Source organism: Solanum dulcamara, chromosome 11 (genome assembly GCF_947179165.1).
Source record: "Solanum dulcamara chromosome 11, daSolDulc1.2, whole genome shotgun sequence".
NCBI lineage: Eukaryota > Viridiplantae > Streptophyta > Magnoliopsida > Solanales > Solanaceae > Solanum > Solanum dulcamara.
The window spans coordinates 58,537,823-58,784,397 of record NC_077247.1 but is presented as its reverse complement, the minus strand read 5'-3'; the positions used below and the strand labels follow the sequence as shown (position 1 = coordinate 58,784,397).

The following is a 246,575-nucleotide window of genomic DNA, read 5'->3' as shown; positions in this document are numbered from 1 at the left end:
TTTGTTAGCATTAATTGTATATTTTAAATCAAAACATTATGAGCCCGTTTGGATGGGCTTAAAAAAAGTAACTTTTATGTATGAAGTGCTTTTAGAAGTTTAAAGTGCTGAAAGTTATTTTTATAAATAAGCAGTTGAGTGTTTGGATAAAAGTGCTTAAATGAGGAAAATTATGTGAATTTTTGGGTTAAAAGAATAAAAAGGGTAGTTTGGGAATTTAGTTAAAATATAAGGGATATAAAAGTAATTTTCATGGTCAAAGAAAATGACTTTAAGCACTTAACAAAAAAAAAGTTAGGAATCCTAACTTTTCATTTTTGACTGACTTTAAGAACTTTCTGGCTTAAAGTTAGCATTAGGCAAACACGTCCAAAAGCTGAAAAGGGGCTTTAAGTTGGTTTTGACCAACTTAAAGCCAATCCAAACGGGCTCTATATATGATCATACATGCACTTTTGTTACTCAATAATAATTCGTATTAGTTATTTTTAAGTTTAAAAAATTTTATATTTTAAAATATTCGCACAACGCGCCAATACGTATACTAGTTTATATAAAAATAATGTCATTATTGATATTCGAATTTGTGACCAAAAGATAATTTTCAGCTCAAGTTACCACAATAATTTATATATAATTTATGGTTAATTGTAAGTAATATTTGATTACCTAAAAGCTAATAGCAAGAACCTATCTAATCTACAATATGTGTGAAGTGAAAATTACGTTATAATAAATAAATGTCATGTTGTAAGTAGTTTACTATTTGTGTAAAAATTGTTTATATAACATACCTTTAAATCCTTTTAAATTATCGTCAAAATATTATAGCACCACTCTTATATATGTTGAGGTGACGTGGTGCCACCACAAAGTAGGAATTGAATTTATCTTTTCTCTCAGTTTTTTTAATTTTCCCTCCTACGTCCCATTTATCTCATCAAAGAGAATGTCACACTCTTTGAAGGAATACAACGATTACCGAAAGGTTTCTAGTTAACGTGCACATTATTTCATTTTACTTTATACTTTAAAAGGGTTAGAAGATTAAATTTATTTCTTTACAAACAACTCAAAAGTTTGAAACCTCCACAACATCTTCAAATATATTAGTTCTCTTGCTATTCACATGAGACCAAATTCTACTTTCCTATTGAACAATTTTCACCTTTCGAATCGGAAGTGTTCACAAAATATCAATTCCACGCGATGTATTTTTCAATATATCTTATAGCCGCGTCACCTCTGCATCTATCGCTGCTCTGATGGCAAAACTCTTCGAAGAAGTTCAATTTTCAAGTCAATATAACGGGCCAAAGATGAGTTTTCTTGAGAAATACATTTGGTTTTTATCTTATGTGTATCGGAAGTTTGATTTTTTCAGCAAATACAACAACAAACACTCGAAGCCGAATGCCATCACCATATACAAATATACCAATTCTACCTATAGAACATCAACAAAGTGATGATGATTGCACCGCCAAATCTCCAACATTCTGGCCAAAAGTTTCCTTATCGGTAATAACTGTAACTTCACAGTACGCCCTTTTCATATCTGAATTTTTTTTTCATGGAGATATTGTAAATTTTCTGTGTTGTATTTTGATGGAAGTAGTACCAGAATCGAAATACGTGGATTAACTCAAATATTTAATGGACCCATGATTTCTAATGGAATATTATGTTTCTTATTCTTTCAAAAACAAAATTTTGTAATTATCTTGCCAGAACTATGTCGGTGCTTTTGTTTGAATTGAATTAGAAAAGCTTAAAAAGATTAACCACAAATAAAACTTTGAGAGGGATTACATAAATTTTAAGTTGATGCATGTTTTGTATCTTTGCATAACTAACTTTGCCCTTTATAAGTTTTTATTAACCGTAATTTATAATTTGTATACTTAATTAAGTAGAGTAGGCATTTATTATTATTCTACCCTCTTCACCCATTTCCCTTTTCCCCCATCAGATTGACTTTTGTACTTTGATTTTTTGCTTTCCCGCCTAATGGATATCGCATAAAGAAAAAAGACAATTGCTAGAAGAGTGGGTTCATCTTTTGGCTTTTGTTATACGAAAATTGCATACTAAGTGGGTATTTGGCCATATTTTATTGTGAAATTAAAAAAATATATTTTCAAAGTACAAAATAATATTTGTAAAATTGATCGAGTTATATTTGGCCATAAATATAAATTGTAGTTGTTTTTTTATTTTTGGAGAGTGAAAAAAGTGAAAACACATTTTTTTTTGTTTACTAAATTCATGATTATTCTGGAATTCAAAGTTGAATTTCAAAATTTTATGTCCAAACGTGTTTTCAGAGTTCAACTCAAGAAAAAACTGCAAAGTTTTGCTTTTGAGTATGAGTTTTGTGAAGATCGATTGGGAGATTTATTTGCCGGATTTGATTCTTTAATGCTAGACTACTTTGGAAATAAATAAATTGTTGAGGGAAATGTGATTCATATCATAAGAAGAAAATATCTATGTTGGTACAACACCATGACAAAATCAGTAATCGAATATGCATTTGAGAACCATTTTTTTGAACTTCAGAGAAATGTGCATGATCATTCAAGCAAACTTATTTTACAATATTGAGAACTGTATTAATTTGTCTTAATTTTGCTCTTTTGGGGGATGGGGTAGTAGTCTTGAAGTATGTAAATATCCAAATAAATAAACACATTATAGTTGTAAGTAAAATTAATTAAAAATATAATTTATTTTTTACGATTAACATTTAAATAAGAACAAACGATTGAAAAAACTGAACAAAAACCTCAATTATGAATATCATTATATTTACAAACAATCGCCAATAAGTATTAATATTATTTATAATAGCTAATATATTTGTGGATAACATTTAAATATGATCGAAGAAATTTGAAAGGAATTCACATATTATTTGTTAACTTTTTCTTCCCTGATTGAGAGGGTTATTCCTGTTAGAATGGATGCATCCACTGTCACTCAGGGATCAGATCCCCCTGAATAGAAAACAATGTAAGGACAAATAATGCACCTAAAGGGCACACAAGATTTTTACGTGGAAACCTTCTTGCTCAAGGGAGAAAAACTACGACATGTCCCATAGGGTTTAGCAAGCAACTAACTTTCACTAAGGTACAAGAACAAAGTTATTTATTATAACCTATTGTAACTAGATACTAACCCTCTCCACCCCTTGACTTGCAACAACTCTATAACAAGACTTTGAGCCTAAGCAATATTTCTATTGCTCACTACCTCAACTAACTCTTAGCTGACGTAGACTTTGAACATTCCAATCAAGGCTAACTCTAGCAATGACTCAGAAACTAAGCAATACAAATATTGCCCACTACACAACCACCCCTAGGTTAATGTAGACTTTTCTAACCACTTCAAAGCTAACTCTAGCAATGAAGTCAAAATGACAAACAAATTGATCAATGTTCCTTTATAGCATAGGAACTGATCTTACAATATGTAGCACAAAAGATACAAAACTCAAAACCCAAATGAAGATGCTACAATACTGAATCAGGTTCCTGTTGAGTATGAGCAATGTTCTTCTTTGAAGATGGCTTTTGTTTTGTGTATATGCTTGATCTGTAAATGCTTGGTGTTTTTTGTCATAATGTTCTCTTCATAAGAGAGACAAAAAACCTTGGAGCCATGCCATTGGTCAAGGTCTTTGCTATTGTAGCGCCTCTGCTGCAGTGCCACCAACCGCAACAGCTTTGGCAGCTTTACAGTCGGTCTCTAGACTGTCTGTGACTCACCTTGTTCATGGGACCAGATCCTTCTACCGGGTTCCATGGTTTGTTAATGCATCAAAACCTGAATATAACAATTCCTCGATATCACTGGTATTATCAAAAGGTATATTGCAATGGCCTTTCTATTTGGGTTTATTCAATTTTTTTATTATATATTTTTTATGTTTATTTTTTCTAGTTATACATCAGATTCAATGGTATTTCAACAAGCTTGAAGGGAGGGAACGAAGAGAAGGAGAAGAAGAAATACGATGAAAAAAATATGCAATAGGTTGTTGTAACGATGGTAATTGCTTATTTGTTTGGAATTATATCAAAAAAATATGTTTTATTCAAAAAAATTTATCTATAACTAGATGCTCATTAAGAGTTATACCTGGAGTCGAGTTAACTTTAATGTCAATTTTTTTTGGTTAGTTGCTATATGTGAAGAAAATGTTTAATTAAGCAGGCAAACTATTTTTTTCTATTATTAGAACTATAGAGATTAATAATCTTGACAATTAATATGTATTTTGTAGTGTTTTATTTGCATTTTCTTATATAATTCATTTACTTTGATATTAGAAAACTCTTCCTTCAAAATCGGATTTATAAAAATAAATGATTGGCGTGCGAAGTGCGGATTTTTTTAAACTAGTTTATAATATAAAAAGAAACTTCTTCTGACTAAATTTATGCATTTAATAATGTTTAATTTATCATGAATAAATAAAAAATTAATGTAAAACTATATATTAATCAATCATAATAGTCATACATTTTTTTCCCCATAAAAGTCATAAGTTTTTATATAAAAGACACATATTATGAATTTATTAATTTAATGAATGTATCCTAGTAAATTCAATATATAATTCTTTTTTAAATTATTATACTTTTATTAAGAAATATATTTAATATTAATGATGTGAATATTTTCCTAGCTATTTTTCATATTTCTTTTAAACATCTTAATTAATTAACACTTCATCCGACCGTCTTCAGATTTTACTTGTGGAATTTCACTGTATATGTTATTGTTGTTGTTCATTCACTTGTGTTCCAGAAAATTATGCAATAGAAAAGAACATGACATTTTCAAGAAAGAATATTTCAAATAATAATATTTTTTCTTGATCTCTTCGTCCCATATTAGTTGTCAATATTACTAAAATATTTTTTCCAAAATATCTGTCAATTTTCTAAATATAGAGAGAATTTATTTATTGGTTTTTACTCTTAATTTTTTTTAAAATTATTTTTTTGAAAGTAAGCAATATTGATGGAAAAATTAGACGTGTGAAAAGGAAACATGAGGAAATCTCTAGGTACTCCACGACTAAACGACTGTGAAGAATTGTAGAAGAAACGACGACTTCCAACTCCATTGATTTAGCAGAGAGAGAGATGGGAGAAGAAGGAGAGGATCCACAGAAGTTGAAGAAGATAGCGGCGGCGGCGTATGACTATGAGAATGATCCAAGATGGGCAGATTACTGGTCCAACATTCTCATTCCTCCCCACATGGCCTCCCGCTCCGACGTTATCGACCATTTCAAGCGCAAGTTCTACCATCGTTTCATTGTCAGTATTCCCTCTTATTCTTATTAATAACTCCTCATGCCTTTCCTGCATATGTTTATGGGCCGAATAAAACAGAACATATGTAGATGATTTACATAGAGGACTGCAATTGGTTTTAGATTTGGTGCTTAGTTGATGAATTTTCCTTTCATGTGTATAAACACTATATCTGTTACAGTATTTTCTTCCCCTAACTGCTCCGGGATCCTCGGATTTCGCATTTTTATCAATAGCGGGATTTATGTTATAATGGATCTAATATCCATCTGTTTATTCGGAAGGCTTAATTTCCGGGGAAATCTGGATGCAGTGTTGGGGGATTTTATAGTCTGAGCTGATATTGTCTATATGAATTCAGTAAATTATCCTCTTTTGCCATTGTGGAGTTGAGTGTAGTGTTAACTTTGGGGTTTCATTGGCCTTTTCCTTATACTAGTCACTTTATCTCTTGAAATTCATGCAGGTCACTTTGTCATCCTATTCCTTAGCTTGTTATTATATTACTACATTGATCAAAAATACAGTGTTGGACAAATTTAGGCTTGACGATATTGGGTAGAGAAATTCATCTTTACTTTATTAGATGATCCTCCTACTTTGTGCTTCTGCACCTTGTCACCTATTCTTTAGCTTCTATGATGTGGTTATTTTGAATAATTGTATAAGTTCCTATTGTTTAGATAATTGTTGGATATTGTTTTGTTGTACCAGAGCTTATAAAATCATCATCCTCCTGTTTCAACAGGGATGGACAAAACTATTCTGTTATATACTGGTGTAACAGTTCTGATCTTCTAGTATTATGGACTGTACACTGATAAATATTTAACATGCAGTAAAATGGTGTGAATTCCAATTTAAATTTTGCTTTAACGACTAGTCCGCCCTTTCTGATGAGCTCTTAAGCTTGGCTCTAACTGATGGTAGAATTTAAGATGATCTAAATAATCAGTTGATGATTATTATTTTTATCTTGGGATATTTCTTCTGCGGTTCACATTGTTGATTGTGCATCTATCCGTCCAGGATCCTGGTCTTGTCGTTGAACCAATGACTAGCAGCAGTTCGTCTCAACCAGCAAGATCATCAGCTCCACAATCTTCTTCATCATCGTCGTCATCATCAACTTCTAACAACCAGCCAAGACAACGTAACTCTGGTATGAATTTCTTTCTGATTTCTGAATGAATAAAAAAGCTCCTCTTCCTTGTAGACATCTTCACTTCAAATGTAAATTTTTATTTCATCCAAATGGAACTTATTTCAGGGGCAGCTAGTAGAACTCTTCCTTGTAGACATCTTCACTTCAAATATAAATTTTTATTTCATCCAAATGGAACTTATTTCAGGGGCAGCTAGTAGAACTTCTGGGACATCCACAACTCCAACTTCAAGTGCACCATCACTGCGATGGAACCGTCAAACTATACAATTTTCAGTGAATGCTTGGGTACCATATATTCATCTTAGTGATTTGAATTCTGGAACATTTTCTTTTAAAATTTTGCACCATGATTTCTGTACGAGAAAGTTTCAATTGACTGCTTCCTTCTTCTAACAATTAGAATGTTTTAACTGCTCTATCTGGTAATGGTTAACTCTCTATTAGCATAAAGAGGTCATTAAATGTATATATACTTTCAAAGATAGGACCTTATCTCCTTTACAGTGATGGAAACTGATAGGGCCCTTCTTCACCACATGCCAACTTTTTCTAGCAGGTGATGCCTTTCTATTAACGGGGATGCAGTATGGAAAAATTCCTTGTAGGATTATTGCATTTCAGTGTGACTTCTTATAACCTTCAGTAACTTGTGATTGATTTTCTGATACTCTTCTCTGCAGGTCCTTGTTGTAGCAGTTCTTGCAATCTTTCCTCTTATACCTACAATTCTGTCAAACAGAGCATATCGATTGGCCTTTGCAGGAACTGCATGTTCTTCCCTGTATTCATTATACACATTATATGGGGTAAATTCTGAATGTGGATCCCTTTTTCCCCCTCTCTTACATTGTTTGGGGCTAGTTCTTATCTTTTGGTCTGTGAGGCGACTTTTGATAATCTAATCACCTTTTTGCAGAAGCCTAGCGCTTGGAATTTGCAGGCACTGCAAGTTTGGCTTCAGTCAGTTATTGTGACGAAAGATTTTCTCTACTTCATTTACTGCCTTACTTTTGTCACTTCACATCTCTACTTGCAATGTGAGCTTCAGTTTGGTTTGGTTTGTCCTTCTTGTTCTTAGTAACTTCTATAGATTTGGTGCCTTAGTTCGGTAACATGTGTTATTTGTCAATGCTGAGCAGTTGCTTTGATTCCCGTTTTATGCCGAGCACTTGAACATGTTGCAAAGTTTCTTCGACGCAACTTCCACACATCTTCTTTATACAGGTAGCAGACTGTTACCTTAGTTTCATGAAAAGAAAAGTTCTCTCTCTTGAAATGAGTGATTGTAAAATTGTTTGAAATTGAATAATATCCTGGGAAATCTTTGATGTCATGGCAAAATATTTATTCATTTTTTAAAATCTCTTAGTGGTGTACTATTTGATGTCCTTTTCTCTATTTGTGCCATCTGTTGATTACTTTTTGTGGTGTGTGTGGAGGGTGGGGGTGTGTAAGAAACATTTTTCCTTGTTTCTGAACTTATGGCAACATCTGCAGGAGATTCTTGGAAGAGGCTTGTGTATGGGTCGAGTCAAACACAACTACTCTTAGCATACTGTCTTCACAGGCTGAGATTGGGCTGGGACTTCTTCTAGTTGTCTCCCTTTTTTCGTTAGTATCCGAGCTTACTGGTGCTTATACTCGTTATTCTCATTGTTCTTTCCATTTTGTGTGTATAACTTTCCACATCCTTCAAAATGCAGGTGGCAGCGTAACATACTACAAACTTTCATGTACTGGCAGGTATGTGTCATTCTGTCATTTTCTTTAGTATCTTTAGCTTCTTGTTCCTTGTAATTTCTAGATGAGTGACCTCTTTTGCTGAAAGCAATATGTGAAATTCCTAGAATTTTTACCTTCTTTGTTGTTTCTTTTTAGACCTTTTTTGCATCTTAGTGATGACGGCAATTCTTGCTGGAGTGGAAGAGTTCAATTTTGTGATATATATAGCAGTAAATATAAAACACATTAGTATTGGTTATGCACACTATATTTTGATTATTTTCAGTTAAACCCATATGCTGCCAACCAACATCTGACCCAGCCCACCAATTAAATATGTTCATTTCATATTTGAGAGTTTAAACTTGATGCACGTTACATATGTCCCATCATGTCAGTCAGTACATTATATTACCTCAGGTAGTTACTATCCCTAATTCTCATTGACATGTATTTCAACTCTTCTGCAGCTATTGAAGCTTATGTATCATGCTCCTGCTACTGCTGGTTACCATCAGAGCATGTGGGCTAATATTGGGAGGCATGTAAATCCTCTGGTTCAACGATATGCTCCATTCATGCTTACTCCGATCTCCAGTATTCAAGGATGGTGGTTAAGGTAGAACTGTAGAAGACAGCAGCAAGACAGAGCAGGATTCATGACAACTAGGTTGAAAGTGGTATTTTAGATTTGTACTTTATCCTAGACGACGAATATTGGCTAGTCTACTGAAACTAGACCTAGTAATAACTTCCAATTTTTAACATTTTTACCCAAGGGGCTATGGTGAAGGTGACGTGTCCCCTTGGTTATAAATTAGCTTACCTTGCCAGAATGTAATCTATTGTATCGTTTAAGAATGATTCACTGATAATGGGATTGAAAGATCTTCGAGGGTGTTTGGCTTAGTTAAGTAGTTTTCAGCCTTAGAGAGTGTTTGAATATTTTTAAAAAGTATTTTTTTAAGCTAAGTCGAATGGGCTCGACTTTCGACTGGTCATGCATCACTCGCGAAATAAAGGCTACCGTAACTATAGATCTCATTTTCTCAGCCTGGGACGCCAAGATAGTTCTCATATTTTTACTGACAGTGCTTTCATCATAGGCGATTCTGACTTGTTAAGGCCCTTTTATGTGAAAAGAACATACTCCCTCCTTATTTGTTTGTTTGTCTTAATCTTATGACTGTATTAAAGTATTTTTTAAATTTTATAGTCTTGAACATATTATATGGAACGGTGAAATTAAAGACTCTCAAATCAGGAAAGGCACATTTATTTTTAAGCAGACTATAAAAAGAAAGCAATAACGTAAGATTTGGTTTGCATGTAATCAGTTGGCATACAGTGATTCACCAATAACCTTTCCAACACCAACACCATAATTGTGGCCAACGTCTAAAGAATAAAACTACTAAAAACAAATCAACAAATCGGTCAGTTATGTTTGATAGAATAAAATGAATAGCTACCGTGCTCCGTAACTTCCTCTTATTAGAGAGGTTGAAATTCATAAAATTCCCTTTGAGAAAGAGAGAGAATTTTAGGGTCTTTAAAAGAATATAATCAAATGTGTAAAAGTGTATTTTTTCTAACAATTTAAACTTTTAAATAAGATAGTCATAAATAGAGACAAATTCAAGATTTAAGTTTTATGGGTTCAACCTTTCAAATTTTTAGCATTGAACCCATTGTATTTTTAACGTTATAGGATTATGTATACTATTTGTTGGAATTTTTATAGTATTTTACATATAAATTTATGTTCCAGGTCAAAAATACTGGTTCAAATGAACACGATATCATTACTCTGCATCCTTCTTCAATTATACACACTTTAAGATAATATCAGAGCAGGTAGATGTGTTGAGTTTGAGCTCCATTATCCAAAAAAAATGTTTGATAAGAGAATCAAACTGTACACGAAGGGGCGTATTAGATGATATTATTTAAATAAACAAAAATATGTTTTTTTCTAATACTTAGAGTCTGAGCATTTTAAAGTATTTGAGTAAATAAAAAAATTGCTTATAAACACTTGATTTTAAGGTAACATATTAAAAATAAGTCAAAAGCCATAAGTTAGAATTTGTAACTTATGACTTTTAGCGCATAAGTCAAAAACAAAAATCAATCCAGAAATTCTTAATACTTTTAGATGAGATGATGACATATTTAAAGTATACGTGTAATAGATTTGGGTAATAAGCCCAAATGAATTGTATTTTTAGATTCTTTCTTATTAATAAAATGCCAAAATTTTCTTTTAAAAAAAGATATATTTAAAGTAAGTTCCGCAACTTACAGCCACGCATAATTATTGACTTTTTTTAAAAACTTAATATGATTAGTCCTTCTAATCCTAAATAAAAAAGGATATTCTCATACGATATATTTTGAGAATTACAAAAAGAATTTAGGGCTTATTTAATGGACCTTTGACCCAAGCTCAAGCTTATTGTGGTGGGCTAGAAATAACCGAAAGATCCGAGTCCAGTCCAAATTCGTATCCGGTTCAGCCTCAAAATCCTTGCCGCGCTCTTGCCCTCCTTTTTTTCCCGAAGCGAACGCAAACTTCTCTTTCCCCGAAGAAATCAAATTGTAGGTTTCTCTCTTTCTCTCTATATATTTTCCTTTCCGTCTCTCTAATTACACCAAAAACCTAATCTTTGTCGAATGAATTTTAATGGTAAAGCACGAAATTTTGTGAATAGAGTTATAATAATTCTTTGTCTGGATATCGTAGTTTTTGTGAACTTTTTTTTTCTTGGCCCTACAAAATTTACGTTCTTAATTGCTTTACATATGATAATGGCTTGAATTGTGATTAGATATACTAATTTGCATGTGAGTGGTAAGAATTACTATTTAATTACGAAAAACTTCCTTGAATTATGCAGTGGCATGCAAGTTGATCAGCATGACAATTATAGAATAGGGTTGAATTTTAGACTTTGTGATTCTCTTGAGTTTCCTTTTTAAAATTTCTTTATCTTGAATAACTTATCTTGGTGATTAGTTGTTTAGTGTAATGGATAATAATTACTTGCACTGAACATTCGAGTTAATTGGTAAGTTCTATGTGTATTTACTCCCATTGTGTAAGAATTAGTATATTTTTATCCAATGGAGACTGTTTAAGGTAATCTCACACCATAGTTGTTGTTGAACAGAACTTCACGCAGTCCCCCCCCCCCCCCTCTTTTCCCCAGGGCGGTGAGAGGATGATCATGTAAACAAGAGAAAGTACTTCCAATGAATATGTAGGATGTCCGGGAATTTCAAAGGAGGAATTATTTTCTCCTGCTAAAAAGATATAAATGTTCTAGCCATATATATAATATAGGCACACACAAACACACATATCTAAGATTTTTATGGATTAATGCTTTGCAGAACTTTTGAGAAGAAAACTTTCTAACATTCATTAGCGTCCGTATCACTTCTGCAAGTAACACAAACACATTTGTGTCAGCTGGTAAGTGTAGAAAGCCCCTAATTTTGTTGGCTTTTCAATTTTCGTTGTAGGAGGAATGTGTAGAAAGCCAGATGAGTTTGAACAGAGTCAATGTTGGACTACCATTTAGTTCTGGAGGAACATACTTGTTCCAGGAGGCATCAGATCTCCTCCAGCTTAATACCAATGGTTCACGACAGCGTTCCTGTGAGAAACAAGTTGATAATCAGATAGAGTGGACCAATGATCAAACAAGGGTTCCTGTGAATGGAATGATTGGAAATAGAATGTAAGTTCTAAATTTGTTATTTGTTTTTCCATGGACAAAGTTGTTAAAACTTTGACATATGATATCATGTGAATGATACACTTGTACAATTTTCTTACCTTTGGAAAACTCTTTTCCTTTGCAGCAAGAATTTTATGTGGAAAAGGAATTTGGACATGGGCAAGCAGTTGTTCAACAAATTGGCTGATTTGAGTAGTCAGCCATCAGTAGATGCGGTTTGTAAGGTCTGTTTCTTTGGTGGTTATTATATTTAAAGTCCGAGAAACATGTCAAATTCTCTTGTCACATGATTCTTTAGTTGGAATTATTTTTTTGGAGGAATGTTCATAGTCCAATGTTTTCTGAATGAATTCATCATCACCAGCTAAGAGCTTGCTTTTGTTGGTTGACTAATATTTAATTTTTAGTCTCAGAACTGCTTTATTGAGTTGAGCTCATTTGTTTTGAATTAAAACAGCAGGATCATGTGGGGGAGATACCTTCACGTGAATATCAAAACTTATTCCAGCAAGAAGCTTATTATCCACAAGCATGGCAGGATGAAGCACTTTGTTGCAGTTCAAATTTGCAATCTGTACATCATGATCACTTAACGGCGTCTTGTATGACTGACAGCTTGCTCCAAACAGGTGAGGCTTTGACAACTTTTGTAGCTTTGAAAGTGGCAAGTAGCTTTGCACCCTCACATGGATCTCTCTTTTCTGTGTTCCTCTCTCTCTCTCTCTCTCATTTACACGTGGCATTTAATGCTTTGCAATTTGAAATTCTAAGGTATTACTTTTGATACAGCATTATCAGCTAATAAGCCAGGTGAATTGGGAGAAGTACTTTCCCCGATCAGTGTGTCATATGTTTCCAAAGAGATTGTTGATTCTCCTGAGCCATTCTCATCTGTTACTGTATGGTCAGAAGGCGAATGGAATGCCAATAAGGAACCCTATGATGGACTAACATATTCAGATAGCGGTTTGCTAAATATCTCTGAGTCAATATCAAAAAGTCCAAATAAGCCTCAGTATTCCGATGCGGGTAATTTTGTATTTCTTATGAACTCTTGTAATGTATTAGTTATTAAATCTACTTATGGAAAATGTTACTATGGATAGATGGTTGTGGTGATAACTTCTTGAATTTATCACTTTCTGAAATGGTTCTAACATTTTGTTGCTTTTTTCATTCTCATAAAGTTGATCTTCTTTCCATTTTACTTTTTTCTACTTTCCACTTAAATTTGTACGGAACTCTGTCCCCTTTACTCTTCAGTACTTTTCTTTATATTGTTACCCAGAAAGGGAGAACCAACTTTATACTATTGAAATTTCTTATTGTCAAGAAGTTAACTTCTTTAGTTTGGTGTCTGTGCCGGCTTGCACTAAATCCATGGAATATTTAACAACTTCCACCAACAATAGGAACCAGGTAACTCTGTCCATCAAGGCTAGGTCAAATGGGAAGAAATCACCTAGTGTTTTTGTCTCTGCTATGAGATTTGAACCTGAGACCTCATGGTTCTCAATTCACCTCATTGACCACTAGGCCACTTACCCTTTGGGTGCAATTAACTTCTTTAGTTTTAGATCCATTTATCTTATTGAAAGTTAATATTTATCACCTATTACTTATTGTAAAAAATCTATTTTTATCAGCTATAACTTTATCTTCAATTTCTGACCTACTTCAATCATAATCCTATAAATTTGGAGCCCTCACTTTAATAACTCTGCCAGGTCAAATGATACAGCATAAAATGGGTTGGAGGTAGTAACTTTTGGGGGGGAAATCCTGGAATGTTATTGGTTGATAGAGGATTGTTGCATGCTTTTCTTATTTTCTACTTGCAAACCATGACACCAGAAACTGTACGCCAAGTAGCAAGATGACAAATTTCTGTCCTTCATTCCCGAGTTTTTGTACTTAGGAAACCAAGAAAATGGTGAAATAGAGGTGTAAACGTTTCATTTGCAGTTGAAATCTAGTATTTTAAGAACATAAGGGTAAGCTAATTGTTATAGCACTTGTAAATATTTAAAATTTGAAAGAAAAACTGAAGTGTTCTTGGGGCTGTGTGCAGCTTGAGCTCTCTACTCAAGCAGGATTTAAGATCAGTTGAGCCAGGGAAATACCAAGCTGAATCTACCTCTAGTTATTAAAGACTTGGCAGCTTGCGAGCTGCACTATTTCGAGTCGAAGCTGCCTTTTAATTTAATACTCTGCTCATGTTCAGAGTTTCGTGCTTACATTCTCCATGACTTTTACTCTTTTTTTGTGGAGCCACTTATTATACTTGCTTTTTTTTTTTGCTTTGATTTGGTCAGTTGAATTCAATCTCAGAAACTATGGAAGATACCTGGAGACTAATCAGAACATTTATCATGAGAACATTCCAACATTACATGGGCATAGTGTAGATTCGTCTCATCTGAGTCGTTGGACTTCAGAATCAGAAGTTAATTGTTTTCCTAAAGACAACAATTTGCCAACTGCAATGTCTTATCAGCTGCCTAATTCAAGATCATATGGGTACTTGGTGGAGCAAGATGCTACCATGAGTAATGTCTCAAGTCAAAGATCGAGTTTACCCAGTGTATTCCAGCCTTTCCCAGAGCAGTTTCCTAGTATTCAGCAACGAGATTTTTATCAACTTCACAATGGTTCTTCAAATGGGTCTGACTGTGATGTTCATCCAATCGGATCTGCAAACCTTTCAAATTCAGATAATTTGTCTTTACATGATATTCTTGCTTTATACATCAATTACAATAGCGTAGTAGTGGATGCTGGGAGAATTCAAATTCCTTTTATGAATTACTTTCATTCAACTGTATGCAATGGAAAGAGATGTTGGTGTTATAGAAACTCAACACTAATAGCACATTTTCAAAACTGTCAATATGCTGGCTGTGGGATGTGCAAGCTTGTCAGAGAGCTGCATTCTACAGATGTTAAGGAGCTAGACAAAAATGTTGTAGCGATTCTCCATGATGAGGAATGTAGTGGCTTTAGCTCTTATATTAATGAAGCTGCTTTGCCTCCATCAAAGCGGAAGAGGGTGGAAAATCTCTCTGTGCTTCAATTTGGGTCTTCCAATGCTGATTCTGGCAATCAGCAGTCCCCTGCTGCTGGACATTTATCATTAGGGGAGTTCTTTGAAAGTCCTATTCGCAGCAAGAAGAATAAAACAGAGATCAGTAACGAAATTGCAAGCTGTGTGGAGGACAAGAATACAGCTGGTGAATCTTGTAATCTTGCCAGCATTGACATCTTGCATGTTGTCAATGGTTCTTTTTCCTCTACAGAGCTCACTAATGATTATGGACTGCAGAAGCCAGTGCATACATGCACTAGCGGAACAGACTATAGTGAGATTGACAGTTCTTCCCAGATGAGCAAAGATAGGTTGTCTTTTCTTCCTATAGAGTCTACTGATGATCAACAACAGGAGTTACAAAGTACATATAAGTATAACCAGACCACTTCATCTGCAAGAAGCGATTTACCTGAACCAAAAGCTGATTTTCAGATGGGAATGAGATCAGAAGATCCAAAAAGGCTAGGTATTTCATTGACGGACTTTTTCACCATTGAGCAGTTGAAGGATCATATCCACAATCTCAGTCAATATATTCAGGTGTGAAATATAACATAGAGTTCATATTTGTTCAGTGTTTTTCTCTCATATCAAAACTAAAGAAGACTTAGAGTAACAAAATTCAGAAGAATTTGATAGATTATAGTTTGAGCTGGTCTGACTGTTGGGTAAAATTTTCTTCAACTTGTTTATTTTGTGATGATATTTTAGTGGTACAATTTATGTATAATGGTTTCTTGTTCTCTTTTATGGTCATCACTCTTATTGTGCTGGTTATAAGGTATCAATAATGAATTAGGAGTAGCCTTATTGTTCTTAAATGATAAATAACACATTGGTAGAGATATGTAAAGAAGGATAGATAGTAGGGTCTCACATTTATGCACAAGTGAGTTCACAAAGCTTCTCAAACTATAAATTAGCACTTACTGTAGAGTTAGCTAAGTAAAAGAAGCATAACTTAAAGACATTTCTTATCATTTCCAGTTTTGGTTACTTTCCTATTAAATTCATGGAGAAGTCTTCCTTAGCAAGGCAAATATCTTTGCAGAAAGAAAAGAGTTAGAAAAAGGGACACTTCTTCCATTATGGTCAGTTGGGGTAGGGGTGGTGGGGAGGGGATCTAAAAGATTGCACACATTGTGGGGCTTGCAGAAATATAATTAGTTCTTTGAGACTTACTGAAGTTCATGCATTAGGATAATGGTATTTGTGTTAGAATCCTTAATTCTTTTCTTGTCATCTTTATTTTTGGTTACACGTTTATTTATATTTATCTTTACTATTTTTTTTTTGTATGTGAGGATTCTTCATGAATTGGCTAGTTTCACGTTGGTTATCAACCTACCGCAACCTTCTCCTTTATTCGGACTTAGGACTGGAAATATGAGCAAGCTCACACTGGCAAAGGGAGTTATAAGAGATCTAATAAGAGATACCTTTTAGTTGAGAATTTGTTTTAGTCACGTTAGCACTTTTACTTTACGTCTTATACTTTTCTAGGAGTTGTTTAGCCTTTTGGAGATTTTTACGTTAGTAGAAAATATAAAGAACTTTTTATGTTTATTTCTATTAATTTTATATTATATGATATCGGCCTGAGATGAGGTTAAATTGAGTAACATGGTAAGTGAGAATTCATATAGTTGACAGTTGACACCAACTTGCTTGAGACCCAGGGGTAGTTGTTTTATTTTCTTACTTTTGTGCGTGTGGTATTTCTATGGAGGCACTTTATATACTAATGTTGGCTCATCAATTTGTTAATTAGCTTGACACCTAGTTTTCCCTTGCATTTTTTGCAGGGATCAACTGGAAATATGACAGTACATCCTATCTCTGAGAATGTCTGCCAATTATGTGGCATTGATAGGCTTGTTTTTGTCCTAACACCTATATATTGTTCATCATGTTGTACTTGTATCAAGCGCAACTTGGTTTATTATTGGGCTGTGAACGAAGCTGGTGGACGGCACTGCTTTTGCACAAAATGTTTCAGGAAATCGCATGGCGATGATGTCTCATCCCAAGGACTATCAATTAGCAAAAACAAGTTTCAAAAGGCAAAAAATAATGACCAAAATGAAGAATCAGTGAGTTTAGTATGACTTTCTGTTTCGAGTGTCGGTACTTATTTTTTCTGTTTACTAAATTTATCTTATTGGGATATCTGTAGTGGGTACAATGTGATAAGTGTGAATGCTGGCAACATCAAATATGTGCTCTCTATAATGCTAAAAAAGATCTAGAAGGACAAGCAAAGTACATATGTCCATTTTGTTGTTTAAAGGAGATAGAAGCAGGAGAGCATGTGCCTTTACCAGTTGCTATCGGAGCCCAAGATCTCCCAAGAACTATGCTTAGTGATCACATTGAGCAGAGACTGTTCAGGCGCCTCAAGCTAGAAAGAAATGAGAGAACAAAATTGTCAGGACAGGATGCTGATGAGGTAAGCTACTAAATTAGGTTGAATGTAGTTGTTTCCGACAAACTTTCACTATGGTTAGTGTCACCCACATAACAAACACTTCTCTAATATTTACGTTTGAGCAGGTACGTGGTGCTGCAGATCTCATTGTCAGAGTGGTATTGTCTGTTAACAGAAATTTGAGAGTAAAGCAGCAATTTTTGGATCTTTTTCACAATGAAGATTATCCTCCGGAGTTCCATTACAAATCAAAGGTGAGAAAATTGAACTTTTGGTATTCTTTCTTGCGACTTAAAAATACAAGATTCCCTTACTAAATCTGTAATCTCCATCCGAACTTTAGCTTTATTGTATCATGAAGTTCGATCTTAGCTTGATCTTTTCAACAGCACTTGCTCGTTTATGATTTTTTGGTGTACTAAATGAAATCCCTTAACAGTCCACACCCTTTTCTTTTGTTCATGTCTTATGAAAATACCTGTATATATTTTTGATGTGAATCTGACATAATGTCCAAATAGGTGATTCTATTATTCCAGAAAATTGGAGGAGTAGATGTTTGCCTCTTCGGAATGTATGTCCAAGAGTTTGGATCAGAATGTGCCCCTCCGAATAGACGTTGTGTCTATATATCATATCTCGATTCTATCAAGTACTTTCAACCTGATATAGAAACTGTTAAAGGGGAAGCTCTGCGTACTTTTGTATACCATGAAATACTGGCAAGTGCAAAATACTCTCCTTTTTATACTTAAATATAGATTTTAGTTTTATCTGTTGAATCACTAGATTAACGAAACATTTGCTTTTTCTTGGTTATCACATCAGATTGGATACATGGATTACTGCAAGAAACGAGGTTTTACAACCTGCTATATATGGGCTTGCCCCCCTGTAAAAGGTGAAGACTACATCTTGTATTGCCATCCTGAATCTCAGAAAACACCAAAACCAGAGAAGCTTCGGTTGTGGTATGTGTCCCCCTATTGCGCTCCTTTTTTACTTCCTCATTCTTTCTGCCCCCTTTTCTCGTGTTAGGTATCAATATTATCATGTTTTAGTTTATTTCATAGATATGCATGGACAAAAAGGGAACAAGTTCTCACATACATCAAGTTTCTGCTTTCAAGGCTTTAAAAGTAAATCCAACCATGAAGTTTGTCTACTGAGAAACAAAGTTTTTGCTTCTACAATTCAGAAGTCAGAGATTTTTTTTACTAAGTATACTGATTAAATCTCAGATCCCTAAATTCTCTGCCCCTCTGGAATTCTTTCAGAGCCTGCTGAATGCTTATGAATTATGTCAGTTCACCAATTAGTACTAAATAAAAAGCTAAAGATACTCCTTCTCATTGCCATCTAGCCTGCCAGTCAAATTCATTGTAAGACTTATGAAGATCCCGTTCTATTCTGGAAGATCATAGCATATTCATATTTGTGGGAACATCCTGTCAACTCCAAAATGTACAAAATTTAACAAAACTCTCTAAATACAGAAAAAAATTCTTCAGATTCCTTCAAATTCTTCTGTTCCACTACCTCCAAACTATCAACATTAGGGCATGAAGGCGTGATTGCTAAGCTTTGCCACTTTACCCTCTTTGTTTTTAGTTTGTCCCAATCTCCTGCAGAACCAAATTTGCCCATGAATCCACCTAATCTTGATGACTTTCCAAAAGTGGTCCTGTAGAAAGTAGTGACCTGTTGAGTTAACCAACTCTCCTTTTGAGTATTTTGTCTGCTATGAGCCTATGACCTTTTTCCAACTCCACAAACCCCTTCCAAGATAGTGCTTTGTCGGGCACTGGCATGTTCTCTTGCGCCTAGTCCCAGTCCTACAGGGAGTCACCTTTTCCAGTTCGAGTAAATGATATTACCTTTCTCCATCTGTTGCTTTAAATTCTTCGAATCTGGTTAATCTTTCTTCACTTACCAAGTCAATATTAACTTTAAGTTTTCAATACTCACCAAATGGTTTCAAGGGTACTTCTTGGTCTCAATACAGTATTTCAATGGAGTTCACTGTATTCTGTTATTTTGGGCTGCAGGTATAGGTCGATGTTAAGGAAAGCCTCTGAAGAGGATATCGTGGTGAACTTCACTAATTTATATGACCACTTTTTTGTGCCAAGTACAAGGAATAGTGCCAGGGTAAGTGCTGCTCATTTGCCATATTTTGACGGAGACTATTGGTCAGGTGCTGCAGAAGATATAGTTAGGAATATTGACAAAGCGAGCAGAGGTGATTCACGGAATAAAGTTAAAAAGCTAATGACAAAGAGGACGTTAAAAGCAATTGGACTTGACAATCTTTCCGCGGATGCAACTAAAGATATTCTAGTGATGCAAAAGGTATGGTTTCATTATGTCCGCAGTTTGCATACTTCAACTGAAGGATCTTTCTTTTGTTGTTAGCTCTGAGTTATGTCCTTAGCTGGAGTAGGTGCCAGAGTAAAAGTGGATCAGTCACATAATTCTTATTGTTGTGGAAGATTACAAAAAGAAGATATGAACAATTAGGAATATGCAAAGAAAGGAGGGAGGAGGGATTACATGGAGGTTTTATGAACTTCCTTCTTTTCATGGAGGTTTTATGTACTTACTTCTTTTTAGAATTTTTTTTAAAAAGAGGTGTAATATAATCTCCATTCTTAATTTTTATGGTACTTCGTTCATTTTGGGACATCCCAAAATGTTTGAAACATTCCACTTAAAGTATGGACACATCATGCTGAAAATATGATATTCTATATAATTTTCACAATTTTTGGGACAAGGTGAGAATGGCCTTTGTGGTGGACAAATGAAAGAAGCAAGACAGAGATGGTTCGGGTATTTGTAGAGTAGATGCTCAGATGCCCCAATGATGAGGTGTGAGAGGTTGACTGTGGAGGGTAGAGGTAGGCCGAAGAAGTGTTGGGGAGAGGTGATTAGGCATGACATGGCTCACCTGCAGTTTACTTGACGACATGACCCTAGATAGGAGGTTAAGGAGTTCGAGGATTAGAATAAATGGTTAGTAGGTAGTCGAGCATCGTCTAGTTTCCCTTCTTTGTATTATTATTAGAACTCTCCTATTATCATATCTTCGATTTTAGTATTACCTATTGTTTTCTTTGTATTGGTTATCATATTTTTGTTGTTGCTACTGGTCTTTTCTCTATTATTTTCAACATGACTTTTTCTCTACTATATTCTCTTTCATACCTGATTTGATATGCTTGAGCCGAGTGTCTATCGGAAACAACCTCTCTACCTCCTCGAGGTAGTGATAAGGTCTGTGTACACTCTACCCTCCCCGACCCCACTTAGTGGGATTTTGCTGGGTATGTTGTTGTAATAAAATTGATCTCTTTGTCCGGATTATTGATGAGACATGCTAAGACAAATATTTGTTTTACGTGTCTGAGCGAGTGTGTGTTTGTATCTCTCTGCATGTGCGTGTGTTCATCCGAAAAACTCAAATGCTTTTGAATAGTGTGAATGAATTATTAAATTGATTCTTTCTAATTCTTTGAATTGACAGCTGGGGCAAACAATCTTACCTGTGAAAGAAGATTTCATCATTGTGAACTTGCGTGTTATGTGCACAAACTGCCATGAAGCAATATTATCAGGAAGTCAATGGTCTTGTAAGCAGTGCAGAAACTTTCATATATGTGTGAGGTGATATTTCCACCTCTTTTGTTTCTCCTTTTTATTCGTCAAAGAATTTTCTATTGAACTATGTTTAATTTGGGGAAGGGAGAGGAGCTGATTGAATTTTACATCATCCTAATGGTATAGTATATTACTCATGTTATGCTGCTTCGGACAACTAGAGAGAGTTAAAACGTCAGCTTTTTCTTCCATTTTTGGATATTAATTTTCGCTACGTCCCCTGCACCTCCTTTTAAACAACTCAAATGAGCCCTTTCAGCTCTGTTCACCCTTTCTGCAGTCAATAATAGATGTCTTTGGTGCAAAACTGGTGGTTACTTCTTGAGAATCTTAATAGTAATATTCAATCTGTTTTGTAATATGAATGTGTAGAAAAACGTGTAATAGTGAATTTGTTTCTGATGTGTAGAAATGGTGGCTACTTCTGCGAGAATCATAATAGTAATATCCAATATGTTTTGAAATTTATATTTTTTTCTTATTGCAGGTGTCTCTCTTTGAAGGAAAACCTTAGTGAGCAGAAAACACACACTTCCAGTAGTGGAGAAGAGCATTTACTTTCTGAGGTGAACTCTCTTTTGCCTTAAAAAGTTCTTTACCTACTGTGGGATGGGTCTGATAGAAATGACAGGAAAGAAGAGAAGAGTAATACATGAGAGAAATGAATAGAATGGGAGTTAGAATAGGACGCTTAGTTCACGAATTTTGTATCACTTACCCTTTATTTTATTGGATGGTACGGTGAATACCTTGTAGGTTGTGGTGGATGATATACCTGCTAGCACTGAGGACCGAGATGCCATTATTGAAAATGAACTTTTCGAGAATAGGCACTCTTTTTTAAGCTTCTGCGAGAAAAATCACTATCAATTTGATTCACTCCGTCGCGCCAAGCATTCCTCAATGATGATATTGTATCATCTCTACAAGAACATTCACCTGTCCAAAACTGACTCTGGCTTCGGAAAGGAGCAATTCGAGGGGCAGAGACCATTGAAGGTGTGCATTGCTATATCTTTTATTTGCAAGATCTCATACAGAACTGCCATGTCAGTTATATTAGTTATCAGTGTTTCAGGTGTAGAGTGTCTACTTGTTGTAACTTAATTTTTTTGAAGGCTCTACTAAAGCAATATGTTCTGAGTCTCGAGTGTTGGGATAAAGTGCTAGTCTCAACCGTTATATACATATAACGGCCTTAGTTTTTTGATAGTTCTGATCAGCATTGCTCCATTCATCTAACAAGATATTTGCTATTGCAGGTCAAATTAATGGGTATACTGGTGCATGCATCACAATGCCATGCAACCCCAAGTAATCCCTGCTCATACTCAGGATGCCTCAAAATTAGGAAACTTTTTCAACATGCAAGCCGGTGCAATGTTAGAGTTCCAGGGGGATGCGTACTTTGTCGCAAAATCTGGTCCTTACTGCATTGGCATTCACAGACATGTCAAGATATCAGTTGCCTAGTTCCCCGTTGCAAGTATGTTAATGTCCTGAACTTCTGCTCAAATTTTTTGCTTCAGAATTGATGTAATTCCACTTTCATCAAATATTATGCAGGGACATTAAAAAGCATGTAGCAAGAAGGAAGTGAAAGGGGTTAGCGACTACATTGCCATGATTGTTCAAGTGTAGAGTCAGTTTTGTAATTGACAAAGTTGACCTGATGTACAGTGATTGAGTGGTTTTTCGAGGATAACGTCGTGGTATTGTCGGAATTCACTGTAGACCTCCCGTTCAGCTGGTGGCAAAGTTTTTGTGAAGATTGCCACAAATCCTGCTCTAGATCCTAGTATATATGTTAAAACATGAAATGTACATAGAGTGGCCCCTTATGTGTAGGAGAGCTCCAGAAGTTTTTGGAGATGAATATAGTACAGCAGTTAATTTAGTCAAAGTGTAGTTGTTTGTAGATAAATATAATACAAGTAGTTACTATAGTCGGAGAGTAGCGTCAGTGGCAGCATTTCCTTTTTGTACATATAATTCGGATCCCTATTATTTCTCCTGGCTGGACGTCGAGGAATAGGCCTCTTTGCCCCCATTTTGTAGATTTGAGTTTAATATAAGCAAATCAGTGTGTGTTTGATAAAAACTTGAAAAAAGATATTTAGACTCTTTGGATTGACTTATTTTTAAGCAGTTTAAGCTGTTTTCAACTTATAAATTGTTTAAAATAAGTTCATCCAAATAAATTCAATTATTTATTAGAGCTTATTTTAAGCACAAAAGAACTTTAAGTTGGTCAGTCAAACACTCAAAAAAGCTAAAAACAGCTTATAAGTCAATCCAAACGAGGTCTACTTACTCAGTCGTCCACAATATTCACCAACAAGGAGATAAATCAAATAGAATGAAGAATATTATCCACCTATTGACTTTCAATGGTGTAGATACAGGAGAGAAGCACACTCTAGTGTTACAGCTGCAATCGTTAACTTTGGGACATCAAGCATATGGATACTAAAAATTGTTAAACCAATATGCGTGCACCCTGACTTGGACCAACATTATATGAACAATCAAATTTCCGACCCTAAACTGATTTCTGTTGACTAAATTTTAAGGATACACACCACTGCACATTACTCTAAAATCATCAAATTACTCTACAAGTAGCAAAAGAAACAAAATACCAATCAAGATGCCTAGTAAGCTACCTCCAATGCGCGACCACAAACTACAGTCATTTAGATCTCCACTATGTCGTGATGAAAGTCCAAATCTTCTTCCCTACAGAGACTTCACCGGGATGTTCAATCTCTTCCTCCTCCTCATCATCACTGTCATCAGACCCTTCCTCATCTCCATTCACACCATAAGCTGAAGGTCGTTTTGGTGTTTTGTTCTCCTCTTCACTCAAACCTGTATCATCTAACAGCTCATTTGCCATGTTAGCACTGTTCTCCTGATTGTCCACTGCATCATTCAACTGGCAAGAGAAGTATAATAAATGTTAATTAACAGCTGGTTACAAAAAACACATATCAGATTGATGAAACTACCAGCCTATTACAGCAGCACCTATGCAGTTGGGGGGGGCCAATGCTGCTGCACTAGTTTTTCAATCATGAAAATTGTAGTAAGAATTTGCTCATTCTCTGCATAGATTTTGCAGCACTAAATGCTGCTTTTGTAAATAATATCTTTTTACCTTTTCAAAAGCAAATTGCAGTAAAATCCAGTGGAACGAGGGGTGTTCCAAGGGATAAAAGAGAACAAAATATGTGCATACCACACAAAGTAGCTAAAGTATAACGAACTTCTGAAATATATTCCAACAAGTTTGAGAATGTGAAATTGTGTACAAGAGACGGGAGAGAGTACTCACATGGGTCTCAGCTACTGTGGGATGATCAATGACGAAATTTCTATCTTTTACATCTTCACTGTTGTTCACCTGAGGAGTTTCCAGGGAATCTCTAGAGTTCCAATTCTCTTCCTGAGATTTTGAAATTGGGTCTGGCAAAGATCCATTGGATGTTGCTGGTGCAGCACTGAGAACAAAAGAATGTGCAAGTCAACCACCATGAATTATCCTAAATAACATTGTCTCTTGAGCATGTGAATACAGGCTCCCAGTCCTTGGTGAACATATATATTTCAAGGGGGATGGAGGGATGAAAATTTTCCATGTGATTCTTAAGAGAAGTTCTGTAATGTCCAAAGTTCCTACTTCACATTGCAAATCATTTTAGGCATGTGGGTAGAACAAGTCTATGCAGTTCAACAATTAAAAAGGCATTCAAACAGCTAACCTTCTAGGTCGGCGCAGATTGTATCTTCTTTCAGCATGAGCCTGCACACTAGGGGCAGCCTTTTGTCTCCTCTTCCCGCGAATGCTGGCTACACTATCTGACTGTCCTTCACTACTATTTCCATCGATCTCGCTAGCTGTTCCCTGTGATGCATGCAAATGACTACGCTTTCTGGAATTTCTTGGTGCTCCACCCAAAAGACCAGATCCTCTCTGGCTCTCCTTGTTCATATTAGCTGAAGTCTCCAAAGTTCCATTAGTGATATTCTCACCCTCTTTAGGAATTTTTCCAAGCACTGCCCTTGTATTTGCAGCTTTTTCTGTTTTACTACTTCTACCATGCCCTTTCTTGACAGGTCTGCGCTGGCAAGCTTTCATGTCTGAATAATGAGTGTCTTCTACAATGTCTTCGCCAACTTTGACCTCTCTAACGCCATCATCCTGTTGAAGCCTCTGATCATCAAGAACATTCACGGAAACAGCCGGATCCATTGGATTTCCTTTGTTTGATAGTTTATTAGGTGATATGCCTGCACAGTTCTCTGACAGAGAAGATTCATCAATCAGAAAATCAGAAGCAGCATTTCCAATGTTTTTGCTTGGTGAGAATTTGAGAATCTTGGATGTGCATTTTCGAAGCCAGGACATGGTTCCAGCAGAAACCATGGATCCTGTATTAAGAGCTCCAGGGGACAGCTCATCACTAGCCCTTCCCGAAGATCCTTGTAGACCATCCTTCAAATATTGCTGTGCAACACTTGGCAGAGGAGGGGCCTCAAAAGTCTCCGCTTCAGCTAGAGCTTGAAGGTCAGAAAACTCAATTACATGAATTCCTTCTCCACAAGAGCTGCAGCTCTTCTGCTGCTTGACAAAATCAATAAACCTGTCCCTTTCCTTAATATAAGCTAACCTCTGATCCTTCAACTTCCTGCTTAAGCCAACAAGCACATCAATATCCTTTTTCATTTCCAATTGTTGTACTTCAATAATCCCCTTGTTAGCAGAAATTTCCTGTTTTTCTTTCTCCAGACTGACTCTTTCTAATTTCATCTCATCCATTTCTCTATGGGTGATTTCCTTTGAATGTTCAATATTGCTGAGCTCCTTCTGCCTCTCTTCCTCAAAGAGTTTCTCTCGTACATCCAATGCAGACTCCATTTCCTCCTGCTTCCTCTGCATCTCACTTTCAAGTTCCCTTTTCTGCTGGTCAAAAGAATGAAGCATTTGGCTTTTCTCACTTTGAGTTTGCTCTGCTAATATTGATTTCTCATGATCCATGGTAGCTTCAAATGTTTCTCTTGCCACTCTAAGGGCTTCCAACTCCCTCCGGACATAATTTTCTGTTTCCCGCTTCTCCTTGCTTATCCTTTCCTCTTCAGTGCGCTTCAGTTTTTCGAAATTCTCTCTCTGTTCATTAAGTTCCTGCAAGTCTATCTTGATCTCAGATCTTTTCTCATCTAGTTCTTCCCATTCTCTCTCAAACCTTTCTTTCTCCTGCTTCAAATCTTCAGCTTCCTTCAATAGATCTTCTCGGAGGAGTCTACACTTGTCTATCTCCTGCTTCAGTTCTGATTGTAGGCGGGCATGTTCCATTCTCTCATCTTCAGTTATTTTAAGTTGTTCTGTATCCTCACTAATCTTGATCTGTTGCTTTTCAATCTCAGCTCTTACATTCTCAAGCTCAGCCTTCAGAGCTAGCAAATTCTCCTTCTCAGAAACTAGCTGCTTCCTCTCAGTTTCCAATTTTTTTTCCTCATTTTTCAAAGATTTCTCTTTTTCCTTCAGCACTTTTAACTTCAATTCATGATCCTTCTCCTTCTCCTTTACTTTTTCCATTTTCTTTTCGATGGCCTGTTCTCGTTTCTTAATCTTCTCTTCCATGTGATTAACTTCAGCTTCCTTCTTCTCCAGTTCAAGCACCTTAGCTTTCAATTCCTCATCCAATGTTGCCCGCCTCTGCCTCAGTTCCAATTCAAACTCCTCTTCCTTGGAATGCAGGACACTTCGATGTTCATCCATTAGATTTTGAATTCCATCCTGTTTACAATTAGAAAGGACAAGTCTTAAGGTAAATGTCAAACTTTGATGGTAGCTTAGATACTTGATTGTTATTTTTTCAAATTACTTGCTTCCTCAAAAGACTCAAAGGTGGAAGATGGAGGAAAAACAAAAAAAGGTAAAGCAGAGGAAAGCTTTTAAAGGGCAACTCAAAGAATTGGAACAGGTTCAAAGGAAAATTTTCAACAAAAACAATTTGCTAAATTTCATCTCTTCAGAAAATTTCAAGAAAGAAAAAGATAATTACTCATAAAATTTCTAGGATTGATGGCTTCATGGTAAATATATAATTGCCAGACAAACGTGAACTCAAGATAACAGAGGCCATCTTCATCAATCAGGTCTTAACTTTCAACCATCCGTACTAGACAAACCCAGAAAAGAAAAGGACAAAGGTACTCACTCTCTCTTTAATATTCAGTTTCTCCTGTAGATCGAGCAACTCCCTCTCTTTTATCTCCAGGCTCTTTCTCGCATCTTCAAGTTCCTGTATCAAGTGGAAAACTTGTCAGGTAAATATCATGCTACACTTTCACAGCTAGGCACGTGAAGAATTCAAAGGAAACTTGCCTTCTCCTTATGAGTGAGATTATCTATCCGGCTGCTCATATCATCTTCTTTCTTCCTCAAAACTGAGTTAGCTGTGACAATTTTCCTCTGCTCATCTTCAAGGTCATTCTGCTTTTGCTTCAAAATTCTATCAGTGTCATTGGCTCGCTGCTCTCTTTGGTTAAGCAATCTACGGCCATCAGCCAACCTCACCTCTGCTGCCTGTAGTTTTCTTTCCCACTCTTGTAAGTCCTCTCTTTGTCTGGATAAGTTAGTCTCATAAGCTTCACGTCTGAGACAACAAGAGTAAACAGTGTCACTATCAAGCAACTGTGAATTTAAATGGGAACAAATTAGAGGTGAAATATGGGATAAGAAAGTCTCATAGATAAACAATAGCATACTCTGCATTGGAAGATGACCGTTCTCTTCGAAGTGCATTTTCTTGAGCATAGACTTCATTAAGTTTCCTCTCAACTTCAGAGCTCTTTCTGTTCACCTCAGCAAGCTTGGCATCAGCTGCACGCAACTTTGCTTCTACCTCTAATGATTTCTCTTCAACACTAGTAGCCAGTGCATTTGCCTCTGCCAATTTTGAATCAGCAGTATATTTGGTCTCCGCATACTCCGAGCGCATCTCACGCAACTCTTTCTCTAGCTGCACCAAACCAACAATTATAGTAGTTAGTGTCACAGACCCTCCATGCAAATCCATGGAATTCTAAGGTATTCTAAGGAAGATCTCCATATATCTCCAGAATATTCCACTTCTTCATATGTAAGCCTTCCACCTCAGCAAGCTAGGCATCAGCTGCACGCAACTTTGCTTCTACCTCTAATGATTTCTCTTCAACACTAGTAGCCAGTGCATTTGCCTCTGCCAATTTTGAATCAGCAGTATATTTGGGTAAGCCTTCCACATGGACAACTTTATGCCACATGGCGCCTAAGTGGCATGATGACGTTGCAGGTCATCACATTAGTCACCAAAACTAACAGTCATACAACACGGAGAACTTCAATAGACAAAGAACCTTACTAGATAGTTATATCTAAGAATAGCATGGAGGAACCCATTTAAATATTTCATTAAAAAATTGTCATTTAAAAGGAAATGAAACCCGGAATTTTGCGCAAGTTCGACATACAAAATGCATGTTATCACTACCACTACAAGCCATGCACACAAATCAATCTGGGCTGTTATAATTTTTGTTACTTTGTAAAAATACCAGCATGGATTTATATGCACTAAACCATTATAGAGGTCAAAATAAAAATTGATATAACAGATAAAAAAAATTGTGACATAACATCCCATATAAACATCTGATAGCTCTTAGCAAAAGTGCAGGATATATCTGCCTATAATTACATAATCTCCCAAACTGTAAGTTGTTATTATAATAATAAATAATAATACTCATAATATAATTATCATTATTATTATTATCCCGAAATTGTAAATCATAGTGCATGCTATAAATTGTTGTTGTGTTAATACCCTATACTATTATATCACGGATTACTTGGTCCATAGAAACAAGTACTGGCGACGTTCTAAATAGCACATAAGATGAAATGCATCATGAATAATATACCTACTTTGTCCAAAGGAAACAGGTTTTGGCTTTCCTGATGAAATGTCCCAGACCAACAAACACAGTAAGTAATCAAGTTAGAGTCACCGATTTATTTTTCTGAACTGGAAAATGGATCCGAAAGGATTGGGGATGAATTGCCAATTTCTTCAAAGAACAATGAATGTTAAAACCTATGGACGCTTAATAAAGAAGTAGAACTTGTACCTCTCGCGCACATTGTTTCTCGACTCCAAGTGCCTTCCTCAAATTCTCTTCCCGTTTCTCCACTTCAGAGATAGCAATTAAATGAGCTGCTTGTTCTCTTTTATAGGCCTCATTTAATTCTTCTAAGGCTTGCTTAATTTCTTCAAACTTAGAAGACCATTCCTTCTTCTCAAGCAGGAGAAGACCCATATTGTATTGGTAGTCAAAAAGCTGCAGAAGAAATGAAGCAGTATTGCAGTATACAACCTTGTCGACGTAATTGAACTTCCACTATAGGTATACCAATGGTGAGAAAAAATTAACATAAAATCCATACGAAGAAGCAAGAACTCTTCCTTCTACCCTGCAAGTGGCTTCGGCATATTTTTGTGAGCATTTGTGCTTTCTATCTTTTGTATATGGCCCAACCACAGCGTCTTAATTTATTCTCCTTTTGGAGAATAGCGGGTTGAGGGGTGCAGGCAAGTTAGGGTAAAATAGAAAACAAACACAGCCTAAAATGGATTTTTTCATGCACAAGCATAACATTAACCATAACAATCCAAAAAACATTAAAGCATAAATAATGTGAGCGCAATAGAACGACAACATACCTAGCATAATCTCACCAGTGAGGACATAATGTGAGCGCGTTAATAGGTTGATAAACAACATTAACATTACTACAAAGATCTTTCTTTATAAGTAAAAAAGTTATAAATAAAAAATTACTACTGAACTTAACCTATGACACGCAAAAGAAGAGCCCCAAGATCAGAGACCCTACATCTAACATCAAACTGTGGATTTCATATTTTACATCAGCTTCACATATTAAATTTGCAATTATCAAATTAGGGGTGAAAAAAATAGGCTTATAAAAGTGCAAAGTTGGGTTACTAATATTATTGTTACTAAACTGAACCCACAAGTTTCCAAATAACAACAGATACTTAAGTTTCCTAACCTCATTTTCAAGCTTGGAGACCTTCTCAATTAGCGTTTCCTGATCCATATTTCCGTAATCTTGGCTCGTTAAACTTTTCTGAGCAGTACCCACAAAGGCGATGCCTTTGCCCTTGTCAACCGATTCGGTTCTTGGTGTCAGCGACCACCCGGTCCAAGATTTCCTCGGCGGTGTAGACATCTGGTAGATTCCAAGAACTCAAGAATTTACAGATCACAGATTTACAACTTTCGGCAAGAAGAATGATAGGAAAATCAAGAAATAGCAAAACCGTTAATCTGATCAGGAAAGAGACCGGAATTTGAAACCCTCGCCGGAGAATTTCCTAATTTACAAAAGGCTCCTCCGGCTCCCTCGCTTTTTCCACAATCACCTCACAACTTTCGTTTTTTAATCTATTTATGTACTGATCTACGGCTATGTTCTTTTACAATTTCAACCTTCCTCTTCCGGTATTTATAACCGTTCTTTTGGAAATTGATATTGGCTCAAAAGTGCCTTTCGTCTTTTCTGTAGTGACGCAATTGCCCTCGAATGATAGATACCAATACTAGTTAAGGGCACCGTCCGAGATTGTTTGATTGAAAATAAGTTATTTCAAAATTAATTATTCTAAAATTAGCTATTTTGAGAAAATTTATTCCACTTTATATATGAGATAACTTATTTCATTACTATAATTTAAATGGTGAATAAGTTATCCCAAATTTAACAACCAAACATATTATTTTTTTATTCCATGATTATTTATTTTTATTTCTCACACCAAATGACCCCTTAGGGGTTGGTTTAGATAAGTTTGTTATTTTATTTTTTCCGACTCTAGCCTTGTTATTGAATTAATTTAATTTTTATAGTTATTGTTTTTGATATCTATCATTATTTGGTTATTGTATTTTAAATATTTTGTTGTTATTTTTATTCCTTTCTTGTGTTGCTTCTTTTATTAGTTATTATATCTTTTTCTTTTTTACATATGAATTTGTTATACTTGAACCAAGGGTCTTTAAGAAGAGATTTTTCTATTTCCATGGAATAGCGATAAAAATTACATATATTTTATCTTCTATAAATCCTATTTATAAAATTTTATTGAATATGTTAGTGTTATTCGTGTACAGGGGCGAAGGAGTAAATAGGAAAGGATTCAGGGTTTTTTGGACAAATAGAGATGAATTTGGGGTGCAAATGGAAATATGCTGCCTAGGAATGCCACGGTGTCGAGGCATTGGGAATTGGTGACTTTTAACTCAATTCTTTCCGCAAACAGTTGCATTATCCATTATTGGTTAATTTTACTTGGAAATTCTTGACTCTCACTTGTGATATGAACGGTCATTTTATTAAAAATTTTTGTTATATATTTATTTTATTTTATTTTAATTATCATAATTTTTTTTAGAGTCAAATTATATAAATTTTAACTAACATCTTAAGATGTATTTTTGTATCATATTGATATGAAAAAAATTATAACTTAAAGTATTTTTCGTATAGTTTTTGAAGATCTAATTTTTTTATTTTAAAATATTGAATTAAAGTAATATAATTTAACTTTAAAAATTAATGAAATTGACTTTCAAAAAGCGTAACATGACAACTAAAATGTGATGAAGGGAGTATTACTTTATCACTTACTAAATTATGATAAAATTAATTATTTTATTTTATTTTACCCCTGCAATTAATATGGTTTGAAAGTTTAAACAAATTTTGAAGATCCAAAAAATTCTTTTTCAAAAGGCTAATTAATACTTCATCCGTCCCATTTTAGTTGTCATATTAAGGTTTTGCACAACCCTTAAGAAAAATATTAATTAAAAACAGTATTTGACTAATATACCCCTTATTAATTCTTTAATATTTATCTATTTATGTGTCTCTTAATTCTAGAATAATTAATGTCAAGAGTAAAGTTGAAAAAATATAATTAATTCTCTATTGATTGTTTAAATTGACAACTTTTTTGAGACAATTATTTTTAGTATACACGACAACTAATATGGGGAGAAGGGAATATAAGTAAAGGACAAAATAATAAAATTGATCAATCTATTAATAATTTTTTAATCACCGTATAAAATAAAAAATATCCATCTAATATAAAACGGAGGAAGTAATTCGATCTATCATTGAGTTTTAGGAAGAAGAAAATGATAACAAAACATTTTAAAATTTAACATCTTAAAATAAGTCATCATCATCATATTTGTATGATTATAAAAAAAAATTAAATTAATTTATAACCTTAAACATGTCATAACAAATGGTTATGCTTTCTTTTAATCTTCTAGAAGCAGAAATAGATGAGATTAAAATCTAAAAAACAATTCCTACACTCAGTTATCAATTTTATAATATTTTTCTAAATCACACAAAATTAATGCTCTTATAATAGTATTTTTCTTTTTTGCTTTACGCACGAAAGATTAGAAAATAAATTTTAAAAAACTCGTTTTCTTCTTGAAAAAATATTTTCTAAAATAATATTTTCTTTCATACCAAACACACCCATAATACTGCTATTCATGCAAATTAGTCAATCATTATTTTAAAAATAGATTTTTATTTTTACTTTATCACTTTTCACATATCAAGAAAAGACAATTATTTTTTCTATGTTTTATCCTTAATATTAAGTCATTAATTACTTATTTTTCAATTATTTTCTAAGATCTAATACTAAACCTCAAATATTTTTTTGTTATAAACTCGGAAAGTTGAAAGTCAAGGAGAGAAAAATGATACTTTGGCAATTAGCTGCCAATCTGTGTGTTTACTTCATCCTTATTCAATTTTATTTATTTATTTATATGCTCAACAAAATATAAAAGCATAACGATTTGTTCTTTGGAGACCGGGTCAACCATATGGAGTAATTAATTAACTTGCTTACTAATTACGACATTTTTAATTCAATATTAAAATCTTCTTGTCTTATTCATAGTCTCTCGCAGTAATACTTTGGATTCTCATCGTCGTACGGATTAAGGGGGAAAATATTAAATAAATGATTAGCCAAAGTAATTTCACCATTAGCAAAGATGTGATAGTGATTGTTTTGTGTCCACTAATGAATCTTTTTTGTTTATTTCTTTGCCTAATAGCCATTCAAAGAAGGAATCTTAAGTTCATTTTCTACGATGCAACTGATTGTCTTTATGTCCTATCTTTGACACTACTTTCATCATTTGTCTAGTTGAATGCCACATGGTAATTTTTGGCTAACACACAACCTCAACAAAAATTGAATTTGGGTTAATCTGTGTACAGTATTCTCTTTATAAACCTCGCTCTCAGAAGCACAACAAGTTACATCCATCATAACAAGTTACATCTATAACAACATCAGGAACAACAACACTAACATACCCAGTGAAAATTCATAAGTGGAGTCTGAAGAGGGTAGTTATCTTCTATACCTTGAGCAATAATTTTATGTCCTAAAACAATTACTTTTGTTATCATAAAGTGACATTATTCCCAGTGAAGAACATCTTTTAATGCGCCTTTCTTATACAACCAACTAAATTACTGTTTACTGGACAAGTATATCCAGTTCCTCCTTTTCTATCAGAAATATAAAGATTAAGCATATTGCTAGAGTAATGATAAAGTCATGTTATTCGGTCACAAAATAAAAATTAGAGATGCATCAGACAGAAACATTATGGGAGGGGTGGGTGGGGGGTGAAGGAAGGTGACTGACTTAATGATTTTGATATTAATATCAAAATCTAATCACAATTTCACGAATCTGTTTCCATCGAGAGATTACATTCCAAAAATTGCCCTGAGAGGCGAAGAAATCGCACTCTTCATGGGGTCACCTAAAAATAGAGAACCCAACACCTGAGGCACATAACTCAAAATCATTATCACAAAAAAATGAACCAAAGAGAAATTAACAGATGTTACGCAAAGTCCAAACCATGTCCCTATCTATATCTTTGAGACGCACTTAGCAGGGGATGAAAAACTTGTGCATAGGTCTCCCTATGCTTTCCTTGAGGCAACTATCAGATCTTTGCAGCTTTCAGTTGTGTTCCTTTCATGTCCACAAATATTCTCTGCGATACTCTCGAACTATTACAGGAACACTTGTCGGAGGGATCTGCATATTTTGAGATAAACTCCAAGTCATACTCTATGCTCGTTTAGGTAATTACATCAGCAACTATCCAGGGAGGAAATGATATAAACAAAAGTATTGATTACTTACCATGCCATAATCTGTAATTATCATTGATACATAATCTGAAGGTGTTGCATCATAACTGCAAGGGTTGAAAATAAGAAGTGAGCTCTAAGAACTTGACTGATTAGCGAAAACCGAATATCATCTCTGACATAATGATACTTACATCAGATTCAAAAGTTGTAGATTATCACTGTTAGCCCACCCATCCAAGTGGTTAATTTCCATTCTACCAGGAACCTTAGCTATAGTTTCTGGATCACCTGTACAGACACATGACCGAGCTAGTAAGAAACAGGTTACCATCAGATAACTCCTTCAGATATGGCCATCCCTGAAGGAAGCTATCAGCATAAAACAAACAATCAAACAACAGGGGAGGCTGGGACGCATACCAAGTTCATTAGAGCAGATCGAGTCAAGTTGAACCCTTTCATGAAATTTATATGCTTCACAACATATCAAGACAGGAACTCGGAATGAATGAGCAACCATAGCAACGCTTGCAGTTCCAACCCTTGAATAAACAGTTCCATTGGACAAAACTGATGAAGCACCCAAAAGTACTCTAGTAACTTCATGCATGATATAAGAAATGGCATTTATATGAGTGTATGTACACTTAACACCCTTCCCCACCAACCGACGAAGTAGTAATCTCCCTTCAAGCTTTGGACGTGAGTCAACTACAACGACACGGAAATCCTTGCCAAGCTCATGAGCATGTAACAGAATCATTTCAACAGCAGAGGAAGATCCATAAGTGAGAAGAACGTCACCATCCCTTATTTTAGTTACTGCATGCTTGACTATCACCTTGTCTGCAAGTATTATCTTTTCACTTATGAAGTGATCAATATCTGTCACAAGAGTGGCTTTAGCTTCTGACTCTGACAAAGTCAAAGGCAATTTCGCAATCCTAGTTTTAAGGAACCTAATAGCATTCCCCATACTGATTGAGAGGGGCCTGCACTCGATCAAAAATGAAACATAACAATTAACTTTTGCAGTCAAGTCTCTTATAAGAGCTTTCTCTGGGGGAGTTGAGTAGTCTTTGATGGACTCTTGGAAAGCTTGAAGCATAGCAATACAGCGGGCATTCCCACCAGATATATCTCCAGCCAAATATCTAAGTCCAACCTAATACCAAGTAGAAAATCCAAGATTTCAATGCAAGAATTTTGAAGTATTAGCAGGATACTAGCTCCCAGTGACCCATATACCCTTGTAGCAAAAAAGAAAGAAGCTCTTGCAACTCTCCTTGATTCTTCAGGAGTCCTGACGCCACACTGTTCTAATTACATTTTCCAGATTTAACAAAGATGGTCAATGTCCATAATTGACCATTACCCCCCCCCCCTTCTCTTTTTCTTTTGTGTGTGTTTGGGGGGGGGGGGAATACAGGTTACTTTAAGCAACATAACATCAATAATGAGTAAAAAAGACCTTCCTCCAAACCCAAAATAGAAAGGGAAAAAAAAAAGATGGAACCAGAAAAACAATATATTCAGGGTATACCTTAAAAACAGCAGGATGAACTGGATCTAGTTGGAAGAATCTTGATTCAAGCTCCGGAAATCTTGTTCCATGTTCATACTGAGGCAAATGCCTAAAAAGTTCAACCCTGTTTTTGGCTTCAGTTTGCTTCACTACTGACCGCTTCTTCGCCTTTTCCACACGACTCTTATCATCAAATTGCATCCGTGGATGAGGAACATCTTTTTTCCTATCTTTATCTGTAGCACGATCACTGCTCTTTTTTTCAGGAGGTGCAACAGGAGGAATTTCTTTCTTTTGTGAAGTGCTCTTGGCAATCTTTACTGGGTTTAAATTTTCAGAATTAGCACTGGCAGTCTTAGTTCCTTCACCTGGCATATAATCATCATGACAGCCCTTAATAAGTATGAATCAAAGAACAAAGCAAAAAAGTTTTCACTGCAGTAATATTTTTGACACACAACACATCCCCATAAAGAATGATTTTCAACTTTAAAGAATCAAATCCAAATAAGATAAGAAATTCTGCAAGGAAAATTAATCATGATAAGTGAGGATGCTAGGCAGAGCAAAGGCTCATAGAAATGCCAAAAGAGAGTTTGGATGTCATAGAATATCAAGATTGTGGAGAGCAGTACATAGAGGTGCCATAATGTGACAAACTGCTCTGGGTACGATCTTCCTTAACCACTAAATGAAGCTGACTGTCTATGTATATGGAAAGAAATGTCCAAGAGCCACATATATACTACGTTTTTTCTTTAATGCATTTAAGTCATGGTTTATCCATTCAGAAATAAATTTAGTCCATACAGAACATAGAAACCACCATACTATCCACCCCAAAAGCAAGATGAGGGAGAATGAGCTATGACATGTCCAATTTAAGCAGAGAAATTTCCATCAACTCCTAAAGTACCAATGCAGAACCCAAAGAAACGAGGTTGACTGCCCAGACATCTGTTGTTCAACTGCCTCCTCCCTCGAAATGCTTTCTTTCACAAAAAAACAACACATTTGATAATATGACAAATGTGAAATAGCACAAGGAAAACAAATTTCACATGGCTGCAACTAGCTGTAGATCCAAAAAATATTCAGATGACAGCCCTACTAAATAGTTCACTTTAACGTATATAAATCTGGCATTCCAAGAAGTGTCAAGCAACAAAGCGAGAACAAAACAAGCCATCTTGCTGGCACTACGCTGCAGGTAGAGACATGGTGTAGAATCAAGAATATCAATGCAAACAACAGCTTTTAGTTGTTACAGCCATTCTAATCCCCCAGAAACAAACATAAGGAAGATACTTAAATTTCCAGGGCTTTGTCTTATACTCTGAAAGACAAACCTGTATAGATGTGCTCCAAATGTATCTCAGCCACATGGCACCAGGTTAGCAGCTTTTGATTTCCCAAAAATATCATGCGTCCCAAGAAGGAAAAACTCATATTTAATAGATTGAAAAGAGAAAACCTTGATTAATAAAAGTTAATCAAATGATCCTCTCCAAGGATATAAACCGTGAATTAAACCAATTACTTTGAATTACAACATGTAAACGGACTACTATATTCACAAAGGACTAAGATCCCTAGTTCAAATATTGGCCTCTACAAAGCATATAACCATGGCTAATTCATTTATAAGACAAATAACAACACCATAGTCCACTTTAAACAGAGTCCTACCTTATAAAACTTTTTTTTTGGTACATAACAGTAACATAACTTGTAGCAATTCATTTAGGAAAAAGAAAGCATATCAGGGAAAAAAAACAAAAAAAATGATGCCAAGAAATCTAATCTCAAAAACATCAACCTTTGGCAGCAGCTTTTGCAGCTCTTTGAGCCTCCTGAAGAGCACGCCTCTCAGCCTTGGTTGTTTTCTCTTTCAATGGTTTTGAACTTGCATTCCGTTCTTTTTTCAGTTCCCCATCCTTGTCTAAATTCAAAACATATATAATTTTATCAATGACTACAATATGGAAAAAGAAAAAGTAGTATTGACATAGAGGACAGAGGAGAAACCTGATAATCCCAAAGGCGCATTCACCTTGGAGACTGTAGTCAATCTAGAGGCAGTAAAGCTGTTCTGCTTGGCGGCAGGCAACTCAAATCCTGCGGAGGGAAGAGAAGTAGCAAATTTACCAGAACTGCCCCTCCGATGCCATCCAGGAGAGGAGGAATCATCAGGTAAGTTAGTGGTAGTAGGAGAAGAGAATTCAGATGGATTGTAGCTTCCTAAGGGGATAGAATCACGTCGGAGAGGGGACAAGGGGGCCGGATGAAGATTACCAGGACGGGGTAGTGATACGTCGACGGAGAGGTGACGAGGAGGAGGGATCATAACAGGGGAAAGAGAGTTACCGGAAGGGGATAGATCGGAAACAGGAGGGGAAGAGGAAAATGGGATGAAAGGACCCGATTGGGACCGGTCGGGTGGAGCGAAGAACCCGACTTGACGAACCTTAGGGTCGCTCACGGTTCGAGGAACTCGGCGAGAATCCATGGGGGAGAGGAGAGCAATGGAAGAAAAGAGAAATCTAGGGTTCAGTTGAGGGGATAGAATAGAACCAGAGATAGGGGTTTCAGGTTGGCAGGGTTTGTGCGCCGAGTGGGTTTTACAGTTCTGCTTTCAGCTGGGAATTGGCAGCGGAGTGTTAAAACGCGGGGTCCCCTTTCCTTTTTTTTTAATGGTGGATGCTGTGTAGACCAACTACTAATTTTTTTCATCGATTTGCCAAGAAATAAAAAAATATTCAACCATTATTATCATAAATAAGTTTATTACTTTTTTTTTTTTTTTTTTTTTGGGGGGGGGGGGGGAACAGACCCTACACGAGGCTCCCACCTCTCGTGCACAGTCAGGGGTTGAGCAACACCCCCAAGCCTTAACATAAATAACAAAAGTAAAAATACAAGGAGGGGGACATAAACCTTACCTCCGATCCTATGGTGGTTCATAAGTCAGCTAACCTATTAAGGTCGGCTAACTCATCCCCGAAACAAAAAAAAGGGCTAACTATAACTAGAAAGCAGTAAACCTATGAGAGGACTTCTCCCGGTACAATTCGACTAATAAAGCATAAATAAGAGAGACTCTCCCCTTCCATGAGAAAACAAGAAAGTAATCTACACTAGTCCTATTCAACTATGCTACGTACCATACATAGCTAAATTGAAAGAAGAACAAGTATATGAACCTTCTATCTCGCATGGGGTGGGAAAATTCTTTTCATCTTTGCCCTTTTTAGTCTTGTCATAACAGGTAAGTCCCAATGGAAGGTTGCATCCACTTCAGGATTGAGCATATATCAGCTAAGGAGGATGAAGGTAGCGTAAGTATATTGAGTTGTAGCAACCAGCATCCTTGGAGTTGTTGAGGAAGGCCTTGAAAAAGCTTATTGCTTGCTGCAAATTGAAGCTGTAGTAGCTTTGCTTGTGGCTATTGTTATGGAGTAGAACTGATGCTGCCTTGTACCTAGGCCATTGATGCTGTGGTTGTTCAGCCCAGCTAGTAGATGATCTTTTTTTGTGCCTATATTCACAATCAAGCACCTGCAAGGGGATCCAAATAATTTGGTATGGTTGCTGCAGGTAGTGGAGGATGTTGGAGGGTGCTGGAGAGCTCCTGGTATGTGGATCTGCACATACAGATAGCCAAGGAAGCAAGCAGTGAAGCTTGCTGCAGTCCTGTAACCAGTTTGTTGTTGCCTCTGTAGCTGAATTGATAATATGCTTGTTGTAGATCCCTCTTTTGGATTTGGGATACCTGCATAGACAACCAACAACAGAAAAATACACAGACAAGCAAATGTGCATCTCCTTGTTGCTTCCTTTGTGATTAGGTTGCTTGTTGGTGTCAGTTACACAAGAAGGGAGGTTCTTTGTTGTGATCAGGTTCAGCTTCTTGGAGTACCTGCACAGCCAAACAAAACCAACAAAACATACAACCAAAGAAGTGTGCAAGCTGCTGTAACCAGTACTATTAGCTTGTATTTGTTCCTTGTCTGCTGCAAGTTGGTGGAGCTGTTGCAGATGTTGATGGAATGCATCTGGTATGCATGGAGAGGTGATTGGAGTAGGTGAGGCCCTTGCATATGTGGCTGTTGTCTCCCTTTTTCTGAGACTTTGTGTACCTGCACAAACAATTAACCAAAGAGCCACACAAGTATGGGAGCTGTGAGGGCTGTTGCAGTCCTGTAGGCATCTTCTAGTTGCCTCCAAAGGGGAGTTGATCAGCTCCTTTGAAGGTACCTTATGTGCCAACCAGGATGGGCTTTGAGTACAAGGTTGTCTCCCTCTGTTTGACTCTTTGTGGAACTGTACACAGCTTCTTGTTGCCTCCAAAGAGAGAGTGATCAGCTCCTTTGAAGTGTTCAGCTCATTAAAGTACCTGCACATGTCCACAAAAACAAGACAACATGCTAACAAGAATTGTAGATGGTCCTTCTGAGTTGCAGGGTGAAGTTGTTGAAGTTGTTTAATGCTGCTGCTGGGGCTGTTGTTGTGGAAGAAAAAGGACTGAATCACAATGCTGGTGATGCATCCCTGGCTTAAAAGTTTGACTGAAGGTGGCTTGCACTTTGGAAGGATCCAGTGTTGCTGTTTGATGTGCCTGTATACAGCTTCTTCTTTCCTTCTTAGCTGATGTGTTCGACTGCTTGTTGTTGCATGTTTCTGTTCCTGCACATAACAAGTGGACATAGCAAGGAGCTCCAGGAATCTTGAGGTGTAAGAGAGCTGTTGCAGGTGCTGCATCAAGGAATTTGGCATGAGAGTAGTGTTTGTGTGTTGGTGAATTCCTAAGCTGCCAGGTTGTTGTCTCCTCAGTTCAGAATATGAAATGGGGAATAAGTTGGTGGGATTATATGTTGATGAATCAATCCAGCAACCTGCAACAATACAACAAACAACCAAAAGCAAAAAAGAATTTGCACCAGCTAGCAAAAAAGAAAGTTCTTCCAGGAGTGCTTTGGAGTCTGTCAGAATTTTCAACGACGCTCGACTAACGTCTCCAATTATCCGATTGAGTTGAAACTTCTTGAGATATATCCAAATAGCCCTTTCTTTAGTTCTACATGGTTTGGAGAATTTTTTTTCAAGTTGGAAAAAAGGCCCTCCCTTTAGGCTTAAGGCAGCTGAAATTTTCGATGTCGCTCGCCTAACGCCTCCAATTGTCCGTTTGGGCTGAAACTTCTTGGGCCTTGTCAATATATTATTTTGTAAAGCCCTGCAAAGATTGGAGCCATTTGGACAGGTCCACATGCTGCATCTCACCCTGCACATGCTGCCCTGCTGAAGCTTAGATGTTGCAGGGTGGTTGGAAGTTGTATTTGTGCTTTTCTCTATGTATTTGTTGTTAAAGAATGTTGATACATCACTCCAGGGACCTGAAATAATACAACAACCAAAAACAAACAAAACAAGGCTTGCACAAACTAGCAAAAAGGAAGGGACCTCAGTAAGAGCTTTGGAGACTATTATCTTTTTCCAAGTCGCTCGACTAACGTCTCCAATTATCCTTTTGACCTGAAACTTCATGATGTTTGCATATATGGCCTTTTCTTTATCCCTGCAAATTTTGAAGGCTTTTTGCCCAAGTTGGAAGTTCCAAAAGGCAAAATGCATTCTCTTTAAGCTTAAGGCAGCTGAATTTTTCAATGTCGCTCGCCTAACGCTTCCATGCTTTGGACAGGTCCACATGGTACAACTCACCCTGCACATGTTGCCCTGCTGAAGCTTAGATATAGATGTTGTAGTTGTAGTGTTATTGATGTATCTTCTGAACTCCAAGATGCTGTGAGTGATTGCAACTCCTCTTGTGGATGATGTTTGTATCTGCTGAATTCCCTGCTTTACTTCTAGCATTGTGTTTTTATTTCTACTGAAGCAATAAACAAGGGAGACTCTCCCCTTACAATAGGAAATAACTAGGTGGAATAAGAAGAAGTAAAACAAATTACAGGTAAGTAGTCCATTATACATTGGGAATGAGATCAGTCAAGAGGGTAGTTTGATTCTTTTCAGAGTTTTCCTTCTGAAACTTGCCATTCCTAGCTTGTCCATCTTGATGTAACCTTTTGTTTCCTGTGGTAGCTGCTGGATGTTGTAGAAGTGTTGTGTATCATTGAACCTATGGCTGCATTTTGATAAGGTATCTGCAGGATGGTTTGCTTCTGTGAATATATGTTTACACTGAAAGAATTCCAATTGTTGGACCAGGGATTGTAACTTTGTAACATATCTGTGAATGCTCCAAGGTGGCTTAAGGTCTTGTTTCAGCCACTTAGTCAATAGTTGAGAATCAACTTCCAATATCACTCTATTATGTCCATGTTGAATACACCAAGTGAGGCCAATAGTTGCTGCCTGCACCTCTGCTTGGTTATTAGTACCCATTCCCAATGGAGTTGCAAAGGCATATATTAAGTTACCATTGTGGTCTCTTAGTATTCCCCCTGCTCCAATTTTCCCAGGGTTGTCTAATGCACTCCCATCAGTATTCAATTTCACAATGGAAGATGGAGGTCTGATCCACATAACTTTGGACACTCTCATGTCTTGTTGACACTGTTCTATCATAGGAACCAGTTCCTTCCAGCTCTGTGGCCACTTAATGTAGGGGAAAGCATTGTGTATCAGCATGTAAAGGTCCTTGACTATGGAGAATTTAACTCTAGTAGTACTAGATTTCTTTCCTCCATACTTACTTGCACATCTATTCTTCCATATATGCCAACATACAAAGATAGGAGTGGCCTGCAACATGAGCTTCTGAGCCTCATTACTGGACTTGGCAGTCCACCACTTCATTAGTATGATTCTCAGTGAGCAGGACCCTTGCATTATCCCCCATGATCTAGAGAAGTGTTGCCAAATATGCTTGGCAAAATTTTCTGAAGCAAATATGTGATCTACATTGTCCAATCCTGGCCTGTAACAACAAGAACATGCTGCTGGTACTATTCCAAATTGGACAAGTTTATCATTAGTAGGGAGTTTCTGTCTCAGAGCTCTCCATAGTAGAAAAGACACTTTGAAGGGAATGTTAGTGTGCCAAGTGCACCCATCAGTCAGGGTCTTGGCTCTTTTCTTTCTAACTAATTCCCATGCTGAATTAGAAGTAAAGTTGCCATGTGAAGTCAACTTCCAGCATGCTTGATCAGTTGTGTTAGGGTGATAGTCTATCTCAGTGTCTAGTATCTGCTGCACCAGCTGAGGTGGGGCATATTTTCTGATTTTCTGCACATTCCACTCCCCATTCTCAATATATTCAGATACTCTAATATTGTTGAGTCTAGGTAGATGGTTGTTATGATAAGCTAGGGGGCCAATACCCAACCAATCATCCCACCAGAAACTACTTGTACCTGAGTTGATGTGCCAGTGTATATGTGGCTCAATATCAATTTTATTAGCCATCATGTGCTTCCACATAATAGACTGACCTGTGTGCCATTTTTTTATCACAGGATGAGCCCTCTGGCAGTACTTAGCCTTCAGAAATTCTCCCCATAAAGTCTTCTTAGACCTGAAGGTCCACCATTGTTTGTATTGCAAAGCTAAGCACACATCTTGTATTTTCTTCATACCAATACCCCCTTCTTCCACATGATAGCTGAGGGTCTCCCATGATGCCCAGTGATATTTCTTCTTCTCCTTGTCCCACCCCCAGAAAAAGTCAGCTATGAGGCCCCTGATCTGATTCATAGTGGTAGCAGTAGGTCTGATTGCAGACAGCAAGTGGATTGGTAGTGATTGCAGCACTGATTTCACCAATGTTGCTCTGCCTCCATAGCCCAACACTTTAGTCTGCCATCCTCTGATTTTGCTTAAAACTTTGGACACCATACTTGTATAGTAAATGATTCTCTGCCTTCCAATGTAGAGTGGACAACCCAGGTAAGTAATGGGACCATGTGTCCACTTGAAGCCTGTGATCCTGCTTATCCTATCAATAACATCTGGATTGGTATTAAGAGGAAGCATGAACTGGCTCTTGTCCTTGTTGATTAGCTGGCCTGAAGTTGTTTCATAAACCTTCAAAGTCTTGGTAATAAGAGTCATGGAGAAGTTGTTGGTAGCAGTGAAGATGATTACATCATCTGCAAAGCTCAAGTGGTTCACTTGGGGGCCCTTTCTTTCCATGTGAAATCCAGTATATAGGTAGTGTTGGTTAAGATTATTCAGCATCCTGGATAGTACTTCTGCTCCTATAATGAATAAGGCAGGTGACAAGGGGTCTCCTTGCTTGAGACCTCTTGTGGAATGAAAAAATCCATGCCTTACCCCATTGATGATGACTGAATACCAGTTGTTAGACATGATCCTCCACACCATATCAATAATGACATTACTTCATTTATCATAAGTACATGTTAAGATTCTTATTTAATTTCAAATCACTTGTTCATTGCAATGACGATTTTGTATGTGAGCAAAGGCAGAACTACTCTTATTCAATTGATAATCTTTCGTTGAAAATTACACACTATTTAATAATGTAAATACATCTGTTTTTTATTTGTTCAATTTTTATATTTTTAATGTTCTTAACACATATTATGACTCTCTCTATTTATTATTGCAGGTCTAGAAAAAGTAATACTTACTATATCACACCAAAGAATAAATTTGTGAGATCTACTAGATAGCTAGAGTTTGGACAACAAGAACACGGAGTTGTGAAAAAAACATCCAAGGACTAATTTCTTATGGTTGGGAAGCAGAACCTAATATCCCTCTTGGCCACTCTCAGTAGAAATGGCATGATTGGTCTTGGTCTCTTCGCTTGGCTATTAGTTTTTTCTCTCTTCGTCATGCTCTATAGAGTTTCCTTCTCTATGGCAATATGGTTATGCTGAGCCTTTTACAATCAAACAAAAAGACAAGGAAGGAGTTGACTTGGAGCTGGTACTGGTGTTCGGATTAACACAAAAGGAAATAAAAGCAAGAAAGAAAGAATTAGAAGGAAATAGAAAAGGGAAAAAAACATTAATTATGTGTTTCCAAATCCAGCTAATATTAAAAATACCCAAGACACAAGGTTTTTAGGAGATGAGAAGTACACAGCAGCACCATTACAAGTTACAGTTTCTCAATCATTTGCAAATGATTCAATTGAAACTGGGACACACAGGTCCCTTAGAAAGCCCAAGGCGCACTTCCACGCCATGATGCATGTCAACTGGACGAAAGCTCTCAGAATCCTTAGGATCTGCAAGAAGCATCAAGAAACACGTATGAAGTTAAAACCACAAGTATATACATTTATACAGACATAATCAAAAACAAAAGTCAAGTCAACCAACTAATGGCATCCAACAGCAACACCCCTTCCTCACCAACATCTCAAAGATATCTCCAAAAATTCCACACAGAGCTGGATAGAAGCAGAACTTACTGCCAGTAATCAATTGGCATAAGAAACATATGGAAAGTAACACCCAAAACTAAAGCTATCAACTAAGATGGCGTTAGACAGAAACTGGCAATTCTTATGCACTGAAGAACTTATAGTGAAAACCATGGAAATTTTACGTTTAGCATCAACAAGTTCCAGGAAGTGGAAGGAATTATTTGGCACAAGTTAATACATTATTTTATTATATATAATGGAATCAGCTTTCATCCAATCTGATGTATAATTCTCTGAATTAAGCAGTAGATCAGGTCTAATCAGGCTGAGCAGGTGGTCTGCTTTCTACTTCCAGAGAAGCAACTCTTACCTTGGATTAATTCAGAGAATAACGAGAACAAATTTCTTCGTATATTTACAAAGACAGACATATATGAGAATTAACTACTCCATATGTTCTATTTTATATGACACTCTTTTCTTTTTGGTCCATTCCAAAAATATGGACACATTTCTCTCCAAGCTCTTTAATTGGAATTATATAAGCATGTTGCAGGCATATATTTCAAGGCAACTTCAAAATGTTAAATACATTTAACTTATGTGTCATAGAATTTAGTATCCAACCAAAGGTCACCATATACAATTATATAGAGACAGTAGATAGTTCAAACTTGGGCAGATTAAGGTGAAACAGTTTTTTATTAGACCTTTGAGATGTGCCATGTGCAATCTTGCACCAATATCTTATGAGTTGATGGCAACCAAACAAAAGGCATATCAACTAAAGACATCTTCCATGGAAAAGCATGGTCAACATGCAATAACAACGGCTCAGTACCAAACAAGTTGGGATATTATAAGGACTCATCATAAATGAGTAAGTTTTTACATTGGCAGCAAATTAAAAGTATTTTAATGAGATAGTATATCATAAGGATTTCGATACCATTCAGGTAGTCCTCAAAAGCAAAGTCCTCCAGCCCTCCGGTTAGGGATTCTAACCCAAGCATTGAAGATGGTATTGCCCCTGGTGGCCTCTGAAATCTGCAAATTTTAGAAGGGAAAAGAAATTCAGCAAAAAGGGAGACCCACAACTTCTGGGTCAAACAGACTCGCTCCTGCATGTGTATTATTGTTCAAAACCCCGAAGAAAGTGAAGTTTCAAGAGTTGCACCAAAAAAGTGAAAGAAACAATTACCTGTAGGAATTTACAGAGCAAATCTGCTAATGAGCTGTATCTGATCTAAAAGAAATCTTCATGGACTCGGAAGATGAAACTAGAGGCCTTTATCAAAGCCTTATTTATGTCTAAGTGATGCAAGTTTTCACTTGCAATTCTACGCCCTAACTAGCTTATCTTTCCACTTCAAACCTTTGGTTTTACCACTTTTCTTGTGGAAATTCGGATTTTATCAGTGAATTACTAACTCTGCCAATTTGGCAACTAAATTGACCTCCTCTTCAATTTGAGTATACCTGAGACCTCCTTCATTCCATTTCTCAATTAATCCAAACAGCCTTTCCCTACCTATACAAAGGATGAAAACTCCTAACTTAATATAACTCAAATCAACTTAACAAGGGAAGAATTCAATTTAGTTGGTCGGAAGACTCGAAATCCAAAGAAGAAAGAAAAAGAGAGTCACAAACCATGAGCATGGAAAACCCAATAAATTAGCCCATAAAACAAAAGGCTGAGATTGAGACTTATAAAATAGTTTCTCTCTATTGAAGTCCAATTCAACTTTTACAATCAAAAAGGAATAAAACCCTAGCGAAGCACAAAAAGGAGGGAGTTGCAATCAAAAACCCTTTCATTCACCATAGTATCCGAAAAAAAGTAATACTATAGCAAGAGGCTAACAATGCATGAGAGATTTTAAACAACGACTAACCTTGAAAGAATTTGGCGATCGAGCTCTAACTTCATAGGTAAAGCCGACCCGTAAGTGTTTGCAAGTATCTTCCTCTTCATCTCCTGTTGCCTAGCCTTCGTCTGTACCCAAAGGAGAGATCAGAAACATATACATAGGCAAAATAATCAATAATAGTTAGGAGAAAGGAGATTACAGAGTGATAAGAAGACTCAAGAGGATGAGATCCGACGATGTCGCTCTTAACACCCTGAAGCCCGAATCGAAACGTATCGTTTCTCACTCCCCCAATTTCGTGTGCGATCGTCTTTGAATCTTCCATTGCTCTCTTCTTCCTCTTCTTCTTGCTCTGTACGAGTAGTTCAAGGAAACAAATCTTTCTCAACAAGAAAAGAGTGGTTAGGAATGGGTTACAGCCTTTTGTTATGGTGTAATTGGGCCTCTTATTTGTGGGCCTGACTTTTTGTTTGTTATGGTAATTGGGCCTCTCATGGTGTCCAGGAACAATTATTGTGGCTTGTAGACATGCTATTTAAAGCATAGCCACTTTCTAATGAGTTTAAAGTTTATTCAGATGAAGACAAACGAGAAAATTTAGTAGTAGGTGACAAAAACATCTTGAATTAAAAATAGGTGATATTAATTTAGTCAAATGTCATTAAATAGAATATAAATCTGTTTAGAGTGATTAAAGATTTTGGGGTGCATATTAGAATTTTAAAAATTTTAAAATGTTTTCCCTCTTATTTCATTTTAAAATTTCCCCCCTTTTTTATTATCTACCAATCTTACTCCCTTTTTATTTATTTCTCTCCTTCTTTTCAAATTTTCTCTCTCACTCCGTCAATCTTCTTCTTTCTTTCCTTCTTTCTCTTTTCCTCCATCTTCTTCTTTTTTATCGTCTCCATTATTCACCACTGTCGTTGCTTTCACTGTTCATTCTTGTTATCACATTTTTTATATTTATCTGTAACGACCTGCTTCCGTCGTTAGTGATAGGCCAATGGAGAAGGATTTCAGAACAGAAAATTTCGGGTAGTAACTTCAAAAAATTTGAGCTTAAGCCAGATTTGAACGAATTCTGAGTTAGGTGAAGTCAAGGGTGATCGCGTGAATGATCTGTCCGGCCAGAGCGGGACAGTCGCGACTTAAATCATGAAAAAGACCAGAAACGATCTTTTCTGCAAGAATTAGTTCCAAAAACTCCAAAAGGCGACTTAGGGCGTTTTTCATTGATTTTTCATAGATTTCAACGCTTAAGGCAAGGTAAACTCCCTAGATTCATTCTTTGATTCTTAGAACTAGAAGTATGGGTAATATTCATTGGGGGAGGTTTTGAACTGAAAATCTATAATGGAAAATAGCCCTAGGGTAAGATTAGGATCATGGGTTTGGCCTAGGGAATGAAATTGTATTATATTTCTTGATAGTTAAGCCATTGTATTGATTCTTGATATTTATTTAATATTTCTAGATCAAAATCGAGAAGAACGAACCCGGAAAGGGAAGGCTATTGTGTTGTAAGGTTCTGAAAGCTTGAATTTGAGGTAGGTGATGGTCTAGTTTCCCGTATGTGTTTCACATACTTCTCAAATTGTTTCATGACATGTATGTATGTATATGAATAGAGAAACATGCTAGATTATGTGTGAAATGATCACTTGCTGGCCTGTTATTATGATGAACCTGTTTTTGATAGTATAAATGTCATAAACATTGAATATTCTTGTGATTGTGATATCTTGGGATCGGGTGTCACGTTCCGATATATAAATTGAACCGAGTGTCACGCTCTGATAAGTATTTTGATCGGATGTCACGTTCCGACATATACTTGGATTGGGTGTCACGTTCCGACATAAAGTTAATTATTTGTAAGTCCCTTGAGAGGACCCTTGTTAGAATTTGTAGCATATGGTAGACATTGAGTTGTGATATTGAGATGTGGTTGACTTATTTTGTATATGTATGTGCCTATTATGATAAAATTTGCTTGTCTATGATTCGTCTACTGCCTAACCGCGTGATCCTACCAGTACAACGTTGTTTTGTGTACTGATACTACTCTTGCTTTGCTTTTTTGTTGAGTACAAGGCATATTCAACCGGTTGTAGAGAGACCTCAATTGGAAGATTATCAGTGTGTTCAAAGTCCAAGGGTGAGCTATTTTATCATGCTGCCGTGAACTTTTCTATTTATCTCAGTCCTTCTTTCGGGACTTAGATGTTCAGACAATGTTCCTGTTTATTTGTTAGTTTCTATTTGGAGTTGTAATCCTGTTCTAGACTTGTTAGTTAGAGTTTTGGTATGATGTCTTTCAGTTTCTAGGATGTGTTTACTTCAGCATATTGTTGTTATTAACATTGTTGACTGAATTTATGGGAACTCAACATTATTCCAGTTTATTCCTGTTTCTGCAAGTCTTTAACTGTTATCTCCTAAAGTTTGATAAGTTAGGCTGTAGAAATGGTTCTCCCACTGGAATAAGTATTGTGGGTGCCAGTCATGGCGGGTTGGGGTCGTGACATTATCTTTTTTTTATTTATTTTTACTGGCTATTTTTTTTATTTTGAAAATTTCAAAAAATAAATCGTCATTGAAAAAAATTCTACAGAACATCAAGAAACTATAATAGTTATTGCAGCAATTGCGATAGTTGTTGCAGCAACTATGATAATTGCTGCAATAATTACGATAGTTGCTACAAATAGTTGTTGCAGCAACTATCACGGTTGCTACATCAACTACAACAGTTGATTGATTTTCTGCAGCAACTTCGATAATTGATTGATTTTTTTTAATATAGAAAATAAGGTGTACATAGGAGGAGTTGGTGAATATGATAGTGGTTGTGGCATAGAAGAAGGTTGGTGGTGTTGGTGGAAGAAGAGGTGATGGTTGTTGTGGCGATGGTGAAAGAGAATGAGAAAAAGGAAGAGGTAGTGGTAGATGAGGGGTGGTGGTGATGGAGGAGGAGGGAGAATAACGTGGTGACGGTGGTGATGATGATGATGATGAGTTGACGGTAGTAGCAAAGGAGTTAATGGTGGTGAGAGCGACGGCGACGACGACAGTAGGGGTAGAAATGATGTTGGCTGTAGAGGAGGAAGAGGGGAGGGGTGGGGTGGGGTGGGAGGACTTTTGTGTAAATAATAAAACTTGAGGATTTTAAAATTAGTGTCATTACTCTATTCAATAATTAAGAATTGTGTCACTTTTTTTTAGTTTTGAAACTTTTTTGTCACCTTTAATAAAAAATTCCAAGACTACTTAAATGAAACGTTTGGTTTGGTGTATCTCAAATCTTTGGTATTGAGAATCTTAAATTTCAAGATTGAAGTTGAATTTTTAAAGAGAAAATATAAGTAGGAAACACTAGTCTTAGCTTAATTTTACTATAGTTTGAGTTGTCACTCTAACTTCAGATCTAAAGTCTAAAATTAGATTTTAGTAAATTTCCTACTTCATAACAAAAGGATTGACGAACCTGAGATGTCGAATTTAATTTCTAAGAGGCTAGAATTTAAAAAGTTTGCAAATTTTAACCATCTTAAATAACTATCTTTCAAGCATCTATTTGTGGGGGGCTTTTTTCCTTTTTGATTTTTGATAGTGTAATTTATTTATTTTTATGTTTTTCAATTTTGACTAAAAATTGTAAAATTTCATTTCATAAATTATTTGATCTCTAACTTTGTGAAGCGCAAATAAATTAGCTTAGTCCATAACGGCGAATAAATGAAGCAACAACTGTGGCATTATACTATAATATATATAGGTGGAGTAACATTGAGGAGTTTAGAAGGAAACTTATATGACAACTCAAATCCCTTGATAAACATTAAACATGTATGAGCTTGTTCAGTCCTTTACAATAAAAACAGTTTGATTTTTGTAAAACAAAATACATGTTTAGATATTAATTGGGGAAAGGAGTTTAATGTACATAACTTTACTCTGGAGTGTAACACTCCTATTAGTCATAGATTGTATGTAATATGGACAATCAAAATAATTAGATGATATCTTGGTTCTTGACTAATCTAAGACTAGTGTTTTTTTTATAAAAAAAATCACCTTAAACTTCATTTTATTTTGAGAAGAATTGAATTCTGGGAAATGCCCTGTGGTGAATATACTACTCTGAGTCCACTGACTTGACAAATTCCCAAAGGACGGCAAAATACCTACAAACATATATACATACGATGAATGCGCTAAATTGTGCGATTAAATTCTCGTCCACTTTTATTTGTTTATTATTGACTTGACACAACTCATATGAAATAACAAATTAAATTACAATTTTTCTGTAGCACTTTTTAAATATATTATAAATTCAACGGAAAAGGGCCAAAAATGCTTTTAAACTATGTGAAATGAACAAAAATGTCCTTTGTTGATAGTTTGATCCAAAAATGTCCTTACCTTCAACTTTGGTCTAAAAATACCCTTATTGTTTTCTTAAATGGATCAAAATGCCCTTTATCCAAATAAATATATTATTTTTTTCATTAAAAATGTTTATTCTAATTTAATTCATAAAAAATATTAAGAAATAAAAGTATTTTTTATTTTATAAAAAAAAAATATTGTTATCGCAATGAAAATTAAAGACAATGTTACTATGAGAGCATTCCAATAAAAATATTACAAAGAACCACACTCTTGTTTCTTTTCTTTTAAAATCTTTTTAACTTATAAATAAGTAGGAAAATAATTTTTATTTTCTTTTTAATCTCATTTTAACAATTAAAATAGAATATGTGATATAATTGATAATATATATCACATATATAAGATCATAATAATCCGTCATTAATTTTTATTTAAATAATGATTAAAAGTTTCTAATACAAAAATATTTTATTTCATAATCTTTTCCGAAATTGAGGGAGTATACGTGATAAGTCTGGACTAAGACATTGTAATTTCATCGGTAAAAGCTAAAGCTATATATGTAGAGTAACATAAAATAATATGTAGGGTATGCAGGAACTCGTTAAGAATAACCATTGATGTGCACATATTGGGTCAAATTTTGCAGAGTAAAATATTCAACAAAATCCAGAATCTATTAAACTAATTAAACAAATCTCACATGTCCCATCTGGTCTGCTTTATGAGCCATGCTTCAAATTAAATCCAATCATGTTGTACAAGGTTGTGATTTTATGAAGATGACTTGACAATAATTAAATTAAATTAAATCATGTACAAAATACACATGTTTTTGTTCTAGTTCTACAAGAAGACCGGGTGCGTAGATGAAGACATCAAGATGAATTTTTGTTACAAAATTTAATATAATATAATATCTGAGCAGATAAAAATCTTGAACTTAAACTTACTAACAATCATAATTAGAAATTTTCACGTACTTAATTTATAAAAGAATTAATCTTACATGTAAAAAGACGTATCGAATACATAATTAAGTACGAAGAAGTGCGCCTTGAAAATCTAATATTAACTTTTCAGATAAATCAAGATCGATGACTCCTAACATTGCATAAAATAAGTATTTGTTATTTAGTTCATTATTTCAATTCAACTTGTAGCGGAAAATTTAAAGTTTGAAAAACTGATTAATTTAAGGAGCATCTCAAAATGATTTCAATCCAAATGAAATACTTTTTTTTTTTTTTTTATCAAACCTCAACTAAGATATTGTCCAAGGCCTACTAAATCTTCTGATCAGTACTGGAAAGGCCTATATATTTCTCTCTTTATAATAATTTGCTACGAAATCACATTTTTATACTTGTGGTTAATGGAAGTAAATACCTCTAATTTTAATTACTGAGGAAAATAAGGAAACTAAATTATTTCTCCTGCCTAATATGTTTTTTTAACCAATATGAGTTGTGATGGAATAACTGAAAACCCTCATTCTTAATCAGAGATTTCGAGTTCGAACACTAAATATAAAAAAAAATCACCTCAAAAAAATGGCCCTACGATGCACGAAGTTGAACCAGTAAGGCTCCATTATGAATACCTAATATCTAGTAGGAAACTAAAAAAAATGTTTCTTCCGTGCTTGCTTCTCATCTTTAATAATTAATAAATAGCAGATATTTCCTTTGGATTCCCGTGTTAAGAATTTTTAATTTGTCATTTCTTTTTGAGGATTTACGGTAGAGGTCAAAACTAGGTAGTGAATCTTTTATTTTTGTAGAATCGTATTTGAACAGAAGATGTCATTAATTATATATTAAAATATATAAACCTGCAGTATTGTTTATGTTAAATGTAGGAGTAGTACTTATTGTACTCATTACATGTCTGCCTTAATTTGACCCAAGAAGTGAAATGAATAATTAAATAAATGAATAATTAAATAAGAGGATTGTGACTCATGAGTCATGGGTCTCCATCAGAGCATAAGCCTGACCAGTTAACTTAACATTGGTTAATACTTAGAACCTCAAATTTATATTTTACTACTAGCAATTTCTACATCTCTCTCCTCATCATTATATATCTAAAATAATGCTTTGATCTGGAAAGGAGACTCATCGAAAGCAACCAGTTGAAGAAGTTCGAGGTAAGTCTATGAATTTTATTTCTCTCAACTTTATAATTACTATGCATAATACATAAATATTTTTTTAAAAAAAACTTGACTTCAGTTTGAATATATGTCCTTCAATTTTGAATATGCATAAGTGGACACAAGCGTCTTACATGGTATAATATATGTAGGACGTAATATAGGACTTGAATTTTCCTGTTGGACACCATATAAGATGTATGTGTCTCTATTTGTTCAAATTTTGTACAAAATTTAATTATTTACTTCTACACATTCAAAATTAAAAGCATAAATGTCAGCTGAAATTAAGTTGAAGGACATATATATTTATGCATTATGCCTAATTTTTATTTTCTGCTTTAGGTGGTTGAAGAACAGAATATGGCATAGACATGCACGTTTGTATGTTTGATCACTGTGGTAAATTTGTAGATAGGTGTAGACGATACTCCAAACTTATATGGTCTGAGTGCATAGAACTCAATAAATTTGACTTAAATTTTATATTTATATTTTAAGAAAATTATTTAATATGTATATATTAAATATAATCTTTTGACTCCTCATGTGGCTTTAGGTAAAAAGGCCAAACTAAAAGAATTTTCTCCTTTCGACTTCCAGAGTGTAATAAAGTGTAACATTGAAGAAATTCCTAGAGTACTTGAGACTTGAGTTCCATTAAGGGTGTGTTTGTTATGAATGAAAATGTTTTCATGAAAAATGTTCTTAAAAAAAATAATTTTAGTAAAATAAGTAGTTTTTTTTTTATGTTTGATATATAAATAAAAAATATTATCTTAAATATATTTGTACATAATCAAGAATAATAATATAGGAGGCGTAGGCGGAGTAGGGGTATTGTGGGGTGGTGGGTATGGGGTACTGAAGGGGAGTTGAAGGTGAAAATAATAATAGGAACTGAGAGGACATAATCAATATAAAATGATACTTGAGAAATTTATTTTCCTAGAGCATTTTTTTTTTCATCTTTCAAGTTACTTATTTTCCTTAAAAAAATGTTCACCAAAATTTTTGATTTATCAAACATAAAAAAATGAAAAACAATTCATTTTTGCTCCCTACAAAACTCTCCCAAACATATGTACGTCTTATATTAAAGCTGAATTTTCAACCGAAAGTTATTGTTCAGGTTGCTAACTTCAGCGACCAAGGGCTAAGTAAGCGTTTGTCCCGAGTAGTTTTTGAGAAAAACTTTAAAAAAAATTGGGAACTAGTGTTTGTTCATATTATCTGCCATAAATGACAAATACACTTGGCAAAATTCCAAGTTTTTAAGTTCTAAAAAAAATTAGAATTTGGGAACTTGGGAACTTGAGAGGTTTTAAAAATTTAAAAATTACCCAAACTTTTATAAAAACACCCATCATTTAATAATTCTACTAAATATTTATCTTCCAACTTACTTCATCACTTCGTCTTCTCGGTCATCTGATCTACAAATGAAAACTTGTCGAAAAGATATTGTTCATACAATGTGGGAGGATTTTATAAAATAATAGTTTGTTATTATCTCCTCCGAAAAAGAATAGTTTGAGTGACAAGATTGAAAAAAATAATAATTTATTTTTAATTCGATTAATGTATTGCTCTTGCCCATATTGTTATTTTGTTATTGTTGATTATTATCAATTATGTTATAAGTTTTTTTTTAACGAAACATGTTCATTATAAAATGATAACATAAAATTATGGGTATTTTTGATAATTTTTAGAACTTATAGATACAAAATAATATTTTTTGAAGCTTCAACAAAACTTTAAAAAATTTATGATGAAATTTCTCAAAAACTTCAACCAAAAATAACTTACCAAGAATATACGAGAACTTGGCCTAAAATTGGTTTATTTACTTGATTCTCTAGCTACTCTTACTTTTGATGAACTTACTATTTTTTCGTACAATCTTCTTTTCTTGAAGGGCGTAAGTTGAGCATCCAAATCCAAAAGAAAAAACTTAGCTTATAATCTGTGAATAGTTCTTTTTTCTAGTCTTAAATTATAAGTATTATACTATCCATTAAGTTAGCACGAAATATTTAAGCTTTATACGTGTTATATATAATATAAAGAACTTGTACGGAATCAATATAGCATCGTCGATCTCAATCAAACAAGTGCAGAAACAATCCAATTCAAAAATTGGGTGCACATGATTTGTATGGGGGCCCAAATGATTTGTATGGAAAGTTTGTTGTTTAGTTAACAGGGAGACCACGATCTCTGGCATCAAAAAGGTTTGCAGGAGAATCAGTGAATTTTGACTCACCTGCGTTAATGAACAGTGTTGCCAGATACAACAACAGTAGCTCATCAACGAGGTACATATCCCTCAATATTGACAATTACTCCTACAAGTTCTATCTATAGCTGAATCAAACCGGAGTTCATACAAGTAAAAAAAAAATAAACTTCTCTGACTACGTAATTACAAGCCATTTTCTATAATATGTGGTGATTGGTTATCTAAAAAAAAAAGATTTATCTTAGAAAACTCATGGGAAATGTAAATGAATCTTTATAAAATTGGGGGGTCGTTTTGGTTGTTGGTTATGAAGCAAATTATTCATGTATTAAAATCTGTATCATGTTTGGTATAACATTTAAGTTGTTGTATATAAACTTCGGAATGTCAAGTACGATGTTTGGTTACTAGCTTGCAATTCTGCATAACTAATACATAAATAATAGTATATATTTTAAGCAAAAAAAAACTAATATAACATATATATATAAAGTTATAAGGAAATCTATAAACTATTTTATTAGGATAGAAGATGAAATAACTAATACTCCATTTACTTTTACTTGTCCACTTTAGACTTTGCATGTCCCTTAAGAAATAATGATAAATATGAGTAGTTTACTACAATATATACCAATATTAATTGATATATATTCTTTGATCTTGAAAATTAATTTGAAAAATAAGTAATTAAAGTTGAGGGTAAAATAAAATAAAATAATTATTTTGTCTTGATATTTAGATGTAACAAGTAATATATTTCTTTTTGGATTAGTGATTAAGTAAAAGTGAATATATGGGGGGAGTGTCCATGAATAACTTAACTTTGCATAACTCTACCTATTTGGAAAGTCACTCTTGTAATTGAATTTGGTGTAATTGCATTGTCTAACATGTCTGGTTAGTCATGTAATTACTTGGTCAATATGTAATTAGGTATAACTGGCAGGGGGTAATTACACTTTTCAATTCTCAGAAAAGGTCTGTGAATTGTTAGTAATTACATAATGTAACTACAAGCTAGTTACTTTTTAATCTCTTCCTTTTATTTCTTTTCGTTTTAGTTTATTTTTTATTTCTATTATTTTAAATTATTTTTATTTTTATTATTCTGATATTTTCTAAAAATATATTTTTTATTTTTTATATTTCATTTTCTTCTCATTATCAACTTTTACCTCATTTGGTTTCGTGCAGTTTTTTGTATTTTCTGTTTTGTTTATTTATTATGTTTTTATTTTTTTAATTAGCAAAATTTTGTTAGTACTTTAATTTTTAAATTAAAGTAGAATTAATGGTTGAATAAAGCTGTAGACTTATGTTTTTCTTTTTATAAAAATTATATTTACGTACGTTATGTTGAAATTTCACATGAGAGTATTATGTTAGATTTTTATATTGAATTTGGAACTAATGTTATGTTTTCATTTTAAGTTATTTTAGTAATATTGATTTGATATTTCACATTTAGGCCATTTACTGTTTAGTTAGACTTGATAGATTATCTTTTTGTCAAATATTTTAATAATTTTATGATATTATACTTATATATTAATATTTTTGACAGAAAAATCTTGTACTTTTAGTTTTTATGATTAATTTAATTAAAATATACTAATTTGAAAAATATAAATTATTTTTTTATAGTATTAGTTAAGAATATATGTTTATTAATTAACACATTTTAAAAGATAATATATATCTTAATTTTCAGTTTAATATTATTTATAAAGGCTCTTATTTATTTAATATAAATTTTTAATTTTAGATAATTAAATTTTATTTTTAAAATTTAATATAATTTTATGATTGCACTTGTGAATTCAAACAGTACACTTATAATTACATTGTAATTACACTGTGATAAACAAACAAGTCATCGTAATGATTAGATTGTGTAATTATTAGAATGGTAATTACTACCCTTGTAATTATGCCAATTATAATTACTAGGTGGTTTTTGACCATGAAAACCAAAAATAATTCACTTTATTTATAATTTTTTAAGTTGGAGTTAGAATTGAAATTGTTTAACCATACTTCTTGCAATGAATATTTAGAATTTGAATGTATTTTTTCTATATATGATTTATACCCCTTATTTCTAAAAACTTAAAAAATCATCCAACTTGACTAATTAACCTTAAATATAAAATCAAGTTTGTTCTAAAATAGTAATATGTCAAATAGATAGTCACATAATATAATATATTATATCTCATATATGAACTATTACATACTATTGCAAATATTTTTTATTATTTTAAATTTTTGAAGTTGGAGTTGTATTTGGTTAATTTTTTTGTAAATAATATTTGATTGTTTGAGTGTAATTTTCATAAAAAAAAAACATCAAATATATTTAAATGGAGTAATTTTTATAAGAATATAAAACTTAGGGTAAGATTTAAAAAAGAAAAATATCGTAAAAGTGAAAGTGAAAAAAGTGAAAACAAAGTTTTAGGTGTTTTCCAAATTATATATAAGACTTCAAGTTGTATTTGAAATTTTCACAGTCAAATGTTATTATTTTGAATAAAGTGAAAGAATTTTCGGAAAAAGTGAAAAAAATCTCACGATCAAACGGATCACAACCAACTGTGCATGCAATTTAACCTACAGTAAAACTTGGGGTGACTCAATACTTTTGAGGAACTAAAGCCAAATTTCAATACATAGAAGTTAGATCCTAGTCCAAAAAAACAAAGGAAGGTTATTTATTATAACAAGTTAAAATTTTAGTAGAAATATTTGTACTTTGTTACATCTTTGACATTGACCATATATATAAGTTAAATCCAATGGAAAGGGCACAAAAAATTAGAGAGAGTTCAAATTTTCAGTTATTTGATCATTGTTTAACCATAAGTATATGTATGTTCAAGAATAAGCATTCTTGAAGAAATATATTAGTTTAGTACTATAAGAGTAATGAAGAAAGTTGTTTTGAGAAATGTGAACAGATTTGGTATAAATAAACATAGAAAGCAGAACAGTTAACTTGAAACAGAAAGAGTGTTGTGACAAAGTTTGAACCTTGACATCTTTAATTAAAAGCCTCGTAAATAATGCCTTTCTGGTTTTGGCATGGTGCAGCAGAGTTCCAGATTCTTACAACTATATATCTAATGCAACATAGAAGATTGAAAATTGTAATTAAGGCATTTACATTCCTAGCATTTAGCAATATGAAAACCAGTACAAGCAGAAGAAGTCTTTTAAAATTTTTAATAGGACGATGTGCACATGCAAGTGCGTGCCCACTTATTATCATCCCACTTATAGTTTACTGGGGTCTAGCTAGGGCATATCATTGGGGCCTTCAGCCTCAGGGCCGGATGTACTATTTTCGGTGCGGATTTAGTTGAACTCATAATTTTCACGAGATGTAAAAAAATATTAAAAATGCAATAAACAATAGACATGCATGCATCCATAACTTTTAAAATCTGATCAAGGTCGAGGTTGAATCCACAGAATTTAAATCAGGGATCCACCTTTGCCTTCAGTAAGCAGAGCTAGATGATCATAAAAAACATCTTAGTATCCTTTTAGTATTAAATATATATTGTTTGCTTGGAGATTCATAATAACTGAGCTTACAGCACCTTCAAGCCTTTCTTTTTTTCCAACTTTTCTTCTGGAGTAATAATTTTCTACAGAATCTTTTCCACTTTATGTATATTCAACATTCAAGCTAACTATGTTTTAGTTTCTAATTCATTTCATCAGTCAAATACATGATAGAGGTGAGATTTAAACCTAAGACCTCAACCTGATTTGGTATCTTTCAAAAGAATGTGAGCATCCAATCTAAACTTAGAGCTAAATCATCCAAAGGGATTTATAATAGTCATGACCAGGTTACTTCACCCATTGCTTTAATGTTGTGGTTGGATGCTCACACCTTCCGCGAGCTAGATCTCAGTATGACCTAAATCAGCACTTAATATATACTCATCTAAAGCAGGGAAGAAAAAGGCCAAATTAAAGAAAAATAAAATCTTGTTTAACAGCCCTGTAACTTGATCAATCAAAATACAACAGAATGTTAACATGTTTTTTATGACATTTCTGCCTTTGAGCAGACAAATATGCTTACTAGGTTAGATGTACTACTAAATAGTTGGAGTATAATAGATTGAATTAATCTCTTGATCAGTTTTGTCATTTGGGCCCAGTTAATTAAGATTATGTATTACAGTAGCTAGCTAGGGTTAGTATGTTGTAAGCAATTATAGAACATAGATATCAGAGAATGGCAGATTTTTATGCATTCAGAATTCCTATCTACCTTTTAAAAGTTCCAGTAGAAGTAATATATGCAATTAACTTGACCTCTTTTCTTGGCTGATATAGACAAGGTTTACACTGTAGGAGAAGAGAACATTAATTGTGACTGAATGATGACTGCACCAGTTCTTGCAGGGGTAAGTTATCTCTCAGCTGAAAATTTTCCTTAAAGTGAACAATTCCAGGTTTTACACTTTATTTTGATGGTTTACTATACTATGTTTTCATTGTCAAGTTGGAAAAATTATTTTGATAGGTTATTAATCTATATTTTGCCCCATGTCTATGGAATAAAGAAAACTTACAAATGATGTGTCTGAGTTAGCGAAACTCACCATAGAAAGCTTAATGCCCAAAAGATTTGTTGAAAAATGGATCACGGCCCAACTCAACCCCAAAATTTAATTTATATGGGGAGGATTATCCAAATCCATATAAGGAAACTACCCATCCTTTTTCCATCCAATGTGTGACTCGTCAATCAACACCACACTTCACACCCAGGACTAGACATATGGTGCATGAGCAATTTAATCTAGGGGGACCATCATCAATAAACGTTATTTGGAATGGGGATGCTCTGATACCATGCCCAAGTCCATATAAGTAAACCACCCAACCCTTTTTCATCTGATGTGAAACTTTTCAATACCCGCCCTACACCCAAGACTGAACACCCGGTGCATGAACAATATAATCTCGGGGCTCATCATTGGTAAACATTAATTGGAAAAAGTCATGCTCTGATAACATGTAAAGAAATGGATCTTGAGCTTAACTCAACCCCAAAAAATAACTCATCAAGGAAGGATTGGCCAAGCTAGAGACCAACCATCCCTTTCTCATAGTTTTTCAACAAGATTAAACATATCCAATGTAGGAGAAAATTAGAATTGGACATTATTTCGAATTCCAGGTACGTAGGGCAACAGACAGGATTCTGAGATCGTCTCTGGTTGCTTTTTAACTTCAATGTGTTGTTATTTTACTTGTAATCATCCAGTCCATTAAAAACTCGTAAAACCTTTGGTGCACTGGTTGATACATATATTATAAGTGTATATATAGTTGAGTTACAAGAACAAAGTTTAAAAGCACACAATGACTTAGACAGGAATCGGAAAAACAAAAACAAGAACAACAACATAATGGGTCCTCTATAGTAGTACCGAACCTAGAAATTAAACAGTAAGGAGATTTTGCTTAATTAGCTTACGCTGTTCCCTTCAGATTTGGCTGCCGTGATATGAATCCCATGCTTTCTGAACTGCAAATTAATATAATTGTGGAATTAAGTAGTACTAATTAAATTGTGCTACTGTTGTAATCAGAAATTTAATGTTACCTTGTGGTGACGAGGTACAACAAATGGTAGTAGGAGAAGCCATGGATCTCATAATTGTTGGATTAACATCGTCTTGATTCCAATTTCGTGTACTATTACTGTAATGTGAAGCTGCAACGTCTCTATTTGGAGCAATTTGGGTCCAGATTTTCTTGATAGTTCTTTCTCTAGCTCTTGCTCTAGCCTTGGCCCTTGAATCTCTCTCTTGCTTAACTCTATTTGTTAATTCATCTGCTGCAGCAACAGGAACAATAACATCCTCATGATCACATTCTGAATTGTTGTTAATAGATGGAGGAGTCCCAATACTCTTCTTTGACTCATTACTCATCATGACCTCTTCAATGGCTAATTTGGACTTTGTAAATAGCCAATCAAGGGTTTTACTTGGTTTGTCGTAACCAAGTATGTCTTGCAAATCAAAGAACTTTCGAGCAACCTCTATCGACAACCTCACTCTCCGATCCCTATGCCCCTGTGATGTCAAAATCTTACTGTGTCTATCCTTTTTCACTGGTTTTTTAATCTTGTTGCTGTTGTGGATGACGACATTGTTTGTTGAAAACGAGTTGTCCTTATCGATTAAGTAATGATGATGAGTAGGAAGGTCGTGTTGATGGAGAAGTATTTGGTTGCTAAGAAAAGATGAGTGAAGAATAGGGTTCCCATTACTACTGTTTCTGAAAGGGAACATTTTTGTAGTGGTTGTTGAACAAGTTACAGCTGAAAAATAATAAGCAACTAAATACTAGTAACTAATAGTACAGCATTATATTGGCCTTTCGCAAGCTTGATGGGAGCTGTCGAATAATACTGTTAGAAAGAAAGCGATGAAGGGAAGAATTTGAAGAAAAATCATTTTACTTATGTTTCTACATGTCTTTTTTTGACTCCTAAAGAAAAATATCCCATTTTAAGAACCTAACTTTTCTGTTCATATATCAACATCTACTAATATGAATCCTTAGAAAATGGGTAGTACTGGAAACAAATTAAAAGTAGACCTCATCCACTTTAAGACATGGAAAGTGATGGAAATCCTAAAAATTGGCAGTGGCCACTGATGAAGAACCAAGGCAAAACATTTATGGACGAACAGAAGATATTAATTTGATGGAACCCAACAAAAGCTTGGGGATCCAAGATATTCCAAGCATAAACATATTGTTACAAAGCAAATTATATTTTTTTATTTTAAAAATATTTTTCTTTTTTATATTTGACAAGATAATTTATAATTATATTATAGAAATGTGTCACGTACGAAAAAAGTGTGGGCAGTAGCTATATATAGCTGTAGGTAGCTCCAATTGGTCTGTACGTTTAACGCGGTGAGCTTTTTATATTTGGAATCTGTGAATAAATTGTAGATAGGTTCTCGTACTTTTGTCTGTCGTCCTAAGCTAACCGACAATTTTATCACTGTTTCTTTTAAGTAGTGTGGTTCCGTCAGAGTTCATTCAAATTTACTTTCACCAACAATCAAACCCTAATTTTATGCATCTTCATATACTTCCTCAACAGTAAACCTAAAAAAGTTTATTAAAAAAACCCACTAAAATAGATATCCCTCTCTTAAGATTTTAACCTCCTAGACCATAGGGTCGTTAAATATTGAAATTAAGTATATAAAATGTTCTTTAATTATTCAAACTCCTCGAGTGAGATATTCATATACACGTATTACAATAAATTAACGTAAATAGGCTGATTTTAAGTTTTCGGCTTTTCGCTCCACTTATCCACTTTTGTCCGTATGAGTTTTAAATTATTTTTTAAAAATATATTATTAGGTTATCTAGAAGATAACTATATGTAACGTGCATAAAAGGTGAAACTAACAACTTAAAAAGTAAAATATGTCAGTAATTACCTGCAATAAGAGGTTAAAATGCATGTACAAAGGGATCGTTTGGTTAGGACCATAAGGCATTATAATATAGATTTTTTCATTTTCAATCACTCTTGCTCAAGCTTATCACCCCAAATGGGTTGTCTTTTTCTGCTCTAAACCCAAAATCTGTATTGGAACTCAAATCCTGCTTAGAATACAAATTTTAGAAGATTTGGATGGTGAAAATCATATTGGAAAGATAATATATAACCTCACCTTATTATTGAACAAGTTTGAAGAAATCGATAATTTTGAATATGTTTTTTGTTAGAGAATTTAGAATGGATGGTATTGTCACTACAACAAAAGAGATACTTAGTGATCATAGATTTTTATTTAGCGTCAATATTTATTACCGCTAGTTTATGTCATTATATTTAGAGTCACTAAAACTGTTATGAATATTTATATATAATGTTTATTATTAATACTATAGTTATTATTGCCTCAAAATCAATTATTGTTGTTGTAGTGTCTTTTTCGAACAAGAATAACAGTTGAAAATCAAATAAAAAGTTCGCTTTTATAGCTAGCAACATGTTATACACTTCTATTCAATGTTTTATATATGATTGTACACCTTTTATATAAGGTCGATACATTTTATAGGAGGATGTTTTTATACAAGGTACATAGATTTTTATTTAGGTATATAAATAGGAAAAATTATCTAATTACACTCCTTTATTTATCATATTTTTTATTACTCACATTCATTTCAAAAAAATTCAAAAATCCCTTCTTTCCATCTGGATACATTAATTTTGATTCATAAATTATTTCTATGTTTAATGTATCATGCTTTAAATGTTACCTGCTGATACATAAAAAACCCTAATTAATATATCCGAATTACTGAATTAATATATCCGGATTATAATATTTTAAAGGAGTTTCTATAAATTGAAAAAAGGTAAGGAAAAATTGATAATCAACCATTTACACTATGTGATTTATGTAAGTTATAATATATAAAGGTGTATATACGACACTGTCGAGAAAAAACTGATAGTGCAAACTGAAAAATATGGCTATGTGGATGTAAATAATTGTGTTGGTCGGCTGTATATTTTCCACACTACAATTCCACGATAAATTGTGTGTAGTTATTTTATTCCACGCTTGATTGATTTTTTAATTTTGAATTAGTAATATATTGATTTATTATATTACAATTATGATATGATATTTATAACACAATGAATGTGAGATATATCAATGCCATGGTTACTAGTCTCAATATAAACTAGAAAATGACATATTTAACCTTCTCCGAATATTTTCTCTCAAAATCTAGATTTAATTGAAGACTTGTTTTGGAGTATATCATGGAAAGATTTTCCAATCACATAATTATTGTAAGGTAAAACATCAAAAAATTATTTGCTCGAGCTTGAACATAGAAGAGGTTAAAAGATGTAAATCGTGAATAATACCATGTCAACTTATCTCAATGAAGCCGTGACTTGATTAGAAACACCATAGTGTCCTATCTACTTTAGAGAGCAATGATGAAGAATAGAGAAAATCTTTTCAGTTTTTTCTCCAAGTTCTATTATTTTGATTGTTTTTGTTTTAAAATAATTAATTAATTAATAAAAATAATAAGTGTTGCCTCAAGGGTTAGCCTAGCCAGTCTCATGACGACTCTAAATACACACTATCGGTATAAAGAAATAAGAAATTTTGCAATACCATGTCATATTTTGAACTTTTGTATCAAGTAATTATTTTACTTTATTCAAGATTACACGTTCCACTCGTTATGATGATTATTTACACATATTTTTTGAATGACCTAATAGCAGGGTAAGATTTTTTTTTTATTATATATGTATATATGCGTATAAGTTAAACTCATAAGGAATAACCTTAAATCATTTTTGGAGCAATCATCCTTCTTTCTCACTCTTCGCTTGTACCTCTTATGCTAATATGTAGAGAGGCAATCATTATTAATCATAAATAATGAAGAAAAAGTAAATTGTACAATCATCTTTTGTCCATTTCAACAAAAATAAAGAGAATTTAATTTTATTTGGAATTATTGCGTCCCTACTAATTAATTCATAAATTTCATGCTTGAAGGCAGCTTGGACCTTTGTAGTTGTGTGGTTTCGAGAAAGTTGTGGAACAATCAACCGTTATGTTTCTTTCTTATCATAAAATAGGATTTATTTTATTAAAGTATACATGACTATTCTCTGGAGCTCCTTATTACTATTATGGTACTATATCAGTAATTATAAGAGGGGGTCCTTCAATCATTGTCAAACAAATATATATATATATATATATATATATATAGGAAAGTTCAATTCAATCGCTATCGTACACTTTTCTTCATGTGTAAATTGTCTCTGCACTCTTTTTCATTTTCCCCGTTATAACATCTGAAATGTTACTAGTATTTCTAAACTAAAAAATCAAATTAATATCTCATAATTAAGGCTAGAATTAATATATACGGTTACACGTGTAATTCTGTTATGATCCTTAAAGTAATCAGTGATTTTCACTTTTAAGCACATGTTGTTGTCTGTGTTTCTTATAGGACCTATTCATTCTTGTTCTTTTATCCTTGTTATTTTTCTTCTTGAAACTGAATTTTGTTAGTGGTAATTACTCTCCGATCAATCGTAGGCGGGTGAGAAAAAGACTCGTAATTAGTGATTAAGAAGAAGGGGAAACGTATGGATGATCTTGAATTTTTAAAGGTAAGCAATGCAAATTTCACTAGTTTATGAGGTAAGTACTTTTTTTTTTTATGAGTTTGTAATATTATCAATTCTATCATAATTCACAGCTTGTATATATATATATCTGGCGCGTTCAAATATATATATCTTAAATATATGTTAACCAGATAAATATAATTAAGTATATCTAAATAAAGAATATAACTGAAAAGTATATATTAAAAAAAAAAATCACAAGTATAACAACTTTGTAGTATCTTGCTGCATCACAACCATAAAAAAATTCAGAAAAAATTGAAATCCTTCCCAAAATAATTCAAGCATCAAGAAACTTTTCACTTGTTTACCAAAAGTAAAAAACAAACTTTACACTTCACCTGTCGAAATGTGGATTTATGTGTATCTTATTAATTCATTCTGTGTATCAGAATTGTTCTCGTCAACAGAGTTTTCTGATGAGCTTTCTTTTTATTTTGTGAATGTGATATGTATTTAATGATTAGATGTATTTGATTTATTCACTCTATATATTTGAATTGTTCTTTTATGTATTTGAACAGTACTTCTAAGAATATGATCTAGTTGCTTTTACGTATTTGATTGTACTTACAAAATACATGTATCTGATCTGTTTATTTTGTATATTTGAACTGTTTTTTATGTATATGATATATTTTATTCTATTCATCTGATAAAACTCACCTCAAAGTCGACGAACACGAAGAAGGAACAATATTGCTTAAAGAGAAAATAAATAGATCTAGATATCTCTAAATATTAATAAATTGATTTAGATTTATTCATCAATGAAATAGAAGTTATGGCAGTTGGGAGGCTTTGAAAGTACAGTAATGAAAGTAGGTTTAATAAAAGAAGATCGTGCGAGGGTGAAGGAGAAGAGAGAATGGTGAAGAAACGTGAGAGGAAAATTTAGGAAAAAGAGTGGGCTGATTTGGAGTAGACGCATAAATTATGAAGAGAATTAAGTGAATTGATAATTAATGACTTTAACTTAGGTTAATTTTAAGGAATGATGTATTTCACTCCAAATTTGATACAAAATTATTAAATAGCAAGATAATAGGTAATTATTTAAAGGGAAAGGTCATGATATACCCCTCAACTTTGTCATTTAGATCTGATATACCTCTTGTTATTAAAGAGGCTCATATATATCCCTACTGTTACACAAATGACTCACATATACCCCACCGTTACAAAAGTTGCTCACATATACCCCCATCGTTTCAAAAATAGCTCACATACACCCTTTTCATCTTAAGGAAGTGAATAAATTAATTTTTTGATTTTTAATTTTTTTTAAAAAAATCATGTATGGGGTAAATATTTTTTTTTTGAGAAAGTAAAAAAAATATTTAAAAAATATATATACCCATACATGTGATTTTTTCTGGCAAAGTTCAGGGGTAATTATGAGTTTTTAATTCTTATTTTATTTTTATTTTCTCATTCTTTGGTATAAAAATAAGAGAAATAAAAAAAGTGTGAATGAAAAAAAGCAAAAAAAAAAAAAGAAAAAAATTTAAAACTATTTTTTGCTGCTATATTGTAATTTAAAACTAATTTTTTTGTTGTTATATTATAATTTAGTTTTTGTATCTATAAAAAAAAATTGGGGCATGTATAATAAATTTTACTATCAAAATAACGAGAAAAATAAATTTGACCATCAAAATAATAAAAAATCAAATTGTTGTTGAATCAAAAATATCAAAAAATGAATTATGTGTGAGAATTATCAAATATACCCCTATATATATTATTTTTTTAATAAAAAGCTTTAAAAAATAAATTTAAAATTATTTTTTTCACTTCTGTTAGTAGAAAATGGTATATGTGAGTCATTCGTGTATCAGTAGAAATATATATGAGTCACTTTCATAATGAGGGGTATATCAACTTTAAATAACAAAGTTAATGGATATATCATATCCTTTTCTCTTATTTAAAAATATAGATTAGATTAGTAGATATGATATGTATGTACGTCTAATTAGATAAAAAAATTTATTTATAGCCCTCTTATAAAATTAAAAGTTATAAGTATTGTTCATCGGTGAAACTTAATTAACTTGAAATTTCCCTCGCTCCCGGAATAAAAACTTCAAAATCATCTGTTTACCGTTTGGTTTGTACAAGACCACATGTGTGTGGTACCCGGCCCCAAGAAAACGTGGACTTTCATGGCTTTCTTGGAAAAGAGGCGAGTATCCCTCTTTTTCTATTAGCTCACTCTCCCATCAGACAGATCAATGGCATCGGGCATGAGATACACAGGCAGGAGAGCCGATTTGACCGCGCAGACCAAATGAGAGAAATTTTTTTAAAGCGAAAGCACTACGTTCAACTCCTTCACTACATATCTAAGTTCGAGTGAAACTATTATGTCTTTTCAAAAGCTACGTTCGTTCAACAAGATAGAAATACTACTCGCTCGAAGAAAACTCTTGTAGAGCCTGGAGCCCCCTATCCTTACAGTCAAGTGGCTGAACGCCCCCTTGACTCGGCAACGAGCTCGCCCCAAGAACAAAAGAGCAACGTAAATTCCATCCTCGAAAATGAGATAGAAGCCAATCTCCGTCATTTCACATGAAAAATGGTCTATTTTGAGCCCTTCGCAGGGGTACCTTCCCTTTTAATTGAGAGAAGGACTCGAAATTGACTCCCCTCGATTCGAGATCCGAAAGATGACGAGGCATGTTTGAACATGCCCGACGATTAAAACGACTTCTCTTTCGTGTCTCTTTAGTCACCACTACATCCATGTCTAGAGAGATCGCCCTCGCGGGTTGCTCTTTTGTTAAGCAACTTAGGACTTTGAAACAGAGGTCGGGGATTTTTGTTCACTGCTTTATATTTAGAATAGTGTGCAGTATTCCTATAGCGTTATTATGTGGTGCTTGTTTAAGGCCATAAAGTGATTCTTTGAGACGGCAAATAAAAATAAAATAATTTTTGAAGATAAATTATCAGCACCTTAAATTGTACTATCAGAACTATGCTGAAGATTTTTTTAAAGTAAGTCAGTAAGATGTCTCAGAAAGCATATGGGTACATGGAGAGGAAGTAACTCTGGTCAATACTTTCATTATTTTGACTAATTAGCACGTCCCTTGACTTTTTTATTTTCAAAAGTTCATGTATAGAACTTATTCCAAAATCAAATCATGCTTTTTGATGAAAATGACATTAATAGTTGCATATAAATAGTGATGTCATTTCACCTCACCGATGTGTAGTCATAGCTCTCCTGTCAGATTGTCTAATTATGATAGGAATATTATACAAAACTATTTGAAAAAGGGCCAAAAATACTTTTTGATTGGTTGGAAATAGTTCATAAATGTTCTTCATCCATTTTTTTTTATCTAAATCTATTTTTTTCTCAAGAATCCCCTCAAATCTTACTAAATTAATCTTTGATAAATTAATAATCTTTTAAGATAATATTTTTCTTCAGTTTTGACTTAGGCTAATAGAAAAAATAACTCATTTCCATAAAATAATAAAATAAATATATTTTCAAAAGACCTCTCTATAAATATATGGTCTGATTAATATTATAAATTAATATTCTTTTAAAGTATAAGCATATCTTAGACAATTTAGTGAAATATGATGCTATTGTGTTTTTTTGTTAAAATTTAAATCTTGTTGAAAATCATCTCTAACTTTTCTTATTGCATTCAAAAGTTTCAGTGCTGTCACGAATGCAAATCTTTTTGATTGCACGTGGAATAATCTCTTTTGTACTCACATACTACTTTATGTGTTTGATTTATCATTATTGATTTTGTGACACCTTTTAAATGAGAAGCCATTATTGGATATAGTTTCAAGATATTCCCTATGTTGCTTATATAGTTTATGCTCTCACCATCATACATTAATTTTTTTTGTAAAGATACAATGAATAATATTTGATTATTAAAAAACAGTGAACATTATGTATAATGAATTTATTGTTACAATGAATCTTTTAATAAAAAATATTACAATGAATCATACACATACATTGTACTTTATGTGCATTCAATAAATATGATACATAAATTATTAAGATACAATGATTTTGATGTAATCAAAATTAACCTTCATTAAATCTCAATACACTCTTTGAATTCATAAATATTAATTTATCAATTAAACAATACTTTTATATAATAATAATATTTTATAGTCTCACCTATATTAATTTAGTGAGATTTTAGTGTAGTAAGTGATATATAACAAAGATCAATCTTGTTGTTGCAGTAGAGTTGGTGTCATTGGCCTTAAAATATCGCAATGAAGTTTTGTACTTACCTCTGGAAGGACAAGGGTAAAATCGCAAGAAATATGATATAATTTGAATTTTGAAATTTGAACTATGTCATATGGACGGAATGAGTACCTAATTATACTGGAAATTGCAACTCAATTTCATTGTCCCCCTGGAATAACTAAGAGCACCTTTGTTTTCTTTTTTTTTCTCTTTAATTCTTTGGTTAGAATTTGCGCTACTGTTATGGACTATCTCATCAACTGATTTTTGCGGAAGCAATATATGTCAAACGAATAATTTATTTATTTATTTATTTTTATTTTTATTATTATTTTTATTATTATTATTATTGATGATGATGATGATGATAGTCTAACCCCCACCCCCTCTCAATTTATATTCGAAATCTTAACTACACATTCCAACTACACGAGTGTTCTATCACCCATCTAAACATTTTTTTTATCTATCTTATACACCTCTGAATGCTGACTTGTCCACATAAATCAAATATAGCGAATATTGTGTATACATGCGCGGGTCTCACTTAAAATTAGATCCACCCACCCGAATTCTTTTTTTTCCCCTCAATATTCTCTTTCTATTCCCTCCTAAAAATTCAGACCCAACTCTTTCCTCTTTTCTCATCTCCCTCACCCCATTGATTTCGACCAATAAGTTTGCAAATTCAGCAAAATTTCGTGTTTGCATCTCACTTCATCATTGAGCATTGGGTATGATTCATATATACAAAGCTTATTCAAGTTTTCATTTGCCATTTTTAACGAATTTTGAGAAAAATTCAAATTCAAATTAAAGACCCTAAATAAGAAATTGGAACTGTTACAAACTCTAACTTCAAGATTTGAAGTAGAAAGTAGCATTAACGACAAAATCCTAGCTATTTTTGAAAGAAAATTAGAAAAAATTGAAGAAGAAAATCGGATGTAAATGGTGGGGAAGAAGCAATGATATTTAATGTTGGGGAAGATGACTTTTGGGAATATTTTTTCCCAAAAATTAGGTGGATATACATGTGTATGTAATTTTGAGCAACTTGGATCATTTTTGCCTCCTGTAAGGCTGTAACTCGCCTAGTGGAGGTATTCTCACCTCTCATGACAAGTCAGCACTCATGGGTGTATAAAATGGATTAGAAAAATGTTCAGGGGGGTGATAGGACAACCGTATAGTTGGAGTGTGTAGTTGGAATTTCAGGTATAGATTGAGAAAATTTTAGGCTATTTTCTCTTATAAATATTTCACAATATAATTAAATAGTTCACAAGGTTTTTTTCTTTTTGAAAATTTTGTGCGCAGTCAAATAGGTATAAGCACAAAGGATTACTGGTACTTCTCTAATGGATTTTTACACTAAATAACAATGCAACAAATTAAAACACACAATTGAAAATAACTTTGATCTTTATTTTTATATAAATCTTAATCAGTATTCCATATATAATTGATATATTTATGTATAACCAATTCATATATATATATATGTATTATACGTTTGTTATATTAATTTTCACAGCCAAGTGAATATTTTTTTAACTCAAAATACTAAAGATCCCTCCTCTAATGAATAATCAACGTATGAAGAAGACAAAGTAAAATGCTTATCTAAATAATAATGCATCGAGAAGACAATGGGAAGTGCTCATTTTCCGCAATAACTTTTATTGGTAGTATTATTTACTCCCTGTCCCATTTTATATGACAATACTTTTTTTTTAGTCCGTTCAAAAAAACTTACTTTACTATATTTAAAATAATTTAACTCATTTTAAAATACTAAGTAATAATTTCTTTGTTTACTTTTAAAAAATCTAATCACTATACAGCAAGATAAGAGGGAGAAAAGACAGCCGTACGTACATTTGTCACTACATATTAATAATACCATATACTATATGTTATTAATTTTGTCGTAACCCGTGTAAAAATGTTTTGTCACTTGTCTTCTAATTCCAGCAGGTCTTCTTCTTTAACCATTCAAGAAGATTCAACTTCGCTGTGACTAAATCTTTTCTTACATTGTTTTATTTTATAGTATAAGAAATAAGAGAGAATATGACAATATGTGCAGCAAATCAACATTTTAAAGTCCAAATTCTTAGTTCCTTGATATTATAATATTTGATCTTCTTATATTGGAATATGTTGGTTCAACAAAGTATCTTATGCCAAAACGTAAAGTAGTAAAATGGATCGATTGAATTAAATTTGAACAAATCAAAATAAACGTAATTAACAATTGAGCATGTCACAACAGTATGAGCTACGGGTCAAAATGGCCAAACAGTAGGTCACAATCCAATCGATCAAATTCTTATCGAATTTTAATTTCCTTGTTAATTTTATTTAATTCCCTGATAATTTTTTTATTAGTTTTATGATTAAATATAACATATATCAAACAAAATAAAATTCTTCAAAATATTTTGATAAGATTATTCATTAATCAATATGAACTACATACCAATCCAATTTTTTAATAGATAGAATTGATCAGATCAAAATTAATAAAAATAAAAAATAGATTGGTTAATAACTCGTATAAACTTTAACTAGTTATGTGGTCATATATTTTTTAGGCAAGTGAGACTAATCTAACGATTGGGAATTGACATTCCGGGTTACTACTATTAGTTGGGAAAATTAATAGTAGCACTCCAAACTATTTACCACTTCATACCCTTTTTCTAAATAGTTTCTTTATATACCCCTTCGGCCAAATTAATTACCTCTGTACCCTATTTAATTATTTTTAAATTCACGCGCTGACATCAGCGTCCACACTATATGATACCGATAGGATATCATATACCGGTGGAGTATCACAGAGGATTAAGCTCAGTTCTATATGATAATGATATGGTATCAACATACTGACGGAGTATCACAAAGAATATATTTACAAATTAGTTTAATAAATAAGATTGTGATTTTAATAATTTTCTCTTAATTATTTTAATTTTATTTCTTAAAAAAGAGCTAAATCCTATATGATACCGATAAGGTATCAATATATTTTTATGGTATCATTGAGGATTTTAAAAATGTCACATTAAGGATTTTCAATATCATTATAATATACGAATATATTCTGATAGTACATTCATGTACTATATATATATATATATATATATATATATACACACACACACTACGACGGTATCATTCAACCTTTGTATGAAACGATTATTAATGATTATATAAAATGATTCTTAATGATACGATGTCAGTATATGATGATTTTCATGTAGATGTAGCTGAATGATTGAAATAGACATCAATGATACCATGACAATATATAGATATATTGTGGTGGTATCATTAAGGACTGAAGCAGCCTCAATGATACCATGTCAGTATATTATTGATACTGCGATAGTTTCTTGCTCGCGAATTCTATACTTTGGGAGTATAAATTGTAAAAAGGTATCTTTTTATAATTATTTTATTTTTATGAGGCATGAACTTAGTTTTTTCCTATTAGTTTGATAAGTAAAGCAGCCCATTGGGTTCCAAGGCCCTTTAATTTAAAGATTTAGATGCAACACTATACGGGCCTATTCTTGAGCCCAAGTCTCACCTATGCATCAACTGGGTTGCTCTATTCAAAGCCCATTAGTTGATTTTTTTCCCCTTTGGAGGGAATCAGAATTAGAGCTTCAGATCCACAATATTCAAAAAATATTTGTCACATACAACAACATAATTATTTTAATCATATATAGCAAATTATTTGAATTAAATTAAGTACACTCCTTACTCATATAAAACTCTCGCCCGTGATTTTCTCTTCTTCAGTTTCTCTCCAATTTTGCTACATCAATATTCTCTCTAATCTTCCCACCCACGATTTTCTCAAAAATTAGGGCAATACTTACGTTCTTAGCTTATCAACCACAACTTTTTACAACATTAATACTTTAATTTTGAAATTCAGTGATGTGTATTCGGTGGTTATTGCAGAAGAGTTGCGAAATTTAGGTGAATGTAGATTTGAATCAGTTGAAGAATTGTGATTTTTGAGTAGAGATCATTGATTACTTAAAGGTTTGAATGGTTGAATGTTTAATTGTTTAATTGTTTGAAGGTTTAAATTAGATTGCATGCCTAATTCATTAGCAATACACAATTTGTATTCAGTTGTGATTCAACATTAAAGTTTATTTATGTTTCTATGTTTATCACGATTACTTATTTAATGTGTGTGTAATACATTTGTTGTTCAAGTTTAATTTATTTTTGTGGCCTAAAGATCACTGAAGGCTGGTTTTGTTAGCTACATATTTCATTCCTGTCTAATTCTCTTCTAACTCAAGTTTAATGTGTGTGTAATACATTTGTTGTTCAAGTTTAATTCATTTTTGTGGCCTACAGATCACTGAAGGCTGATTTCATTAGTTACATAATTTATTCGTATCTAATTCTGTTCTAATTCAAGTTTAATGTGTGTGTTATACATTTATTGTTCAAGTTTAAAATTCATTTTTGTGGCCTACAGATCACTAAAGGCTGATTTTATTAGCTACATATTTCATTCGTGTTTAATTCTCTAATTTTCTTCTAATTCAACAAAAAAAATATGCAGGAGAAAAATATGGCTAATCTGGTTGTGCTTCTTTACTTCAATGGTCGATGGGATTCTAGTAACAAGTATATTAATTACTTGGCAGATGACATGTTGATAGATACCGATTTAATATTTGCTAGCCTCGTTTCTGTGATTGCTGCTCAATTATTAATAGAAACATCAACAAGTAAAGTTAAAATCAGATATAAGATTGATGAAAGGTCTCCTCCAATTCAAATTCATAACGATATGGGGGTAAAAATGTATGTTGAAATCAAAAAGGAACATAGAGATGTGTCAAAATACCCTTTATGTGTCACAACAACTGAATCGATCAACTTGGAGAGTGATTCCACCCTAATTCCACTATTATGTTCAGACACTTCAGAAGATATAAGGATTACACATAATTTATACTTTTCTAATGCATTTAGTGGCATCGGTGAGTCACTAGAGTTAATTGGCTTTAGATCATGTGAGGAAGTTGATGAGCAAGAAGAAATACAACCAGGCATCATTATCAATCCAATCAATCTTTTTTTGAGAAAGATCAACTTTACAAAAATAAATATGTCCTTACCAGTGCACTAAAAAGACATTCCATTCTTAAACACTACGAATTCAAGACATTGAGATCAAGCTCAACATGGTAAGACTCAAATTCAAGTTAGTTTATATTATTGATTGTATATTAATAAAAAAAATCAACAACTAATCAATACAATGCCTCGGAAAAAAATTGTAGCTGAAATTTACGCGCTTCAAGCATGAATAAATCTCAAATGTTCGCTATTAGAGATTTTAAAAGCGAACTCACATGTTTGTTGCTACATAATTCATTACCAAAAAGATAAGCAACCAAGATAGTTTTTGGGAGTATTATTGTTGCCAAATATATTGATCCTAATGTCAACTACACACACAAAGATATACAAAATGATCTGTTACAAGAATATGGTGTGCGGATCATATATATACAAGCTTGTCAGTTAACTCGTTTAAACTAAAGAAAATTTTTAACATATAAAATAACAAACATAAATAAATTACTTCTTTTTTGTACCCGTATAAAGCCATGAAGTGAATGAATCTATAAAATCAGATTCATCATCTACTCCGATTATAAGTGAAAAATGATGTTTTATCTCAAATATTTAACGTATTACACATAAAGTCCCCCCAGATTCAAAATGTTGTATATAAAGAGATTTAATTGACTTTCTTGGATTTTTTTTTCTTTCACGCTTTTTCGATGTCGTTTTCTTTTTATTTTTATCAATAGTGGTTTTTTTATTTTTGTTTTCCTCGACAGAGGCTTTCTTTTTATTTTTGTTTTCCTCAACAGTGGTTTTCGTTTGTAGATATGATGCTTTTGCCTTACGGATCTGAAAAAGATCTTTAGCACACAACATGAAGTCATCAAGCATTTGAGGAGTTTTTTGACAATCCTTTGCCACATCGGCATCAATAGACGCACCACAATCTAATTCACCTTTATTAGTTGCACTACTATTAGGTTTCAATTCAACTGCATTAAGATCAACAGCCTCTTCATCTATATACAAAATAAATATTTTATTAATGCAGTAAGGGAGGAGCCGGTAGAGTAATTAGAGATCACATGGAAAAGAAGTTTATTTAAACTTTCAAGATAAAACTAATATCATTTATATCAGCAACAACCTCAGATAAAACTTGTTCAATAGCAATTTCTGCAACATCTTCATCTGTACATAACAGGAACACTTTAAAAAAAGTTGAATGAAAATATATAAAATGTGTATTACATTTGTATTAAACCCTTTATTATCAATTTTTCTTTCAGAAATTCCAACAACAACAAATTTAATTGAAACTTTAAACACTTGGGATTATTCATGTTGATTTGATTTCATAACTTGAGCATCATACCATCTTGATACATGTATTGATGCATCAACACAAAGAGAAAATATTGTGTGTGTAATTAAAATATATTACAAGAAAAACATGTGAATAAAAAATCAAGATTAAACTACAACTTCGATAAGTAAAAAATCTAAAAAGTAAATAAGCTACTAGTTAACTCCATGCCATCAAGCAAAACAAGATATTATAGATGTATTAAAAATATAAAAGAACCTGTATTGAAGTCTAATCCATCCGAAAATGTCTCTCTAGCCTCTTTGTTAGATGATTCCCTGGCTTTTTGAGTAAAAGAACTATTGATGTCTTTCGTAGCAAACAACAAAGAAATATCCTTCAATAATTGTTTGTTGAAATTCATCACAAATTCTTTCATTTGAATAGATGGTAAGTCTATCTTCTTTTTAAGAGCTTTGTGATTTTCATTCGCCTAGTATATAATCAAATATAACACAAATATTAGAACAACAGTTTTGAAAAAGATAAAGCCTAAAGCCAAGTTATCTTATACCTTTACAAGTTCTTTTCTCAACTCTATAACCTCCCTGGTCAACATATCTAGACTATTCTTTGATCCTTTTGGCTCCAATTTCAAAATTTCAGAATGGTAATCACGAGGTTCAGCAAGCCTGAAATTAGATACCTCATCTTCACTTGCCACTATATTCTCAAACTGAAATTAAAATACAGAAACAAATAGTTGTATTAACTTGAGTTGAACTAATATATATATGTATGTCATAAACTGTATTAATTTTGTATAGATACCTTGTGTTTCGTTGGCATGAATATGCTATTTTCAATATACTTTTACCAAGGACTTTCAGCAACTGTTTTCCACCTCAAAATTCTTGGAATAGAATCAAAAATTTGATTAGCTAAATCTTCATTGACTCTAGAACAATACTCAAAAATCCAAATTTTGAATGGCAAGAGGCAATCCACCTAATCTATAGTACTGATTGGTTGAATTAAGCTTGTGCCTCACATTATTAAGAAACTTCTTGTAAACATCTAAACCCCACAGGTAAGAATTAAATTGTCCACTTTCCAGAAGGTAGAAATCTCTATTACTAATTTGGTATTCATTATTCTCATATGAAAACAAAAAATCATTAATAAAGAACAAAGCAACTAGTGAAACTGTGGAATCATCTTCTATAATTTTTTTTGCTAAAAATAACTTGAATAGATAATTCTTTTAAACGGTGATTTATTCAAAAAAATAATTGCTCAACAACCGACAAAAAAAATCTGGAATATTAACAGAGTAGCCATTACTAACACAATTTAAGCCTATAATTAACCCTAATTTCCTAAGCCCCCAAAACAGCCTCTTCTCATTTAATTCAACAGCATACACATCATCTGGTGTGTGTTTTAACTCCTTGTTCATAAGGCAATGAATAAGTTGGAGTTGTGTGATCACTTTTGAAAGGTCAAGAAAGTAACCAAAACAAGTATTCCTAAACAACTCAAGCTGTTTTGCAGATAAAGAAACTTTTATTTTCTCAATCACGTCGTAATTAGTGTATGACGACCACCTACTTGAAGTATACAAAACATCTGGATATCTCCAGGATTTACGATTGTGCATATAACTAATATCAATCTATCACTATAAATAATTATAGTAGACCAAAGTAGACATGAAAAGAGTTCAAACTAAGAAAGTGATCACATATTTCAAGAAAAACTGCAATTCAATACTCAACTTTAATGTGTGCGTAATACAGATCATTGAAGACTTTTTTCAATTAACTACAGGTTTCGTTCGTCTCTAATTCTCTTCTAATTCAACTTTAATATGTGCGTAATACATTTTAGTTCAAAGTTTAATTTATTTTTGTGGTGTACAGATCACTAAAGATTTTTTTCAATCAACTACAGGTTTCATTCGTCTATAATTCTCTTCTAATTCAACTTTAATGTATGTGTAATAGATTTTAGTTCAAAGTTTAATTCATTTATATTTATTTATTTAAAAAAAGAAACAAATTGCAACTACAAATATAATAATTAATTCGATTGTTTCAATATATCTTTAATACAAGGGCATAGAAGCTAAGAGAATTGTAGAACAGGAAGAAATCATAATTACCTTTCTATGAGAAACAAGGAATGGAGAGAATGAGAATTACAAAAATGAGAATATAACTCTTACTACTTGACATAGTTAAACCAGTAGTAAACACTTTATCACCCATCTCTCTACTTGTCAAAATTTGATAAGAAGTTTTGACAATGTTTCTATAGCACCATTACATATTGCCACCAATGTTTCTCTCATTTTCGCTTTATTCTTTGGATTTGTCAAATCAGAAAAGATTTTATTATAGGTGTTGATATTCATTGTTTTGTCAAGATAAACAGTAACAACAGTACTCAAAAATATTTGTACACAATTACCTATTAGAGTATCAAAACTTTCAGGAAAAGAGTAATAAAAACTCGAACCCTGTTTAAAAGAATAAAATGCCAATACCAAATTTCTGACAAAACTCCAACAATCACTAATATAATAAACTTGAGCAAATAAATTTAGACTATAATAAAAGTATCAAATACATAATTTTTTTCTTCAACATCTAGCACATAAGTTCGAAACAACAATAAACTAAGAAAATACACATAAACAAATTGAAAATGCTATCAGTTAAATAATGTGTTGGTAGAATGATATACCGGATATAGAATCTCCGACAGAACTATATTTTTGCACAATCGATTTTGAGGTTTTGGATTCTTCTCATGACCAACTGTAGGTCTCACTTTCTTTGACTAAAATTGAGGAGGTAAATCCTCAAAATCATCATCACTGTCAACAACTTTCTTGGATGTCGATGCAACATCAACTCATTTTTTTTTTGATTTAGATTTAGAACCCAACTCAGTGATTTTTTCTTACTTCTACCGCCCTTTTTTCACATGCATTGCTTGAAAATTTTGATTAACCTCACCAGCAATTTCTTCTGGAGATTGATTTGCTGAAATTCCAAACTAAAAGTAGGACCGGCATTCACTTTTCCACCACCGGTTGAATCAATAATTCGACTTCGTGGGCTTCTTCTGGGAGATTTCTGACCTTCAATTACAATTGTGCAGCTAAAGCCTATGAGTTTCGTCTGAAACAAACAAAAAGATGAAGGAATAAGGAAAGAATGAAGAAGCCCTAAGAGAAGAGAAGAAGAGAAAGCCAGAAAAATGAAGAAAAAGCCCTAAGAGAAAGAGAGAGATAATGACATCCTTTTCCTTTTCCCCAAATAAAAAAGTGTATATAATGTCTTATTTAATTAAAGTATTGTTAGTAATTGTTAAAAATGTTAATAAAATAAAAGTATGTTTAAAAATAATAAATATTTTTTAAAGCACAATTAAGTAATTTTTTCAAAATTTATTCTATATAAATTCTCATTATCTTCCCTTCGAGGACACTATTTTAAATATTAATGAAATGTTAAATTTCTTACTTTATAGTTTTTTTCGTAAAAAAACACCACTTGAGTAAAATTAAAAGAATGAGAAGTAAGATCCTGATTTTACAAAGAATAAAAGTAAGATTCTAAAAAGGGAAATTTACATAAACATACTACATTAAGAAAATATTTACCATTTATAGCAATAATATTTTTTTTCACTGAACACTTATAATACAATTTTAATACAATTTTAATACATATTAGCGATAATAATTTATAAAACTCATATAATACAAGTTTTATTCATGGATAATATATTTATCACATACTTTAATACACTTATAATACATTGTGTCAATTTCTTACCAAACAAGTATAATATATTTTAAAACACTTATAATACATTTATATTGCATGTATAATTCAATTTTAATACATGACAGATATATCATAATATTGCTATATATTGCTATAAATGGTAATAAATAAAAAATATCGCTAAAATCAATAATTATTTATTAAAAAATATTTTTTCTAGTAATTTTTCCTTCTAAAAATATTGCTCTAAGGTTTGGGGCGGAGGTGGATTTGATTTGGAAATGGGTGGGCTTTTAAATTAGTTTATGTCAATTACAAGGTGATCAATAGATGAACATCACATTATTAATGAATTTACTAATTGAGTTTAACTTGAGGGCCGTTAGAAATAAGGACAATACGGGACTTAAAGGTAGATGTCGGGGTATTTGTAGACTAATAGATGGACATAACATAATTTTCTACCATTTTCAATATTTCAAGAGTATTAGGCCCCTTTCCGGATTTAGTTTCCTTTTAATTAAATTAAATAAGAGAAAATACTAGAGTCGATGCACTGTTCTTGTGAGCTTAATTTCAGGCGGTGGATGGGTCCGTAGGAGATTAGCTTAGCAGTCTTAGCAGGCCCAATTCTAATAAATGGGGAAAACATCATAATCTATTTATCTATCTATACTATATTAAAAGCACGAAGACTCTTAAAATGTTGATTAAATTTTTTACCTTTTAAAAGGATCTTTTTAGACAAAATCGTCTTTTCATCATTTTTCTTCAATTATTATATTATTATTTTAATGATATTGAATATTGAATATAATAAATATAACAAATATCAAATGAAGAAGGTTTTCTTATTATGGTTAAATTCGTATTCAAAGAATCTTTTTCCAACTAAAATAGACTTGATCTAGAAAGAAAATAGTCAAAAAAAAACTTTCAAAATAATAATTAAAAAAAGTAAAAAGAAAAGAAAACGTCCGAAAACAAAAACAAAAAAAAAAACTATAAAAAGTCTTAAAAACCATTAAAAAAATAGACTTGATCCACAGTCAAAAGCTAGCTAGTGAACAAGGCTTATCACCTAGAGGTATTCACCATAATCCAAAAATTTCTACTATGCATGCTTCGTTTAGTAGACCAAACACTAGGCTCTATAACCTCAGAACCCATCAATGATTAACACAATTGTATGGAATGCTAGAGGTATCAATACCAAAGGTGTCATAGATAGACTAAAATTCCTCAAACAAATCCATCAAACGTCCATAATTTCCATCCTAGAACCTTTTTCCAACAACGCTCATCTACAAAGCTTTAGAATCAACCTTGGTATGGATAGGTCCGCTTGCAATCCTAATGGTAAGATTTGGATTTTCTGGACTCAAGATGTTGATTGTAAAGTTACTGATATTGACGATCAACAGATCACTTGTGAGATGAAACATGTAGAGCATCCAAATGCATTTCTCATGACATTTGTCTATGGAAAATGCAAAGATACTCTTAGACGACCACTTTGGGATAGGCTTTTGCATCACGCTTCCACTAACCTTCCTTGGTGCACAGTTGGGGACTTCAATGTCACCACGTCCACTACTGAGAAACTAGGTGGAATCCCTTACAACATGCAGAAAAGCTTTGAGTTTATCAGCGTTATCGAAGCTTGTGGCCTAACGGATTTGGGGTATCATGGCTCAGACTACACTTGGTGTAATCAACGAGATATACATAAAAGAATATGGAAGCGACTCGATAGAGCTATGGTGTCCGATAACTGGTTAGCTGTCATGCCACACACTTCAGTTACTCACCTCCCTTCGACTGGCTCTGACCATAACCCTTTACTAATAGAGATGAATGCTAGACAAGATTCCCTTATTAAATATTTTAAATTCTTGAATTGTTGGGTGGATAACCCTACTTTTCTTGAAACTGTAAAGTCTTGTTGGGACATACCTATGACGGGGAATCCAATGTGGTCATTCCACCAAAAAATGAAAAGGCTATCCTCTACCCTTAGCAAATGGTCGAGAGTGGAATTCGGCGACATTTTTGCCAAGGTTAAGGAATATGAAGAATTGGTGAAAAGTGCCGAAGAAAATCTGATAATATCCAATAATGAAGAGAACAGGATGCAATTGCATGCTCTAAACGCCGAATACACCAGATTTCTTAAAATTGAAGAGAACATTCTGAAACAAAAAACTCAACTACATTGGTTCAAGGATGGAGACGCTAACACCAAGTATTTCCATGCTTTAATTCGTGGCAGGAGAAGACGATTGTTCATTCACAAGGTTACTAACGAAGAGGGGGATTTGATTCAAGGCGACGAACACATTGCTAGAGCAGCTTGTGATCATTTTCAAAAAATATTCACAGGTGATGAGTCTCCGATTTCGGAGAACATCTTGAATTGCGTTCCTAGAATGATCACAGCTACTCAGAATGAAAGCCTTCAAGCCACGCCTACCATTGAGGAGTTAAAACAGGTGGTCTTCTCCATGAACCCTAACTCTGCAGCCGGTCCGGATGGCATGAATGGAAAATTTTTCCAAGCTTGCTGGGAAATTATTTCGGAGGACCTACTTGCAGTGGTTAACTCTTTCTTCTGTGGCCATGCTATGCCTAAGTTTTTTTCTCATGCATGTTTAGTCTTGCTCCCAAAGGTAGATCACCCCAACACGCTCTCTGACTATAGACCCATTAGTCTCAGTAACTTTACTAATAAGATAATATCAAAACTCATTTGCCTCAGGCTCTCTCCCATTCTCCCCGGTCTTATTTCTCCTAATCAGTCCGGGTTTGTAAAAGGAAGAAGCATCTCAGAAAATATCATGCTAGCACAAGAGATTATCCACGATATCCGGAAGCCTGTTATTGGCGAGAATGTGGTTATCAAGTTAGACATGGCCAAAGCATATGATAGAGTCTCCTGGTCCTATACTTGTCTGGTACTGAGAAGAATGGGCTTCGGTGAGACCTTTATTGATATGATTTGGTGAATCATGTCTAATAACTGGTACTCCGTTCTCGTTAATGGGTCTAGACATGGTTTTTTCCACTCCACCAGAGGGCTAAAACAGGGTGACCCTCTTTCTCCCGCCTTATTCATTTTAGGAGCGGAGGTGCTGTCCCGAATGCTGAATAGTCTTCATAGCTACCACTTCTACCAGGGTTTCCATATGGCGAAAAGAGGCCCACAGATTAATCATTTGAGTTTTGCGGATGACGTTATCATCTTTACCTCCGGAAGGAGGGAAACTCTTCAGATTATCATGAAGACCTTGACCCTATATGAGCAGACATCGGGGCAAATTATAAACAAGAATAAGAGCCACTTCATGATGCATTCCAATGCGCTCCAAGACAATGTGGATATGGTGAAACAGGTTACAGATTTCACTCAAAAGCATAGTCCCATCACCTACTTAGGATGCCCTCTCTACATTGGCAGGCAGAGAGTCATGTACTACACGAACATGGTTTCTAAGGTTGTCAACAGAATTAGAGGGTGGCATTCCAAAATCCTCAGCTACGGCGGTAGAGCTACACTTGTGAGATATGTACTTCAGTCGCTTCCCATTCACCTCCTTTCAGCCATTACTCCTCCTAGTACTACTCTCAAGCAGATTGAGAGAGTTACCGTTGATTTTTTCTGGGGGTGGAAAGATAATAAGAAAAAATACCATTGGTCTTCATGGAAAAATTTGTGCTATCCTTATGATGAAGGAGGTATTGGGTTGAAGAGAACTACAGATGTCTGCAAATCTCTCCAGTTCAAGCAGTGGTGGATATTTAGAGCTAAACAGACGCTGTGGGGTGATTTCCTTAGAGCCAAATACTGTCAGAGAGCCAACCCCATCACCAAAAAATTCCATTCTGGGCAGTCGCGTGTGTGGAAACATATGATGCACAACAAACACACTGCCGAACCTCACATTCAATGGAGGCTACACTCGGGTTCGTGTTGTTTCTGGTGGGACGACTGGCTAGGTGTCGGACCATTAGCAAACTATAGACACGAGCTTGGAAGAGCGAACAATGCTAGGGTGGCTGATTTTCTTATAGATGGGCAGTGGAACATCGACATGCTAAATCAGTTGGCTCCACCACAGCTCATTACTCTCATAACTTCTACCACACTACAGACGCAAGAAAACAAATCGGATCAGGCCATTTGGAAGTTGAATACCAATGGAAGCTTCACGTGCTCTTCGGCATGGAAGCTTGTGAGGAAACACAAGACCAAGACACTCTCCGACCACTACACTTGGCACAAAAACATACCCTTTAAATGCTCTTTTTTGCTGTGGAGGGCTTTTAGAGGCAAGCTGCCCACGGAGGAAAAGATCGTTGCATTCGGCCATGTTTCCACTCCATGTTCTTGCTGCCACAGCCCAGGTCCGGACACCATAGAACACATTTTCAGCACGAGCCAATTTGCTAGGAATATTTGGCGTTACTTCTCAGATTCCCTAGGCATCAGACATGAAGTCACGCCCCTCAAACCCCTTATTATGAGCTGGTGGCTTCGCAAGTACCGCACAGAAGCTCACAAACTTATCCTTCACTCCACCCCAATATTTATATGTTGGAATTTGTGGAAGAATAGATGCGCGAGCAAATACGGGGGGAAGAGTTCTAGCTTGGCGAGAGTGAAATTTGCAGTTTTCAAGGACATCTCTAATCTTCTTAGAATCGCATACCCCTATATCCATTGGCCTTCGAACTGGATCCACACTATCTCCTACATAGATAAGTGTAGTCATGAGATGAAGATTACCCAAGTCTCATGGATTAAGCCACAACTCGGTTTCGTTAAGCTAAATACTGACGGTAGCGCGTTGGGTAATCCGGGGGCTATTGGGGGGGTGGCATTGTAAGAGATCACATGGGTAATTTCCTCTTCGCTTACGCCATACCACTAGGGGAGGGCACCAACAATCAAGCTGAACTAGAGGCGGCTACTTATGGGCTTAGATGGTGCATTCAACAGGGCTTCCATCATGTTATCCTAGAAGTTGACTCGTTGTTGCTCACTAAATGGATCAGTCACCAGATGAAACCTCCGTGGAGCCTTCACCAGGTAACTCATGACCTTGTTGATATTACCAAATTATTTGCCTTCTTTGCTTGCAAACATGTATACAGGGAGGCAAACTTCACTGCGGATGCTCTCTCCAAGCACAGTCACACTCTTACCATTCCAGGCCACTACACTACCCTCCAGCAGCTACCTCGTGGTATTCGAGGATACTACATGCTAGATAGAATCGGCCTACCTAGCTTTAGGCGGAGGAAGACCAAACGGATTAAGAAGCCTCCATGATCTACTACTTTGTCTTGCATCCTTGGATTGATCACTCAATTGCAGTGTTTGTGATTCCCCATGTTATAATTTTAGCCATGTTCTTTGATGATTTTCGTTTACGCTAAAATTTTGTTGTATATATAGCTTTTATGAAGATTATTTCCTTTTATATTTAGATTTTTCCTTTACTATGTAAAGGGAGAGTCTCCCTTATTTATGTTTTTCTAGTTTCTTTGTATCGAGAGGAGTCCTCTCCTTTAGGTGCATAGTTTCTAGGACCCTTTTTTGTGTGCTTGTATCGGGGATGAGCTGATTGACCTTATTAGGAATATCGGCTTATGAACCACCATAGGATTGGAGGTTAGGTTTATGCCCCCCTCCGTGTATCTTTCTATTTTTTTATAATACAGCTTGGGGGTGAGCGGCTCAACCCCTGGCCGCGCATGAGAGGTGGGAGCCTCGTGTATGGTCTGTTCCCAAAAAAAAAAAAAAAAAAAAAAAAAAACCCCTCCGCGCCCCCTCCCCCCCCCCCAAAAAAAAAAGAAATGCTAATTTTTTCTACTAACAATTTACCTAATATTTAGGATTGGAACAAACTCACACAATTTTTATAGTTTAACCAAATATAAAATTCTACAGTCCAATACTAATTCCAATTAGACAATAACACTGAAACACACATTATCTATACAAGGAGTAAATTTGTGTTCACGTCCCGTAAGTCTTTCACCTTATTTTAACTCTCAATAATTAATGTAATAGTATTGTAGTTTGTAATTATTATTATTTTTTCAACCTTATATTATATTATGGGGATAAATATAGTTTATACTAGGTTTACAAATGTACTACTTATTCTCCCTCCTTTTTTTTTTTTTGTAATAATCGTACACATGTCATTATTGCGATTTACCTTATTTTAGTTTAAAACATGAGAAGCTTCACTTGTTTGAGAATGGAGCCTTACGTGGCGCGAATTCAAATTAGTCGGACTTCAATACAGATATCGGACACTGATGAAACATAGAAAATAAAAAAATCATGGCTTGGACTATCAACATACTGCAAAATTAAAGAAAGGGGGGAATTAGTTTTTTCGATTTAATTTTCAGCAGTATAGTACATTATTCAACTCTTAGCAATCAACTAGATTATTATAATTTCGTCCAACTTTTGAAAGGAATAGAAAGTCATAGTGGCAATCGCAAATAAAGCTTCTCTCAACCTCAACAACTTTATTTTTGTATATTATTATTTGAACGTTTTGAAATATAAACTTTGTTAAGTAACTATTTTTGCTATTTTTTTATCTTCAGATTAATGATACAATGGATAACAATCAAGATTAATGGAAGATTATAAGTGAGATCGGAGATAAGGAAGCATCAAATATGTTAGTGTTGGAACATGAGAAAGTTAGTTAAATTGTCAATGATATGTAAAATTGGTGGACTACTATATCGAGAAACCTCTATATAACTCTCATCTCCTAGCTATTATTTCAACTTGGTGTTTTGTCACTAGAAACTATTATGGACATATATGGAAATACAGTGTTAAAGCAAATGTGTTGCAACATGCTTTTTCATAAAAATAATTATGTGTCGAAAATATTGAATTTCTAAAAGGAACGGGAGTTATGATTATAATAGAGAAGTTAAATTAAATAGTTGCCAAAAAAAAAACGATACTAAAAGGAAAGTGAGATAAATCAATAGAAAGAGAGTATATTTTTTTGGCCTTTTGGCCATCTCAAAAAAGAAAGAAAAAGGTCTTAGCGATGATTTTGTATGATTTCCTTTTGTCTTATATTAATAACAAAAGGGACTTTAATACTCTATCCTTTTGTAGGAGGGAAATTTGAGAGTAATACATTTTCAATAATAATCGGATAATACACGTGCCATCATATACACTAAATACACATAATAATTCTTATATATATATTTATTATTAATTAGGGCGACACACACGTGCAAAACACATATTCTAAACTAGTACTATATTAAAAACATGAAGACCTTTAAAATATTGATTGAACTTTTTGCCCTTCATTAAATGATTTTACATTAGACAAAATCGTCTTTTCACCATTTTTCTCAAAATAGTCATTTAATTATTATTCTAATATTTAAGATTTTAAAATTAGTTACAACTATAACTATTAGAGTTTTATTTGTAATAGGTAAGAACTCCAAATATAGTCTTGAATTTATATAAGGAGACTATTTAAATTTAAAATAGATTTGTAAAATATAAGAATTTCTAATAATTTGTATTATAGAATTCAATAAAATTTTGACTTTGATCTTGAAAATCTTATTATTTAATACGTGTTCTTCGGAATTCTTCCAATTCTAGGAGTCTTTCACTATCAGTATATAAATTTAGGAATAATTTTAGGTTAGGACTATTATTTCTTTTGTTATTAAAATTGGTTTAGGAGTCCTTTAACTTTCTTTCTTCTTCCAGTTTTATGAGTCTTTTTTTTAGGTTTACATATACTTTGTGCTGGTTATAAAATTTTGTGAGCCTAGCTTTGTTATTGAGTCTCCAAGATAATTTTTTGATTTTTTCACGTTTTAGATTTTCTCTTTTATTACGTTTGTTTTATTGATCAGGAATAACAAATTGTTATTTTTTATATTTGTAAGTAGGTTTCATTATTGAGTCTTCAACGTGACTTTGTGATTTTCAGGTTTCAATTTTTTTTCTATTACGTTGATTTAATTGATCATGAATAGCAAATTGTCCTTTTATATTTGTATGAATAGATTTAAGGCTTATTTTGGAGGCTTTCCGTCTAGATATGCTTTTGATATATGTGTTCATGCTAATATTATCATCTTCTTGTCTTTTTTTATAGTGCATTTTCACTCTTTTTTTGTCATAGATCTTAAATTACAATCTTGATAATTGATAACTTGGAGTTTTATTTGAAAATTTGAAAGTTCTTTTTTAATGTTAAAATGGAAATAAAACTTATAAATAAGCTACGTACCCTTAAATATTAGGCAAATTTGAATGATGAAGACGTCTGTTGTTTGGAATAAAATAATGTAGGTCCAATGCATACCTCTTAGCAACAATCATTTAATCACGCTCCTACTACTTAAAAATTTAAAATTATAAAAAATATCTTTCATTTGTTGAACCATGTACTCACCCGTAATAATAAAAATATTTATTTTAGAAATATATAGATCCTTTGCTTTATCAATCTATAGACTTAGAGTAGAATCAATAAAAAATTGTCTAATTAATCATATTGGGAGTGGAATAGCTTATTCAGGCTCTAGGAGATATTCGGTCATATGATTTAAAAGTTATCGACAAGAAAAGATAAATAACAAAAATAATAAAACAGAACAACCAAATAAACAAACATTAAAGAGTATTTCCATGCCATATATCATTGGTACATCAACTTCAATTCCACGATCTTAAAAGCATGAAAGCCTTTAAAATATTGATTGATCTTTTTGTTCTTTTATTAAAAGACTTCAATTTAAATAAAATTGTCTTTTCATCATTTTTTTTAATTATTATATTTTTATTTTAATGATATAAAATATTGACTATAATAGAGATAACAAAAATTAAATGGTGAAGATTTTCTTATTATGATTAAATTCCTATATCAAAATTTTTTTCCAACTAAAATAGACCTAATAAAAAAAAATAGTCAAACAAGTTACAAAATAATAAGTAAAAAAGTTATTAAAAAACGTCCAAAAAAAAGAGCAAAAAATAGTCAAAAACGTTCAAAAAGATGGGGAAAAAAAGTCCAAAAGAAATATAGCAAAAAAAATCCAAAAGAAGTGTTATTTGTTTATTTAATTTTAAGATTCACTTTTGAATTAGAATTCACTTTTGTTTAGGACTATCCCACATAAATTTTACTAGGCTTTAAAGGAACGGAAAATTAGATTTATTACTAATTAGTTTTACTTATATTAGTTTTCAATTATACCTAATAGCATAACCCTGAAGGATACTTATCACGAGGATGATATTGTTGTGCGTATGGTAATGAGATTGTTGCAAGGGGCCATTAAACTGAGATGGATGTTGTAACTATCACACATACTATTGTTGAAATCATTTAGGTAAAAATTCAATATTTTCTGTTTAATATGTTTGTGATAAGCTCATGCTTCCTTTCCTTTGCTGTTTAATGTTGATTGAATTTTTTGTTCTTAATTAAAGATTTTACTTTAGACAAAAATTGTATTTTTCACTATTTTCCTACAATTATTATATCATTATTTTATAATATTTTGAGGACTCCTAAAATATATGAAAAGAGATGTACTTAATATTAAGGACTCCTAAAATATATGGGAAGAGATGCATGTGGGAAATTAAAGAACCTACAAATATATGGAAAGAAATTAGATGTATATTTTTAATATTAGGAGAATAAATTTTTTTTCTTTTTTCTTAACCGTGAAAATCTAAATTCTTCAAAGTGATAGTTTAGAAACAAAAGTCTTACGGAAATTGTGTTCCTTTAATTTTATTTTCTTTCTAAAAATATATTTTTTAAAATAATATAGTATTAAGCAAAATATTAATTTTAAGCAATATAATATGGGAAAGAGCAGTAGTTGTCAAAAAAGCAAAAGGAATGAGAAAGTTTAGAAATATCTCAATTGTGTATTTTTCGTCCTAATTTAGTTTGGTTATAAAAATAGAAATAGAATAATAATTAATACTATTTCTGAATTTATCCATTCCGAAAAAATATACCGATCCCATGACCATTTTTTCAAAAAATTAACAATTGAAAAAAAGATGTCAAAGACATGTTTAACGAATATAACCTACTGTTAAATTGTTTACTTTGATGTAAATACACAAAAACCAACGATCAGTACAATTATAGTCTTCAGTATCAAGAGGTCAAAAATTAGTTCAATGATTTTTTTTACATTATTTAATTTAATAAAAAATTCTTTTTTAAACACGCTCCAACTATTTTTATTAATTATTATAAATATTCATTATAAGAATTATGATTAAGTAATAATTTTTTTAAAAAAATTTGGATCATTGTAGGCATATTATTTCAGATGCAAAATTATAGGAAAATAATCTGATGGGATGAAGTTTTTATTTTACCCAATAAAAAAATGACAAGTAATAAATAACATTTTAAAAATAAAAATAAAGATAAAGATAGGGTTGTTAGTTTCAAGAATATAAGTGAGCTAAAAGGTGAGTGGAGGAGTATTTTGAGCAAAATAGGTGGATGAAGGGTATATTTAGACCTTTTCCTATGGTTGATAGGCATTTTTAAGGCTTTCAATATATAGTTTTGGGGACAAAACTAATATATAATTCTCGTCAAATTCAGGGGTGTTTTTAATACTTCTCTCGATTTTTTATTAAAAGTCCACACTCCTATAAGAGTTTGAGACCACTATTGCTGTGTGACAAATCGAGGATGTATTTAAGTTCAATAAGTCAAATAAAGAGATGTTTTAATACTGTTAATAATTCAAGAACGAAACTAATAATTCATATCAAATTTAGAATTATTTCTCTTTTATAAACTAGGTTGTCCAAAAACATTTAGACCGTAGTCACTCCTTATTCCCTACCATCGTTATCTAGGATAATATCCTAACAATCTATATCTACATAAATGAACATCATAATAAATTGACACATGCACCGGGAATGGAAATATAAAAAATTTTAAATGAAAAGAAAATATAGTCGTTTGGCTAATATATTTGTAGGTTACATAGGATAGAGATATATTCCTAGAAAACCAAATTGATTTGTTTTCACTATTACAACTTTAAGGCTTAAGCATTAACATAACAAATTATGGTTCATATTTATTATTACTGAGTATATGGGATTAATTTAAGACTAACAGGTTAACTTTGCATCAACTCGGGAAAGTCAACTTCATATGATTGGTTAGCAAAATCCTACATCTTTCCTGCTTGGGTAGATTGAAAACCTCAAATATTATTATATTTAACGTACGTAAATTTGTGCACAAAGAGAATATTGCGAGACTTCTTATTCAATTTGCACTTGAGTATGAACAAAGATCAGTTTTTTTTTTAAAAAAATAATACTTTGTTGAGGTCTATCTTTGTAGAGGTATTCATCACTAAACATCCTTGTTTCCTATATATGTAGGAATAGCTTCTTCTTTTTTAATCTTGAGGTCATCAAGGGAGATTTGATAGAAAGAGGGGTACGTTTAAGATATTCTAGTTTAAGTCTATCTATTTTATTTCCTTTGCTTTAGGAGTTAGTACGTCTCAAAAGTTGTTTTCCAGCTCGACCGTCTGTCAAGAAATGAGGGCATTTTAGATAGTATGAATGAAGCAGAAGCGAAAATATCGACTTGAGTAATGGAAACAATGGCCAGCCTTTCGATCTGTTATGCAATTCTTCATCAATCTAGCATCAACTATATCTTATACAATAAATATCATAGATTTATCATATTTTTTGTTTCATTTCCTGGTCAGCAAAATTTAATTATTGTGCATAAGGAGACAGATAAAACAACAATAGCCACTTATATATTTAGATTAGATCTAACTTACTTTGTTTTCTAGGTTAATAATTAGACTTTTTTTTATAAATGATTACCTATAATTATGTGTTTGGTGAACTGATAATGTAATTTATTTTACAATGTGTTTAATTGAAAAAAAAAAAGTATGCTGACAAATTTAGAACGATTTGTACTGTTTTAGGTTACAGTAGTAGATAGTACATTCTCTTTTCATGGCTCCTTCAGTTTTACCAGCAGGAAATTGGAGAGCTTTATTTTCTGGACCAAAAGAAACAGTATAGTTATACTGTTTGATCTTGACTTATCTCTGGAAAATCAAACAAGCCACACATGAACGTACGTGCAAATTAAAGCTAAGGTAGATTCCATATGGCACAGTAAGATCCACTTTTGCAAAGATATTTGTCACTTGTGTTGCCTAAACAATGCCAGAATTTGGATCATCTTTCTCAAAGTTGGCCGACTTCAATACCCTTTTTTGTTCTCATAGTAATGTACCCAATACTATATCGTGTCAAAGAAGATGCCAAGGAGCCCATTTCGCACACTCCTCACCATTCCGTTTTACTTTAAGGTATATAACAAAGGTTCAAAAGAATTCTCAAAATATTATTAATTAATATCAATATAATTTTTTTGATTTGTTTTCTCAAGTAAAGCAATTACATTTCATCCATATATCTATACGTTGTCAAGGTTTTAGAAAATCAAATTCTTAGAAATTTTTGAATTATTTCTTCGAATTTCTCATATCGTTATTTCTAGTTTTCCGATTCTTGTAGTTTTACCTTCGCACTCTAATATTCAATTCTGAAATTGGGATATTCCTAACCTCATTCTTACTAAGTGGGTGTAAGCGAAAAAAATATTATTTTAAATACATTTGTAAATATAATCTAGACAAATAATACGTAAGTAGGGTGTAGGGATGAAGATAATGAGGTGTGTTAAAGCGTGGGAAAGACATAGTCAGTATGGAATGCTTCTTAGAACTTGTTTTTCCTATCTCCACAAGAAAAGTCATTTTCCTTTAGATTTATTATTTTTAAAAAATAATAGAAAATTAATATGAAAAAATTGAAAAATATTTTTTTTTCCGTACCAGACGCACCTAACTTTAAACTATACGTACGTACTATTCACCTTTTTTTTTTTAAAAAAAAAAAAAGGTTTCAAGCTCAATTATTTCTAAAAGGGCTCAAGGTGACTAGGTAGACGAGTGTGACATGAATTAGCGAGTCCACAGGAAAAGACAGATTATTATAGATAACATTTCTTGTGTTTTTCCAACGTGACTGTAGTATATCGACCAGTGTCGACATGCATTTTCCTAACATTTTTTTAAAACACGAGAGTGCAGCAAGCCATTCCTCTCTATTCCATGCAAACACTATACATTCTTAATCGGAAAATTAGAATGAAAACTCCCCCCGCATCTTTTGATATGAAATATTTGTACATTCGTGACAGGTAGATGAAGTTTTTGGTACATTTGCAGAAATAGGAAATATGAAAAAATGTCAAATACCATCAAAATATATGTGTATATGTTAAGCAACAACCCAGTATTAGTTCAGATGAAGGTATTCTTCATATAGATATTTGAAAATGTCCCCAAAATATTGTAGTAGTAAAACATATGAATGATCTACCCAATGTAATATTATGGAGAGGAAAGATGTCAAACAAGTGTAAAGACATTGTTCCAATATATATATATATATATATATATATATATATATATATGAACGCCCCTTTCTTTCTTCTAGTTCTTACATATGCAATTTGTAGAAAGTAAATGGAGTCTTTCCTTTTGAAATCCACTCCTCCTAAAATACTCTCAAACTATTGAAAATGGTATAAAAATGCTACTCATGACCTTTTCCGTTATAAGAAAAGGTCATTTTTGGATCTAAAGGTGGATTTCAGGGGCATTTTAGACCCAATAAATGGATGAGAGACATTTTTTGTACTATTTTCAATAGTTCGAGGACATTTTAAACCATTTTCCGATTAACAAAGGTATGTTAAGATTCATGTAAATTTGTAAAAAAAATAAATAGAAAGAATATACTCCAGTACATGTACATGATATTTATTGATCCAGAGAATTTAAGTATATGATACAATAGCAGAAACATTATCTGGTTGATCCTTAAAGATCGATTCATATCTAATATCGCAAAAATATCATTAAGGTAATTATGTATGACAACTGAACGATTATGGCTATGTTATTGTGTTATAAATAAATCTCTCGTGAACTGGCTGGAACTTGTTTACCCTATTGTCATGTATTACAGTATTAGTTGAGCAATACAACATGTCTTTTGATGCAAGCATGCGCTATTTAATCTGTAGATAGATAATATTGTGTTATTAATGTTTAATGTGCAAAATCAAGGCTTAATTATTCCAACTGCACAATAGTAAGGTGCATGCATTACAATCGCGATGACAAGAAATTGAAAAAAAGTGAATAATTTCAGGATCCAACATTGTTATGCTTCTTGCTAACTTGGGAGTCCAGGGAAAAAAAAAAGATTTTCTTCGCTGAGTAAGACTAATTTAATTTATACATGGCGGTCGGCCGGAATTTCACCTTCAACTAAGGTTTTATAATATCCCTTCAAAAGAAATAGGCATGTCTCCAGCTAGAAATTACACCGAACGATGATGATCGATCTTATGAATTTCAACTAAAACTAGTATATACTATTGAAGCTCCAATTATTAGTCTCAGAAAACTCCGATAAGTAAATTAGAAGTTTAAGGAAAAACATGTTCCCGGTCTTTGGCTACTGTTGATAACTTTTACTAAGCAGCTTCTAGTTCCAATGACTAACCTAGTGTTTTTTACCCACCATTTTGTGTTTTGACAACAATTGCAAGCGGTCATTTTGTTAATGTAATCACCATTGTTATAATCAAACGGTCTTTTTCATTGTCTTTAATTTCCTTAACCGAAAATATAAAAATATCAACCACAGTGCTTTTTCAGATTAAATAGTGGAAATATCTAGTGAGTATTCAAGGCGTAAATATAGGTTCTTTTCTTATTGTTCTCATGAAGAATCCTAGATTATGACTTCTTTGTCATTGTCTCTGTCCTTTTATTTTTCCTTTGTTTTTTATTTAATTTCCAACTTTAAACTGTTCTTGATACTAGGTTGAGAGAACAGATCAGATCTCGCTCACTCATCATATACTAGCTACTAACAAGGTTTTTACAAATATTCATGAGAGAAAAAATAATGCTAGCTACCGCGGCCTAATTATTGATGGACAAAGTTATTCAGCAGATACAATCAAACACGTACAATGATGTGAACACCATTTTAATTTAGGAAATGGAGTAATAAATAACGATTGAGTGGCTAATATTTTCTGTTTAAAATAAGTAGACCATAACATAGAGAAAAAGAAGGCATTGAAAAGGAAATATGGGAGATGAGGAGACAAGGGAGATTAAATTAGAGTGTTCAGTCCACACAAGTTCCCAGTGAGATGTGGTCTAAAGTTTGGTCTCGGTGTCCCAATCTAGTTCTGCTATGTACTGTAGGAAGGAGGACATGTTCGCACGTGAGTAACTGACCTTGCCGTGATAGACATTGTTCCATATCCACATATTATTTGATTTTGAGCAACCTAGCCTTTTGCTCATTATGTAACTTACATAAATCTCATAGTATTAAAAGCTAATTATATTATTTTCTTACTTTTTTTTAAATTATAAAAATTACTTAAAATTTATGAATTTTGGATAGACTCCCGGATATATCAGCAGACATCCGGATACTAGAAAAGAGATGTATCCAAGAGGGAAGTAATGTATCATAGAGGGATAGGACATCCGGATACATAAGGAAGGGATGGATCCGAGAGGGAGAGATGTATCCCAAAGGGAAAGGATATATTCGGGAGGGGAATGATGTATCAGAGAGGGGAGGGATGTATCTCAAAGAGGGTTAAAGATATATTAGCGAGACGGGAATGATGTATCCGAGAGGGGATTTTCTGAATTTTTTAAAATAATAATTTTTTAGAGATTATGGTAAAATAGGATGTGTATTTAGGTATATTTTCCATTAATTTTAGGAAAGATCTTATGCAAGTTCATGATATTATGTTTTGTTTTGCAGCTTTCTTATAGATTCTTCTTTGGTGGTGTTACTAGTACAGAAATCTTCAGGCCCGCGTAAGTGGGTCGGACCACACTCAATTCATAATTGGGTCAAATTCTTTTTGGCCCGTTTGCTGTCTGCTGAAAATGAAAAGTGATAATTGGGTCAAATTCTTTTCGGCCAGTTTGCTGTCTGCTGAAAATGAAAAGTGAAAACAGAAAAATAAAAAATAATCGCCGTTGCCGGGGATCGAACCCGGGTCACCCGCGTGACAGGCGGGAATACTCACCACTATACTACAACGACTTTGTTGTTGATATAATCAAAATTATATATTAATTTCTTTTATGAAATCCACGACCATACATAGTAATTTTTAGGAAAGATTTCATCCATCAATTGAACAAAGGCAAGAAGAAGGAGTCGAGATGGATGCTATCAAAAATTTGCTTCTATATTCACTCAAACCAATTATCTAAAGTATATACTCTTTTTATTTGTCATATTTTTTCGAATAGTAAAGTATGAAAGCTGGAGCAAGTTCAAGCTCCTTAAACTAAAGTTTGGGCCATTATTTTTTCTGAATTAAGAATCAAATAGCTGAATATCTTGAAAGTTGATGTTGTCATGATATCTTCATACTCATTTAGAGAAAATCTCCAGTTTTATAATCATTTTATAGCTGTGCAATCAATGATAATGCTAAAACTTAATGGTGGTGAACTGGCGGCAAACTGTTTTCTTTAATTTTATCCTTTTTAATGTCCTTTATTTATTTCGTATTTCGTTAAGGAATTGATTAAGTCTAATTATTTAATCATTTCCACCTTTAATTGCTCATATTTTATAGTCCTTGTGATCCATTATTCTTGCATGTCTAAAATAATTGAAGGATATTCTTCCATTTATGAGTCACTACATTAATAAAACCTAGAAAATCTGCCACAGAAAGTCTAAAATAAATGTATATTATTTTTATTAAATACATAAAATCAGAGATGCAGGTCACCTAAGATCAGGGATGCAAGAGCAAATATATCAGTGAATGTTGCTTGATAAGTTCTATCGATATAGAGTATCGTAACACTCGTACGGTAAGTTAGTACCAGAAAATAGTTGCTCAAAACGTAGGAATTCTTCTTATAAAGAATAAATAATTCATCCGTTAAAAGAAGAATAAGAGCTGGCATTGCGGTTAGGAGATCAAAAGCAATTGCTTTGAGACAAAAATATTTTTTGAAAAAATTAAGGTGTTTGACTAATCAATAAAACTGCTTTTAATTGGAAGTAGAAGCAATTTTTCTGTTTTTGGGGAGAAGATAAAAAATTTTGCTTCTTAAAAAATAGAAGCAAAAACAGAAAATTATTTTTTTCAAGACCAAACTATCCTTGCTATATATATATATATATATATATATATATATATATATATATATATATATATATATATATATATATATATATCAATATATCTCTTACATTTATTTATTGTTGTGGTGAATTTTCGTATGTGATGATTTAATTTATGGAATGATTTTTTAAATTTATTTTGCTTGATATTTTAATTATATTTAAATATTATGTTAATATTATATCAATATTTAATTTATTTTTTATTTATCTATGTATAATATTGATTGAAAATTTGACTATGTACATTTTAATTTAACAAAAATAAAAATTTAATTCAAAATTTTGTAATAGATATTTAAATAATTTATTTTTATAAAATAATCTTAATATTAGAATTGCATTGATACTTGTCATTTTTCGTAATTTGACTCTCAAAACTACTTTTTAAAAAAGATTAATCAAACACAATATGCGTATCAAAAATATTTTCAAATGAATTAGTCAAATACAAATTATTATTTTTTCAAAAGCACTTTTCTAAAAAGCCATTTTAAAAAGTGCTTCTAAAAATAAGTATTTTTTTAGCAACAATGCCAATCAGACTCTAAATTGGTGATTCTTCAAGCTAAAATGGTTCAAGAAAATTGTCAAATTTTCATAATTCGCGCTAACAATCATATAAGATGTCCTCTTCGATTGTCATCTAAGCACATTTTTAATTTGTAAAAGTATATAGGTATATATAACACATATGATATTATTTTTTTTTGGATGAACCAATTAGTCTTGGTTAAGATTTGAATATTTCCAATCCTAATTATTATTCTTTAAAAATGTTAATAATTTAGAAGACATCGTTTATACTTAAAAATATTATGATACACATACAAAAAGTAAGGAATATTTGAGCTAGGTATAGAATTTACCGTACTATAGCTAGTAAAAACGCAGCTAAGTGCACTTAATTTTCGCTATTCATGGAGTCCAAGAAAATATCGGATCAATGACCACAAGGATTTATCGCACACATGCAGCCTTATATCGTCAAGAATAAAACTTCCATTGTCAAAGGAATAAAAAAATGAAAGATAAAAAAATATGTGTTACAATCAAATCAGTAGGAGTGATGAAGAGGAATACAAACTAGAGTATAATAATGTTTGTCCATAGGACTCATGTATTGATGGGAAATGAGAATATATGCCATTGTAGAAACTACGTAAAATAGGCTAAGGTTCTATTGAGCTAACAGAGGAATGACGGTTAATCTTTGTTATAACGGTGCGTATTAATTTCGAGATATTAGATGCTGCATGTTCCCCGCTGTCAGCTTGCAAATCGATCTCTAACACTAATGTAGAATGAACAATTTCAAACAAGACGTATATGTGTATCTTTCTATTTTAATTATCCTCCAGGAACACTCATATTTAAAGACTTTAGTCTAATATTATCAATCATCCAATTTGCAAGGGCTTCTAAGTTTTGGGTTTTTTAATGGATGGGTTTGAGTCTTTTAATTGATGGAGTGGGTGAGATACTTACGTGGAGATTCTATGTGGCGTAAATTAATACACATGGGATGCCATATTTCATTCGATCAAACGGAGAGGTAGAAGTAAGTATATAATATGACGAAAAAGATATTTTTGATTAAGAATATAATTTAAGTATATGTGTGCTTTATTTCAAATAGTTAAAAAAATAGTTTTGATCATTTTCCATATTGAAAAGGGACATCCGCCTTTTTCTATTTAAATGGGCTAACGCAGTCCCCATGTAGGCCCAACTAGTCAAAATCTCCATCACCATTCCCTTTTTTTTTTGAAAAAATTATCAAATTATACACTTTATATTTCTATAATTTCAATTATTTCCTATCATTTGTAAAAAATTTAAAAATTCCTTTTTTGATACATAGGAATGATGCTGATACATCGCGACTTGATATATAAGTCCTTTTCATGATACATCGGTAGTTGATACAAACCAAACACAAAATGTATCAGTAAAACATAAGTTTTACTGCTATTTTTGTTGTATTCATGATATATTAGGTGTTATAAGCTGATTCATAAGTTTTATTGATATTACAATGTTTGGTTTGTATCAACTAGCGATGTATCATGAAAATGACTCATGTATCAAATCGCGATGTATCAACGTCATTCTTATGTATCAGAAATCTGGAAAAAAAAAGAGAGGGAATCCGGATAATTACCAAAAAAGTCAGAAAAAATTATAATTGAACTTTTTCACTATGGAATTTAAGTAAAATACCTTTTTTTTTATCCTCTGGGCAATATTGATATCTTCACTTATTAAAATGATCTTATAATTTTTTTTTTATGTATTTCATTTATAGAATTTATTTGTTATTTTTATTGATCTTCCATAAAAAATAAATATAGCTAAAATAATACTTCCTTTCTGTCTAAGTGAATTGTTTAAATCTTTTTCATAATTCAAAATAAGTAAATTATTCAAAGTTCAAAAAAATTGTTGGGACTTTATTTTCTATATTTATCTTTCATTTAATGAGATTCCTTCCCCAAACCCTGCGCATAGCGGGAACTTTAGTGCACCGGGCTGCCCTTTTAATGTGTCAACAATTCACTTAACATGGACTTGAGAGAGTATTTTATAATAAATTAATATTGGTTAAGATTAGAATAATTTCAATCCTAATTAGTTTGAAACAAGTTAATAAAAAAGATCGTTCATATCTCAAATATGGTGATACAAATTAGAAAAAATCAAGGGATATTTGGGAAAATAATTTATCACAAAGTATTTGTATAAAAAGAACAGAACTTAGTATAGGTACAATTTAAAATAAAACTAAAATAAATTATGAGGAAAGAATTAAAATTGGTTAAGATTAGAATAGTTTCGATCCTAATTAGTTTTAAATAAGTTGGTAAAAATTAAAAGATCATCCATATCTCAAAATAAGATGATAAAAATAAAAAATAAAAAATTAAGAAATATTTGGGAAAGGAATTTATTACAGAGTACTAGCATGAAAAGAACAGAACTTCAACAGAGGTACAATTAAAAATAAAAAATAAAGTAAATCGCTAGTCGCAATCAAATCAACGCGAGGGTAAAGAGAGTGATTTTAGGAGGATGAAAAGTATAAGCAAAGGTGTGGTATATTGTATTAACATAAATAGTTTTGAGATAAAAAATTTAATACTATTTTATTTCTTATTTAGAGCATTAATCTTGGTATAATTTAAACACTAAAGTGAGGACTAGTTATCCTTGTCTGATTGTGAAATAATAGTATTGTAATTAGTTATTTTTATTTTGAAAAAAATAATAAAAATGACAAAATATCCCTCTGATCCATCAAATATTTCTTCTACTTCATTTCAAAATAAATCGTTATTTTAATTAGATACATCTCTTAAGAAACTACTTATTACTAAAAAAAATTAAATATTTTTACTAACTTACCCCCAATAAAAAACAACAACTAATTAATGGTTCATGGTTATGTAAACAAACAAGGATAAATTTTGAAGAATAAGATCAATTCTTTATTAATACCCTAAACCACTATTTATTTTGAAACAAAATAAAAAGGCTAAAATATCACTTTATTTTAAAACAGAGAAAATATATGTAAACAAACAACATATGCTTAAAAATTATGCAACAAACCAAATACTCTATCAAAGATAATATCTGAATAGCTAATTTCACGCACTATAAATTTCAATATAGCATCTCCGAATATTAGTATTGTCCTCAACAATGATCTATTCATGAGAATATATGCAATTCTCTAATTTTATTGGTGCGCATTACTCATTTCCAATCAAATATGTTACTGATTGGAGATGGACTATAACTACGTGTTAGGTAAAGTTTCAAATTTGTTTAATTTCATTGTTTGTTTTCTGGAGATAATGGACCAGTGATCAATTAAAAAGACTATTCCATGTCAATCTCTAGGAGGAACAAGTTCTGCGTCATTCCTCTCCCACCAATCCCTCAATCTTCATATCATTAAAAATAATAATAATATATTCTGTTCGAATTTTCTCTTGGCAAGAAATGGTGTGTCAATCTCATCCTTTATTTCCAACGGCCCGCTAGCTAGCTAGCTTGTCTCCCCATCTCTAATTACTTAATTCTGCATTATCTTTAATTAGCTGCCTAGTTATCACATATATAGCATACTTTATCCTTTCTATATTATAATCCTACTTATTGAGGATTTGTCTTCCATGGCTGACGATGCATGTCTAAAGTCGTCACTATATCAATTATTTGGATCATTCACTTCTTTTTAGAAAGTTTTACAAAGCAATGAGCCTATCCTATTTAAATATAGTTTTGTACATTGTATTCCTGAGAATATATGCATAAATAAATATTAAATGCATAAGTTGACACTTGTGAACGTCATAAAAAAATAAATAAAATGACAATTTTACTTTATTACCTTTATAATATAATAAATTCAATGCTTTGGAAAATGTGTTGTGAAAGACTAGCTATAATGAATATTAATGATAAATTGGAAACTAAGTGATAAATTATATATTGAATTTCTAAACAAATCATGTAAAAATAGATATTTATTTTTAATAAAACTGGATGGAATTATAATTTTCCGTTTACCATATATATTCATTTACGATAATCTAGGGGAACGAAACTTATGAAAACGTGACGATTGAGAGAAAAATAATCAAAAGAAAAAATGTTTGTTATATATCTATATTCTGGGATTTGGCAATGAATATAGTCCATCACTCCATCTTTCACGATGTCTAACCACAATAGAAAAACTGAACAGTGTGTAAAAAGGTTGAGGTTAATAAATGAAAAAAGGGGTTGTAGTAAACTATTATTCTTTCAGATCCAAAATAAATAATTTTTTAATTTCTAAAAATTGGTAAAATAATTTATATTTGACAAAATTTTAAAAAGGTATTTAATTCTTTTTATCAAATTTGCCCTAGACACATTATCATTATCCGAATGATAATAATTATGTCAACCTAAAAGAAAAGAAAATCCTAATTAATGGTATTTTAGTTAAAATAATTTAAATTTTTAAGAGCAAGTGAAATTCTTAATCTACATATCTAAACCTAAAACATCAATTATTTTGATTTTTGGAGTAATAATTCAACTTATATATCATGTAGAGGTGTATGCTGAGACTAATAGAAGTCCATTAATTATAATATATATTTCATTATTAATTACCATTCATTTCATCCACAAGGAAAAAAAAAAGTTAGAGAAAAGCAAGGCTTGATTGTATCGTGTTTGTGGATGATCAAGTGTTAAAGGACATTGGCTCACCTTATGAATAGGCTGGACTTCGTGGAGGTTACATTTTATTTTCAATTTTCAATAACTTACGTGGCAAGTTTTTATTTTCAACCTTAGCTTCCCGACTTTTCGTTAACAAATTCAACTAACCCAATTAATCCCCACGCCACAAACAAGCAAAGCTCCCACTTAACGGGACCCTCGAAATATATGCGGCAACACATCTGTGCGTCTCTATTTTCATCGTTTTAATTTATCGTGACAATATTTTTAAAAAATTTATAATTTATTCTATACTATTAAGTGGATGTTTTGACTTTAGATTGGCTATTTTGCTCTATTTCCAAAACCAATAACATGTGTTAACAATGAACTATCTTTGCCTAAAGTTGTATTTTCACACTTACCGGCCACTCAACATTACTCATTACTTTAACATGTATGGAGACTGGATGACCATTTTGATATTTACCTTCGTGGAATAATTGTTTGATTATAATTGATTAGGGCTAATTTCAAGCTTAAGGATGAACTAAGAGTCTATTGAAAATATATTTTTTTATCTTTTTTTAAAATATACGTACATTTTATATTTTCAGAACACCATAATCAAATTGAATATATTGTTATTATAATTTCAAGTTTAAGAATAGGTGACTTTTAAATTACAATCAACACTTTTTGAATAAGAATGACGCATAATTTTTTAGCTTAAAATATAATAAATTATAAGAAATTACTTGTAAATGTATTTGAATTGAATAATTAAATCACATTATAACTCATTCTTTTAAAAAAATATAGATGTAAAAATAAGAAGAAGATATTAAATCTAATTCTACTTTAAAAACTAATTTTATATAGAAAAGTACTGTATAAAATTATATAAAGAATTTATGAACCATTCCACGATGGAGATGGGACTCCCCTAAAAGGAACTCAGTGAACATAACCCATTATATATAATTATAATTTAAATAGGATGAAATAACCTTGCACAATTTTTAGTACTATGTTATTTTTTGATTTCCTAGTAAAAATAAAATTTCTTGTAAAAGGATAGAACTAAACGATACAGTTGCTACGTCATAACTTGTTTTTTTTTAATCCAAACACCTTCTTTTTTTAAAAAAATAAATTGTTTTTTCCCCCAAACGCCGTTTGACCTATTAGGGTAAACAAAGTTGAACCACTCACGATATGATAATTTGATAAAGAATGCCGCTACATTACTTGGATTATATTCGAATATTCATTTTATCGCGTTTGTGTAATCCTTTCTAGCGATATATCGTTGCGAGAAATTTAACTCGCGATGAAGGATGAAATAACCCTAACGCCGTTTGTTAACCCCGAATAAACAAAAAAATTACTAGCGTTTCTTCAACGGCAAAAGGACCTATAAATTGGTGGCGATTACAATACAATAACCTGCAACTTTAATCAAAATTAGAACTATCTCTCTCTCTGAAAGCTTCAGAGTTTCTTCGTCTATCAATGGCGTTCAAAAAAATTGTAGCTCAACGTCTTTTAAATGCATACAAAATTACTCGTCCTTCCCTAACAACCTGCCGTATTTGTTCCTCAACCATGACCAAATCGATGGCTGCTTCTAATCCTGATAGGATAGCCCCAGATCCTGGCGAGGGTGGAATTTTCCGTCGGTCTATCCACCGAAGCTCTTTGTTCCAGTCACTAGTAACCTCGCCGGAGCTCCGGTCTATTCCCATCGGTGAAAAGCTCCGTCAGGAATTGAGAGGGATGGACATTGTTAGAGATAGGATAAGACTCGACGGACTCATCTCACCGCCGCAGCATCAATCGTTGACGGAGATGGAATCGGACGCCGAGGAGGAGAAATTCACCGTGGCCGATGCAAAGAAGGTTCTGAGGTTGGCACAGCTTGAGGTGGTGAAATCGAGGCTAAGACAGATGGAGAAGGACTGGATTTCGTATCCGGAATTTTTTCAGATCTGCAATGGCGCAAGTTCAAATTCTGATCAAGCCCTAGAATTCGCAAAGATGCTCGATCAATCGGGAATTGTAATTGTTTTGGGAAACGTCGTATTCCTTAAGCCTGATAAGGTTGGTTTTATCTTCGTTTTTTTTTTTCCTTTGTCGCTTTTCCTTATAAAATTTTAAATGTGGATATCCATAACTTGAAATTGAAACAGATTTTACAAGATGTGTATGTGCATTACTGTACTGCTGAGAAGTATTGATAAGTTATTACTACATTAGTTTTGTTTTCCTTGTGTATTACACCAAGTCTACCGAAAACTGATAGAATTTCATCTATTCTCTATGTTTTCTTCGACAGGAAAGCGAAACAAAGTTATTCCAGATCTCTAAAACGAGATGGTGACTTTTATAAGGGGCTGCACCAGTTGGACTATTTTCAAACACCCAAACTTACACCATTGAACACCTTTCCTGTTTAAAACTTAATTCCAAACATTTGGGAAGGAGATGATGTTTGGCTCAAAAAGATTTTTTGCAATATTTTTTGTTCTGCAAAAACTGAAATTGTTTTTTTACTAAACGGCAAGATACCTTTTCTTCTTTTTCAAACTTTGTAATTTTTTTTGAACCAAACGTCAGCTAATAGTTTGATGGGGATGGGATAAGAGAAAGGAAAAAGGACATCCAAGGCTTAGTAGAGTCCCAAAAATTAGTAAACCTCCCCCAGAAACAATCGAAATACAGCTATTCCCTTTCCACTTTCCAACTCTCCTACTTGTCTTTTCCAATTTGTCTTGGTTTGTCATAGGAATAGACATTGTTTTAGTTAAACTGATTCAGAATTTTAAGTTTGTGTCTAAGTGATTGTGTTTAACTATGTAGGAGTATCATTCTAGAAAAAGATATATATTAATAAGTGAATCCAATATAGATGGGAAGATGTTTCTCATTATGATATAAGGCGTGTGAAGTGGAGTTCAATTGTTTTACACAAGCATTTTGGTCCCTTTTTTGTTGCTACAGGTGGTGAAAGCCATGGAAGGCTTAATGCCAATGCCCTTGGCCCAGCCAAATGACCCACAAATGATGGAGGAGTTTCAACACATGGAGGAGAAGAAATTAGCTATTGACAAGAAGGCAGAATCGTTGGTGCAGAGAGAGTTGTGGTGTGGGCTAGGATTCTTTGTCATTCAGACTGCAGCTTTCATGAGGCTCACTTTCTGGGAGCTAACATGGGATGTAATGGAGCCAATTTGCTTCTATGTTACATCCTTTTACTGCATGGCTGGTTATGCTTTCTTCCTTAGGACCTCCAAAGAGCCTACTTATGAAGGCTTCTTCCACAGCAGGTTTACTGCAAAACAAAAGAAGCTCATGAAGCTTCACAATTTTGATCTTCAGAGGTACAACGAGCTCCGCAAAGCTTGTGATCCTCACTCGTCGATACCTGCTGGAAACACTTTAACACTTCATTCAACACCCATGATGTCCACACCATAGAATGTGGTGATTTTACATGAACATGTTGGGAGTAAGATGGATATTGTTTAGGAATACGGGAAGAAAGAGGAAGCTAAAAATGGAAAGGAAAGATGATACATTTTGCATATTATTTTTTTACTTGTTTTACTTTTAAGGTAGTGTCAAATGGATACAGAGGATACGGTAGAGCTGATCCCAATGGATTTGGGACTCAGGCGGCAGTTGTTGTTTACTACTACTTTTGACCTAGACTAACTTTGAGTTTATCTATGTCACCGCTAATGTATATTAAGTGAAGAGGACTCAGGAAATTTAAAGAAATTTCAAACTTGGTTGCTGCTTTGCTCACCAAGCTCACATATCTTGATTTGCACATTAGGGACCCAAGAATCATGGTGCATTCAACTAACAAATCTGATTAAAATATTAGATTAGAATAAAGTTGTTGTCGACCAATTCATGTACTGTGTATTTGATTCAATTGATATGCCATGGAAAAGATTAACAAAAATTATCTCTTCTTCGTCAGTAGACAAAACAGAGAGGTGACAGAGTCATTATTTTCCTATTTATCTCCCCGGATTGTTGGGGAAACTAATCTAATGATATAGTAATAGGACAAGCATCAAATTGCACCATGCCACCACAGTTAAAGTGCACCTAATGTTTGGCGGAGAAAAAGAATGGGACACCAAATGTTGTTTAAATTAAATTTACACAAGTGACTGACTACTGCAAGTTGACAGTACTTCCGAGTAAGCTGGAGGCTATGCCTACTCCAATGATGGTGGGGGTGGCCTATTTACCTAAAATGAGAGTTTATTACAGGCTAATAAAGAGGAGGAACAGGGGAGGTTGTTTTCTAGGCAGGCTGATTCACATTAAATGGCTTTGGACTATGCTTGTGTTTGCAAGTAGTCCCATGTCCACATTACATGAAAAAAATGATTATGTTCAACTTTTCTGACCACACAAACAAATGGAGGGGCTCCAAGTTGTCAAAGTTAAAAATCAGAATTTTAACTATGCCAAAAAGACCTTATATATAGTGAAATTCAACCTTGAAGGGTTGGGTGAAATGAATAAGATCGATCTGCTATTTACTCTCATGCTTGAGCCCAATAGTTGAAAAATAATAATAATAATAATCAGGATTTTGACACGAATAAAATAATAATAATAATAATAATAATAATAATAATAATAATAAATATTTACTGCCATGAGAAACTTTGCGTAATTAGAGTAAATATACTGCAATAATAGAAGAACTAAAAAAATGAACGGCCAGGAACCTGTAACAGCCTCTCCCATGCCAAAACCAACAACAACAACATACCTCATGAAATCCACTAATTGGGGTGTGGGGAGGGTGAGTAGAGGGTATGCATATTTTACCACTATCTCAAATAGGTAGAGAGGCTGTTTCCGAAAGACTTCGACTCAGGTGCATCGAATCCAAGTAAAATGAAAAAAATAATGAGAAAAGCATAACCGTTAATAAGAAAAGCAGTATAAAATATATGAGAAAGAACAAACAATAGCAACAACAAAATAATATAATAATCAAAACACAATACACAACATAAGTCAAAAACTACAAGGGTGCGACTAGTCATACCGAAGAACAAGCCTAAATCCCATGCCAAAACCAACTAAACAAGTATTTGTTACTTGTCCCGTCCCTCCATTAAAATATAGATTGGTGCTATATTCACTTATACCGAAAGGAATTGCACTACTACCTTATAAACTTATGGAAAGGGACATTACAATTCACATGCAGGACCAAACACTACTTTTCATATGGCTGCATGATCCACCTCCTAAGGAAAACTTTCTTTTTCAATCAACTTCGTGTTATTTTCTTATTACAAGACATTTTTCATACGCTTCCACATTTTTAAATCATCACATTTGTTTCATCGAAAACTACGAAAATAATTCCCCTCTCTATATGTTCATTGATTATATTAAGGACTGTTACAAGTTAATAAAAATAATAAATTCAAAGTATTGTTTAACTATATGTACAAGTAGCATTTCATAAAGCATACACGATTAGTTATATTGAAGAGACTCTTCTTACGAAATACATGGCTAAAAATTAAAATGTCTTTATACTTGTGGGCTAGATAGCATGTTGTGCATTGCTTGAACTCTTAACAACAAAAACAATAATCATTATATGTGTGATAGCTTTACAAGGGTTCAGGTCAATCATGCATACCATGTGATATTAGCATTATAAACATGAAATTATCTTAAGATACTTTGATCAAAATATTTAATAACCTTTTTTTTCACAAATTAAGAATGGACATGTTTCTGTCGTTATACAGAAATTAGAGATATGACAAATGAATTATGAAGAATCTAAATAACTTAATTATAATACACCGACTAATATAATTATCATACATCAGTATGATAAGAATGCCACTCACTATTTGTCAATTAGTACGATCAAGATTCTGACGTACATTAAATAAAAATAATATTTAAGCAATTTAATAAAATCATCTGATTTAATTAATTGTTAGAGCTAGCTCATAGGGAATTTTTAAGAGAGGAATATTGCACGAAGGAATCGGTCAATTTTGACGTGTACGTGGTACAAATTGATACATGTTCGCTGTTCGCATGTGCATACATATAATAAAAGATATTATATGCATGAAATATGAATTTCCTTTTTGTTCATTTACCTAAAATTGAATATTCTAGTAGTTTTTAATATCCTTTTTTCAATCCCTTAATTTTTTTTCCATGCGATTACCTTCCAAGACGTAGCGAACATGTGAAATAATTGAGTATTTCTATTTGTGGCAATATGAACATATATTATCTTTTGTTATAACTGGCTCTACATAGCATATGAGTTTGTAATGAAACCCAGTTCTTATGTTTTTTGTAAGTTTGGTGGTTCAGCTTGGTGAGAATCACTTTCTAAGCAAAGGAATTATGGCCCATTTAAGATTGAAATGGTCCAGGTAATGTGAAGACCAGAGGAAGCGAGGCCCAGATAAGAAACTATGAACTAGACTACAAAGCCCACTCGACTCGGTGAAACAAATTCTTGATCCATATCTAACAATAATTATTATATTAATTTATTTGGTCTTTTTCAATTTTTATCCATTTCAAAAATATCTCTTTTTTGTTTTTAATTAATTCTTTAATTTGAATTTTTTACATGACATGTTTAAGATTACAAGATTCAAGAAAATTTGATGTATCCTTAATTTTAAACTACAAGATTAAAAAAATATTTTGTAATTTCTTAAACTCATTGACAAATCAAAATAGATCAAACAAATTGAAATGAAGATAGCATCAATAGTATTTTCTTTTTCAATGAAAAAGGTTCGGTGGAGAAAGCAGGGCAATGAATAGCAGGGCAATGAATAGTGAAAGAGAGGAATGTATTTTATGTAAAAGAGAAGAGAGTCTCAAATAAATATCAATTTAGGAGGAAATTAAGTTCTACTTATAATGCAAACGGGACGACGTTTAATGAAATGATTAGGAATATTTCCAAAATATGTTTCCCAATTTTCCTACATTCCGTTGGTCTAAAAATTTTTATAGGAAAATGACTTTTCGAAATAGAGAAAACAAGTTATACAATTGATATTTCGCATTAATTGTATTCTTCCATCTCCGATGCGTAAAATCTCATCTTCACCCCAACCCTTGTACACCCTATCCCAACGCTCCATATCCCTACCTTTCATTATATATAATGTGTGGGGGGTGAGGGGGGGGGGGGGCGAGTTAGGATAATAATTTTACTTTGTTACCGAACATATATAAAGAAGAAAAAAAACTCACTTAATTTCATGGACTTTTTTTTTTCCTTTTGTACCAAACACATCCGAAAAATCTGTGTGTATTGATCTGACAATGACCTAAAGTAGCCATGTGTATCTTTACCATCAAACGTGCCATACTTTTGGGCAATTTAATTACTTATATTATTGCATCTAAATCTCCATAAATCCAAATAATCATATGGATTTGACTGCCCTTTTCTCAACAGTGAATGGTAGCACGCTAAAAACTTACCCCCAGTCCCCACTTACCTAGCACGTTAAAGTACAACTCCAATAATTATGCTGCCATATGACACTTCCAAGTACACCGAATTTTTTCACTCTACTTAACATTTACTCGTACAGTATGTATTTTTACTTTAATTTATTCTTAATTCAATGTAATAAGTCTATGCCTTACATGCATACACATCAATTGGAGTGCCATCGATTATTGTAAATTCATTGGAAAACTGTCCACAAAATAGATCACTGCACAGCATCTGGGAACATTAGAGAGCTGACAAGAAATAACTCCACTGGGATTCAAGTAATTGAGAGCATGTCTGCACATACTTTCCCCATAAAGATCAATAAGATTGGGATAACACTCGAATTCAATGAGTTCTACATAACGGTTGGTATGTACAAATAATAACAAGAGATGGACAAAGTAGAGTTGTTGAAATACTGATATTAAAGAAAGTAATCCCTTATTCGATGTTTCTTTTTGTTTACCATCCGATTTGAAACTCCTAATAATTTGAATTTGTGTTGTGTAAGACCTTTTAAAATATTCTTACTATTAATTAAATTTTTTTTAATTCAAATCAAATTTGAATTTGAGACCTCTAATTAAGAATTAAAGAATTTTAGACCTCCTATCATAACTTTTGGTGGTCCTCGAGTGTCAGTAAGAGTTTCACATAGCACGCACAAAATTGAAATAGAAGATAGTATCAGTTGTGATCATTTGTCATTATAAAACTAGTGTAATAACATCATGAAATTAATCAACCCCAAAACTAGTTCAAACATTGCCGGTATGAATGACTATAAGAGTACAACTTTTGCCTTTTAACAACCACCAACGTATCCATAAAAGAGAACACACACATTTGGAATATACTAGCTAGCTATCGGGCACGCTCAACGTGTATGTATAACATTTTACTGTTTATTGCATATTCAATATAGTTATAAATTACTTAAAAGTGAAAACTATTTTGAAGTCTTTGAAACATTATAATAAAAAAGATGTGAAAATATGTTATCCCATTGGAGAATGCAGTGCACTGAAACTTTCAAATAAGTTACTATAGACTTGAAAGACACATAGTGATAAAAGGATAATATTGGTTACTTGGGCAGCGACAGAAGCGTAATATTAATCTTATGTATTGCCTTATTAAGGGCCACTTGGCCTTAAAGTAGATATGCCATCTAATTGCACTTTATTTTCCTAGAAATTTATGACGTAACTATTAATATTATCTTAATAAACTTGGAGGAGAATTTTAAACCCAAGATACTATCACCTATATATAACCTTATCAAAATTCATGCATGTTCGATTGGCGCACAGTTAAGATATATATAAGTCGTTAACATTTTATGATTAAAAAAGATAAGACCGTTAAGTTGCTATCACAAAAATTAGCTAGCAAGTTAATAAAAGAGTAACTCAGTGATCAGTTAGCAAAGTTTTCATTTGACAGTGAATTAGGGAAAAGTCATGTATGAATTAATAGGCAGTTTGATCTAAGTTTTCATAATCGATTTATTAAGTAATATACATATACTCATAGCTGTAAATTAAAGGAGTCTCGATCGATTTCCTTCAACGGAATTTACGATACAACTGACAAAAGTTTAATGCAAAATGTTGTGGAAAAAAAGAAGCAGAGACTTCAAATATCCTTGCTCTTCATGACAGAGTCCAAATTTTGAGTCTCTTCAAACTTTCTATTCTTCAAGTGCAGCTTCATATAAAAGTTAAGGAACAAGAAAAGTATAGCAGCATTGAGCACTGAATTGAAAAGCCATGCCCCAATTCCGTTACACCCACCTTTCATGAAATGGAGCAACAACACCCCAACGTGGCACACAACGTTGCATCCCAGTAACAGAATCTGACAGCTTGCAACAAACGGGAAGCACGCGCTTGGCAATCCAATGGCGGTCCAAAATCTGTATCCGTAAACAACAGAATATAACAACGTCGTAAATAGTATTGCTAGTACTTGAAACGACTGCGAGAATTCTAACCACAGGAAGGACATAAATATGAGGATCGAGTGGTTGAAGAGTTGGAAGAAGTAGAGTCTTCGACGACGGAGAATGGCGAAGAAAGTACGTAGCGTGTGGAGGAAGCGAGATAAGTAGAAAATGTAGGACCAAAAGAACACGCGTCCGGAAGGGCGCGTGCCGAGAGGGAAACAGAGGAGCCACTGGAAAGTGGTGGTTTTGTTACGGCGCCAGAACCAGCGAGTTTCGTGGATTTCAGCGGCGGCGGACAGGAGGATTCCGAAGAAGATGGTGAGGGAGATTAGGACCATGGAGAGGGAGTGGACGGCGGGGATGGGGCCGAGCGGGAGAGGGCGACGGTGGCGAAAGAGGAGGCAGAGTAGGAGGTGGAGGAAGAGGGAGAAGAGGATATAGGCTGCTATGGAGGTGAAGAGGAAGGACCACGTGTTGCCCCATGATTGGCTGTGACTCCAACGAAAATTTACAACGGAAGGGTGCTCGGAGAGATAATACCGCATCATAGGAATGATTTGAAATGATATATCAGAAAATATTGTGAATATGAATTAATGTTATTTGCACAAAAAGTTCCACTGCTAGACTTTCTAGTACACAAGTAGCTCCATTTTGTTTCAGCAAATGGAGTAGTTAAGCAGATGATCTTTTTATGAGGCTTTGAGTGAAATGTTTGGTGGAAAATCACGGCTTGTTATGAAATCTCGTGCTATTAGCCTGTTATATATAGTACCAGAAGCCCCTTTTTCTGTGACTATTTTAAACTCATTTATTAAAGTCTAAAGATATGGTATTTACGCCTTACAATAATACTTATATTTTTGGATAGAATACTCTAGTCATTTCAAAGACATTATTTTTAGGGAGTTATTACGTATTATTACCTTACACAAGTACTCCATTATGTAAATATTTATACTTACTCATAAAACTTGAACTCGACTAAACTTCGTTTTTTAGTGGCAGAATGGTTCATTAGGACACGTTTTAAACCTTTGATGCCACACAATTTCTTTTCGTCAATGATCCACAAACCAAAAGGTTTACTTTTGACAATTTCTGTAAATTCTCTTGTTATGCTCCATTAGACGACCAATATTTACAATCATAAAGGAGAACCAGATTCTGCTTACTTTTAGATCTACTTCTTTGTATATGTATATAATATCCTATTTTCTACCCAAAAAAAATAAAAATCTTAACCATAGTCAAAACAATAAATTAATCTTTTTATTGCTATTTTTTCTTTGGAACTCTCTCTTTAATATTAGCTATTGCAGAGCCAATTATTTCTCCCATTTTACTTCACCTCTTTTTGATAGCTAATGTTAATTTTGGTGAAAATATAACGGCCCAATAAAAACGCAAAATCAAGCCCTATCCATAGGATATTGAAGTTTGGACCTCTTTGTTTCCAATTGGGCCTCTCCTTCATACAAAAGCCCAATAAAAACGCAATGACGATATCCATTCGACCGTGTCCGGGTATAACTGGTATTAGAGACGATATTTATATGTAACAACTTTGCAAGAGGGGTTGAAAAGCCCTTAGATTCTTTCTTTGATGGAAGTCAATACTTCTTCAATACTAATTGAAGGGCTCAATTATCGCCTTTTAGCTTAATTGCCTCTGAATCCCCTTGCTTTTCTTCTGAATCGGTACGTTCATAAACCCTCGATGCTTCTTTTTTTAATTATTCTTTTTTTTTTTCAATTTGCATGTCGTGTGATTTTTTCTGATCTATTCTGTTTTTAGGTAAATTGAATACCTTTTCGTCATTACTTGATAGAAATCATTAATTTCTCAGAATCAGGATTGTGCAGATTTTAGTTTTTACCCTAATTGAGGCGTTAAATGCAAATAATTTGCCCGTATTGGAATACGAATTTATGAAATTTAGAGAAAATTGATATGTACGATTTCAATTGGTTTGGTATTGGAGCTTATTTATTGGTTGTGTTGTCGTAACACATAGGGTTTGATCAGATTTGAGTTTTTGGTTTCGTTCTGGTTTTCTTTTATATTTATTTTGTGCTTAGTTTTCATTTGGGAAAGATGTTTGGCTTATGCAAATCAGTTAGATCTTCCATATGGGGAAGAGGTTCTGGAATGTTCGGTATAGCATTAGATATCTGAATTTTTTTTCCTGTGATCTTGGAATATTACTTTTAGTCTTGTTGGATATAACCTTGTGAAATATGGCCATGGTACAAGGTGGAATGTAGGTTATAAGAATAGTGTTTTAGTGACTTTTTTGATCTAAAGGTTGACAACAATTTATGTATTAGTTAAAACAAAGGATACTGTGATAATTATATTGTATTGGAAGTCCTTCCGCTCTTGTATTGGAAAAAATTCTATTCATGGTGAGTCATTTTCCACCATACAAAACGCACTTTTTGAGGTGATTTGAATGGCCTTGAGTTGGTGTTCCTCTTGCATCTGCCATTCATTCTTTTGGCCAACCCTTAATACTTGTATTTGTCAGGTGTAGGTGTTTGCAACTTGAAGTTTCCAATACAAATAAAACTGAGTGAGATGCAGGACTCAACTACCAGGGCATTTGAAAGGTCTTCTTCCTCCTCCGGAGACGGGAACAATGATGCTGGTGATTTTGAATGCAACATCTGTTTTGAATTGGCCCAAGATCCCATTGTGACACTCTGTGGTCACCTCTATTGTTGGCCATGCCTTTATAGATGGTTACGTCTTCACTCACAGTGTCATGAATGCCCTGTCTGTAAGGCACTTATTCAAGAGGAGAAATTAGTTCCACTTTATGGAAGAGGGAGGACTTCTACTGATCCCAGATCAAAACCAATCCCCGGCCTTGAAATTCCTAATAGGCCTGCAGGACAACGACCTGAAACTGCTCCTCAACCTGAACCAAATCATTTTCCTAATCTTGGATTTGGTCACATTGGAGGATTTCTTCCAACAGCAACTGCAAGATTTGGTAACTTTACAATGTCTGCTGGTTTTGGAGGATTGCTCCCTTCATTACTCAGCTTCCAGTTTCATGGATTTCCTGGTCCGACAGCATATCCTACTGCATCAAATCACCCTTTTGGATATACTCCTGCATATCATGGGCCACATGTTCGTAATGCTCAAGACATAGCCCAAGGACAAGCAGATAGCAATCTCAAGTTTATGTTCTTACTTGTTGGTTTTCTTGTGCTCATTTATTTGTTAGGCTAAAGAATGGATTCAGTCTATGCCTGATGCTAATGTTGGCTGTCAGATTTTGTGCATGTGGATATGTCAATTCTGCACTCACTTTGAAGTTAGATGCTGACACTTTGTTAATTTTGATGTAACCAGTTTATATTTCTGTGCAATGTGTATATTTTGAAGCTTTAAGTTGGTTCTAGCTCGTTGTTTCTGCACCCCTTCTGGGTAAGGATACCAAAGTAACACATGCTCTTGATTGCTTGTAGTGCTTTTCAGTTATGTGTTTAGTTGGGTGGTTATAACCTCCTTTATTTGTGATGTTTGACAGATTATACTAGCCAGCCAAAGGGGTAGCTACTTTAGTTGACAATTGGAATTACAGTGAAAGTATACTGGTGATTTTTATTACTATGAATCATAGTTCAATCTCCAATGCCACATTACCTTAAATAAAAATAGGATTTACAAGTGACATAGTGGATATAGCAGTGTGGCTACTTTTGTTTTGATTTGAATTTGATTGACGTTACATTGTCCTTGAATGATGAAAAAATTGCTAGGGCTGCATGCATGTTTGGTTGGTGTCTGTACAAAACATTCCAATTAGAAAATCAGATAATATGGTTGGACTAATATATCAGGTGGCAAATCCTCGTCCTGTTTCCAAATGGTTCAGTTTCATCTTTAATGAGTTCTGTATGACGTTTTGGAGGATCTGTACTATTACCTCTTTGAAATGTTTTGCTCGTTTTCAATGCCCTTCTTTGTATTTTAGCCTACCTTGTGAAGAGTGTCTACGGTATAATTTCCGTAGTTGCAAGGTATCGTCACGACAACTCAATTTGTCCCTCAAGTCTCGTAGTAGGATCCCTTTTATTGAACTGCTTACTGTTAGGTAGTTGTTATAATACTGAGGATTGTTAGGACATCAGAATCTGTAGTTGGGGTTACTTCTAAATCATTCCAGTGGATGCTTTTATGTCGAGATGTGCAGTCACTTGGCTCTTTGATAGTTAAATGTGATGTTGCTAGTCCAGTTGTCTGACCCAAAAACAAATTAAACATATAATCTTGATTTAAAAGGACTGAAAGATAAAAACTAAAGAATAGATAAAAAGATTGAGAAAAAAATTATGACCTGCATCTGACGTGAATCGACTATGACTCAAACTTCTCTTCTTTGTGGAAAGAGGACTTTTAGCTAAGCGTTCAGCTTACCTATAACTAGGACATGGAATATAAATGTTTGTGTAAAAAATTATTAAAATAGCTGAGAAATATTACATCTGCATTCATAGTTTTAACAGTATAAGATCCACCTATATATTGCATAAAGTAAAAGAAATTTGTGGATAAAATAGATTTTGTTCTTGTAATGCAATATTTTAGGATGTGACTTATGAGAAGTAACAAGACCCTCTGTCCAATTAATTAAAGGACGGAATCCTGATAATGACATTTGATTGATACAATAGCTACACAGATGGATACAATAGTGGCTGTCCAATGTCCATTCTGTTGGAAGATCTTAAAGCTTAAAGCATGAGCATGTGATAGGGCACACTGTCCGATTATTATTTTTCACGTGTCCACTATACCTTAGTTAACACAGATCTAAATTATATTAAGTAGAGGCGGATCTATGTGGTTGAAAAGGGTGTCATATCATTCCGTGATCTCGATTGAAAATCTATTTATATATGTATATTTGTATATATATTTATAAAGAAAATATAAATATTATACATAGTACCCTTAGAAATAATGACTCTTGTGATGTTCGTGGTTAAAACTTAAGTTTACCACTATAAGGATGCAAGTTCGAATCTTGTTCTGCAGTGTATTTTCTTTGAAAAAAAAAATTTACCATGGTTATTGTTTAAAGTATAGTGGCACTTAGATATTCAAAATCTTGGATCCAACTCTAATATTAGGTCAATCATGCTTAATTAAGTCCCCATTCTCATGTTAATGACTGAGGTCTTGTATTGTTTATCTCTGTTGTATTTATTTGAATAAAGAAGAAAAATGTCAAAATTATGGACATTTGATTGGTGGAAGTCAAGAAAAAAGGTTAATAGTTTTCACACATTTTATTAAATATGGTGACATAAATGTGTTAATAAGCACAAATCATAACTCCAAAATTGCCTATAAATAAGCATCTCTACCATGAACACATAACCACAAAAATTGATGAAATATCTTTCATTGTTCAAGAAGCTTCTAAGTAGCTTTTGAAAAAGATGGACAAAACACAAGAGTTTATGTTGATTCAAGTTCAACAATTTTTGGACCAAACAATTTGGGCTTCTGAACTTTACACATTATTGGGCTCATATTAAACTTGATCCAAACTTGGGCCTCCGGTACACACAAACTGAATTATTTTCTCTCCAGCCCAATAATGTGACACATAGTATAATTAACATACACTCTACATATAATATAAAATGGCACTTGAATGAGACAAAGTTAGTTAGGATAATTTGCAGATTTATTTTTATTTATTTACATTCCCAGTATAAAATTCATATTTTCAGTCCCTAGTTTAGTAGTATAAATAAATACAACAATGTATACAATAGTTTACAGAAATATACAAAAAAAAAAAATTCAATTGAGTTTGTTTAGTTTCTCTCATTTTTTTCCTTCAAAAATCTAGAGATTAGAGAAATACATGTGAGATTTAGAGAATTTTCTATTGGAGATCTCTTGGGTATAGTATTTTAGGTATTTGAGTATGTGAGAAAAATATTATATATTATATGATTGTAACAATTTTCATATAGTAAATATTTTACTGGGTAATCCGTGATTTTTCTCCAATTGAATTGAAGAGTTTTTCATATTAAATATTTATATTATTTTTTTTTTTAAATTTCTTTATTATTTTCTACTCGAAAATGATTCAAAAGAATCAAAAATTAATCGATGTGCTTTTCCCAACCATCTCTTACTCTTTGACTGCTTTTCTCAGTTAAAAACAAGCAAGGGACAAACATCTTGTTATAAGATCATAGATACTAATTACTTTTCAAATATTGCACAGATGTCGGAGAAAAATTAAATAAGACGAGAAATAGAGCGATGAAATATATTTGAAAGGGAAAAGGGATTACAAGTAGGTCCATCATCATTAAATGCTGCAATTGGGAATTCACATACATATTTGACTAATGATTTTAATATTTTGTTGACTAATGCTTCAATAGATAAAGAAACGAGTAGGTTTCAAATTAAATGAGGCCCTGTTGTTACAGAAGCTAAAGTTTGAATTCGTTTGTTTGGAAGTGATTCTCCGCTTTTACTTTACCAACCAACCAAAATAGCACCATAAATTAGAAATGACGACATTTTTATCTAGGATATTTTTACTTGTCATCACTATCTAAAATAATCGCTATCATTTTACAAACTTAAGATATAATTTAAGTATAATTTTTTCATTTAATTTGTCCTTAGTAATAATTATTTTTAAAAATAATAAACATTAATTTATTAGCATAGAAAATTTAAGTAGAGAACGCATAGTCATTCTTTAATATTGTGATTGCTTACATTATTATTTTAATTATTGAAGAAAAATTAAAGATGTAATATTTATTAAAGAGAGATTAAAATTTAAAATGATTAAAGAGAAAAAAAAAGGTTGTGATAATAAAAAAATGCGACAAGTAAAGTGATCTAGTGGGAGTAGCAGTTTTTAAAGCATTTATCCATCGTTTACCTTTTTAAGTTTCTGTTTTCACTGTGTTTTTCTTTCTTTAAAATAGTACTGGATTCAATTCATATTTTATAATTGAATTAAAGAGCCCTTAAAATATCTGAAAACAGTGACATTTGCTTAACCAAAAAATTAAGGAAGCAAAGGAAAATAAAAACAACCTAAGGGACCCGCACGAACTACGTACAAGTGAAAACCAAAAAAGTAGGAAAACATGGCGTGTCATTTACTATTACGGTTCCAACTTCCTACGGACTACTCCTCCGTTTTTATTTATTTATTAAATATTTTTTAATTTGATTTATTTTTAATTTATTAATTTTGATAAATTAAGAAAATATAATTTTTTTTCTATTGTACATCAATTTATTAGTATTGAGTTAATCTTTTTGAAGAATAAATATGTTTAAAAGCCTATTAATTAATAGAGATAAAATGGTAAATTTACTATATCAATAATTATTTTTTTAATAGGTATATCAAATCAAAATTTAACAAGTAAAAAGGGAAGGAATAAGTATGTTTTAAGTAATCAAATTAACCTTTTATTTTGAAGTCAATTTGTTTCAATATTTTCTAAATTAAATATCCTTCTATTTTTAATTCCTGATAATGACGAAGTGCCTGATGGATTGATAGCTAAACAGATGGATGGATACACTAATTAGTGTCAGTGCCCCTCAATTCTGTTAGAAAATCTAAAAGCTTAAAGCATGAGCATGTGAAATTAATTGATACATTTATTCATCGTTAGGGTCCTCAGTCCTGTCCAATTAAATGGCGCAATTTTTAAACTGCATTATTTATTCGTTCAGTACTATATACCTTAATCAACCTTATATATACTACTAATACGGATCTAATAATTATAAGTCAATTGAAACAGAGAATTGTTTGTTTATTTTGCTAAAAACTTCAATTACTATATCCTTACCACTCAACATCACGTTGATTTTTACCTCAGGTTGCCCTTCCAAGATACTCCCCTCGTTTTTATTTATTTGTCAAATATTTTTTAATTTGATTTTCTTTTTTACTTGTCAATTTTGACAAATCAAGAAAGGATAATTTTTCTCTTCATATTATACCTCAATTTATTAATGTTAAGTTAATGTCTTTAAAAATGTAGTAAGTAAATATAATTAAAATTTTATCAATTAATAGAAATAAAATGATAAACTCACTATATTAATAATTATTTTTGTATCAAATCAAAATTTAACAAATAAAAGAGAACGGTGGAAGTATCTTAGAAAAAGACACCGCGTGACGGTTGTTATCAACTAAATACTAATGAAGCAAGACTCAAGGATATGGTGGAACATGCCAAAATGTAAAAGGGAAAGTAATACTACTTCCCAATCTATCATTACTTGTTTATTATATTATTTTGAGATATTTAATAATATTTATTCAGTTTATAAAATTAATGAATAATTTACTATAATGTATTTATTTTATCTTTATTATTAAATATTATTTATTTTTCAATATTTAGATAACTTGTATTGTTAGGACCGAAATAATTAGATGTCATGCGAAAGCTAGCAAAGTAAATCTCAAAAGACCACAAGTAAGAAGACAAACGAGAAATATACCAAAAGAGACACAAATATTTAACGTGGTTTAGTCAACTAACCTACGTCCACAAGAGACGAGGATCAATTCACTATATAAATATGAGAGTACAAAATATCGAGAGAAATAACTTCATACAATTCACTCGAAATACAAAGAGGGTCACACAAGTGATAATGTATCACTTGTGTCCCACTATTTTTTCTCATACACAAAACTGTCAAAACCCTTAGAACTACATTGCGAATGCTATTATATTAGAAAGAATGAGCCTTTATTTATAGAGTCATAAACTTTTTCCTATAAGAAAAAGGACTAGCCAAATATGAAGACTTCGGATTTTTCTTTTAAAAAAAGATAAATTCAATTATACTTCTATCATTCAGTGTTTCTAATTCATATCCAAGTCAACAGTGGATTACTTAGTATTTGGGCATTGGGAGTAATAGTCTAGAAATCAAAATGCATTGAGTTTCAGCTTTGGTTAGGGCAATTTAAGTCGTGTTGGGATTATAAATAGAGAGCATATTATTAGTATATGTGAGTAGTGGATCACATGGGGCATGCAGCTAAAGCTATAAAGACGATAAGTCCCTATTAGTTGTTAATTTGTTGCTACTAGTAGATTCCACTTTCCTTTGGATTTATGATCTATCTTATCGACCCTCCATCTGGCTTCGCTTCAATTCGTCTATATATATATATATGCAAATTTTCAAAAAGTGCAGGTATAAAGTAAATAAGAGGGAACAAATCAAAGCAAGAAATAGCGCTATCACAAGTATGTCCATTTATATTTACAGCTGTAGGGAATTTCAGTATAGGTATAAGGTACTTCCTCTTTTTTATATTAGATGTCTATTTTTACTTTACAAACTTCATTAGAAATCATAAATAACAAGGTTAGTTTTACTAATTTACTCTTTAAAAATCTTTTTTTAGAATTTTACAAATTTATTTACACTTTCAAAAACAAAATTAATTATAAGGGTAAAGCTAATCAATTCTATCTTAGCTTTGTAAATTAATAAATAATTTGAAATAATTATTTATAATAAAATAGATAACTAATATGAGAGTATTTGCGTAATGCTTTAATAGCTAAAGTTAGGAGTAGGTTTCCAATTAAATGGGGCATTTATAGAAATTGCACAATATTACAAGTCCAACGGAAACGTTTTCTAACTTAGCAGCTAACGTTTAAATTCATTTCATTGGAGTTATTCTCCTTTAGGACTTGTACACTACCGACCATCGAAAGAGCACTATAATAAAACTAAGAAATTGGTGACGCTTCCATATGCAACTTTCAGAGTATATCTTTACCTATTAGTTTCTGTTTATTTTACTATGTCTCTGCCTTTTATTTTTCTTTGTTATTGCATATCTGCAGTGGAGGAGCTGGAAGGTTAGCTAAAATATTCACTAAACATGTATAAAAATTATTCACAACCCTATTACTAATATTTGATTTCGTTTTTTTTTAGAATTTTGAACTCATAAAATTTAAATTTTAATTTTATTATTGAATATATGAATGGCCTGAAATGAGCAGCAAATAGCCTTTAGTACTCCCTCCGATTTAAAATAAATAATTTTTTTCAAAGTCAAAGAGGTTACATATATATTAATTGTTTTTTCTTTTCACAAATTACCCTCTCTGTAATGGTTTTTTTCAAAGAAAAATTTTAAAAAAGCAAAGGGACAATATTATCAAATAATCCTTTAATTAACTTTCATAAAGGGTATGTCATACCTCAAAAATTCACTTATTTTGGATTGAAAAGTATTTGCATCTTTGGATTGAAAAGTATTACATCTTGTAGTTATAATGGCAAATTAAAATTTTTTATTAAATAATCTAAAATAAAAAGAAATAAACTCACGAAAATACTAATCTGATACAACATCTATTAGAGATATGTAAAATCTAATTTTAAATTTATATATAATATAATTTTTCAACTAGCAGAAATAGAAACCCAAAAGTTAACAAAGTTTATTTCCAAATGAAAAATAAAAATAATAAATAAGTTGATCTAAAACCCAGTATCACTCTCCTAAGTGCTATATATTAGAAATCAGATTACCTTTATCTTTGACTAATTGACTTCAAATTGTTTGACCACTTAATAAAATATCTTAAGGCGTTAATGTACTTTCTAAATACTTGCTCGGTTAAAATATCTTATAATCTTAGTATATACAAAAGTTCCGATATTATATATCAGGAAATTTGTGTAGCACTGTTTTATAATTTGTCTCCCTGCTCCATTATGCCAAAACTTGGGAGATCCGGGGGCAGGACCCTGCTTCCCCTGTTGTTGTTTATCTTCTCTTTATCCACACAAAATGTTAGTACTGCTACAACCACCGGCACTTATTCCAATCTCCATTTTAAAGAAGCGCCGCAGTTCTACAACTCCCCTAGTTGTTCTTCCATTAATTCTTCAGTGAATGTCGCTATGACCCTTGATATAGCTTATCTCCGGGGATCTATGGCGGCTATTCTATCGGTACTTCAACATTCTTCTTGCCCAGAAAATATTGTCTTTCACTTTGTCGCTTCTTCCCCTGCTGAATCCACATATTTGAACCTTACTATTACGAATTCATTCCCTTATCTTCATTTCACTATTTATCCAATCCAAGATATTGCAGCTGTGGCAGGACTAATTTCGACTTCAATTCGCTCTGCTTTAGACTGTCCTTTAAATTACGCTCGCAATTATCTTGCTGATCTACTCCCTCAACGCCTTCAAAAGGTTGTTTATCTCGATTCGGACCTTGTTCTAGTAGACGACATTGCCAAATTAGCAGCAACGCCTCTAACAGGGGACTCTGTTTTAGCAGCGCCTGAATACTGCAATGCTAATTTCACTACTTACTTCACGCCCACTTTTTGGTCTAATCCTTCTCTTTCCTTAACGTTCGCAAACCGAAATCGAAAGCCTTGTTATTTTAATACTGGGGTTATGGTAATTGATCTAGAGAGATGGAGAGCAGGGGATTATACTACTAAGATTGTGGAGTGGATGGAGTTGCAAAAGAGAATGAGGATTTATGAATTGGGTTCTTTACCCCCTTTTCTGCTTGTTTTTGCTGGAAATATAGCTCCGGTGGATCACAGCTGGAACCAACATGGTCTTGGTGGAGATAATTTTCGTGGACTCTGCCGGGATTTGCACCCTGGTCCGGTTAGTCTTTTGCATTGGAGCGGAAAGGGGAAACCTTGGGCTCGACTCGACGCGAACCGCCCTTGTCCGTTAGATGGCCTATGGTCACCTTATGACCTGCGACAAACACCTTATACTCTTGAATCGTAAGGTAATTGAATTACTTTATTACTCCGAACGCGATTTAACTTTTAAATATTCTTTTTCTAACTTCAATTTCATGATGTAAATTCTCATATTTGCCTAATATTCCTGTACTTGCTTCTCTGATTTCAGGTGTATTAGAGATTTTAGTAAAAAAGACACCGAGAGTAGAGATCTGTGTCTTGAGATCCTCCTCGATTGTGTTATGTACATTAAGTACTACTTATTTGTTTCTTTTAGAGTCACTCCAGAAGGACTAAAGTCATGAGGTTTGTTATTTTTCGTAGATTACATAATACAGTAGCTAGCCAAGAATTTTACGTTGGCATTTTGCTAGAGTACTTCTATTTTTGAACGTACAATATAAAATCATAATAATTAAGTATTTGCGATGAAGGAATTAAAATGCAGCCTTCTCTGCCTTTCCCAACCCTTTCTTTGGCATGCATATTGGTGTCGAGAACTTAATCAAGGGCATTGATATTCACACATTTAAACCATTAGAATGTGGCTTAATTAGCATCTCTAATCAGGTTCACGGACTTCATTTTTACATTAGTGCTACGATCTGGTATTAGATATTTCATGGTATTCTTGAGATATGCCGAAAGTCCCTGCTTCAGTTCCATTCTAATTACCCTTCTAGTAGAGATTGAATTTGAGGTAATTCACACGCAGATAGAACGTGCTATTTAGCAATCTTTCTAAGTTAAAACCTTCTCACCATTTTAGGCCTATTTCTAAACAATATAAAAATCACTAAGAAACTTTCCTTTAATCCATTTCTTCTTATCTCTTGTTCAATTCGCCAAGCATACGTACTATCCTCTTTCCTCTTTTACTTTTTGCGATTAAAGTGAATCTCGTTCTATGATTACCTTGTCATCTTTTATATAACGTCAGATTGGTGGAAGGTAAAAAAGTGTTGGTGGTAGAAAAATTATCAACCACACACTTTTGAGTAGGAGTATGAAGTATTAATAGTGATATCTTAAATTTTACTGCAAGTAATATGAAATTAAAAATTAAGAAATAGCTTCCATCCGTAAGTAAGGTAAGTCCTTTAATTTCGACGAAAAAAATTTCTCAGGAAAAATAGGGAAGGAGAAGTGTCGGCAGAGGGAGTATCTCTATAATTTGTTTGTGTGTTGGCGGGACAGATTTGAAACAAACAAAACCACATCGCTGAAATATGCAACAGCTTCTAGAAAAGTCATCCCGCGTTTTACGCATTCCATAAATAAATCCTTTCTTGATTTATCAGCGGACCAGGGGGTACAGCCTACTTACTACTACGCCAGTTTCTTTTTAAAAATGCTACTTTGAAAAATAAAATGGTTGTGTATAGAAAAAAGTTGTATTGTAAAATAAATTTCTTGATTGTTTAGTCAAAAGCTCTAATTATATGCCCTCTTACAAGTCAAATTAGTTTATGTTTACTTTGAAGAACATGCTTTAATTGAGGAAGTGTATAGAAGATCTTGTCGGTAACTACCTACGTAGAGCAACTTATTAACCCACAATTTATGCCCCTGAATGCGCAAATGGATGCTAAGATATTTTGAAGCCCAACATAAAGTCATGTCCATATTGATGGTAACGCATTATTTCAATAACTCGTCTTATTAAATCATCAAAGATTGTACAAATACTTGAGATTGACGTCATTATATAACTAAATGGATAAAAGGGTGCAATTTAGCATCAAAGAGTGTGATGGAATGAATGAAATTTCTTGTCCCTTAATGTCTTGAGTTTGCGTAATTGAAAGATAGAATGAATGAAATTTCTTATCCCTTAATGTTTTGAGTTTGAGTAATTGAAATGGAAAACCTCCCGGTGAAAAAAAAATTGATTCGTGCATGGTCGCTGCTGTCACAGCACCATATTCATCCAATCATGTGGCTTGCGTAAATGCAGTACATTGTTAAATGCAGATAAGAACAAGTCATGCTGCTTTCAACGTTGGTTTTTGCACTCGGCGTTTTTGTGGAGACATTCTTGAATGGCAGCTTTCAGTTAGCCAATAACTTTGTCAAAAGGACTCCAGGAGCCAATTAAAGAGACTCAAACCAATAACTTCAATTCGTCCTAAGGAGCCAAAAACAGATGACAAACATTAATTGGGAAAAGGAATAAACTAACTTCTGAATTTGTTCGAAAAGTTAGTTATACATTTAAACTATCATGACGATTTGTTACACACTTTTATCATTCAAAAGTGAATTTATTATTGCTGAAACTGATGTGGCAAAGGAATAAAAAAATGCGTTTGGTAAAAAATAAAGTAAAAACAATAAATCAAAATCCTCTTTCAACCACCACCCTATCCTCAACTCCACCCACGTCTCCTCCTCCTCCTCTTCTTCACACTCTATCTGCGTCTTTTTCTTCTTCATTCTATTTATTTTTTCATCATCTTCCATCCCTGATTTCCACCTACCCCACCCCCACATCCACTCTCCCCCTCGCCAAATTATATCCTATTTTAATTCTTATTTGATTTCACCATCTTCATTATATCCGACTTTCTCTTCGGCTTTGTTGGTGGTTAATAAATTTGAAAGTTGAGTTTAAAAAATAAAATATAATGGTGGATTTGTTGGTAATGGATGGTGGATAGCAAAGAAAAGGTAATTGAAGTTGGAGAAGAGGAAGAAGATATTGATAATGATGGTGGTGATATTTGGTGAAGAGAAAGAAGATATTGATAATGATGGTTGTGATATTTGATGGTGGGTTTGTACCTTTTGATGGTGATGAGTTTGGTTATGGGTGTTGAATTTTGTGATAGTTCTGTACAATTTTTGTGGGAACGATGGTGATAATGTGCTTCCGATGGTGGGTTTGATCGTAGGTGGAGAAACATATTAATTTTTGATGATGAAATATATTGATTTTGTACTAATATAGTGGCAATGATAGTAGTTTCATGGTGGTATTCATTGAAAGAAGAAGCAATTGAATGACAGAGAGAATTTTTTTTCGAACTTTGAGATGTCATTGATGTGATTGAGTGTGATACACCTCTCATTGTGAGAGTAGTGTTATAAGTCCGAGGGTAAATAAATTCATTTTTGAATAGTACGAGCAGGGCGGAGCTATGTGGAGCTCAGGGGGTTCACCTGAACCCCTTCATCGAAAAATTACATCATATATATAAGGTCAATTTCTGATTTTATGTGTGTGTATATATATATTAAGTTCCTATGCTTCTATTGAGCCGAGGGTCTTTCGGAAACAGCCGTCCTACATTGGTAGGAGTTAGGTCTGCGTACACTTTACCCTCCCCAGACCCCACGATGTGAGATTTCACTGGGTTATTGTTGTTGTTGTTGTATATATTAAAATGAACCTCCTTCACTGGTTAACAGGTTCATTGATGGGCGAGACTGCCCGAGTTCGATTGCCGTGTGCAAAAAATTTCCACTCTTCTTTCAGAATTCCAACCCAATGAAAGACCTCATTGTTTTTGGGTTCAATGTAAAACTTTATTATTCTTGTTTTTCATTATTTTTCTCTCTATGCTATTTTTTTAATTTGTCGTTATTTAAATTTATGGGGTAAATTTATTAGACACAGTTTTGATATTTTTGTATTTTATTATTTTTATTTATATTGCTCATTTTCTTTCTACATAACTCACTTCCCATGTACTAACTCATATAAATTGTTTTTAAAAAATGATGAATTATATTAAATGCTTGAAATTGAGTTAGAAAAAAATATTATATAAAATAAAGTAAATTAAAATCAATGGAATGAAGAAATTTTAAAATTGTGAATATTCTTTTAACAAATTCTATTTAATTGATTTTTTTCTTCTTAATTTTATAGTATTTCTTTCCTATTTTTTCGATTCAATTGTAAAAAACTAAAAACTAAACTAAACTTATTTGATTTATTCATTATTTGTCTTTTTCATAAATGACTAACCTAGTAAATTGAATTAAATGAGCTAAAAAATCAATGATGTCATTATATATCTTCTGAATATCCATTATAATACTAATAACTCAATTCGTACACGTTATTTTAAAAAAATTTGATTGTTTTAAAGTAACATATGATTGAATAGGCACCAATTCAGATTTTTTAAAAAAAAATTCAAAATAATGTTGAACATTGAAAAAAAAGCACAAGAAATATAAAATTAAAAGATCCATGAAGTAGAGTAAAAGTAAGAAGAACCTAAATGTAGCATGATAAGGCAAGATAAATGTAGAGGGTTAAAATTACTATTTTCCCCCCATCTAGCTTCGTTTTTCATCTTGGATTTTCACGTATTTATTTCTTTATACTTCGAAATCCCTTCACACGAATTCTGGCTCCATCACTGAGTACGAGTGTGTAATAGATCGTCATAATAATCTAAGCGTAAACTGATTTTTCGAGACAAATTTAGAGATAAAATTATGTCTTTTTCCCAACATTAATTCGTTGTCCTTAGTGTTTACAAGTAGTTAAGGATAAAGATGAAAGACTGCGAATTTTCTCCTTGTCATACAAAATTACGTACGCAGCTTTTCTGGACCAGGAAAGAGGGCCATAAGCTTCACCGATCATTTGCAGGACATAATTTTGCCTGTTTTAATTTTACGGCCAACAAATAATTTGGTGCATACGATGATTAAAAAATTAATCCATGACGATAAAAGAAGCTTACGAAATATACCCACTTATAGATTAAGATACAGCTCTATGTTGTAAAATTTTCAAAGGCATGTAATATTTCAAACTAAGATGATATGCAACGTTTCAAAGTTCAATTATCTATGCTATAAGGTATGCGAGAGCTATATTAAACTAGAGGCGTATGAGTTAAAAGAACCCTCCAGAATTCTTCTACACCTTCTGAACACAAGCTAGTAAATTCATCACTAACTAGGAAACACAGGTCAAATAAATTAGAAGGGAATTACAGCAATGAGATCCCAAGGATTTACAGGAGTATAGAGCAGAGTAGCCACCATCCAGCCCATATGCTGTGGCAAATTTGCCCTCACTTTTTATTAGCTTTCTTGTAGGCTCCTTCGTCTTCATTGCCATTGGAAGTAGAAGAATTCTTTCGCAAGTATTTGTAATAGACATACTGTAATATGATCTGTACTTGTGTTAAGGCCCGACAGTTTGGAAAAATGAATAAACTAGTAAGTAGCATAAGTAAAGAACAGATATATGTGGTGTTCGAGAAATTTTTACGACAAAATTAATGGAGAAATGTGAGGATACAAATAAGTCTAGCACAACGCAGACAACAGCATCCAATAACCAAGGCATATTGGCTTTAATCTTACTCCATTCTGTTGATCTAAGTAGTATACTGCATCACGTAAACAGAACAAGCAAATGAATTAGTAGAAGGTTGTGGTATGCATTTTAATGACAAATTAATTTCCATATATTCAGTACCATTTGACTTATATATGTAAACAGAGCAAAATATTTAGAAATGCTAACTATACTGAGTTCAATAAAGGGAAATTACCTCCCTACGTAAGTGACATTGGCGATGAGTGCAAACACGAACATGAAAGGATTTAAGCCCTGTTCATGGTGTTAAAAGAAATCACATTAGCCTTTTTTAAAAAGTCCAGAAGAGAATTCTGTGGAATATTTACCTCGACACTCCCTCGTTTAATCTGTCAAACAAAGAAAAACATTCAATGACTTTGCATCAGCCAAAACAGGGGCTTAAATATTAACTGCTAGCATGTTGTTGCAGTTATAATGTGAAGTATCATGACTTACGTTTAACCATATTTGAGGTATCCGACCGCCCATGTAGACAGCAGCCATCATCCACCCCAAACATTGGCCAAGTGCACTGTGCTCCATCCCATGCTCCTGCCAAAAAAGAAATATGTCCGGAATCAGCCCTGAAAGTTTCGCGATATTAAGGTGCAATTACTGAAGAAACATACTTGTAATAGTTTTCTTCCACCAAATCCAACAATTAAAGCCTTTGTATGGTGAGGCATTCCAGACGATGTTGCTAAGAACGCTACGTAACCTGCCTGAAAATTGTCTACTGTCAAAATTTATCATCTCAGATCAGGATAAATAAATAAAATTACTTTAGGTTTAAAAGCAAAGCTACATGGTCCAAAGTGGATTCAATTAAATTTTAAATTCCTTCATCAAGAAATTATTCCAATATTAAAAATGATTCTTTATTATGGAGTATATAAATTGTCAAATCCCGTTGAAATAAGGAAATTCTGGTGTAGAGGGCAGCGGTAAATTTAAGTCAAAATCATTTGAGGTCACAATTCAAATTTTAGGTGTAATATACTTGCATTTTTTTTCCAGATCCCTCGAGGCTCCGCTTCTCGACTTCCCTTTGAGCATAATCACTTTGGGAATATATATATAATGCTTTTGGCATATACTGGGACCATCAATATTTCACATTACATATAGGAAGTGGACAAAGTAGAGAAACTCTCTCGACTTGCCTTTTGGGCATTATGGCTATGGGAATATTTGATGCTTTTCACATATATTGGGACCAGCAATATTTCACAGTACATATAGTAAGTGAACAATATTATAAGCAAGTTGCGACAGAAGCAGTAAATTTTCAACTTGCACTAAACTAAACCCCACCACTAACAAATCAATACAAAAATTAATAGACCTAACTTCACTTACAGATCGCGGGATAGGCTTAGGTTGGCTAACAGAAATATTTAATGGTGCATCAACTGTGTCATCATCTGAAGAATAATCATGATTAAGCTCCATGGCTGACGGATCACTTGCTATAGGCCTCAGATTCGACCTAAATGGTGGGGTTGAACTGCCAGCCAATGATCTTGCAGACCTGTTCCCAGGTATTTAAATACTTGGCAATAAATTAGTCTAATTAATCCACACGAAAAACTGACTGCTTAGTTCATATTAATCTACCATAGTTGAGTAATAAATCAACTACTCCTGTATCATATGACATGGGAAAAATGCTAGTTGTAACTTGTAACATATCAAAATAAAAAATATAAAAAAATGAGAAAAAGCAGTTTCACATGAAATAGAAGTCCATGCGGCGTGATGCGGATCTGCTGGGTATTGGAATCCCTGAATCTGTTGGTTTTTGTGGTCTCAGTGGCTTCTTCAGTACTTCTTCAACCTAATTAAAAGTTAATCAATTCATCTTTCTTTCAACGTTTATCATGTCATTAAATAAATTAAACAGTAAATTATAGGCTAATTTGTACCTCTAATTGTCCAGAGTCATTATCTCTGCGTTTCCAGCACCTAGATAAATAATCATAGTACAAAATTTGCAGCACTAGTATGATAGTAGTCGCTGTGTAAAGCTGTTCCATAGCAAGACCATTAAATTAAAGACGTCAAAGAAAGCAAAATAAAATACTACTCATGTGATTACTAAATAAAAAGATTGCATTACCACAGCTGTGTACAATTGGGTGGGCAACTGCATGAAGAGAAATGAATACCAAAAGATGAGAAATATCAATTAACCAAATTAAATTGAATATTTACTTAATATTAATAATACGTATTCAAAGCTGCTCACCGTTGCAGGCTCGAGAAGGCAACCTGTTAGATTGAATATGTCACTGCATCGAACATAACGAACATAGATAGAATGGTGAGATTTATGGTTCAATCAAAAGGGAAAAATTATTAACATTGTGAAATTGAAGAAAATGGAGTAATGAAAGGTAAAATTAATTAATTACCCGACAACCCAACCAAGAAGGAAAAGAAGTGAAACACCATGGCTGGATTTGGTTCGAAAGTTGGTGACAATTTGTGGGATTTCAGCAACAGCCCAACATACGAGGCTTACAAGACCAAAACCGAAAGAGAATTCATCGCGGACATTGCAAAGACAATCTTTGAAATACAAATTCACCCAACCAACAACACATGGTTTATTCTCTTTCACACAATACGCTATTGAATTATGATGCTGCCGTAACAACATAAGCGCCTTCATTTTAATTTATATAGTTTTTTTCTACTGATAAAGAATAGAAGAGTACTAAACTGAGGGATACATATATATATAGGCTATAGCATTAACCCCTCCGAGGTCGAATAGTAAGTACTCAAGACTAACAAGACAAATAGGAGTGAAACAAAAACATTCTCGACTGCTTATTAGAGTCTATAACCTTGTTGCGTTGCTTTTACGTTTCTACTCCTGTAAACTTCTTTTAATGGGACACGTACGGTTTTGATAGACTTATTTTAAGTACTTTTTATGGTATTTGAATAAATAAAAAAAATATTTTTGAACACTCATTATAAGGCAAAACAGATTTAAAAAGCTGAAAATAAAAAATTGTGATTTCCAAATTAAAAAAAATAGCTTAAAAAATATTTATCCAAACCGGCTAACTAGACCACCGCTTTCTTGTGTCCCTTCTGTAATTAGCCGCACCCTGAAAAAATATAGTACCCTATGTTATTTTAAAGCGAGAAGCATTGAAAATATCTTTGTATTTGTTGCAATTATTAATTTTGTTTCTGAATTATTGACAGATTTAAAAATACTTTTTTATTTGACTAATAAATTTAAATTTTCATATCACGGATTTAAATCGTGTAGCAGACAAAAATCTGATATTTAAATGGAAAAGAGTAAGAGGAGGGATCATTTCAAACTATGGTTTGATTGTTTCAATCTCAACAAAGAAATGAAAGCATAATTCTTTGCTCGCTTGGATCATACGTGTATAACGTGTTTTTCAAGTAAACGTTTGATGTTCCTTTTGCACTAAAAGTCGGATATTTAAGTGGAGAAGGATAGAGTGAGCATAAATCGTGTTGTCTATGGAATTTCTAAGTCGTTTATAAATACTATTCAACCGATGCATCTTATAAATGGTATTCATCAAATGTAATTTAAAGTTTGTTTATAAAACGCACGACATAATTCATAAATAGGATCTTAAACTTTGATTCAAATTTTAAGTTGGACCGTGAATTTTCATAGTGCACAAGTAGGCACTTTTACTATCCCAAACTTAAATAAAAAAACACTCGACACCTACAGCCTAAATGTGTGTAAGGCAAACACTGTGACGTGGATTTATTAGTCATTCAATGACTGCCAACTAATTTACACATAGATTTTAAAATTTAAAAATAAAACAGCCAACTAATTCACCTTTTCACTCAATATTTTCTCAAAATCGCAAATCCTAGCTATAATTTCTTCGCAAATCAAAGAAAAATTTACTCAAGATTTGTGCTTTCAGTTGATATTCTTAGATGTTTGTCTTTTCTTCTTCATCAATTTAATCCAGGTATGATTAATTTTTTTCTTTTGAAAGTTTATTATTGCTAGATTACAGAATCTCTTTTAGACCATGACTATAAATTCGTTCTTTTTTACAACTTTGATCATATGAGTCATCTTCATTATAGCTCTTTTTTCACAATAACAAAAAAAAAATTCAAAGCCATTTCCATTAAAAAAGATCAGAAATGGTGGGGGAAAAAAAGAGCAAAAAAAGCTTGAGTATAGAATTAGAAAGAAAAGAAAAAAAATGGGATTTTGATTTGAATAAATAAAGGATATATATATAAAAGGAATTCATTAAGGGCATAAGTGTCATTTCTACTTTTTTAACTGTTGTTGGCCTCAAATTTTACTCTGGGCGCGCTTGATTCGCGTGTTTTTTTTTATTAAGAGTAGAATAGTTAAAGTGCCTACTTATTCACTATGAAAGTTGGAGGTCTAACTTAAAATTTGAAGCCAAATTTAAGATCCTATTTATGTATTATGTCATAACGCATTCGTCAAACACATTTTATTCTTTGTTTGTAAATTGCTTTTGCGCTTTATGCTTTGTTTGTAAATCGCATTTGCCAAATGCGTTTTATGCTTTGTTTGTAATAGGACTTTAGCTAAATTAAGATGTGTCGCAGAAATTTGATCATAGTTCAAAAGTACTTATGCATTTTTCCAATACTTAATACGTAATTTGTTTGAATATTATTTAATCAAAGCTTATTTCAAAAAAAAAATCGGTGAAAACTGTTTTGTTTTTTTAAGGAGTGTAAAGGTAATGGCAATTCATCTCTCTCTTTTTTTTTTTTTTTAATGATCATGATCTGAAGTAGCATAAATGGGATTTCTTGAAGTATTTACAATCTAGCAACGTATGCATTTTTATTTCTACCATATCGTTTTCTTTATTATTAGATAATTTTATGCTAAAAATATTATAGAGTAGCCCTCCCCCCCCCCCCCAACTTTTTTCGAAAAAGATACTTTTATAAATCCGAAAGGCATAATACATAAATTGGCTCTTAAACTTGCTTTCAAATTTTAAGTATGACCTCAAACTTTCATAGTGCACAAGTATGCACTTTATCTATTCATTTCTTAAATAAAATAACACGCGAAATCCACAGCCTTATTGTGTGATATACAAATGCTCCCACGTAGATTTTTTAGCCACTCAGTGGCTGTCACATAATTAAAAACTTTACATGTATTTTATATTAAAAAAACAAAGAAAATAAAGGAAACAAAAGAAAAGGTGTTCATTAAGGGTAGAGTTGTCATTTCTACTTTTTTTATACAGTTGTGGGCCTCGAAAATTACACCTGACGTGCCTGAATTTCGTTCCGATCACGCGTTATGTCAGGTGGGATTCACATATTTTTTTGTTTAAGAAATGTATAGTTAAAGTGCCTACTTATGCACTATAAAAGTTGAAGATTATACTTAAAATTTGAAATCAAGTTTAAGGGTTAATTCATGTATTATGTCAATCCAAAATCTATATAGGGATTTGAGACGAACTCTAAACAAGATATACGGGACAGAAACTATGTGGCTCGAATGCAGCAGACATTAAAAGACAACATCGCTTAACTAGCATTTGTCATTTTTTGTTTTAACAACATTTGCCATTAGTGTCGGTAACTCTCCAGTAATTGAAGGGGGGACCTTAAACTGCGGTTTCTGATTTTACGTATCACTCCTGTAAAAGGATGCATAGAGTGTGTCATGTTGAATTAAGTACGCTATATTGGCCAAGTTCAACTAATCGTAATTTTCATATTCTCAATCCTGATTGTACAATATTTGCTATATTTATCAGTCTTCAAGTAATAACAAATCTATTACTCATCGATTGTACCAGGGGTTGCTGTCATCAGTTTTGAACAAATGACGTGTATTCCACTTGATGAGCATCGCAGGTAGAGACAGAAGAGTCGATGGAATGGGGCAATTCACCATTATCGTTAAAACATATTAATTGACCTGCAATATGTCAAAAATCATATCAGGATAATATAGTATAGCTAGCGACAAAAGATTTTTCATAGATGCGGCAAACAGGCGCTGCACAGCTTGGTGGATTATGACTATGACACGTTCCCACCATCATTTTACACTTGTTACCAATCCCTATCTACATACTTTATTGTCAACAACAATAAAGTATGATGTTTATCCTCAACCCACCTTTAATTTCTGAGATAGATATCCTAGACTGGCAACCTCAACCATCTTCATATAAATTGAATCATATATGATAAATAAAAGAATTGAGATATTGGATCTCAGCACTACGTAATATCCTAAATAAAATCTGGAAATTCTATTTGTCCACTTGTTTAATGTCTTAACAACGTAACTGTATTCTTGTTTATCTTAAATTTCCCAACTCCCAAATCTAATCTATCCAAATTTTGAGAAGAAAAGATAGAAAAGGCTCCATCGTGTATGTCACATGGTCTTACTATGCGGACGGGATTGTCCAACGCCAACCATGTCACATCACTATCTTATCATCTGTATTTGAAAAAATAAAAAGGATAACAAATTGTCATGCAAATATTCTTTTTGAATATCTGGATTCTGAGCTTCATCACGTCTACAAAATTACTTTTATGTTTGTATCCTAATGCTCAACCACTTCATCCTTTGACATCAGTAAACACTACAGATAATTGCACACAGGGACGTAATCAACTTAGGGGAAATGGATTTTCCACATGCTCAATGATGCTCCTCAATCCAGATTCATATGTAGGGTAAAGCAGCCTCACTCCCAGTTCAGTTTTAATGCGTTTATTGGAGACTCGCTTCTCTCCCCTTGAAGCTCCCTGCGGGATTAGAGACTTTGCCTCTTCAGCAGAGTTGCTGGAGCTTACGTGGCCTGGCCATTTCTCCTCAACCAAGTTCGTAGCAAACTTAAATACCTGCTCTCTAGGAGCAGGATCATCATCAACTACGTTGTATATCTTCCTGAAATGCCAAACCAGACAATCAATTGATTAAAGATGAAACTAAGAAGCTAATTACATAGAAAGACGAAAAGTACCCCCATCAAAATGAGCTGGAAGTTATTGCACATAGAAACCACTGGAGCAGAAGCAAATAAAAAAGTGTGCTAAAAGATTCTAATCAAATTTTATGCAGTCAATATATTACAAACTTTTAGAGGCATAACTGAATAGATCAACACAGAACTACACATGAATTATCTTGGAAAAAAGAAGCTTTATCAACATAAACCATGCATTTAAGACAGTCCAATTGGATGAACAAAGAGTAATGTTATTGAATGTATACCCACGAGATGGCCTCTGTATGCTGGCCTTAAGAGCCTGGCAGATGTCAGCAACATGAATACGGGATGTATAATGCCTAGAAAGTCTCATCTTCTGACCTTTTGACAGAGGCTCTTGCTTGAGAATGGTGTCAACAGCACTGCATAAAAACATTAGTAAATACAAGTTATTGTGCAACTAAATCATAGAGTGCTTCATTAAACTAAGTGCTACATGTAACATATCTGGAGGAAAAACAATAGCAATGTCCAATTAGAGTAAACATGTCCTCATCACAACCTTCTACCAGGACCATATATGCCACCCAATCTAAATATTTGGGCAGTGACCTTTACATCACAAGCCAGATGTAACCATCCTTCCTCAGCAGCTATCCTTGCTTTTGCCAATTCAGTTGCCGGGCTTGGTGGAAACCTGAAATATGGTAACACATAAATCTAGGATGACTAGGTTGAATGCACCAAAGAGATTAAAGAGCTTGGTTAATGTAGACTTACTCTTCATCAACCCATGCACCACCAGAGTCTCCATAAACACCTATTAGTCCAAAAGGGAAAAAAAATCTCAGGATCAGTAGCCACAAACATATTTTGCGAATATAGTCTGTCTAAAGAAATAGTTTTACCATATAGCAGTGTGAATAACTATACCTTCGTTTATTCAGGGAAAGAGGCTAGCATGTCACATGAGATACATGTTTTACCTTGAGAATAAAAACCATAAGTATACTAATAATCCCTCCATCTCAATAAGCTAACCTAATTTATTTCAAAGCGCATCCCAGAAAACTTGAGCCCTTTCCTTTAATATAATTGTTTCTCCCTACAACAATTAGATTAACACAAACTTAACTAATTTATATTTGTTTTTTTGATGAAGAACTTAACTAATTCATATTGTTTCTAACTTGATTAAATATCATTCATACCGATTAATCCAATTTTTTATTTCAAATGATTTATTGAACCACTTTTATTATACCAACCTCAATATAATAATCTACTAAAAGATTTAACTATATTGAAGTTTAGTTAAAGTTGCAGGACAAATCAGGTTTAGTTTATTGGGAAGGAGGTAGTATATTTGTACCTTCCTTGTTTTTACGTTCTTCAAAGAAATAGGTGTAGATATACTTATCAAAATGTAATAGGTTCACACACTGACCCATATAAGTCATTTAAAAAAAAAATCTTATTTGTATGCAATTTTTTTGACAAGTAGCTAACAACATAGAACAGCAAAGGAGTATACTTTAATGGATGTGAGCAAAGAAGCAATAAGAACTCAGCTGTATTTAGTTTCCAGAATAGCCAAGAAAAACAATTCAGAATGTTTTTTAAGTTCTTATTTTCAAGGCATGCTGTAACACCTGAATGGACTAACTAATCTCTCCAATGGATGAGAAAAAGAGAACATTCTTTGTTTAAACAATGGCTTGAGGGAAGTCCAATTTTTTTATAGATGCAGTTTTTATTGCCTTATAAAAGTAAACTCGCTTTAACATAATTTCCTAATTGTCAGAACTATTTTCTCCCTTTTTTGTGTGTTTTTACCCCCTCCCTAGGAGCTCTCACCTTTTTACTCGAACCCAAAACCTGAAGATTGGAGTTGAAGGGTGCTTACCACCTGAGCAACCCCTCTTGTCTATTTTCTCCTTTCTATTAGGGAAAAAAAGAGGAAGACGCAGAAGAAAAAGGAATGAAACCAGTACTTTTGGAGAGTAAATCTACAAGGACTTTCAGTTCATCTTAATAATTGTGTTGGGTCAAAATAAGACATCTAGAACAATAAAATTGCAAACTTTCGTCCTGCATTAGTGAAAAAAAGACATACTTGTCGATGACAAGTAACCAAGCCACTGGAGGTTACCATCCTTCAGTCTTTCTTTTAGCAATTCTTTATGTTGAAGCATCTGCAGTACACACAACTATTACTAGACATTCAAGCAAGTAGATAGGTAAGTTAAGAAACCTCTTCGACAGTTTATCATGATATCATACAGCTCCATTCCAGATTATATAGTTACAATGAAAGTCCCAAGTTTTATGGCTTCTGTGCATGAACATTACCTTATTGTTAGATCAAAAAATAAACGATCTCCAATTTGATGATATTGCTAACTATTGAGCATAATAGAAAAACTGTCCCTAAGAAGAAGAATTCTAACACCTAAAGAAACCAAAAAGAAATTTAAGGAAGACAACAAGAAATAATTATTTACTCCTCTACTGTTCAACAATAATTAACTTCTCTACTGTTAACTTTTATTTTTATATCATAGCTCATTTCCATATCGTGACAGAAAAGATCGTTAGGAACGTCTACAATTAACACCATCAATAAAAATATTCACATGGGAGGTCTCTATGATTAACACGCCTTATGCATGCCATATTGCTTACTATAACAGCAGGCATAATATCAAGTAAATTTACCGGATCTCCAACACCCAAAACTGGAGGGACAGAGATAAGAAGATGTGAGTGGAATTTCATGATATCGAGGACCTCATTTCTGAAAGATAGAGCAGAAATACTTATCAGAACAGGGGGTAATAGGTCGAGTGTTTCTTCTATAAAACCGCCTACAAGTATGGAGGTTTAGATATGTGAACCCACATTTACACCCTAGATCAGAAATTAATGGACACATTAGTCCAGATATAAGAAACACGACCTAACTTTGATCTTATTGGATGAAAGTAGCTATTACAAAAACGGTGGGAAAGGAACTGAATCCAAAGAAACTTCAATTCACTTAGGAGTATCATTTAAATTCACCTACCTAGTTAAATAAACACATGATTTGCCTCTTTTTTCTTGGATTTTAAAGAATTCAATTATTCTCCTGTTGTTTTCCTTATAGTATGTCTTTTTACCATATCACTTTCTAACCATTTTAGCCATTGACTAATGTGCAGTAGTAGTTTGTCATGTACAGCGAAATCCCAAGAGATTCCCTTATCTCTAGTGTGTTACTTTAGGAGGCATTCGGAAAATGACTAGTTGCATCCAGACGGGTTGGTCCATATTCAACTTTAGACAAAATTTGCAGCAACGAAATAATTTGTTATGTTAATAAAGTTGAGGGCGAAGCTTCCCACAACAGAAGAGTGAATCCATATGACTTCATTCTGATTTCTGACCAAAGAACATACATGAATAAGAGAGATGTCTGGAAAACTCACTGTGGTTCACTGGCGTCAAATATGTGAGCATGGAACCCCATTTCCTCTAATTTCTTCTTCCGGGCAGTACTAGTACAAGTTCCTGTAACTTCCCTACGCAATAAACAAATATTTAGAGCTTGCTTCTTTTCACAACTTCAACTAGTACGAAAAGAGGAAAAGGAGATCAAGCATAAGTCTTATTCACCATCCATTGCACTTCAAATCTGCAGCCAACAATTTTCCTACGAAACCCATCCCCAGAATGAACATTCGATTTTTCGAATCTGGGTTTTTAGTGCAAGATTCGTCACCTAGACTGCATTTAATATAGGGGGAAAACGGTGGCGTTTTAATAGAGTATACTCCGGCAGTTTGACCCTGCCGGAGATGAATAACGGCCGGTTGACTTGGTAGCCGGCAAATCTCCATTCCAGATAGCTCTATGCTCTGAAACCTTCAGGTAGTGGTTAAAACTTAAAACAGAAGTGATGGTCCCTCAAAACGGAAAGCTCGTAAGCCCATCCCAACGCGCTTTGGGCTAATAATATATGGGCCGTATCAGTGACTTGGTTCTAATCGGCCACAATAGAAAGCCCAAGTATAAAGGCTTCAGTTTTTCCCTTCTTCAACCAACCAAACAGGTTTAATTGTTAAAAACTATCTTTCCTACTTGTCAATTTATGTGACAAATGACAAGTTTCTATGTTTAATAATAATATTTTTATTTATTTATTATGAAATAATTTATAATCAAAGAAATATCTAAGAATTAAATATCATTTCTTTAAACCTTTTTCTAAAAGTTGACCAAAAGATTTGAAGTTGACAAAATCTCCAATTGAATAGTTGATGCTTCGGTCAATTTTGTTCAGCTGCTTCAAAGCTCTCCACAATCCACACGCTTTCATGCCTACAAAACAATTTTCCTTGTGCGAAAAGTTCAGGTGGGCCAATAGCAACTGCTCCATTTCTTTCCATTGTAGCCCAACTCTTGAATTTTTCATCTTTTTTTATTTCTCTTTACCATTAATAATTAACAGAGATCACGGGATTTTTAAAATTGAATAAATGAGAATGGGTGTTTAATCATTCTCCGGTTTTTTCTGAATGTCCAAATGCAATGTCTAGTTTTTTTTTTATAGTTAGATATATACATCCGTTATGTAAGTTGTAACAGTACACGTCCAATAGCGATGGGTCTGCCAGTAGACACAATATTTAATCTTCAAGGGTCAACCTACCAAATTATATCTCTGTTCTGTGGTTGATCAATTATTCTTGTTTGACTTTTTCCAAAAACCTTCTTCAAGCATTTACGTTGAATTTTCCTGCGGGACATTATTATGCCGCGTTGGTGTTTGATTAAAACTTCTGCTATGCTTATATAACAAACAATAATCTCTTCAACTCCTCTTTGTTGATTCTTCTGAGCTGAAAAAATGAATTATTCTCATCTCATCTTTGTTTTTACCATTATTCTTGCTTCTTCCTCTGTTTCAATTCTTGCACAACAGCCTTACTTTGGAACAGGAACAAATGACTGCAGCATCCAAGATATCTCCAATTCTGCTTTTGGGTACCTCTGCAATGGAGTTAACCGTAGTTGCCAATCTTATTTGACCTTCAGATCTCAACCCCCTTTCACTACCGTGGCCTCAATCTCTTCTCTATTGGGTGCTGACCCTTTTCAGCTCTCTCGGCTCAATTCAGTTTCTCAAAATGCTACCTTTAACACCAACCAAATGGTTCTTGTTCCTGTCACTTGTTCTTGTTCAGGTCAGTTTTATCAGTCAAATACATCTTATGTTGTCAGAAAAGATGATACTTTATTAAACATTGCAATGATTACCCTCCAAGGATTGTCAACTTGCCATTCTATCATCGCTGAGAACAATGAACCAGCCAATAATCTGGTTCTTGGTTCAAGAATTAATGTTCCTCTTCGATGCGCTTGTCCTACGAAAAACCAAACTGATGATGGTACAAAATATCTGCTTACTTATTTAGTTGCTTCTGGGGAATTTGTTTCTTTCATTAGTGATAAATTTGGGGTGGACTTTAGGGAAACTCTTGCTGCCAATAGAATATCAGAAGCTGCTCCTACTGTCTTGCCGAATACTACTCTATTAGTTCCTCTATTGAACCCACCTTTGAGTTCCCAAGTTACAGGACCGTCTCCACCACCTCCTCCCTCGACAACATCAACACCGCCTTCTGTCCCTGTATCGGAGAGTAGCTCGAAGAAAACTTGGATATATGTTGTGGCTGGTGTTGTTGGAGGACTTGTTGCTTTGTGTCTTCTGGGGGTGGTTATTTTCTTCTTGTTTTTCAGGAAAAGGGAAAAGAAAGCTGATCCACAGTTTGTTTCTGGAAGTTTTGAAGCAGATGAGAAACCGCTAAATAAGAAAGTTGAAGAAGAATCGAAGGAGTTTTTGGAAACTTTATCCAGCGTAGCTCAATCTGTTAAGGTTTACAAGTTTGAAGAGGTCAAAGCAGCCACAGAAAATTTCAGTCCTACATGTTTGATCAAGGGTTCTGTTTATCGGGGCACGATCAATGGGGATTTTGCTGCTATAAAGAAAATGAGTGGTGATGTATCAAAGGAAATTAATTTGCTGAGCAAAATTAACCATTTTAATCTTATTAGTCTCTCAGGAATTTGTTTCCATGATGGTCACTGGTATCTTGTATATGAATATGCTGCTAATGGACCATTAAGTGATTGGATATGCCATCATAGTGGTGAACAGAAGTCACTTGATTGGACACAAAGAGTACAGGTTTCTCTTGATGTGGCCACAGGGCTTAACTATCTCCATAGCTACACATCCCCTCCTCATGTTCACAAGGATTTAAACGGTAGTAATATTCTTCTTGATGGTGATTTAAGGGCCAAGATTGCTAACTTTGGTTTAGCAAGGTCAGCGGATGGACAAGAAAGTGAGTTTGCATTGACAAGGCACATCGTTGGGACCCAAGGTTACATGGCACCTGAGTATTTGGAGAATGGGCTAGTCTCCCCAAAGCTGGATGTCTATGCATTTGGAGTTCTGTTGCTGGAGATTCTCACTGGGAAAGAAGTTTCTGCTTTATATGAAGGCTCAAATACAAACTTGGCTGAGATGTTGATCCCGGTGCTTCATGACGAAGATGCAAAGGAGAATTTGAGCAACTTCGTCGACCCTTCTCTGCAAGGGAAGTACCCTGCAGAACTTGCCATTGCCGTGGTCAGATTGATCAATAACTGCATAATGAAAGATCCTTCACATCGCCCTAGTACGAATGAGATTGTGCAATCTGTTTCAAGAATTATGACAGCCACAAACTCCTGGGAAATGTCATTTAGCACTTCAGGTTCACCACATAGATTGCCCTAGATCAATGATTGTAAGGTTTTCTTTTTTGTGTTTTTTCTATTTGGTTTTTCCTCCTCCCACATCTAGCATGATTTGTTTTGTGCATAAGTTTATTACCTTGTTTATGAATTTCGAAGAGCTACTGCACCATTTACCCTACATAAAAATCTGTTTAACATTTCAATCAAGCCACCTTGTGTTATCTTACTTATGTTCTTTCTTGCTCCGTGTAATGCATGTTGTCCTCCTCATGTTCCAGATATGTTCCAAGCGCAAACAGGTCCGGGCTTTAACCTAACAAAATAGAATGACTTCATAAATAATAAAGATCCTGGTAATTGGTAAACAACAGGACTAAACCTACCTAGAATCATAGATCAAGGCAGCAACTTGTTGGCTTTACCTTATAGTGATAATGGATCGCTGGGCCTGTCTTTTGGTTTTGCATCTCGTATTTTTGGTGACTATACAACTTGTGAACATAACGGGTTATGCTGGCTTATAAAGCCATGTTGAATCTGTAGAATCAGCTGAACGTCAATTAAGTATAAAGAAAAGCTAATTGATTGAACGAATATACTTTTATGTTCCCACTGATGCCACAATATTGAACTAGTCTAGCCGTCTGAAAACTAATTATTAACAAGATCATCTTTGAGTTCTAGAATTCGTTGGTCAAGAACCATAAAGTATTAGAAGGCTTTTGCACATGATGATGATGACATAGGTATGTGATCAAGAAGATGATAAAAGTGGGAACATTGACTTGTACCATTCAAACCCGATGACTAAATACATATCTGGGAGCAAAATGAAGGCAAAGGCCGGCTGACTAATTGTTTAATTTAATTTAACTTAACTTGTTCAAAAAGGACAACAGGCTAGTGGTTATTATTATTATTATTGTTTTTATTTTTGACCCTTGAATAGAAAGCAAATATCTGTGGAATAACGTGTTTAATGTATATTTGAGCTTCTTGTAATCAAATGATTTATGACTGGTATATTAAGTTGTGATCATTTTGGACTAAGATCCGGTAAAGTGCAGCAATATGGACAATTAGGTATCAAATAGCCGATCCAACTTGCATAGAGTAATGTATATTCGAACTTCTTGTAATCGAATGATTTATGACTGGTATATTAATTTTTGATCATTTTGGACTAACATCCGGTTAAGTGCAGCAATATGGACAATGAGGATTCAAATAGCCGATCCAACTTGCATAGAATTGAGCATAGTAGGAGTTGTAGCTGTTTATATTAAGTTGTGATCAAGTTAGAGTCTGCTATCTCAGCTTGCTTTCGTAAAATAATTCCTTGTGGCCTCTAGTGATTTCAATTTTCAGGATAAAATATTTCTTCCTCGATTTATTATGGACGTCACCTTTATAAGCAGTTGCATCTTAGTTTTTTGCAAGACTGTATAAAACAGAAATTACACACTAGACCCACTCATCAACCAAGGTCAACAGTTGATGATACAATACATTCTGTTTTAGAGAATGACATGAATCACCATTTTGAAACTTCCCTCATATGCTAATTGTTTAATAGTTAAATGTGGAAGGCTGCAATGGTTGTTAGATGAAAATGTCATTTAAATAGAATATTGCATCATTTCATAAGTGGTCTGCATCAATGTGGTGGCTTCATATTGTCAATGACATATGATGTTTGACTTCACATTGAAGGATATTTTATGTTTTCACTTGAGTTACAGTGCCCATAAGGGCATGTACCTCAACTTTCTCAGCTGCCATTGGATGACTCTGAGCAAACAGCTTACCATGGGTGATTTTCCGCTTATCTTTTTCATAAGTTTCATCATTTTAGCTTCAAAGGTCTATGCCCAACAAAATTATTCAGGCAATACTGTCATGAGTTGTGAAGGAACTAATGAAACAGGAACAACTTCTGCTTCTTTTCTCTATTCTTGCAATGGTGAAAAATTCTCCTGTCTATCATTCCTGATTTTTAGATCACAATCTCCTTATAATTCTGTTTCTTCCATCTCAAAACTCCTATCTTCGGATCCTGATGAGATAGTCCACATCAACAATATCTCAAGGTCTAAAATATTGGATCAGAACCAAGAAGTTATAGTTCCAGTAAATTGTTCATGTTCAGGTCAGTACTATCAAGCTGACACTTTTTATGTTATACCAAGCAAATATGATACTTATTTTCTCATCGCAACCAGCACGTATCAGGGGTTATCTACTTGCAGTGCTCTTGTACATGAAAATGTCTACAATGCACTGGATCTGTTTCCGGGTCTAAATTTGCGGGTACCACTCAGATGTGCCTGTCCTACAAGGGATCAGTCAAGAAATGGTGTGAAATATCTGGTGACTCATTTGGTTACTTGGGGGGACAACGTTTCTAGCATTAGCACAGAGTTTAGTGTCAGTAGTCAAAGTACCGCATATGCAAATGGATTATCTGAAAATTCAGTTCTTTATCCTTTCACAACAATACTGATTCCTCTGCCAAAAGAACCTTCAAGCTCCCAAACAAGGACTATTAAGAGAGAGCACACAGAAATATTGTACCCTTCTAGGCACAAAATATCATACAGCAGTCTTTTCATTGGGGTAGGAACTGGTGTTTCCCTTGCAGTCCTCTGTTTTATCTTGTTCATTGTCTTAAAACATAAAAAGGAAAACAAAAGAGGTGAAGTACTTGGGAACCGAAGACAAGGGAAACAAAAAAGGAATTTACCAGAACATGTCCTGGAAAGTATAGTTGGTGAAGATCAAATGATTAAAGTCTATGAATTTGAAGAACTGGTGGCTGCAACTGAAAACTTCAGCTCGCGAAAAAGATTAGGTAATTGTGTTTACAAAGGGGTCCTTCGAGGAAAACTGATGGCCATCAAGGAGATGCGGACAGACATATCAAAGGAGGTTAAATTCCTTGCAAAGATCAACCATTTCAATTTAATTAGCCTCACTGGTGTCTGTAAGCATCATCAACTATCCTATCTTGTTTTTGAGTTCATGGAAAATGGATCTTTAAAAGAATGGCTTTTCAAGGATGATAACGCCGAGGCTCAGAGCTGGAATTCCAGAATTTGTATTGCCTTAGATATCGCGGATGGTCTAGATTATATTCATAACTTCGCAGCTCCAGCCTATGTGCACAATAACATTAGTAGTAACAGTATCTTACTGAACAGACATCTAAGGGCCAAGATTTCAAATTTTAGCCTGGCGCGGTCAGCTAACAATGAAGGAAAGGAAAGTTCATCTATGAAATTCTTCGAGGGAAACAATGGCTACTTGGCACCAGAGTACATTGAAACTAGCCAGGTTACTCCCAAGATAGATATCTATGCATTTGGGATCGTTTTGTTGGAGATAATGACAGGAAAAGGGGCTGTTTTTGAGCAGGATGGAAAAGAAGTACTCTTGTCAGAGACGGTGCTTGAAAGTATGGATAAAGAATCTAAAATTCAAGAACTCACAGATCCAAGGCTACAAGTTAAGCACCCTCTTGGTTACATAATTCAACAAACTGATCTCGTTCTTCGATTGGTGAAATTATGTGCAGCATGCTTGACAATGGAACCTGAAAGAAGACCAAGTGCAACTGAAGTAATATATACCTTAATCAATATCCAGTCAGATGTACAAACCTAGAAACCTTACGTACAAAATGAATAAGTGCTGATATGTTATGTTCAGACAGGTTCCAACAGTGAACTTTTGTTTCTTAAATGTAAAGTTGAGACTTTAGTTGTGGCCTCTATACTGTTTATTTACTCCCCCTTTCCTTTTCTCTTTTCTTTGTTTTCTCTCAATGGGCTCTGAAATATTAGTTCTTGATGGATGCGATTAAATAAAATATACAACATCAACTGTTTCAGCTGCAAGAAAAATGCAGAAAATAAACAGACACGAGGACTGCAATATGCAGTAAATTGTGGAGAGAGCTCATCGTTGCAATTGCATCTTTTATGTTACTATAGCTTTGTCTGTATGATTCTCTCTTGTCGTATATGAATCCTCTCTATCCAGTTTGCTCAATCCAATGAATTTAGTGATTCATTATAGTTAAACTATTTTTACTATGACCGTCATCCTAATGCAGTCCTCCTCAACCAAAAATGTTCTCTGATTAAGATGAAAAATAAGAGAATACCACCATATAATTACAATTTACAGGAGAAGGCAAACACGATATTACACCATATAATTACAGGAGCATGCAAATACGATATATGTGCTGCTTCACACATTACATGGAGTCAATTAGGCCTATACGATCAATCTTCCTTTTCTCCAACAAAAAATGAATCACCTTTTGGGGGACAGGAAGAAAGGATATACTTGTGCATCACTATGTTTGGATTTCCTTTATATGAATAAGTATACACTTGAAACAGACACAAGTGGTATTAAACATTTCTGTGTCTTATTGCTGCATTTACTCTTTACCTTTTCATTATTGTGTTATGATTATAATTGTATGTGCTATTTGGTCCTACAAAACTAGTATAGAAGGTTTGTTTAGAACATCCGCGTTGAAGTGGAAACACTCAGAATGACTGAAAATTTTAACACGGGAAGGTTCCTGTAAGCCGGATGTGATCAAGTGTCGTCTTGAGGCCATACTTGAGCACCGCCTTATTGCCTTCTCTGAATCCATCCCCATAAGCTGCTGAGGTATCTGATTCAATCTGGTGCTTAAAAAAATCACCCAGTTTCTTTTCAAAGTCGGAACGTTTCCCTTTCTTTGATGAAGTAGATGGTGATGAAGAGGACGATGAGGATGCAGAGGAAGATGCAGAAGTTGAAGTACTACCAGAACCAGCTATAATTTCAGAGTCCAACCACATGTGAGCTAAAACTTGGCAGATACCTTCTTCCACTTCTGGACTTAAACTCGGATAACCTAATAATCATTTGAATGGAGAACTTATCTTCAGAATCTTAATATATAAAAGGATATCTCATTCAAGTGTGATCGAAATCAAAAGATTCACCTTTAAGCCGCAACCATGCATGCATCATTTCATGAGCCAGAATTGAACCAGTCAATAACCTGGAAAAGTCTGAGTGATGAGTAAATTTGCCTTCAGATAAGAGTGAAGTAAAAGTTTCTTATGAGGTATGTTTTTTATACCATTCTATTAAGCATGAAAGGAAGTGTGACATTTATTACCTAGGAAGACCATACAAGATTAGAATAGCTGTCACTTCACAGTGTCGAATTAACCTGTAAGGCTCTGTAAACATATCTAAAATCCGATAACCACCAATCCGTGGTCGCCTTGAAATCTGAAATGTTTGTTTGAATCAAGACATATTTCATTTTGAACAGTATATGGCCATTAAGGAAAGTGCAGAAGAAGTGAAGATTCATACAGAGCTAATGGTCTGTTCTTCGGACAGGCATAGTCCTCGAGTCTCAGGCATGTGATGATGACCCTAGCAAGACAAACAAAAATGGAAGTTCGATGTTAGGTAACAGCTTTCTGGGCCTGTGATTGTATAGTGTCTTAAGAAATGGATAATTCTGAGCAGAACTCTCACATTCTTTTCTCCTTCCATCGCTTCATTTAATGCTTGTCTTTCAACTAGAAGCAAAGGAATTTGCTGCTCTACTTTCATATTTAAACCTTCATAAAATTCTTGTATCTCAAGATAAAGGGGTTGACATTCATGAGTGTCCATTATTGAAGAGTCCAAGCACTCTAGGCATAGCTTCCTACCATCTTCGAGTATCAGATATCTGGCATCTGCGGGCTACAAAAACAAGAAATCCGAACATTATATAACGAGAACAAGAAAAAAGAGAATGTCGCAGGTTGTGATGTATATTCAGGTTTTATAACTCTATTCCTATTTGTTCTGCTAATCTTTAAAGACTGATATGGACTTCACATCCTTAAAAACCTGTCAAACGCCAAAAACAAAATGTAGCAATAGTATACTAGCAGCTAACCTCCATTCTCTCACAACTGCAACAACGAGGTGTCCCATCAGTTTCATGTGATGGGCAATACTTCTGAAGCCAGAAAGGATGAGCTCTATATTCAATTAGACCAGCTGAATTTGATGGAATCTAAGCACATAAAAATGAAGGCAAAATACAAAAAAATGGTTAGACATATTTTACCAGACGATGAAGCTGTTGGATGCAGTAAAGTACATGATGCAATACCACTAATAAAATGTCAAACTAAAACAAAATGAATGAACACTTACAAAGTTCTTGCATACATCACATTTTGGGTGATGTTGTTCCTTGTAGCATGATTTATGGTATGGACGGTTATCTGACATTGAAAACTGTAAAAGACAAGAAATGAATTGCTTTTATTTTCAACAAGTCAAGGTACTGAAAGCACAATGGAATAAAAACCTATTCAAGTAAATTTGACTACGTTTAGACCTCATAGTCAGAAATTGGTTGATTGCAACCATGGCAACGGAAACATTCTGGATGCCAAACAGCTCCCATGCAACTTAAATATCTTCCGTGTCCAATTTCAGCATTGCAACCGGCACAAACCCTACACTCAAGACACATCAGTACATAAGTACACTTATCTGGAAAAAAATAGTGCTCAAGCAACCAGATGCTTTGAAAAGTCTTATGGTACCAAAATGAATAAATGAGTATGTGGCACATGCAGATTTATTCGCAAAGAACATAAAGGACCTGCTGGAGCTCTGTACTATGTTGAAATGCAAGAGAAACGAACAATGCAGTTCAGACTACAAGTACAAACCATCGATTTGGCGCTATGATTTAAGAAATCAATTCCTTTATTTGGTGAAAATAAAATGTACAAATTTAGAGACAACATAAAGAGTACTGCATATCACAAATTTCAACTTATCTTGAGAAAACCGTGCTAAAAGAGAGTATTAGAAACTATGCCATACGGAATGAGACAGATGGAGCAGTTCTTAAAGTATATATACATCTCAGAGCACTGCAACACAGATTTCAAGTGCCAAACATATTTCAAGTACCAAACATACTTAGCATTGAATTAGAATAGCCATAACCAATTGTTAATCTTATTACCCGTACAATATTCTGCAAATTTGAAAGGTTATTACTTGCTATTTTTTAATATTCATTGCATTACTGTTGTTAAGAACCACTTCACAGGAATGTTCTTGAAGCCAATAGATTGTTCTTCCACAGTATTTACATATTGCTAATTGATTTTATGCTTCTCGAAGCCAATAGATTCTTCTTCTTCCAGAGTATCACATACTGATAATTAATTTTATTCGCCTCTTCTTTGTAGACAAAGTGAGACTACTGAAGTTGATTGACCAATTTGCATCTCCATATTAAAACTCAAGTTCATGATACAGTGATCCTTTAGACTTTATAACGATTAGATTAGTGACTTTGCTTTTCACGAGCACCATGCTTGACTGAATAGTGGTTAAATCTAAGTCAGTAAGTCAAGGCATATACAAATTTTGCCTCTTGCATTCTTCTTTAATTATTTAAAGCATCAGTCTCAGCCATGATCCCGCAGAAAGATTGGTTTATAAGTTAACAAGGATATGACAAAAACAAAAAAAGGTTTACAACTCAATTCAGAGGGAAAATAATCAAAATGCGTCTGTTCCAGAAGAAGAGAAGAGGTCTTACCTATAACCATACGGAAAAGAGTATGAAACTGGTGGAAAGAGACTTCCATAATCATATCGAGGTGGTGGTGGTGGTGGTGGTGGTGGAGATGATGACTCCACATTCAAACTTTCCTGAAGAGCCTTGGCGAGCGCCTCGTCTTCCTCCAAGTAGGGTTCACTCTCTATAAGGTAGTGGCAGAAGATTAGGATAAACATGATTAGCAATCAAGCACAAATAACCTAGAACTGCATTAAAAAAGTAAAATTATACATTAGCCTAGATGCTATATAACCTCTGAATACACAATTCCTGATAAAAGAACAACAATAAATAAGTTCTATTATGTTCTGACCATGCTTGACAAAAACATCATTTTTTCTGATTGATTCTGCATTTATAACCACACAGATTCTCAAAAATAAAACAAGAACTTAGGACAAGAATTGCAGATTTATGCAAACACAACCATCTCAAATAAGACGAGTTTTACCCAAATTATTCAGATATAGCATACAATTCTATAATGAAATGAAGAATCTGTATTTTGTCATCAGAAGATCAATCTTTATAAAATGGAAGACATCCATAACTAATACTAGTTATGCTACTTACCGATTACTTTTTTCCCTTTCTGATCCTCTTCTGCTAGAGAAAGTGCAACGGCACGATCAATTTCTTCTTTATCAAAATCTGACAATGCATCCTACACTCAGTCCGTATTATCATATTCAGTTAGCAAGAGAAAGACTTTCGTTTTAAAATCTAGAACTTTCAGAGCATTTTCTCAGCAACATAGCTTGGGAAAATGCTCAGTTTGTAATGCACCAAGCAACCGTTAGAAAACACAGAACAACTTAAAGCAATTAGCAATAGAATCACTGATTACCACTGATGTAGTTGGTCCATCCCAAATTGTACTGTCCTCATACGCCCCATGATATTGCCCACCCTCATACCCCGAATGATATTGCCCGCCTTCGTAGCCCCCATGATATTGCCCACCCTCATACCCCCCATGGTATTGTCCACCAGAGATCCTGTGTGTGGAACCTCCAAATATCTTTTCTAACCAGCCCATAACACAATTGATATCACTGGTGTACAACAACTCCTACGCCTCAATCCCAAACAAGTTGTAGTTGGCTATATGAATCCGACACCAATAATAAACACCTGCAAAGCCAAATAAGGATATTTATTAGGTACTGCTTGTGGACTGTATTATCCATATCTGCTAGCGATCTCAAACTGATCCTATAAGTAACAAAATTAACATGAATTATAAGCAGAGTTGAAACTGCACATACAAATAGAAAGTCATCTACAAATTAGGCGAATGAATGATCAAGAAAAGCACAGAAGAAAAAAGATAGCAAATTCAACATGACTACTAATAGAGCCCATAATCAGCTGAGAGAAAACGACAATCTTCTCGAAAATTGTAATATCAACATAGTATATTTCTCATATTAAATAAGTTGTCCCATGAAAACTCATCACTGCAAAATAATGACCACCCACCAACCGTCACAAAGACAACCGACGATTGATTTAAGGTGTAATTTACCAAACCAGAGAAAAACATTTGAATTATTATGATCCAAGTTAAAAAATAATTAAAAAATTGTACAAATAGTTGGAGTCTCACTTCCAAATAGTTGAAAAGAATCAGCACAAGTTGAAGGAATCTGATGAATCAGGAGGAGACAAAGCATCAAATTCAGTTTGAAGGTAGGTCATGCCCCCAGAATTGGAGATGACACTAAAGATACCCATATCCCCACCATCATCATTCCACAGAAGAATAAAACTTGGCAAAATTACAAAAGGAAAAAAAAAAGTGGGGAATTCTTCTTGGCAGGTTCAGAGGAACATTCTAGTGGAAGTGTGAATAAGATAGAAAAGTAAAAGATAGAAAAGGAGAAACCAAATGAAAGGAATTGAATTCCAAGCTAAGTATAGGCCCAAAAAATCAAAAAAAAAAACAAAAAAAAAGTGTGAAACTTTATCAAAGAAGAGTAATTAGATGGGCGAAAATTGAATGAAGGGGGTAATGTGAAAAGTCTCATTATTTCAAATTGGAAAAAGTTGTGTGTTTTTCTTGAAGGTGGGACCTTTATACCATTGATTTGGTATCATCAGTCCACAAACCACAATATGTCAAAAAAGGATTAACTTAACTGCTAAACTTTCTCAATGAGAATGCGTCACCAGAGAAAGAGCAGACCAATTTTGGGGTCATCTTCCATACTGTTGAATCTTTTGGCCTTTTTCTTCAAGTGGGGGTACGCTACAGTGAACTTGATTATTGTCTTGAAATTTTTATTTTTTGCTGTGCTTTTCTGGTAAAAAATTGAAAAAGAAGGAAATTACTCATATTTTTTTGAGTGGCAGTTTAAGGATGTGTGGCAGGTGGGAAGTACAAATGAGAATCCCATCTCTCTTTGCTTAAACTTCTGACACCAAGTGACTGTCTACATTATGCTGTCCTATAAAATCGATTTGGCTTTTTCCAAACTTTAGTATAAGAATAAACCATTTCACCTGCTCTGTTTTGACTTAAAAACATCCACTTCCTTACTGCCCACTTGATTACTTCTCCATGTTGCACGTATTATTAACTGAATCAAGTTTTAATCTCCTCTTTTTTAATAATTACTTGGGAGAACTACTCCCTTTTCATTGTTTGAAGGTTATAATATTCGGAAAATGGTCAAATATATTTTTGTTTTATTGAAAATAATTTAAATATATTTTTTGTTATATTTTTGGTTTAAATATATCTTTTTTATTATATATTGGTATAAATTTACTCTTAATTTTAATAAAATAATAATTAAAAAAATTTAAATTAAATAATTCATTCTCAATTTTAAATATCTGATATTTTTAGTAATAAATAAAATTTCAAGTACTTATTTAAGATTATTTTTTTCAGAATTAATACAGTACTAATACATGAAATTTCTAATTACTAATTTGAGTCCTTTTTTATTACAAAATGATAAGACAAAAAAGTACTGCAAATTAGTATTTACAAAAATTTAATACTTAAAATTATGCAATGCATTCTGTATTGTCATTTCTAAGGGAAAAAAAATTAAAATTAGTACTTGAAAATTTTATTTATTCCTAAAAAAATTAGATAATTAAAATTGGGAATAAATTATTTAATTTTGAGCTTTTCAAGTATTATTTTGTTAAAATTAAGACTGAATTTGTATCAAAGTATAATGAGAAAGATATATTTGAACCAAAAATATAACATGAGAGATATATTTAGCTCAAAAATATAACCATGGGTATATTTAAACTATTTTTAATAGTAAAGGATATATTTGACCATTTTCCGTATAATGTTTTAGTAACAGTAATGTGCACCTAACTTTTCGGACACCTCAATTATTTTATTAAATATTTATCTTCTATCAACATGACAAAATCAAGAATTTTAATAAAATGTTTACTTTTATTGAATATTTACCTTCTATTGATTGAAATTTGAATTTTTTTCCCTAATAATTTTCAACCATTTTATTGAAAAATAGCCACACGCTCGACTGCCAATTAGAAGGTTATGATTGAAAATGTTCTTCTTCAAATTCGAATTATATTTCCTACATCCCTTATTAACTATGTTAAAAGGGACATTATATTATATTATAATTTATAATAAAAGAATTGGGTATACACTCCAATACTAACATAATTGGCTTTATATTCTCTTTTAAGTGCTTCCCCATGGTTGCGTTTCATAATCTTTTGTTGTCTAAATCATAAGGATAAAGTGAGATATTTCATGATTAATTTTGAAATTAAATTTAAATTTATATTTTGTTTATTTCAAATTTAATTTTGAATATTTCAGTTTATTCCAAACTTATTTATCTCATCTTTCGGGTAGAATAAATTAGTTCAACAATTGTACTTCCAAGATTATAATCTCAAAATAATTTAAATTATAATCCCAAAATAATTTACCCCAAAAAATTAAATGACCCATTTATTTATAGCACCGACTTCATATTTTCTGTGATGTCAAAGTATTAGTTCGTTCTGTTACTCACCGTACAATACTCCTGTGTACTATTTACGGGAAAGAGTACTCTGTATTCCTATCCACTTCTATTTAGGGGTGTTCATGATTCGATTTGGGTCGGTTATTGATTAAAACCATAACCAAATCAATTTAATCGGTTATTAAATGTCTAAAACCATAACCAAACCAAGTAAAATAATAACCACGGGTTTGGTTATTGTCGGTTTGGTTCGGTTTGATTCGGTTATTCGGTTTATGACTAGCCGAGATAATTCAAATATTCTCTCTCTACATTCTTCAAATTCTTATGAACCTCTTTTTTGCTCACGACCCACAGAGGTTCAAAACAGAAAAGGAAACAACTTAAACATTCGGAAAAAAAAGAAAACAACTTAAAATCAATTTAAAATTTGAAAAACTCCCTACAAACCTTCTCAAAATTTGACAATCTTATACTTGGGGTTGAGGAGTTGAGGTTGCTCTTGAGCCTTCACTGTTAGTCTATGACTGTGAGTCTGTGACTTTGTGAGAAACCAACGTGAGAGGAACAAAAATGTAAAAGAAAAACAGATACTAGAGTTTTAAAGTTTTAACTTTTACTTTATGTTGCTGCCTGCTGCTCAAATGCTTAGTGCTTATTAGAAATTTAGGATTTAGAATTGAGCTTGAGAGTTGGGCTAATGGGCTTGGATTGTTGGACTTGGACCGCTGTTTAGTGTTTATTAGAATTTATAATTGGGCTTGAGAGTTGGGTTTGAATTGTTGGGCCTTAAAAATAAGTATATTAATATTAAATTAATAATTAAAAGGTATAAAATATTTTTAATTATTTATGAAAAACTAATATTATACATATAAATAATTATAAATTTTAAGTATATAATTATCGATTTGGTTCGGTTATTTATTCGGTTATTTTTTTCTATAACCATAATCAAACCAAATATTATCGGTTATTCAAATTTAAAACCAAACCAAACCAAACCAAACTGAATGTCGGTTTTTTTATTCGGTTTGGTTTTGGTTTTAACCAAAACTGTGAACAGACCTACTTCTATTTATGGATGATTTTCTAGTTTCCTTTTTATATTGGTTTGAATTTGAATTATTGGAAAATGAAATTATCTATTTAAGGAAATATGTTGCTAATTGGATTTACTCTCTATTTTTTCTCTTGTTGGGAGTTGGGGATGACAACACTGTTTCTCAATAGCTTAAATTACGAATAATAACCATAAATGACTTCAAGTGGTACTGTCCTAATTTAATAAACTTACTTTAACTTTTTGATAATTCCAATTTGCCCCCAACAATATAAAGCATATAAACTTTTTTTTTGATAAAACATATAAACTATTTCAATTCTCAGCTGACTTTTTAAATTTATTCATTGTACCTTCTCACACTTCTATTCTTTAGAAGTAAAATCCTTATACCAAATTCAATATAATATTTATATTTAAAAAATGTTGCACTAAAAAGGAAAAAAAATATCACAAGGTGATATAATGGAATGAATATGTATTGAACAATAAAATTTGGATTGAGAAAATAATAATGAAGATAAAATATTACAATAATCGTAGTATCTTATTTCAAGTAGAATAAACGTTGCAATCTTTATGAATCATGTGATTCTTTTTTCGATAATAATTTCAGGATTTTTGAGTTTGAACTTGACTGGTACTTAAATTGTTTAAATCTTCTTTTTAATCTCTAGAACTTGTTAATAAATACCTGCTTGCTTGAACCTTATAACTTGTAGAGAAATCTGCGACTTAATCCACAAGCTCTTTCTATTTTTGGTTTGAATATTCTGACATTTTTTCTGAATTATGAAACCCTATGAAAAAATTGTGACAAAAACAAATTATTTTTGACCAACTAGATTGAAGTAAAATAATCATATTTGATTAAATGGATTTTCACTAACACTAATTTAATTTGATTAGACAAGCAATGCCACTTTGACTAGTGACATTTCTATTGCTTGATTTATCTAATTAATTAGCGCGCTATGTCATTTGACATGTGGCGTCAAACTAGGCGTCTTGGATAAGATCAAATGATCTTGGATTAAATAAAATAGGCTCGTCATTTAAAACTCAATAAAATTGTACCATCAATTAAATTCACATTTATTATACTCAAATAACTAATTCAATTATATTAGGCCATAATATTTATTTGAACTAATATACTTTAAATTTAATATTATCCAAATCATTATACTAATTTGAATCCAATAAATTTTAAGTATTTACAATATATATACAGAGTGCAGTTACAGAAATATTATTTTAGATCTCAAAAAATCAATGATGTCTTATTGGCGATGTCTCCTCTCTTTATAGGGGAAGAGTAAATCCAACTCAATTTGCATTGTTTTTTAAAAAAATAATCTTAATTAGATATTTAAAGCCTTCCAAATAGAAATGAAGATCAATCAATCTTCCTATTTTTTCCTTTTCGAATACGTATATTCAAGCCTGGTTAAATTCAAATTTATGCCATGCAATTCATCATTAAGGATAAAGCCTCCTTGCGAGTAAACAAATGTGAATTTTCACTGTAACAACTTATTTAAGACAATATAATGCTAAGTTAATTACTCTAAAATATATTAGTAACAACATTGAAAGTTTTTCTAGCAACTATTATATAGGTAATTTGAGTCAACCTTATGCGCCTACCATTCATTTAATTTTTTGGACTCATTTACCGACAGCGTATTAGGATTTATCAACCCAAAACATCATTATCATCCCACCAAATCCCTTTGTTTTTCCAAAGTTAATCATGTTGTACACCACATAATATATTCTCTTTTTTCTCTGTTTTAAATTTAAAAAAATATTTTAAAATAAGCCTTTCCAACAAATACATAAAGCAGCCCTCACTTCCAGCCAAGGCCCGTGGCCATGGCCATGGCGCTATTACTTTTTGTCAATTATCTAAAATTTGTTGAGCAAAAGCGTAGCGACGATGAAATTTCAAACTTATATTATACGGTTGGTTTTTCAAGGAGTTAAATAAACACAAAGAACGAAACTTGCACTGAAATTATTTAATCAATTAAGTGGTCCTAGCTCCTTTAATATCAACATATTATCTCCATGTGAAAAACTGCAATCGTATCTTAAATAGACATAGGTAAATATGTACTCCTCAAAGTTTGTTTGTTTGTTTGCTGAAACATTATTAAAAAAAAGATAGTCTGATTCACTAAAGCTTTCGCTATGCGTAAATTTACGTATTTATTATCATACCAATTAGGAAATAATTTTAGCCCCCAAATAGGTTGCGCATCCTTCCCTTTTGCGTGCTTAGTATTTTTTTTTTAGTAATTATGTGACATTCGATATTTACATGTTCCACTAACAAAGATTCACGTTTCAAACGGTTTATTAATTAAAGAGGGAAATACTCACCATAAAAAATTCTCCATTTTTAAGATCAGATTCTGAAATCTCTAATTAAAAGTGGAGGAATTTTATTCATCATACACCTCCTTTAGTTATTTATTAATGGAACACTGATGGACTTGCCATAAATACTATAAGTGGTAGTTTATCAAACATGTCTTCCAAAAATGAAGCAGTACTAGTTCAAAAGGAAAAAGAAAGTAACAGGAAAGCAGACGGAGTTTTTAAAGGTCAAAGATGATATACAATTAACGAATCCAAATAAAATAAGCACAATCATGGGTTCGCAATAAAAAAAAAATTGATAGAATATTGATCAACATAACTTAATTAATTGTTCCTGAATATGTACGTACGTAACTCTTTATGTTACTAGAAAAAAAAAAGAGTCCTTTTCATTACCTACACGTCGATACCTAACACTAAATAATGCACTTTCTTTAGAACCATTAATTTTGGTGAGCCAAACAACCACAAATATTTTTCAAACTTTAGTGTTTACTATAATCCATGATCAATCATATTCTGTCAGCATGAAATAAGGGGCTTGCTGATGACTTTATATATTTGATATACAAATTGAAAAAAAAGAAGAAAAAAAGAAGTTGTTAGCTTGAATTATATGAAATGGATGATTAAGACACATTAATTCTACATGTCTGTAGACTGTACATATGATTTCCGCACTAATTTAGTCAAAAAATGAGTTGCCGGACGTTGCTGGTATGTGTAAAAGGGAAATTATAGTATAATAAAGAAAATTAAATAAATAATCGTCCTCCTAAAAAATAATTTGTGAGTATATATGTATATGGCTAGCGGCAATATATTTTTGGCCGAGCGATCAATGTGTAACTTTCCCTATATAAAATGCATGTACTCTCGCAGAATTGTAGCCCAAAAAGGAATGTTTTTTATGATCAAATCATTTGTTGTTTGTTAGAAATTAATATATTTTAGTGTTAACAACAAATATAACTTTCGTATTTGATGCCGGAAACGAAAAACTATATCTATAAATTTATAAAATTACGAACACTCTTAGCACACTATCTTCTCTAACTAATAATTTATCATTCGTTCATCACAACTTCGAAACGGTGTACAATCTCGCTTTTAATAATTTAAAAACAGGAAAATAATCATATTGGTCATTTTTTTTCTATGCAAATACTCATGCATGCGATTTGTGAATATATTTTTCTATGTACGTTCCCTTCCAGTGGTAACATAATAGACATTTTAGGTATAAATAAAACAAGAGACAAACAGGTTTTATGCAATATTAAAAATTAAAAAAACATTTTTACAACCCAAGAAAAGGTTTCATATGTATGTGATAATATATACTTAATAGTTACAGTATCTTAGAATTTTTGTTATCGCAATAAATAAAAGTTGAAATAACATTGAAATTTTGTGAAATACTTGAGCTTATTGGGCCGGTCGATCAAGTCGGTGGTTTATGCAGGCCATATTCGAAATTTATGCTTAGTGATGTGATTGTGGATTTTCCATGGCCCAGTCAAGCAGGGTCCAGTGGAATTTGCTTGTTAATTCACTTGAGTTCTTCTTAGCTCTTACCTTGGCCCATTAGGTGACATATAAGAGCTTAGCAACGTACGTAATCACTACATGCCGCCACGCAACTGTTATTCTCTCTTGTTTGAATGGTGGTTTTCTGTAGTATGGTATATTAGGGTTAGTAAAAAAATCATATTTGTTTTGATTGTTTTTTTAATTACATGGTATGGTATGGTTTGGTTTGGTTTCATGGTTTTGTAACCATGAAAATCCTCACTTTTTAAAACCACCAATTTGGTGGTATCCTATTGTTTTTTTTTTCTTCAAATTATACGCTTACTTAATTTTAAATGATTCTAATTTATCTTTTATTCTTTATTAAACTTTATCCTAATATATCTACTTCTTTCACCATCGTATTACTCAATTCTCCTCTGCAACAATTTTTGAAGCTTCTAGGGATTTCAAATTGAAATTCTCTCTTCAATTGTGCTCGTTATCTCTTCAACTGAAATTGTGCTCGTTATCTCTTCAACTGAAGCTTCTACGAATTTCAAATTGAAATTTTCTCTTCAATTATTATTAATATTTATAAAAATTAAGGGCATTTTTGTAAATTTCTCAGTTAAGATACAGTGTTATAAAGTCAAACCAAATAACAAAATTATCATTAAACAATAGCAAATCATACCATCTATCCAAACATAGTATTGTACTGTACTGTACAATACCATATCATACCGTATTATGAAACCATGGAAGCCACCATCCAAACAAAGTGTCAGGGGCACATCATAAGAAACTTTTTTTCATTAGAGACATCTTACTCTCTCCATACTATATAGGCATATACAATGAGTATGTTATTATTGTTGTTGAATATTTTGTTTGATTGTTATCTATGCTTCAGTTGTTGTATTTTAATTCACAAGCTATTGAAGCAAAGGAAGACAACTACTTTTAAGAAAGAATAATGATAGTGAGGATTTAAATTTGATGAAAAAGAAGATTGATAAACCTCAAAATATTGTTGACTTCAAAAACAAGAACATATGTGAAAGCAATAGGTCTCAAAAGGCCCAAAAATTATCTATGGCATATCTGCGATAAATTACACGCTTATCCTCCAAACTGTTTGATCTTTAATTTATTTCCCCCCTTCAAATGGACTGCTTTCTAATTTTTACTCTTTAGCCTGGCATAGAACCGTACATATCTTGTGAAGTATTATAATATGAAAATTATTTGTTATGAGAGATAAATTAAAGGCCAGCACAAAAGTGTAAACTGAAAAGGGTCAAATATATTCATATACTATTAGAAATAGTTTAAATATACCCTTGTTATATTTTCGGACTAAATATATCCCTTCTGTTATATTTTCAATCAAATATACCTTCCTTATTATACTTTGATACAAATTCGTCCTTAATTTTAACAGAATAACACTTGAAAAACTCAAAAATAAATAATTCATTTCAATTTTAAATAACTGATTTTTTAGGAATTAATAAAATTTCCAAGTACTAATTTAATTTTTTTTTAAAGAAATGCCACTATATATATATATATATATATATATATATAAAAGTAGTAAATGACAACAGATGGAAAGACAATCTTTTTTTTGTTAATTTGATGCTGTGCATTGACAACTGTAGCATATTAATCAAGATTACGTAGTTGAATCACAACTTTGCCATTTATTATTGTTTTCAACTTTCACAAGAAAGAAAAATTTTAAGCTTTTATCTATTGTAAAGAAAATTTAGATTGTACTAATACATGAAAATTTTAAATACTAATTTGAGTATTTTTTTCTTACAAAATGATAAGACAGAAAATGCTGCAAAATTATTTTGCATCATTTTCTGTCTTATCATTTTGTAAGGAAAAAATACTCAAATTAGTACTTCGAAATTTCATGTATTAGTATTGTATTGTCATTTCTAAGAAAAAAAAACTCAAATTAGTACTTGAAAAATTTATTTATTCCTAAAAAAATCAGATATTTAAAATTGGGAATGAGTTATTTAATTTTGAGTTTTTCAAGTGTTTTTCCGTTAAAATTAAGGGTGAATTTTTATCAAAATATAATGAGAGGGATATATTTGAACCGAAAGTATAACAGGAAGAGTAAATTTAGCCCAAAAGTATAATTAGAGATATATTTAAATTATTTCGAATAGTAGAGAAATTGATATATTTGACCCTTTTTCGAAGTGTAAATGACCGTATGTGTGTATAGTTGCACTTTATTATATGGGCCATCAGCCCATCAGCAGTATTTCGGCAATCCTTTGTTGGGCCGGACTACGTCTGCAAGCCTATGATTCATGTCCAAATCAGCAAATCCTCCGGTGTTATAGAAAAGGAAAAATTACTAAAAAAAATACTTTTTAATAAATAATAACTGATTTTAGCAATATTTTTTATTTATTATTATTTATAATAATATAAAGTAATATTATGATATATCTGTCATGTATTAAAAGTGAATTATGCATGCAATATAAATGTATGATAAGTATTTTAAAATATATTAAACTTGTTTGGTAAGAAATTGACACAATGTATTATAAGTGTATTAAAGTATGTGATAAATATATTATTCATTAATAAAAATTGTATTGTATGAGTTTTATAAATTATTCTCGCTAATATGTATTAAAATTGTATTATAAGTTATCAGTGGAAAAAAAATATTATTGCTATAAATGATAATTTTTTCTTAATGTAAATGTAAATTTTCCCATAAAAAAGAGTCAATTACTTAATCGCTTTTTTTTATGTCAATCTCTCTCTCTCTCTCAAAAATAATAATTAGTTATTTTAATTTAAAACTTAATTTTGAATTAGATATTACAAAAATAATACTTTTACTATTTTTTAAATTATATGATTTTTTAAAATGTAAAATACATATGTAATGCATTTCTAATATAATCAAAGAAATAATTATAAATGATAAGTGTATTACGTTTTGAATTCAATATATTATACATATTATAGGCATATTTCAATGCACGTGATGAATATATAACTAAAATATTTTTAATATAAATTTATTATAAGTATTATGTGTGAATTTCAAATATTCTAGTACTATTCAAATTAATTTGCGTTGTTAGATATGTATTATATTTGTTGAAATAACAACAATTGAATTCATAACAATGTATATTATTGAATTCTAATTGTAATACCTTTTGAATTTAATATATTATACATATTATAGAAATGTTTCAATGCAAGTGATGAATATATAACTAAAATATTTTTAATATAATAATATATTCCGTTAATAAGAGAAAAATAAATAAATAATTAAAATAGATTTTGAATTCAATATATTATAGGCATGTTTCAATGCACGTGGTGAATATATAACTAAAATATTTTTAATACAATAATATATTTTAGCATCATTAATAAGAGAAAAAATAAATAATAATTATAATATATTTTGATATCAATGTATGATACATATTATATGCATCTTTCAACGAATGTGGTGAATATATAATTAAAAATATTTTTTAAAAAATATATTATAAGTATTATATGTAAATTTTAAATATTTTGATACTATTTAAATTAGTTTTAATTTAGAATAATTAATTACTATTTTAAAAAGGGGAGAAAGAGAAAGAAAAAAAGAGAAAAAAAAGAGAAAAAATAAAAGGAGAGAAGAAGCACGAGAAAGAGAGAGAGAGAAAAAAAGAGAAAAGTCACGCAGAAAGAGGAGAAATAGAAAGGAGGGGGTAATGGATGATTTTAGTTATTAATGAAGATAAATATGTTATAGATCATAATAAAAAAAATATCCTAAAAAGATAATTACTAATCTAAAAAGCTAATTTATGTAAAAATTCCTATAGAAAAAGTTGATATTTAGAGCTTCCTCTATTATCATATCAAATATTAAATTAAACTCAAAATTTTGATATCACTATTTCATTATCGTGATGTTTGATATGATATTTGGTATAAATAAATAGATTTTTGATACGGTATTCGATATTTATAAAATAAATAATACTGAAAATTGAATATCATATTGAAGTGTATAGTTATATATACAATTCATATATATTATTATAATATTACTAAATATATAAAATAGTATTTGTACAAAACTAACTATTAGACGTTGAAATTTTAATTACTCTTTCTTTGATTGAAATGTCTTTTTTGTACAATTAATTAGTAAAAAAAATTATTTGTACTTTCTTTGGAATATTTTTATATGTGTAAAGTGTCAGAATGATATAATTAAGATATTTTTTAAAAATCAAAATCATATTTTTTTTATTATAGAAATATATGTAAATTGAAGTCAAATCATACTAAATTAATTAAATATAAAAATAATATAATATTTTTAAAACTAAAATTACCGAATTGAAATTATCAATACAATACCATGCCATCCCACCTCTATAGTGAAGCCAAGCCATCATAAAATTTCAAATCTACATCTCTAATTCATGATGAAAATAAATGCAAGGGGTTAAGATACCTAACCAATACACAACATTCAAATTTCCCCCTAGTAAGAGTTTTTGATTGCTACAAAATGTGACCCACTGACGGGTGAAAGCAGTCGACAAAAACACTAGCTATAAGATTATTTTACTACTTCTAGGTGTTATTAAAGATTAAAATTACTTCGAAATTAGTATTATGATATTTTTGAAATAATCTCTTTAAATATTTAAATTGCATCAAGTTAAGAGTAGCAAATGAACTAGTTGAGCTGAATTTAATATAACCAAAATAGGTTGATTCAATAAATGCATCTTTATCTAACTCAACAAAAAGTTAATGAGATCAAATGGCTAAATAATAGGTCATAGTCCGATTTGCCCGACTTACTATATATTTTTTTTCTTCATTTTTTTAAAAATTTAATTATCAAATAAACTTGGTAAAACTTTTTTCTTCATTATTATAGCTATGAATAACCAAAAATATTTGAATAATTTTATAGAGTTTTTTATAGATCAATTTGAACTATATACTTAGCTCAAATCAACTCAATTTTTAGATTAATAGAATTTATACAAATCAAACTGAGCCAAGTTAACAAATTTGAGCTGATTGAGAGATCATACTTTTATAAACTAATTTTACCATTCCTCTGTCAAGTTAATTCTACCATAAAAACCTTGAGTTGATTCTCATGCACCAAATCTTCTGAGACAGATAGCTCCTCTTCTGTGGCTACCATATCTCATTGCAGAATATGGCTGTTAGGTGTCATACTTTTCACCTTTGTGATGATACGATAGAAGATGGAAATTTACGATAACAACAACATATTCAGTATAATTATATAAGTGAAATCTGAAAAAAATGATGTATATATAATTTCATCGTACATTACAGAGACTATATCTGATAGACGCTAAAAATTTAGCTTTTTCAAATTAAATTCCAAGATTGGAGAAAAATGGCTGTTAGGTGTAGTTTCAGTGTGTGCCCGCTAATATATGGCAACCCCCATACTCAACCCAACAGTCTGTCACATTTTCTACACTATACGTGTCAAATAGTTGAGAAATCATGTCCTACATGGACCACTTCTCCCACGTGGCTAGGGCCACCACTCTGCCTGCCTGGCCACGTGGACCCCCTTCAGGACCACCATTTACATGTTGTTGGATACCCGCATGTATTATAGGCCCCAAATAGGAGATATCTCAAATCCTTTTTCATACCTATTCGTAATTATTTTGTTCGCTTAATTTGAATTATGATGTCACGATTGTTTTCAATATTTTTATACCTAGAATGAAAATATTTGATTAAGATCGAAAGAATCTCAATTATTCTGATTTTCACATTCTTTGGTGATGAGAAATTTGGAAATTGAAAAGAAAAGTTAAAAGAAAAGCAAAGAAAAAAGAAGTGAATCTGTCACTCCCACTCCTCTTTTTTCCCTTTGGCCTTTTCCAACTTTCAATAATTTCATGTCCTTCTCTATAATGGGGTCCATAACTCCATCTATTTTTACTTCATTGCTATCCTCTTTTCTTGAGTTTATCTTTCATTTTTTTCTTCCTTATTAATTTTCTGAGCTGAATATATTTAGTTACCTAGCAATGAAAAGTAAAACTAGGGAGGGAGCAAGGAATTAAAAAGGTGAAAATTAATTTAATGGAGAAGACAGAGAGAGGCATATCATGAGAATGTTTGTCCTTTATTTAATGTAATCATCAGATGAGAAAGTGACTCATAATGAGAAAGACCCTAGCTAGCTACTCCCTCTTTCCTCTTTTTGGGACTCGTTTAGTTGTCTACAAGTTATCTCATAATTAATTATATCATAATTTTAATATAATTTATTTTGTAATTTTTATCTTAATCAACCATAAATTAACTTATTCTAAAATTAATTCTGAAATTGATTATTTCTTATCCTCCGACCAAACGAGCACTTTATAGTATTATACTTCCTGTGACACAATAATACTACAATCCCCACCCCTTTCTTTTTCCTAATTTCAACTCTCAATTATTATTGATATCAATATTCCTGCTTCTATCCCTTTTTATTTTTCAAACATTTTCACCTTCAATATCACCCCCTCTCACCAACCTCCAAAGCTACTGCTTAAGATTGATCATAGGAATTTACCCAAAAAAAAATGGCACTCAAGTTAATTTATTCTTTATTTATTTCATTGACTAGCTAATGAAGCTTAGGATCGGAAGACATAGTGGTACCCAAGTTGCAATTTTTTAATTGCCAGTTCATAGTTTTACTTGGTCCAACATTATTACCAACATATAAAATGTAAAACTTGTCTACTTTTTTGGGCTACCAAAGGTGATTGGTTATGTACTGGTTATATATACTACATGAATGGCACCTTTGAAATGAAAAACATATATATATATAAGTGACGTAATTGTAATGGTTTTCCTCATAATACAAAGTTGTCAAAAGAGGGATAGATTTCAACATTTTGGACCAATGGAGGAAGAAGCTGAATAAATAAAAACACCTATCTAAATACATGTTTGGTGGGTCTGTTGTCATAACCTTTGAGTTTAAGTAAAATATATTATTGATCATATGCAAATTATAGATTGAGTTGGTTTCTCTAGGTTGCTTAGAAGAGCATACATATTATAGAATTTACAGAGATCCCAATTGGAAATTTTGTTAGTTAGGTTGTTTTACATCATTAGGTAAAAGGTTATGTTCTTTTAACAAATTTGTCTACTCTACTTCTATTTTCTCTCTCTTAAGAAAATTAAACAACTAGAATTTCTTTTTTCATGTCATCTTATTTTTATACAGGATCGTCTCAATAAATCCGGGGTCTAAAGCCAAATTTCATAAAGAGGTTTTTTCTTTTAGTTGTCATATGTAAATTGAATAATTATAACATATTCAATGTAATTTTATAAGTGAAATCTCGGCAAGGTAGGATGTATGTAGACCTTATGAAATAAGAATGTTAACAATCAAAATATTCAATAAAAAAATATAATATAAAGTTAGACTAATATAATCTGGCTCAAAATTTAAAAAGTTTATATAATAACACTAGTATGAATTTGTTGCAGTGTTTAAAATTTAAAGAATACATCAAAAAATAAATTTGATTTTTTTTTATAAACACAAAACAATAGATTTTGCATAATGCAAAAGGTTTGACCGTTTGGTAGACATTAGAATATTCAATAATAAGATAATAAAAATTAATTGTGGAATAAAAAAAGATAAAGGTAAGAATTGTAACGTGGGTTCATGATAATCACCAAAATATAAATAAGTTAACAAAATAGGTACCACGTAAAAAAAGATGTTACAATTAATTAAAGACTATTCAAATTTTCAATTAATACAATGACCTTCACATTAAATAAAGTAAACAAATACTATACATATTCTTTAGAAAAAAATGGAGACCCTAAATAATTTGGAGCCCAGGCGATTGCTTTAGTGACTTTATATTCACTTATTTGTTTTGGTGACTATTCAAGCCTCTATTATTATTATAACCTACACATATATATTACAAATTTGTATTTCAAATCTTCGGTTTATAAAATTTAGATAAATTCAAATGAAAATATTTTATATTAAAAAAATACAAGTCTACTCCACCTTTATGTTACACAATTAATCACGAAGGACGATTTAGATGCAAATTGGGTTTCAAGTTTCAACCAAAAAAAATATATGCAAAGTGGGCATATCCAATTTGTAGATGTAATTACTGGAACAAAATACCGGAGAAACTTCTAATACTCCTATCAGTTTATGGGATAAATTTAGTTTCCCTGACCTGGGTGGTTATGGATTTTCCTTGGGAGATTTAGCTTCTAGGAAATTAATGTTTGGACGTGAGAATTTTTCACCTTTATGAAGATAAATTTTTATTTTATTTGAAAATCAATGCTTGAATATAAAATTTTTAAATCCAACCTAACAGATAACACGATTAACAGATGTTAAAGTTTTAAATGGTCGTTGCTATTTTAATTCTTTGCCAAAATCATCCTTAAATTATACTCCAAACTTATATTATATCCTTAAAATATAATTCTTTGCAGAAAACATCCTCCAAATATTTAAAAATTAACAATTTTCATCCTTTTGCTAGAATTTGTGAGGAAACTAACAAATCCAACAAAAGTCAAGTCACCCCATCGTATTTATTATTTTGAGATACTCCAAAAATATTATTGTGAACTTTTTAGACAATTGAGTTTACCATTATGCAAAATCTTTTAATTAACAGTTTTTTTATGTGATTTAATATTAAAAAATTATTAGTTGAAATATGTTTCTTCTCAACTGATCAACTAGAAGCGGAGTTTGTTGGAGACTTCCACTTCTAATTATGGAATGAAACTCGAATGCGAGACATAATTAGAATTTTGATTAAAAATTCGAATGCGAGACATAATTAGAATTGTAATCACCTCTATATCAAATTGCATCGAAAAATTATTGATTTAACTATAATTTAACTTTCGAAAAGGTGAAGATAATTATGCTCTAACTTCGTACCGTTGCTAAAAGAGAAGAAGAGCATATCAAATATTCTCACATCTTCCTAACATTTTTTGTTTCATCAAGCAATAGTGTCCAAAATTTTTAAACTTCTTTTTTTCATGAGCTTTTTATAGCAGGTAATGAATTATCTAAAAAAAAATTGTTCACTTGAAGTACATATGTATTTGGAGGATCCTTTGATTTTTTGATAATATTTAACAGAAGAATAAAAATTGTTAATTTATAAATATTTTCTATCTAAGATAATATTTTAAGAATACTATTTAAGTATGGGTTATTTGCTTACGTGTCATATACTATAATTTTTGTATGGTTCTTAAATTTGTAAAGATGTTAAATTACCTTTAAGGAAAGTGAGGTGACTTCTTAGAGTACCATTCACACAAAAGATAACAATTCGGAGTAACGACAAAAACATTTTTGCTAGTGACATGACAATATTGATCTTATCATCCTAGGTCTGCAAATCACAGTCACTTTCACTCAAGAATCTCCCTTCATTTTTCCGTCGGTGTTCTTGTTAAAAATGGAAATAAAACCAAATTACCATGATTATTCAAGACTTAAAAAAAGGTGCTATTTGATGAAACCTTCTTAAGTTTCATAAGATATATCTAATTAGAAGGGTCTTTTGTTAATTTCTCAATATATATATATACCTGTTAATTTGGAGAGGTCACTTACATGAATGTCGCATCAAGCACTTGAACAAAGCTACATAAAGATAAGTGCGTGTGTGAATCCACGACAAAACACAATTTTCAGGACCAAAAATCATCTTTTATCAGTGTATCCTCATCAAAAGAAAAAAGAGTAGATTAAAGTTGTAAAATTTTGGACCGCAATGTATATTTAATGAGACATGCTACCTCGACAAAAGTTGGTCAAGTTTTGATCCATCAAAAGGCTACGATCAGTCAATGGTATCACAATACTCTATGTCACATATTAAAAAAAAAAGATAAAAAAAAGATAGTGTGCAATAAATTCAAAGATTTACATATTTTTGTTGCTTTTTATATTTGTTTAGGTTTTGAAGATAGCAAGGGGAAGTTAAACCCACAATGTCAATATCGTGAAGATGACTTTTAATAATAAGTCCACTTAAATTATCAAGGAAGCTTTCCTCCAGTGGAATTGTGGTCACTGCTACTAATAATAAAGCTTTCGTATAATTATATTCTCAAAAGAGGGAATGAAAAGAAAGAGCATCACTAAAAGGTAAAGGAGGATTTCATTGATGCCAAAAGGAAAAAAACAAAACCCTCCCATTTTCAACCTTTTGTCTACATATTTAGAATTTAGATTTTATGCACTGATGGTGAAATTTAACATGTTACAAATTAAATATTTCTTCTATTATAAATTTATATTTAGGAATAATAACGAAGCGTTGCGATGAGGGGGTGGGGGTAATTGAGTGGGAGAGTTATGAATTATGGTCCTTTTTAATTCTGTTGCTTTGCATCATTCCCTTTTTATGATTTCTTCATAAGGCAAAGAGACAGTTATAGGAAATGGAGTTGACGCTTCCTCGTACGAAAAACTCACTTTTCATCTTCTTTGTCATATTTCTTTTCATTCTACCTATGGTTTAGCTACTAGTTAATTTTTTAAATATAATCAAGATAGATGAGATAATATTATAAGCATAAAGAAAAAGAATTAAAAAATTGACATTGAAAATTAAGTTACTATGATACCATGGATCGAGTGAAGAAGTAGACAGTAAAACATAAATATGGCGTGGAATGAAAACCTTCTTTCAGGTTATATATGGTGGAAAAGGAGGCCACGAGAAAGGAAGTTGCAAAGCGCTTGTCAATTATAATTATAGCTTCCAAACTCCACTATCGCCAATTATTGTAAAGAAAAACATCATTGTTTTAGTTTCCTAAATGAGATTAAAACACCATCAGGTTATACTTACCTATTCTAGCACTTCATCATTCTTATCTAAAAATTAACAGTTTATCTACATTCAAAGTGTATCTATATATACCTTGAACTCTTTTATAATTGATTATCGTATTAACGGATTTCAATGATAAGAAATTGAAAGCATTTAAGTCAGATATCTAATGTCATACACTGTTGTTCAAGACGAGAATGGTAAAATAGTACTCTTTCTCAAAGCCTTTATGACCATGTAAATGACTATTAACTGATTATGTTAGTCCATCTGCAAATAAGTTAGGTCGTATTAAATTGTATTTAAGGGTCTGTTAGACCTACTATTTTCATAAATAAGTTAATTAAATCAAACCAACCGACATATGAACCCTTTTATCTTTTTGCATGCCCACATAAAATAACAAATATGTGATGCTTCTTATATCCATAAAGTCCTCTACTTTAACACGTGAATTCCGGTAGACTCAATTAGAAATATGGAAATTAACAAGAATAATTAAGGTGCTTAATTAATTGTGCTTATATACAAGTAAAACTTTGTCTTGTCCTAGAAATGAATAGCCTAAAATTATATATCATTTAGTAATATTTGAAAATTTGATACATTTTTAAATTCTATTTTCATGATTCATTTAAATATTTTGCCTTTTTGGATTTCATTCATATAAGTCGAAAGGGAAAAAGAAAAGTGGCACGTGTGAAGCAGATAAGAGATATTATTGGATTTTGAATGATGAAGTTGAAGTGGTCCTATCAAATAAGTTGAAGCGTGTGAAGAGGAGCAAGTGTGAGATTCACGTGACATCACCTAAAGTTCACCAAAGACAGCTGAAAGTTAGCCTGTCTACCATCAATCCTCTCATTCATGTTGCTAAGTTTCACCTCTTTCCCCCTTTGTCTTTTTTTTTTTTTTTTTAATTAAAAGTTAAAAAAATCATTCGGGCATTTGATACGTATATAATATTGAAACACAATTAAATTTGAATTTGATAATTTCAAGACCTATTTCTGGAACCTCAATCGCCACTTCTCTCCCTTTTACTTATTTTTTTTGGAGATAAAGTTTGTTGGGTTACATTTGTCATTTTTGAAGTTTTTTATTTGTATGCTATCAACATGGCTTATATCCAACAAGAGATATTATTCAATAGTAAATATATTTTTGCTTGCATCATCTAGTATGAGGTTCAAGTGCAGTACTGTTAAAATGTCTCATGTTAATTAGTTGAGAAAATAAAATATTACTTCTCATATGATTTTGACTATCCTCATAATTTATTTATTTTTGTTGTTGTTGAGATAGCTCAAAGTTCACTTCTATTACCCTCATACTTTAATTTAGGTGTTGTCGGGCATGAGACTTAGTAAAGGAAGAAATATTTCTGAGATTTGTGATGTTGAAACAACACAAATCCCATTAGTTTAGGGCCTAGAAACGTGCTTTCTCGTATGTTTTTTAAATTATCATTTGTGTCAGATTTCGATCCAAGATACATAAGATCAAAATTAAGTGTAATTTGTTCTAGATACACTATATTCAAGCGTGATTTACATGTATCTAGATACACTGACTCTCTTACTTGCCTTTCTCCTATCTCGGGCGCCTCTTTCCTCTCTCGCTTACTTCTTTTCCTTTCTCGCTCGCCTCCCTCCCTATGTATCTGTATTTCAACATACATATGGTATCCTAATATATCTAATGTGATTCACATGTATCTGGGATATACTAACTCTCTCCCTCTCCTCTCTTCCCTATATATTTGTATTTCAGAATATATCTAGTTATAAAAATTCATATATTTATGTGTATCTAACTTGAAATCTAATATGAGACAATATGTTAAATTAAATTATTTTCAAATATTTATTATTTTTGAACCGCGTTGTGTGCAAGTTATTATTGCAACAATGAAAGTATATATGAATCCGCCTCAAAGTTCTACAAATCTCTTCTTAAGCACTTAGATGAATATCAACATAATATTTTGAAATTAATTATAATCTTATATTTACTATTATTACTTCTTATATACTCGCCACATTATTTAGCACATTTCTCCTAATTAAAAAAAATAAGCATATGAGGGAGGTGTTGTTATGATGAGCAACCTTTAGATTTTTGTATAGGACTATAGGTACGTACACTTGATAGGGAAATCATGCACTGTATGCGTAGGTTACAATCAGAGATTAAAATACAATATATATCCAGAGAACAGAAAAACAACACTCTAATAAAAAAAACGTTGTGAGAAATGAAGAAAGTGACTAAGGCAGGTAAATCATTAGATAGACAAGTATATATAGTGATAGTTGTACATGTCTTCCTCAGTGCCAAACATGAGTCAGTTATGAGTGCCTTTCACCTCTCCACACTCCACACCATTTTACACTTTGTAAACAAAACCCCCTCTTGCACAGTTGCACGTGCCACCTTTAGTTCTTTAACGTTTCTCTTATTTTAATTCTTCCTATCCAATATTTAATTATTCTTAATATTTATACTCTCAATCCATTACAATTTAAGTCCAATCCATAATATGAAGTTAATTGGAGTACTAATACTTTTAGTGTATTAATAACTACTCGATCTCTCCATCCCATATTAATCATAACATTATTAAAATATGTCTGTTGTTTCAAAATACTTGTCAATTACAAAAAAAAAAAAGAAGATAGAATTAATTTATCATTTTTCCATTTTCTCCTTAAAATAAATTGTTTTTGAAAATAGTATTGAAAAGCATTAAGATTAAATAAGTAAAAAAAATACTTTTTTAACGTAAGTGTGAAAGAGAATGACAATTAATTTGATACGAAGAAAGCAGTATCTCTGGAGCAGCAATTGAAAGAGAAAATATCTATTTATTCATTTGCACTGAAAAAGAGCCGAGTCCGAAAGTGAGGGAGCTCTCTTCTCTTTCAATGGCAACAACTAATTTAAGTTCAATATTGCGGGATTTAACTCTATGTCATAAAAATTTATAAACAAGTAGTAGTAGAGTCATCTTTTTTGTTTCTCTGTCATCATATTAGTAAATATTTTTTGCATAATTATTATGTGTATTAATTCTCTTTTCTCCTCTTTTTTGAATTTGGGGTGTTCAATGGAGAGGAGATAAATTATAAAAGAAAGCGATATAGAAAAAGAAATTCAATAGCTAGGTAGTCTAGAAAGTGACTGGCATGACCCTATCAACAATACCAGTATACCACTACTGTCATGCAGGCAATTTTATAAGGGTATAATTGTCATCTAAGCTGAAAGAAATTAAAATATGAGTATTTTTTTTTCTTTCACTGCAATAAGAAAATGTCATTGTGATGACTCATTGCTCACCTTATCCTTTTTATTATAAATTCAAAATATGGCATTTGGTTTCCATGACATTACACCTTAGTTTCCCTGAAAATTGAGAGAAGTTATGATAATGACAGATTAACGTTTAATAAGATGACGTTGAAATGTCTATTTAACCTACCTAAATTTTAATCTTTTAAAAGAAAATTGTACCTTCAGCAAATTAAAGTTCACTTACTTAAATTGTAAGAGATTAATTCTTGATGAATCATTAAACTCCTCACGAACGTTATGTAGCAATCATTAGGAAACAAAATGAAGAAAGTTTAAAAATAAGAAAGCACATAATTTAATTTTAAAGCAAATACTTTAATTTTATCTTTTGTGCAAAAATAGTTAATACAATTTCTCATGTTAAAATAAGTTGGTACGGTAGATTGATAACTTGCAAAAATGATGAGTAAACTATGAGAAACCTTCAGTTTACAGTACTGTAAATACTATAATAATTTTTACAGTTTGGTGAGCATATATTATAGTCACCCATGCCATCAACATCTTGGCTATTACTACTAGCTAGGAGGTTATATCTGTCAATTTAAAATGTCACTAAATAGGAAACTTGTACTGTTACACACTTAATGGAATATAAAAATTAGTTGAGTGAAAAAAGAGAACAGCGACCTCTTCTCTTTTTTTCTCTCTTCTTAATTATGTCTCTCTCACACAGAGAGAGACAAACACAACACAAAGAAAACCAGGATACATATGTCAAAGTTGAAACAAGTTCATCTTCTTATTTAAATATATTTTATATATATGTTATTGTTGCAAGCTTAGTTCGATTCACTTTCCAGAAGGCGATTGCAGAGACATACCACATAGAGCACTCACTGCAAAAGAGGAGAGAAAGAGAAAGATAGAGAAACGACAGCCTCAGAAACAACAGACAGCAGAGAAATAGAGAGAGACACTCACAACAGCTTTGCCTTTCAAATCCCACGAAGAGAAAACGATATCTGAGAAATCCTTTGCACCCTTTTTCCGACCTGCAAAAAAACTCTTAAGAGGTTTGTGCCTACATGAATAAAGCTGATCGATGAACCAAATCCCCCTTTCTTTTTTTAAAAAATACGTAAATAAATAAGAACCAGTCTTTTTCTCTCCCCTCCTCACCCCTTACTCTTTGTCACACTTATTATCTTTTTCAATCTCCTGACAATAATTGCATCCCATGATGTATTTTTTGAATTATTTTAAATCGATTTTAACTATTTCATGCCCAATCCATGGTAGATACAGGAGCATAAAAGAGATGATGAAGAAGAAGACAACGCTGCCATGGGAATAGCAACACAACCAATTACACCTCGTCCTTGTGTTACATCTCATAATTCAAAAGGTCACAAATATCCATCAACAATTCATCAAGTCTCGGAAAATCTCAATTCTATGTCCCAAGATTATCATCACCACAGTCTCTTCAGTTACCCTAATGGGTTCGAGAGATCACAAGCGGAACAGCAGCATCAGCAACAACAACAGCAGCAACACATCGCCGCTCAACAGATCCGTCGAGATAAATTGCGAGCGCAAGGATTCGAATTACCCCAACCGTTTGAAGAAGAAACAAGTGTCCTTCCAACAGTTTATGAGACCGCTGGAATGTTATCTGAAATGTTTAATTTCCCTCCTGGAGCCGCCGCTACGGAATTATTAGAAACTCAATTCAATCCGAATTTTAGACAGCCGAATCCACGGCCGCAGCAGATTCACGCTGCGGCCATGGGTAACGAGTGGTTCGGGAACCGACAAGGGATGGTAGTGGGTGGAGGTGCAAGTAGTCAGCAATTAGTATGTGCAAAAAATCATACTCCTAATGCGGCGGAGTCCATGCAACTTTTCTTAATGAATCCACAACCAAGGTCACCTTCTCCATCTCCTCCTAATTCAACTTCTACGCTTCACATGTTGTTACCGAATCCATCATCTACTTCAACACTTGAAGGGTTTCACAATCAAGCCGAAGGATCTTTCGGTCAATTCATGACATGGGGGAGTGGAGGACCAACTGCTGCCACAGCGACCCATCATCTCAATACCCCGAATGAAATCGGAGGAGTAAACGTGGTAGAAAGTCAAGGCCTTTCTCTATCCTTATCCTCTTCGTTACAGCACAAGGCGGAGGAATTACAAATGAGCGGGGAAGCTGGTGGAATGTTGTTCTTCAATCAAGGAGGGTCCAGTACTTCTGGACAATACCGATACAAGAATTTGAGTATGGGTGGCTCAGGAGTAACTCCAAACATTCATCAAGTCCATATTGGGTATGGGTCATCACTAGGAGTGGTCAATGTGCTGAGGAATTCCAAATACGCGAAAGCTGCGCAAGAACTACTGGAAGAATTCTGCAGTGTTGGTAGAGGCAAATTGAAGAAGAATAACAACAAAGCAGCAGCCAATAACCCTAATACGAACCCTAGTGACGGTGGTGCTAACAATGAAACTTCTTCAAAAGATGTCCCAACTTTGTCCGCTGCTGATAGGATTGAGCATCAGAGAAGGAAGGTCAAACTTTTATCTATGCTTGATGAGGCATGTATCCTAATCTCTTTAATCTCTCTATCTTACGGGTCAATGCCCAATCATTGTTGTTTGTTTATTCTGTTAATTAAACAAACAAAAAAAGTTACGGCATTTTTTATGGAATTAATATTTTATAAACGAGGACTAGAAAAGGCCGGCTAGGGGATTCGTCATTTCCATTTATTGCTTGTTGTGTTTGATTACATTCTAATTAAGAAATCCGTACTAGAATAATTAAGGTGTAATCCGACGGTTTTAGATTTCCAACAAATAGATGAGAGATATGTAATTCAATTATTCTCATAATGTTAATTAGCTATAGTAAGCTACCATTATCTGACTAATATTGTAAAAAAAGCCCGTTAATGTCAATCGTGGTTGGTTAATGTTTGACCTTAATTTTAAAGTTTACTTACATTTCTTTGTTCAAATACTACAAAGTAGTAGTACACTAACATTTACGTCTTGGCCGTATAGTGATAGAAAGCCAAATAATGGCAGGCAACGAAAACACGAATATAATACTTATATATTTTCACTTCACATCAACAATCATTTCAATCGTACTAACAGTAAATTTTTCTTACTTTGTTTGTAAGCACAGGTAGATAGGAGGTACAATCATTACTGTGAACAAATGCAGATGGTTGTAAATTCGTTTGATTTAGTGATGGGTTTCGGCGCAGCAGTTCCCTACACAGCACTTGCACAGAAGGCAATGTCAAGACATTTCAGGTGCTTAAAGGATGCAATAGCAGCGCAATTGAAGCAGAGTTGTGAGTTATTAGGAGAGAAAGACGCAGGGACTTCGGGATTGACTAAAGGAGAAACTCCGAGGCTTAAGATGCTTGAACAAAGTTTGAGGCAACAAAGGGCGTTTCACCAAATGGGAATGATGGAACAAGAAGCTTGGAGACCACAAAGAGGCTTACCTGAACGTTCTGTCAACATTTTAAGAGCTTGGCTTTTCGAGCATTTTCTACACCCGTACGTCTATCTAGCTCCCTACTCTATATGTGTCGTACATTTAAGCTATCAATCTCCCTACTCTATATATGTCTTACATTAATTAGAACTTTAAGCTATATATATTTTTTTATATTATTACAATATTTTAAAATATAACGACGGTTCAAGACAAATTATTTGCTTTAACAAGTTAAATTTAATTGATAGTTTAAGAATAAAATTATGTTGTTAGTATGTACTCCAAATATCTCTATTTATGGAGTATTTTTCGAGATCAAAACTATGTAACTTTGACCAATCTGTGGCGGAGCTATTTTTGGCAGAAAATTATGTTATTTATAAATGGTTAAAATATTTTTTATGTATATAAAATAGATGTCGAACCGCCTTCGACTAGTTCGTGTGCCTACTTATTCAGATTTTGAACTCCTTATTTAAAATCTTAGCTCTGCCACTGTGACCAGTACTTTTATTTATTTATTTATATCATATTAAATGAGAAGAATTGTAACTTATTGTACTTTTATATAGTTTTTTTACTATCTAAAATTTAATCTGAAGTCAATCTAATCTAATTTAGCTTTAAAATTGAGTAAAATTGATTGTTGAAAACTAGAAGTGTCACATAAATGGTGACAATGGGAGTATAAGTCCAGTCTTCCACTGTCAATGTATCTTATACGTTATAGCAAGCAATTTTGTTTTATTTTTTTCCTTAATTTTCAAGTTACTAATCCACTTTTATCGTCAATTACTTGGGAATTATAGGAGGATCTTTTAAATTAATATTGTGTATATATAAGTTAAACCCGGATATTCTTCCATTGACTATACTAAAGTCTAAACTTTTTCACAATAAGTCTTAACACCTAATACCGATGGAATCTGAATCTTTTTATATTTTTACTGTATAAACAAAAGTCTAAAGCCCCATTATTATGGAATTATGAAGAGACAAAATGAAGCTTCACAACCATCAATCAACTTTTTTATTAGTCTAAGACACATTTCCAACATCTCTTTTTTAGCTTCTCCTTTTTCCTTTTTTTTTCTTTCCCTTGCAGTGTCTCTGAGTTTAATGGAATCCCAATTCAGTGTCCTTTGATGTATAAAGTAAATTTCTATACTTTACTTTATTTTTCTCTTCCTGTAGTACAAGTTCTTTTCTCCTGGATCCAATGCCCTACTAGTGCTGACATTGGCATGAATTTGAACAATAACGAAAAGAAAAAGAATCTATTTATTATGCTGACATTGTATAGTAACAATAATGATGATAAAAGCAGCTAACGAGCTGCTCCCTCCGTCCTTCATGAGAATCAATTTAACTAATTTTGAATTTAAATTAAATTAGATTAATGTAATATTCAAAATTAAAATTTAGATATTCAAAAATTATACAAAAAGACTATAATTTGTCTCTTTTTTCATGTCAGTATGATGAAAATATATATCATAACATGTCGGTTAAAGTTTACATAGTTAAAATCGCAAGAAAATTATAAAAATGTCACGTAAATTAAAACGGAGGAAATACTGCACAAAAGAAATAGTAAAATAAAATAGAATCTATGTATGCATCTAATGAAATGAATGTTATGAAAAAAGATGAGTGCATGCAGTTTTTTTTCTGGCTTTGCTTGTGTGAATAGTGGCAGAGAGTTACTGTTACTGCTGCTGTTGGTTCTTGGATTGTCACGCCCATGAGGAGAGAAAAATAATAATAATGTCAATTCAGTTCTACGGATAAAAAGAAAGTAGTCATCTCTTTATACAGTTTTGGAAAGGAATATGATTATTATTATTTTTGTGTGTATGTGTGGTTGGGCTTACTCAGGTATCCAAGCGATGCTGATAAGCATCTGTTGGCAAGACAGACTGGTCTCTCCAGAAATCAGGTTCTCTTTATATCTATTCTGAATCCTCTCTTCTTTCTCTTTCAAGCTTTCTTATTCACATTATGCATATGCTACAATTTTTGTTTTTTTCTATTAAATTTAACAAGTTGTTTTACTTAACTTTTCATTAATAACAACATTCGAAAAATAAAAAAAATATATAGTGCCTAAAGTTTGAACTTGGATCTTCAATGTGATTGAACTTCCTAAATGAAAAATACTATAAGCCAACGTAACTAATAATTCAAAATATCTAAGAAGAGATTGAGAAATTTGTAGTCACCTTCACATAAAATGAAGCAGAGGGGAGTCTTTTTGTTCTTGTTTCAAGAACATGTATAATTAATTTAACTTAAGAAATATTGAATTAATTATCACTAATAAATATTACTCTATTAAAAATAAAAGAAGTTATTTGTGATAGCATTCATTTTGGCATTCTTTTCTTTCCCTGAGGGCACAGAAAGAACATATTTTTTTGTGTTTTTATTATTTCTACAAAGGGATAAATTCTAGATTTGTGAAAGAAAATCTTAGGAATAATAAGTGCAGAGGCAAAGTATACATTTTTGCACGACCCATTAAAGTTTCCAGCTCTGTCCATATAGTTCCTCCTTCCCTCTTTTGTCTGATGTATGTTGAAAGCCAACCACACTTGTCGATCCCTATTAATTAAAATGTCATAGGTAGAGATTTCATGGGGTTTTTCTTCCTCTTTAAGACAAAAACTTTATTTCAAGAAACATAAAATGTAATGTTGGTCATACATCTTTTCAATTTATTGACACGTTTGAATCTCATTCACTGAAACATGAAATATAATCAACAGTTGTGGGGTAGGATGTATTTACTCTGTTGAACGCTTCTACAGTTCTACTCTTTACTCCCTTTCACATCATTGATCATTTCAGTCTTCTCTAGAAATTTTCTTTATTCTACTCTTACTCTGTGGTGTTTATTTTAGTTTGATTGCATTCCATTTATCAAATATTGAATCCAAATGGCATGATTTGTAAAATTCCTTTAACAGTATTATTATATACCGTCTTAATTTCAATTTACGTGAAACCTTTCCAATTTATATCAAACATTTTTTTTGTTCTCTTGCGGCGCATTTTGTTGGGGAAGAAGTTATCTCGGAATAAGTTATCGCGTGATTTTATCCTAATCAAATATGGAATAAACTCATCTTAAAATTAATTTCGGAATTAGTTATTCCTTATTCTTCGTACCAAACGAGCCCTCAAAACTAGATAAATAAATTGAAACAGAGAGAAGGGAGTATATGAATTAAAGTTAATCTGATCTTATCTAAAATAAGATTTTTTAATAAATGTGATTAGGGGAATTAATGTTGTGTATATAAATGTGGTAATTTTTCAGGTATCAAACTGGTTCATAAATGCCAGGGTGCGGTTGTGGAAACCCATGGTAGAAGATATGTATCAACAAGAAGCCAAAGAAGAAGAGGGAGATGGAGATGACAAGAGCCAAAGCCAAAACAGTGGCAATAATATTATTGCACAAACACCAACGCCTAATAGCATGACTAACTCTTCTTCTACTAATAATAATATGACGACGACAACAGCAGCAGCAGCAGCCCCTACAACTACGACAGCACTAGGTGCTGCAGAGACAGGAACAGCTGCCACTCCCATAACTGTTACCTCAAGCAAAAGATCCCAAATCAATGCCACCGATAGCGACCCTTCTATCGTAGCAATGAATTCCTTCTCGGAAAACCAAGCTACTTTTCCGACCAACATTCATGATCCCGACGATTGCCGTCACGGCAACTTCTCCGTCGACGGGACCACCACTCATGATCATATGGGGTCCACCATGATAAGGTTTGGGACCACAGCTGGTGACGTGTCACTCACCTTAGGGTTACGACATGCAGGAAATTTACCAGAGAATACTCATTTCTTTGGTTAATTAATCAATGATACTTACTACCTCCAGTCCATAGTAATTAATTAAAACCGTATTTGCTTGAGTTCATCATAATTTATGCCCTTGCTTTTTGTCATAAGACGAAATTCCATAATTAGCTTTATGTTTAGCAAGCGCTATGAGATATTTATTTACTGTAATTGTATAGTAGTACTAGTACATTATTAAATTTTTCCACCAGCTTTTTCCTTCATTGTACCTATAGTGTCTTGTACCATGTGAAAGCTGATTTTGGACAATAAAATGAGACAGTGTTTTCCTATGTTTTAATTCGGTTATTTTTTGGGTTTGGAATCTTCATAGAATCCTACAAAATTCATACACAGGGGGATTTTAATTAAAAGAGATTTTTGAGTTATCTATTTGAGGATATAGGACACAAGTTTTAAAAATTAGGTAAAAAGGGACTCTAGTATAATTAGGTATTAATGGGTTATGCTAATTTAAAAAAGAATATTTTTATACACCCCAAAGTTTTGCTATTTACAAATAGGTCCAACATATAAGAGGGTTGTAAAAAACACCTAAACAACTTAGGGTTGTTTAAATATCTTCTGGTTGTTTGAACTAAACAACTTAGGGTTGTTTAAACAACTTCTGGTTGTTTGAACTAAACAACTTAGGGTTGTTTAAATATCTTCTGATTGTTTGAACTAAACAACTTTTGGTTGTTTAAATAATTTTTGGTTGTTTAAACAACTTCTGTTGTTTGAACTAAACAATTTAGGGTTGTTTAAATATCTTCTGGTTGTTTGAACTAAACAACTTTTGATTGTTTAAATATCTTATTGGTTGCTTGAACAACTCATGTTTATATAAACATTTACAACATATCCTCTCTTCTGTTCTCTTCTCTTTTCATCAATTTTTAAATATAATTTTCACAATCAAATCGGAGTGAAGAAAAAAATGAGAATGACAACATCCGGAGAAGAAGAAGATGAAAACACAAAAAGTTTAAAAAGAAAGGGAAAAACGGAGAAGAAAAAAAGTAAAGAAGTTAAGGAAGAAGAAGATGAAAGAAAAAGAAACAAAAGCGTTTAAAAAAATGAAAAAAAGAGAAGATAAGAGAGGAGGGAAATGGAGAATAGAAGTTTTAAAAAATGGAGTAAAGAAAAGAGAAGAGAAGAGGGAAATAGAGAACATAAGTTTTAAAAAGTGGAGTAAATGAATGAAAATTAGGGTTTTATTAAAAGTTTTTGATCTTTTAATTTTTACCCTAAACTTTTAAATATTCTAATTCAACCCCATCTCTTCATAATTAACATCTAATTAAATATTTATAATAAAAAAAATAAAAAAAATACAAATCCCCTATCCTTCATTTCACTCTCAAAGGTCCCTTTTACCTTATTTTTCCCCCGTAATCGTCTCATTGTTTTGTTCTTATATTAGTCTCTCTTTGTTTCTTTCTTTTATCTAATTTTTTTACATGGTCTACCTTACCATTATCGTGTAAGAATTATAAGGCCTACTAAATTAGCACCTAGTCACAAGAAGCCCTTTTTTTCTTTGTGGGGTGGGAGAGCAAGGGAATATGTCAATCAAAGTATCCCCACATTTGTTCAGACCTACAATGGGGAAAAAAGGGGACAAATGAGGGAACTAATAGAATGCAATCATAAGGTAGCTAGAAAACTTTTTCATGCAAAAGATTTATTCCTCATTTTTTTTTTATTGTGTATTATAGTGATAGAAAGCAACAATCCATCTGATCAAATTGCTATCTCTATTATTTTAAAGTATTATCAGAAGACATTTTCCTGTTGTGAGCAACATCGTCAATACATATCCAACTGCCACAGTATATATGTAATATCTTATAGTAAATCATTATATTTCATACTAGCTACTAGTATTATATCTACAATAACAAATAAGAATTGTGATGGATTGGACCGGTAACTACTACTTTATCCCTGGTGGATACAGTGCCAGCGGAGTCAGAATTTTAAATAAGGGGTTCAAAATTTGAAAAAATAAGCACACGAGCTAGATGAAGGGGGTTCGACATCTACTATTTATACATAAAAAATTATTTTAATCAGGTATAAATAATATAATTTTTCACCAAACGGAGTTCGAATGAACCCCTGACCACCATGTGGCTCCGGCCCTGGATGGGTACAGAGTCGCCTTTTTCAAGGGAGCGCCTTACCCTTGAATGTGAGAAACCAAAGAAAAAATAATAATATCTGCAATAATGTTGGTAAGGAAAATGAAGGAAAACAACTACAAACTGCAACACTCGCTGTTCTGGTGAGTTGGTTATGTTGCCTATTTTGTCCAACTTACACCTTCTCCCTCTTTTCTTAAAATTCAAACGTAAGTAATTAGATAAAAAGCTACAATCACCTTTCACCTAATTAATATCGTTACTTCTGATCTCTTTCTTTTGTACATTTTTATTTCTGCAGTGCAGTTCTGAATGCCTTTACAATAAGGTGATATGTCAGACTCATTCGTAAAACTGAAAATGCTAATTGGGAGAAGATTTTGTCTATTTATGCTAAGAGTGTCCCCATCTACTGACCATATGAAGAGATGTCATTTTCGAGTAATAAAATGCAATTGGCATCTACACTTAACTTGCTACATTTATTGTACGTGTTTGGTTGGAAGATATAATATCATTAGCTGCTACTACTTCTCACAATTCAGCTCAGTCTTCAGATCTTAATTCTCTGTGTTAGAGCTCATTTGGATTGGCTTAAAAAGGTAGCATTTAAGTTAAAAATAAAAAATAGGGAAGGCCTATTTTTCGTTTTTAACTTATTTTATATTTGTCAAATACTTTTAGAAGTCAAAAACTAACTTAAAAATAGATATAGCCATTTTTTAAGCTAATCCAAACAGGCTCTTAATCCCGTCTCCAGATAATTAATTGCTTTAATGAGACATGAATCTTTGAGGATTAAAATTTATGTACCTTGTATTTGTCTGCCATATAATTATAGAACGGATGCTTAACTTACTCCAAAGGAACTTTCTACTCTACCTAGCTAGGCCCACCGTGCATTCTTTATCATCTCCAAAATTTAAAACATCACTCTGAAATTTAATTAGCACTCCCTCTATTTCATTTAATTTTACTAATTAAACTCATAATCAAAGAAAGGAAAGACAACTTACGGCAGATATATATAAGAAGTATATAGACAAGTGTTGCATAATATTTCTTTTTGGAACAGATTTGAAAAACGACTATATCCATATAAAATAGAACCAAAAGTTTACTCCCTCTTTTTTTAAAAAAATAAATAAATTGTTTCTTGGCTTGACTCGACATAAAATATAAGAAGTAAGGGAGCTAGATTTTTTAATTATATTCTTCTAATTGTGTTAAACTAAATATGTATGTAATGTACCAAGATATTTTTGAATTTTTCATCTTAAATATGTTATATAATCCGTTGAAATTAAAGAGTTATTTACTGAATATAGAAATGACATTTGGTTTTTTTATCTGGACTTGACTGGTGAGATCTTTATGAATAAAAAAAATAAAGTCAATTTGATAATGAGAGACTAATATTGCTTTTTCGGTCCAAAGAATCATACAGATAACACGTTAAAGAAGAACTTTTTCCTAAGAGATTTTGCATTTGTTTCTTGTTAATAGCTGTAATTAGGATATGTTATGAATTAATGGAGTGACCCCTCATAATGGTTTCTTTTGTCTTTCTCTCTCTTTTAATTTACTATTCTCACTGCTTGTGGTTAACCAATATAATTAATATTTTTGTCGATAGTACGAATTTCATATATAGTGTTTGGGAAATAAAAATTTGTCTTCAAATAAATAAAGCAAAGGATACTTTCTAGCACACTTGAAGTTTGGCTTATAAGGTGGCCCCCTCTTCTGATTGAATACAAGAGCAAACAATATAATAAAGATGGATGCCTTCCCTGTTCACGGGCCCCCACTAATCAGATTAGGCTGAAGGAGCTTTGGATCATGTGACACAAGATATTGTTTGGGCTTTTTAAGTTTTAACACAATCTTAGACAATCACAAAGAAACCTACTTCAATTTCTTCTCCATTTTGAGTGGTTGGCCATTTTGATCATCTCTAAAGACAAGTCAATTAAATGTTACTTCTGATGGTCCTGTCTTGTTTCAGATGGGCAATATTTGGGTTATACCTTCTTTATTTTGTTATTTCCTGACCAACAAATTCTCAAGACAATTGGTGAAATGGAATTAAGTCCTTTGCGTTTTCTTTTATGTAAATTTTGTGTGGTCATTTTCAACCGATGCGGTTTTACTTGCCTACATCTACAAGCCATCCAGAATTTTGATTTCCAAGTCACCAGTAAAATTTTTGTATTTGGTAATAAAAAATAGTAAGTTTCTATATATAAAGACCTTATTTGTATTATTATATTGTCCATCCGCCACACGAGCTATAGGAGAAAAGGCTGTAATTGTCCTGGAATTCCTATGGATCAATGACTAACTAGCTAGTGTTACGATAAGAAAATGATGAATGGATCGATCATTTTCACCATGCAAGATTTCTGTAGTAAAAACACTCATATTTTGAAAAACTTACTCATGCATATTGATGTTGACAAGAGACAGAGACTTACACAGCAACTTAATTTTGTAGCTAGCTAGAGTATGTTATAAGGACCACTATGGTTCTGAAGCAAACATTAATAAAGCAATCAATGAGTGAGAACTTTCATGATTTCAATCGACCAATAGGTGTAATTATTAGCAAGGACCACCTTCACTCTTACTCCACTTGACCACTTTTGCTGACTTTAAGAATAGGTCCCTTAAAATTAGTACTACATTTGTTTCAAAATAATTGAATTGTTGGAGTATTTTCAAGTGTTTAAAATAATTGAATTGTTCACTATTCAAGATAGATGTTGATTTTTTTTTTCAATTCTACCCTTCAATAATTAAATTTTCAAGGTTGAGTTCCAAGAATGAATTAGAGCCCGTTTGGATGGGCTTAAAAAAAGTAACTTTTATGTATAAAGTGTTTTTAGAACTTTAAAGTGCTGAAAGTTATTTTTATAAATAAGCAGTTGAGTGTTTGGATAAAAGTGCTTAAATGAGGAAAATTATATGAATTTTAGGGTTAAAAGAATAAAAAGGGTAGTTTGGGAATTTAGTTAAAATATAAGGGATATAAAAGTAATTTTCATGGTCAAAAAAAATGACTTTAAGCACTTAGGAAAAAAAAAGTTAAGAATCCTAACTTTTCATTTTTGACTGACTTTAAGAACTTTCTGGCTTAAAGTTAGCATTAGGCAAACACGACCAACACGGGCTCTTAAATGAGTATTGAAAATTAGCATGGATCTTGAAAGGGGCAAAAATGAAAAAACATGACTAATTTATATCTTTTTTTTCTTAAGATGTGTGTCATATTCCAACAATTTTAATTATTTTGAAATGGAAGGAGTATTGAATTTGGGCGAATTGAAATGGGATGAATCAATAAATGAGTTATTGCCAAACTTTATTCAAAGTTTACATGAGCAAAGTTTATTTCAATTAAGATGTGGACTGCTGATTTTTGATAGGTTAACTTGGGCAATGACCCAAATCAGCCCATTATTAAAACTACTCTAATCCAAGCCCATTAAAACTTGAGTGAATTGGACGGATTAATAGGTTTGAGTCAATTTTGCAGCCCATACTTAAAATGCATATAAATTTGGGAAATTCCAGATTCATCTGTGAAACTACTTTTAGAAATAAATACTCAAATGTTCATATATATATATATATAGATCAGTTCCTTCAAAACGCAGTGGAAGGCTACCTTATCAAGTGAATTAATCAGTTAAGATTTCATACTCTTGAACTGTCACTACTACACCAGACCCCATTGTTTATTAATTTTTTTTTACAGAACTTGCAGAAAACTTGTAAGAGATTCATCTCTAAATGATTTGCAGCTAAAACAATGTTACATTAGCCATGGTCCTGTTAGAAAATTTGATCCAACTATAATTTCACGCAACCAACTTGTATTACATACCTGTTACAAATCACTGACACACCAAATTGGACAATTGAAATGATACTCGAAATTTACATGATTCAGACAAGGAATCAGTTAGGGAACTTGACAAAGCCACCCTTGAAACCATTGAGTTTTACAACCCCAAAGGACAATTTCCTTTACATGATTCCGTAAACTTCTAATGTTCCGTTACCTTTGGAGTCGTAACATGGTCTAACGGGCGGGTAGTTCCTGACTCCACATAGGGTCTGACAAAAGTACGACGCCACCAGACTTCAAATGCCCTCTGAAGATTTGGACAATTATCGCCAGCCTTGAGGAAACTGCCTAACCAAGAAAGCAAAATTCTCTGCTGTTCCTCTAGAGGTAGCGTTAGGATTGTCCTGCCAATTCCTTCCTCCACAACCTTTCGGTCAAACGACCTGCATCCGTGCTGCAACCAGCTGTAGTCATTGATCAATGGCTGTAACCACGTCTGTAACAAGAGGTTACGTGTGTCTTTTGATGGCAGAAGCTCCCCTTTTCCTATTCCTACAAAAAGTTTTGCTGTGATGCAGCTGACGTGGTGGCGAGATACTATAGGTAGCTTTGTATGCAGAGAAGCCAATTCCTGCTGGCTAGCCCACATTACCGCAAACTCATCTGCTGCTTGCCTGTCGGTCAAAATTTCAAGCATCCATGAGAGGTTATCAGCCTCTAAAACCATCTGCTTCACTACTGGTTCTCTACAATCAGTAGAGTTGCTGCTAAACTCGGGTTCAGCTGCTTGTTTGAACAGAATCACTATTGAATCAAGGCAACTTCTACACGAGCCATATATTATTTCATTGTAACTGTCAACTGAGCCAGACGAACTTGGAAGACAGTTATTTTCCCTGAGGAGCTTCAGTACAACGGATTTCATTTCCCGGCGGCCTCTCTCTTCATTACTTTTGAGCACCAGCTCTAGGATGTGCGAGAATGTGTCCTTGTGAGGCTTAGAAATATCAGATGACACCCTCTTTAACACAGGGGTCACTCCAATTCCCTCACTCTGAAGCCGTAGGACTGAAGAAACAACTTTCTCTTCTTCTTCATCCCCAACCCATGGTACTGCTTCCAAATACTCTAAACATGACTGCATGCATGATTCAAATCCAAGTTGTTCTGCTACCTACAGTGCGGGTCTGAGTTAGGAATTGTTTACCATTTCAAAGATAAAACATCATAGGAATTGTTTACCCCTATGATACAAAATTAATTTGACAGTCGACGAATTTACAGGGGAAATTCAAGAAACTAAAATATTGAAGCTTCAAGGATTGTGTTGTAGAGAAGTTCACAAACTACTGCAGTTCATAATTGAATGTCAAAGCATATATACATATCCTCCCAATCAATTAGCCTATCACAGAAAGATGATATATTCAAATTATCTGATGTGATTTATGCAACAACTACAACGCCTCAAATCAAATCTATGTTAGTCTATACTGTACAAAAGCCAACCATATACACTAACTCTTATCTCTGTGGGAGCTTTCTGAGGAAGCTTAAGAGAGTTCATAACACTAAGTAAGACCACCTTATTGTGTCTACTATATAATTTAAAGCCCAGCATTTGATAAACCCCTATTGCAGTTGATAATTGGATGTCTAGACGTATATACGTATCAACAATCAAATAGCCTATCACAGTAACATGAGTCCAATTCAAATTGCCTGATGTTAGTTTATACAACAACTTTACCTCAATCAAACATCTGACATTACATTATACAGTAGAATAGTCAGCCATATGTCCCAACTCTCGAACATCTCATTGGGAACTTTCTGAGGGCGCTTAAAAGAGTTTTCAACACTACTTAGGACCTTCCTATTAAAACCATCTCTAAATTTTTAACCACACATACAAGCAGGAATCCCATGCTTGCATTAGGGACACCACTCCCCCTCACCTCCCTGACAAAAAAGGTTTTCATAGTTCACTTTCATCAAACAGACAAAAATTGATCTGTTTACCCCGAGAAGAAGTTTTTCATATAAATTTCATTGAATCTGGCTGTACTCTGCAACCATGTCACACTTACTACAAACAAAAATTGGTGTCCCGCATCAGTAAACAGGATCAGAGTACCATGCATCTGATGGAGTTGTGAGAGTGTGGGGCAGTCTAAATCTCTCACAAACCTGCAGGAGCACACAGTGCAAGAAAGAGAGAGAGAGAGAGAACTTATCTAAAAGCTTTTCTTTTAGTATTCAACCCCCCCTCACACACACACACCACACACAAACACACACTTATGTACAAACTTAAAATTGAAATTCTCCATCAAAGTTTAACTTGTCCTCCAGATATTCTGACTGTCGTCCTAAAGCAATGCCTACAATTTTCTTTAGCACTTCATTACGCTGGTAACTGAAAAAGATTCTTCTAAAAATCATCAGCATGCTAAATTCGTACCAGTATCATCTACTAGCTAACATAATCAAATCTACATCATATTCCATATACTGATAAGAGAGCTAGAGTTGATGTTTCCATTAATATGTATGTGACAGCTATAATTTGAACTGAAACAAGCCACGAAACACAGAAATTGCACTGAACAGTTTATGCCTTCATCTTTAAGGGTCTTTCAATAAATTTAATGATTACTCTAAGCATATGGAAACACAGAACTACGGCAGATATACAGCAACCTAGCATATTTGAATTACATTTACAAGATGAAAGAAAGGAACTTTATGGGGAACTGATGATTTCAGTTAACTACTTGCATCAACAAAACATTAAGCAGTTATATATTAACAAATAAGCAGCAGTTCTAATGGAAATATTGAAACATATATACAAAGGGAAGTCCATCCCAAGATTTTCAAATTACCTTGATAATACGCAAAACGCGAGAAACACTTTGCTTGATCAAACGCTGCTTCATTTCTTTGCAATACATGAGGCCGATGGTTTCAACACATATCTCAACATCCTCACATTCATCAACTTCAATGCAAGGAAAAACTAGCTGCTGTTCTGATATTTTATTAGCAAAAAAAATGCTATTTTCTACCAGAATATTCTTGTGAACATTCAACTTCACAGTGAACCCTTGCTTTCCTAGCAAGATCACCCTAAGATCACTAGTTCCAGGTTCACCAAACTCAATCGACACTTTCCTTGGTACATTTTCAGTCTTGGACCGAGGCGTTCTCTCTGCAGGCACCGATGCAGTAACAGCGGGCGTATCAGAACTAACACCTCGTTTTTCATCAGAAACAGCACCCGACTTAGGTGCACCACTAGCTGGTCTTTTCTCAGTTACTGAAGTTTGTTTCTTGTGAGCCGAGGTTTGAGTCGTAGGAAGAGGAGATTTGGGTTTGTTTAGGGGATTCTGTGTTTTGAGGCTCTTCTGAAACACATTGGGAGAGGGACAACACCAGAAACCCTCTGGGGTCACAGCAATTGGAACACTCCTAATTTTGGTTTGGCCTTGTTCTACCTTTGTCAGTCTAATTTCAGCCATTCTTGACAAAACTCAATGCCTAACTAATTCAATCTATGGCATTTACAACATCCGCTATACGTTATAATGGGAAAGTTCTGCATTTTTTTCACTCAGGTTGACAACTCAGAACTGAGGAACTCTTTGATGATAAGAATGAACATATCCAGATTAGGACAAAAGATCAAAGACCTAATTTTTCTTTCCCTCTTTTATCTGACAAAAGCTAGCTAAATCAATTGTACTCCAACACTTAACAATAAAGAGAAAAAGTTTATTTCTCTCTTTCTTTCTCCAAGAGGACAGAAAACAAAAGATCAAACCTTTAACAGCATAGTTCTCAAGAAACAAAGAAAGAACACTTGAAACTCACCAGTCCCAAATAGGTTAAATAGCAGGACAAAAGGGATTCTTGAAATACGCAAATTCTTGAAACAGCGAAAACAAAGACTTACCTACAAACAGAGAGAGCTATCTGAGATTTTCTTGAAACTCCAACTCTTTAATTTAAAAGTCCAAGAAGAGCCACTAAAAATGATTGAATGAAGCTTTGATGTCAAGCATCAAGGGAACCACCAAAGCAGAGATTTAACAGAGTGGAATGATGAGCTCCCTTCCGATATATTTTTTTAGGAATTGAAAAATTGGGGTCCAAATAAATTTCAATAATAATAAAGAAAAGAAACAAGAGGGATGGCTTATGCGCTGTGTCTTTTGCAACTTTATCCCTCTGTCTCACTGATGATGTTTACTTTCTTTATGACTCTGCTTTTTCTCTCTCCCTTAAAAAACACTCTAACAAAGCATGCATTTGGGTTGTCTTCTCAAAGTCCCAATCTTTGCTTTTGCTTTCTTTTGTTTTTTAATAGTACAGTAGTAGTATTCAAAAATAAAAAAGAAATTGTTCCTGTTGCTTTTCTGGGTCTTTGCAGAATTGATTCTCCTTAAATTATTTAGAAAAAGAACAAGCATTCATCAATTCAAGATAAGGAAATCACTATCATTTTCAAACAAACAACGTTCATTGAATGACAAGAGTACCCTCGAAGCATCACCAAAAGTAAAGGTATAAGACAAATACCAAATGTAATAATCCAAATTTAAATAACCTATAATAAATGGAACTTTTCATAACAAATCTAATGTAGTAACCTCGAAAGTAATATACTTGCATTGACTATTGAAAAATAATATGAATCTATATAATTAAAATTTACTCGCTTCAATCTATAATATTTGCTATTTTTATTTCAGCCACACTCCTTAAGAAATTATTTAGCTAAATCAATCCTATTTAACTATATTTATCTTTCTAATTAAGTTGATAAGTATAAAGAGTTTAGAAATTTGAAGTGTATAATTATATTATCGAAGCAACAAAGTAGTATTATCAATAATATTACGTGTATATTAAATGCCTTTTAAAGAAATATCGAAAGCACATATATTTGGTATACTCATGGGAAATTGTAATATTTGAAGGGGGAAATTCCTTGGAATGTGTAAATAAGGGTAAATTTGAAATTGAAATATTCTTGATTATATATTTCCTCCATTTCATACTAAGTGAATTTATGAGATAATGCCGACGTATTAAGAAAAACATTTAAGAATATAATTTGAATCATATTTTTTATTATTGTTCTTTGTAAAATCATAAATATAACTTTGCAAATAGTGTGATTTATCTCGTAGAAAATATTAAATTTCAATAAATGAAAGGGTAAATATAAAAAAGTTTCAAACATCTATCTTGAACTTTGAATAATTCAATTATTTTAAACAATGAAAAATCTCTCAAAAATTCACTTAATATAGAATAGAAAAAATATAAAAAATCAAAATGAAAAAAAAAATAATCAAATAATATAAAGGGGGCATCGAAGTTGAGAAAAAATGAAAATGGTACGACAACTTTGCCGTAGGGATAAAGGAAGAAATTAATGGATGGAACTCCAAGAAGTGGACTTACCATTAATTTTTCCTTTTATTAAAAGCATCTTTCATTCTTGACTATCGATATCTGCATGTGCCCAAAGTTTGGCACTTCTAGTGGGAATTAAGTTGTTCATAATAACTTCAGTGGTTTTGATATTTTCCTTATTAGTTTCGAGTAAGTTTTGACCAAATAAAATAGGGAACCTAACGTTATAAGCATTTAAGATTGTTATATTATTGACAATATTTAAAATATGTATAGTACAGATTTCTCTTTCAACTCTTTTCTTTTTCTATTTCCGTTTCCACTCACTAACTACAAAGTGCAAAGTCCGTATACAAAGATTAATTTTTTTTCCATGTGAAGAGTAATTTGCATAAAGATGATTTTTGTCATGATTGGAATTTAGCCAACAAAACTGATGACTAGTTGACAAATTATTGACATTAAACATCAGTTAATGTTTAATGTTAATTGTTTATCATTATGGAGTGGGACTGTGATTAGTTGGCTTTTAACTGGCACTAAAGACTTAAAAAACACAACTATTTTAACAAAGTTATGAACATCTTCGAAATAGGATGTATATCCTTGCAAACTTTTTTTTACGGCATATGACAGCTATATCATAATCCGCAACAGGATCTGATATTTGCTTTTAATTTGTACCTCTCATTACATGAGGCCTATGCATTCAAAGTTGAGTTGTCTCTTCTTCCCTACTGTTAATTATGTGCAAAGAGAAAATCAAGTCTACATCTTTATTCAAGCCAACTTTAGGTGCTATTACTCACTCATATCAAAGTGAAAGAGGGTGCAATACAATAGAACATTGTTTCCATAGAATAGAGGAGAAATTGGGACCAAAGTAAACTTTTAGGAACATGGACCATGGCTCATTGTTGCAAGTGCAATTATAGGATGTGCAAAGCGATGATGACACATTGACACTATGTGTGTGATTATAATTATAAGAAGAAAAGAAGCACGTTCTCGTCATGAGTAATAAGTGTAGTGTACAAAAAGAAGTCCATTATAATTAGCTAGCATATATTATACTCTCTCTCTTTGTTACTATTATATTGGCCCCATTTATTATTTGGCATTTACTGTTATTCTTCTTATTCCTATATGCTCCTCCATGTGGGGTGGGGGTGTGGTATCTTACAAAATCTATGTGCCCCTCTAATTCAAAACAGCCTTCATCGTGGGAAATATATGGGAATGGGACTTTGTTTAAGAATCTGATCATATTCCTGTTTTCCCGGACATACAACTTAGCTTATTAGCCAATTATTTCTACACAAAAGGCCTAAATATGCCTCAATATTATCCTACCTAACCGTTATATAATTGCTTAAGTTTACTCCTAATTTCGACGAAGGGACACGTGTCTATCACAAGAACGAAAACTCAACCCCAATTTTAAAAATATTGAGGTTCTTTATATATATATATTTTTGGGACAAATATATGTTGCTCTTCTAATTGAATACATTCAATAAATAAGTGAACTAACAAAAACGAATTAAAGAAAAAATTTGACAATTGAAGTAGTGATAAAATTTAAATTATACTACCTGTTAACAGAAAAACTAAAAGGAAAGCTGGAGTTTTTCTCTTCTTAAATATTTTTGCAAAAAAGATAGGTTGTAAGTTTTAAGTTCTAACCATATAGATGAAAGGAAGTCAGTGAAAGTTTGGTTAAAAAATGAATAGTATCCATATCTTGGAGAAATGAAGAGGAAGAGGACCTTATAACCCTGTTGAAAATTTGGCACATTATTCTTTCACTGGCTTTCTCAATTATTCAGAGCCCATGGAGTAATAAAGAGGGAGGCTCAAAGCATGGTCCGAAGCTATATCCTCATTTATTTTCATTGAAGTTGTGGTTGATGATGGTTGGTAGTGGAGGTGGTTGGTAGTAGGGATTGGTCGCGTGATAGTGCCTCATAATGGTGGTAGGTGGTGACGATAGTGGCAATAGCTATAATTATAATGATGAAGATGCTACATGTAGTAATGATTGACAGTAGTGGTTGACAATGTCTTATCAGTGATGATTGTAATAGCAAAATTGGCTGACGTTAGTAGTTGATGGTGGTTGATGATGTGTTAATAGCGGAGGTGTGTTTGTAATATGGATTGATCACAGTGATGATAGTGGTTGATAGTGATAGTAAAGGCGGCAACGTCAGTGGCAATAGGCATAATTATAATGATTGAAAGGTAATAGGTTTGGTAGCACTCGTTCTAATGATTATTAGCAGCAATAGTGATTGTGATGGCATGTTGGCGACGTAATGATGGTGGTGATAGAAATGCCAGAGATGAGTAGTGGTAAGTGATTGTGAATAGAATGGTTATAAAAAATTATCCACACAAAAATAACTCTTAATAATATTAAGACTTATTCAAGATCTTAATGACTTAGATTTATCACAAAACAAAAAAGTATTTAAATCTTAATGTAAATAAATATATTTAATATTTTTAAAATCTAAATCATTTAAATTCAAACTTCCATTAAATACAAATAAGGTTTAGATTGATTCCTTGCCCAGCAGTCAAACATTAAATTGATGGATAGATTTACTCGGTGCTTGAGGTCGCAAGTACTCGTTGAATCTATCAAGCCTGATTTCTAGTCAGAGATATGAATTTTTGGTGAAAGTGATGCAAACGTCCTGGTCAACTTCATTTCACAATAAAATATACTTGTTTATCAATGAAGAGTAGTGGGGGGCTTAGATAATCTTTCCACCTGGCACAACTGCAAAGGAAGAGTCAAATCTCTACATGAATAACACCAGTAGATACAACATGGAAGCAGAATCATCTTCTCAAAAACCTCAGAGGCACATGACATCATCAAGATTTTCAGTTTCTAGATGTTCTTCACTATTAATGGCCTTCCTTTTTGCTCTCTCTGCATCTTTCCAATTCAATGACCCTGGTAATTACCCTTTCTACTTTTTTTTTTTTCATTTAGCTATCTTTCTATTGAGAACTGTGATTCCTAAGGGTCTCATCAGTAGATTTAATTTCTTTCTGTTTTTCGGTTTCAGATTGGTATTTCTGGTTTCCCCTATATGCACTGGCTTGCCTTGTCAACATGGTCAATGGGTTCACAAAAATAGCCAAAATCACACTCTGGATGGGGACCATCTTATTCCTCAAAGTTGTCATTGAAGATGTTTGGTTTCATCAAGGAATATCTGAAATTTGGTCATTTGACATGACGGAGAGAGTAGTGAGGGAAAAGATTGGAAGTGGACTTGTTATTCTCTCCATGTCTATACTAGTGCAAAAAAGAAACCCTAATAATACTACACTTTCAAACCATGTTGAAATTGGTAATTTTTCTACACCTCTTCCTTTGGTTTGATTCTCATATGTGTATTAAATATTTTTAGCTTTTTGTTTCATTGCTTGTACACTATGTCATGCACCTGTTTTTTGTTTGCAGGTCAGTCAATCTTGGTTGCAATAGCTTATGGCCTGTCCTTCGCTTTCATTTTGTTCTCAAAGCCAGAAATGAAGTTGTAATCTTACAACAGTTTATAGTCTTGGTGGTTTCGGTAAGTGTATTTCAGAAGTTGGGTTTGAGTTTAATTCTCACTATTCCATTTACCATCCCCAATGTAATAAATTTATTGAAGAAAAAAAGAAGAGGATATTACTAGCAGCAGTGTCTACACTCAAATTCTTAAGTGGAAATTTGGCCATGCATTTCTGATTAAAATTGGAGAGCGAATGACCCAGAAACTACAGAGAAACAAAAGGCGAACTGGAAAAGCTAAAAGTCAGTGATGGTAAATTTCATTACATCACCAGATGACGTGTGACAAACTAGGTCACACAAACCATAAACTAAGGGCAATTACAAACTTTTTGTTTCCTGCCAGGCCTTGGGATTCCAAATCTCTACAAATCTGAATTCATAAACCTCTGAATGCACAATGTATTAAGTGGAGGATTTAGTAAAGTCGTCCCCTGCAATTGGAAGATCCACACAGGCATGGAGACCCTTCTCCAGGCAATAGTTTGTATCTATAATTATAGGTCAGTTCTTCACCTGCAAGTATCTGCTCAAGGAAGTCGAGGGGGCACACAATATGTCAGCGTCACGAAAGGCGAAGAGGAGGAGGGGGCACAATGTATCAGAGACATGAGGGGATTAACCAGTCCTAGCTGAGGTGAAATCAAGTTACCCAAAAAAATTCCAGTAAAAAGAAGGAAGTAGGGACAAGCAGCAATCTTTTTTTTTAAGACCTGACTGATACAATTGTGCATCGTCACTTGACCAATATTTACCAAAGAGGAGAGAGAACATACATCTCGACTTGCATAAAAACCAACGTGTGCAAGCTGATGATCCATGCTTTCCACGAGAACTTGGTAATTCACGAGATTTGACGAGCAACTAAAATTGCAACAAAAAGAAACCAAAACATTTTCGTAAGAACTTAACTGAAAGCAATGTGAAATAAAATTACACATCAACTCGTGATCAGCAGTAAATCCAAAAAATCCCAGTTAACGTTTCACATTTCAATATTGTTTCTTTTCTGTGTTTGTGGGTATGCTAATTTTACAGTAGAAGAGAACTTAAACTACTCTTGAGTTACAAATATGACATTTGTTAAGTGAAGGATAATTCCATTGACAAGCAGCAATCTACAGGCCACTAGCAGCCATCCTAATTTCATATGCATTCTGAATAAGAATATTTCATCTATTAAGATTTTCATGCAGGCAACATGGCTATAGACTATACTACTCATTATGTCCTATGCAATTAGTATTACACCAGTAAAATTGTTCTACATTCTATAAGAAGGGGCCTACCCAATAAGCTATGTTGCTCTACAAAAACAAAGGCAAGAATTTTCTAGCAGTATTTATGGAGAAGCCTTAAATCAGTACTAATTCCCCACGGCAAACTACTTTATAGGAAACCAAGGTGTAAATCTATGCGGAAACTCTACAGTCATCAAAAAAATAAAAGATGTAAACACAGCAGACTTTCACATAGTTATACAACGACAGCATACCTAGTGCAATTCCACACAGTTATAACTATTTAAATCTCTCAGTAATGCCCAGGTAGATGAGGTAGAAGCACAGAAAGGCAGAAGTGAGAACAAGTGGAAGAAGCCCTCAATGATCACTCAATAACCTACATATTTTCGAACAAATTTGGTGGAATTGAAAACAGAAATTATGCATTGTATGCAGTTGAGATAAACAAATTGATCACTAGAGTGTACTGGCCAAGCAAAAAAATAAGAATATACAAAAATTAGTAAATCAGTCATTGCAACTTTTTTGAGGTATGCCTCTTCGTGAGCAAGGTGTCACGCATGAGCGAAGCAAAAAGATGGTATTCTTGCAGACTACTTAACAGTGCTTTTTGTGTAAAAGAAGACTTTTTCTCTTTATAGCAAGTTGGAGTAGAAATCAGTAGAATTTTTAGCTAGTAACTGGAATTTTATGCTAGCATTGTAATAACAGATTCGTTGGTTTGTCAATCTTCAGTTAATGAACTGCACAATGTTAGCATTGTTTGGCATTATAAAGAAACTTTGGGATGTGCTACTCCAAATTGCCTTTACTTAATACACTTTTATTGGAGCTGATGGTCCAAATATAATGCAAATTGAGGCATTTATAACCACATTGCGATTAAATCAAATCAAGAAGAGAGCTGTAACAGTACCTGTGGTTGATATAACGGGAAACGTTTCCATAGTCAGTAGCATCGATTACATATGGAGATTGCCCTTCAATCAGTCTGCTCATATCATTGATGTGAGCATCTATCTCCAAGAAGTACCCACAACCTTCTGTGCCATACCTACTCAAATAGGAGGATCCAGAAATAAATAAGGTGCCATGACATACAACAAAGCAATTTCAGCTCCTAAGTAGAATGTGTTCTAACCTATTGCGTCTTTTATTTGCTTCCTGCTCATCAACTACCTCTCCGACATATTCACACACAAATGTACCACGAAGGATTGCTTCTCTTGCCCTGACTGCCCATCCCTGTAAGACAAAATAGTAAATAGCTAGAGAAACTAACCTCTTAATAATTTCAGATCAAAGCATTACCTTTGTCTCGGTTTTGTATATTTCTAGCTTCACACGAACTCCACTCTGTAAAACCCTATTCTGACAAGATTTACTGCAAGAGCACCATTGATTGCATTCATAGACAAGGTAGCCCTCCTGACAATCAAGTTAGACAATCAGGCGCAAAATGCTAATCGAATCGAGCACACCCTACAAAGTTTCTAGCATCATGTATGGTGATCATACTGTAATGCTCTCTCAGCCAACACAGTTTTCAGACAAATCCAGATTATTCACCAGAAGATAATACACAGGGCATCTTTTTTTTATAACAATAGTACACAAGGCATCCTACAGTACGTAATTATCAGCAAGAAACACTACAAACTACAACAACAACAACAACAACATACCCGGTGAAATCCCACAAGTGTGGTTTGGGGAGGGTAGAATGTACGCAGACCTTACCATTACCTCGTGGAAAGAAACACTACGGACTACAAATCACAAAAAATATGAAAGAATAATCAAAAGAATGTAGTTTTACCTCCAACATTATCCGACCTCTCTCATCATATGGGAACCTTCCACGCATAGGTTTCCCATAAATATCTTTTGCGTCCTCGTAATCATTATCAAAAAGGTAAATATGATCACAAGTTTGAGAAGTGCATGCTAAATTTGGACAAGCACACCCCAATTGGGAACTCTGCCATCAAGAAAAAGCTGAGTTAGAGAGGAGAGGAGAGGAGAGAGTGAGTGAGCGAAAATAACAACTCAAGATTATGAAAACCATTTGTTCCGGTGCTTCGCCAGATGAAATGGAAGTTGCATGGAACATTAGAAATCAAAACAAGTTACCCCTATTGCAAGATCCACGGATTGATCAATCAATGATTTTGTTGCATAAGTAAAGCTCTCCCAAGGTAGAGAACTCGTGGTAATTTGGCCATCAGAGCCATCAGCAAGAATGTGGAGGGAGGCAAAAAGATTTTCTTCTACCACACAAGTTATCGGAACTGACTCCTGTCCAAAGCTTATGTCATCACACAGGAGAATAGTTTTGTCGGATGGTTCATGCTTGAACTGTTGAGAATCAATGACGTAGTGACACTCATCCATAGTCCACTCACTTATAGCAGACTTTGGTGGAATACTTCCAGTTTTATTTACTTGATCAGGAAGGGGAAGTAATGAAGATACTATGAAAGGATCACGACCAGGTCTACATCCCTTGGGGCAAATGAAACCATCTTGGTGCCAGCTTACAAGGATATTGTGTTCACTGCACAATTTTGCGGCTTTGAGATACATGCGCTCTGGCAAAATTCCATACGTTGCTTCAAGTGATGCTTGGAGGCTTACTTTGCAGCAAGTTATCCGAGCTATTGATAAGATGTCTGAGTTACTTGGCCGTGGCTTTGTTCTCTTAATCTCAGCAAACAATATCTTTGCAATATCTAAGCAGTGGAGATCCGCCAGTCTACCTAGACCAGCTGCCTCGGTTGCACTAGGTTGAATCGTGGATTTTCCACTAATAATGGAGTTTGATGACAGGATGCGTCTCTTCATATTCTGAGCATTTCTGTTTCTAATCCTATAAGCTACAGATGAGAGACCCTTCTTGAACTTCGGATGGCTAAGTCTTCCTGACTTTAATTTATAAGCATAAAAACGGATGCCCTTCTTGGAGATATGAGAGCCAACAGGATTAGGACCCATGTGAGCAGCCTGATGATGGCGGCCTAGATCAGGTAGCAAGTCAAATTTCAGGCCACAAAATCTGCAGACGAATTTTCGGAAACCAGACTGGTTCTCTAAATTGATATTCTGTGTCGACAAGGAGTTGCCTATATCAGGCTTCTCTGAAGAAACCTGACTTGCAGGAAAATGATGCTCTTGAGCAGTATGAGACAATCTGAAACTGGCAGGATGTGCGGTCAGCACGTGAGACCATAACTCCTCTGAGTTCCCAAAATTGCTAGTACAAGGAATACACTGGAAAAGCATGCAATTTTCAACAAACTGTGAATGGTGCCTTTCCTGCACATGAGTTTCCAAAACTTTCTTATTAGTAAAAGAGTCCAGGCAGATAGCACAAGCATAACCCCTGAACAGCCATTGAGCTTCCTTTTTGTGATTGTTCATCCAGTGTGTGCCAAGCACTTGCTCATCTGGAAACATTTCTGAGCAAATTTTGCACTTTATGACATCACAATGATCTTGGTCATTATCTGTAATCCTTAATAATGGAATTGGTTCTTCGATGTAAGAGGAAGTTTGTGCATTTTCACTAGAGCTAAATCCCCAAACACTTTTTAGCCTCTCTTTTTCAGTACAAACTAATTTCATTAAGAATTCACCAACCTTTGGATCTTTAGAGGCTTCAGATATGACCCACTGGAATTGCACTTCTTTCGGAACTGGATTTCTCAAAGAAAGCATACTTTTGAGAAGTCTGTAGAAAAGCTCACAAGCTTGATGTAAATGCAATCTTTGATCCCTGGAGCGGCAATCGTTCAAAAGTTCTATGAATACTTCCTTCGAAATTATCCTACTCCTGCCATTCCTCGCACGTTTAAGCCAGCTTGGTAAATGCTTTTCACAGTATAATGAATGTCGTTTTGGACTTTCTACGCAAAGCTCACTTCCATGTGGCCACAAACCAATGCAATACATCTCAGAACCACTAGGCTTGTTCTGCAAATACTGAGGTGCCTCGAGCAAGTTGATCCTATTGCAAGATCCTCCATGAAGAACTGAGATAGGATCAACTTGGAGCGGAGCATCAAATGCTCCAGCGAGAACAATATCTTTGCAACTTGAGGTATCCAATCTAAGGACAGGGTCCTCATGCTTTCGTTTATGTCTACTCTCTGGCAAAATGGAGCCCGATCCTTTCTCATCTCGGGGCCTGTGTTTCTTACAGAAAGGAGAGCCGCATAAGGCCCGATGCTTACATTTAGTCCCAAGAACAGTGGTCCCTCCACACATAGGTGTATCAACATGTGGCGATGCTTCCGCCTTAATGGAGCTACTGGGAAAGCGAGAGGCCAAGTGCACACAACAATAAACATCACCATCATTTGCCCATCTGACACATTGTCTACCTTTGGTTTCAATAAAAGCCATACACTGGCGATTCTTACTTCCATGATCAAAGGAATTACTAGAAACAACTCCATTTATAGGGGTCAGTTCCACATCTTTCATCTGAATGACGTCGGAACTGTCTGTTTGAACAATAATCTCTCCCCATCTATCTGCCACACTACTAGGAGAACCACTTGGAGGAGCCTCTCCGAGAGAAATGTCATCTTTTGTAGGTTCAGAATCTAACAGTACATTTTTGGAGATATTATGGCCACCAAGAACACCGGCATCAAATCCAACAGGGACAGCCTGATGTGACACCTGAAATTCCACTGGCAAAGCATGTGCCTCAGCACGACGAACTTCAAGCTTGGGCCTCTTTCTGCTCTGCTGAAGCTCCATTGTCAATGGGATATCATTATTCGGCTGTTCAACATCTACACTATCAGATACAGGATGTGAAACTGAAAACCATTTCATAACCTCAGATTTGCAATTCTTCCACTGAGAGTTCAGATCAAGATGCAATCCTTCATTTGGAAGTGAGTTCAACTCATTCCAAAGTATAGAATCAGCCAATTCCTGAATTAAAAGATAATAGCTTTAGTCTGTGCCATAATGTTAACATCAGTGAAGCAACTGCATAATCAAGGATTGACGATTTCACATGATTGGAGGAAAAAGTACAAGACAATAACTAGCACACAGACACGTCCTCCTTTCCCCCCATCCCAAAGTGGCAACTGAAAGTTAGATTCTGCTTCTTGACAATGAAGCATGTTCTTATGCGTCAACAACATACTTTAGTCCTTGCAAAACTTCACTTTCAATGGCAGCAATCAGATCTTAAAAGAGCAACACCTATCCCATATAACTGCCCCAGTGGTGCAGTAAAAACTGAAGTTCCAGATGTGTCGAAACAGAAATTCAATCACAAGAAGTACACACATATAATAGTTAATTACTCATTATTATTATTAGAAGTAATGAAATTTTTACTCAAGCAAAAGACAACAGAAGAATAGCAAAACAAAAAAAAAAAATTACAACCATAGACATACAGCAGAACAGATGCATCTATGGATGGGCATCATTTAGGGATTTACCTCCTTCAACATTTCAATTGTCTCGGCACTGTTGGCATTCTGACAGTAGTGAATCCAAGACTCCATTGAAAATGATTTTTTATACAACGGCAGTATCATCTGCAGAAGAAAGTGATTTTGTTATCCAGGCACAAGCAAGAATAGCATTATCTAGACCAAGCAAGAATAAGTACAGTGCAAGCCATGAGGAGTCAAACCTTGAACTTTTTACCTTTAGTTACATTTCTGTCCTTTCCTTTTCTTCTTTTTTTCCCATTTTATTTGGGGGAAGGGGGGTTTAGTGAGGATGTTTGGTAAACTGAACTCATTTTACCCTCCACTTGAAAAAATTATATACAGCATAGCATGGACAAAGATACATTGTTGCATTCATTACTATACCTATCAAAGAAAGTATTAACCCAAGGGATCCATTTGGAAAAATCTTCATGATAAGTCGCATTAAAGCCTAAGAGATTCCCATTCTAGACATGCTAGAGACATGTTTAAGGACATGTGTTGACTCATTCATCCAATGGTCAATTGTCAACATTAGAGTTTGTCCACATTTTTGGCTAGTTTCAAGATTCCAAAGTATAGATGTTTTGTCAGCGACAGACCTACCTGGACATGACAACCTTTGGGTAGTGGTTGTTCTACTTAGCTTAAAGAACAACAGAGGGTTAAATGCAATTGACACTTTAAGATCAATGGTTCTTTAACATCCAAAAAAGAAGAATCCCCATAAGATATGTTACCATTTTTTAAACAAAGAAGCAAAAGAATGCCACTGCAGTGTCAAAAACAACAATGCAGTTCAGGAACCAGATTTTCGTGTCATGAACCACAAAGGAGAGTGCTGGAGAAAGGAAACACAAAAGAGGGGGAGAGTATGCATCTTTCTGTAGCTTCAAAGACAGGAAACTTTACATCATTAAATTTCAAAAGCATCCTTCCAAGATCAGGATAACCCTTGCAGCGGGAAATCTCCATTGCAAATTCCTTCCATACCATCACATTGCGAGCAGTCTCTTCTAGAGCCTACATGAGTCAAGTAACATCTCAACTTAAAAGATTATAACAAAGTGAAAAACAAGCATGAGTTAAATTGAGGTGTGTCTCTATATATAATATGAACTTCAAAAGCAAACCTCGGAATGTAATTGATCAATAATATTCAGTATGCTGATAGCAAGTCTTTGCATGATAAAACGGTGAGCAAGAGTCAAGTCTTTCACCATTTTCACCCCAACTTTATGGGTTTTACATGCGATCGGCTGCGGAAATTCACTAATTGGGCGAACAAGAAGCACATCGGCCCAAGAATAATTTCTGGTTCGAGGAAAGAATATCACAAGATATTGTTTCCTCTCATGTGTAGGCTTAGCTTTGAGAGTCGATAGTGGCCAATCAGCTCTTGCACATTTAATTCCTGCTTGCCACAATCCCCTCCACTACAGAATATGCAAAATCAATAGAGAATCATCAGTAACCAATCTTGTTTCTTTTTTTCTTTTTTTCGGGGGGAAAGATTGTCTTCTATTTGGGGCAGGAAAAGGGGGAGGGAGGTGGGGTCAACAAGGGTATTGAAGTTGGGTAACAAAGGCAAAATGCAATGTGCTTCCAAAAATATATAATTTATAAAGAGCATCAGATTGTACATTAAAGCTATTCCTCAATATTTTCGAGCATAGAAAGGGAACACAAATTTGCTACTTAATATGGACAGACGACTACCAGCCAATTATGTCCAACATCAGAGTTTTACAAGATGACTTCACCTCATCTCATCCATTCCTTCATATCACTCTTTACTTCTATTTTTGATTCATTTATATCTTATATATAGATATTTAGCACAGTTTGATAGAATTATTGTGGTCGAGAGTCTTGTGACATACATCTACACACTTTTGACACCATCTTGGTATGCTTGACTTTATCGAAAGAAAAGGAAGCAATGTCAAAGGTCCTTTCTTAGTAATTCCAGCAATTCAATTATTATATGCAAAATGAGAAACTGCAGGATCCCTCTCAGTACATAAAAAAGGGAATGAAAATGAATCTGTGTAATCAGCCAAAATCTGTATGTAATAGGAGTAGTAAGTATCTTCATGATCCCACCAATCCAAAGAAACCTTGATGCAGCATTTCAATCTGTTGAATTGAAAGAAAATATGTCCTAGACTCACTAAACTTGGGTAGTCAATGTGCAGAACATTTTTTAAGAAAAATTTCATTCCATGCAGCTAAATGGCTTTAATGGTCTGGCCTTATGTCTAAGACTTCCGGGTGTGCCATTGTTCAGTTTGACAACTCTAACCAAGAACCACTTGCTCCGCCAAACAGGAAAGTGTTATGTTGCTATCCACTTTTAAAGGTAATTTAAGTAAACACAAGAATTAAAGGGTCCACAACTCCAAAAAGGTCATTATCAAAATACGAAAAGTTAAGCATGTAGGTTATGAGTACTTATATATAAAGGAATAACTTCAGCATCTTCCGGTCGTGCTGCTTGTTTGGGCAGCTTCCGGTTGTCTTGCCTGCTTCAGCTTTTTGAAGCGGACAGCTGGTCATTGACGTGTCTACTTATATTCATTTTTGTATTTTTTATTTTAATTTCTTTTTTACTCTTTTGGAATATGTTATATATTAAAAAATTAAGTACGAAGTATTATAAATTATAGTGATTAGCAACTTCAAAATTTTATGTAAAAAATACTATAAATCACAATAATTAGCAATTTAAATTGAGACGGAGGAAGTAACATATATTATTTGAAATGAAGTAAAAGATATAATAAATCACAATAATTACCAACTTAAAAGTTTAAAATACATAGACAAAATCTAAATGGAATAAATTGGGACAGAGAGAATAACATATATTATTTGAAATTATGTAAAAGGTACTATAAACCACAATAATTAATAATCTAAAATATTTAAAAGACAAATAAAATTTTGATGCGACATAAAATGGAACAAAGTAAATAATATGTATTAATTAAAATGACATAAAATGTATAAATCATAATAATTATCAATTTAAAATTAAAAAAAATCAATATCACATAAATCAAGAATAACATATATGACTAGTAGAAATATATACCAAGATAAAAATGACCAAATACTAATAAATACCTTGACCCATACTGCTAGAGGTCCATCTTCTTCCAGCCACTTGGACTCGCAGGGAGAGGATCCCGCCACCTGGTTACTACTAGGGAGTCCAATTTCAATGGTGTCAATAACTGGTCGCAGGCCCTCTGGCACCAGACCAGATTTTGTAACATGATCATGTTCCTCAACATTTTCATCTCCAGAATCATGGAAATCACTGGACAGCATTTGGCCATCTCCCCCAAAATCATAATATGCATCTTTAGTAGGAAGCCCATCTGCAGTTGGTAATCCCTCGACGGTGAATTGACGTCCATCTGCTTTCTCTTCCTGACGCTCCTTTGTATTAAGAACTACACCATCAACTTTCACATCACATTCACCGGTTTGAACTTGTTCTGCATGTTCAAGGTGATTTGGTTTTCCACCATACATAAGAGTAGTTCCAGATCCTTGTTGAGGGCAATCAGACTCCGGGACATGATGTATATTGGAATATGGGAGCACTTCCATGATTGCAAAAGAAAATCTTCACTGCCATACGATGACTGAACGAGTTTGGTGATGAATTACCTCTATATGATATGCTAACCTGACTAGTAGCCCTGGTTGAACAAGTAATCTGAAAATTCTAAGAATAAACAAATATACAAAACCTGAGGCAAACTACATGCATACAGTTTAGTTTCTTAGCAATAAGCGGTAAAAAAGAAGTTACTTTTTCCAACACCAAATACAAAAAATTATGATAAACCAAAACATGCACCTTTTTCAACTTCTTGCATACAGCAGCAATGCCACTCTTTTGAAATAGCAGACAGAGTATTTTCTGACAATCTCTATAATTAATTCATCCAGCAGGACTCAAATCTTAAATTACATGCCACACAGAGTTAAACTGATGTGGACTAACTCCTCCCATTGAATTGAACTCTAAAAAATCCATTTAGCTTTCAATTAACAAACAATAGCAAATAAGAAACCAACTGAATCTTTTTTTTAAAATAACCGTGGTGTCTGGACCAGTTGAATCTGGTCCGGCAATTATGCCAGTCAACTTTCAAAAAGGGCTTATTCAAGACTTCTTCCCATGGATCCTGTCTTGGTGAAATAATACATAAGAATGTAACTTTCACCAGTATATTTTCTAGTGACTAGTGTTAAAACTCACTTTATTTTAGGTTGCATGAAGAATTTTCTTACCTCCAAACATGTGTATCACTATCATATTGCCTCTAATATTTAGTATTGTAGCTGAATGTCTTTCAAAATCTGCTACTAATTATGCTCCCATCATATTATTCATACGTTTATCCTACTGATCAAATACCGTTTAAGAAAAAAAGAACTTCTAAAATTGCAAAGCATTTGAGGGGGAACTTGAGCATATACTCTAAACTCTGTAAGGAACGATAAGTACTACAATTGTACTTCATTTAGACAATCAGGTCACTCAACCTATTATACGTGTTTCAAACTCAAAAGGCAAAGATATCATTAAAAGGGGGAAGAAATTATGCACGAAAACACAGAAATGCATATATATAATTTTCTTCAAGAAAAGAACATTGATTTATGTTTACTAAGGTGTATCAAAAAGGAGCATAAAATGAGCAGATTTTAAATCCAAAGTTTTTCATAAAATAGTAAAAATAGTGTTCTAAAATATTATCCTAGCTTATTTTCAAGAACCCATCAGGATGAAAAAGAGAGAATTATCCTTTATATCCGAAGATTTGAGAGGGAAAATGCAGCATAGTTTATCTTACAGAAATTGATAGTTTCCTTCTTAATTACTACCCTCTGTCCACTTTTACTTGTCTATTGTACTAAAAATTAGATGTCCCCTTGTACTTGTCCAATTAAGAAAATCGAGAGAATTTACCTTTATTTTTAACTATAGTCATTTCTCAAAACATTGAATTTATTATATTCAAACTTCAAAGGATGATATAATAAAATTGTCATTCTATTTATTGCTCCTTAAGAGGTGTGACAACTGTCAAGTCAATATTGGACAAGTAAAAATAGACGAGAGGGTATTTGTTACTTTCTAGTAAGTTAAGACTAATCACCTCCCCCAAAGAGTAACAAACAGTGGAGTATGTTTTTAGATGATGGAAAACAACAATAGTAAGAGCGATGCTAGTTGCTACCAAGAAGAAGAGAATTTCTTAACTCTGCACCAAACTAGAAAATATTAATTTGCAGGAAAAATACAAGTAAATAATGCCCAATTCTATCAGTCAAATCAGCAAATTATTACAAACAGTTTTAAGTCCTAATCCATGTAGAAATCCCTCTCTGGAAACTAATAATTCAACTGTTTCAACAGAAAAGCTTCAGCTGTCCATCTCAGCATCCGCTTCGCAGTCCAACTTTAATCGACTGCTAAAAAATTTAAGTTCAATCCAATTTCAACTGTAACTAATGACATCTACCGAAACACAAGAAGAATTCCATGTCAATTATGTACATTAAGCTGGAGAGTTATATCAAATAACTGTTACAAATAATTATCTTTAAACAAGCCATACAATACTGGTATGAAATTGTTACGAATATTAAAAGACACAGCTTCAAACCCATGTGTATGAAATTGTAAATTGACAAATCGAACCCAATTAAACACAAAGCTACATTATCTTAATTATCAATTAGCAGCAATAGAGTAAGAACCCTAATTTTATCCAGATTGAATTTGTAACACAGATCAAGAATGTACACTACGACAAGCCTAGTAACCAAAATTCGAAAAAGGTGGGTCCAAATCAAAAAAAAAGTACCAAATTCAATTGACCTACCCCAAATGTATGTATCAATCGTGCATATGCCCTAGAAATCTTTAATTAGATAGAAAGAAATAAAATTAAATCAAAAGGAAGTGGGTTTTGTTGCTTTTGTACAAGGGTTTACTGGTGCATGTTGATTGTCGTATTTGGGTATGAAAGACCTAGGTAGACATGGCAACTCACATAAATAAAATAAATGTTACATATATGTATATATCAACACTAATATTGTCTAAGCTAAATTACAGGCATGAAAGAGATGATAAGTAATGTACCTTTACAGCAGAGATCAAGAAATTCTAAAGAATATTTTTCCAGTGGGTGCAGATTTGGTGAGAGGGGATTTCAATATTTTTTTTTATTTTTTATTTTTTGACTAAGTTATATTGTTGCAGTGCTAGGGAAAAAAGGGAGGATATAATAAATGCGTGGTAACCAGATTTTTAAGCTTAGAAATAATGGTTGAATGGGCACGTATAAGGGTCCAAAAATATTATAATATAGTGTGAAAAAGAAAATCGAAGTGGTAATAGGGATGAAAGAAAACAGGGGGCTACAGATTAGATGATGAGAAATTGATATAAAGATTAAAATAGAAAATAACGGAAGACGAAAAGAACCTAAGTAGATAATTAATGGAGTTTTTTTTTTTTCCTTTCATGTAGGGGGTTAGGGGGTGTAGGTGAAGGAGCTTTAAGGCATGAGAAATTGAGAATTCCGTAACGTGAAGTGGGTCTAGATTTGGAAATAAATGGGTAAGTTAGGGGCTTTTATGGAATTTCAACAATGAGAATGCGTACATCGAGATGCGTTGAACGACTGATTGGATGTTGTGCGGTAAAGTACACCGAGGGCATCGACTAATTTCGAAGAAGGTTAAAATAGGGATTTCAAATGACGAAATTTTAGAAGACGGAACTTGAATGGGCCGTTTGATGGACCGCTATGGGCTTAGAGAAATTTTGGGTTTTGATACTTATTTTAGAGTTCAACAACAACAACAACAATCCAGTGAAATTTCACAACGTAAGTTTGAAGAGGGTAAAGTATACGCAGATCTTACTCCTACAAAGGTAGGACAGCTGTTTTCGAGAGACTCTCGGCTCAATAGAAGCATAAAAAGAGGTCAGATAAGGCTAAGAAGTTCAAAGCGATATGGAAAATCAAATAACGAAAGCGACACAGATAAAATAGAGTAATCAAAGTACAGAAAGTAATAGAAAGATAATAACAGAAGTCAGAGCACAAGAAATTATAATGCTCTAATGCGCCTACTAATACGGGAGAATAACGGGACTATATACTAGTCTTCTACCCTAATATGGATCATTCACACCCTCCTATCTAAGGTCATGTCCTCAGTAAGCTGTAATATTTCTTCGGTCTACCCCTACCTCTTCTGAAACCATCCATGGCCAACCTTTCACACCTCCGCACTGGGGCATCTGTGTCTCTCCTCTTCACATGCCCAAACCATCCCAGTCGCATTTTCCGCATCTTGTCTTCCACCGAGGTCACTCCTACCTTGTCCCGAATAGTCTCATTTCTAATCTTGTCGCTCTTGGTATTCCCACACATCCATTTACATAAACAATATAGTATATAACATTAATTATAAGTTTTAGTACATGTTTTAGTTTTATCAAAATAACAGTATTTTTTACCCAAAATAGTAAAAAAAGAATAAAAACATTTTTCTCTTTCTTCCTCTCATCTCTCTCTTTCCTTTTTTTTTCTTTTTCGGTTTTTCCTCTCTCTTTCTCTTTCCCTCTCTCCCCCCTCTCCCCTCTCTCTCTCCTTCTTCTCTTTTCTTTTTTTGGTCCGATTTTTAGCTTTGTCTCTATCTTTCTCTTTCTCTTTCTCCCTTTTTAAAAAATACGTAATAATTAATTATCCTAATTTAAATTTAATTTTTAATTGGTTATTATAGAAATGATGATTTTACTATTTTTTAAATTAAATAATTTTCTTTATGTAAATACATATATAATTATTTCTAACACAATAAAGAAAATAAATATAAACAATAATTGTAATACATTTTGAATTCAATATATTATACATATCATAGGCATGTTTCAATGCACGTTGTTAATATATAACTAAAATATTTTTAATATAATAATATATTTCGTTAACAATAGAAAAAAATAAAAAATAATTATAATAGATTTTGAATTCAATGTATTATATTATAGGCATATTTCAATGCATGTGATGAATATATAGCTAAAATATTTTTAATACAATAATTTATCTATTGAAATAACAACAATCGAATTCATAACAATATATAATATTGAATTCGAATTGAAATACATTTTGAATTCAATGTATTATACATATTATATGCATGTTTCAATGCACATGCTCAATATATAACTAAAATATTTTTACTACAATAATATATTTCGTTAATAAGAGAAAAAAATAAAAAATAATTATAATAGAATATATAATTAAAATATTTTTAATACAAATGTATTATAAGTATTATATGTGAATTTCAAACATTCCAATTCTATTTAAATTAATTTACATTGTTAGAAATGTATTAAATTAATTAATTACTATTTTTAAAAGAGGAAAAAAGAGAAAGAAAAAGAGAGAGAAAAAAAGACAAAAAAAAAGAAGAAAACAAGGATGCAGAAAGAGAGGGAAAGAAAAAGAGAAAGAGAGAGAAAAAAGTGACAAATATAATGCATTTCTAACGCGATAAAGAAAATAAAAAAAATTAATTATAATAGATTTTGAATTCAATATATTATTCATATTATAGACATGTTTTAGTGCACGTGGTGAATATATATCTAAAATATTTTTAATACAATAATATATTCCGTTAATAAGAGAAATAAATAAAAAATAATTATAATAGATTTTAAATTGAATATATTAAGAAATATTTCAATGAACGTGGTGAATATATAACTAAAATATTTATAATACAATAATATATTTTAGCACCATTAATAAGAGAAAAAATAAACAACAATCATAATAGATTTTGAAATCAATTTATGATACATATTATAGGCATCTTTCAATAAATGTGATGAATATATAATTAAAATATTTTTAAGACAATTATATTATAAGTATTATATGTGAATTTTAAATATTTTGGTAATTATTAATTAAAAAAAAGGGACAGAGAGAAAAGAGAAAAAATAGAAGAAAAAAAAGAAGCAGCACATAGAAGGGGGGGAGGGAGAGGGAAAGGGAGAGAGAGAGGGATACGAGGGTAATGAGGTAATTTTAGTTATTAATTAAGATAAATATGACTGTAATTTTAGAAAACATATCCTAAAAAGGGTAATTATTAGTGTAAAAGAGTTCATTTATGTAAAAATTCCTACAATAAATTCGGATTCGGGCAGAAAATTTTTACTTGTGAATAAAACGCTCTTTCGTGGAAGTAATTACATTATTTCAACCTGAAATCTTTTGTCATGTTCAAAATTTGACCCTAAAATCTCTTATTGAAAATGGGGAGATACTTACCATCTTAGTGCGACCTATAAAATTTTTGGGAATTGTTACTTTGTTATTAGACTCCTTGAGTCTTTTTCTCATCAGCCTACAATAACGTATCCAGTGAAATCTCACAAACCGATCCTAAAGAAGGTAGAGTGTACATATATCATATCCCTACTTAGTGGAGGTAAAAAGGTACAACCTATCAAAATAGGAATGAAAAATGAAAAGCGACACTGATGAAAACAAATCAACTAATAAGAAAATAGTAACAACCACAGTGCGATAACCTAGACACAATAAACAATATATAATGATGGAATCAAAAGCAAGACACCATAAGAATACGGTTAAACCGTTTAAAAAGCAAGACAACACTCCATAACTATCAATATTCTACCTTAATATGCAAACTCCACAATCTCTTAATTAGTCCTATAAATATTGCATCATGTCTTATCTAATCACCTCTTTCCAATATTTTTTTGTCATTTACCTCTCCTCATACCTATTATATCCAGCCTCTCGCGCCTCCTCGCTAGAACATCTACACATATCCAAATCATTTAATTAGTTTTGCTTTCCTCATCTTGTCTACAACGAAAATCACTCTACCTTGTCCTCGATATTTTCATTCTTAATCTCATTTTTCGTAGTGTGTCCACATTCAGCAATTCTTAATTGACAAACAATGCGCCTCATTAAACAAAATATTTTCTTATCAACTAAGAAATTAAATATATCTACCAGTGAAAAAAGAAGAAACCACTGAAGAACTAAATGTTTTATTTGTAAGTAGTGTACGATAAAAGGGTCTATTTTTTCTTGTTGAATACTTCTTCCATTTCATTTTGTTGGTTGATTTTGACTTACACGAAATTTAAGAAAATAAAGAAAAGTTTAAATTTGATGGCTTTAAACTAAAGCCCGTTTAGACATGAGTTGAAATCTAACTAATTAGAAGTTGAAGATTTATTTGGATATATAATTTGGTCTTATTAAGTTGTATTTTTTTCTCATAATATGAAAGCCTCACAGATTATGAAAACTATCAAAATTTTCTCAATTCTTATACAATCACTATCAAATGAGCAAATCATAGTTCACAAATAAGATATCAAGATATCCTATAAAGTCACATTGATAAATCACATATCTCTATTCATTTTATAAATAAATGTCTACAATTAGAAGCTTTTAAATACACACAATTTTATAACAAACCATTAGTCAACAATAGTACTAACTAACTATTCTTTAATATAATTTTTTCACATGGTACATATAATATCTTCATGCCGAGCATGTCTTTGTTTGATTTTTTGCAAAATTTAAAATAATGGTTCTTTTTTTTCTTCCACAAAATACAAACTTATGAGTCAAGTTTTACATTTAAAAAAAATGAAATCACAATTTGAAATTCCAAATCACTTTTTTTTTTTGGAGAATTTGAAATTTGAAATATGATTCTAAATCGCATGTCCACATCAAAGGACTAATGTACCAAAATAATCTCTAATCTTATGGTAATAAATATATCGCATGAAAAATTATAATTTAAAAGTTATCAAAAAGTCAAGATTTTTTTTAAATGACCAAAAAAAAAAGAAGTAAAATAAACAAATTGAAATGAGGAAGTATTTTATGGCAGCACTTTCCTTAATTGGAATCTTCCGCCCCTCATATAAAGGGAGATTTAAACCATAAAGCAATTATCAGGAAAAATTATGCGGATAAGCAAACATATACTAGTTAATTAGCTAACATAATTATAATTTGAATTAATTATGGCTCGCGTCAAACATCTAGCTGTAATGACAGTTTGAGTTTTGTATAGTTCGCGCGATTATACAGTTGAATTTTGTATAATTCGCACGATTTATACAAACACTGTGCGCAAATCGAATTGTATTGCGAAATATACAAACACTACAAATTGTATAGCGAATTATACAAACGCTGTGCATGAATTGTATAGTGAAATATACAAACGTTAAACAAAAATTGCGAATTGTATAGAGGATTATACAAAGGTTGTTATAACTATAGCTATGAATTGTAATTAGCAAATTATAGCTATGAAACATAATTAAGGTATTTTTGAGTGACTATATGCGAAAGTTCCCCAATTATTAATAGTGAAATAACGTATAACATTGTTGTTGGACCTGGAATGAGCATATAAACGGGCTGAGAAGCCCATTATAAAGGACGACTCAAACCAACAGGTGTTACCGTGTTAGGAGTCTGGAAACTTTGCTAATGCAACCACGATAACCAGATTGTTGGGGCAAACAATCTGCTACTTTACCACCAATTTGAAGTCATAAATTGGACAATAATATATTAAAGGGAGCAGCTAATTAAAGATGAATAGTAGGTGTTTTTATTATTGGTCAGTGCATGGACTGGCAACACAAGCTGCACTAATCACGGAGTTGAATCTTAGATTTGGCTTACTAGTTTATTAATTACATTTCAGTAATACAGTCTTGTGTAACTAACATAATATCAATATAATATTAGCATACACTAAACCATATATTAGCGGCCATATAATAGTATAAGGGATTTAAGTTAGTTATATTGCGTAAAAGTTCTATTTGCACATCAGTGCAGTTTAATATACTATAGATAGAATGGCACGGGGACGGGAAGTATTGTTTAAGTCATATGAAGAGATCATCCATCTCATTAACTATCGATTTGAGACTTCTTCACAAGCCATATGGTACACAACTCATCCACATCATTATGTATTGTGTGAGGGAGACAAAAGTGACGAATTCAAAATTTAACATTGTAAGTTGCAATATATGTCTAATTATGTTTATATTTTTCATACACATATCACATATGTAGAAATTGATCTCAAAATACGTTACTCTGTTTTACCATATCTGTAAAAGGCACACATTGACATTGTGGGGACAACATTGGGAGAAAGAGATGCCTTTTGCATCCTTATATCATTGGCATTGACTCCTTTGTCCAAATCCTTTTGGAAAGTTCCCTTTTTTTAATGTCTTTTTTCTTTATGGGGATTCTAACATCTTTCTCTAATCACGGCCTGCCCCTGCTCTCAGCCCCACAAAAAAGCCTTATTTTTTTTCTCTCCAATCTTGATGTCAAGTTTATTAATAATGTCTTCTGTTTGCTGACTCTATGCCAGAGGGCTCGTGAGATATTCACATCATGATTCATAAGTAACCAACTGATAAAGAAAATGAAGTGAAAACAAGAATATCTAATTCGTTTTTAGTTTTGAATCCAAATGAGTACAATATGGGCACATCAAAAGGACTATGACTGTTCCTCTGTTTTCAAAAATCGATTGTACTCTTCTCTGTAATCATAAATGACTTTTGTCACATATATTGCTTTATGGATTGCCTTCTGCATGGAAACTTAAAAGAGCCACTGGTATGCTAGCAAGAATTTAAATATATATGCACAGGCAACAACACTAACATAATCTCACAAGTGGAATTTGAGAATGGTAGGATGTACACATATCTTTATCCCTACATTTGAAGTAGAGCTAGAGGGTTGTTTCCGATAGACGATCCTCAATTATTGAAACACAATTGCAAGAATAATTTATGAGGACAAAATAACAACACCAAAGCAGTTAGAAAAAAAAATACCGAGATAGACACAACCAATGAAGCAACCAGTAACAACAAAACGAGGTAGAAACACTACTCACGTACTAAATAATAGTATTACTAAAATGAGAAAAATTGCAAAGGAGACTCTCCCCTTAAAAGTGCTATGTACTAACCTTCTATCCTAAATCTTCGACCTCCAAACCTTTTTATCTAGGATCATATCCTAGTCAAATCGCCTCTCCCGCTAACTTATCTACCTTTCCTAACACCCATTATGACCAACTCTCACCACTCCTCAGAACTGGTGGATTAGTACATTTCCTCTGCATATGTCCTAACATATATATGTACTGATATTGTAAAGAATATCTATCCAATCAGGTCTCTTATATAAATTAGAAAAAAAATAATTGACAGTAGTATCCGTATATAATATATATAACTTTTTTTCCTATGAATAACTTGAAATAGTGTTGCACAGTATATCTTTTCACTTATATAGGAGTATATGACAAAGCTCACATGGTAGTAGACTAGTAGTTGGCAAACTAATATTCGAACTTCTTAACTTAAACGCATGGGCATGTACATATCTTAGAACAGACAATTGGTTAACATTGATCGCGACAAGAAAATTAAGCTTATGTTATACGATTTTCATTTGGAATGTGAAGTCAGTGTTTAATCAAGTTAATACTTTCTTTTAAAGTTCAAGTTCTTCTGATTTGTCTGATCCTACATTTAGATTGAATTTGGTGAAAAATTACTAGTACTCTATTATTTTTGTTCTTAATTTTTCCACTGTTAATTTCAGCAACCGTCTATTTACTTCTGTGACTATTAGCAGTGAAACACTCTAGATTTTTGTTTAGTTTAATCTTTGTTTGACCATTTCAACTAGAATTATGCTGATGAGAGTTTCTTGAGAAGTACAGATTTTTGAAAAATCAAGTATTTCAGTGAAAATCAAGGAGATACAGGGGAATCTAACCTAATTTAGTGCCTAGGAAATCAAGTAAAATTTCAAAAAATAAAATTAAAAATATCTTGGTAGCATAATAATACTAGGCATGTTGGTTTTTGTAATCCACAATTTACAGAATATCAATAAACAGCTCAAGTATTCATGGAATCACAAGGGATGTCTGTCAGATTCATTTGAAAATAGATGCTTCACTTGCTCCACTAAATCATACAAGTATTTTTTTTTAATGTGAAAGAACGTTTTTTAACTATTTTCTGCCTACCCTGCACATTGGGAGATGCCCAATCCAAATCAGTTCATATAAAAATGGACAATAAGATAAAATAGAAGTTTCAGTTTTCTTTTTTAACTCATAATAATAACTAAGGACCACAAGTTTTCATTTTCCGGTGTTGGTCTTAAAGACAATGAATGATAAATGTTGGACTTAATTGGGGTGTGGTTGGTAACCAAAAAGAAAAAGTGATTTTCTTATTTATTTTATGACTTGCGATAATAAGCAAATTTAGAATTTTTAGAATAATCATTTTAAAAAAATATTTAGAACATGGGTGCATTGCTAAAAAAAACAATGTATTTAGAGGAAATTGGACCATAGTTTTCTAAGTAAATAACTCATTTTCAACCAAATGCACTATTTAGTCTTTTTGTAGCATGGGTTCTAACCGATGATACTATATTAGTTTTAGAAAAAAAATTAAAAATAAATAATATATATATATATATATATAATACCCGTTCTTATAGAGAGATCATGGATTCACGTGTCTCAATTTTTGTTCTTAAATTCGCCACTGTGGGTAAGTAAGCAGAAAATATTACTATCCCAAAAATATTTATACATAATCTAAGTTAAAACTATCTGGAGGTGGGAGTTGTTGGTGGGATGATAGAGATAAGTGAAATGTAATTTATAAAACTTGTTTTTTCTACTTTCATTTCATAGGAGAAATCATTTTTTCTTATTTGTAATGATTTTTTTTTTTAAAAAAAGATATTATGTAGGGGTAAGAGAAGGGGAAATGGAGAGGGGATTACAAAGTGAAAAATTAAATTCTCACCAACAAAATAAAATTTCAGGAAGCCAACCAACTAAGATACTAAAATTACATGGTAACTTCTAATTCTTTGTTAAAAAGGAATTTTTCAGATGTTTGACCAATCAAAGGTGGAAATATATTTTGTCATCTCAGTCAAAGTTTCTATATACACAGGCAAATACAACTCCATTTCATTTTTTATTTGAAGCTGAATTATTTTGTTAATTATTTCTCAAGATCACTAAAAATGAAGAAGTTAAAAGGAAAAATATATAGTAAGTGGCATAATTCAACAGTAACATTTCACTATCACTGCATCATTTTTTGCTAATTGCTTCCATTTAAAATAAATTGGTTTGTTTCTACAATAAGTAAATAACCATACCATACAATTTGATTTATGGGAAACTGTTCCTTTTTTGTTATCCGCTTTTCCATATCGCTTTGAACTTTTTAGTCTTACATAACCTCTTTTTATGTTTTTATTGAGTCGAAAATCTTTCGAAAACAGTCGTCCTACCTTAGTAGGAATAAGATCTGCGTACACTTTATCCTCTCCAGACCCCACGTTATAAAATTTCACTGGGTTGTTGCTATTACTTTCTTGCTATCACAAGTAATAACTATTAAGAAAGAAGCTTTTCTATTGAATAGTTGAACATCACGACAAAAACCAAAGACCTGAAGTGACTGATGACTAATTAGCAAATAGTATAGAATTTTATTAGTATTTGTTTTGGTTTGTCTCTATCTTGGAAAAGTTCAAGTGTCAAGGTCCCTTCTCCATGTCCCATATGCATATTTTAATTTTGAGGATTCTATTGACAAACAATTAGTTCTTTGATACTCAAGGACAATATAGGTATCTCTTAATAGCCTTTAGTAAAAAGAAGATTTAGACAAAAGGAACCCCACAAAACTTCATTTCCTTTTAAGTATCCAATGTCCCCTTTAACCCTTCACCTTTCATCTCTTTTGAGGTGTGACACTACTTTTTTTCTCCTTCTTCTTTTAGTCTTATGTGAAAAAAAGAGAAGAAAATCCTTAATAGACATGTACCTTTCTATTTATACTGCCCCTCCTTTGTTATACTCCCTCAATTCACTTTTACTTGCTTGCAATGATTTTTACACTCTTTTTTTTTAAAAAAAAAAGTACATATTTTTATCATATATAATAATCAAATTAATTGGTATATAATTTTAATGTATTTGGAGAATGAATAGTGGATATTTAAGGTAAAATATGCAAATAATAATAATAATATCTTTTTTGATATGCTAATATTAATAAATAAAAATAAAAAGCATTGTTAATATAATAGACTAAAAAAAATGAGGTTTTGGCCAAAATCATCCTTACACTATACTCCAAGCTTAGATTACATCCTTAATATATTATTCTTAGCAGAAAATATTATTCAAGTATCTAAAATTTAACAATTTTCATCCTTGTGCTATAATTTTTCAGAAAAGTAACAAATTCTACAAAAATCAAGTCACCAATTTATATTTATTATTTTAAAATACGCCAAAAATATTATCGTGAATTTTTTGGGCGATTGAGTTTAATTAACAATTTTTTTCATTTATTTTTCATGTGATTTAATATTAAAAAATTACCAGTTGAAATATGTTTCTTCTCAACTGAATCCGCTTAAGCGGTGTTTGTAGGAGACTTCCACTTCTAGTAATAGAGAATGAAACTCGAATGCGAGATATAATAAAAAAAATTGATTAAAAACTCGAATGCGAGATATAATTAGAATTTTAAACACCTTAATATTAGATTGCACTGAAAAATTATTGATCTAACTACAATTTGACTTTAAAAAAAGTTGAAGATAACTAAGCTCTAGCCTTTTTCCGTTGGTAAAAGAGAAGAAGAGAAGATCATGTATCTTTACGCCTTCCTAACATTTTTTGTTTCAGCAAGCAATGGTGTCCAAATTTTTAAAATTCATTTTTTTTCACGAGCTTTTTATAGCATGTAATGAATTATATAGAATTTTTTTTTGTTCACATGAATTGCACATGTTTTTATAGGATCCCTTAATTTTTTGACAATATTTAACTTAAGAATGAAAATTGTTAACTTTCAAATACTTAGAGGATGTTTCTATCAAAAAATATATTTTAAAGATGTCATTTAAATTTAGGGTATAGTTTAAAAATATTTTTGGCCAAAAACTCAAAAAAAAAATCAACCAAGAATGGACACTTTTAAAAACCCTCCTCATGTAAAGGCAAGAAAAGTTGATGTATTTGGTACTTCTAGAAAAAAGCACCGGTTGAAAATGAAAAAAGATATGTATATGATTTCCACAAAAGCATTAAAAAGTCAAAAGTAAATTTCAAATACAATTTCATCTTTAGAAAAGCTTAATTTCCCAAAAGATTCTATAATGGTGATTTTTTTGTGTGTTCGTACTCCTGAAATTGGATATCTTTAAGTAACCGAAATAATCTTAATTAGTTAAGCTAGTGGGGATTTCATTTCATTCCTAATATACAAGAGCTTGGTCGTTATCGGGTATGAATCATATACTAATAATAATATTAATAATAATGACAATATAATAAGTACATGCATATACATGTGTGCACATAGTTTTATATATGAGTGGTTGAATTCACACGAAATACCTAATTAAGTGTGCCATGGGTCCTATAATTTCCTAGTATACAACTTTTTTGTTGACCTCAAAACAATCTAAGGCAGGCTCAATTTTCCATCAAAAAGGCTTGTGTAGAAAAATAGGTTATGACCTATATCACCTATGGAAATGTAAACTAGCCACCCCACACCCACCCTACCACAATAATAGAATACATACAATTTTTTTTTCGTCAAATATTTACATTAAATCATTAAATCATTAAATAAATGACAATTGACATGTATTTGAATATGCATAACTATTATTTGATCATGATTAAGTAATATGTATTTTCTACTTTATCAATTCACTCAACTGTAGTAATTTGAATTAGTTTGTGTAAATATTCAATGTACATCTATGTATTTATAAATTAGCTACCCACTTTTTTTTTATATTCTCTTGACAAATAAAAATTTATTCGCGTTAGGGGATTATCTAAATCAAATAGATGAATGACAATTGACACACACTTGGCTATGCATAACTATCATTTAATTGTGATTATTCACGCATATCTTTTCACTTTATTAATTCAATTAATTGTAGTAATTTGAAGTGATTTGTCTATATATATCTATGTATTAATAAATTAGCTCCTCCCTCCCCCTCCAATCATATATATCCGAGAAAGTCCTACATGAATATTTTATTGTAACAAATATTCAATAATCGGTAAATGAAATGTAATGAATTTTAAAGGAATTGTATTAAAAAGTAATCTATATGGAACTAACTATTTTAATTTTTTATTAGCGATTTTAATTATAATCCCACCGGTTTTATTAAAAATAAAAAAATAAAAACAATCTCAGTTCTATTTATTAATTTCAGTAAAATATAACTTATTTAAATTGAATAATAATTAATTTTTTTATTAACAATTTTAATTATGATCTCAGTTCTATTTATTGATTTGTGCAAAATACGACAACTCCACCCCCACCCCCACCCCCACCCCCTAACCAAAACGCACATATTGTTTTTAATAGTAAAATGAGTGATTGAACTTGGGGCTTAGAGGTATACATAGGTATACAAGGTGTGGGGCAAAGGGGGCGGTGAACAACTCCCACTAGCTCACCAACAAGTGAAACGAATGTGGAAAAATGGGTTGTCAATACTTGTAAAATTAATCCATCTTCTTTGTTTCTAATCCTTTTTTTTTTGTTTTAGTTTTAGTTTTAAACCCTTTATTCTGTTTGAGCCACCATTTATTATTATTCCTCCTAAATCTCTGACCTTTATCAACTCTTTATGATCAAGTAAAATATACCTACTTTTGGATACCTTTGACATTTTAGAGCTAGTAGGAAGAAGACTCTTGTCACTCTTTTACTCTTCTTTTCAGTGGAAAAAGCTCTCTTCACCTTCCCCTCAATTGCACAAAGCTATATTGGGGGATGTGGGAATAACAGATATTTGGAGCAAAAGTAAGTGAGCATATGCTAGTTATACTTTCAACTCCTGGTCAAAAGGGCTGCCTTTTCTTGGCCATTTATTTGAGAGTCTGGCCTGAGTTTCTGCAAACGCAAGGAGACAAGTTGGGTTTTTTTAATTTTTATTTCAAGCTGAGGTTTTTTAGGCCTGTTTTGGGTCTTTAGAACCTGTGGGTCTGTTTCCATCTTCCAAAAATTTGATCTTTGATAGCTACTTGTTTGAAGTATGCACTGGTAAGTAACCTCTGATCCATTTTTTGCTGTTCCATTTACACATTCGCCAAGAAAATTAGGTTCTTAAGGGCTAATGGGCAAGCTCTTTATTCTCATTGAGTGAGCTGCAGATATGGATTTTGAAGGGTTTAGCACCAGTAAATTACCTGGAAATAGAGTGACATCTTCTAAACACACGCGTTCCAAGAGGTAGCCTTTGGATTTATTCTTGTCTTGAATTCTCCATCTTTCTTCCTTCATTGCTTTTGGGGGCTGCTTAACTGAAAAAATTGATTATTGGGTATGTTCCCCGTGGTAGATATTAGTGGTTTTGTACTATAAAAAACCCCCCTCTAAATCACATCTGTGCAACTGCAAAATTGGGAAGCTTTGTAGCATTGTGGGCTCGGCATTACTGCAAAATTGGGAAGCTCTGTAGCAAGGGGAAAAGGGCATTTTTTTTGTATGACATGGAGTACTGAATCTAACACTCATGCCGTTTTCTTCTGTTCTTAAATCCTACTACTTTAGTTCATCTGCATAAAGCAAGTTGTTTATTTTATGTGTCTTTGGTATAATCCAGATTTTATTCCGTGGCTAAATCTTTCCTACATGTGATTTCTTGAGTGCTGTCTACCGTGTCATTCAATCTTAGTCTTTTTTTTATGTGATTTCTGCAATGGCAGCTTCCCAGTTAAACCAGAACTCGAGGGGAATATCGTGGATCATTCTGTAGAGGCCTCTAATCGATTGAAGTTGGTAAGGAAACTTCCTTCTTGTGTTTTGATGTTAAAAGGAGCCCCCAAGCTATACTGTGGGTGAAACTTTACAATGTCAATTGTCAAATGTTGGAAAAAGAAATAAAGATTAGAACAGAATGGGTGATCTTCTATCTAGCTTCCTATATTCCTTTTCCTTCTCTGCAGTATCTCCATTGCTCACTTTTTCTGTAGTCTTGTGTTCTGATATCTCTATGATCCAATTTGCTAATTTTATCTTCTGAAAAAATTAAGCCGAACAAGGGCCTCAAAGAACCGAGCTTTTGCAACTATCTGACAATTATTTTTTACTTCTAGGATACGATTCACGGGAATGACTGTAATGTGAGAGAGAAGAAACAATCATCCTCGGCTGAAATTCAAAGTTCTCTGAGGCAAGAGGTAGTTTAACATAGATGTTATATCTGCTCATGTTGTGAATTTGAAAGAATCTTAATGTCCATAATGGGTAAAACCATATCTCTCTGCAGATAATGCAGCTGGAGAAAAGATTACATGATCAAGTTGCAGTTCGATGTGCCCTTGAGAAAGCATTAGGTTATAAATCTTCTTCTCAAGACGTCAGTGAAGTGACCTCAATGCCTAAGGTACCTCCTTCTCCTCTGTGCAACTTTAAAATGAACGATACTATGTTGCTATCTTTAGCATCCTCTAACGAAGCTCACTTTAGTTGATCTCAAACAAACAAAAAAAAAACAAGAACTAAAATATGATATATATTTGAGGTACGAGACCGTTTGGATTGGCTTATAAGCTGTTTTCAGCTTTTTTTGAGTGTTTGGCTAGCCAACTTAAAGACATTTTGTGCTTAAAATAAGCCCCAATAAATAGTTGGGTTTATTTGGATGAACTTATTTTAAGCAGTTTATAAGTTGAAAACAGCTTATACGTAAAAAAAAAAAAAAAAAAAAAAAATAAAAAATTGGCCTGCACCTACTTTTTTTTTAAAAACTTATAAGCAGTTTTCAACTTATAAGCTGCTTAAAAATAAGTCAATCCAAACAGGCCAGTACTTCCAACTTGAAGAGGTTGATTTTAGATATGTGATATGCACATATTATTAGCTTTATATATTCCCTCTGAGTGTGTGTAAACTTGGGAGATTCACACATTAAACTCTTTGTGAAGCTGATTTTGTAGTGTTAAGGCTTAAATAGTCTATTGTCGTTACTAGTTTCTGCTAGGTTCATGGTTGTTGTCAGGTTATTTTCTTATATCTTGATTGATTCGTTAAACTTATCTCTGTCATATGCTGATTATACTCTTCTGAACTGATTCCAGCCAGCCACAGAGCTGATTAGAGATATTGCAGTACTTGAATTGGAAGTTGGGCATTTGGAACAGTATCTTCTCTCGCTATACAGGAAAGCATTTGATCAACAAATCTCATCCTTGTCTCCTCCCACAAAAGATGATAAACTAAAATCTCCTATAAGTACCCCAAGAAGGCGTCTTGATTTCTCCAATTCTGATGTGATGTTGAAAAGGGAAAAATCTACTTCTCGAGTTGATAGTCAATCAGAATTATATCCACGGAAAGAAACCAATAGTGTGGCGGAAGACAAAATTAACGAATCTGGTGTTCATCGAAGCCATTCGTCACTATCTCAGCGTTCAGCTCTGTCAAGCAGAGCTTCCCCACCGGAAGAGACACTGGGCAAAACATTGCGTGCTTGTCATTCTCAACCATTATCAATGATGGAGGTAATTTGCATCAGGGAGATGAATTTTTGTTGCACTTTCTGTTATTTGAGGGAAGGGGTATTTTTATTATTGTTGCATCTAGATATCAAATGACTTAGATGTGTTTTTTTACATATTTTTTTAATTTTTTGTATGAACGATTAACAGCTTAAAAAATTGAGTCTCTCTTTTACAACTTCTTTGCAGTATGCGCAAAATGCTTCTTCAAATGTAATCAGTTTGGCAGAGCATCTGGGCACCCGTATCTCTGATCACGTTCCAGAGACACCAAACAAGCTGTCTGAGGATATGATAAAGTGCATGTGCACCATATATTCCAAGCTTGCTGATCCTCCACTGACAAATCCCGGTCTTTCATCGCCAACCTCGTCCTTGTCTTCCATAAGTGCATTTTCTCCAAAAGACATATGGAGTCCAGGATTTAGGAATGATTCATCTTTTGATGTTCGGCTGGACAATCCTTTTCATGTAGAAGGGTTGAAGGAGTTCAGTGGACCTTACAGCACAATGGTTGAAGTACAGTGTGTATATAGAGATACTCAGAAATTGGGTGATATTGAACCGATGTTACAGAACTTCAGGTGAATACATTTGAGGTTCAGGCATCTCATGGCATGAGCTTAACCTTTCTTAACTTATAGTTCTCATTGAGGTGTCATATTGCAGGTCACTTATTTCTCGTCTAGAACAAATAGATCCACGAAAGTTGACTCACGAAGAGAAGATAGCATTCTGGCTTAACATACATAATGCATTGGTGATGCATGTAAGGTTCCTCATTAATTTAGAGCATCGGGGTTGTAGTTTTAGAATCTATGAAGTCAATATCTACTTTTAGCTGATGGTGGAGTGTTACTATTTCCGTGTAGGCATTTTTAGCTTACGGTATCCCCCAAAACAATGTCAAGAGAATATTTCTACTCTTGAAGGTTAGTAAATAAACCTTTTTATTTGGCTAAGAGTTGCGTGGTGGAGATATTGTCTTACCTTATTGCTTAATTCAGGCTGCGTATAATGTTGGAGGTCATGTAGTAAGTGCAGATATGATACAGAACTCAATCCTGGGATGTCGAATGTCCAGACCAGGACAGGTATATACTTCATGAGCTATTTTCTTGTTGGATGTCCATTTTAGGTTTATGTACACGTGCAACAGTCATGGCCTAAGCTACACAATCAATGAATCAACCAACTAACTACACCTCAAAAATACGTTCTGTAGTCAAAATGTCTGTACTCCAGCCTAGTGCTTTTTGTTCTTGGCACATCTCTAGTTCCGCTGGTCTTGGAGGATTTGATACATGAAATGCTGATAAAATTCATTCTGGATGCAGTGGCTTCGCTTGTTACTTTCTTCTAAAGGAAAATTCAAGACGGGGGATGAAAGACAAACATATGCTATTGAACATCCAGAACCCCTTCTGCATTTTGCACTCACATCAGGCAATCATTCAGATCCCACGGTAATAGCCATAATATTCTCCTCACTATCTTCTCCATGATCATGTCATTAAACTACCACTTTTTGTTTATCACAAAGCTAGAAATATACATCAAGTTCCATCTGCTTGGCATCTATTCACTAATGATGAAGATAGTTGCTCTTGCTATGCAAATGCGTCAGGCATTTTAGAAAGAAGTTTAGTTAGTAGTGACGTGGAGGCCAATTTCCATAAACAAGTTCCTGTCTAAGTATTGGATCTTGTCATTGTTCTGATGCTAGCCACGGCATCTATAGAAATGGCTCTGCAATAAAATATCACTGGAGACTAATTTTATTCTTTTCTTTTGAACTAAATGACTGAGAAGAAGAAAGAGATGAAAATATTTTGTAATGAACAAAGTTGTTTGTCTAACGGGAGTCAAATGTTTTTGTCAGGTTCGAGTCTATACACCCAAAAGAGTATTTGAGGAGCTCGAAGTAGCAAAAGAAGATTATATCAGGGCTACCTTTGGTGTGAAGAAAGATCAGAAAATAGTCTTGCCAAAAGTGGTGGAGTCCTTTGCTAAGGATTCTGGTCTATGCCCTGCTGGTGTGTTGGAGATGGTCCAGCAATCTTTACCGGAATCTCTTAGAAAGAGCATTAAGAAGATCCCACAGGGAAAGGGCCGCAAGAACATTGAATGGGTTCCACACAATTTTGCTTTCCGGTATCTAATAATGAAGGACCTGGTGAAATGACTGCTGTGATGGTATGTTTAAGCTTTTATTGAAGGATCTGTTTCTTTCTTTCTTTCTTTCTTTTCTCTTTGAAAGGGGTCTCAATTCTTTTTCCCATCCCTTCTGTATAAATGAATGGTAGTTTTCGGTTAGAATGGAGGATGATCAAAGTTCCTGTAATTTTGTCTCTGTGGAAGTACCCTCATTCTTTGGCTATTTCTACTAGAACAAAGCCTAGTTGTGTGCAAGAACAAGCAAATTCAGTGTTTCAGTCGCGTACATAAATTTAATTCATATTCATTGCTCAACTTCTTCTCAGCAACCAAAATATCCACAACCCAGTGGCATATGGCTGAAATTCACAACTTTAAATATTTGTTTTGTCTGAAATTATTTCAAAATTAACAGACATTCAAAATTTATAGACCTAGGGAATAACTTAAAAAAGGAAAAATTAAACCAAAATCGCGTCTTTGTGCACTTCCCCCTTATTTAGGTTTAAGTTGGACAATCCAATCTTAAAGCCCAGGTACCAAATTAAATCAGAGCCGGGCCTTCTCTTACATTAGACAGTTTACTTTTGAAGCCCAATTGGCGGTGAATCCTTCGGAAAAAAATCACAAGTAGCTATATTAACGCTCATTTTTGCGAGGAAAATTTAAGAAAATATTTACTATTTATAGCAATAATATATTTTTTTCACTGAACACTTATAATACAGTTATAATACATATTAGTGAGAATAATTTATAAAACTTATATAATACAAGTTTTATTCATGGATAGTATATTTATCACATACTTTAATACACTTATAATACATTGTGTCAATTTCTTACCAAACAATTATAATATATTTTAAAACACTTATAATACATTTATATTGCATGCATAATTCACTTTTAATACATGAAAGATATATCATAATATTGTTATATATTGCTATAAATAGTAATAAATAAAAATTATCGCTAAAATCAGTAATTATTTATTAAAAAGTGTTTTTTCTAGTAATTTTTCCTTTTTGCAATATATAGTGAGGTTTTTTTAAGGGAAAAATAACACTTCTATCCAAAAAGAGAAAGTATTTATCCTTAAATATCTCATTACTTTTATATCCTCTTTTTATTTTAAAATGACATAAATTTATTTTAAAATTCACGCGCTGACATCGTACTGACATCAGCACCTACCCTACATAATACCGATAAGGTATCAATATACTTACGGAGTACCACAGAAAATTATTTCATAGCAATGATACTGATGCAACATGATGTCATGCGCAAAATTAAAAGAAAAAAAGTGGGGTAAGAGAGTAAATAGTTTGGACCATGAGTCTATTAAAGGTAAATAGTTTGGGTTGGATTCAATTTGGGTATATAGTTTCACAATTGAGTCAATTTTGTGTATTTTTTCCTTTTTTAAAATAGAGCAGCATTTTCCATTTAAAACATAGCAAAATATACTATATTTGTGCGCATAGAATATAGAATCTTGCACGAATATCTAATCTTAATTGAAATCGAGTGAATATCTAATCCTAACTGAAATCGCACAAATACATTAATATCTTATTTTAACTACATGTGTATGTATGTGTTTTCAAAATAGAAGCTGAATGTATATGAAGAAATCAATTGTATATTTGGCCAACTAAATCCAATGTATAGATCTTCAAATCGTATGTGAAGTGTTTGGGAGAACCAACATCTAAAAATATATACTGCATATATATCTCACATGTGTATGTTAGATAGTTGTTATCGTCGAGTGCTCACTGCTAGAATTTGTAGATACATAAACACGTCTTATAAATCTGCTATAAAAATAAATGATATCACTATGTTTTTATAATTTTTTAGAAATACAACTACAAAAAGTAATAAGGGAGTCGAAATCGCTACAGTAATTTTCTCAATCCTTTATCTCGTCGAGGCATAACTTGACAAGTTTTATAATTTCTCACTCTATGTCTAGAGCTTATAGAACTTCAACTAAATTCGAATCGCACAAAGAACGCGCATTCGGGGTGGCTCCCAACAGGATAGACTATTACTCTGTCTCATAATTTGAAATCTCTAGGAGTTGAAATAAAACTTGGACTAAGATCATTACAAGTCAAATAGAAAAATTCAACGGACTTAATTTTCAGCTGCTGAAGTTGCTTTGCTATGTCACCTGCAAAACTGCACCATCTTAAAGGCCTAACACATCCTTTCAGGCTATAGTTTTCAGGTCAATAAATAAGTGCAGCACGTATATTTCTTTGGTTTTCTGATCTAGATTGATTGGACTGATTATTACTTTTATTTTAAAAAATTGTTAACACATGAGGTTATTTTGGACAGTTGTTTAGTCATCATAATCTATGTGTGACTACTCGCATTCTTAATCAGTTTCCAGCTATGTTTCGCTAATCATTAAGTGATAGTTTAAATAGAAAGCTCATACTTTCAATAATTTAGGTATGAAATTTAAAAAATTAGGATAATAAAGGCGTATTTTTTACCCTCAACTCTCTTATGTATGATATATCAAATGGACAATCAAACACTGTATTATTATTATTGCTAGACTTTATGCCGGTATTATCATGCTTTATATATGAAACCAATTAAATTAAAGGCCCCTAATAGTATAACTACTAATTTCTAATTATGCATAACATCACTATTCCTTGTCTAATTTGGGTAAATCAAACGGTCCGGATAAGTATTGAACAACTGAAGATTAACCAGTAATTGGACGGGCTTATTAAATACTCAATAAGTGAACAGTGCTAAAAATGTAATCACCTACTTTATGTAGCAATTTATGAAGTAGGTGATTTGGATAGGCGGAAAATGACAAGGGAGGTTTTGTTGTGAGGGAATGGAATATATATGTATTATTAATTTAGAACCTAGTAACTTACTAAACGAATTATAATTAATTTTGAATTCATAAACTTCAAATTCTAATGGTGATAGTAAGCATAGTGAACAGCCTTTTATGTATGCAAAGGTAAAGTGGATCCTCACATACCTGGTGTTACAATTTACAAACATGCCCTACTAATATGACAGAGAAATTAAAATTGGTTGAAGTTCTTGAAGAAATTGAACTTTTTTAGGTGTGGGATAAGGAAGGACCACCTTGTATTATATATACCCCATACTTTGGTGAAGCTAACAGGCACATCATGGCAATTAGGTCTTTCAACAATTTGGCAAAACATACTCTGATTCAAATCTTCAAATGGCCATTTCATTTACTCATTAATAGTAACCATTGAACTGATTCACGTTAAAAGAAAAACCAAAAAATACGACAAGACGTGAAGAATATTATTATTACAATTTGGGAAGAAACAAGGTGAAATAAAATCTGGCAAGTGAAAAGGATGTTTGATCCTTCAGACGCATTAATCTAGGGACCCAACCAAAGAAATTGCCTTCACCTTTATCTCCATTTCTATTAAGTAAAGTATAATAAAAATACTTCTATTTTAATTGATGGATAGCAAAAGATCCTTATTATTGATTGACTAAGCTTCTTTACTGCTTCTCTGTTTCAATTTATGTCATATAGTTTGATTTGATACAAAATTTAAGAAAGAAAAAAAGAAAGACTTTTAAACTTTGTGGTTTAAAATAAGTCATAAATGTCTATGTGACTATAAATTATTTCATTAATAAATTTAAAATAGATAATTTAAAGTTAAATTGTTACTAAATATAAAAATGTGTCATTTTTTTACGCTGAACAAAAAATAAATAAATCACATAGATTGAAATGCGAAAAGTATTTGAAAAGATTTTAAGATTTCAATAATATTATGTTTGGGTTAATTCTATGGTTACCAACTTCGAAGGGATGCTATCTATATCTCTATTTAATAAAAGTAGATATATTCGCGATAAGCGTTAGAAACATTATTCATCGATCCCATCAAAGGCTCAAACATATACCTACTTAATATTATTCTTATGAAAAAAAGAATTGTGACGGTCCACACATTTTTCGCACAATCAATGCTTTCCGATTTAATTAATAGAATAACTACAAGTTGCACTATTGGACACTATAACACTATTTCATTATTCTTGGATTTTAATGTATTAATCTATGTAAGGCGACGAGCTTTTAATCTATAATAGTATATTTTTGAAGTATTCAACCAAAAATGTTAGTTTGAGACTTGCGAGTTTCTTCTTGTAAGAATTATTACTAATGAAGTTATCGATCGTTTTACGAAGTGGATTAATTGAATTCCCATTATCCATAGAAGATCCATAGCATTTTTTTCTTTGTAAAAACCTAACTGTATGTAATATTATGGTGAAGAAATCTTCATTTTCCTAATAACTAATGAACTAACGGGTTAATTAGCACATTTTATGAATGGACCTGACTGCGGCCAATGACTTTTTTCAACAAATTTATGAGTAAACAGATAATGTATATGCCTTAGCTTATATTTTTCAAGTCACAAATTGACTATATATGAATGAAACTCTATTGGTGTTCAAGCTCTCATGAGTACAATCTTGGGTTAACTGGGAGCCAAAATGGCACTATATACTGAGAACATAAACTTCAATAACATGTGCAGAAATAATATTCACTTGTATCTATAAATGGGTTCTAGAACCATCTATATATGTACTATTTATAAGATCAATATATTATAAACATATTTAGTGTAGACAGAGATTTATAGCAACATAATCTAGATGTACTAAAACGTTATGTATTGTGGGATTCACATGTTGTGTTCATCCCAGAGTACACTGTTGCGCCACTTGTGATGGATTGAAGTGTGTCCGTTCCTGCATTGGCATGGGCCCATTGTATATATATGGAGTGAAAAACGTGCCATGAAGTTTTACAAGTGCTTTGCCTAGACTTGAGAGTAAAATTGCATAGTGAAAAACAAAAAACCCATCTACTTGAAATACGTGAAGCATCGGATTCTCCTAGCTGGCTTTGCCCTTTTTTTCCTTCCAAAGATTTGATCGATGGTGATGTAATGATAAATAGAGTTTAAGGCATATCTACAGAAATGGGTCCAGCCTAATTAACCAATCACCTCTGCTTAATTAAATTTCCTACCTATATAGTATAGTATTAATTAGTCTAACTACTATTTTGCAACTTTTTTTTTCTTCTTTTTTTACCCCCCTATTTTGGAGGATTTATAGTGTTTTCACACATCCCCTCCAATGTGACTCGAACCCAGGACCTACCGGTCGTGGGTGGAGGTGCTTAACCTATTTTGCAACTTGCTTTACTAATTATGAGAAACGATCCCCACCTTTTTTTTCTCTTCATTTTAACATATGTCGTGAATAATTCATTAGTTGGGTACGTACTCAAAAGTCAAAAATTTCCAAAATGCAACTTGTATGGATGAAAAGTCATGTATTGTCGCATTGTTTGTTGCTTACTCACTTGAAACTTGAAATTAAATAATTAGTTTATGGAAATTTTCCAATCAAAGGAATAAAACAAATATTAAATGTAGAAAATGACTGTGACATGGTTCCAGCTGTAAGAAAGTTAAGATTAGCTAGCTAAAGGTAAAACACACAGTTATGTCAATTTGTTCTCCTATTATTTTAGCAAGATAACTGTAGTGGTGGGAGAAAGTAAAATATTATTTTTCTCATGACAATATTTGCAAATACACATTTCATAAAAAAAAAATAATCTCTTTGACCCTACAAATTGTTGCAATAATTCATCCCATTCATTTAGATTAGTTTTTTTTAAATTCCTTCATCAATAGTTAATACTTAAGAATAGGGAACAAGAGGACTGGAGTGAGCTAGCTAGCTCCATGACTTGCTATCCAAATCGTTAATTAGTCCTAGTTTATTTTTTAATCATTGAACTGTCCCTTCACAACATATATATTAGTTTAGTAAACATGGTTCAAAACATTCAAATTATTACTTTGCTAGCTAATTATGGACTATATGTTTATTATAATCCTTGTAATAATATCTGTTATGTCTAGAATTCATGTGTTACGAAGTCAAAACAACGGAATCTGACCTTAGCCCTGTTTGATTTATCATTGTCAACAAGATTTTCCTCCTCTTCTTCGTGAGCAATTGTTTCCTCAGCTACCTATATTTTGGAACTTGAGTTATGATCGAGATTCATTTATTTATTATGATATCGAAGCTAAATTTTTCTCAATTTACTAAAATTTATCGATATCAAGCATCGTTTACGGTTCAAATCTCTAATTCTGATAGTGAAAGAACAATTTTTATTGGTAATTACACATTTGGAATACTCGAGGAATAACAATATTCTTCATTTTAATCAATGCTCGTCACTATGATAAGTCAGAAGATACCGTACGTAGGTGATGTGGAGTCGCCACCCTTTCTTTTTATTTTCTCTTGATCTAATTAACATCTTAGTAATTTTCCAAATCGGTTAAAACAACGTTTTAGTGTAGACATTTTACACCTTCATACTATTAATTAAGAAAAAGTATATCGACGCTGTACTGATCGTGATTGATGATAATACATCATGCAAATTGATGGAGATATTATTTGGATTTTAATCCAATATTTGCTTATCAATCCAACTCATCGAGCTAGAGGTAAAATTGTGATACAACCCCATATTGGCTAACAAGTAAACATTATTCTAAAAACGGAAAAGAATAGATGCCGAATTTTGAACCACCCACTAATCAGAGAGCAGATCTGGAATATTAACCTCAACTAATTTTCTATATATTCACAAAAATGAAAAAAATAATTAAAGTGAACAGTTTGATTTCCCCCAAAAATTAACTCTACTCAGGTATTGCAGTTAATCTCGCCGTAAACTTGCCTCTCCTCCCACTACCACCAGTACTACTCGCTCTTCTCAATTCCGCCGCCGCCGCCGCCGCCGCGGAATCATTATTATCTCTCCCTTTCCCCTTTTTTTCTACTAAGAAATCTGAACCTTTACGGCGATAACCGTATTTCTCACCGTCACAGTTGTTCAATGCAGAACTAGCCTTCACGGCTAATGCTGCCATTTCCTCCGCCTTAAGCCTACGTTTCAAATTGCTTAACGGCAACGCAAAGTAAAGCTGACCGGGTTGAAGCTCTTCATCGGCACTTATGGCGGAAACAACATCGCCGAAATCCATTTCATCGGAATTACATATGAATATCGACGGATCTTTTTGTAACAGGTACGAAGCCTTTACTGGATAAGGAAACTCTTGTAATCTTCCGTCTTGTAGTATCAATTTTGCTGTAGCAATAGATGTAGATTCACAGGAACTGCAAATTCCCATTTTCGGTAGATCCTATTTTGAGTCAGTGGAGAGGGAAGAAGACTTGTTAGAGAAGACTGAATGGAGAGAAAAAAATGTGAGAATGGGAGGTATAAATAGGAGGTGATAATGAAATTGTACTCTCGAGTAATGAACCAGGAAGCCACATCAACATTTTTATTTATTGAAGAAATAAAATAATGGGGAATTGGTAAAAGGAAAAATAAATAGGTGACTTTTGAATTTAGGAGTTTGTTATTTGGCATCATAGCAGCATAGGGCAATGCATTGCCAACCTGTAAACATATGGGTGACAGGTTGTATAAGGAAAGTACTTCCTCCTTACAATTTTACCCCTATTCGCTCCTTGAAATTACACAAATAGGGACTCTGGATTTTTGAGCTCGTCTCATTTAACTTGCTCATTTTGGGAGGTATTTATCTAGTATTAATTCAATCAATTTTAAATTAATATTGTTAAATGAAATATTTAGAAATTATACAATACTGCCAGACCAGCTTTCAACTTTTGTGTTTAGATATGAAAAAAGTATAGTAAGATGGATAATAGTTTATTTGAATTGACTTATTTTAAGTTAAAATATTTTTTATAGTATTTGAATAAAATAAAATAAAATAAGTCAAAAGTCATAAATTAAAATTTTTTACTTATGACTTTTGACTTAAAAGTTATAAGTCAAAACATATAAGTTCATCCAGTCATGCTCAAAAATGGATATCTCAATTAAGTCATATAAATCAAAAATTATAAATTCATCCAAAGACAGATATCTCAAATTAAGCCATAGGAATGAAGAGATTTCCAATAAAGAACACTTATCTATTAATGATTTCACTTTGAAACAAATTTAAATTAGTTAGGTTAATGTGTTTCGGATATTAAAGGTTCTGCCAAAAAAAGTTGTCTTTATTCTTTAGATACAAATATTCGTTATGCAAATTTAAATTATTTTGGCTAGTAGATTTCAGATATTGAAAGTTATTCTAAAAAAAGTCTTTACATATTATTATATATCCAAATATTAATGAGAGACGTATTTTGGTTGCACATTTTATTTTACATTAAAGAAACATTTAAATTCTTTTACTACCTTATTTGGGTAGTCAAACAACGTAAGTTCACATGATTGAAGTGTTGGTATTCTATCCAAATTGATTCAAGTGGTAGAGGTACTAATCAAACTAGCTAGTAGTAAAAAAGTCCGGATCAAGTTGTATTTATTTAAAGATCAACTCAACTAGAATTGCGATAGAGTAATAAACAATTTTTCACTCTTAATGAAAAATTTCAAGTTCAAATTTTAAGTATAGAGTTATTTTTTTAAAAAAAATACCTTGCTTTTCATATAAAATTTTTCTATGTAAATTTTAATTTAATCAAATTTTAATATAAATATCAAACTCCGAATAATGAGTAACTAAAAAAGAATGGAAGATGTTGGTAAACGGTGTAGGGTCAATGTACTAGGTAGATGAATCACGAGATGTTAATAAAGGAAGAAGAAATTTTTGGAAGAAAAGGAAGGAGGAAGAGAGAAGAATTAAAAACGGGAGGGTAACATCTAACCACCACCCATTTCTTGAATAACGTATCTGCAGGGGCTTTGATAAGCCAAATTAAGACTTATCTGTTGGAGTAGCAAAGGAAGGTTCTTTAGTTCTTTCTGAGACGACTACAAACCCATATATTGTCGAGTAACCTGTGCATCTTGATAATGATATTTGAACTCTACTATACAATATTTAAAAGAGATCATCATGACACTTCTCTTTTCTTTCACTTTTTTGGCAAATTGGCCATGCTTTATATCAGTACATGTTACGTTACTACCAAGTACCAACGAATTTTCTCCCCCAGCAATTACCAACGCTGTACGGATCGTCGATAAAATGTATAAGAATAATATTAAATATATTGTATTAATAATATTTGTATTAATTAGTTATGTTGATATTATTTGTTATACACTATTTAGTTTTGGGAAATAAAAAATGTTTTGAGAGGGATTTGAGAGATAGTTATGTCATTAATCAATTTAATCTATATGTTGAAACACTTTGTATTATTAATACATAAAAACTCATGATGTTAGTAATATACACCTCAATACATAATAGATAATAGAGTATATATCTAATGCAAGTATTAATTATATATAAATTAAAAAATATACTAATAATACACAACGTTAATACATGCATTATTTTTTTAATACACTCATTTAAAGCTACCCCTTGAAAGGTCGGGACAACGATAGCTTATCTTTATTGCAATAATAAAATTTTAAATACAAACGATAAAATATCTACTATGCTCAAAAGGCTAAACGAATTAAAAGGAGAAGGTGTGGGAGGGGGGGCGGGGATGAAATTATGGGAAGATGAGAAGGGTAATATAGGGAAGAAAAGGAGGGGACGTGGCAAGGCGGAGGAGATACAGAGGAGGATGAAAGAAAAGACACGTGGAAATGAAGGAAGGCAGGATAGTGGAGACTGGAGAGTAATACTACCAACAACCCGACAACAGCTTACGTCTAATGATCTGTTTTTTTGTTGTGTTTGAATTCTTCCTTCTTTCCTGCACCAAAAACAAAACAGTATCACTCTTCCATCACCTTTCTCTATTTTGTTTTCTTCCCTTTTTCTTGGTGGAATGACTTTAGAGGCTTCGATGCTTGGCTCTATTTGTCACCTAGAATTTTTTATTTATGATTTTGTCAAGTAAATATATCTAGATCTTTTTATTAACGGCTTTATCAAGTAAATATTTAAAATTTTTAAAACACATTATTTTAAACTTCTTTAATTATTAATCAAGCTTATATGGCATTTTTTGTTGAATCAAATAAAAAACATGGTTACACGCGTTAAAAAGCAAGTGAAGACAATTATTTTAATTTAAAAAAATATTGAAATTAAAAGGAAAAATATAACAATAACCTAGTGAAATTCCACAACGTGGGGTCTCGAGAGGGCAAAGTGTACGCAAACTTTACTCCTATGAAGTAGGACGTCTGTTTTCGAGAGACCCTCGGCTCAAAAAAAGCATAAAAAGAGGTCAGATAAGGCTAAGAAGTTCAAAGCGTTATGGGAAAGCAAATAACGAATAACGCAAATAACGAAAATGACACAGATAAACTAAAGTAATCAAAGTATAGAAAGTAATAAAAAGATAATAACAGAAGTCAGAGCACAAGAAATTATGGTGCGCTAATGCGCCTACTAATATGGAAGAATAATAAGACTATGTACTAGCTTTCTACTCTAATCTGGGTCCTCCACACCCTCCTATCTAAGGTCATGTCCTCGGTAAGCTGTAACTGCTCCATGTTCTGTCTAATCACCTCTCCCCAATATTTCTTCGGCCTATCCCTACCTCTTCTGAAACCATCCATGGCCAACCTCTCACACCTCCGCACTGGAGCATCTTTGTCTCTCCTCTTCACATGCCCAAACCATCTCTACCGCATTTTCCGCATCTTGTCTTCCATCGAGGCCACTCCTATCTTGTCCCGAATAGCCTCATTTATAATTCTATCGCTTCTGGTATGCCCACACATCCATCTCAACATCCTCATCTCGGCTACTTTCATCTTTTGAACGTGAGAGACCTTAACTGGCCAACACTCCGCCCCATATAACATAACCGGTCTAACCACCACTTTGTAGAACTTGTCCTTAAGTTGTGGTGGCACCTTCTTGTCACATAGCACACCAGAAGCGAGCCTCCATCATCGTCAATCTCCCCGATGCCTTGCATCTATACCCAAGGTACTTAAAAGAAAAAATATAACAATTAAAAAAAGAAAAAAAATTCCTCATCCCCAATCTACTATACTCTTCTTCCTCATAATTTTCGCCCAACCCCACCATCAACACTCACTTCTTCTATCTCTTCTCATACTCTTACACACAAATTTTCCTTTCTCTCTCTTCCCTTATTCTTTCTATCATTTGAGTGTTCTAGTATGATTAAGAAAAAAAATTATTTATTTAGATTTGGGTAAAAGAAAAAGGGCAAAAAAAAGGAGATTCTTGATTGTGAAATAGAGTCGAATTTTAGATGGGTTTTTGAAATACATATGTTTGATGCTTTCAAAATTGAACGCAATTTTATATAGAGCATTTTAAATGAATTTTTCTATAGTGACCATCTTCTTCTTTTCTTTCTCTCGCCCTCTATTTTAATCACTTTATCACCACCATTAAATAATAAAATTTATAATAAAATATTATAACAAAGCTTTACTTGACTCTAATTCCTCTTCGACACAAAAAAATTACAAGGAAAGAAAAAAATAAAGAAGATAAGATAAGATCTAAATAGCAAAATAGATGAAAGATCTGGAAGAGAAGAAAAATTGAAAGGAAATCGAGAAAAAAAAGGCTTGGAGATGAGTTTGAGATTTCTTTAAAAAAATATATTATTTGTAATAAAAAAAGATGTGGCACTTGATATTTGATGTGGATAGTGATGTGTTATCCACATCAGTGCGATTGAGAGACACACATCATCAAAGGAGTTTAAAATAATGTGTTTAATAACTTTAAGTGTTCACTTGGCAAATTCGTAAGTAGAAGAATCTAGATAATAAACGAAGCCAAATACAGAGATCTCCGAGGTCATTCCGCCATTTTTCAATTTTCACTTCAATTTCCTGCCACCTTGGAAAGAAATATCATACCTTTATTCATTATTTTCTGTTCTCTTTTTCATATGTTCCAATAATTGTCTTCTTTGACTAGGCATATCAATATACTTATTATAAATATTGCTTATAAAATAGTTTTATATAAAAATTATAAATATCGCAATCAAAAAAGAAACAAGAAGCTACTATTTTGAAGATTTCCCAATACTAGTAAAGACGAAAATAAACTTACATGACCAAGTAAAAGACACTATTTTCAGTTGAGTTGACTTGGGTCAATTTAAAAATTTAAAATATATATCAAGTAGTATTGTTTAAAGTTCAAGAATATAAAAAGAAAAAAGAGTCGCTTTTCATCCTACGTTGTCCTTCATGCTTAAGATTAAACACATTCCTTGGTGCGTACTTAAAAAAGAGATTCGTTTTTCTCTTTTCCCTTCCCCTTCATGCTTAAGAAATACTTTTTTCCTCCTAAGTTGGTTGGCCTCATTTGAACTTTGAAGGTTTAACATAAAATTTAAGTTAGAAAGATCATTCCAACTCTTAATAATTTCAAAGTGTCCTATGATATAAAAAGAAGTGTTAAAGTTCTTGTACAGAGTAAAAAAGTACAAAGGAATTGAGATAACAAAAGATCAACCAAGATTATAGCGAATATTCTTTTAATTAAGTTATTGCAATATAGATTTGGGGGTTTGCCTTTTGGTCCCATAAACTTAAAAGAAAATTGAATCAAAGAGATCCCAAAGATTGAAAATGTGATTTGATAATGATTGGCGTTATATATAGAGTGATAATGGGCCTATGAAGCTTCCATTCACATACCTCAGCCACCGAAACAGTTAATGTATACAGAAAAAAATAAATCATCCCTTGTTTGGACATAATTAGTCCAACACCTATTTGCTTTTTTAGGTCCCCATTTCGTAGAATTGGCAAATTCCACATGGTGTTGCCTCTTTGATTTTGGACTTTTAAGCCCACTCTCCCACCAACTCCGCCCCCACAAACCCACCGTCACCAACAACAAAGTAAATGTGTAAAACAAATACTAGCAACAAATTGAAAGTGGCTCTACGTTTTAGAGTATTAGTTGAGGCTCTTTGTATTTTTTGGTAATGGTTGAGGTCACAGATTATTGGGGAAAGAATTTATGAATACCTAAATTTTAAATATATAATATTGAATTGATCTATTTTAATTTTAACTTTGAAAATAAATCAAACTGAATTTTTACAAAGAAAAACATGACAATTTATTCGGGACGGAGAGAGTAATCCTTATAGTCGTTATAGATAGCAGGTGGACTATTTTCTAACTGTGATGCCCACTTAGAAAGAAACCATGCACAGTACACAGCTTGTCAAGATAGACTTAAGATTGAAATCTAACAACATGACACCAAATCAACTTAGTATAATTGGTTCATAAACATTCAATCCATATATTATCATATGCATGTCATGTGATGCTTTGTATTATTTTCCCGAAACAGATATAATTTTTCTTTTTTATTTTCAGAAACTGAATGATGCAGTGCACGTGCATCTCATCGAGCTGTCTATTAATTTATTTTTAGATTTGATGAAGCTGCATGTCTTCGACTCTTCTATTAGTAGAGCTGCCGAGGGTCGTATGTCTATCAGAAACAACATTTCTATTCCACAAAGACAGAGGGTAAGATATGTATACGTATACTCTGATCCCACCCTTTCCAAACCCAACTTATTGGACTATACTGTATATGTTACTTTGTTGTTGTTGTGTTATAATTCCAGAGGTACAGTATTCCACTGCAATAATTACAATAAATGGAAACATTAGACATATATATGTTGTTCTTTGAATAGAGTATGGAAATTAATTTTGGCTTGATAAAAGCTGTCATTGACAAAATGAAAAGGAGTACAGCAGCCGGCAAATTAACACTTTCTGTATTATTAATTAACGTATCCATTGAACACGGAATTAATTAGTAATAATAGTTCACTTGTTTGAGATTTTGAATGGGCATAAATGACAGCCCATTCTATATTTATGATTTTTTCTCAGCTTCATGAGAATAATGGACAGAAATTAAGTTTGAATCCTCTGCATTATTCTCATCGGCACATCTATAATAATGTCATCTCAAATTATCTATCGTGATTTCTAGAAATAATTATCTAAATGACAGCCCATTCTATATTTATGATTTCTTCTCAGCTTCATGAGAATAATGCACAGAATTTAAGTTTGAACTATATAATATAATGAAATCCTCTGCATTATTCTCATAGGCGCATCTATAATAATGTCATCTCAAATTATCTATCGTGATTTCTAGAAATAGTTATCTCAAATTATTTATCATTTGAAATAGAGGGAGTATTTGCTTGAGAGAAAGGATTTGTTCATTTCCCTTGCAAAAAGACTCGTCAAATATCCGCTAAATCAAGATTTAATTATATGAATGCATTACTTGTGATAATACAAGACGATCATGATTTGTGGATACGTCATCTATGTTAGGGTATATACTATTAATTATGGATTTAGACATAGTATTCCAACAATTTTCAAGATTAAACATCTAAGTGGGAGATTGTTAAGATATATACTATTAACCATGCATTTAGACATATTATATTATAACAATTGTGATGGTTAAAAGTCTAAGTGGGAGATTGTTGAGATATATACTATTAACCATGGGTTTAGATATAGTATTTATTATAAAACAATTGATTGTTCAATTTTAATAAAAGAGTCGAAGACATCGGTTCTTATAAGTATAAAGTTTATATTCCACTGCAATAATAACAATAAATGGAAACATTAGACATATATAGAGTTTTAGCTTATACACAGATGATTAAATCATCGGTTCTTATAAGTATAAAGTTTTTTGTTCACAGTCTAAGATGAAAATTGGACAAGCCATCGGTATGATTGTAGCACAAGATTTTATGTAATTGATATTGATTATGAAAACGGTATAGTTCCAACTTCGTATGCTAATGCATTTTGTATGTATTAACGGGACCGAGTAACGATAGTTGTTTTAGATCGATTGATAAAAGCATATTCTCTAAACTGTTAAATATACTTATATATTCAATCTTGATATAACTATTATGATATACATATATTAATTATCGTTTTGATTTATTAAAAGATGAGGTTCTAAGATGGGTCAATATGCTTGGTAGATTGGATGATAGTAATATATATTGGTGAAATAATAAGTTAGTTGATGGAATCCATGTCTCGATGTAGAGATTGATGATATACCTTTTTGAGAAGCTTGTAAGTTTTCATTGTGTCAAACCTTGCAAGTGAATTTATACATCCGACACATGAAATAAGTTAAGCAGTGATCTAAAGGAAATTATTCTTTAAGTGAAATTCGTCAGTAATTTATAGATTAGTATTTATAATCTTAACATGTGAATTACATAAGTGTTTAATGGGAAATTTCAAAATATAAATGGAGGAGTGCAATTACGAATTTTTAGTAGAATGATTTGTAATTTATTATGGTAAGAATAATTCAAACTAATTATTTTGAATTATTTCCATAATAATGAGCCTCAGTAATTAATTTTGTGGTCCCTACAGTGTACATATTTAATTAGAATTCAGAATCCTATTTTCTTTTCCTTTTTGGACCGGAAAAAGGTCCTTATAAGTAGGAATTTCTCCTAACCTAGAAAGTGAATAAGTTTTCTACAAGATACTTGCTCACTCAAGGATTGAGAGAGTACAATTGTGAATTTGAGATCAATGTAGAAGACCGCAGAACTTCAGGTATTTATTGAATTAAATTTCAACAAATTTATGTGTTCTAACATGATCGTATATGTTTTATCATAAACGTATATGTTATCTATTATTAATATAAGCAGTATGATTCAAATATACTTCCGCTGTGCATATATTTTTCAACAATCTATTTATTTATTTATGGTAGTTAGTACTGAGTTTTTGGATTTAATAGTTATCTATATATTTCGTAATTGTTCTTTTCGTTAGAGCATCTTTAATCTGTCACATCAGGAAATCAGGGAATATTTTAATTCCAAAATGAGTGGATCAAATAAAGTTTCAATAATATAAGTTTCTCATAAATTAATTCTGTCACATCATGAGATAATTTAATCATGAACTTTAAATAATTTTTGAATTTAAATGGGTGACTGTTTGGAAAAGATAAAGTGCGGAAAAAAGTTAGCTTGTTTATTTTAACATATTAATTAAGAGTACGTGTTTATATATATGTGTATTATTTTAATTATTAATAAATATATATTTAAAAAATTATTGTGTATACTTTATATAATTAAATATAAAAATTTTAAAAACAATGTAGAACTTTTAAGATAAAAAAGATACTTAAATATTAAAGTCCTAAATATTAAAATAATAATTAAATTATAATTATTTGATAAAAATAATAAATGACAATTATTTAATGAAAATACCAATATAACATTAACAAAGGAGATATTATAGGCGTCCAAAAGGTCTGAAAAAAAATCAACGACATACGAAATACATATTGATATTGTCGATCAAAGCATATAAATTGCCCCTAATGTATCCGAGAGTGCTACATAGATGGAATTAATGCAATATATAGTTTGACAAATATAAAAGAGAAATGTACGATAAAGAAGGTTGTACAATCTCGGTTCTTATACATTACTTGCAAGTATTTTATTATTAATTCAAATCAATTGTATTCTTTTTTAGAACTCTCTCGCCTCTCTCGCCCTCTTCCAACCTCGCTCATCTCTTTCCTCCTCCTAGTTGCTAAGTTTTGATATAAATCAATTGTATTAGTGATACAATTATCGATCAGATATACAAATCAGTTGTGTCTCTCTCGCCACTCTCCTCTCTCTCCCAGATCTCGCTCGTCTCTCTCCACTCTCTTCCAATCTCGCTCACCTCTCTCCCCCTCTCCCAATCTCGCTTAATGTAGTGTTGTTAGAACCTACTTATTATTGTCTCTGTGATTGATTTTCTTACATCCATTTTAAATCTTTTATGACAACCAATTCTTTGTTATAAAAAATAAAAATTTAACCTGCTTATTTGTTGGCATTATCTCTATTGTATAATATACTCTTGCAGAGAAGTGGAAATATTACTACTTTCTTCCATTGTCCTTTAAAAAGGAAAAAAAAAAATCTCCTCCTATTTTCTAAATAAAGGACTGACAATATGTATCAATTTTTTTCCTTTTAAATTTTTTCACAGGTTTACACTTAAAAAAAATAAATCTCCCCTCTAACTTTTTGGTAGAACTCAAATACTTTTTTCATATTACTAATTGTCGAAAAGTTATATGTCATAAATAATAAATTAATAAAAACAAATAAATTATCAACCGTTAGTTCGTGAGAAATGAAATATACAATGAGCAAAATAACATAACTTTAATGAGATATACAACCGCAACAATATGTATGTAAGTGAAAAATTAATCACCATAGCATATAACTCTCGATTGAAGATTTAAACATTTTATTTAACTAAATCCTTGTGGGCTCTTACTCAACCTACGTCACATGCTTACTGGGTAATCAAAACAATATTTCTAGACAAAATTACTTGCTCTTGTATTATCATTATTTAAAGAACAAATTGTTTATTTTAAAAAAGAGAATTGAAATCGAAATCGAAATTAAAAGTCAAGCGATATTTTAATATTCAAGTATGACAATGTTGCTTGCTTAATCTAAGAAGAGGACTTCTAACTATTGTTAGTATCTAACAATTACTAATATGAATAAAATTTAAATTTATTAATGCTAAGAATTGTTCCTGCCGTACAAATTTCAACATAGAGTGAATTGAATTACCAACAATAAGTTAGAATTTCTTAGACACATGCTTTCGCTAATGAATTGCAGCGCTAGAGTAATAAGTAGGGGATGATGGAGGCTTATTGATTGAACCAATTGTTAGGATTTTTATAGATACTAGATTTATCGCACGTGCACTGCACGTGGTTGCCTCGTCTTGAGATTGATACAACTGTGAATATGAATTCATACTATATTTATCACGATATATCATTTTTATTGTTTGCACAATCCATTTTATGTAATTAAACTGTGCAGTTGTATTCATATAAAACTTGGGTCAGTAGATTTTGAGAATATGTAATAAGGTGATTTTGCTCCAATCAACATTTATAACCCATATTGATGTCAAGAAATACAAGTTACCTTTTAGTAGTTTTAAGTCACTTGTTTCATAATTATCAATTTGTAAGTCTACACAATAGTTATGGTTTCTTTGGAAGCTGCATGGTGATGGTCATCTCGTCTCTTATTCCCTCGAACCTATCAATACAACCAATGAAAATTTCGTTAGCTTCATTTAATGTGTTTGTTTTTATCGTCAATTCATACTGTAAAAATGATGTGAATCGTCTCTCACCTAATACTTGCTTGTATACGATATTTCTTGTATATGTCCCTCCATTTCTATCTGGTTGTTCTGTTATAATCAATACTTTCGTCATGTCCATTGAGATTCTCCTTGATAGTACTACATATATTTGTCCATGTGAGAAAACATGTTTGGTACCTTAGGTTGTTTATACGCGAGATATTGAATCCTCTTTTGGGCCATGTCCGGGTGCATCTAATCATCGCGCACCTTAGGTTGTTTAATGACTGTTCAAAAAATAGCGGCGCAAAATTACGGATTCTAATGCACAGAGTCATTTAATTACTTAAGATTGTTGAATTATGTACACGTACATTTGTCTGCGGGAGTAGATGTGTATAGTTTGGACACATTATATTCATCGAGGTATACTGCAAGTGTTAAGTTTGCGAGGGTAATGCAGATTGAAGATGTGCGAGAGCTCTGCCAATCAATTAGTGTGAGTTC

At 32.8% G+C, this 246,575-nt stretch overlaps 21 protein-coding genes and 1 non-coding gene across 32 annotated transcripts; 10 read left to right on the top strand and 12 right to left on the bottom strand.

The window, feature by feature from the left end:
• Positions 1 to 5,043: 5,043 nt before the first annotated feature.
• Positions 5,044 to 9,135, top strand: LOC129874824 (uncharacterized). Its single transcript, XM_055950194.1, has 9 exons — positions 5,044 to 5,339; positions 6,366 to 6,498; positions 6,689 to 6,789; positions 7,185 to 7,310; positions 7,421 to 7,541; positions 7,644 to 7,728; positions 8,002 to 8,115; positions 8,208 to 8,247; positions 8,697 to 9,135. Exons 1-9 carry the CDS (start codon positions 5,163 to 5,165, stop codon positions 8,847 to 8,849), a joined length of 1,050 nt encoding a protein of 349 aa, XP_055806169.1. The 5' UTR covers positions 5,044 to 5,162; the 3' UTR covers positions 8,850 to 9,135.
• A 1,645-nt stretch (positions 9,136 to 10,780) lies between these two features.
• On the top strand, positions 10,781 to 23,102 carry LOC129874716 (probable histone acetyltransferase HAC-like 1). 3 transcript variants are annotated; one of them, XM_055950049.1, is made up of 17 exons: positions 10,781 to 10,827; positions 11,755 to 11,972; positions 12,097 to 12,196; positions 12,430 to 12,601; positions 12,762 to 13,001; positions 14,288 to 15,600; positions 16,866 to 17,153; positions 17,237 to 17,509; positions 17,614 to 17,742; positions 18,010 to 18,210; positions 18,317 to 18,459; positions 19,537 to 19,840; positions 21,015 to 21,154; positions 21,636 to 21,714; positions 21,905 to 22,147; positions 22,411 to 22,634; positions 22,715 to 23,102. In XM_055950049.1, exons 2-17 carry the CDS (start codon positions 11,776 to 11,778, stop codon positions 22,746 to 22,748), a joined length of 4,080 nt encoding a protein of 1,359 aa, XP_055806024.1. In that variant the 5' UTR covers positions 10,781 to 10,827; positions 11,755 to 11,775; the 3' UTR covers positions 22,749 to 23,102. The 3 variants fall into 3 exon arrangements, with proteins under 3 accessions (XP_055806024.1, XP_055806023.1, XP_055806022.1); XM_055950048.1 differs by lacking the exon at positions 10,781 to 10,827 and adding an exon at positions 10,841 to 10,915 and having other exon boundaries at positions 12,433 to 12,601; XM_055950047.1 differs by lacking the exon at positions 10,781 to 10,827 and adding an exon at positions 10,841 to 10,915.
• Positions 23,103 to 23,478: 376 nt separating this feature from the next.
• LOC129874708 (nuclear matrix constituent protein 1-like) lies at positions 23,479 to 30,679 on the bottom strand. The gene is made up of 8 exons (XM_055950038.1): positions 30,273 to 30,679; positions 29,327 to 29,536; positions 27,923 to 28,176; positions 27,540 to 27,810; positions 27,373 to 27,456; positions 24,913 to 26,948; positions 24,486 to 24,651; positions 23,479 to 24,086 (listed from the first exon to the last, which is right to left on the bottom strand). Exons 1-8 carry the CDS (start codon positions 30,450 to 30,452, stop codon positions 23,856 to 23,858), a joined length of 3,432 nt encoding a protein of 1,143 aa, XP_055806013.1. The 5' UTR covers positions 30,453 to 30,679; the 3' UTR covers positions 23,479 to 23,855.
• Positions 30,680 to 33,977: 3,298 nt separating this feature from the next.
• Positions 33,978 to 38,682, bottom strand: LOC129873467 (uncharacterized). Its single transcript, XM_055948567.1, has 7 exons — positions 37,999 to 38,682; positions 37,790 to 37,912; positions 35,989 to 36,338; positions 34,866 to 35,610; positions 34,637 to 34,733; positions 34,495 to 34,549; positions 33,978 to 34,386 (listed from the first exon to the last, which is right to left on the bottom strand). The coding sequence occupies exons 1-7, from the start codon at positions 38,477 to 38,479 to the stop codon at positions 34,324 to 34,326; spliced, it is 1,914 nt and encodes a 637-aa protein (XP_055804542.1). The 5' UTR covers positions 38,480 to 38,682; the 3' UTR covers positions 33,978 to 34,323.
• A 6,266-nt stretch (positions 38,683 to 44,948) lies between these two features.
• Positions 44,949 to 47,608, bottom strand: LOC129874417 (cyclin-B1-2-like). Its single transcript, XM_055949705.1, has 4 exons — positions 47,405 to 47,608; positions 47,230 to 47,330; positions 46,281 to 46,378; positions 44,949 to 45,190 (listed from the first exon to the last, which is right to left on the bottom strand). Exons 1-4 carry the CDS (start codon positions 47,528 to 47,530, stop codon positions 45,090 to 45,092), a joined length of 426 nt encoding a protein of 141 aa, XP_055805680.1. The 5' UTR covers positions 47,531 to 47,608; the 3' UTR covers positions 44,949 to 45,089.
• Positions 47,609 to 61,342: 13,734 nt separating this feature from the next.
• Positions 61,343 to 62,493, bottom strand: LOC129874168 (transcription factor DICHOTOMA-like). Its single transcript, XM_055949414.1, has 2 exons — positions 61,648 to 62,493; positions 61,343 to 61,569 (listed from the first exon to the last, which is right to left on the bottom strand). Exons 1-2 carry the CDS (start codon positions 62,339 to 62,341, stop codon positions 61,529 to 61,531), a joined length of 735 nt encoding a protein of 244 aa, XP_055805389.1. The 5' UTR covers positions 62,342 to 62,493; the 3' UTR covers positions 61,343 to 61,528.
• Positions 62,494 to 96,977: 34,484 nt separating this feature from the next.
• TRNAD-GUC (transfer RNA aspartic acid (anticodon GUC)) lies at positions 96,978 to 97,049 on the bottom strand. Its single transcript has one exon. It is a non-coding gene; the product is annotated as a tRNA-Asp (tRNA).
• Positions 97,050 to 104,828: 7,779 nt separating this feature from the next.
• Positions 104,829 to 107,197, top strand: LOC129874017 (calcium uniporter protein 2, mitochondrial-like). The gene is made up of 2 exons (XM_055949233.1): positions 104,829 to 105,479; positions 106,380 to 107,197. The coding sequence occupies exons 1-2, from the start codon at positions 104,892 to 104,894 to the stop codon at positions 106,854 to 106,856; spliced, it is 1,065 nt and encodes a 354-aa protein (XP_055805208.1). The 5' UTR covers positions 104,829 to 104,891; the 3' UTR covers positions 106,857 to 107,197.
• Positions 107,198 to 112,377: 5,180 nt separating this feature from the next.
• LOC129873718 (elongation of fatty acids protein 3-like) lies at positions 112,378 to 113,660 on the bottom strand. The gene has a single exon (XM_055948883.1). It carries the CDS (start codon positions 113,419 to 113,421, stop codon positions 112,564 to 112,566), a length of 858 nt encoding a protein of 285 aa, XP_055804858.1. The 5' UTR covers positions 113,422 to 113,660; the 3' UTR covers positions 112,378 to 112,563.
• A 763-nt stretch (positions 113,661 to 114,423) lies between these two features.
• On the top strand, positions 114,424 to 116,279 carry LOC129873406 (uncharacterized). 3 transcript variants are annotated; one of them, XM_055948496.1, is made up of 2 exons: positions 114,424 to 114,574; positions 115,411 to 116,279. In XM_055948496.1, the coding sequence occupies exon 2, from the start codon at positions 115,455 to 115,457 to the stop codon at positions 116,115 to 116,117; it is 663 nt and encodes a 220-aa protein (XP_055804471.1). In that variant the 5' UTR covers positions 114,424 to 114,574; positions 115,411 to 115,454; the 3' UTR covers positions 116,118 to 116,279. The 3 variants fall into 3 exon arrangements, with proteins under 3 accessions (XP_055804471.1, XP_055804470.1, XP_055804472.1); XM_055948495.1 differs by having other exon boundaries at positions 115,405 to 116,279; XM_055948497.1 differs by lacking the exon at positions 114,424 to 114,574 and adding an exon at positions 115,223 to 115,282 and having other exon boundaries at positions 115,405 to 116,279.
• A 7,320-nt stretch (positions 116,280 to 123,599) lies between these two features.
• LOC129873405 (probable galacturonosyltransferase-like 1) lies at positions 123,600 to 127,206 on the top strand. The gene is made up of 2 exons (XM_055948494.1): positions 123,600 to 124,722; positions 125,806 to 127,206. The coding sequence occupies exon 1, from the start codon at positions 123,672 to 123,674 to the stop codon at positions 124,719 to 124,721; it is 1,050 nt and encodes a 349-aa protein (XP_055804469.1). The 5' UTR covers positions 123,600 to 123,671; the 3' UTR covers position 124,722; positions 125,806 to 127,206.
• Positions 127,207 to 129,412: 2,206 nt separating this feature from the next.
• LOC129873733 (probable vacuolar amino acid transporter YPQ1) lies at positions 129,413 to 132,826 on the bottom strand. Its single transcript, XM_055948900.1, has 12 exons — positions 132,425 to 132,826; positions 132,259 to 132,301; positions 132,130 to 132,156; positions 131,936 to 132,037; positions 131,744 to 131,847; positions 131,370 to 131,541; positions 130,640 to 130,732; positions 130,467 to 130,562; positions 130,337 to 130,357; positions 130,204 to 130,262; positions 129,948 to 130,038; positions 129,413 to 129,819 (listed from the first exon to the last, which is right to left on the bottom strand). Exons 1-12 carry the CDS (start codon positions 132,682 to 132,684, stop codon positions 129,718 to 129,720), a joined length of 1,170 nt encoding a protein of 389 aa, XP_055804875.1. The 5' UTR covers positions 132,685 to 132,826; the 3' UTR covers positions 129,413 to 129,717.
• A 2,813-nt stretch (positions 132,827 to 135,639) lies between these two features.
• LOC129874608 (uncharacterized) lies at positions 135,640 to 141,105 on the bottom strand. The gene is made up of 8 exons (XM_055949917.1): positions 140,663 to 141,105; positions 140,476 to 140,568; positions 139,724 to 139,802; positions 139,122 to 139,200; positions 137,786 to 137,825; positions 137,568 to 137,702; positions 137,290 to 137,427; positions 135,640 to 136,962 (listed from the first exon to the last, which is right to left on the bottom strand). The coding sequence occupies exons 1-8, from the start codon at positions 140,884 to 140,886 to the stop codon at positions 136,683 to 136,685; spliced, it is 1,068 nt and encodes a 355-aa protein (XP_055805892.1). The 5' UTR covers positions 140,887 to 141,105; the 3' UTR covers positions 135,640 to 136,682.
• A 614-nt stretch (positions 141,106 to 141,719) lies between these two features.
• LOC129872973 (lysM domain receptor-like kinase 4) lies at positions 141,720 to 143,997 on the top strand. Its single transcript, XM_055947942.1, has one exon. The coding sequence runs from the start codon at positions 141,897 to 141,899 to the stop codon at positions 143,832 to 143,834; it is 1,938 nt and encodes a 645-aa protein (XP_055803917.1). The 5' UTR covers positions 141,720 to 141,896; the 3' UTR covers positions 143,835 to 143,997.
• Positions 143,998 to 144,082: 85 nt separating this feature from the next.
• LOC129872972 (lysM domain receptor-like kinase 4) lies at positions 144,083 to 147,553 on the top strand. The gene has a single exon (XM_055947941.1). The coding sequence runs from the start codon at positions 145,484 to 145,486 to the stop codon at positions 147,455 to 147,457; it is 1,974 nt and encodes a 657-aa protein (XP_055803916.1). The 5' UTR covers positions 144,083 to 145,483; the 3' UTR covers positions 147,458 to 147,553.
• A 382-nt stretch (positions 147,554 to 147,935) lies between these two features.
• LOC129873152 (protein DA1-related 1-like) lies at positions 147,936 to 153,573 on the bottom strand. Its single transcript, XM_055948186.1, has 12 exons — positions 153,073 to 153,573; positions 152,311 to 152,597; positions 152,037 to 152,127; positions 151,443 to 151,605; positions 150,216 to 150,336; positions 150,029 to 150,112; positions 149,766 to 149,885; positions 149,354 to 149,566; positions 149,186 to 149,248; positions 148,983 to 149,098; positions 148,804 to 148,862; positions 147,936 to 148,712 (listed from the first exon to the last, which is right to left on the bottom strand). Exons 2-12 carry the CDS (start codon positions 152,500 to 152,502, stop codon positions 148,375 to 148,377), a joined length of 1,560 nt encoding a protein of 519 aa, XP_055804161.1. The 5' UTR covers positions 152,503 to 152,597; positions 153,073 to 153,573; the 3' UTR covers positions 147,936 to 148,374.
• A 21,747-nt stretch (positions 153,574 to 175,320) lies between these two features.
• Positions 175,321 to 182,349, top strand: LOC129872245 (BEL1-like homeodomain protein 2). Of its 2 annotated transcripts, XM_055947164.1 has the most exons (5): positions 175,321 to 175,737; positions 175,964 to 177,262; positions 177,858 to 178,240; positions 180,060 to 180,120; positions 181,504 to 182,349. In XM_055947164.1, the coding sequence occupies exons 2-5, from the start codon at positions 176,009 to 176,011 to the stop codon at positions 182,059 to 182,061; spliced, it is 2,256 nt and encodes a 751-aa protein (XP_055803139.1). In that variant the 5' UTR covers positions 175,321 to 175,737; positions 175,964 to 176,008; the 3' UTR covers positions 182,062 to 182,349. The 2 variants fall into 2 exon arrangements, with proteins under 2 accessions (XP_055803139.1, XP_055803140.1); XM_055947165.1 differs by lacking the exon at positions 175,321 to 175,737 and having other exon boundaries at positions 175,744 to 177,262.
• Positions 182,350 to 188,030: 5,681 nt separating this feature from the next.
• On the bottom strand, positions 188,031 to 192,000 carry LOC129873168 (BTB/POZ domain-containing protein At3g50780). The gene is made up of 2 exons (XM_055948202.1): positions 190,937 to 192,000; positions 188,031 to 189,222 (listed from the first exon to the last, which is right to left on the bottom strand). Exons 1-2 carry the CDS (start codon positions 191,570 to 191,572, stop codon positions 188,248 to 188,250), a joined length of 1,611 nt encoding a protein of 536 aa, XP_055804177.1. The 5' UTR covers positions 191,573 to 192,000; the 3' UTR covers positions 188,031 to 188,247.
• A 4,027-nt stretch (positions 192,001 to 196,027) lies between these two features.
• LOC129874971 (uncharacterized) lies at positions 196,028 to 197,071 on the top strand. Its single transcript, XM_055950381.1, has 3 exons — positions 196,028 to 196,446; positions 196,559 to 196,846; positions 196,960 to 197,071. Exons 1-3 carry the CDS (start codon positions 196,290 to 196,292, stop codon positions 197,037 to 197,039), a joined length of 525 nt encoding a protein of 174 aa, XP_055806356.1. The 5' UTR covers positions 196,028 to 196,289; the 3' UTR covers positions 197,040 to 197,071.
• Positions 197,072 to 197,196: 125 nt separating this feature from the next.
• On the bottom strand, positions 197,197 to 210,331 carry LOC129874970 (histone-lysine N-methyltransferase SUVR5). Of its 6 annotated transcripts, none has more exons than XM_055950377.1 (12): positions 209,940 to 210,321; positions 206,894 to 207,503; positions 204,898 to 205,200; positions 204,677 to 204,787; positions 203,768 to 203,866; positions 200,430 to 203,243; positions 200,116 to 200,277; positions 199,608 to 199,724; positions 199,438 to 199,541; positions 199,213 to 199,350; positions 197,829 to 197,916; positions 197,197 to 197,578 (listed from the first exon to the last, which is right to left on the bottom strand). In XM_055950377.1, exons 2-12 carry the CDS (start codon positions 207,383 to 207,385, stop codon positions 197,471 to 197,473), a joined length of 4,536 nt encoding a protein of 1,511 aa, XP_055806352.1. In that variant the 5' UTR covers positions 207,386 to 207,503; positions 209,940 to 210,321; the 3' UTR covers positions 197,197 to 197,470. The 6 variants fall into 6 exon arrangements, with proteins under 6 accessions (XP_055806352.1, XP_055806350.1, XP_055806349.1 ...); XM_055950375.1 differs by having other exon boundaries at positions 206,894 to 207,494; XM_055950374.1 differs by having other exon boundaries at positions 206,894 to 207,477.
• A 12,157-nt stretch (positions 210,332 to 222,488) lies between these two features.
• LOC129873729 (uncharacterized) lies at positions 222,489 to 228,003 on the top strand. Its single transcript, XM_055948897.1, has 12 exons — positions 222,489 to 223,109; positions 223,220 to 223,298; positions 223,775 to 223,847; positions 224,165 to 224,248; positions 224,338 to 224,454; positions 225,149 to 225,571; positions 225,758 to 226,152; positions 226,238 to 226,337; positions 226,441 to 226,500; positions 226,576 to 226,662; positions 226,906 to 227,034; positions 227,451 to 228,003. Exons 2-12 carry the CDS (start codon positions 223,222 to 223,224, stop codon positions 227,751 to 227,753), a joined length of 1,848 nt encoding a protein of 615 aa, XP_055804872.1. The 5' UTR covers positions 222,489 to 223,109; positions 223,220 to 223,221; the 3' UTR covers positions 227,754 to 228,003.
• Positions 228,004 to 234,264: 6,261 nt separating this feature from the next.
• LOC129873433 (uncharacterized) lies at positions 234,265 to 235,191 on the bottom strand. Its single transcript, XM_055948530.1, has one exon. It carries the CDS (start codon positions 235,030 to 235,032, stop codon positions 234,538 to 234,540), a length of 495 nt encoding a protein of 164 aa, XP_055804505.1. The 5' UTR covers positions 235,033 to 235,191; the 3' UTR covers positions 234,265 to 234,537.
• Positions 235,192 to 246,575: the final 11,384 nt, after the last annotated feature.

Bases quoted from the DNA above. Each gene is read 5' to 3' on its own strand.
- LOC129874824 (XM_055950194.1), top strand. From the start codon at position 5,163: ATGGGAGAAGAAGGAGAGGATCCACAGAAGTTGAAGAAGATAGCGGCG. The intron at 7,311-7,420 runs GTAAATTCTGAA...ACCTTTTTGCAG, and splicing joins CATTATACACATTATATGGG to AAGCCTAGCGCTTGGAATTT. The intron at 7,729-8,001 runs GTAGCAGACTGT...CAACATCTGCAG, and splicing joins CACACATCTTCTTTATACAG to GAGATTCTTGGAAGAGGCTT.
- LOC129874716 (XM_055950047.1), top strand. The intron at 12,602-12,761 runs GTGAGGCTTTGA...CTTTTGATACAG, and splicing joins TGACAGCTTGCTCCAAACAG to CATTATCAGCTAATAAGCCA. The intron at 17,510-17,613 runs GTAAGCTACTAA...ACGTTTGAGCAG, and splicing joins CAGGACAGGATGCTGATGAG to GTACGTGGTGCTGCAGATCT.
- LOC129874708 (XM_055950038.1), bottom strand. From the start codon at position 30,452: ATGTCTACACCGCCGAGGAAATCTTGGACCGGGTGGTCGCTGACACCA. The intron at 26,949-27,372 runs GTGAGTACCTTT...AATTGTAAACAG, and splicing joins AACTGAATATTAAAGAGAGA to GATGGAATTCAAAATCTAAT. The intron at 24,087-24,485 runs GTGAGTACTCTC...TTCTCTTGCCAG, and splicing joins CCACAGTAGCTGAGACCCAT to TTGAATGATGCAGTGGACAA.
- LOC129873467 (XM_055948567.1), bottom strand. From the start codon at position 38,479: ATGGATTCTCGCCGAGTTCCTCGAACCGTGAGCGACCCTAAGGTTCGT. The intron at 37,913-37,998 runs GTTTCTCCTCTG...TTTTGAATTTAG, and splicing joins TGCGCCTTTGGGATTATCAG to ACAAGGATGGGGAACTGAAA. The intron at 34,387-34,494 runs GTAAGTAATCAA...CAAAATATGCAG, and splicing joins TAATTACAGATTATGGCATG to ATCCCTCCGACAAGTGTTCC.
- LOC129874417 (XM_055949705.1), bottom strand. From the start codon at position 47,530: ATGGAAGATTCAAAGACGATCGCACACGAAATTGGGGGAGTGAGAAAC. The intron at 47,331-47,404 runs GTAATCTCCTTT...CTTTGGGTACAG, and splicing joins TTGAGTCTTCTTATCACTCT to ACGAAGGCTAGGCAACAGGA. The intron at 46,379-47,229 runs GTTAGTCGTTGT...TAAAATTTGCAG, and splicing joins GATCGCCAAATTCTTTCAAG to ATTTCAGAGGCCACCAGGGG.
- LOC129874168 (XM_055949414.1), bottom strand. From the start codon at position 62,341: ATGTTCCCTTTCAGAAACAGTAGTAATGGGAACCCTATTCTTCACTCA. The intron at 61,570-61,647 runs GTAACATTAAAT...ATTAATTTGCAG, and splicing joins TTGTACCTCGTCACCACAAG to TTCAGAAAGCATGGGATTCA.
- LOC129874017 (XM_055949233.1), top strand. From the start codon at position 104,892: ATGGCGTTCAAAAAAATTGTAGCTCAACGTCTTTTAAATGCATACAAA. The intron at 105,480-106,379 runs GTTGGTTTTATC...TTGTTGCTACAG, and splicing joins TATTCCTTAAGCCTGATAAG to GTGGTGAAAGCCATGGAAGG.
- LOC129873718 (XM_055948883.1), bottom strand. From the start codon at position 113,421: ATGATGCGGTATTATCTCTCCGAGCACCCTTCCGTTGTAAATTTTCGT.
- LOC129873406 (XM_055948496.1), top strand. From the start codon at position 115,455: ATGCAGGACTCAACTACCAGGGCATTTGAAAGGTCTTCTTCCTCCTCC.
- LOC129873405 (XM_055948494.1), top strand. From the start codon at position 123,672: ATGCCAAAACTTGGGAGATCCGGGGGCAGGACCCTGCTTCCCCTGTTG.
- LOC129873733 (XM_055948900.1), bottom strand. From the start codon at position 132,684: ATGAAGGCGCTTATGTTGTTACGGCAGCATCATAATTCAATAGCGTAT. The intron at 130,358-130,466 runs GTAAGTCATGAT...TTTGTTTGACAG, and splicing joins TACCTCAAATATGGTTAAAC to ATTAAACGAGGGAGTGTCGA. The intron at 130,263-130,336 runs GTAAATATTCCA...CACCATGAACAG, and splicing joins TTAAACGAGGGAGTGTCGAG to GGCTTAAATCCTTTCATGTT.
- LOC129874608 (XM_055949917.1), bottom strand. From the start codon at position 140,886: ATGGAGATTTGCCGGCTACCAAGTCAACCGGCCGTTATTCATCTCCGG. The intron at 137,428-137,567 runs GTTGTGATGAGG...GTTTTTATGCAG, and splicing joins ATATATGGTCCTGGTAGAAG to TGCTGTTGACACCATTCTCA. The intron at 136,963-137,289 runs GTATACATTCAA...TTGGCATTTCAG, and splicing joins ATACAGAGGCCATCTCGTGG to GAAGATATACAACGTAGTTG.
- LOC129872973 (XM_055947942.1), top strand. From the start codon at position 141,897: ATGAATTATTCTCATCTCATCTTTGTTTTTACCATTATTCTTGCTTCT.
- LOC129872972 (XM_055947941.1), top strand. From the start codon at position 145,484: ATGATGTTTGACTTCACATTGAAGGATATTTTATGTTTTCACTTGAGT.
- LOC129873152 (XM_055948186.1), bottom strand. From the start codon at position 152,502: ATGGGCTGGTTAGAAAAGATATTTGGAGGTTCCACACACAGGATCTCT. The intron at 150,113-150,215 runs GTCTAAACGTAG...TGTCTTTTACAG, and splicing joins AACCAATTTCTGACTATGAG to TTTTCAATGTCAGATAACCG. The intron at 148,863-148,982 runs GTAATAAATGTC...AGACTTTTCCAG, and splicing joins ATCTTGTATGGTCTTCCTAG to GTTATTGACTGGTTCAATTC.
- LOC129872245 (XM_055947164.1), top strand. From the start codon at position 176,009: ATGGGAATAGCAACACAACCAATTACACCTCGTCCTTGTGTTACATCT. The intron at 177,263-177,857 runs GCATGTATCCTA...TTGTAAGCACAG, and splicing joins TTTTATCTATGCTTGATGAG to GTAGATAGGAGGTACAATCA. The intron at 178,241-180,059 runs GTACGTCTATCT...GGGCTTACTCAG, and splicing joins TTCGAGCATTTTCTACACCC to GTATCCAAGCGATGCTGATA.
- LOC129873168 (XM_055948202.1), bottom strand. From the start codon at position 191,572: ATGGCTGAAATTAGACTGACAAAGGTAGAACAAGGCCAAACCAAAATT. The intron at 189,223-190,936 runs GTAATTTGAAAA...CCCGCACTGTAG, and splicing joins GCGTTTTGCGTATTATCAAG to GTAGCAGAACAACTTGGATT.
- LOC129874971 (XM_055950381.1), top strand. From the start codon at position 196,290: ATGAATAACACCAGTAGATACAACATGGAAGCAGAATCATCTTCTCAA. The intron at 196,447-196,558 runs GTAATTACCCTT...TTTCGGTTTCAG, and splicing joins TTTCCAATTCAATGACCCTG to ATTGGTATTTCTGGTTTCCC. The intron at 196,847-196,959 runs GTAATTTTTCTA...TTTTGTTTGCAG, and splicing joins TTCAAACCATGTTGAAATTG to GTCAGTCAATCTTGGTTGCA.
- LOC129874970 (XM_055950377.1), bottom strand. From the start codon at position 207,385: ATGGAAGTGCTCCCATATTCCAATATACATCATGTCCCGGAGTCTGAT. The intron at 199,725-200,115 runs GTAAAACTACAT...CTTGATTGTCAG, and splicing joins GAGGTCGGATAATGTTGGAG to GAGGGCTACCTTGTCTATGA. The intron at 197,579-197,828 runs GTATGTTCTCTC...TTCCTTGAGCAG, and splicing joins GTTTTTATGCAAGTCGAGAT to ATACTTGCAGGTGAAGAACT.
- LOC129873729 (XM_055948897.1), top strand. From the start codon at position 223,222: ATGGATTTTGAAGGGTTTAGCACCAGTAAATTACCTGGAAATAGAGTG. The intron at 223,299-223,774 runs GTAGCCTTTGGA...CTGCAATGGCAG, and splicing joins AAACACACGCGTTCCAAGAG to CTTCCCAGTTAAACCAGAAC. The intron at 224,249-224,337 runs GTAGTTTAACAT...ATCTCTCTGCAG, and splicing joins AAAGTTCTCTGAGGCAAGAG to ATAATGCAGCTGGAGAAAAG.
- LOC129873433 (XM_055948530.1), bottom strand. From the start codon at position 235,032: ATGGGAATTTGCAGTTCCTGTGAATCTACATCTATTGCTACAGCAAAA.